Source organism: Patagioenas fasciata, chromosome 9, assembly GCF_037038585.1.
Source record: "Patagioenas fasciata isolate bPatFas1 chromosome 9, bPatFas1.hap1, whole genome shotgun sequence".
Taxonomy (NCBI): domain Eukaryota; kingdom Metazoa; phylum Chordata; class Aves; order Columbiformes; family Columbidae; genus Patagioenas; species Patagioenas fasciata.
In genome coordinates this window covers 12,461,599-12,749,956 of record NC_092528.1, presented here as the reverse complement: position 1 = coordinate 12,749,956, position 288,358 = coordinate 12,461,599, and positions in this window count along the sequence as shown.

Genomic DNA, 288,358 nt, shown 5'->3' with positions numbered 1-288,358 from the left:
GACATGCATTATTCATATGCTATCCTTGATCAATATATATATTTTTTTTCTATTATAGGATGACTTTGCTGAGTAGGAGTGAATTCCATCCTCAGCAGTAATAGTTATGATGTTGTCTGTGTCACTAATGGTGCTCATTCATATGGAAGAGCTAGAAGCAGTACAGATCCACTCCTGACACTATACCAGCACGTATCTTGCAACTTGGCATCAAAATAGTGATTAACTGTGGGGGACAGGCATTTTTTTTCTTGAAGTCAGAGTGTATACTTAGCCTGTTCATAGTTAAATTGAGATGGAAACGTTAAACAGATATTTTTAGTGAGCTATGATTATTCAATTATCTGATTTGAAAAGACTATACAGTTGCAAATTGGGATGCTTTTGCTATATGTTGTCAAAAGTCTTACATAAAGAAGATATCACAGGTGGACTTTTTTTGCATTCTCACTAGTGTTAGTGAATAGGCAAAAGAACCTTGTCAGCTGGGCCAATAACTTCTTTGGGTAGTGGGGAGGGTAGGAAGGAGGAATAGGCGTAAATAAAGAATAGAATAACATTTTATCCTATTTTACTCTGCTAAATTCCAGTATTCTGTGGTTTTGAGAATTCCAGAGCTGCAAGTTATGTTTGCCCTATTTCTATAAAAGGCCTTGGGGAAACTCCATTCCTTAAATTATGCCTTTTTTTTTTTCTTTAACTGGCCTATGACTTTGGCACACAAAACATCCTGTGGCAAGGAACTCAACAATTAAATTATCCATTGTGTGAAAAAGTACTTCCTTTTGTTTGTTTTAAACCTGCTGCCTGATAATTTAATTTGGTGCCTGCTGTTTTTATGCTTAAAGAATTAGTGAATAAGAAGCCTGAAACTTCACAGAAATCCAACATAAAACAAGACATTAAAGATTATTGATATGACCTGTGCATAGCTGGCTTGCAAATTCACTGTCAATGACTTAGTCATGCAATAAAAAGTATATGATATATTATTCTCATTTTTAGAGGAGTCTGTTGTACTTGTTACTGTCCAAGGTAATAATGTAATACCTATCCTCAAGGTCATTAATGTGGAGTCTTTTTATGTCCTTTTTTTTTTTTTTTTTTAATTTAGGGTATTTTGAGTTGCACATTCTCTGCACCTTAAGAGAAAGAACAGGTCTGCATTTTCTTCAGGATGATTATAAAACATCTATGGTATCCTGTTTGTAGTTTTAGCAGAATACAAATGGGAAACTTAAAAGCAATTTATTTGAAGAGTCTAAGGTTGTTGGAGTTTATTTGTATTTCCAGAAGTTACAAATTTCAGGAGCCCAACTTGCATAGTTAGGTTTTGCAGTGGTTTGAAAATTTCCATCCTTCTTGGCTTACATTTCCATAGGCACAGACAAAAGAGTATACTGATACATTTGAATGAGCGAAGCAGGAGATTGTTTTTGAGTCCTGTGCTGATGTCTGCTCTGCAAAACTTATTGACTGATATTTTGACAAGGTAGTGCCTAAGTGCAGCGTGCTCCTGCGACATGGGCAATTTGGTATAGAGGAGTAAAACTCTGCATTTATTGTTTTACTTTAAAAGATGCAGGCCTTGAAATGCATATCTAGCCATTAATTGCAAATTGTTTCCATAATATTATGTTTCTTTGTTTTCTTTACAAATCACTTCTCCATATGTAGATTTATTTCATTCAGAGCTTCCAGCAGTCTTCAAGCTAAGGCCCAAATACAGTAATGTGCTCTGTGCAGTAGCTAGAATGGCAACAAACCTGGTGTTGGAGTATGTTCAAGATGAAGCATGTGGCAGAGAGGGTCCTGAGGGTAAGGTATTTGCAGTTTTGATATTACTAGATGGAGCTGAGCTTGACTTGAACAGATTATGACACTTCAACCAATGTAATACTCACTTTGGTTAATTAGTCAAAGCAGCTTAACGATGGGTAGATTCTGAATATAAACTGGAACTGACTGCATAGCCAGAGGTAGAGAGCTGAAGAAAGTGCTGTGCTTAAAAGGCTCATAGTGAGCTTGCATTTAGTATTGCATGCAGTGCTAATATTTCAGTTCCAAGAATTAAGAGATGCATACAATTTCCATTAACTTTAATTTGTCGTGTGCGACTTTCCTACAATATTTAGACATACAAATATGCACTTGTGGAAATTAACTAACAAATGACAGACTTAGGTTTAACAATACTGCTTCTAATGTTACTTTGTCATAAATATACAGCTGGAAAGCAGGAATTGCTCACCACTTGTGAGTATGATCAATAGAGGTTATTATTACTCAGTTGGTTAAATATTTTGGTAAAACATAGTAACAATTGACAAGGTTTGCCAACACACTTCCTGAGATGCAAAGCCTCTCCCATGATGGTTTCAATGTGCAAAAAGCAGAACTTAAAAGGAGCTTATAAGGTCCGTAGTTTGTCCTTTCATTATATTGCTGCATACTTATCAGAAACAGAGTAGTGGCTTGGCAGGCAGAGCACATAGTAGTAACACATAACTGAGCCTGGAATTTTTGCGTTCATAAAATATGAGGCACACATTCCTTACCATTATAGATCCAGTGCAGGGTTTATGTTTTTTCCCTCTCCTCTTTTGTGAGGAACTGCAAGCACTGGTGTTTGAGTAGAACCCTTCTGAAGTGCTGAGCTGGAAATCATGTCAGTGGCTCAGGGCTAGCACAGCAGGCTTGTCTTCAGGGAAGCATGCAGTAATGTTTCTTTGCATGCAGCCAGATGGTGTTGATATGTACACCTTTGCCAAGGAGCTGGGAAACTTGTAAAAGGAAGTGCAGTAAGGTTCAAGGGGAGAGAAGATCAAAGAAATAAATAATAATGAGTAAAAGGCCTGCTGATTCCCTATGAGCAGGGTAGAAATAAGAGGAACTGTTATTTTAGTGGCATGGATTGCCCAGATAGGAAGGGGTTTGCTGCCACAATGCTTAACTATTTACTGGCTGGTGCTTTCTCAGAAAACTATGTAAGTTAGTGTTTCGTGATTTTGGGAGTAGTTGCAGACCACCTTATAATGTTAGTTGCTAACTATAAGTTTGATTTAGGATTGAATTTTGTAGGAAATTTGTATATTTCTAGGCATTTTCATTTTCTCAGCTCAAGATTAGGGAATAGCACATTTTGTGGCAACTAAGACCGCAAACCATCTATATAACTTTGTTTTCTTGGTACAAATGCTTTTCCAGACTGCAACATGTATCAGACATATCCAGAAAGGTAGTGAAGAAATAAATTTTTGCTCAGCATCAGTAAAACAAATATTTAAAAAAAAAAATTTTAGAATTTCAAGGTTTACTTAAAAATATACAAGTAGTTTTGCATGAGAGTATCTTATTTTATTCAAACTGTTTTACCTTCTGCCATAAAAATGACTGATAAAGTTGATGCAGGAAAAAACTTCTTACTGTGATAAGGAATTTGAATTATGAGGATAACTTGAACACGTTTAAACATGTCACTGGAAGCATGACAGGAAGCCTTTTTCAGCCTCTTATAGTACAGGAATTGTTCCTTCAGACTAATGAAAATACGCTGCATATAAGCATTAAAACTATTCATTTATAACTGAGATAAAAATTTGGCACGTAACTTTTATTTCTTACAGGGTTCAGAAAAATCCTCTTAATTGTGGAAAGTGTAACAACATCTTGGTAAATACAATCAAACCTATAATTTGTGTTTACAAAACCTGTCATGTCGATGCTGGAAGGGGAGAGCAGAACGACAGCAAACACCTTTGTTCTTCCATGAGCCCCAGTATTACCTGGATAATACTGGTGGAGTATTCAAAGGATAAATTCTCTTGTGAGTGGCATATTTGTGACTGAAGTGAATTCTTAGAAAAGTGGTAATCCTGGAGCATAAGCAGCTTTTTGTAATAATTTCTGAGGACTTTCCAGCATTTTATTCTTCATGAAAGAATGCCTGCAGAGTTGAACAGAGTGTCATAACCAGTCTCTGAGATTTCTGAGTCATCTTAGGGAACTGTGGCTCCAATTCCAATAATGGGAACTTTGTTATCAACTTTAATGGGCCTATATGCCTTTTACAGAATAATTCCTTAAATTTTATTAATACTAGAATAAAATGAAATAAATCGTTCTCAATTGAATTCTTCTATTTTGGAGGGTAATTGTTATAGATCCCTATTAAATTCTAGGCAATGTTTCAATGATGGAGGTTTGTCTTGTCTTTCAATAATAATAGACATAAAAGATCTCAGGGGGTGTCTCTGATGAATAATGTTTGCTCTCTCAGTTCCATAAGAAGGAGGAGTATAGCAGAGAAGTGTGTAATTATCTTGGGTGCAGTGCCATGCTACTGCTGCCATACTGCTGCTGGCGTTAGAGTTAATGTATTTTTTGGTGCTGTACTGAACTGTGTAGACAATCCAGCTCACGCAGAACTAGGTGAGGCATTTCTAGGATGACATCAGACTGTGCAACATAGAAATGTCCTGAGATCTTACCAGTAACTCTGTTTATTGAATCCTACTGGAAAGAAAGGAGGATGCTATAGTAAGGATGCCAGTTCTCAAGTACTGTTGTTTTAATGGGATTACTACTGAATCACCAGCCTGTTTAATTAGACCTATAAAAGTTATTTAGCAAGGTGTGGGTTGGGGCTTGGGGGAGGAATATCAGGAGCACAGCATGTCTGGAAAAGTGTCTATAAAAATCTGCCTATAAAAGTCTCTTACTATGTGGTCTAATTAAGCTCTGGATACAGCACATATAATACATTACTTACAAAACAAACAAGTTAGTTTCTGTTTGCCACACTTTATTTTTATAACCTGATTACAAACTGAAAGAGTTTGTTAATTTAGTCTTAGTTTAGGCATACAGCAGAAAGCAGTGCTTGTCACTGGTTTAGATCAAACCTACTCAAGGCATTCTTTGGAAATAAACATAATTGAATGAAGTTGTATCAAATAACTGCTTTTTCAAATAGTTAATTTGCTTTCTTTTGTTGTTAGAAGATTAGATTACAAACACATCAATGATATGATGTTTCTGCCTAAGGGAAGTTAGCATACACCCATGTCTGGAAGAGGGAAAATAGTTTATAAAATGTGGAAAACTGAACTGCAGAAACTTCATGGTGAAACTATCACAAGAATATTTTGTGCTGCATCTGCATTGAAGAGAAATGTGGGATGGTCCAGCTGAGAACGGGAGAATGGTGACACCACATTTTGCTGTAGCGATATGTGTTTCAGTGTGAGCTTGCCATTAGTATTGTGTTTGTGCTCAGTAACAGCAGGGCAAACATAAAGTAACCCTGAAGTCATACTACTGCCACTGCTTACAAGCCAAATCTTTACCATAGATCACTAAATTATTCAAACTTTTCAACATGGTTTGTTGCTCTATTTTAGGTCTTGCTGTCACTAGGGTATTTCTTAAGAATGGTCATAAGAAATGCTTGCTGTTTTTTCACGATGAGGGTGGTCAAACACTGAAACAGGGCCCTGAGCAGCTGCTGAATCACCATCCTTGGAGACATTCAGAACTCACCTGAACAAAGCCCTGAGCAATCTAACTTTTAAGTTAGTTCTTCTTTGAGGAAGATGTTGGATATTATAGGTCTACACATTACCAGTCTACCAGGCATAAGATGGGTCACTTAGTACTGCTGATAAAAAGACATAATACAGAGCAACACTGATTTCTTCTATACACAGGTGGTGACTGCATTCAATTCCAAACAGAAGAGGCACTCTCTGGAGCTATTTTGGCATTGCAGTCCTTGTTCAGTAATCCTAAAGGATTGTAAGATGATAGTGGCTTCCCAAATGCTTCCCACCAGCTGCTTGTATTGAAAGTAAACTGTCTGGTGTATGTCTAGTGTGCAGAGTGTAAATAGCATCTCAAATACCATGAAATGTCAATACTAATGCTTGATGCAGAAATTCATTTTAGGTCAAGCAAGTCTAAATCTAACATAAGTGATTTGTTTATATTCTCCAGCACTGAGGAACTGACTATAACTCAGACCTTCTCTAGACTTGTTTCAGTGAGATCTTCGGTTTATCTCCTGTATGCACCTCCCTTGCTGCACTGCTCTTATCTGCTAGAGGAAAGCCTAAAATAAACATCTCAGTGAGATACCAGCTGTCTCAGTATCTTCTCAGAGAGAATGAGCAATGTGTATGACATAATACATCAGCTTCATGGAATAGAGGGGAAAAAAAGAATTGTAACTAAATCTATCTGTAACAAGGTTCAGAAATAATGGGGATCAGCGGGTGGTAGGTTACTGGGTGAGAACAAATTTATGGCCTAGGAAAAAATAATCCTGGTGGGATATAGTAGGATTATTGAAAATGACAAGATACAAGGTTCTGCTGGATATTTTTTCACTATGGTAAATGCTGGCTCTTGTTAAAAGATTGTCCATCTGGCTCTAGATCAAAAACCTGAGCTTTGCTCGTTGCAAACTTGTAAAATTCAAAGAGGAAGAAGATCAAGAAAAATTATGTCTGTTTATTTTGCTTGCCTGTCTTTCTCTGCTCTTCTAGCTTCCCACAAACGTAATGGTTTACAGAGGTCTGTTATTTAGAGCAGAAGAAAAGTTTTACACCAATCAAGTTTCTAAATGCAAGTAAGTGAAATTTTCATCAGTCTTTTCCAGCAGTTGCCATGTCACTTGTGCTGGAGAAATAACTGGAGGGCGAATGAATGCTATTTGCCGCATGATGTCCTGAGTGCCTACAGAAGATAAACGTAACTTAGATTCTGACTGATGTTGATGTTGGCATTTGAGATTGTTAAAGAGCAGTTTAATGGAACTAGCTGATTTATACATGTGGGGTACAGGGCTTTTCATATGCCTAGTTTCTACCAGTTTATATCTACTTTTTACTGCTGGTGTGTGAATCAAGAGAATTCCTTTCATCTTTTTCTGGCCAAAGTCTGAGACCAGTGTGGCAGGTTGTGGGAGAAGAATGTGCACACTGTCATATGATGCCCAAAGCCCTGAAGACCATGGCAGGGCCACATGCAGCTTCTGGGAAAGGTGCACACAGGGAGTGCCAGGCTCTCTGAGGGCTGTGCCATGGCACTCGCTCAGAGCCTGTCTGTTGGGGTTGCAAATGACAGGGTGGGCTGAGCAGCTGTGTGGTACCAGTACTGTGGGTCGTGGGGAGAGGTTGCAGCCCTCAGCTTGTGGGGGTGGTAATGCTCACCCTGGTCTGCTGATCCTCTTCCCTTTCCCTCTGGTTTAAAGCTGTCTTAACTCCCTGGCTCCCCCAGAGCCTCCTGCTGCTGAGAAAATTGGGACCCTTCTGGCTCCGGCATTTGCAGTCTATTTTCTCTTGTTGTTTTTCCAGTCTTCTGCTTAACCCTCCTTGCCAAAAGCACTCTTTGGTGCCTAGTAAACTTAATTGGCCGGAGGAGGTGTCATCAAAAATTCATCTCAGATAATTAGACATTGAGCTACAATTATCCTTGGGGTTCAGATCATTTTTGTTTTCGTTAGCTGTGTAGTTCCCTGTGGTAGATATTTCTGATAATTTCTTGACACTGAGGGGTTCATGACTCCTGGCAATCTCTCAGATGTGCTTCTCTTGCATGTCCTTGCTTACCTAGCAGGAGTTGAGGGGAAGAGCTGTATTAGTCATGCTGTATATTCACCATTTTATCTTTTATTTAGGACATCTTATGTACTAAACAGAGATTTTGCTAGACTTTTCTAGATAGCTGGCAAATTCAGTGCCATGCAGTTTGTGAAGGAGTATTTCTGGTTTTCTAATGTTTTCTGCTAAATGTAATTTCAAACAGCTGTTGATAGCAGTAAGAAATTCCATTTGATTTTTAGGTACTTACATAGTAATTAATTTTCTATACAATGACATATTAATATTAGAATTAGGTCCTTGAGGTTTTATTGCTTTAGTTGAAGTAGCGCTCTATTTCTTGCGTCCTTACGTGTGAAAAGAATATAACCAGATTTCCGCCAGTAGAGGCTTAGCACTTTCAAATTTTTAATGCAACAGTGAAATTAGGAAAAAAAAAAAAAGGATAATTCCACAGTAAGAAATAATTAGCCTTTGTCTGTGATATGAAAAAAAGCTTTACCTTCTTTTTTTTACTTTTTGAGCTGCCGTTCTGCATGTTACAATAACAAATAATTGATTATTAGAGCCAACAAAATATGGAATTTGTATTTTTTGAAAACTCTGATAGTTGGGAATTTGATTTTATTATTAATAAAAAAACAGACACAAGAAAATATTTCCCCAAAATATGTACCTAAAATTTTTTCTTGGATCAACTAAAATAATAATTGGAAAACCATTCTGACAGGAAAGCTGAAAATACTTTTTATTGTTGGAAGAGTTAATTTAGGATCAATATGCTCTCACAGAAAATACAGATACTGCTGAAAATTAGTATTTTAATGGAAGGAGTTTTCATTGCAAATATTTTATTTATAATTTCATTATACACATTATATCCCAGAAATGTAATGTTGTTGGAGTTCATTCACATATTTAAAATCTAAAAATATTTTGAATGCATTTAAAAATGTATTCATATTTGCTTAAACCCTTGCGCATTCAGCCTTTTATAAGACACAGAAAATTATATCATCTGTCTTTAGAAACTTGGAATAAGCAGTCAGTATTAATTGTTAGCCCTGATGCTATCGATTGAAATGTTTCATGGCTTTTCTCTCCGGCTGTTGATTGCTTCCTGCTAAGAGAGGAACAGTGATGCTGTTAATACCTCAGAGATGTGGAAATTGCTTGCAGAGAACAGTTGATCTGCAGCTCTTGTCTGTCCTGTATAGGTACCTCTTATGAATTCAACGCAAGTAAGTTGTGATGAGGTTTCACACTGTGCTTGTCATGAATAGCTCACTTTCTGCATGTTCTCTTGTAACAAAGCATGAACTGAAGCAAAATTAAGTAAACAAAACCTTGCAATAACTCTGAGGTTCTTGTTTGTTTTTAATCAAACCTGGTTTAGTTTCTTGGGTAGGGATCCACAATTTAGTTTTACACAAACATTTTGATGAACAGAGCTGGCAGGAAAGATAGGTGGGGTTATTAAAAACAAACCCAGCTCAAGTTCATCCCAGCTTTAGCTAATCTCTCTTGAGCTTAGTACTAGGTGTCTGCTGACACACTTGTTGCCTGTGACTTCCGTGGAGCTCTGCTGATGTGCACCAGCTGGGAATGCAGCTGAGGAAGCTGGTAGATTTCTAAAGTTGATTTTATTAAGATTACTTATCTTCCTCTTGTCTCTGGCTATTACTTCTGAGTCACAAACAACAGAACCATACACTGTGTAGGCACCTAGATTTCCCAGTGGTTTTATTTCACTTTTTTCAAGGATATCTACTTTTTTTTTTTTCTTCCCTAAAACCTGTAGGCTCCCTTCCCCATGGTGTGCTGCTTCATCACATCCCCCACTGGGAGCAAGTATGCTTTTCCATACACTAAGACTGTATGAAAAGATAAGTGAGGTCACTGTATTTCTCCCCTTGGTTAAGGAAAAGGAGTTCCCCTTTTATTGAAGACTTGAACCGACTTGAAATTTCATTCTAGTGTATTAGCACGTAGGCTGATAATTGGAAATGTCAAATTCTTCATCAAGATTAGTATATACATTTGCAAGCCAACTAATGATGTGAAAACATTTTAAGGAACAACAAAGGGAACTAGTGTGAAGGCTGTATATTTTCATTGCTATTTTGAAACCAGGATGGAATTAATAAAAATAAATAAAAATCACCAAATAAGTAACATCTCTATTTTTAAAATGTGGTATCTGTTTTGTATCTTGTGAGCAATGTAGTCGTTAGAGGGATACAACGTTGAAGAATTTATGGGCGTGTTGAGTGCTAAATAACACGACAGAAGGACATGGAGACCTTCATCTTTCTTTGATAAAGAAATGAACATCTTATCAGATCAGAAAAGCTGGTAATATTGGCAGATCAGCACAACTCAGTCATGTCAATCTGACATTTGATCATAAGTAATGTACTCTTGGTAAGAAAGTCAAAGTGAAGGACAACACAACTTTTATATGTAATGTTCCAAACTCAGAAAGATGGTATTTTTAAAATAAATTCTCTTCCTATTTCACATACCATTCTTAGTGTTGAATCCTCATAAAAGGAATTTAGTACTTGCCTCAATTTGTTTCCTAGGTCCAGGAATTTGACTGTATCTGTTTGCTCAGGAATGCATAGCACAAGAGAGGTTTGGGTTTTTTCAGGACATTGCTGTATAGTATGTTGTATCTAAGCTGTTGAACTGATGGCAAAACTTGTACTTATTCATTATCTTGGTGAACTGCAACTTAATTCTTTTGAAAGAATACTTGTCTTTAAGTCTCTCATCATTACTAATTAAACTTTCCCATCTAATACCAATACATGTTGATTGATAAATGAGTGACCCGCTTCCCAGATGTTAATTTCACTGTTGTTTTCTCACATTAGAATTCAGTTTCCTAACCTGGTACTCCCTGCAGTTTGCTATATGTTTATCCTTGTAAAGGTATTATCTATATGAAATATACAGCTAGTACTTTTTCTGTCCCCACTATATCCCATGGGACTTGAGTCAGTTCCAGACCAAGCACTTATATAATGGAATATATAATATATAATGGAATATATTAGACATAAGTTAATATATCTGGTAAAGCAGTCAGGCTGTACTAATCGTACCTAATCAGTGGCTAATATATGATTTCTGGCTTTTGGTTGGTTTTGCAGTATAGGTGAGGCAAGCTTACAGTTGCCCACAGCTTACAATGTAGACCTACTTTAATTAACATGCATCACTGAAGGTGAATTTGGTATAATTACTTATTTCATAGAGATTTCTACTGAAAAGGTAGTATTTTGACAGAAAACATGATCCTCTTCCCTTTAACTAGGGGCTAGCTCACATATGCTATATCCATAGGTATTTATAATGAGCTCATTTATCAATATATCTTGAATACAAAGAGTATCTACAAGATTTTATAAATTATAAATAAAATTGTACAGGTTTATTTTCATAAGACCTATTTATTAACTAATAGTCTTGCTTCAATGACAATGACTTGATCAGCTTTTAAAACAGTTTATACACGTAGATCTCAAGATTTTGAGTAGCACTCAGATGCAGTACAGAAGCCCTGAGAAATGAAGTCCCATGTAAGAATTTTGCTTGTATTTGGGAAAAATTACCTTTTTATGATATTTGCTTCAGGCTGAAAGCAGCAAGAACAGAAAGATGAACTTGTATTATTTTCAACTTTAAAAGGTTAATTTTGTTGTGTTTATTTTTTAGGTTTGCTGTATTAAGGTGGATGCATTTGGAAAATGAGAATAACAACCAGTGATGAAGGAGCTAGACTTTGTAAATTCATGTGTTTCTGCAGTTACCAAAACCCCCTCTGAATTTCAGAATCTTCTAGAGCATCTCTGCATCTTTAAGAGATCATCCATTTGTGAGGTGAGTATTTTCTCTGGTCATTTCTCAGGTCCTCTAGGGCAAATACATGGATTGCTCTCCTTGCTTTCTGCTGTGCTTTGGTACCCAGAGAGAAATACAGAAGCCATCATGACTGATTTCTAAGTTACAAGCTTGAACATTTTGCTGAGCTGGCTTAGGATGATCTGAAAGTTGCAGGTTCTTCCCAAGATCACTACGTAGCTTGTTTTAAATGGACTGTTAAAAGCAAAAGTAGAAAGAAATGTGGAAAGAATATAGGGACTTGTCTTTCCACCAGAATACATAGGGGTTGAGATGAAAACAGTAGTAACTGCCTGTGAAACTGCCTGTTTCTAAATACTCTTGTACCATCTCAAGTAGGAAAAGATATGGTGCTTCATTGGATAGAACAAAAGTTATTAGTAATGAGATTAGTCATAGGCACTGTAAAATCAGGATAAAGCATAAGAAATATCTAAACAATCATGTTTCCCTCAGTGTTCCAATGACTTAATGTGTTTGTTTTCATAATGCAGAGAAATGAGTATGTGATCAATTTTCTGTGGCATTCAGTGATGGCAGGTGTGGGGAAGGATGGGCTTCAAATATTCTCAAGATACTTTCTCAGGGCTGTGGGAACCTTGAACCCAAAACCTGGTGCTACGTCTCAATAAGCTGGAAGTACATAAACAAAGTAGCATAAAACCTGAAATTTGGGATGGGTTTTTTTCTCTTTATAAAGACGAATAATCTGACCTTTGCAGTAGAGCTAAAGTGTTTCCCTGGTCATTGCTTGACCATCTGGCATGAGGTAGAAACACACAGATCAGCTTTTCCCTATACTGATGTTGAAACCAAAGGAGTAACTTTTCAAGGATTACGCCATTGTCTTCAAAGTTTACCATGTCAGCAGAAAAACAGGGCAATATTTATGATTAGGAACAATTCTGCTGCTATATACTAATCCAAACAGATAATTTAGGGTGCATTATATCATTCTTGCCAACACTTTTTATTACATGCTAATTATTTCATATTTATACCTACGTTATGAATTGAGTTCTTCTAAATAAAAATCCCTGGGGCCTTTATCTTGGTTGCCATTTTTTACAATACAAGTAAGGCCACATTTTATTTTCTTGGCTGATATATGGGTTTTTCTGCTGTTACCTCCTCCTTTCTCTGTCTTCTAGGCACAGCGTGCTGATTCTCTGCAGTTGGCAATTACTTTCCCTCCTTTCAGCCATATGCTCTGGAGCCACAGGCAGGCAGTGCCTTCCCCAGGACCATGGTGGGAAGGGGGAAGTCAATTAACCAAACTGTGAAGAGGCAGAAAGATTTCTTTTCCCTCTTTTCTGTAGGGGTACTAGGGGAAGAGATTAACTTGGCCACCAACCTCTCTTCCTTTGAGAGATTAAACGGTCTGAATCAACTGGAATGAAAACTCACAGTCAGTTTGGTCCTGCCAGATAAATACCCATATTTCCTCAAGTAACAAAAGAAAATTTCTGCAAAAACTAGGCCAGTGGGCAGACTGGATGGAAACAGGGTTAAGGTGTGAGAGAAAGTGAGGAGTAGACATAATATTTGGAGTCTACTTACATTGAAATCTTAGCTGCGGCATATCAGCATCTTTTGATCTAAAAGTCAGGAGCTAACTTTATGTTCAGTGTAACTGGGAGTTTGTTATAACTACTCGAGAACAAAATAAAAATAACTTTTTTTGGGGTGAATATATTTACTGTATTTGTTAGATAGACAAATATTTAGTTGCAGAATAGGCTTTAAAATGGAAAAAAAGAGAACTATAACCTTTTTCCCTGAGAAAAGTGGTATCTGATAGTTCCAATATATCTTTTTTAATTGAGCACAGTGAGATTGTTACATATGAAACAAATGATCTTGTGGCCATAATTATAATACCATTGACTTCAATTTTTTGGCCCCATATAATTCAGTAAATTTAGTGTCTCACTGTTACTGTTCATCAAGAGATGTTCTTGTCCTGAGCTAGATCACACTAATATGCCAGACCTTGGTCCGTGGCTGCATGTTTGCAGTCACTCATTTGCAGTTCAGCATTCCTAAAGCCTATTGCTGCTGTTTTTCAATGTCCTGGCATTAGAACATGTCCTCAAAGATATAATAAATTCCTAAAATATTGTATTCTACATTTGCATTCTCACTTTATCTTCCTATTATTTTTAAGATAAAATAGGTTTGGTATGGAATTATTTTTCTTGTTTCTATTTCTAATTTTTTTTTTTTTTTTTTTTGAATGGGCTCTCTTAAGGAACAGATGGAATCATTTGATAAATAACATGGAAGACTGAGGAAGGAGATTATTTCTAAAACCAATGGCAATGTTTTTGTATAATGAAGGCTGGCCTGGATATGAGTCAGAGACTTGAAATTAATAGAAAGGAAACTTGAAAACAGAGGTCACATGCAATTAGTGGGATAAACAATTTGAGAGTTATTTTTATTTATAGTTGCATGTCTCAAATGACCACTGGATAATGAATCTTATAAATTCTTATTCAAAAATGAAAGAATGAATCCAAGATAGATGTTAAAATACTTTTTAAATGGCACTTAAGATCTATTGTGGGGAGAGAAGGCGACAGTTTGTGTGGGATTTTGGTGTGTGTGTTGTTTGTTTGTTTGTTTTGTGTGTATTTGTTTGGGTTTGTGTTTTGTTTTGTTTTTCTTCCTCCCTTTTCCCCTCCCCCTCCGCCCCCCAGTCTGATGAGAAATACAAATACTAATATTAAAGAAGGCTGGAGTCATTCCTATTCAGTAGAATAGTAATGTTTTCAATTTTGTATCTTCCCTCAGTCTACAATTTGCTATTTACAAGGCATATTTTAGAGTAGTGTTCTTTCCATTCTCCTCGGGGAACATTAAACTTGCCTATTACAAAGGGCTCTTGCTAGTGTAAACAGAATTCAGAGGCACTAGACCAGCCCAGAAATCCCATCCTACAAAGTGGCTCATATCTGCTGTGCACCCCAGTGCTGGGGAGTGTGGAGCTGGTCCTGCCAGGAGCTCTTGCAGTTCTCAGCAGGACGTGAAGCTGCTCAGTGCCCAGCGCGATGTGGAGATCTTTGTTGTTGCAGTCCCCAGCGCACAGCACACGAAGTTGTAAATAGTGCCAGCACTTTGAAAGTGCCTATTCCATTGTTTGCAGCAGAGCAGACCTGTTTCTTTTGGGTGGGTATGAGAATTTGTCTTGGCCCTGGAAGCCTTAACTCATCACTTCTTTGGATATCAGGTTATTATGAGGAGAAAACATATCCTGCACGGTAAGCAACTGCAAGAGAGGGACAGTTCAGTGTAATCTCTTGACCTGCAAGCATGGCAATACTTTCAACTGAAATGACCAAATATATATTCTGTGTTGAGGGTTTTCTTTTTAACTGATTACAAACTAATAGGGAATGTGAATACAAAATATTACTTGTCACTTGAATCAGTAATTAATTTAATAATCACACACTGAGCTGTCTTCAAACAGCTAGTTCTAAACAAACTGGGTTGATATAATGTCAACTTGGAAAGTCAGCGAGATTTGAAATGGATATCAAGGATGCTTTCAAAAAGTCCATTGCAGTAGTAACTGTGTAAGATAGAGCTAGGTGGATGCATTAATATTTGAGCTGTCAGATTTACTATACAATTTACACGTCAAGTGTCAACTTGATGGGCTATCTTGATAAATGCCTACAAACTATACTGCTACTCAGTGCAAAAACTTTCTTGTTTGACAGTTCAGATTTAGAGACTTCTAGCTAGCTCTTTTTCCTTTGAAACTAAATACAAAGTATCATCTTAGGACATTAAAAATATTGCTTCCACTTACAGATGGACTCTGGCAGTCAACAGCTGAACTGCAGTTTAAGATAAAGTTGCTCCAGTCAGGGGTCTGGGCCAAGGAAGGAAGTGCAATGGCACTGAGTATCCTGTGGTATGAACCCTTTGCTCCTGTTAGGGAGATAATTACATCTTTTGTTGCATGCATTGGCTTTAATGGGAGTTATTTGTGTCACCTTCAATAACTGCACTGGGTCCTAGAAAAGTAGGTGAGTGTGGGTTTTAAGACATTTTACTTAGCAAGGGATTATTATTTAACTTTTTAATCATCAAGTATAAGTATCTAAGGAGTGTTTTATCTTCGCAGAGAAGATATATCCAAATACTTTTGCATAAAAGCAAAATTGCTATTGTCATACTGAGTAAAATCCTAAGAGAAAGTTACATATATCTCTCGATTGTTTGAGGCTGCAGGTGTGTTAGTAATATTTTTCTACTCATTAGTTCACATTATCAGTGATATGAAGGACAGCTCTTTGTCCTACATCAAAAGATTATGGCTATACTTGGCACTTCTTTTATGCCACAGGGTGTGGTTCTGTCAGGCTGTGAAATCTGAAATACTGCATCTTTTATTCTGTTTTTAATCATAAGATGACATCCTTGTTAAATATTCAACTTCAAATATAAACATCTCCTAAATATTTCTGTTGTGATGGTTTAAAGAGTTAAAGAAAAAAAAAAAAGAGCCTATAGTTTAATGTTTAGTATGGGTTCTTAGTCTTTATTTTTGACTGATATTTTAGAATGTCAAATGAATGACTAGGGAAGGTTTATTTTATGCAGGAAGATATATAATAAATTTCTGTTTTACATGTCAATATGTAGATGTGTAGGTGACACAGTTGTTATCATATCTTGTGAATTTATGGTTGCTTTTTCCATGTATCCACTTGAACCACATGTACACTTTTTAAACTAAAGAAATTAATTATTATTACCAAGCATTATTATTAGCAGGGATAAAAGGAAAAGGTGTAGCTCACGTCCATTTGGAAACAGATGTAGGTTTTGTTTGATAAAGGTGGCACCTTTGGTTCCCTTCTCTGTCTGGGAATTCCTAATAGACTGAATCATAAAATGAAGTAAAGGGAAAGGAAAAACAGAAAGAAAGCAAAATGGAAGGAAAAAAATGAGAGAAAATAGGAAAATTTTTCCAGGCACTGAAAGTGGAACCTGACATCTTAATCCTGAGTAAATCCACAAGTTAAACTACTCCTATCCTGCATGCACGTCTCTAGCCATGAAAATGATTCTATTCTGCTTCTCTGATAGCCTGCAGGCTCCTATAATTCCTGCTCTTGTGCATGACCATGACTGCCTTGCTCTTGCCACAGCTTTGCATCTCAGAAATCTCCTGCACCTTGGGCAATCATGAGCTTCATTCTAAAGTGTTTGTCTACTCGTGTCCCCTAAGGAGCTTGTTCTGTTGTGACATGTAACAAATAGTAAAGGACTGGGGACCACAGAAAGGCTTCCATAGGAAGCTATTGCCACAGCATGAGTTAGATGTAACGTTCAAGTATTTCACCTAGTATATATAAAACAGAAAGTGTTTTCAGATTAAGAATCAGAACACAGATTTTTCAACACTAGGTGAATGCCCTTGTGGCTTCAGCTGCAGAAGCAATGCTCCCTGTGCTTTATAATAAAAAAAAAAAGGAGAGTGAAGACAGGGTACAGTGTGGTGCCCTGGCTTACTCCTCCTCAAAGGAAAATGAGATGGGGACGGGAGATCTTTTGGGAGCACAGAACTGAACTGGAGTGTGTAACGCTCAGATGAGTGTTATCACTCCTAAAGCTCTGCTGTGACCTCTTGGTGCTATTCCAATACTGATGATAATGGATTATGTGACAGAGGATTGTATGATAGGGACTCCGCCTGCAGTTATATCTAGAGAAAATTTATACCTGCAAACACAAAGACAAGTGGGACTGTGGAACTGTTTTATCTTTAGTTTCTACTGTACCAGGTTGGGCACAGACTGTGCCTCTGCAGAGGAAAGGATAGTGCATCAGCCACTATATTATGTTGGTGTCTCTGTCTGCCAGCTGGTTTTATGAACTATGAGAGATGATGGCATTCCCTTAACATTCTTTGACAGTACAATATTTTTAGTTAGACTGTCTATTCTAGAATGATGCTTCTCTGATAGAATGGCCAGTCAATCTCACAGCATGATAGAAAACAGATGTAAGATTAGGATGCAAAGTAGTTTTCCAGATACTTGGTCCCAGCATGCTGTACAACCAAGCCCTAGAGTTAACCAGCCAAGTGCTGACACATGTCTTATAGCAAAATATCACTCACAGCCACAGTTCAAAGGCCTTGCTACCCTCCAGGGCAATTAATACAGCATCACGTTCAATGGTGCTTGAACCAAATCCATCAAACTCTCATGGGAGGAATAACGAAGCAATCTCAGAGCTCAGACATGAGCAGCATGCTGCTGCAGCTAAAGTTTCAGTCCCTAAGAACACAATCCTTCCTTAAGAATGTTTGTGTGACAATGCATTATAAAAAGTGGATTCTTCTCCCATTAAAATCTGACAACACTCTCATTAACATCACTAACTGAAAGTTCAGTCTCTAGATATGGATCTCCACTTTTCACTCTATTTGGAGACAGCTCCAAATGTATATGGAAGTTAGATTTTTAACAAGAATTTTAAAGACAGTTTAAAACAAATAAGTGAAATATTAGTACTATACATCTACTTTTTTGTATGAAGCTGTATGCATACATTCAGTGACTGTATTAGTAATATTAATAGCTAACCATAATACATTTTGCTTCAAGTAAGTATCCAAAGTGATTGCATTTCATTTTGGAAATTATGGGCAGATTTGAATACTAATGCTTTTATTATGCAGCATTTATTCAAGTAATGGTGCTATTGAAAGTACTGAGGCTTCTCATAGTATAATTTAGTACTTGGTGTGAACAGGATTCGATAGCCTGCCTTGTACCTGGGACATCCGAAATTAACTGTGTCTATTATGTAATTGTGACATGCTATAGAGTGCAGGGGAAAAAAAAAAAAAAAAACACACAAGTGGCTTTTAACTCCTGATTTCATTTTAGCAGTTCCCACTTCGATTTCTATTTATTAGTGTATGAAAGATGTGCTCCCACTGATCCTTCTATTGTGGTTATGGTAGTTCAGAAAGAAATAAAAGCTATGTGTAGATGTGCTTTACACTTTGCTATGTATAGATGTGCTTTACACTTTGCTGAACATAACTTGAATATTGAATTGAGTATTTTTATTCAGGTAATTCTTTGGAATTCCCAGACTGATCATATATGATGGAAACCAATAAGCAGTCCAAGTTCCATTGTAATTAAAAGTAGCATATGCAGATGAACAAATAAAGAGTAAAATTTTAGTGCTTTTAGTGTTTAAGAAAATTAATATGGCTTCGTGTTCCATATTTTTTTTCTTTAAGGAGAAGCTGTGCAATTCTTAGAGAGGCATGTTTACCTCCTGTCCTACAGGTAAGTGCTTCTGGCTCTCAGTTTCTTGCCAACCTGCATGTCTGCATTTATTTATTTATTACTCTGTTGAGTTTTGTTTGTTTATTTTGGGGTTTTCATTTTGTTTATTTATTCTTTTTAATTGATAAAGTATGTATAGATGAGAAAGATGGATCTCACCAATAATTTTTTTCTTGTTTTACATCTGCATGGTTAGTTCCATATCAGATTCTCCATACTTGTTTTTCTCCTCAATTCCTTCCTCTCAAGTATGAAAGTTTCAAAGTTCTCTTGTAACCATGTTCAATTTCTCACATGCACATGTAGATGTCATAGATGTGGACAAAGATTGCTGTTTCAGACCTCTTCTTACGACATAGGTCCTGGGGTTTCATAAACCAAATTCAATAATACATATGACATTACTTAACGTCAAGAGGATAGGGATGACAGTGATACAAAATCATAGCTAAAGAAGATAGGATTTTTTTCTCGACCAATTTAATTAGCCCCTTGAATACACAGGGCTGTTAGGAAGATCCGGCTTTATATTTGCAGATGATATGTTTCCATAAGGCTAGGAGTATTGCATATAAACGACTGCTTTGGTTGCTCTAAATATTGCAAAGTGTCTTGTCTAGTGAGTGTAGCCAAATCTGTTGGATAAAAATCCTTTTAAATAAACCATATTTTCTTCTATTTTTACTGGAACATACTTACTTTTTAAAATTTTTTAATTTTTTTTAAATTTTTTAAGGACACCAGCTTGTCAAAAAGATAGTAATACTTACCAGAATTCTGTCCTGATAGAAAAATTGTATAAAAATATATGAAGATGTAGTCAAAACAGTGTAAACTTACTTGGGATTTTTTTAAAAAAATTGTTGGTATGGTCTTTTTACTTCAAAATTTGGAATTAATACAAAGTGAAAAAAAAGCAGAACAAGTCAAAATGCAAAGGAAAATTTTGAGATGGCTTCAATATTTTGAAACTTTGTTGTAAATTTCAAATTGGAATTTTCCTATTTTAAAAAGAAAAAGTACTTGAAACAAAACAATCTGATCACACTAAAACGATACTTCGAGGATCTTTAGTCAAGTACTTCTTTATCTTTCACCCTCAGAAGTTAAAAGCAAATCAACAGAAAAAGAATTTTTGTAATGGCAAATTTAGAACAAACAGTTCTAAAGGCTAAAAGCTGCTTGGTTAAAGTCTTTGTGCAGTATTAAAGCATATTGAGATAGAATGTATAGTGATGTCTATAAATGATTGAAAAGATTCTTGGAAACAGCTGTTCTAAAGAAACTAGTCTGGAATTAGTTTTTTTTTTTAAAAAAAGTCATCATTAAAAAATCTAAAATTGTAATTTTTTTTCTTTGTTCATGTATTGTCCTTCATTGTCTATAACTGATTGTGTTTCACGAGCTTCCAATGCCTGTCTTTTATATGATTTTCTTTTCATAGCTCATATTACTTTTCTTGCCTCTCTCTAGATCAAAGGAGGGGAAAAAGAAAAGAAAAATGGTGACTGCAAATGATGTCTGCAGTCTGCCACATTTTATCTTTTTCTTTTTTTTAACTAAATGTTCTTACCTTGATTTAATGCAGCTTTTTCTCATTATAATTCTAGGAATCACTGCAGATAATTCTTCACCATCCTAAGTATCCCAAGCTTTCATACATTTATAGAAGTAAGTACTTTGCCAGCCCTGGTGATAAAAATTCAAGCCCAATGTAATTAAGATTCTAAATACATTTCATTTGCTTTCTTTAAATTTTAGTTGCCATCTGGCTATACAAGCTAGCATAGCTTATATTTTAATTTTCTTTTGAAACTTTGAAAGCTAGAGGCATGACTAAAAGAATGCCAAATTATCACATGGCTACAAGCACCAATGATTTTAAAAAAACACCAAACATTGTGAGGAAATAGTAGCCCACTTCCTATATTCTTATGCCGAATTTCAGGAGACTAGTGCTTGGCGCCTCTTTGGTTGAGATCAAATGTAACTCCTGGGCAGTGTGAGGATTTGTATCTTGTAAGCACTTAAAACTACCCCCTGAATTTCATTAGTTCTTCTTGGGAAAAGTCCATCGCCATTAGGTTTAGAGTTGTAGAAGAAGGTAACATAGATATATTTGCAGGAAGTGATCTCTCAGGTTGCACAATTTTTGCCAGTGTACATGAATTCTGAGGGAAACTTAGAGAGTACCTGCCTTCTCTATGAATTTCCAAAGCCTGTTGGTAGCTGTGACTGCGGCGCTCACAAGGAGTGGCTTTGTTTTGTTGTAGGTATGACCATGAACTTCTCCCCAGTGCTGTGATGTCTTTGTCTCCCTCCTCTTCCCATGCCAGCCTCTCCCTCATCCACAGGTTTGGCCTCTTTCAGCAGTGATATCCTTACTTATGCAATGTAAGTATGACTTTTGATGCTATAATTCTTTTTGGTAATGACTGCATAGCTCAATGTCATCTTCCATTAATCTAACAGTAATTACCCTTGTGTTTAGAAATAATAATGGAAGGATATTTAAAAGTTGGATGAGCTTAGAAGGTATCCTTTTAAAATTAAATTATATATCACCTGAATTCCACTTGAAGGTAGAAACATGATAGACCAAAGGAGGAAAAAAATAAGAGTCAACGAGGGACTTGGTTTAGATTTTATAAAATCTTGAGAAACACGACTGTTGTATTTTCTCTATAATTTTCAGCATACACATTGTCACAGGTACTTGTAACAGCAAAAAATGGATAAATTTATGTAATTTTACTGCACTGCATCTGTTTTCAAAGAAATGTAAAAACCTTTCAGAAGTGCTGTTTCAACAGAGCAGTTAATTTCTGTAATTGGTCAGCCTTATGAGTTATTTTCTAATGAAATAAAGCAACCTGTTTCAGGCCTGACCTCATTTTCATATATACATTGGGAAAGCCAGTGATTGTAAACACAGATGGTCTGACGCATCATGTCATGCTGCTGCCCTTGTGTTGGAACAGGACGAAATCTTGCATTGAGAATGAGGATTTTTATGTCAAACAAAGCACTTAATTAAGAACAGATTTCAATATTTAATGACTACACAGTAGCTTATTAATATGTTTGTACTTGTGTATATGGTGTTTGATGGGTTAAGTACCAATATATTTGTTAACTGTACAAAACTTGCATTGCTATTGCATCAAATCCAGACCTTACTACTGTGATGCCACAGAAGGTCCCTCAGCTAGAAAAACAGATTTAATCTTTGTGTGTCTGGGACAATGTCTGGAGAACTCAGCATGATTTTGGAAGCAGGATACAGTCAGTGGGTACATGAAGAAATGGAATGGACAATTTGGTAATCTTTCTTGTAGGACCTCTACGTCTCTAAATCAGCTATAACTGGGTAAAATCTCTGCTTCCAGCCCAGCAGAACATCATCTTCACTATTTAGCATTTGGAGGGTTAAAGATATCTGTAGATTCCCACAGCCACACTAGGATGTACATATGTTCACAATCTACCTCAATTTCTTCACTGAAATCATAGATTGAAGCAATGGATGGTTTCTTTTCCTGAGTTTAAGGTATGAAGCTTATGAAGTCTGTTACATTTCAAACTGAAAGTGCACAGTTGCAGTTTAAATAGATGGAGTTGCAATTTAAACAGATGGCCTTTTAACTTGGATCCTTGAAGAACTCACCAACTTTCTCCCTCTTTTAAATTGTGGGCAAGAGAACTATTTCCTTCTTCTGCAACACATACCTTGTCTTGGTGTATGGTAAAGGTTCTTTACTGTTTTCATGCCATTGGCTTGTTAAGTGATAAAAATAGAAGACCACAATGTTGCTCTTCTTTCCAGGATGAAAATGTTTCAACATTTCTCTTCTAGCAGCTCATTTAAAAATGATAAACAAACATCTCATCGCTCTTTTCCTTTGGGACCTTTCCTCCAGATGAAAGAAAAAAATTCACTGTTCAGTTCCCTAAACGGTGCTTCTTCTGAGAAAGTCATTGTGGCTTCAAACTCTTACATATGGTATTGTACATACATACTTAATGCTATGGTCCTGTGAGAGATGTTAGTAATTTATACCTCCATCTGCAATAAGTTATAACCACCTGCATCAGCTCAACCATGCTGCTAATGTGCGAGTCCTCCTCCATTCCTGCTGCCTTCCCAGATTATCATTTATGGAGGCAGTGTGGTGCCTTTAGAGATGGAAGTGAGGCTGTTACTCACGACCTTCCTTGAGAAATGTGGTTAGTCAAGGGTACTATCCATCCCAGCAGAATGGGTGGGTTAACCTTCAGGGAAAGAATGTGATCTGTTGGTGATTAATTTGAAAAAAAGAAGCATCAATGTTTGTCATCTGAATGACTTCTTACAGGCTATTCAGAGAGCTCTGTACAATATCACGGTTCCTCTTGTACTGTAGGATTTTGAATACTTTGATGGTAGAGCTGATGGATGGAACCTCTGTCAACAGATTATAACCATCGCCTGTCATGCATATTTCTGATTAAATCTAAATTAAGTTCTCATCCAAAACAATGTAAAACGAGATTGCAGCTTTTTGCCACCAAATGTTAAGATATCATGAAAGACATATTTTAGATCTCTACAGTAAGAACTTAAAAATTTGATGGAATGATAATGTTGGACAGTGGCAAAATGTCATCATTGAATGAATGCTTATTAAATCCAGCAATATTCCTTACAGTATTAAACTCTTTAGTGTAGATTTTCTCAATTTGATTCTTTCCACCATCTCATATTTAAAGGAGTATTCAAAGGTGGTTTTACTGCTCAGTGCAAAATCCTTTTTTTTTTTTTTTTTTTTGCATTTCCATGATATCTTCCATTCAGGAATCTCAAAGCATCATGATCAGTATCTGAACAATAAGAGAAGTCAGGCAAAGAGAATCTGAATAACTAAGTAGACAAACAAGCTTGTGACATAGCTAGGAAGAGAATGCAGAACCATTCTTTCCAGAGATCTGTTAATTTTTTAGTTTTTTTTTCCCCAGCGAATGACTCCCTGGGCAATGCAATTTCAATCATTCTGAAATGATTTGTGAGTTTGACTAGAATTTATGCAACAGTTTTATTGAAATGTTGAAAAAAAAAACAAAAAACAAAAAATCAGAAACAGGGACTTGGCTCCTAACTGCTGAAATGAACATTTTCACGTTTTTATTTAGGTTTGTTTTCTAGTGCGCTCACCCCGGAGAAGGTAAAGTCTCTCTCTTTTTATGTAAGCAGAAGGGAAGGAGGGCTGTGGAACACAGCGTGCAGTTTGCCGCAGGGTGGGTGCAGGGGCTGCAAGAGGGTTCCTGGCCTCTCAGGCAGGCAGCCCAAATGAATCTTGCTATTCCAATCTTGTTCTATTACATAAAAGTACAACAACAGATCTCTTTGGTCTAGTCCTTTGCTGCTTTAATTTTCCAAAAAAGCTTCAGGTCTGAATAGGCTGTCTTAAAAATATCCCTAATCAAGTATAGTTAGACTCAGCATTAGAAAGCTGGACACAGTGTTTAAACTCTATCAAGCGGGGAGAAGAAGAAATATAGCCTTTTGGTAGATGAAAAAAATACATTAATTTTGTTAACTGAATGCAATTTTCATTTTGTTTAAAAAAATTGTTTACGCAGTTTTGCTCCTAGGCTTTAGACATGTATTTTCTACTATGAAAACACTGCTTTTCCTTACAGCTTTGCCTGTTTGTATCTTCTTTAGGAGCATGTGTTGAGATGCAGTGAGTTGTTCTTGTTATTATTTCTAAAAAAAAGAAAAAAAAGTGTGTCACCTCATTGGTGATTATTCTGCAAAGTTACAAGTCACTGTTGTTTACTGGCACATATGGAAGGATGAGCTAGGTCTTACACTTCACCTGCCCCTGGGCTGATACTTGTTCACCTTCTTGGATTCCTGAATGCTTTTTCAAAATCAGAGTTGTGGCTAATTCTTCGTGGATAACCTAAACCAAGACAAATAGAAAACTGATTTCAGTTTAACTCTGTTAAAAGGAATGAGAGAGAGATGTGTTTGTTCTATTTTCCTATAGGTATTTGATATATAAGTTGATGCACGACTGGAAGAAAGTTAATGAAGTTTCACTGTCCATTTATTCCCAACAGTATAGCTAATCATTATAGTCATTAAGTATTTTCCCTATTTATATCAGTACTGTTGTGAGATCTCAGCTTGATTTCTAGACCTTGCAGTTTAGTACAAGGTTACTGAGGCATGTATGAATCACTTTGGAAGCCTAATTATTTTTCCTGCTCAAATAGCAGAACACACTGCAGTCCTGAAATTGAGAAGCAAATCACAGCATGTAACTTATCAGATTTTTTACCCCTTTCTGCAAATGTAATGCAAATATTTTAAGCCTCTTTTTCATATTATGTAGTTATTTCTGTGTGAATAAGTTTCGGCCAGCTGATTTTTAGTAGTCTGCTTCATGTAGATCCCTTTTGTATTGTGGTGTATTTTTTGGGTTGGTTTTTGTTCGGTAGTTCTTTTTGGTTTTGGATGAGGTGTTTTTTTTTTTTTTTTGTTTGTTTTGTTTTTACTAAGACTGTCTGGCAATCTGCTCTTTTCTAATTCTAATGCAGCGTTGTAAGTGCTTTATCTTCTATCGTATTTATGCCACTTTATTGCATGTACATTCATTCACATGATCCTGTTCGGAAGATTTGTCAGATATTTCTCTGGTTTATTTAATTCCTCTGGGTGCCTGAGTTTTGAACACAGGTGTAATTTTGTTAATCTCTGTAGTCCTGGATCAGCAGCACAAGCTATTCCATACAAATGCCTTTTTGAATGCTGCTTTCTTGAGAACAGCTACATATTTTTAAGTGCCTTTTTCCCCATCTCAGACTGCATTCTTAGACCTATGAGCAACCTGAAATCAATTCACTGGCCTTCATATTTGTAGATTGTGTATAAGTGCTTGCATTTGACACAGTAGTTCATTCTTCAGTGTTCATGAGAATATTTGCACTCTCCTTTTTTTTTTTTTTTTTTTGTGGGTACAGTTCTTACTGAAAGTTAAAAATGACCAGCACTAAAGGGAGATAGTGGCAATAAAATAATAATGTTCAGAGTGAGTAACAGTATTGTTTTGGCTAAGGAATTTTGAGAGAATCTAAACTTTACATTGTGCCTGAGGACTAGATCTGCTTTTAGTTGAAATTCGGAGTTGAAAAGAAAGCAAGTAGTTGAACAAGTAAGCTGAGGAGTATGAAAAGAGGAAGGAAGAAACTAAGTTGTGAAGGGTCTGGAAGGAGCTTAGATGTTAGGCTGAGAGGCTTAGGACAACAGTGAAGGAGATTTAGTAGACATTAAAAGGTAGTGGGCTATATGTATTGAATGAGTGTTCAATATGTGCTACGGTATGGTTGTGTTACTAACTGCTCAAGGTGCTACCTGACAAGGAGACACCAGGGAAAACACAAATGTCACTGTTTCCATGCTGTGATTCTGAAGTCTTTTGTGGTTCAGGGGTTCATAGGTTGGGAATTGTTTTTTGACAGATTTATGAAGAATATCTTTTGGTGTGGACAGAATACCTGTGTGAATTACAGAGGTTTTTTTTTATTAGCCCACAGACTGCATCAGTAGTTAGAGAAAAAATGGATGGATACTATGTTTCTAGCTCTTTGATAACAATGATTATTTTTCTTACAATTTAAATACAGTTTCCAGATGTTTCGTTTCAATTTTGTGGAGCAGAAATAGATGTTCAGAATGAGGGGATTTGCATTTAAACTTTATAGAGAAAAATGGTGACACAGCTGGGAACTAAACTCTGAGCTCCTCATTCCTAGAATAGAATCTGAACTGCAAGACTGCTCTTCTTATGTTTACAGATCCTACTCTGAGGCAGATAAATGTTGTGGTATGAAATACAATTCAACTGGTTTACATCAACAGGGAGCTGACCTTACATAAGAAGACGACAAAGCTTCAGAGTTTGATTACCCACTTGAAATCCATTTGATTTCTTAGTGCAAGGACTATAACCCAGAAGAGAGCATGTCTATTGCAGATTAAAATCAACCTTCGTTCTGTATTTGTTCCACCTTGTAATAAGGTTATACAGAGAGAAAGCTACTGGTTTTGTTTTGTAATTGTTTAACAGTCTGTTAGGTATTTGGATTCTATGCCCATGCTGTATAACACTAGCATCTGTTAGCCCTGTTCAGCTTATTTCTTACAGGAAGACACTATATATGATTATGGGCTGGGCGCAGAAAATGAACAAAAACACTGCAAAATTAATTGCAGAACTATGTTTGCTGAATAGAATTGATAATAAAAAATATGACTGGAAAGAAATTTAATAAATAGAAGGATGACATTTAAGAAGAGGTAAGATTTGGACTTGATTTTTGTGGTTAAGAATTGTTGCTGTTACTTTTTACGATTCAATAATACTGAGGTTCAACTATATGGGAGGTTCCTCAGTTCTCCACATCTTTGAAAATGCTGTTTTAGACTCTTTTGTAATGTATATAATTAGTCATTTTAGAGTAGTAGCCAAGTGAGACGGGAGAAGCCTTTTTTTTTTTTTTTTTGGTTCTTAATAATGATTACCAGCCATATGTCATTTCTGGTGAACTTCTGATTCTTTATCTTTTGGGAGCAATATTTTTGGTGGCATTTTGACATGTTTAGCTGATTCTTCACCCGACATTTCATTAACTCATTGGTCTTGATTTTTCCCTTACAGGGATGAAAATTGAGAGCAACATATTGGTGTGAAGCTAGTGTGAGTGAGACCAGGTTTCAATTCAGTGACAGAATCATCCCTCACGCCAACCAACTGCTCAAAACATGCTAATGTGTCTTTTGGGATTCTGAGGCTGCAGCTAGTGGTTGGCTAATACAACCTGTGTAGTCTTCCCCCTCATTTTAGTGACTGCTATTCTAGCACAAGCTGTTGCACAAGAAGATGGTGAACCTTACTGTGGAATTGATTTGGCTTATCAAGAAACTGGCAAACATCCCTACTTTGTATTTCAGCTAAATCATTTTCAGTTCTGGCTTGCTGGATGGCTGTCAAATGCTTACAAATCTCTGGTACAATGGGTAAGATCTGGCAGCAGGGATGTGAGAGCGTCATTATTTTACCCTAGCACTGCTGTGAAAAAGTTCTTGTGATAAAAGAGGAGATGCCTTGAGATGTTTTGCCTATTGCTATTGCTAGGTGCCAGGACAAGCCTGCAATTCCTCTTTAAACTAAGTGGAAAATGCTTCCCTGGTCTGGAAACCTCAGAAATCTTCCTCCTTTATGGTTTTGAAATTATTTTTTTTAAATAGTTGATTTTTTTTTTTTTATAATTTTAGTTCTTTTGTAATTGTTTCCTAAGAGTATTTTTTCTCTGGATTTCTGTGTTTGCCTCCTCTGAGATTTTGCTGGTACCTTTTAGCACATGATACATTCAGGGAACATGAAGAGATTCTTTCTCGTAGAGGAAAATAATGCACCTGACAATAATGCTCTATATTTCAGGGACTACCTAGGTAGGTCAATCCTGACTAGTGTGGGCAGAACAAACATAGTTTCTGGTGAGGGGAATAAAGAATCCTGTGTCCTCCTTAGTGCTGAATAGCGTGGAAAATAGCAAAGACATTTTGCCATCCTTGATAGATATTGGCAGGAAATGTAGTTAAACCTTTCTTTAAAGGTTTTGGAGGCCTACACCTTTATGATCCTCTTTTCCTCTAGTGTTAGGCTAGAGTTGTTGAACTGCTGTTTAGTACCATGATGGTAACATGAAATTGGAATACCTTATAGTCCGTGATTTTTCTTTATTTTTTTATCAGAGATTTTTTTTCACTGTGTGCTGCTGACCAGAACCAGGGTCAATTGCATCTATCTACAGTTGATTTCCAGTTGCGCACTCAATCTTTATTTCAAAGTGCAAAGTTCCCATTTTGACTTATATTAGCAAAAGACTAGGATGTTCACTTTTGATAGTCATAATAATTCCCATAAACATATATACTTTTAAAAACCTTCCACAAAGATTACTGGCTTTGGCCTTGATTCTGGCATTGTCTTAAGAGCGATATTAAATAGTTAGGAAGGAGGCACCAGTATTTGGCAATATCACAAAATTGAAAGTGCTCAAATACAACAGAATGTTACCAAGATTTCTGGTTCCATTCAGAATAAGACAGAATTTTCCTCACTGCAAATTGCTTCACACTTAAACACTTTGCCAGCAGACAAAATTGGATTTTTTTACAGCAGCCAAAGAATAGTATTTACATTATCTTAGTGCATAATTAAGCCATTAAGCTGAAAGCTTCCGGGTTTGAGCATACAAGGAGAACATCTGAAAAGTGTTAGGAAGACTGTATGGTGCTAGGACACTGTAGACTGTCTGGTGAGTGCTATCAGAATGGGCTGAGCTCAGAAGGCTTTTACGGGGAATGTAGGAATACCAGATACGGCTGGTTTTACTGTCTTATTTTGACTTGCAAGACACAGTTTAATATGTCATGAGGAGGGGTGTAGTTTGCTCTGTGAGAAGGACCGGACATGTAAATGTCACTCTTTTAAAACCCCAGGAAAATGGTAAACAAGGTATGATACCAGTTGCTTTATAAAGAGTTCTACTTCTGAATCACAGTTCCCTATCTTATTCTTGTTGCTGCTTTTGGCCTTTACTACCACTAAATTACTCGTCTGACTGCTGGGCTGGCTGATGTCTGCCTTCTCATCTTGTTCTTCACCTGCTCTCTGCAGATGCACTAGACAGGGAGGAAGGAAATGGACTTGAAATGAGCAGGAAGGGTGTTAGAAAAGAGGTTCAGGAAATAACAGCTTTCTCCTACTTATACAGCTCTGTAGTTCTGGTCAATATTTTCATTAATGACTCAAGGGGTGAAATAGAGGGATTGCTAGATTTATGAAGGATTTGAAAGCTAGATTTAAATGACCAGTCAAAATAATCTGTAGAGTTGAAAATGTAACTTGGAAAATTCAGGATATTGTGCAGAAAGGAGAAGCAGAAATTCAATATTTAGGCAGAACTAATCAACTGCTTCAGTATTGGGTGTATGAATATGGACTAATACCAATTCCAAGGAAAAGATCTAGCATAGAGTTATAGCTGATTGTGAGTTGGGTTCAAGCCAAGAACTTTGTGATGCTGTGAATAAAGCAAATATGACTGCGTGTGGAGCATAACCTGCGAGATCTGTGGAGTCAGGTTCCTACTCTGTTCCCTGCAGCAGTCTCGTCTGGAGTAGAGTGTCCAGAGGAGAATGGTCAGTGACTTGAAACACAGGGTAAGTTTGAATAAACTGTCATTGTTCAGACTAGACAAATGATTTAGGTTCATTTAAAAATGCAGAAAAAGATGCTACAAAGAGGGAAGGAATAATGTGCCATCCATGTCCTAACAGCTGGGATGAGAACTTAGGGAATTACACTGCAGCAAAACAGATTTCAGATACTGAGTTAGTATAAACCTTCCTGAGAAGGATAGTGGCATACCAGTATAAATTACTAGCAAAGGCTATTGATTCTCCATTACTCTGCAGAGGATATCTTAAGGAACTATAGATCTGTCAGGAATGGTAGAGATATCATGGTTCTCTGTGTGCGAGGGGTCTGGACTGAAGGATTTCTTAAGTCTACTAGAGAGACAGGGTTTTTTTAACCTGAGTAACTGGGGAGGGGGGTGGTGGTGGTGTTTTTGTTGTCTTTTTATTTGTTTTCTGTATGGTTTGGGGGGCAGAGGGTTGTGTTTGCGTGTTTTGTTGTTTTGTTTGTTCCCCGCGCCCCCCCCCCCCCCCCTTTCTTTTTCCTCAGCTGGGAGACAGAGATCAAGAAGTGCGGGCAGTAAGAAGCACCCGATCACAAGATAATTCATGTGAGAAGAGACCTCAAGAGGTTTCTTGACCAACCCTGTACAAAGCAGGGTCAGCTATGAGATGACACATGGTTACTCAGGACTCCATCCATTTGGGTCTTGAAAATCTCCAAAGATGAAGACACATAAGTAGCTGTTTTTGCCACTGACCTACTAGTGCCTCTCTCTCCCAGCTGATGCCCACTTGGTGAATGTTCCTCCTCTTCCCTGGCCCAGTGCAATTGAATCCCCTGCCTCCTTGATTTCCCTTTCTAACTCCTGAGTGTGAAAGAGGCATCAGTCCTTGCTCAGAATAGCCATATAGGCACCTTGTACCAAGAAACTCAGCAGAGACCATCTGACTGTGCATTCACTGAGTCACAGCTACTGTCCCCACAGAGACACTGTCCTTGACTTAGAAGTGGGATTTTTTCAAGGGAATTTTGGAGAGTTCAGCTCCATAAACCACTGGTATGCTTTAGAAAATCCCATACCCAAATGAATACAAGATTTTTAAGACAGATTATTTTCTTTTAATCTCCTTCTTGTGGATGTTTTAAGAGGCACTGGATTGAAAATAATGCTTGAGTTACATGAAGCAGTTGAGAGAGTAATTCCATGGAGAAACCTGAAGTAGAAAAAAACAAGATAAACAGGTACCTTGGGAACTATCGATCAGTTGAATAAGTAGGAAGAAATGAATGTGAAATAGGACATCATGGCTGACTTTGATATCAAAGGGAGAATGATACATATTTAAAATAATTGTTATTCTTTCTTAACCACAGTGCTTATTCTTCAGTTTGTTCTCCAGTTTCTTATAATTTTTCTAATGCTGCTATAATAGGATTGTTATGAGCAGATACTCTTGCTAATAAATGGCTTAATCTAGCTTCCTCTGAATACAAAGAGAGATTTCTATTGATTTCAGTGGGAAATGAATTAAGTCCATTTTCTTTAAACTTGGCACCACTTGTCATCACTTAGATTTATTGCTCAGGAGATGGCAAGTAATAGAAAAGATGGGAATTAGTGTCTGCCCAAAATGTGCTCTGAGCTGTATCCAAAGTAAATTCATGTTTTTATAAACTCTCAAAAACAAAACAAACAGTTCTTGTCCAGCAGTTTATTTTCTTTGCCTGCTACCATTTTGAGCCATTTTATTTGCTTTACCTTCCTATTTGAGCATTCAAGCTCTGTTGGCCGCCCCTTTGCTGCAACCTTCAAATTGAGGATGGAGTTCCCATTGGGCAATGGGATTAATAAGTACCATATGTCCTCGTGATGTTTCCCTGTCCAGACCAATCCTGTTCTTTTGTTTAGATGATCTAGTTTCCTTCTTTAGCAGACTGCTGAGTTGAAAATATCCATGCAAATGGTCTCATTCCAGTGAGCTCCAGTGATGGAGGCTTATTTCCTCTAACAGCTGGCTGTACGTCATTGTAAAATTGTAAATGCTCAAAACTTTTGCTCCCGTTCCCAGGGGTTCCCCCATTAAAATGATTTTGCATTCACTACCTGCCAACATGGCCTGTAAGTGAGCCAGAAAAGCAGCAGATTAGGCATAACTATGAATTCTAGTAGAACAGAAGGGTTGGAGATTGAATTTTTAGTTTTTTTTTTTTTTTTTTTTAATAAAAAAGGGCCTTTCATGAGAAACAAAAAACTGAGTACCAAGTGCTCTGTGGGGCCTTTATATTGAACTGTAATTCACAATTAACACCTCTGCTGTTTTCTCACCATGGGAATAAAAATCCTCCAAAAAGTTGATTGTGTGAAGATTTACCCTCCACGTTTTGGAGATCTTCTTCCAGCCAGATCCTCTTATTTCTCTAGGCAGAATAAGTCATTGTGACTTTCTCTTCAAAAAGAAGCTGGGTATTAACTGCACCATTTCAGTCTTTTCCCTAGGCCTTGTAATCAAGGGATCTGAAGTTTTAATCCTTTCAGTTTTACAGACCTGCAGAAAGAAGTAATGAGAGAAAAGCCTCTTGCATATTTTCACCTTTAAGTGCCCAACTTTTCAGTGTTGTGAACAGACCAATTGTGTAGTACAACAGATGCTGTGGTCTTTCATCCTTCATAATAAGGAAGAAAAAAAAAGTTAATTACACATTTGCAACCTGGAAATGTTTTCTAAGGACTGAAGCTATCTTTCTGTAATGAATATTTGTAATATGATTGTTTAATTTCTTAATTATCACTAAGAGCATATATCTTCCAGTTTGCTTCTGAAACTTAAGTTTGCGAGCATGAAAATTTGATCTTTCTTGAGGTATCATTTGTTGACACATATGATCTTCTCTTTCTAGTAACAGAACATTTATTTTAAACAATTTATCTGAATTTATCTTTTTTGTTTCTCCTATGAAAATTTGGCCTCCATGCTAATGACTTCCCATTGATTTTTGCAATGTAGTATCACTGTTCATGTTTTATTAAATCGTAATAATTATACTTTTCTGTTTTATATATATACACACACACATATATATAAGGTAAGAGATACAATGTATTTTTGTTTGACAGGTAGAGACAGAGAGAACTTTCTTTTATTTACTATTGAAATTCACTTAGTGTTGTACTGTGTTGTGTTGCCTTTGGAGCTGTACTTAGGTGCTTGATATTGGAGAGCTGTTAAGCAAGTGATAATTGAATTCTACTTCAATGTTGTGTAGCTTTATGAGACTTGACACCAGTATATAAATATAGAAAGAATATTTTGGTGGTTGCCATAATGGAAGAATTAAAATAGTTAAAAACAGGAAGACAAAGGCCACCAGTAGCTTGTCAGTTTAGCCTTAATAAATGCTCCTTAGAGCCTTGTTTTCAGTGGGAGGCCATAGAAAAGAACCCGAAAGGAAAACAACTGAAGTTAAGCAAAGGCAGGAGATCATTTTCCTTCTTATTTGTGCTGGGTTTGTTCTGCTTTCATTTTTGAAGAGACAGAAGCCAGAAAAAAAGCCCAAGTCCTATTCCCTTTTTGATAATCAGTCTATAAAACTAGTAGCTAGTGCCATAAATAACAGCTGTATAACTGTTGAGAGACCTGGAAACTGAAATGTGTGATGATGTATGATAGAACATTAAGTGATGGCTTTAAAATATTATTGGTGATACGTTTTGTCTTTCTCAACAGAACTCAGAAAGAAAACGTGAAGGCCAAAAATAATTAAAACAGAGTTTAGATGTGCTTGGCTTTAAGAAAAAGTGGAATTGAAATAGAAGCTTTATATATGTGTGTATATATATATTTCATGATATTTGACAGCATAAACTTCTTTGCTTTAACATACTGTGTTGTGAGTAGTTTAGTATTATTCTTTAAGTGAAGGAAAACAGGCCAACGTGATCACACTGAAATATTAAAAACATTGCATATTTCAACCAAAAATAGGTAGCAAGATACGTGAAAGTATTTTAGGTTTTTTAGTTGACATATTTAACTTTTTCTTCTTCTTACTTCACAATGCTTGACTTAAGCTGTATTCTAAACTGTGACATAGCCCATTGTTACAGTTTGGAGATCTTGAAAAGCACCTGACCATATTACAGAAACAAAGTAAAATAATTTTCGTAACATTTCTCTGGATTAGTTCTTAGATCAGAGCAACCTTAAAGGATGAGGAGTGCACATCCACACCAAATTACTGTTCCTCCAAGTACATGATCACACACTTGACATATTTTGTGTTCGCTAAGGGAATAAACAAAAATTCTGGCAAATGTGACCTTCCTTAAGTTTTCACTGTACTGTTGATGACAGGCATGTTTCTTTTATTTGCTAGCTTCTGCCTTTATAGAACAACGGTTAAGCTTTTGGTGTTGCAAATCCTTGCCCGACTCAATTAATATTTGACATTATTTTAAGCCTTAGGAAGCTAAATTCTTTCCTCAGACACTAGTCTTCCATAACAAACCCCATTCGATACATTGTTTATCAAACAGTAATAATATATTATAGCAAGCTCTTTTATTTCTCATTTTTGGACTAAGCACATAAAAAATGGATATATTTTTATCCTACATTTTGGTGCAGCTTTTTTCAGACTACATCTTATAGAAGTAATTTTAAAATATAAACCTATTATGAATTTACATGTTTTTTCTATTTGTTTTCCTGTTCTATATAAATCTTAATGTTACACTAATGTTTTTATTTGGGAAAAAATATAGATGCTCTTTATAAGTTACAGTCAGGCTGGCATTAAATATAAATAAACCTGGCAAGTACAGGTACCAAGACCAGTGTGACCCTTCACAGTTTTCTCCCTAAGTCTGATCTACACTGATGTATTGTTATTAATAACAATCATGAGATTGTCTTTGCTTTCAGAAGAGACTTAAAAACAATATGTTTTTATAGCATCTTATTTGGAGGTTTCTGTACTTTCGATAGGATTCTGCTGCTTTATGCTATCAATCTTTGCTTAAAAGTAGAGGTAATAAATTATTCTGAAATCTGACCTTCAGATACAGTCACATGAGCCTTGCAGCCAGGATTTTGAAGAAAACACCCAATACAGTGAATATTTGATAAAACTGTGGGTGCTGACAATGTTAAAGCGTCTGCTCAGCCCATCCATTTTTTAAATAAACTGGCAGTTAATAGTGCATTAGTGTTTAGATGCTTGATGTAAATAGCCATTTTGAAAGAGATGGAGCCTATTGAGTTACTTCATATGAGATTACAAAGCTCAGTCCTAATTTTGGGCCTTAACTGGCTTTTAAACACTGACTTGGAGATGAACTGGATCACATCTTCCCCTTCAAAAATTATGGAATGCCAGATATTTTTTTTTTTTGCAAACTATTTCACTGAGTCAGTCCTATGATTTTCTGCAAAAATTCCCAGATAACAATGTGATTTATTTTTAAAATAAGTTACTTGGCATCTTCCAGGTTTTTATAACTTAAAGTGGTTTGTAACTTGTAGAAAGTATCGGGTAATTCAAGAAAATATTGATATTTTCCTTGTCATGGGTCTTCTCATCATCCCTGCTGTCATACGATACCTGGAAGAAGCCTTCCCATCAGCAGACAGAACTCTCCACATACCCATGTGGAGATCACTCATGTAGCTTATCTGGGAATTAATAATGCAGCTGTGAAATAATAACATTCTAATAGCTGTAAATAAGATGTTTGAGCACAGTAGCATTCCAATGATAGCTAAACTGGTCCTTGAGGGGGGGGAAAAAGTCAGAAAAGCTGGTTAATGTGGTACTGACACAAAAGATGAGTTATGAGCTGTTATTAAAAAAAATTCATTTCTAAGAGCTCTACTTTTCAAGTGGTGGCAAACATTTGTTTTAGTTTTTTATACTAAAAAAAACCCAACAATAAAACCAAACTAATAATAATAATCATCATCATCATCATCATATAAAAACACAAACCAAAACAACATCAAAACCAAAGCAAAATTAAACCTCCAAGCCCCTGGAGGGGACAGTTTTAACTTTCACTATTACTTAACAATTCTGCTCTGGCTGTGCCTTGCACCTCTCTCTCTCAAGTCCTGTATTTCCCAAAAGAAAGAAGGAAGGCTTTGATTCCTTTCTTGACAGATGAGTATAGGCCTGAACAGATTTTTACCCTATGTCATTGCTATCCTTAAAGCCCTTAAGCAAAATTTATATAGTGCACTAGCAGTTTTGCTTACTTTGTTACCCTGAAAGACATTTAGATTATACAATATCGCTGTCATGTGAATAAGATATAAGTCTGAAATGCTGATGGTTTGTTAAGATTGGAAAAAAATGTAGACTATCTATGGAACAGTAAGTGATGCCTTTAGAAGCACTGTTTTTCAAAATCACAGTGCTTTTTGTTCTTTCTCTTATATATTTCCTGTAGATTCTATTCCTTTACTTTAGTAAGACTGTGGCCTTTCCTATTTTTTGCAAAAACAATAATAAAAATACTGCAAAAGGACTTTTCACATAGAAATCACTAAACATTTTACAAACACCTGTTAAATCTCATAGCACTACTGGTCAGATTCAGACAGGTATTTAGGGAGCTTACGTATTTAAAGCACCATCTTTGTACTAGCATGACATTAGTACTTAGATTATTTTATACTTGTCTCTTTCCTTCCAAGCAGGGCAGATAGTTCATTTGTTGTTCAAGATGGAGAAACCTATTGAAGATGACACTTTCTTCATTTTTTTTTTGTGAATAATTTTTAAGCTCAGAAGAATCTTCTCAATTTCAGTCAGCTGCTTCTCCAGCTGCCAGAGGCCCAGGAGGAAATCAGATGAAGGTGGGGACTATTACATTTTGGAAAATATCTTGGAGAAAGTTTTCTCAGGATTTTAATTCTGCAGAAATTTTCAGTTCTAACTCTTTGGATGAGGCATCTAAACAGTTTTCATAGGTGTCCACTTAGGTCTTATTTCTGTCCCAGGTTCTCATTGAGGCTTTCAGTATGATTGTGAGAGTCATCAGAATGTATGTGTCTAAAAGGGTTAAGATTCTTCTACTAGCTTTAATTGTGGCATTGCTTGACATTTTAAAGCATGACCTTACAAAATTCCTCCACTACAGATGCTTTATCTGTAATTACAGAGAGAGGCTGACTGGGTTTGAGGAACTACTACTTGGTTTTTGGAATTGATATTCCAGTTCCACCTCTCCAGAGCTCACTACTTCCCAACTAGAGGGATCATACGAGGGAAGTTATAATATATGGGAGCTCTGCAGGGAACAAAGGTGAGTCAGCCACTAGCATAGTTGTATTTTTGGTGGGAAGAAGAGAGCTTCTGTCTGCTGCTGCTGTTGGGAAGGGTCAGGTGGGGAGACCTGTAACTAGGTGACAAGCAAGCTGGTGTGAGGCAGAATAGAACACCTTTTTCCTGGCCAATTTCATTATTGTGACTCTTCTCTTTTACCGGTAGCATATTTCAAGGAAACATGGGATGTAACTAGGCTGACCAAATCATAGTAATTTGGGGGTATGCAATAGGTGTCAGGTTAACTTCATGGAATCATAGAAACATTGTGATTGGAAGAGACCCTTGAGTCCAGCCACAGCCTAACTCTAGCTCTAAACCATGCCCTGAGAACCTCATCTATTTGCCTTTTGAACACCTCCAGGGATGGTGACTCCACCACTTCCCTGGGCAGCCTGTTCCGATGCCCGACAACCCTTTCCGTGAAGAATTTTTTCCTAATATCTAATCTAAACCTCCCTTGGTGCAACTTGAGGCCATTTCTTCTTGTCTTATCACTTGCTGCTTGGGAGAAGAGACCAACACCCTCCATGCTACAACCTCCTTTTCAGGTAGTTGTAGACATAAATAAGGTCTCCCTCAACCTCCAGGCTAAATAGCCCCAGTTCCTTCAACCACTCATCATAAGACTTGCACTCCAGGCCGCTCACCAGCTTCATTGCCCTCCTCTGCACTCTCTCTGATATTACAATGTCTCTGTTATGATGAGGGGCCCAAAACTGAACTTGGAGGTGAAGATGGGGACTCGCCAGTGCCAAGTAAAGTGGCACAGTCATTTCTCTAGTCCTGCTGGCCACACTATTCCTGATACAAGCCAGGATGCTGTTGGTCTTTTTGGCCACCTGGACACACTGCTGGCTCATATTCAGCTGACTGTCAATCAACACCCCTGACCCTCAGTGCTCTTTTCAGCAGTACTTTGAAATCTGAGGGGGCGATCATGTGAGATCTGCAAGAATCTGTCTATAGCAAGCACCCATGAATTAAATCATCTCTGTCCCAGTAGATACCTGTCAGGTGACATCCAGAACTGAGTAAGAGAGTCATCTGTGCTCTATGTGTGAGCCACTTTGTGGCTACTTGTAGACAGACCTTTTCTATCATAAAAATTATTAAATCCAAGTATTACAAGTTCCTAAATAGCCTCAATCAATAATAGCTATATGTAAAGCAGGACATTAATCAGATGGATTTTCAAGACATACTAACAGTCTTCTTGCTGATACTTTTTCCTCTTCAGCCCTGAGGTCGTATTTTGTCTGTATGTTTTGCTGAGTGCCTTTTAAGAACTCTATAAATAAAAAGTTATAACTGTGTTTGCATTTTCCTTGATTAAAATGCCATGTAAATGTATTTAAAATAATATGCAAATGATATGAAGCCTTCAGGCATATTTTTTCCAGCAAGACCCTCCGCATTGCAAAGGTTGTTAACAGAGCAAGGAATTAAAAATAATAATCAGGTCATTACTGTAAGCAAAAGGACAATGAAGGAGACCTCTTAGAGTTCTAAAATGGGTTTAGAAAGAGGAGGGAGGACATGACGGCAGAGAATTTACTCTTTCCTGATGACTATTATAAGGAATTAACTATATCCTTGGGTCTTTTACTAAATCTTGCTTCGTGAGTGCATGCTATAACCCACATTGTATTTTCTACTAGTTTAGAGTTTATGTATTAGGATGGAATTAGCTGAATTATCTTTCTGAAACATCAGACTTAGTAATATTCATTGAAGTGATTTATGGTTTCAGTGGTTTCTTGTCTGGATCTTGACATATCACAATATGGCGGTACATTAAATTGTGATAGGAACCTTTATGCTACAATTTTACCACTCAGGGTTATGAAGTAAGAACAAAGAATGTGTCTTTAGAATGTTGTACACTATTCATGGATCTGTATCCACAAAGGGATGGGTACAAACACTCTGTTAGCAAGGGAGTTTAACATTTCAAAGCTCTGCACTTTCTACTTCGTTGATGTTATGCTTAGGTTCTTCTTGAATCCATGATTTCTTGTTTGTTCTGTGTATGTGTGCATGTACATATAAGGATGGGTGTATACATACGTATGTCAGTGTGAACAAGTTGAAAGGTTGTGACTGTCCTCTTGTTGGATCTGTAAGTAATGGAAAACCAGACGTTGCTGAATTATGGCATTTAGGTGATTTCTTACTGTTTTTATATCTCCATATAGTAACATAGCAGCATGACATTCTCTGGTGCATTCTGCAGGCTCTACACCAGTTCTTTTAGTTTAACTGGCTTTAGAGCTGCTTTTGGTCACTGACTTGGCATAAGGCAGCAGGATCATACTACTCAGCCAGTTTTGCAATAGTTTGCTGAAGGAAGGAACAGGGGTTTCAACCGAAATTGCCTAGAGGCACTTCCTTGTTAACAGAGAACTCAGAGCTTGCTTAAGCCTCCCTAACTAGCACAGAAAATTCTCATCAACGTAATACCTGCTGAAGGATATAAGTCTAAGTCAATTATGGGTAAGACAGCTGAAGATCAGAGTAAAATACTTCATCAGGTACTTTTATTTAAGCAAGAATGGAACTATGATCCTGATTTTAACTTTTGCATATTCATTCATCTCACCACTGAGCTAAATGTCTGTCGTTGCAGCAGTAAGAAAAGGAACACACTTCTAGGTCTGGAAGATTTAGAAAAGGTGGATGTGGCCTTTATGATGTATTTTTTTTTCCCCAGAAAAAGGCTCAGCAGTTCTGGGACTCAACAGGATAAGTCAGACACAATGTGCTATGGAGCTGATCACATTCTGCGGCAACTGGATGCACGAGTTAAGAGCTGACTTGGCAGGTACTGTTCCCAAGGCAGCTAATTGTTTCTCAGAAGTTTTCCTTTTATTTGCTCTTTTTTAAGAACTATTTTCTTGGGTCACAGAGAAGCTAACACAAATATGCATAATGAGTATTTCTTTAGGTTTCATGAAGGACACAGGGCTTCCCTAACAGTATGTGAAAACTCAAGACACTTTCCATAGCTCAAACTGAACTGGATTCAGAGCTGTGGTAAGATTTGGCTTTACGTAAGAATAAATGAACACCCATGAGAAAAAGCCAGGTTATGTGGCAGGTACTTTCTTAGGTTAGCCACCACTACCATGAGAGAAATTCCTTTTATGATTTAGTTAGGTATTCTTTCCTTTTTTTTTTTTTTTTTTTCCTCTCCTGAATGCTATCTCGATTAAGTTAAATGTGGAAAAACTGCCAAGGTCTTTTAAGACATATTAAATAAGGTACACCAATAAAGTCAAAAGGTATGTTAGTAAAGTTCAACATGTTTGTACTAATAAAATTAAAATCAGTGATTCAAGAAACTCACACTTCTATAGTCTTTGAATGAGAGAACTTGTTCACTAGGTGTGAGTGAGTCACATTGCATGCATGTCCAGACGTTTCAGTGTTTTATGTGCATGAGGCTAATGTTGTTGTAGTGCCACTGAGCTCATAAGAATTTTTTTCTCCTCTCTGTATTCCTTACCAAGCTTCACATATTTCTGGGAGGAAAGGAAATCTGTGGAGGAATTCATCAAATAGGACTAGTATATTTAAATTACTTGCAGTGATAACAGAACGAGACATTAATAAGGGGGTCTTAGTTACACACTTAAAGGCTTATTTAAAGAGCCTAGATTAGATCATAGATCAACAGAGCCTCACTGGAAAGAGCAGTCTTGTCTTACATACAGGGCTCCACACTGCAGCACTTAACTGAAACTTTGGCAAGATAAAGCTGTTTGGCTTTTAAGTCAACCTTGAGATGACTTTCCCCTTAAAGAAAAAAAGTATCACTTTGATTATGTATTTGGTTTGCATGTTAAATAAGCTGCTCTGCTAAAAATATATCCCTGCAAGGAGCTTATGTCATCTCCCCCCAAACATGTGACAGATAGTGAAAGACGGGGAAGGCAGAAGAGACAATATAAGAACCCAAGTTTTAATTAGGGACAGGATTAATTGGAAAGTTTGTTTTAAATTATCTAACACATAGAAGACAAAGGCCTTAGCTTTTATATGCTAGTGAACCTGTGATAGCTAGAGGCCACATCTACAGGTAGCATAATCATCTACAGGTTGGTGGACTTTGTTCATTCTGTGCTATTCTACATCAGCTTCCAGTGCTCCTGTGTAAGCCTTGTGACCTTTCCACTTATTCTAAAATACACAGCAAAGTCAGCTAGAAACCCTGCTGCAGTCGAGGTTGACTCCTTCACCCAACTCCCCCCATGCACCTTGGTGCAGAGTTGGCTGTCCTGGGTGAATAGTTGGATCTCCAGAGATCTGATGTGCAGTGGAGATGCTGACCCTGTGCCCACAGATGGCATGCGTTGTGGAGTAGCAAGTACAACGGATGTACGGTTCTTCCTGCCCCGTTTTAGAAGGATATGCCCTTCCGATAAATTCAGCCACTGTCAGAACTGACACCTTTATCTGGAATTAACAGGAGGTAAAGTTCTGAAATGCCAGATTCCCAGTAAATTCTCTTGGCTTTTCATTATTTCTCTGGTCGTAGATACCCCAGGAGACCTTAAAGGACCTTTCTATTGTTCTAAGGGACTTGTAATTTAAACAGGTAGGAACATTGTGTTCTCTGGGTGGGAGGTGAAGGAGCCCTAGTAGGTTTATTATTTTACTAGAAGGTAAAGGATGAAAAATAGGGAGTGTTTAAATTTAGAATTCTCCACAGCTGATCAGAACTCCAGCTCTCTCCAAGGACTGTGGAGAGGAGAGCAGTTTTCAAAAGCCTATTCTTCCTGGTTTACTGCATTGTTACTTTTTTTTTTTTTGTAATCTCCTCAACAAAACAGGGATCAGAAATGGAAAAGGAAACCTCAACAATACAGCCCGGCCCCTGGGGAAACAAGGCTGATTAATGGACAATTTTATGGCTCATTTGTAAAAAGGGAAACTCTAACAGAGTGCTCTGTTTACTTTGTCCATACGATGCATATCAGCATTTCCGGAAGGGAGGGAAAAAATAAAAAAAGATGTTTAAAAATCTTGAATAGCTTGGAAAAATAAGCAAATAGCTTATGGACATCTGCAATTAAGAATACAAACTGCTGGAGGATTTATTACAAACACGACATGTACTAGAATGGTCAGACTTCAGTAGATTTTTCTTTACACTCATGTTCTTACCAATTTAATCCTAAATGATACTTTGGAGATTAAGGATGAGTTTCCCTCCTCTAATAGGAGCAGTGTTTACAGACCTGAAGCTGGTTTTGGGGGTTTAATGCCTCTTTGGAGTCTATCTGTATCTCTTTGTGTGCTTGACAAACCCCAAACAACAAACAAACAAACAAAAAGACAAGTAAGAAAAAAAAAAAAAAGAAAACAAAAATCACCATGCAACAGCCAAAAAGACACCAGATGGAAAGAGTTAAATTAGCCTTTGCCAAATTGTACACAGCGTGGCTGTCTTTGGCACTGAACTGACAGGTCTGTGATTTTGGATTGTGTTCAGATGTGTTATGGCTATCGTGAGATGTCACCTGACTCTGAATCACAAACTGGGAAAAGTAAAGGTGCAAATCAGAAACAAACAGAAGATATGATATTATATTATACAAGGAGGGGTAAGCTGGGAGAATATCAGTAGAAATGAATACAAGTATCAAATATCACCTGTGTTTTACCAGAAATAGCAAGCAATTTTTCTAAAACACAGAGGAGGATAGACTCTCTAAAGTACACAAAGATCTGTGTGTGAATGTATACAAACACATTGCATAGATCTGGTGAGGCTCAAGATGGTGGGAAATGCATCGGAGTGCAAAGCTAAATTGCAACTTCTCTGCTTAAGATCACCACCTCTGCATCATGGACGTTAAAGGTAGTTTAATGTTACAGTTATCAGTCATAAGATTTGCTTCTCTTTTGATATATGCACTTGAGTTACATTTACTTTGGTGAAAAGCTGAAGAGAGCCTCAAAGTAAATGTACGCAGAAACTTGACACTTTACAGATGTCTTTATTTTTCATACGTGCTAACTGTGGTTGACATGTTTTCACAGAACGGTTGAGGCGGGAAAGGATGACCAGAGATTGTCAAGCCCAACTCCCTTGCTCAAAGCAGGGTCAGCTACAGCAGGTTGCCCATAGCCACTCAGGGTTTTGGTTATACCCAAGGATTGAGGCTTGACAACATCTCTGGACAACCTGTCCCACTGTGTGGCCACCCTCACAGAAAAACTGTTCTCTTGTATTTGAATGGAATCCCCTATATTTTAATTTGTGCCCGTTTCTTGCTGTCCTGACACCTGTCACTGGATATTACCAAAAAGAGCCTGGCTCCATCTTCTTAATCCCTGCCATCAGGTATTTATGCACATTGACAAGATCCGCTCAAGCCTTGTCTTCTCCAAACTGAACAACCCCAACCTTCTCAGCCTCATCTCATTTATCAGATACTTCAAATCCTTTTAATCATCTCTGTGGCCCTTTGCTGGACATGCTCCTGTGTGACCCTGTCTCTCCTGTTCTGGGGACCACAGCATTCGGCATTGTGCTCCAGATTTCTGCTAGCAGCTGCTTATCATAATGTGGCCTATAAGGCAGTTGATTTCTTTGCTGTAAAGATGCACTGCTGGCTTGTGGTCAGCTTGGTGTCCAAGTAGGAGCCCCTGGTCATTTCTGCAAACCTGCGTTCCAGCTTGGTGCAGGGGGTTATTTCTCCCCATGGGCAGGACTTTGAAATTCCCTCTGCTGAACTTAATGAGATTCCTCTTGGCCCATTTCTCCAGCCCGTCCTTGTGCCACTATATGGCAGCACAACCACGTGGTGCATCTGCTGCTCTTTCTAGTTGCGTATCATCTGCAAATATGCAGAGGCTGCCCTCAGTCCCACTGTACGGGTCATTTATGAAGATGTTAAACAATGCGGGCCCCAGCAGTGACCTCATCCATATCATACACCACTAGTGTCCGGCCTCCAGCTGGACTTTGTGTCACTGATCTCAACTCTAAGCTGGGCAGTGCAGCTCATTTTCAGTCCATCTCACTGAACATTTATCTAGCCCATACTTCATATTTTGTCTGTAAGGATATCATGGGAGACAGTGTCAAAAGCTTTGCTGAGGTGAAGATAACCAACATCAACTGTCCTCTCTTCATCCTCCAAGCTAGTCGTATCATCATAAAATGCTGTCAGGTTGGTCAGGCATGATTGCCCTTTCATGAATCTGTCTGATTTCACTAGGGGCTATAGCTACATTTTTAATAATGCTACAAAACAAACCAGAGAAATATAGGAGATGGGGTTAAATCAGGAAGGTTACATCTAGTTTTAAATTCTGGTATATAGATTCTCTACCTGAAGCTCAAAGTAGTGGTGTCACACATAGAACCTCTTACGACAACAACCTAAGAGGATATAAGATATGTGTATCTTTGACTTCATAACTGACACAACTGAGAGCTCATACTGGACTGGTGGATTTCCATGTTGTGTTTTATTTCAGGGTATTAAATTAACACCACTGCTGGAATGTGCTCAATGTCTGTCTCTCTGGACTTTTCATGATCTATGGTCTCCTTTTCACCTTGAGTTTTGGAGCTGCCTTACCAACTGATACCTGTGGTATTAACTTTCTTGTAAGGCCATCCTATCTCTCTAGACTCTACACTTTCTATTTAGCCTAATTTTGTATATGTCTGAGTAGTGAGTTCCTTAGTCTCTTGGCAGACGTTTAAATTGGTTAATTGAGCTTTGTTACTCTTTCATGCAACAATCATAGTTGCCTCTGAGGGGTTGTCGTTGTCTATTGTATAGTCTTGTACATTGTGGAGATTTTGGCATTGATAAAATATTTTTTGGCCAGACTGGATGTGTATTGTTTATTCCTGTTTCTTCAGAGGCAATTATTCAAAGGTTGACTGTAACATCAAACAGAAATAACTAAACCTACAAATGCTTCTGATCAGCTTGTAGCTGACAATGCTGGGCTTAATGGCATGTGCATGTTATTGGGCACAAGCCATTGAGCTCTGGAGAGGATTCAGAGCCAGAAGTCGGCAGCCTAAATGGATTGGCCAGAGAACAGGAACCGAGCATTTTGAATCTCCACTCAACAGTGTGTGCTGTGAGTGCCTGTGAAAATCTGGTCCTCCATATTTTCATGAGCATTTTAATGCTTTGGGGTGCCATTTCTCAGAACAAAATAACAGGAAGCCTGTACTTCTCATCATCTTTTGGTTGCTAGATATCGGAAGTATCTCAAGGACAAGATCTCCTGTTGTTTCTACCTCTTAAGGGACTTCTAGAAGCAAACGCTTTCTTAGAAAAACATGGACCCATACACAAATGCAGCTATTGAAATACTTCACATTAAGAGGGTTTCTTATGGGATGCTGTATGCAAGGCTTGTTGAATAAGACCCCTTCTGGGTGGCCTTTGTCCATCTTCCAATGTTTGCATGACACATCTTTTACCGCAAAGAGGAATTAAAGGCCTTCACCTCAGAGGTTCAGGGAGAATGGAAGGTCTTGTCTGAACGATGATACGTCCGACACTTTTGTTCCTATCGTTTTCCTGATAAGCTCAAGCTGTTAAACTCCAGCTAACCAATCAGTAGAACAATTTACTACCTCTGTGTCATTTTAAGTGGGCTGTCTGGCTGCAGCAGGATGTATTCAAATGAAAGTTAACAAAGTATGTTTTCTTTTGAAGATTTGTCTGCTACAAAGAGCTTGAAGGGAAACTTTGAACAGCCATTCTCAACCCATTACAGCTGAAATATCCATTGTACCTCCCACAGCTTCAATAACTGCAGTTATTTTCATTTCCAGCACATTTGGAAACAAACAATGTTGAATCTATTTTATTTGATGGGAGAGGTTCATAAAGAAATGGCAAAGGGCTTGCATTTTTAAAATATTTGGCCTTCAGATATCCTCTCCTTTCCAGATGCTTTAAGCCATGTTCAGGTGACCCTTACAGGCTGAGCAGCAATACCCTGCTGGGAGAGGGGGGCCCAGAGCCGCCACAGTCTCCCTTGTGGTCCCTGCCTATCAATGTCTGCTTATTCCACAATGAGGCTGGACTGTCTTGGCAGGGAAAGCTTCATGGGATCAGGTATAATCCCCTGAGGAAAACAATTGTATACAATAAGAACTTGAAAGCATGAAAGGAAAAGATTTTCAACTCCTCTAAGCAGAGCTTTATTGATAAAAACTGCATCTGCCAGTTTTCTCTAGTTAGTTTTCTATTATTCTAAGAACTGTAGGAAAGCAAGGCTCAAGCTATTCCATAAATGAGCTTGTCTGGTAATTGAAAAATAAAGCTATTTGGCTACAAATCTTATATAAGTTTCATGACTGAGTACAAGGTATTTGTTTTCTTGTGCAGACTTCTCACATTTTCTCCTCCCCACACCACAACCCCTCTGCAGAAATGTTTTTTTTTCTTGTTATCTCAAAGCCTGCATATTATAGATTCTGAGTGAAAGACTTAATTCAAATCCTTTTCTCCCATTCTCCTGTAGCAATTCAAGACTTGTTGGTTCAGACAACATGGGTTCTTCTTGTCTTTTCTTTTGTTTTCCTTTCAGTATGTTCAAGCTGCTGAATTTTAAAGCTCAGTGCCAGCTAACAGTGAGATGATAGTAAAATATCTATTTACATTTTGTGTGGCTGGAGCAGGTTGTTTTTGTTTTTTTGTTTTTTTGATTTTTTAATACAGAACGTAGAAGCCAAGCAAGGTACAAGTAGGTACAAGTATATTTTTTCTCTTTGCTGATGAGAGACCCCTTGAGAATATTCTTAAATGCCACTTTATAAGATAGCCAAACCTTGCAGGTAAATGTTACCCATAAAAAGGGAACATTGTGCTTGTGCTGTATGTACCTGAAGAGCCTTTCTGTGTGACTGGGATGTCAAAAGGAATTTCCCAGACGCCACACACAACTGCAGCCTAAGAACAAAGGCACTAAACTGATCTTTTGTCTGCTGTGTCTGCCTTGGAACTAACTTTATAGACCTGCATTTTCCACCCCTCACAGCCCTCAGCCCGCTATGCACAAACAGATTGGCAGCTGCCTGGGCTCCTTTCCCTGGTGCAGGGTGATGGACAGAGCCAAACTTGTTCTCCCTAGAAGACAGAAAATGAAGCTGCATTTAATCTCTGTCTACCAAAGCTCAAACCTAAGACTACAAGAATGTAGAATAGGTGTTAAAATCCTACCTTCTTACGTCCAAAGACACTAAATGAGCACAAGTGCAATTAGGCTATTCTATTTTATCTCAGCTGTGAAGAGAGAATTGAGTAAGAATGATGTTTTTGACATCTGTCACTTGCACAATCGCCTTTCAGTGCTATCAGAATTACTCCATTATGCTTCCTGATTAGAGAGTGATTTTAGCTAAGCAGAGTTATAGGGTGATATAAGCTACAGTGACAGATATATGTCCTGGAATGCTTTCCCAATCCTGCTGTGTTTATAAAAGGGATACATGTTACCTTTTTACAGCAACATTTCTGGGAGGAATAAAACCCTATAAACAAACATCATTCTTCCCACAAATAATATTTTGATATGAATGTTTAAATTACATTGAAGTTATACCTACTACCTGCTAGAAGTCACAGATACATACTAGTTTCACAAAAAGAAAATACGATGTGTAAGCACTGAAGTGTAGTGCTGGGAAACGCAACATTTTCAACATCTAATTTGCCATGTTATGTTTTGGTTTTAATTCATTATTTGTGATTATAAGAGTTCACAACTTCTAAAGGAAAAATCAGAGACAAATAAAACCCATATACCCTAAAGTTCTGAAAGCTGGGGAACTGTAACAAACCTGAGCTTTAGCAAGCCATTGTCAAGTAACTCTGGCCTTGTGATGAATCAAATCAACATCCCAAATCCAAACATTCCTGAGCACTGGAACTTTTAAAATAGGAATCTGACTATGAATCTCCAGCTTGGTGCTGCATTTCAAATAAATGCGAATCCCTTTTCCCCAAACCAATATCGCTGGGGAAAAAAGGCAGAAGTTGCAGAAGGGGGCAAAAAAAGGCAGACGCCTTCCAAAGCTGCTTATTGTGATAACCCTTCACCATATTGCTAGATAGGTAATTTGTATGTTAATGTGTTTACCTTATGGTCTAATATACACGTCACGTGCACGAATGTTCAACTAACCTATATATAAGGTCAATGCAGTGATGTCGCCTAACTGGGCTTACATCTTTGTCTTAAAGTCACCTTGCGCCACATGTATTTTGGCACAACATGGAGAAAGGTGTTAGTACTGTTGGTAAAAAAGGCAAAAGGGAAGAGACTTTGGTCACCGTAGTGTGAAAATTCCTTATCGGTATTGGGCTATGGTGACTCAGGAAAAGGGTGTCCCAAGACTGTCTAAAGAAATGGACTTCCAGGTGACTTCTAGTCCATGGGTATCAGCTATCTTTGTTATTAGTGGGCCATCACCGTAAAATGGGCCGACATCTATCAAAAAACATATCAAGCACTCTAAGCTTCCGAAACAATAACTGATAACTCTGTTGTAACATGAAGAAATTCAGCTTGTTCTGCAACTGAGTCTTTACTGAAGCCCTAAGAAGTATGCTAGAACTTCCTAGTGTACTGGGATTCCAGAACCAGCATATGCATCCATAAAGTCAGATGACCTTTCATTAAACTATTCTGAAGATGTTTCATTCACTTTACAACTTTTGAATATTGTAAAAGTGTGTAATTTCTTGCTTCCTTTGATTGGCAGTAGCAGTCTTTTCAGAGGGAAATTTAGTAGAAACTTTAGGAGGAAAGCTTTAAAACTCAATGGAGCAAAGAGGCCAAACTGCTCTTTTAATATAGGAATATGCTGTTCTCTTTTATTTCCTGCCTCTTCCTAGGCTAAACAACTTTTAAAATCAAATTATTCTTTTCTTGAGTGGTCAGCAACAAAGATAATTAAGATTAGGAGTTTAGGAAAAAAGAATTGGCCCCAGGAGGATAGAGTTATACAGCACAGCTTGTTGCTCCCCAAGAGTTCTGCTAAAAGTTGGCAAAAACTGGTTTTTGAGTGATTCCTTGTTGAATAGTAAAAATGTTGTTTTGAAACTCTAACAACTTTTCCTTCCTTACCTCTGCTCTGAAATGAGTTGAAGCCGATAGAAGGATTCCTGTTGCCTAAAATTAGTTTGGGATTGTGCCATATCAGCTGAGTGTGGGAAACAAAGGCAAGCTGTGTCTGCAATGGGGAAGAGACACCTGTAATGTGGGTCTTGCTCAGCTGTAGTTTTCATATCCTTTTCATACATGCTTTCTTTATGTTCATGTAATTCATCACATATCAGTAAAGGCAGCTGCAATCACACAAATAATGGCAGGAAAATGGGAAGAATTAGTCCCTCAAACCAGTAAATATGGATTAGGGACAAGCAGAATCAAAGAAGGTTGGAAACATTGTTTATGCTAAAACGACCATTTGCTGCTGTAATTTGTGTTTCTCATTGTTAGGTGGCATGGAGCCCAGTGGCTCACTGGCTTTGGCTCAAATAAAAACAGTGCTATACAGAAGGCAGATTGTCTCCCTTTTGAATTGAGGGCATGGTATCTGCTGTCTGCAGTCAGCACGGAAACGGCACAAACCTCCAGTGACTGCATTGGATGGGTAACTTCAACACTTATCAGAACCATTTTTCCAACTCATCTGCTGAGTTCTGAGTCTGTCCTTATGATGCTTTTAAATAGACTCCCTGTGTTCAACAAGGTGAATTTCACTATTCCCTTCACCTGCTTTGTAGGTGTGTGCTCTGTGTTAAATCTACTGTGAGGAGATTTCCTGTTCACTTGGTAAAACTTGGGCTGTGAACACTGCCTGGCCAATTAATTTTTGTGGTACCTGGGGAGCAACAAAGCCTGAGAAACCAAGTTAGGTTTTTCTTTCTTCAATTACATGCATTGTGGTAGTGAAAATAATAGAATAATTAGATCCAAAATTGTTTTGGCAGGATTCTTCTGTGATGAACTCCACTGTGTTTAGTACTGATTTGCAATGATGTGGTGCTGCAAAGAGCTACCAATAAATTAGAAGTCTGGGCCAACAGGAGGAGAACAGGTGAGTTAGGCTTCCTTTATGCGTCATAAGGACAAAGAGGGGCAGTTTCACACTGAGCATACTTGGTGGAGAAGCAGCCTCCCAGAACTCTTGTCATTAAAAAGCATTGCTGAGTGAAATATCTAAAACACCTGGACAAGGCAGGAGGCAGGCTATGCAAGACAGTCAGCAGGTGCAGAGGACAGCAGGAGGGCAACAGAATTTGTTATAAAGCCTGCCATTAATGATAACTTTTACTAGTAATTTTATTAGAGGAAAGGGTTTTTATTATTATTGTTTTTTTCATTAGAAATAATAGTGCTTGCATGTGAGGTACATTTATATATTGTACTCTAGGACTAGATTTGTTCAGTCTGAAAGAGCATATTGTGCACCACCTAACATATTTTAGTCTTTAAGTTGCATCTTGCTGTCACTTCAGGTAAGTGTTTCTCAGTTGGAAAAACTGACTCATCTGTGTCATTTACCTACACTGTAAATTCTTTGACTTGTAGAGATCCGGGGCTGAGTTTTAGAAAGGAAAGAATTGTGTTGTGTGGGGGTTTCTCTGGTGTGCTGGGTTGTGTCAGGTTTTTGTTTTTGTGTTTTTTTGTTTGTTTGTTTGTTTTTTGTTACATGCTACTTCAGGTGTCATTTTGGTAAAATGAAAGCTACCAAGTTAAGAAAAAAAAAGTCTATGCTGAAGTCCTGTGGAGATTTCTTTGCAGGATTAAGAGACAGTTCGAAGAGTCTCCTTCCTCCTTTTACATTCATGCAGATGTCCACACACACACATTTCTCTCTGTCAGCAGTTATCAGTTTTTGCAGTAGATCTCCCTTGCTGAAATTCTGCAAATGGCTGCTGCATTCTTTGAAATGGCTGTTCTAAATACAAGTGTCTGCCATGTAGGACTTCACCAGCTGGATGGTTAAATACATTTCCTTTGCTGCAGAAGATAATCTGTTTTACATTGCATGAGAGAAGTCAAGAAGTCAATTAATATGCTGACCAAGACAAATTAGTTCTTTACACCTTTAGTCAATCCCAGTGTGGACTCTTCTTATGAGTAAATTATTTATAATAAGTATGTTGTAGTACCCGTGTCATCTCTCTAGGAGATACTTAATCCTACAAGTTGGATCAAGAATCTCATTTTCTTTTAATCAGACAGGATATAGCTTTGTGTATGATGAAATACTGCTTAATCTTTTTGCATTCTGATGGAGAGGCTGGGAGCCAAATACCCATTGTGATTTTAGGACTCATTCAGTGTTGGCAGAAGTGAATAAACTCTGTATTCCAGGGTTTTAGCATGACTCCTGTGGTTTCCTTTGCCTGTCCTTTTAGAAAGTGTTTCACTTAGACACTCAGAAACAATCTGGGGAGGGCAAGCTGTATGAGTGTCTTAATGGGTCACAAGACAGCTGCTATTCCAATTACCGGGTTGTTTTATGTTACAGACTGACAGCTTAGCAGCACACCGCAGGTGCAATTTTAGGTGTAAAGGCTATTGAACATGCAATATCTGATGCATGACCACCACAGACACACCTGTGGCTGTGTATTCCCAAGGCTTGATCCTCAGCTGCAGTCAGTCGGTGTCTCAGTTGCTACGTAGTGCCACAGCTATGCTGGCGGATGACAGCTAAACTCAGGAGTTACAAGGACATCAGCATGGGTAGGTGAGGTTCGAAGTGAGAGAGGCTTAGTGAGAGGAGAACTTAATGCGAGATCACTGTTGATTAACTGAAGTTCAGGCTTTTCCTGAATGTTTCTCTATGCATCTCAGCAACTGCATCCAGTAAAAGGCAAAATGAAATTACTTTCAATGTGTGTTCTTTCTCCAAAGATTAAGATGGCTACATATAATGTTGCACTAAATATAAAAAAGCTAACTGGGATTGATTCTAAACCCTGGTATCTTGGTGTAAAGTAAGAATAGCCTAACCACTATGACTTTGTTTTTAAATCAGTAGGAGAACAGGATTTGGCCCATCAGACTTAATTTGCAGTGTATGGAGGCTATTAATATTCTACTTAAAAAAAAAAAGGCTAGCAGCAATCTGTCATTTAATCTTGAAAAGTTCCTGCAGCAATGAGATTCAGGTAAGAACCAATTAATGATAATGGTATTAATGAACATTTCCAAATGCGTATTTCATTTAGCTATAACAAGATAATTATCTATGATAACACTGAATATCAAATCAGCTATCAAACTGTGGAAGAGAGACTAATGGATCAGATAAATAGTTGGATATATAATTCTTTAGCCTTAATGTGAGAGTTGTAAAGTAAATACTAACTGGCCATCCTGGGCAGATAAGGTTTAAATAAACCCTATCTGTAGAATTAAGCTACATACCAACCCAGGACTTTTTTATATCACTTCAACTCTAAAATAACTAAAGACTCATATTTGTTGACTCCTGCAGAGGACATGCCCAAGTGTAGACTGAAGGAAAACATTGCCTTTACTTCCTCTGCCACAAGCAAATCCTGAGTATGCTTGCAAGACAGAGATTTTTATCAAGGTAGATGTTCTATATTGTAAATATCGCAGCAATATAACAGAAATTACATTGACTTGCTAAAGAAAAGACCGTATGTTTGATTATTTAACTCATAACCCAGTTTTGTGAAAGTGAATCCTCTGTTTTCTGTCAAACTATTTTTAATGAGCTTAATATAATTCCTTTTCTTCATATGGCCATTTATTCATAACTCTGGCCAGTGGATAAGAAAAAATTATGTATTCCTTGAATTGTACCAGGCACAGTTATGTTCTAGCTTCTCAAGGGTGTACTTTTATTAATCATAATACCAGCTGGTCAAAGAGCCTGACTGACAGAGCAGGCTCTGAGTGTCCTTCGAGTGGTTAGAACCACTCATCTGTGTAAGCTGGGTCTGGACATAGCACATCACTCAGGAAAGACTGGTCACTATGGCGAATGTGCCAGCAAGAAGAGAAGCTCATCTCCACAGATAGCCTTGAAAAACAAACAAACAAACAAAACAAAACCAGGAGGTGAGGTGAACAGAGAAAATAGAGCTCTTTAACTCCAAAAAGGTCCACCATTGCAGGGGAAATAAAAGAAGGGGACATTATGGAGAATATGTAATGTATGTCACCCAGTAGTCATGCCTCTCTGCTGAGGTGTCACATATTCAGCTGAGTTATAGATATGCTGCAGATATCGTTAGATGTGCGAGCAGTGCCCGGGAAACACATTCTCATGCTGCTTCGTCTGAAGGATCAGGCCAGAGAAAAGTGCCTGCTGTGGCAGTGGAAGTCAAAGCGGCAGCACAAGGTAAGGGGCTTACATCTGTCTTTCTCACTTCTCATTCAGCTCTCAGCAACTCAGACCTCAGAAACCTCTAAGCTTTCTCTCCTGCCAAATGAACTTTTCCCTCCACAAATAGCAGCATTTACTGCTTTTTGGTGCCATTAGCCATTTATGTCTTGCTTCTCACTTAGTTTCTCAATCTGACACCTCTAAAGTGCTTAGCCCTGTTCCACACCCTGTCCCAGCTAAGACTTGGGATACCACTAGTCACTCATAATTTAGATTTATAGGAAAAAAAACCAAAACAACAAACAGAAACCTGTAAATACTCTTGTTCCTTAAGATGAGAAAACTGTGACAGAGCAAAGGAAACCTTGATGGTTGATTAGCAGCTATAATGCTGTTAATGGAAATCAGCTGTTAAACAATGAGCGGTGTTGTGAGGGAATTCAGACTCTGCTGGTTCCTGAAGGAAGCGATGCCCAACGGTTAATGCATGAGCTTGAGTTGACACCTAACTGATATACATCCTGACTGCTCTGTCTCGGTTTTCCATATCTGAAATGAGAACAGTAGCTCTTTCCTACACCAGAGAAGAAATGTGACAAAAGCATGTGTAGTGCTTTGGTATTGCAATAAATAGAAGTGCAACAGGCAGTAAACAGATCTACCTAATGTAAGAAGTAATCACAGAAGACTTACCAACAGATTTCATTTTAGAAAAGCAGCAGAACAAATTCAGGTTTAACAGATATGGGATAACAGAAGAACACTTAATTCTCTCTTTCCTACCTTTGGCACAGCAAATTCTATTACAGGCTCAGCAGTTACAATTCAGAAAAATTCTAGTGACTTGTACGAAGAAAAAAAATGTGTTCGCTGAGAATCTGATTGGTCTTTCAACACAGTTTTTATATGCCCTGCATGTAGGAGGCTTCACAAATACAGTATTTATCAATTATCTATTACATTAATTTTGAAATATAAAGTTGGTGTGAAGTTCATTTACGACATTAATTCAGAGCAGAAACAAGGAATATTCCTGTCCTAAAGGCTTATTACCAAAATGCAGTAACAAATCATTATGGTTAAATGTGATATTGTAACAAGCAGCTTAGTAGTCTTTTCAGTGGCCTTTCTGATTAAGCTCTGTAGGAGATGTCTACTGGGAGCAATAGGAAAAATGTTCCTAGATATGCATTGTGCGACTTACAGGGAAAATGTGGTGCTCAGTTCCAACTTACAGTTTGACGTGGCCCCTTATAATGAGACCTGGAAGAGATCCCTATCTGCACTTTGTGAAGATACACAGGAAAAAAAAAGGAGGAGAAAGTGGTATAGGGAGTTCTACTGTGTGCTTTCTAAGGAATGGTAAAACCTTGTAGAAGAAGGCAGTAACAGAGAAGGATCTTGGATATCCTGAAGCAAGATAGTGCTGTGAATGCCTCAAGAAATGTATCTGGGTGTAGGGGTTTTGAATCCAAGGCTGGAGAGGAGTGTGACTGGGTTGTCTCTCATGTAGTGGTAAAAAGAAGGTTAAAGCATGGGAGAGGCAGAACTGTTCTGCTGCAGGAGAAAGGAGGGAAGAAGGAAAGGTCTGAGAGCAAAAAACCAGGACTGCCACTTGGAAGGCTTCATAAAGGACAGGTTTTGGCTGCCTAAAATCAGAGGACTGTGTTTGTGACATGAACGGCTTCGCCACTGACTTAAAAAGGCCTACCTCACATTCCTGTTCAGAATGCCTTGTTTTCTATGAGAAAAAACAAGCAAAGAATACCAGCCAGCACTCTGAGCAAGCAGTTGCAAATCTGACCTGTCAGGAAGGACTTTTGAGAAAATAAATCTTTAAACCAATTATATCTTTTTAATCTCATTCATTCATGATCGTTGCACTCATATTTTCTTCACAAATTCAACGACTGAGTATCAGAGGCTTATAGAATGATCAAGGTTTTGCTTTTCTGTTCTTATTTGCATGATTCATTTTTATTATAAATGACCAAGCCACTTCCATTCTCTTCTAAAAACTAAAATTATCTGTGTCAAATGTTTGTGGAAGACAAACAATGCTACTTTTTATGCCACAGATGAGCTTTCCTGTCTTTATCAATACAGACTCAATAGGGATTTGTGCCTTAAAACAAGGAATCCCCTTGAAAAAGTACCTCCAATAGCAAAATACCATCCCATTGTTTTCAGCTAAAATGCCTTAATTGTTTTGGTTGCAACTTTAAGACAACTTTCCTTAGATGAAGTTAATTAAAATTCACCGGTTGTTGTGGACACTGCTATGCTTTAGTGAGTTTCTGTGGAGCAAAATACCTGGGAACAAGTAAAGAACACCTGAAGGGGAAGAGAGTTAATGATGGGTTTCAGGTACTGAAGAAATGTCTCTTGCACTCAGGAACAAAACCTGAGCAAAATGTCTTGTAATCAGTGTCAGTGGAGGTGGGGACAAAGCAAAGAAAAGGAATGGTTCAGTGGGCTGGCTGCTACCAATTAAATGTTTTTATGCACTATCTACATCAGGTAATGAAAACTGTCTAAACTTTTAGGCCATGGGCATCTGATAAAGAAGAGAAATACAGCCTATATGGGGCAGAAAGCTGGTGGTAAAAAGACAAATTTCATTGGGACATCTTTGAATTAAACTGAATCAAATGGCATGCTGCCATATCAATAATCTTTCATGGAATGCAAATAGGTCTGTCTAATGTAGAGAAAATGCACATCATTTTAGACTTTAATTAGGTTTTAATTTAATCAAATATTGATACCAAAGCAGACCTTGGAGAAAGATTCTGATATTAAAGCCCTCAAAGCTTCTTTGGAGAACTCTAAATGGTTTGTGTGGTAGTAAATCAATGTGCAAAGTGATGACTATACAATGTGCATATCTTAGCTCTGTCATGATCTATTATAAGACTTAAACCAGGGAACGAGAGGAATGCAGTCCTTTTATGAAAGAAAACACTGAGTCATACTGTGAGTCCTTCTGTCTCAGGGAGATGATTTCTTTTGAGTGCTGCCTTTTATGATAGTAGTGAATAGAACTATCAAGGACAGTGTGCAATTGAAGGTACTTTAATCCACATTTAGGGGCTAGAGTATATAGTATAGAATTATTAGTAAATAATGTTTAATTGCAAAGCAAGGTTAGCAAATATGAAATTAATAATGGATGTATCAGCCTTCATTATTATGGTCCTGTCTGTGTGAGCAGATTCGGATAGTCTTGTGTTCCACTTTGGAAGAGTAAGAGATACTTTCAGCTTATAGAGTATGTGGGATAAGCAATGTCCTACCTCATTCCTTAAGTACTCTAGCACTGTCAAGTAGGCTATGTTTGAACACAGTCCAGCTGGAAGTTCACAGTTTCTGTGAAGGACAGTCATCACTTGTGGATCAGTCTTCCATTTTCAGAGTATGAAAATGATAGAGTAAGTGGCGAGGTCCCAGACTTAAAAAGAATGGCCTATACACTTTAATAGGAAACCCCCTCCTATTTCCCTTGATGTTTCTTTAATATTAAATCAAACTACTTATCAGAGCCCAAAGTGCACCAATAGGCCTTAATTACCATAATCAACCTCACCTGGGACCCACACCCACAGAGGTCCATTGCTTCAGCAGCCCCATTTCAGCTCAGGCCTTCAATCTGCTTCCTTGTTGGTCCCGAACTGTTGTTTGGATTTCCTTGTTTGACCTCAGATGTGGCTTGTTACCTTGCCTTTCTCTGACAATTGTTGAACTGTTGATGAGATCTGTTGTCACCACCCTGCTGTGCTGGGGCATTGTGGGCCTGCGTTCTGCTGGTACCATGGTCTTCCTCTGTCCCTGGTTCCTCCTGCCTCCTAGAGCAGCCCTGTTCTTGCTGTTCCCTGACATTAGCAGAACTGCTAATACATGTATTATCAGGTATTATCATAACTAATAATGCATGTATTTGTGCTGGTATAGTACACTTTGAGCTGCTTTAAGCTCTGTAGGAATTTAACATGTCTTCTAGACAAGTCTGTCAAACATCTGAAAATGAGCTAATACACATCACTTTTTTTTTTTTTCCTCAGAAAACTGCAGGGGTGCACTCAGTCTGCTTGTTCTTTATTTACTACCAGAGACGCATAGGAAGAGGCTTGTTTTGACATAGTTTCCCCTCTCACAAGCACTGCTAGGTGTGCTGAAATGGTGGACATGGCTGTGAACATTAGGATTCCAGCAGGCTGCTGCAAAAACTCTTGTGGAAAGCGTGAAAATACTCTAAAACTACCACTGATTGTTCTAAGCATCAGTGAGGGAGTCACAAGGTGCTTCCCCATCAGAGAAGGCTGCTGTACCCTGCAAATCCAGAAAGGACCTGACAGTGGCAGAAGGCGGAACAGCTTCCCTGCTTTTGGATCAGTTCCTAAAGGTAAGCGTGGGAATGGAAATTGGTAGGGAAACAGGGCCAAAAATCTTTCTGATCCTTAAGAAAATCAGAACTACCTTGCAACTCTGATTTTGGCTTTGTGCGTGTTGTCGTGTTTGTATCACCAAATCTCTATGGGTGGAAATAAGCTGATGGCTTTTGGGATATTTACAAACTTATGTCAGACTGTAGTTTTGATCAATAGTAAATCCTGATCACTGAAGTGTTTACAAGAACCTTAAGTGGAAAAAGCCTCTTGCTTCCCAGAGTGCTGTCTGTGAACAGAGAATTTGGATGTGGCATTTGTGAGAAATGTTTGAATGCTTGGGTTTGTTGAGTTAAGATTAAAAAGTCTTGTTTTGGATTGTTTTGTGACTGAACTATAACCCCCTGAAATGATGTATAGTCTCATGGGAGTTATCATTCTATTGCCTTGTGGTTTTAAAGCCTGAGCTTCCTCGCCAGATTGTGTCTCCCATCTCTCTTAGAAGCTGGTGTGTAAAGAAGTTGGTGTTTTCTGACAGCTGCTTGATAGTGAAATCTAGAAATTTGGTCCTGAGCTAACCAAAATAAATGAGAAAACTTGAATTAGTTGCACTGGATCTTCTAGAGGGCTGTGAAAGAGTAATAATATAATGTAAGTTGAAGATAATGTAAGTTTAGAACATGGAGAAAGTCAGTATGTTCACTTCATACTTAATTTTTGTTTTGGCATTCAAACTATAACTGGTGTTTACTCAACTATAGCATTTTATTTTTACAGTTAATATTAAAAGTGTATGTACTCACTTTAAATTTAAATTTTTTTTGTGGTGGGCAGATAAAGCTTTTTAGGTTAAGAAAAGAAAGGCAGACAAGACAGACCCTACACTAGCTGGAAGCTGTGCAGAAAGATAGCATGTTTTGATGTGGAGAACAGTGGATATTATTAACCTTGACTTCAGCAAAGCTTTTGACACTGCCTCCCATGATACCCTCACCGACAACCGATGAAATATGGGCTTGATAAATGTTCAGTGAGATGGACTGAAAATGAGCTGCACTGCCCAGCTCAGAGTTGAGATCAGTGGCACAAAGTCCAGCTGGAGGCCGGACACTAGTGGTGTATGACATGGATGAGGTCACTGCTGGGGCCCACATTGTTTAACATCTTCATAAATGACCCATATAGTGGGACTGAGTGCAGCCTCTGCATATTTGCAGATGATACACAACTGGAAAGAGTGGCTGATCTTTACCCAGTTGGCTTTAGAACGCAAGCCATAGTGAACACAGAAGTTATACTACCATGTCCAAAACATGTTTCTTTCAGAGAGGACTTTTTTTAAATTTTTCTGACAATGTGTCTAACCTGTCAAAAGAAGGCCAAATATTATCGGTAACTTCTCCTAATTGGTGGCTATTCCTGTTTTGTATTCCTTGTTATCCTTACACAATCCTGAACTGTAGCAGGAGGTTTCAATTTAGTAGAACTGGTCTTCATAAATAAATGCATAAACACTGCAGCACATGAGGTTTATTATGAGACTTCATCACTGGGTCTGGACCTCAGTTTAGGAATTGATTCTGTTCTTGCAGTGCCCAGTGATTTCAAAGTGATACTTTAATTTGCTAGGAATGTAGACTGAAATAAATATCAGTTTACAGCAGAGTGGATCTGCAAGACAAAACTTCATCTGTAAAAAAGAAAAAAGAATTCTGCCTTCATTTTGCATCATTGACAAAGGCTTATTGGTTGAACAGTCCATACATAGATGTTTGCAGCTGTTGCTTGTGCTAAATTGTGACTAAGCAGTTTTACTGCAGGAGGTGTCACTTTAGCGTCATCTAGGCTATTGTGCTTACTAAAATACCTCTGTGTAGTTAGGAGATTGCTCATTAGCTTCCCACTGTCCCCAGCAGAAATGTTACAGGCTCAGTTTGCTGGACGTTGTTATGAGTTGATTTCCTGCCCTGCATTGTTTTCTGCAAATTGCTTCTTATGAGGACATGGGCTTTTACTGCAATCACAGCAAAAGTAAACATCTTAAATTAACACAAACAAAGTTTGGTTGTTAGGAAGAGAACCAGTCAGGCAGGAAATGCCAAGCAAAACAACATTCTTTGTGCGCCTGATATAAATATGATTGTCCAAGCATCCTGTTGGGTCTTGCTGGCTGAGGCTTCCCTACACTCACTGCAGATGCAAAGCAGTGCAAAGTTAGTGATCCTGGCTGAGATGCAGAAATTACCCAGTATAGAATAAAAATCTCAAACTTTATGCTTATTTTGCTTGTATACCACCTTTAGCTTGCTCTTATGAGTGAGACAGTCCTGAAGCTTCCGTGCTGCACTTGGAGTCTCTAAAGCTGGTCTGGACCTGTGGTGCTGCACATCTGCAGTGGTGGCACGGTCACCCAACGTGACCTGAGCATCACTTTGTGTGCAACTGTGTGACAGAGGTTGAGGGGTTTCTTCATCAGCTGAACCCAGGATCTGTTACGGAAGTTAGAGGCAATTGTCCCTTGTCACCAGATCAGATCAAGTAAAACACAACATAATGTAAAGATGATAATATTTTAAACTTTAAACTACTTGTGAGTTTCCTGTTTTTCTGGCTTCTTCTGCTAAAGAAAAGATAGACAAAAGCATGATGGTAGGGGCTTTTGTTTTTATTGTTTGTTCTCTGAATGTTAAACTTCTGACTTCAATATAGTCATACTGCACACACATACACTGCAGGAGTATTGTCTGAAGGATAAACCTGAGATATCTATGCAGTACTATCTAAGGAAATGTCTGCATTGTCAGACAGAGCTCAGAGTTTTTGAAACTCATCTTTCTCTATGAAATGGAAGAGGTACAAGTTAAACTGCTTTGAGCAGAGTGTAGATCTCCAATACCACACCATTATCCTCTGGGGAAGCTTTTGAAAGTTTTAGAAATGGGAACTCCCAGCAGTGAGGATCTGAACAGGGAGCCATTTCCATTTGAAAAAAATGTGATGTACCGTTTTGAATGTAGCCTTCCATTTTGTTCTGAAAAGCTTGATCTGCTATTGTCAATACTAAAGCAATTCTGTGTGGAAGACAAAAAGGATTTTGAACTATTTGCTTGCATTCTGATACATCAAAGAATCTTACATGGTTTATCTCAAACACACATTCCCACTGAAATCAGTCAATGGAGAGGAGTGGCAGGGATGCTGCTAATTTTTATGAAATATTGAATTTGCATGTGTAGAATCAGGGCCATTGTTTTCATTAACAGTAGACTTCTGCAAGATTGCTACTCACAGAAAAAAATACCTTACTGTGAAAGAGGCATTAAAAGCAGTTCCAATCTAGATTACTATATATGTAATAGAAAACATTTCAATCCGATGCCATGTTAATGACTTTCTTGCTCATGCGATTAAAATGATTTCCCCTTGCTGGTCATCATATTAGTGATGGTGATCTCTCCTTAAATTAGATGAGAGGTATAATAAACAGAATGTGAATGTGGAGTCCCCATTCAATGGAAGCATGACCTGTACATTAACACTAATGCTTCACTTAAAGATTGTTGCTAAAGCTTCCCTCTGAGCTTTTACTCTCTCGGCATATCCTTGAAGTTACCAAAAGTAAGAGCTGAGTCTTCACTTCAGATCTGGCCTCATGAGGTTATGATAATGTTTGAATGTCCAATTTGGTTATACTTTCTGATGGCCTATATTTACAGATGGGCAGGAACGAGGTGTGGTACCTCGTGCCAAGTGGTTTCAGTTTTACTTTGTTCTTAACTCCATGTGCTCCCCTTCTTTCAATGATTAGCTACCAACTGGCTAAACTGACTTCACAAAATTTTGATCTTGGTTGTGGGGAGGGACTTCTGTTCCAGCCCTTCCATTTCCTCCCCTTGTGTTTCCTTACCACCCTCCCCTGGCCAAACATAGATGCATCTATAGTGGAAGGTCTCAGATTTAACTTTAAATTCCAATGAGTTAACCGGAAATGTTATTTGTTCTGCCTTCTTATATTTTGCATATATTTTAATTCCTCAAGTTTCAGATCAGTGTATCTTTTCCTTTAGTAAACATTTAAGCTTACAGTCTTTAATATTTTTTTTTATTTAAAAACACAAAGAAATGTAAAACCTTTTATGAATTCAAATTAAAAATGAAGTGTGGTTCAAAATGATTTACAGGCACTGTAGCTTAGCAGGGAAAATATACAACTCCTTTGCAGTACATCACATTCTGTTCCTTAAATTTATAAGCAAGCTGTAATGTAATGTATTAATCATACAAAGAAAATGTAGCTTCAGTTTGAAAGATTTGTTGTGGCTGAACTTCAGGCACCTGCAAATTATGTATTCTTAAAGAAAGAAAGGAAAACATGTGCAGTACACACTATTGCATACAACAGGAGAATGGATATATTTAGAAAAATCCTGAAGAAAATTATTTTTATTGTTATTTTTTTTACCTTTCCATTTCAACCATTTTCATCTCTTTTGAGCTCCGCTTCCCGTGCTCTCTCAGTCAGGTGATATGTCTCCTGTGGAAGTTAGAGGTGGCTGGAGAAAAGGGAGAAGGATGTCATTGCTACTTCAAACCTTGTGTCACACTTCCCTTTTAGAAGGGGAAGAAGCAACCTGTTACCCTACAGAGGGAAAAATACAGTCCAAAATACTAAAATATTTTTCACATTGATATACAAATTGGTTCATTGGGAAAATTCAGATTGATACAAATTGGTTTCTTCAACCAGTATAGTAGACAAAAAGATCAGCAGGGTGTAAAGATGTACTAAATAAATGATGCAGCAAATACAATCAAGTTTACTACGAGTACATTGAATATCTGACTGATACCAACAGAAAACAAGGCTTCTTTTTAGTGCAACAACATGTTTGCAAACACCTGCTACTGAGATGACTGTTACTGTACAAAAGTAGCCTTAAGGATTTGAATCTTGCAAACAAGTGTAGGAGAGTTGCACACATGGAATATTTGGAGCCTGATTTGCTTAAACTGCAGACAGATTGCAAGGGAAGGGAAGATCAGGCAGATTACAGCCAGCGTTTCAGAGGCAGCAGGTGGTGTGGATATCTCTGCGATGTCAGGCTGGTCTGTGGGTTTCTTCCTCTCTGCTTTCCAAATGAACCTGCCTGGCCTGAGACAACAGGTTATCTTCACCTTATGGTGGTGTTTCTCTTGTTAAGAGCAAAATTATTTTGAAAAGAGTTGTGGAGGAGGAAGAAATCATGATATAATCGAAATTTTGCCTTTTACCTCCTTTCCCAACCTGAATGGGAGAGGTACTTGGAAGAGGATAAACAGAAAAGGGAGTAACAGGGAGTGAGAGGGCAGCAGCGAAACTCCCAGAGGGAATGGTGAGTCTTGTTCTCACAAGTCAAAAGGCCTGTAATGAGGAACGACTAGGGATAAGTAAAAAGGGAAAACAGAAGGTAGAGGAAGCCAAATGCGGTGCCTCTGGGCATGTGAGTTTGTGTAGAGTGCATGCAAGGGAACTTCTTTTAACTCATTCATTCTGCATTATTGCAAAGACAAAGTTGACTTCATGTAGTCCTTTTTGCATACAGTACTCTCAGTTTGCTTTACTGAAGTCTTAGAAAGTTGGCTGATTTCTTAGCATGCTGATTGGCAGGAGGTGTGGCAGAAACCAACAGTTGCTCTCGCAGATTTCCATCAGGCTCAGGTGTTATCATTTCTGTGGGGACAGCTCAATGCACCACTCCGTCTGCTGTGGCTAATTCTAATTGTCTTAAAGAAAAGGACAGCTGATAACACGTAATAGAATGACTGAAAAATAGATCTGTTTTGCTTGACTGAACTTAATGCAGACCTGCTATTTGTCCCCATCAAATCTGAATGTTCCTTTTTCACACAAGCAATATGCCTGTGAGAGCAGAGGACTTGTGACTCTGGAGCCTTGAGGATTAACACTGCCAGCTGAAGACCCAGGGATACTGAATGGCCTCCTCTGTTCCATGTTGCTGGGTTTATCCCCTTAAACTTCAGTGCTAAGCTAACCTGTTAAATGGGGTAGAGTACTGAGGAACTAAACCAAACAACAGTTGGCTGAGATTCATAAATAAAGCTAAAGTAGCACTAGCTCAGTTTCAGTGGAAAAGCTATTGCCCGATCTAGTGTGTTTTAGAACAATAGGGTGTGTTAACTTTGGCCCAACATGGTGTTAACCCAGTCATGCCAGGATCTGGTCTGGCTTAGTCAGAGGCAGCTCTGTGTCTCCACTGGCCTGTATGAAGGCTGAGAATGGAGAGGCTTCCCACATGCAGCAGCACCTGTGTGGTGTGGTCTCCCAGAGCTTCATGCACTTCAGGTCAGGTTTGTACTTTGCAATTCAACCCCACCCCGCTACAGGACTATGCCTTGAAAGCATGACCTGAGTCTGAAGTAGCAGCTGGCTGGAGCCCAGCAGCTCTTGCCAAGTCTGAGAGGCTTTGCTCTGTGTGAGGATGGGGAAGCAGGAATAGAGAAGAGGAGCATAAAAAGACAGAGTACATTTGCACAAGCCTAATTGAGGGATTCAGAGACCTGAAGTCTGAATGCTTAATCTAAGAGATGGTATATGTTAAAACAAAACCAAAACCCAAACCACTGCCACCACTAGAAAACCACATCCCCTCAATGCTTTGGAGTGAGTAGTGCCGGGATATGCAGAGTTGACAGTGTTTTTCCTCTTCTGCCCTATTGTGCCCTATTGCATAACAATCCCTCACCAAGTCCACCAACACTGACACATATTGATCCAGGGCAATACTTTCAATATGTGGAGAAGATTGCAAATGCAGAGTTGTGTTGGGTTTTTTGGTTTGTTTTTGCAACGAATGCAAAATTGTTAAATCCTCCACAAAAGGAACTTCCATCCTCCACATAAAAGGAGGATAAAAGGCCTAAGATATAGATGATAACTTTGTTGTACTGCAAGACCTAAAACTGTATTATTAAACCAGTTTATTTATTAGTAAGGTCTTGTAATGAACCAAGCATAACAGATGTTGGCAAAACTCTCCTGAAGCAGGTACAAACTGAAATAATAATGAGGGGAGGCAAATAGCTTGACATGCAAATTACTGGCTAGACCTGCTTTTAGTTCTGCTTTGACTTAATTTCTAAATAGAACAAAGTAGGTTTGAACCTTTTCTTCACCTTTTCTCAAGGAAGGCTGGAGATACTGAACTGAAATGGCTGATAAATCTACTGCTGATGTAGTTCAAATTTCTTGGTGCTGAAACCACATTTTTGGGAAAATGGGACCTTTTAAGTAAAAAAAAAACAAACAGAAAAACACCCCCCAACCAAACAAAAAACAAACAAAAACCTAAATCAAAACAAAAACCAACCAAACAAACAAAAAACCAAACCAAAACAAAGAAACAAAAAAAACCACCAAAACCCACAAAAGTGTCATTCACTCGTAGGAAAACTTCATTTTGGACATTCCTTCTCTTTTATTCCCTCCATACCCTCTCCTTTGCAGGTGCATGTATAGGTCATAGATGCCCAGTGAGATCAGTTCTGACACTGCTGGCCTGGAACTGGGTAGTGTGGTGTCTCTGCTGATTACTATTTGCAGCTACAGCTTCTCGGCATCACTCTTGCTAGAGTACAGAAGTTTTTTTTGCCTACTCATTGTGCTGCCATCTCCTTTACAACACTTGTCTTAATAAAGAAAATTGCCTGCTGAGTTTGTCTCATTTGTTGGGGGGTGTTGGTGTATTGTTAATTGGCATACAAAACACCGCAAGTTAGCATATGTTTGTAATCTTTTCTGTTAGTGCTCTTCCCACAATAGTAATTTACATCCCTCCTAAAGACCTCCAGAAATGATGACAGAACGATGACAGAACAGATCCCAATTTTTTTTTTTTTTTTTTTTTTTTTTTTGTGGTGCTAAAAGCTAATCAGGTGTGGTTCTGTCTTGTATTTCATTTGCTGTATGATGTTTTAGACTTTCTTTTATCCTACTAACATTTATCTAAATTTGGAAGCAAGCTTGAACTCCTTTTGTTTTAAATATGAATTATTGTAATTCATGAACACGGAGACTCTGGTGAAACAGGTATTTCTCCCCTCTCCTTCCTTTACCTGAGGAGTTGAACTTCAGATCCTTCTTCACAGCATTTCAGTTTTGAATTAGTGCTATACTGGCTGACTAAGCAAGTTGAAGGTATTTATTGCTGCTTCCTGAAAATACTGTGTGGGATAGGTACCTATTTGAAAAACAAGGAGTAAAAGTACCTTGGAGTAGAAACTATGAATAAGGCCAGATTCTGACTCATTTTTGAATGCTGAAAAGTCTTTACTCTTTGGACTTCAATCGGACTTCTTCCTTAAGTAAGCATTACTCATGGTGATTAGAGGCTCAATTTTCCTGCCCTGTTATGTAATTAAATTATGCAAATAATTCAGCTATCCAAGACAATGCAGATTGTGAATGGAATAGTCAATTGTACATTTCACAACTTGAGTATCTTCAGAACACATCTTATTTGCTGAAGAAATGAATAGAACAATTTGAAATAATGACTACATTTTTAGACTCTAACAATTTATTTGTGAGCAGTAATGGACAATTGGTTCTGAATAAATTATTTGCCTATTTCCAGGATGGCTGTTCATCTCTCCTGCAGTCACAGTTCATCTCTGTAGCTTGTGGGCTTTACATAAAGAGGTTATGAGCAGTCTGCTGCAGAGTCCTTCCCACTCAGTGAATCAAAGTCTTGCTCTTCCTTGGTCCATTTCCATAGACAGATGATTCAAGCCTCCTTCACTTCTCAGCAGGAGAGGTTGCTTAAATACTTGTCTGTAGCACCTTGCAATGTTTGAGAACTGTTTACATAATTCTGAAGGCTCGCTCTTCTCTGCTCAGCGATGGTTAGATGTGCCTGCTGAGAGCTGGGTATCCTGTCCATTAATTGGCTGCTCACAGAATCTCACTAATGGGCCAGGACTTTAAAAGAAATATTAGACTTCACTAAATCAGTGTTTTGTTTCTTGCAATGTTGTCTGCAAACAAATGAATATTTGATATCAGTTCAGTAAACTGAATGCTATAGATTTTTTTTGGTCATCTCATTTTTTTATTGGGGTAGGAGATCAATCATAATATTACAAATACAGTTGGATGTTTGGTTTTGGTTTTTATACTGCTTTGAGAAAAGTTGTGTCGTAAGTGGGATTTTGAAATGACTTGGAAGGTGCATGGAAGTTGATAGAAAGATTCCTATTTGACTTTCTTAGGATTTGGATCAGGCTTGTCAATGTGAATCAAAAATTTATGGCAGCTTAAGCATCAGTATGCAGAAATTTTGTGCAGATCCTCTTCAGATTTCTAAGTTAATTAACTGGGCAGAACATTGTCTTGAATAATGCTGCAGGGGTAGGACAGACATAAGTTTCTATAAATTTTAAAACAGAATAATATTATCTGTTGGATTACCCAAACAATGCATGCAAACTGATCTCATATATAAAACATATCGGTAACAAAATGGAAGTATTACACAGTTGTTAAGGATCCCTGTTGGGAGAGGTCCTGAAGGGTACATCTCCATTCACTACATTTCATAGATGGCATAATAGAATCCTTTTGGTTGGAAGAGACCCTCAAGATCATGGAGTCCAATTGTTAACCTCACACTAGCACTAAACCATGTCCCTAAGAGCCTTGTCTATGCATCTTTTAAACACCTCCAGGGATGGTGACTCCACCACTTCCCTGGACACCTAGTTCCAACGCCTGACAACCTTGAAGTGAACAAATGTTTTCTAATATCCAGTCTAAACTCCTCCTGGTGCAACTTGAGGCCATTGCCTCTGGTCCTATCATGGAGAAACTTCACTCTTCTGACTCCTCTACCCATCATTCTGAGCAGTGAAGGGCATGGGGAATGGTGGCTGCGGTCAGTCTGTAGCGGCTCCTTCCTCCTTGTGTTTTTCCTGCTGCAGCATGGGGCATTCTCCTGGGCTGCAGTCCCTCAGGATAAACTTTATCCCTCATGGGCTCTTCCATGGGCTGCAGTGGAAGCTGCTGGGGTTCCTGGAGCACCTCCTCCCCTCCTCATGCTCTCCCTGGCTGGTTCTCACACTCTTTCCCTCATGCCTTGCGGCGAGGCAGAATTTGCCCCTGTCTTCAATGCATTTCCCAAAGGCACTGCTGGCTCCGGGCTTCTCACAGAGGCTGCTCCTGCAGCCCACACCAACACCTTGGCACCTACACCCAATGCAAATTAAGAATGTGGAAAGAGATAGTAAGTATGAGAGCGATGATTGGTTTTTATAACAGATCTAAAGGGTTTTTTTAAGCATTAGCAAGATCCAGCGTAAAGTACCATTTTGAGGAGCGAGGACCTGTTTCTAGGAACATGTGTGGTTTGGAAATAATTGTGTGAGGAACAGGTCATGGAGGAGGACAGGGTTAAGATGTTTGGTGGTAGGAAGAGCTGAAAGCAGAGGGAAGGTGGAGGGAGGCTGGGAATGCGGGTTGGTCTCTGCAGGGCTGTGCCCAGGACGCTACTCCAGCAGCTGCAGAGCCTGGGTTGGGCTGCACCCCCGGCTGCCTCTGCCATGCTGGCTCCCCCAGGGCTGGGTGCACATGGGGGGCTGCTGCTGTGGGCTGTGGATGGGCTCTTGGACATAGTCACCCTATGCCTTTGCTGAGTACTGCTTGGGTTAGTTTTCTTCATATTCATTAACTTTTGTGATCAAAAACTGGGTTTTTCTTGGAAAGGTATGATTCACAAATATCTCCTGAGGATTCTGGAAAATCTACAACTGACACAAAAAATGTAGGACTTCGACACAAACCAATATTATCTTCCCTTCCCAGGAGAAGGAGTGGCTCATTTTACAATGGCATTAAGAATTCATTCCCTTAAATGAGGTATGTCACCTTGCCATTTTAACTTGATTCATTAAAACAGTGGCTCATTAGTTATTCCCTTGTGCAGAATAGAATTTACATATTAAAGGTGTATGCATTTCATGTGCTTACTACATTCAGGGATAAATTTCTAGCCATCTTGTTTGAAATGAAAAAGTGTCAGTTTTGAAAGAAAAAAATAAGTTAGAAATTCTAGGAATCTGCCCTTCCTTTCCCACGTAAGTTTTTTCTAATCTTTTCAGACCCCTAATATTTCATTTTAGAAACCCAAACACAAGACTCAGGTAGTGCTAAGATCTTTCCAGACACATGCTTGATATGCATTCTCTTTTGTGCCTTGTGTTGTATAACAGAGATTTTTACCTTTCTTCCCTTGGTCTTGCCATGAAAATTATCATGTCTGAGTTGAGCAAATACCTTAAATCCTGGGCAGGGAGGAGTTCTGCTGTTGTCCAAGTGAGAACACACCTCCTAGGGAGTGGGGATTTGTGATTACCTTGTGTCAGGCTGGTTGGATAAAGGTGTCTCCAGCCATGTTCCCGACATAGGCCTCTTCTCCAAATTGACAGATTCCCCCGTTATCAAATGACATGTTTTCAGGCAAAAGCCCTGGCATAATTCAGGGTGACAATAGCTTATTTTACCATTACATGTGCTGTGGGAATGCATGGATCAACTGGAGGAGAGTAGGAATGTGATCGAGAAGTCCAGTGCAGTGAGCCCTCTCTGTTGAACTGGGGCAAGGGCAGTGCTGTACAGCCTCCCTGCTTCCCCTGCCCTCACCTCTCAGCAGGATCTTGGTAAGGTTCACTGATGCACTGGAAGAACCACAGCTCCCAGAGGTCTCATGGTGTTGGGTTAGGTTCTTAAACCTTGCTGGGTGAGCAAAACAAAATTCAACACGGGAAAAATCTCAACTAGGGATGGTTGAGAAGAAAAAAAAAAAAAAAGAAAATACTAAATTTGTTTGAAGAACTAAATGGAACACACCAGGAAAGGTATTTGATTCTTTTATGTAATATTTAGGCTCATTGCAGAACCTGACTGATACACTGCTTCTGTATTCTTAGAATTTGAGGGCAGAGCTGTTGGTCATTTAGCAGTAAATGCTAGGACTGGATAGAAGGAATGGTATCCCTAACTAAAGTCAAAGTCCTTTGATTTCACTAGTGACTCAGGCTACAGCAATGGAATACAGAGAGCCTTCGTCCTCTCCCCTGCCATTTTTTTACTGCATTACAAACACATAGTAAAATAAATGTAAAAAAATGCTGATTCTGCTTAAAGTGCAATTAAATATATCCACGTTCCATCTCCTGTCCTGCCTGTGATTTTCTTGCATGTAAGAAACTCAGGACTTTTCTTCTTACCTTTTCAGTCTCTGTCCATCAGCATCTTTCCTGTTTTCAAGATGCTTGTACTGTAAGCCAGTTTTTCAAATCCCTAACAAGAAACTCATTCCCACACAATAAAGTTCCATAAAAATATAGCTAATGTCAATAAAGATAAAAAGATAAGCCAGCAAAGACCCAAACAGTCAATTTATTACAGTTAAATATCCTGTCCAGACATTTTATTTACAATCGAAGCTTGTTATATAAAGCAATTTCTCTTCTCTTGATATCTTTTTTTTATCTCACAGTTTACAAATTACTGCCCTTCTCATTGCATCCCATATGAAATACTCAATTCATATGTGCATGTTCTTTGAATACAATCTTTCTGTGCTTTTTAAATGTTTTTTTCGATGATCACTCAAAAGTATATAAAAAAATGGGAATTTGTCCCTTTTGAACAAAAGAAGTTGTATCGCAATAAATTTGAACATGAAAGATATTACTGAACACTATCTCTTGTTAACAAAATCCCACAAATTACTTAGAAACATGGTTTACAGAAAGGTATCTATTTTTATTAGTATCTTCTATTTAATTATACCCTTTTTCTCTTGTAAATGTACATAGCAGGAAATGTGCATAGCTTTTTCTATAGGTTTTCAGAATATGACTGTTCAAGGGCAGAGGAAAAGTACAGGCCATTCTGACAGAAAAAGAAAAGCCTAGCTTGACAAATATTGAGATACAAATCCAGCAACTCATTCATGTATTTTTTATAGAAAGGCTACTTTTGACTTGTGATACGGACAAATCAAGCCTCTTCCAGGCTTCTGAAAAAGCTTTTGTGTGACTTCCCAACTGTGTGCTCCACAGCTTCTAAACTGGTCCTCAAATAATGTAATGGGAATGTGAGGAAGGAGACCTCATATTAAATGACACTTCCAATCAATTATCTACATCTGCTTGTGTTTGTCAGGGAAAATCTGGGGTGGGTGTGCAGCATTTCTGTTTGAATTTGCATCTGTGAGCAAGTTCCAAGACACTTTATCTGGCACAGGAGAACAGTAAAGGCTTCTTTTCTTGTACCAGACCTGCTCCAGAGATTCTAAATTCCTCCATGATAATGAGGTGTCCAGAATAGTAACAAGAGGCCAGAAGTGTACTTTTGGTTTACACTGTGCTGGAATATCTGCTGACTGTGGGCAACTGCAAATTCACACCAGTGTACCTGAGCAAACTTGGCCCAGAGTGAACAGTGAAACCTTATCGGGTGCCAGATCTCCTGGGCTATATGTGAGAGGTATAGGATTACTGCATGTCTAGCACAGCTGTGACAGGCAGAGTGAGAGAAGACTGTATGACAAGTAAAGCTATTTCTCTTTACAATATTGTAGTTCTTGCTTATAAGGCTTTTTCCCTGGACTTTAATGCTGGTGGTAAGAAATAATTCTGTCTTCTCTGACATATTTTGCATGCAAAATAGATAGAAAACAGCACTCCTTTGCAGGTGTAGTTAATATGGATATTGAGGAGTACAAATAATTATCTGCCTGGCAAAGTTGATGGAGAAATACTCCCATTCAAGTCTCTGATAGGTGGAGAGTGGAACTGTGAAAATTTCCTGGACTGTGCCATTTTAAGTTTTGCAGATGTTCTCCCTATGGCATTTTTCTCCCATCTCCGGTTTAGCCAAAGCACAAAAATGTTTTGACCAACACTGCAGACTCAGAAAAGGTCATACACATACCTTCTTGTGACATGTTTTTCTAACCTCTCTACCTGCTGTGGGTAGTCCGCAACCTCCTGTGCTGACAAGTCTGTGATGGCTAGGGGTGTGATTAATGGGATTTCATTAATGCTTGTGCAACTATCCCTGAGAACCCTCAGAGGTGCTCCAGCCTCCTCCGCACACTGCGAACCTTGTAATGGCAATAAGTGCAGGCAGGTATGTTGGAGATCCTCTACCCTAAACTTCCCCCCAGGCAACAGAGGTAAGTAATGATTTGTATCGGAAAAAATGATGTATAATAATTATGACTACGTGGTCCTAACAAGAAGAAAGAGTAAAACATCCTGTTATTGCTAGCCTAGTATCCCACCTTTGAGAAGAGGTCACTTCATGCATGTTACAGGTTTAACTGGGACTCCTCCCTTCTCTGAGCATGGATGGGAAAGGAAAGAGGGAGAAATACACAGACTGGCGGCACAACAGGTATTTCTTCCTCAGTGGGAGAAAGTGGAGTACTTTCTCTGCAAAGGAAATGGAAGGATTGAGTGCAGCTTTTAAGACAAATTTATATTGTGGGGTTAGACACATGTATCCTGACTGTGCCTCTGTTCTGACCTGGCAGATGAGAGCGGTGCAAGTGATCTAGTTGTGTTAGCTGTGCTCGAGTGAATAACACTCTCCTCATCTTTCTTCTCTGGTTTGCTCCTGTGCATATTTTACATTTTGTCACGTGGAAAAGGTCTAGTTTTGGGTTTTCCTTGAAATAATTAGGGTCAAACTGCTATCACTATATTTGCGTGGTGTAGCACCTTTCTCAGTGTAGAACAGTGTTGTATTTAAAGTGAATGCTACTGGTGGAGTGTATTCAACATCTGCATTGTGTTGGGGATGTATTGAGGAAGGATTAATTGGTGCCTGTTCTCTCCTTGTTACCTTTTTTTGAGTATCTGCTCCTGACACGGTCTGACACAGCTCAAGTGTCCCTGTGTTCCAGTTTGCTGTTGTCTATACATCATGCTGCCTACTCTTTTTCTTTAAGTTTGTTTGAAATGACTGGTTTCTACTTTAAGTTTGGAATCTTATACTGTGGTAACATGCTACATGAATACAACTGAATTTCTTGTGCCACACTGCCTCAGAGCATGAGCTCTGAGAGGACAAGGTGTGAATGACAGTGGGAGCTATGGAAGGCTGACTAACGTATGTTATTCATCTAAAACTTCTAGAAATGGAAGAAGAGCTCCCATGGACTGTCATGGGTTCCAGAGGGATAAGTGCATTTACATTATGCAACAGTATTAATGCATAGTAAGGACTGAAGATAGCTAGGGTAAATTAAACTGCTGTCACAACTCTTGTTTTGTATGACTTTAGGAGAGATGGGAAAATGATGTCTGCTTATGGTGAGAAAACTGGACAGAAGTGTCAAAAAAGCCTATGGATCTGACAACGGTAATGAGTACAGCAGTCAAATTGCAGAGAGCGAGGATTCAGGCAGCTTCCACAAGTAGAGACTGCAAAATGCAGATTTGTGCCTACTCTGTGGGAGGGAAGAAAGAATAATATCACAGAGACCGTAAATCCTAGATTGATGAGGCTGCTGTGCTTCAAGTACGTACACTGAACAGGAACTGTTTAATGTAAAAGGAAGCTCTGTAGCTCATTTAAAATACAAATCCCAGTTTCATGTGTGTCCTGAGTAGGGATAGGAGCAAAAGTCAAAATACTTGTTAGGTTCAACAGGTTGTTATGAAGATGCAAGAATCTACGCCAGACTAAGTGGAGAGTAGGTAGGTGAGAATCTGTCTTAGAGGCAACTATGGGCATTACTCACAAAACACCTAAGTTGTGTTTTCAAATTCTTAATGTGGTGAAGTAAGGGACCAAGGTCCCCTTTCAAACAACTTGATCTTCAAAAAGTTGTTTTTTTATTACTGTGCAACTTTTCATCCAATTTCAGTAAAATTCTGAATTGACTGATACTGATAATGCTCTGGTGAAAACAAAAAAGTTCTAGGAGTCCACCTAAATTTTATCTATTCCTCTAGATGTCCCATTTGCTTCTGTTAAAAATGTTTTCTTCTCCAGGATTTCTGATGCTTTCAGAAAAAGGGGTAGTTATGTTTCCCCCACTTTCATTGATATTGCCAGAAAGCTTCGGGATTTTGCTGTTGTTGTTCTATGAAATCCCACTTGCAACATATAGCACGTATCTTTAGCACCAGGGTATGTCCAACCCTACTTAAAACATAAATACTCATAATACACTCAGAGTGATAGGTTTTTTTTTGCTAAGTATGTTCTTATTAGTGTTCTTATCTTTCTCTGTTTTTCTAAAGTATTCTAACACTTGGGAAGCCAATATACTTTATATTACCACAGCCTGCTGCGGTCTAATATTCATAAGCCAGAGATAAAGGCTTGAAAATGAAAGCAACAAAAAGGGCAAGACAAATCATTGATTCTTCCAGCTTTTTGTCTGGGGACTTAAAACATTAAATGTAACTTTTAAAGTTCTCTAGAAAAGCTAATGTGGTGATAAAAGTAAATTCTAACTTAATCACCTTTTCTGACACAAACCCATAATGCAATGATATTCTACTAAGGCTAAGGCAATAATTTCAAATCAAGTCTTTCAGCCCCATCAAGTGTTGCCACAGGCAATGAGGATGGCGGAAGTCCTATAGCCTCACTGTGCATATCCAAGTGGAGCAGCAGAGTGATCATTTTCTCCCTACTTGACTCATCCTATAGTTTCTGATTATCTCCTCCACTATTTTTTTTAATGTTAGGAAAGATCTTGTGGAAGACATAAAAGCAAAAAGCTTCCAACTAACAGACTCAAAGACCTGATTTCTTTCTCTGAGCCTCAAACCTTCAGCAATAGGTGTCTTCACTCAAAAACATTGACACCTGAAATTTCGAGTTGCCAGGAAGTAATTTACTGGAAAGTGCCATAGAGGTGTATTTGTGCGCTCTGGTGTTAGTTGCTCTAGACTTAGTTGAACAATTCCCAAGAATGATGAGAACAGTGGAAGAATATGGGGTCTGAGGGTTGGACAGGTGTCTGTTTTGATTAGAAAATGCATATTTCTTGACAAAAGCTATTGTTCAAATGTTTCCTTCAAAATTCTTCTTTTGCTTCTCCCAAATGAAATTTGTGTGCTCATGCACTCAGTCACTGTTCCTCCTTAACCTCTAGAGTAAAACACTTCTCTTAGTTTTCAGGTATCTTTATATTAAAATCTTTCTTTTGCCAGAGTCAAATTAGTGGCTTTACAGCATCTCACAGCTGAATGGCTTATTTTCTTTTCTGGTTTAAATATTTTGTTATTTGATGTAAGGGAGAAAATTTACTGTCATTTTCAGTTTATCCTGATGTAAAAGGCAGGTTGTCACAGCCATTGTATATTTTGTCCCATTGTATATTTTGTCCCATTGTTATGAATATTTCAGTGGAATAATTTTCGTTGTTGTCCCCTGAGGGTAATATCTTTGATATTTTTTAAATCTTCAGAGCAGCTAGTCTTGTTTAGGCTCTACTCATCCATCTTATGATGTTTTTAGATGACCACTTTAAGAAAGTCTGGATCTCATGCAGAATTATTAGGCAACAGCCTTTACATGTCCACTTGTTTTTTCAGATGAGTCACTATTTTGCTTAGCAGAGGTCTGTGTTACTTCTGTACTTCCTGCCCTAGAGCAAATAAAGAGGAATTTTCTCATAGGTAATTGTGTCATAGTGATGGCCGAGACCTGCCATTAAAACCCAGACTCATTTAGAAATGCTTGTAGGCCCTGCCCTGAAGAGCTCTCATTTCACATAGGTAAATACAGATAGAAAGCAAATGCGGTGGTCACACTGGTCAGTGCAGTAGACTTTGACCTGGTGATTAGAAATATGACACAAAACACATGACGCATGCTAAGACATACTGTGTAAAGGTAAACCCACATCATTAGGTGAATCAGACAGGATGAAACTAAGAACCATGCTAGACCTAATCATTTAGGAGTTTTGCTAAAATACAATGGCATTTAGATTCTTCCAAAGAGTTTATGGTGGTTGTAATCTACTCCTTTTTCAACACATTGCCTCAGTTGTGAGCCCAGGATTGCTGTATTATGATTTTATACTAAAATTGCAGATTGGTCTGAGATTCAAAGTACAGAGGTGTGCAAATGAATAATGGTGGGGTTGGAGCTTGCTAGTTGAAACCAAGTACAATGCTCTGTTTGTGCTTCAGTTGCAAAGCTGAAAAGTTTAAACTGAATTTCACTTTTTAATGTGTGTTCATATCTATGAAGCCATGAATGCAAATGTGAACAAACATGAAAAGTTGTTTTGGTTCACATTGACTGACATTTGTTAGCTTAACCTGCATTTTCACTTGACCCTGCAAACACTTCTAAACAGCTGAATGTATGGAAGAAAATCTATAGCCAAGACTAATAAATTGCAATGCCAGGATCTTAAGGTCCTGAGTAACTTTAAATCAGTAGAGCTACAAAAATCAACTGAGCTGTGCTAATTTACACAAGCTAAGTGCCTGACCTTTAGTATTCATTAGCATCATTAACATTTCTTAAATGATGGCAACTAGAATTTGAGAACAGTACCAAAAATAAGATAAAAAAAAATATCCTTTACCTCCCCTAGGTTGAGACACAAAATAATTTGACAGTTAATTAAAATTCTTGTAAAAATTATGACTATATAGCTTGTTCTCTGCAGATAAATAACATGAAAATCTACTGGTATCAAACAACAGCTTCCAACATAAATGACAGTTTCCTTGTTAGGGGAAAAAAACAGGGATTTGGACTGGTTTCCACAATTGTGTCATTAAAAAGTCTTATGGTACAGGTCTTTTTATTTACCTCTCCTTTAGCCTACATTCAAACACAAACAATCTGTGAGCCAGAAGAGCTTAATATCTGAGGAATTCTAATCTGCATATTCTCACTTTAAGCCAGGTACTGCTTTCTACATTTTATAAGAAACTTCAAAGCACTCCTTGCTTTCCCTCCAGCTAAAAGTTTAGGGGGGGCACATACCATTTATTTATCTGCCTTCTTAAGCCAAGACTCCAGGCTTGATATATGAACATACACTTCCAATTAAACCTACACAAACTTGTGTAAATGTACAGTAGGCCAATACTGTTGTGGTTAAATTTGTGTTACTTTATTTTGGGGTTGTTGTGATTCAGGTTTCAGAAAATGCTGAGATAATGAAAACAGCAGTCTGTGCACCAAACTTATAGCAATGGTCTGTATTTGTCAAACTGCAGGACAAACTGTAACATACTCTGAACCAATTTCACCTTCTCTTCAGTCTACCTATGTAGAAGAGGGTTCCTAGGAGTGGGCAAACTGCGACACAGGCTGTCAACAGCCTTCTGAGTCACCGTCGAACAGCTGTTGAAGAGTTTGCCAAGTTTTGTCTGAACCAATTTTTTATTCTTGTTTTTAAGAAAGATGTAAATGTTTTACCAAGCTTTGTATGTTAGCTATCTCTTTTGTACAACTTCTGTCTGGTAGGCAGAACATAAGTCAATCAGATCTATCCTTGTTTGAATCTGTGAGCCTTACTATACTTCTCAATAGTGTTACAGCTTCTTAGACATTTCTTTACTTGTTCAGAACTGGCTTTTGGCAGATTTTAAATAGTATCACAGCAATGTGCAAAGCAAGCTGTCTTGATGACTTTGCTATGACTGGATGTCTTTAGAGCACAATCACGTTTCTAAAGCAAACATTCACTGTCATGAAATAAATATTTTCTTGCTATTTTGGCAAATGATTCCAACTTACCAGACCACTAATGAAAATAACCACAGTTCATTTATTTAAAAACTCACTTGCTAGTTATGGAAATAGGCCCGCAGACCAGGTACAGCTCTGTATATACAGAATTTGCAAAATGTTAATCAGTCCTTCAAGTTGAAAAGCAATTTTTTTTGGACAGAAAATAGTGATGTTCTGCTCAATTAACTTAGCATTTTTTTAACCCATCTTATCTTACTTATTCCTTTGAGTTTGGTGGTTTGGTATTTCTAAGCAGTGGAATATAAAGTATTGTTTCTATTACTGTTATTATTATTTTCCTATTCCCTGGGAAATAATGTCAGATGTATTTCCTATCTAGTCCATACTAATGAATTGAATTTGGAGTGTGTGGGATTCCCATCTTGGCCATGGCAATGCACCATGTGACAAGGAGTCCCCTGGAAATGACAGACTATGGAAAGAATGAACTGCTATCTGGTGTGATTAGTGCAGAAGAATTTGACCCATAAAATATGATTATCACCTGCTTTAAAAGTTATTTTAGTCTGTGTTTTAGACTGTGGCAAAATTTTGGAGCTAAAAGCTGCTTTTTGGTATCATTAAAGCAATACAGGAAGATCTTAAGAGCTAGACTAAAATTGTCACCTTTTTAGTAGCTCTTGGATCAACACTCAGGTGTGAAATCCACATTCTAAACAGATGGTCTGAGATATTATTCTGTATTCCCTGATTCATTTCTCTGAACCTGTTATTGGGAGTGAAAGCAGTGACAAATCGCAGCCACAAATGGAGAGGCAGTCTCGGAGATAGCTCATCCTGGTGTGCAATGAGGCCATTGATGTTATGAGGATTAAGCAGCGGTGCACAACAGCCATTCCAGCTACTTCATGTGCTCTTGAAGCAGACCAAGGCATAGGCTGCTCAGCTCACAGAACAATCATGTTTATGATGCTTTGGGATTTCTTGGTCAAAGCCTGCCTGGTTGGTAGGTGATCTTCTCACCTTTATTCACCAGTGTGGCAGGATGGGTGCAGACGGGGGACATGGCCCGGTAACTGCACATGAATTGCGGTATTCAGAGATGCCAGATGTCTACTGCAATAGGAGATGAGGGCATATGCATAGCACCTGCAGCCTGCTTCCTGTGTGTCTGGTTGGTCCTGTTAAGCAATGAATCCATATGTCTAAGGAGAACTTGCACATACTGAGTCAGTCTCTGTCCTCTGTGTCCTTGGGTCTTTATGTATACTGCTTGCATTGTGCAATGTACTGAGATGGGTCTGGAAAACCTTTTCAACTGAGTCTGAATAGAAAAACAAACAAACAAACCCCACAAAACTAACAAAAAAACAACACACAAGTATTTTAACTGCAGCTCCTGAGAACTGATCTCTTCTAGCCCTTCTCTGTAACAGAGATGTTCTACTTGCCTCCTTGCACTCCTTTATATCTACATAATTCTGATAGGTGTTTTTCTCTGTTATGCTCTTTTCAAATGTGTTTTGCCCATGCTATAAACCCAATCTTTCTACCTCATGCCTTCTTGGTATGGCAAAGCTCAGTGCACAGTGCAAAGGAGCCTTGAGCTTGCTCTGGTCTGACTTACCTGTTTGTTCACCCTTTTGGGGACTCATAGACTGGTATTTGTCTCTGGTACAAAGTGAGGAGTGGACACAATCTCTGGATGTCTAACATGCCTAATGTGGTGGAGAGAATAAGGCTGCATAAACCAGCTTTCCACTGTCACTTCTGTGTTTCATGCCCTGCCCCAGGGATCCCATGTGTCCCAGAGACATCACATCTGGCGTTTTGTTGACATATAGAATGTCAGTAGGGATTAAAACCAGAGGTGACTGGTTGGTGACTGAACTCTCTCTCATCAAAGAGTCACAAGGACAGCTCTTTCCTGGACACTGTGTGCTGACTTCTCTCAATGAATCAGTTGCTTCTTTTGAACTGGCCTTGGAAGAATGATTCCTGGGCTGTAGCAGTTAACAGCTCCAAGATGCCTTTGTTGTATGTTGTTTTAAGTATCAGTACTTCCCTGTGAGTTCTTCAATTTTGATTTCAGGAAAATCACTGCTCTATATCTAGAGACAAGTAAGAGGGGCTGAACTGTAGCAGCTTTGTGAGTTTTTTTGAATGATCAAATGGAGAAACAAGAGCAAATGTAATGTTGATGCCTTTGTGTACAGTACATAAGGTAACTTTCCCAGACTGCCCGGAGTTGAATTTTTGCCTTGTGCTTGTTGCTAGCATGTCTACAGATCAGATTTAAGTGTTCTCCCATGTACTGAAATATCATTTTGTTGCTCCTTTTTTTTTTCCCTCCCTGTTTTGATCCATGATGTAATCCACTACAGGGTGTGCCAAAGAGTTAACCAACAGTGCAAAATAAATGTCATCTATCTGGTCAGATTCTATCAACAGTTGAGTCAGATTTGTACAACTTGCTTATATCAAGGCATATACAACTCTCTTAAATATCACATGGCCCAGCAGAGTGAGAAGTACCAGGAGGTCACAATTTATTCCCAACAAATGAAAACATTCAGGGTTAGTCCCGTGAATAAAAGATAGACTTAATTAACACAGAAGTTTAGCTAGTCAATTCAATGCTACATGACCTGCATAAACAAAAAAATAATTCCTGGGAATGAGTTTACCTTAACTAGCACCTGAATCTCTGATGTTGCACATTAATTATTTCTCTGTTTATCTAGCACTGATAGAATTGTTGATGAAGAACTTGCAAAGTGAGGCACAGATCTTGCAAACCATAATGCACGCATTCAGCTTTTCTTGTATGGGAAATCACATGTATGAAAGTTTGTGGGATCAAGATCAAAAATGGCAATATTAAAATGAAGGAAAGAACGAAACACTAAGTTATTCTTTCTGAACTAAGTCTGTAATATAGCAAATTTTTATTTACTTTGCACAGTAACACTTGTAATTTAACTCCTGCTCGGGGGAGGTGATGTAAAAGTGGCAAAAAAATGTTTCTCTGTTGGATTTCTACTGTGGCTCACACACTTGAGTCAGAGAGTTGGTTAAGTATAATGTATGTCTTTTCATTGTGGAAACTGTTAGCAAAATTTATCTCCTTGAGACAGTCCCTCTCCATCTTGTACCCATCATTCTGTAAGCCATTATTTTAACCTAAGCTTTCCTACTTATTCTGGATAATTCACTCTGTCTCTAAAGACATTCTCCTCTGACTCCTTTTTTTACTGGAAAGAGATTTAGTACTGACAGGCAGAATCCTGGGTACGTGTGGGAAGAAAGACACACCTCATCTAGATAAAAACCATAAGTTTTTATAGATAAGGTCACGATGTAGTAAGAGATCATCTTAGGGGAGGCTCTATTAATTTCGAAAAAAATACAGAGAATCTTGCAATGGTTTATGGTAAGATAATATTTGTATAATTCATCTAGCTAAGTATTTACGCAGCACTTGCATTTAAGAACGGCATGCTTTCTGCTCCAAATATCTATGATGACCATCAGCTTTCATTTCAGGAGAGTCCTTGGAAATGCCTACTTTAAACTGTAACATTCTGAGAAGCTTTTCACTGCAGTTTCACCAAAACAGAAAAGTTCCATGGGAACACACTGATGCTGATGCCTAAATAAATGGTTATAAATGTTTTTACTTTGTTTTGAAAGATAATAAGGTATTTTGACTTTCTGCTATAATAAAACATTTTGTTTGTGCATGTTTTCTTTCATATTTACCTTACTGAAAGCAAATATTAGAGTTTTTCCTATCTGCAAAACTCTTTTCATTCTGAATTGGACTAAAAGTAAATGCCCAAATTTTAGAGTTTCAACAGAAAAGGAACTTCAGCTCTGCTGGAAAGTAGAGAGCGGGCTTGTAAAGATAGATCTTTGGGTGCATTCAACACCTGAAGCTTGTGAACACTTTACTTATCATAAGCCTTTTGTGACTTACTTTGTAAGTTCTATCCACATAAACACAATTACCATGTGCCTATTTTGTACATGTCACTGCCACAGACAGAGACATAAAAGGTGATGCAGTTGCCTAACTTGTGTAAGAAAACAACCTCGTTCCTGGAGTTTCTTTGTATGGCATGTGTGATGGGTATAAGTAACCCTATGGACTTGCCTTGGGATTGTAGGATAACTTTTCAGCTTTATTTGGACAAAAAAAATGTGGGCCACTATCTCCACCATTCCCATTTTTATGAGAATATAAGGCAATGAAATTGATTTTTATCTGGCTGACATGAGGGTAATGAGAACAGTGAGACACTGCCACCTTAAAAGGTTTTTCCTCCTAATTGTTCTCTAACTATCTACAGGGAGCAGATTTAATTTTAAGCTTCTGGTCTTTCAATTTATTCTGTAACCACAAAACAAACAAATACCAACCAAACGAATAAAACTAGACAGCTGCATTACTATTTTGTATGTGCTTTTGCATTGTAAGGTGATTCTGTACTTTGCATGCTGAGGGACACCTAAAAATGGCAAGAAAAGTCAATGCTCCTTTATTGTGCTCTTTACTCCCTAACATTTGAGAGTTAGTTTTCTTCTCTAGACCAGTCACCATGTTCTTCTTCAGTTCATCCATCTGCAGCCTGCTCCTTCTGCTTCACATTGGTGATGAATTATACTCTACTTCCTCCATCTAATCCTTTTCATTTATTTATATTTTATGGAGGAAACATAAAAGGCTCCTCATAAAAATCCAACTGTTTTTGATAAACCTTGTCATGTGCAAATAATGGAGTCTTGTCAAACACAAGCCTTGCTGGAAATTTATACCTTCTAATAATAATAACAGGAGAGAACGAGGAACAAATAAGGAATATATTGAATTGGATTCAAAGCATGTTTATGGTTTTAAATTGGTGGCAATAAAGTATTTTTTAATCCAGAAATGTTTTTACATGTTAGAGTAATTCAAATACCATGTTGTGCTTGAACTCTGCAGTACTTAGCCTAACAGAGCTATGAACAACATTTTGTACTATAGCACAGTGGAGCAGACTGATTCTCTTTCCAAGGTTTGGTGGAGGGGAGAGGAAAAGCTATACCTGATTATAAGGACAGGAGGCAACAAAACAGACTTTGGGGCAAAGAAGCAAACTGGTGGTCAGCTGAGGTCTATCTGCAGGTTAGCAAAAAATGGTAGGGACACAAAAGTTAAATAAAATTATTCAAAGGCAGATTTTTATTAGAATATTGTTTTTTCTTTAGCAGCAAACTTCCTCGGGCAGAGGCAACTTGTCAGAAGCAGAAATGTTTGTTGCTAAGGCAGAGGATATCTGGAAGGGTGTAAGGACAACCAGTCATACGGAGGTAAGGTTAACATCCAAAGGAAAATAAAATTGCCTCTTGCTAAAGTCTTCAGCTATCTCTTTGCTGTATGACATTTTATTTCCTATTACAATTTTTGCTTTGAGAATAAGACTAAACAGAATGTTAATCGTTTGCTGATGATACCAATTAGCATTTTATAGCACTTCACAAATGTCAGTGAACGAAGGGGATCTCTCAGGAACAAAACTTTGTGTTCGACTGACAGGGTCTAATCCAAACAAATGAATCCCTTTAATGAAGAGGTTTCTTAGTAGCACAGCTAGTTCTCTGAATATATTTTCTCTACATCTTCACAGAACTGATATTTATGTTCCCATGAGTGTTACTCTTTACATGAAATACTTGGTTTATATCTTTTCAGGAGTGAGAATCTCTGTAATTCCCTTTCAGGTAACATATCCAAGCTGTCACGTTGAACTACTGGTAGAAATAATATTAGAAAACAAAGAAACAAAGAGAAAAAAATATTTTTTCAATTTAGAAAACTGATTGTCTCATGTAAGGCCTACATTTGAAGTTGTATTTTGCAAATATTGAAGGTTTTATTGAGACAAGCAGGAAGAGAAAACTTACTCTAACTTTCAGAGGATACTAGTGTTCTAGCTTAATTTCATTTTGGTGTGGAAGAAAGGCCCTTTCTGCCTCTTCTCCCACCTTCTTATTCAAAACCTTCTTGGTAGACTGGGCTGGAGCTCAGCCCTTGGGTTTTGACTTTGCAAGATGACACAACCATTGCTCAACTGGGCAGTTACCAATCAGTCAAAGAAATACATTAACAAGAAATCAGGCCGATTTGAGGGAACTGGTTCCTTCACACTCCATCAATTATCATTCTGTATAAAACAGTGGAACTTTAACGATCTCTGACAAAGATATTCTGTCACTGTTTCTGTCTTGCTCCATGTGGCATCAGATGTAATGCATTATCTGGCACCATATGTCAGGGATGAACCAATTGATTTTTCAATGTTGTTGCAAAACGGTGACCTTTACAAGAAGGATGCCAAAAAGGTGACAATTTAAGCCTTGTAGTTGACTTCAGAAAGGAAAGTTCAAGTTTTGCAGGTATCAGCCTTTATAATGAGGTTAGTGACAAACTTCCAACAACATATAACTTATGATAGGTCTGATATTTTCTTTTCTCAAAGGTTTGACATAGATATATTTATTATACTGTTGCCAAGTCTTCATCTATGGCAGGTATAAATATAACTTTTAAATTACCTTCAGAACTGATGACGCCCTTCTCTTCACCATTCTTCCCACCATGAATCCCTGAAATAGCACACCAATTTTTAAATAGAACTTGGTATAGTTGGGTGTTTCACCGTAGTATCACTTTCATACTGCTCGGAACAGATTTGGATTTTTCATCACTTGAATAACATCTATGTAAGTGGAAATGGAATAGAGAGCTGGTGGAGTTTTTCTGAGGAATTTTTCTCCAAGTGCTTGCATTCTGACCCTTAAAGTCAGAAAGTGAATTGCCAATTGGGTGTTTGACAACTGCCGTTTATCACTTGTGCATGATGGTATGTGAGGCATTACTTACTAAAAAGAATTGTTATTCTGAATGACCTGTGGGACTTGGGCAATGTATACAAGCTGCAGATTTCTTGCTGCAGAAGGAAATTCATCAAAAACAATAACTTGGACATGATCTTTTGTACTATGACAAATAGATTCTATATTTACATTCTCAATACACAGAATGGTGGCTTTTCTGGGAGATTAGAAGGCTGAGGCAAACAGGGTTGCTGGTTTTATTTCTGTTTCTATTACTACATCAATGTTTGACTGATTGTTATCTAGGATCTTATTTCCAAGTTTGATGCTTGTCCATGGATTTACTAGTCCTTTCCCAGTGTTTATTGAACAAAATATATTGCATCGCGGGAATTGCATGAGTACTAATGCTAAAAATAAAAATTTCTGATTCAAAAACTGGTTATATAGGCTTTTCTGGGTTTGGTGTTTGTGTTTGGGGGTTGGTTGTTGTTGGTTTGTTGTGGTTTTTTTTTGTTTGTTGGTTTGGTTGGTTTGTTTTCACCCTCAGTGAGGATAAAAATATGAATGTACATATCTATCATCTATATGCATATATGTTCTGTAGTCTGGGACTGGGAAATTCTTTATTGTGTAGTTCTGAAATAGGGGGACACTTGAAAAGACAAGGGGTACCAAGCAGCAAGGAGCAGCAGCTGCCTTAATTTTATTTTTTTAATGATTTATAAAACATTTAACATGGAACACCCCAACAGCTTGATTTCAGTAGTATGATATAGTCTATATGTATTAGTGCTACTTATGAGTCAGAGGAGCCTGTAAAAGTATAATTAAAATACCATGCAAAAAGAAAGTTAAATCTGTGAATTCTGAATCTGCGGGAACTTCATATATTTTACTGAAATAGCAATTTTGGGGCACTTTCCTCTTCCACCCCAGCCCCCTCTGCTTTCCATGGGGCCAGCAGTGTTTGGTTAGAAAAGATTCTCTTCCTCTGTGGCCTTGACTACAGCTCCCAGCCAGCCCAGTTCAGGCAGCGCTACCCCAGGCACTGAGGTTTTAAGCTCCCAGTGTGTTGCAGGTGTTTGTGATCCACAACTGGAAGGCAAATGTGGAGTCTTGAAAGCAAAGAAAAGACCAAATAATCCTTTATTCTCATAGTATGTACAGATTCAGGACATCAAATACATTGATAATATCATTCAAAAAATCCCTTTGTTCACCTGTAAGGTTTTGACCAATATGTCAAATGCTCAGTTTGGAATTAGAACTTCAGGGTTTTTTTACTACATGTATCATACCTTTTTATATGGTTGCAAATAAGATATGTTGCATTACATTCTCCAAAATAAAGTCTGAGTGAGGTCAGGGTCTCTCAAGCCTTAGTCCTACTTTTCTTTTCCTCCTGCAATATGTGGTTCTAATAACTTATGCAGTTTATGCAGCCAGCATTTCAAATAGTGTGTGTGTCCCATCATTCATAACATGAGATGATGAAAAGTACTGTAACTGATTTTATGCAACATAATGAAATTAAAAGCTTTTGGTATTACTGTACTGCAGGTATAAATCTAATTAAACGTGGTGTTGGAGAGAAATAGACTATATAGGTAAGTGTTGGAATAATTTAGGGTTATTCGGCTTTTTTCTATGGATGTCTGTTCTTGTTTCTGCACAAATACCGTAAGTAATTGCGTGGTTAGTATATTCTTCTAGTGTCTGAGCTTGCAGTTTTCTACTGCCTTTATTCATTAGTTAAGGAAAAGTAAAGCTAATGGAAAACAATCTATTGCAGTGAAACTGTAGATTTGCTTACCTATCGTAGCAAAATGTTAACCTGCATAATATTTTACTGCCAAATTAGTTAATGTCAGACACAGTATTTCAGCATATACACTGATAAATTCCAGAGGACTGGACAAAATGTTATATAAATATATTCTTATATTTCAGTTCTATCCATCAAACTCTACATGTTTCTATAATCTGGATACTAACAAGAATCTTGCTTGAGATCTGAAGGTCTGCATTGTGCTTATGCAGAAAAGTTTAAATTACTTAGAAAACATATGTAGCTTTTCCTGCTTCCTTTATGCACTATCATTTATGTATTCCGCTATTTACTTCTCCCAGATACGTACCTTACCCCTTAAAAGCCTTGCTATTTCTAACTTTCATAATGTGAGATATGACATTTTCTCTTTTATTTCTTACTGCAATTCAAATGGCTCTTCACTCATTTTCATAGTACCAGACTTACTCTCCCGAGTCATTTTTTACATGTATCAGTGCTCAGTTTATGCTATACAAGTTTTTTCTGCCACCAAGCAGCATGAAGAAGACATGAAGACTTTTATTCATGAAAAGGCTAAGAGCATGCTTAGTGTTTTGTAACAGGGGGAGAGGTGGATTTTCTTATTGTCTCATTACATTGCCTCTTTCATCTTGGAACTGCAGTTATTTAAAAGTGTGCTCCTAACCTATCCAAGTTGCCCTGAACTTTATTGCTCTAACTTTGTATTTACAACTATTTTCCCTCCCCTTAACCAGCATTTAGTGTTATCATTCAACTGGCATCATGTTTCTTCAAGGTGGTTTAGCATTTAAAGAAAATCTTTTCCTCAGTTAGCTCCGTGATTTTTCCCTTCCCAGCCTCCTGCCCCTCCTCGTTGTCTGCTCTTAATAGCTCTGAGATATGGAGCATCAACTCATCTGCCAGCACCTGCCTTGGCATGCTCTCTGCCTCCATGGGGAACTCAAGGACTGAGGTGCTGCTCACAGTGCTTCTGGGCCAGCATCAAGGGCCATGTGAAGGAGTAATATGGGTGCTCTGCACACAGCAACAGCTCAGCTACCATCTGGAGTATCCCTGAAATCTCAGGCTATGCCGGCAACAAAATCCTCTCTGGCTTTTCTACCCATAGAGTTCTGTTTCTTTTATGTGTCCCAGATGGTCCTTTTCGTTTGGTTTGAATGTTAAAAAGTTTTGAATCAAGGTTGATAGTTCTGTCTAAGCCTGTGCTCCTGCAGACAGGCACAGTGCAGTCTTTCTTCCACACCTTTGCACATGCGTGATTCCAGTATGCTACTGCCATTATGGCTAGTATTGGCTCTGCAGTCTTATGTGCTGCAAGTAGACCTTTTTAGCGCTCATTTATCTTCCAGCACTTTCCTTTTTCCCTCCATTGCTCTATCTCATTCAATTTCACCCAACATTTCCCTCTTTCTTATTGCTGGCAAGTAATTCATGTAGTTATGCATCTTTGCAATGATGGAGCTTTCTGAGCAATCCCTCCTTGCAACAGAAAACTTTAAAAACTTTCCTGATATTAAATGCTCAGTCAAGTGAACAGTTATCTCTTTTGAGCTGTGCAAACAAATAATAGCATTTTGGGGGTAGAGAGTGCTGAGAAGTTTCTTTTTAGTTTACTGGTTATTTCAGGACACAATGGATGCAAAACACAAGAAATCTCATTTTACCAAGAGAATATATTTTAATTGCAATTATTATTTTAAGTCAGCATTCTGAAAAGTGCCATATTTTAAGACACAGAACCGTTGAGTGAGAATACCAGGAAACGCTGAGTAAAGCAGCTTGACAGAAAGTTGTAGGAAACTGTTTATCCTGCTTCTCAGATTTATTTTTGGTTTCTCATTTTATTTTATGCATCTGACATATATTTCTTTTAGGCTTTATTCAGTTAAGAAATAAAACTTGCAAGTGTTGCTAACAGTTGGCTTCCTCCTAACTATTTTGAGAGGGTGTCTTCCAGTCAGCTTTTGGAAAGACTTTCTAGGCAGCATCACATTTCTGAGTCAGCTTTGGCACTCTGACCTGAAAAGTCAAGGCAGTTCTTAGTATCACATCATTATCGGATGAAGGACTTTATAGGGCAATACCAGGATGAGTGAATTGCATTAATTTACTGCATTAATGAGATCTCTTAGATTATGAAGCTTTCTATTATATGCATTATTTTACTTGTTTTCAGAAAAGGAACACCATTGTTTTCACTCTAGTACTGATATCTCAGTTCTAAACTGACTTGTGCAAGGTGACATTTTTAGGGCTCTCAAAAAAGAGATACCAATAGCTTGTTTTGAGGAAAAGGCTACATCTGGCATTTTCTGAAAAGCTGGGTCTAAAATTAACCTAGTGTGTCAGATTAGGTAATTGTGGACTAACTAAACCTTTAATTAAGATAATATAATTTCACTGTTTACTGTTTCATCTGAATGTTTTTTTTTTTTTTAATATCGCAACTCATTTTAAGATTGCCAGTAGTATGTATTATCTAGAATGGATGAACAATAACTATTTTTACAATATTGCTAGGATCAGCCAAAGCTTCCTGGCAATGTATTATTCCCTTTTGCTTTTATGGGGAAGAGACTGGATTCGTGACCAAGGTCTGGAAAAAGACAGTAGGAGTGTGTCCATTCTTATGTGGGACTTACTGGGAGGCAATAAGTGGATCCAGTGCAGTACTCTGCCTGTGAGCTCCGTTATATGCAAGTTGAACTTTCAGTACCTTAAGTGACTAGTGTTGAAAATGGTGATATAATAGACACAGCACTCTCTTTTATCTCCACAGTCACGAGTTTACCTGTAAGTGCTAATGATGTTATTTTGGGGACATGACCTAGCCAAAAGTAAGACTGACTTTATCAGCATATCAACACTGCTGGAACTGCCTGGCTGCCAAAGTTTCTGATGCTGAGTTTGATGCTGAATAACAACATTCTTCAGTAAGAGCTATTTCCTTGAGGCTTAGTTATAAAAGTGTTTGGGACATGGTGATTTCTCTATTAGTATTTTTGTAATGAATACTCTTCATTGTATCTTATGCAATTTATCACTGCAGTTGACTTTTCCTTCTGCAATTCACTGCAGAATGAGCCAGAAGGAGAATTAAGCATGAAAAATTTACAACAAATATATGTAAAAAATAATTATCTGTATAAATACTGCATCCCATTCATCATTGATATGCTTTGAATACAGTAGAACCAAGTAAGACCCCTTTGATCTTTAAATATATTTCAAGAATCGGTTTGAAGACACTTCACAACATTTCCATTTTATCCAGACCCTGCTTTTTTATTTCCTGCATCTAGTCAATGGGCTGCCTGACGTTGGACTGTTTCTCCTCTCTTCAGCTCTACCGAGTAGTAAGATCCTTGTCCAGGGCCTAATCAATAAAAGATTAATAAGTGATCTTAACGAACAATTGTATCAATGCACCCAAGAAAGCAGAAATACCAAAGAGTTTATATACTTTTTTGAGTGTCAACGGCAGACAAGACAATAAAGTTTAGAGCTAAATATTTGCTGGGTATAAAGCCATGGCTTCAAACTTTTGTGGTCAAAAGAGTTAGGATTTAGACTTGTCCTACAGATGAGTTAGCTTAATGTTTGGTACTTACATATCTATTTGCAACATGAGTGTGTGGGTGCTGGTGTCAGGCCTGCTAAAACAACCTGAAGCAGCCTTGCAGGGGAAAGTGGCTGCACTGGGTGGTTTGGGCCACGTGTCCTGTTGGGAGCAGTACCAGCACTGAGCAATAGCTGAGCATCAGCGCAAAGGCTTTTGTGTGCCAGAGGACAAAGCTGCATCAGTGAGCGTGGTAGCAGTAGGGCTGACGTATGATCGAGTGCTTGAGCTTGCTTCTCATTGCTTTTTATTTGCTAGTACATAGATCTTTATTTTGGGTTCAGTCAATGGCTGTAGTATGACTTATCCCAGTAAAACTTAGTGCAACCCCCTGGCTGCTGCAGTTGAATGGCACCTATCTTTGGAAGGAGGAAAGTGTTTCATTTTTATTAATTGTTCCATGAACTGTAACCTCCAGGCCTGCACCTTCATGCTGCTCTTTCTTTTTGGTATGTGCACCCCCAGTTTCCAGAAAGCCATCCAGGAATGCCCTGTGAGGTTGTTCTCTCACCCCAAGGATTTTTTTTCTGTTACTTTTCCTTATCCTAAAATGCTACAGGAGCAAAATTAAGGGACTCACTGGACTTTGTAGAAGTTTGGATCTTCCCAATGATAAACTGGGGTTAAAAGCACAAAAAGCACTGTAAAACACAATTCATTTTTCTTATCTTATCTTAGAAGATTATGGTGCTCTCTCACTGGATGAGTGATGCATGAAACCCTCGTGATTGACTTTCATATTAGCAGGGGAAATGGGCCTTCATTTACTTCAGTGGAAGTCAGCAAACTTTATCAAAGATAATGCTGAGCAAGATGAACCAACTGCTATCAACAAGTGCTTGGAGAATTTGAACAATATTTTACAACTGGAGATAGTTAATTATGACTTCATTAGAAACCACACAGGTAATTTAATGTGCATATATGGCATCAAAGTAGTGTAGATTTTTTTCAGGTAAACTAAAGTCATTCCACAACTGGGACATTCCTCAAAATTCTCCTGTCAGTTACTTCAATTTTGTACCTATACACACTTAGGAACTCTGTTCCTAAGATGTTTCCATATATGAATTGTGCAGGATTTTCAGACAACCATTGCACTAATATCAGTAAAAGATACATTTCAGTTCTCTTATTCCTCACTGTATTTAAAAAAAAAGTTGCTCCTAGTTTTGGCAGAATTTTTGTAACAGTTTTGTAGGTATACAGGTCAAAACACACTGTACACAAGGACTATCTTAGACCTTGAAAAATAGAGTATGTTAATTCTGGAGTGAATTCATCCTAAGTTTGATACATATTTAAATTTTAATTTTCCCCTTTCAAGCCTACTTTAGAGCAACATGTTAACTGCAGCTGCTTCAATGCTTCACTAAGCATCAGATTGAAAAGAGAAGGAAAACAGATCTAAGAACACCAGACTGTTTGACACTTCCAATAGATGTGTGTAAAATCTAAAGAATGTACAGCAAAAGACCACTATCAGGCTAAAGCAGGAACATAAAAATATACAAGTCTCTCTGAGTTGTGTTGATAGCTAAGCTTGAGGAATGTGCATTATGTCATGACCACTGACAGCTTTAACTAGGCAGGAAAATGCAAGCACCTTTTCTGTGATAACAGTTGGTTCATTGATAGTCTTTACTGCCCTTATCTGAAGAATAATAATAAATTCTTCAGTTCCTCAGTTTGTCCTTATTACTTTTTTTGGTTGATTTTTTTTTTATTTCCTTTTCCTTTTTAGTGACAGATTCCCCAGATAATCAAGAAAAAAAAAAAAAAATCCAACCTTTCAGACTGCACTACAGGGTGAGCTGAGACAACTGGCAGTTGTGCTTTTGGTTTAAAGAATGGATTAAGAAAGGCCAGACATTTTATAAGACCTTGTGAAGTGATTACTGCGTTGGCACTGATGCCAAAGGGATGGAGAGCAGTTACTCTTATCATGGTGAAACCCCACTGTGCAAAAGAGGCCAAAGAAGCAGGTATGTGCTAATCCCAGAGGTATAAGGTCTGGACAGGTGCATACCTTTCCTTGGCACCCCACCTCTAGCACACAGCATAGGCGCTTCCCATCCAAAACACACTATTTCGTGCAGTCATGAGCAGCAAAAGAATTATATAGGAAATAAACTTTTTAGAAATGCCAAGGTAACACGGCAAATGGTACAAACTTTATAAATGTGAGCAGTTGTCCTTCAAATAGCACCTTCAAGTTGTTTGGACTGTTCAACTACTGATCAGGAAGAAATTCTCACACAAAATTTGTATTTTTAAAAAATTTATCCCCAGGTTGGGGCGGGGAGGTTGGAGGGGAGGCAGGAATCAACTAACCAACCAGAAAAACCCCAACTTGGACGTAATTTTTAAAATGTTATATATTATTTAACACATTCCTTTGAATCAATTGCATAAAAGGCCACAACATGAAACAAATGCAGATATTAAAACACATCATAGGCTTCGTGTGTTAGCCTAATTTGGTTTCTTTGTTTACAAAATAAACATCAACATAAATATTTAATACAGTAACTGCAGTAAGAAAAAGGACAAACTATTATTACTGTGAGAATGCTGAGCACAGTGGAAACTATATTTTAAATTACAGCTTTCTCTTAGCTTGGGCTAGAGCCTTTTTTCATAAAGGAAAGTCATAGTACATTAATGGCAAATATCCATCAGGAAATAAGTCTAAAAGCAACTCAAAGTAGTATATTGCTTTGAGAAAGATGGCTTTGCATTTGTGCTGTGTTTATAATAAGCTCAATACCAATATCCTGAAAATAACAATAAATATTTAACTGAAGGAATATTTCATATGATTGCAATAAATGTTTAATACAATGTAACTTTACAGTACTTCAAAAACTTATTGCTGCAAATATTTATCTAGAATTTTAATTAAATACATGTATAATCCATGAAATAAACTACCTCACAGTCTTCATTCAGCAAGCTGCTCTGCAGAAATGCACAGGCATATCCTTATGCAGCTGTTCTTTGTGTCAGAGCCTAAGATTGTGTATTTGAACTCCCAACCCTTGCCCTGCTTGCAGATCTATCAGTGTCAGGACTATCCCTCTTCTCTAGCTTATCATATACAAATTCACTTACTAAGAAAATCAGAGTCCAAGGTACACAGTGCTCTACAGACTTAGGACCATAACCTTTGCCTAGCAGTTCTTGCAGTTAGATGATACCTTCTGCTCCCACAGCCAACCAAAATGGAATCATAATTGCATTAGCCTCAGGAGACATCCTCCTTCTGGATTTCTTCCAGTATGCTGAATATATATCCTTCCTTTCCAAGGTTTCACTACATGTGAAACAAAATAAACATCCTTTCTTCTGCTGATACAGGGATAAATTTAATTTCATTCTCTGTACTGGGAAGAATAGAGGGTACATTGAAACCAGAGAAGGGCAGCTACAAATGCTTGTAGGCCAATGTGGCAAGGAGTTTCTAGCTGATAATCACTCTATGGCTTAGCATGTAGCAAGAGCATGTGGCCTCTTGACATCTCCAGTGATGTAAAATTTCCGACCATCTTGTGCACCTCTTCAATACATCCTTGTATCTTAAAGTAACCTAAGCTCACCTATTTTCCCCAGATTGCATAAGTGCTTGGAAGTTGTAAGTCAGCCTATTATTTACTCCTTTTGTCTGAAATGTTATTGTTTTTTAAAACCACTGGTGAGGGATTAATTTTCCGCAGTTGGATTTCTTGTGGTTCTAAAACACTTCTAAAAACTTTTGAAACACTTCCTAGTGCTGCACCATTGTTGCAGGTCTGGAATGAGATGCTGGTAGGGTACCACTCTATGTCACATGGATCAGTGCAGCTTCCTTTAACTGGAATAATTTATATGCCAGTTGAACTACCCTGTACCTGAACATCAGAACAACAAGAAAACAATTCTGTTAATTGTTGCTTTAATGCCGTTGTAGAAATTGAACCTGTATTTCTGGAAATAGCACGTTGGCAAAGCAATGAACACTTCCTCCTTTATGGCAGTAATAGTGCTGTAGTCTGTGATCTCTTTGACCTTTGTTGGAAAGATTTTCAGTGTAAAAGACACAGTTGTTTGGGAGAAGCGGAGTGAGGAAAAATTAAGCAGAGAATAAATTATCTGCAGTGTGAGTCTGTTTTCTGCTTTCTCTCTTGGAATCCATAACTTCATTTCCTGTTTCTGTTTTTATGGAACTGGGTATGAAAACAAGCAGGGAAGCAAAATATTGGTGGTTTATGTTTTCATAAACTATAACTAAACCCATTTTCTTTAAGTTCCTTTTCTCTATTAGATTAGCATTTGCAAAATTTTATTACTCCTTTTGCTCTTTTTAATGCTGAAAAGAGACAATGATTGAAAAGCTAAAAATATAGGACTAATTATCTTCATTTGACACCTCTGTTAGTGCTGTGACTCTGAATTTTTCTTCCAAATTTCTGCTAGTTGGTGTAGAAACAGGCTGTCAGATGAAATAGAATTGGCCTGTTATAGTAGTAAAAGCTTTCTTGATGCCACAAGATTACTGCAGAGGACACTTAGTCAGTTTAATAAAAGTAGGCAAAGGTTATGATTAAAATAGTAATGACTGATAGAGCATCTTATTTTCCTGGATTCCTCATATGGTATAGTTAATGATTGTTATCTAACCAGAGGTAGTCAGGACTGCGTACTGAGTCATGCAATTAATGTATTTGAACGTTTGCATATATTCACAAGTTAAGTAAATCTGCTCATTCAACCCAGAAAGCTGGCCATCCTGCCCTTTGTGTGCACCGCAGAAATATCAGGCCAGGGACCATTAGTAACAGCAATACCCCAGATCCTGTAAACAGTAAACATCTGAGCAATTTTCTAGTGAGCGCATGTAAGTGTGGTGAGGAGAGGAGAAACGATTCTTTTGCAGTTCTATGAAGCTGCAGGTCTGCACTGATTTCAGTGGGTTTTGGATAAATCTTCAGAACTTTACATACGGAAAGTAAATAATGTGGTCTGAAAAAGAACGGAGACATTTCAAGGAAGAGCATCTGCATGTTTTGTGGCTAGTAAGTAGAGGTGACCATTGCTTCCTTTTTCTTCAGCCACAAATGTATCTGAGCATTTTGTCAGACTGGTAATGTGGCACTAGAGCTGAGTGTGAAGTTCTAGCATTTGACCTACAATCCATGTGCTCTGAAAATAAGCCTAAGCACAAAATCAAGAAATAGTTTTCAGTCTTTAAGGCTTTACATTACAAAACTACATTCTGTTCTCATTGAAATAAACTAAATTTTTGGAGCTGATTTTGGCAGGACAAACTCTCATGTTAGAGACCTGCATGGTCACTAGACAGACCGTAACTCCTCCAGCATTTCCCTGCATGAACAGACTCCCTCTGTTTCTCAGGCTCTGGCTTGCTATCCTTTATAATCTGCACTGAAAGATACCTACCCACCAAAGTTCCCTTGGAACTGATGACTATTTTCAAGCACCCCCTTCTGAAAGGACCATCCTCTATAATTGCTTTTCAATCTGCGCCATTTATTAGTTGCCCATTTGAGCAATCATCAGCAAATACGTGCTACAAGTAAAGGCATTTCTGAAGCCATATTTTTGATGCTGAATGGAGGGCCCTTAAAAACAATACCTCTGTGTTGCTATGTAATGTGATTAGTTAAGAATCAAGTATTAAGACAGACAGCAGGACACCGTATGCATAGAAAAGATTTGGATCACAGCTTGATAAACCTGAATGCTTCTCAGATTGAAAAACCTAAAAAAAAAAAAAAAAGAATTTGCTGTAGTTTGGGCCATTAGCTATTGCATGCTGGGCTCTGTACTCTTTGTGCATGGAATACTTTGAAAGAAGCATTCCTTTCTTTTGAACTGTGCACAGTTTGTCATAACAGCATGGGATGTTGTGGAACTTAAAAATGACACAGATTAATCATTTTTAAAGGGCTCTTTTTACTCATGAATAAGAGGATCACCTTTGAAAATGCAAAAATGAAGGCAAGCAAATGGCTTTTTAGAAGACAAAATTGTTTTAGATATTTTTTCAGATACCCCAGTCATCTGTTGCTGTTTATGTCCTGTAGTTAAGTGCTTCTGCCCCACAGCACATTTTGTTGTCCTCCAGCCTGGGTCTGTCATTGTACTGACATATTACAGTAGACTTTTCTGCATATCCACTCCTTTTCAGAGTAGGCCTATGCTTTGTTGCTTATCAGTTGGACTGGCATTTTACAAACCACAGTGCATTTTGACAGAGTATAAAAGCAAGTCACCATTATACCATCAGTATCAATCCAATGCTAATTGTAGTTGGAAGGGAATGACATTAATTGTTGTGAAGATCACGAGAAGCACACTTGCAAGAAAACCATTTACTCTAAACAATTAGGTGAGTGGCCCATGCCCATTCTACCTATGAGGAGTATGGAATTTGGCTTTATTTCCTTGTGCTTCTATTCAGATAGCTGGCGATCTCATCTCTGCCTAATACAGGGAAAATGTTTACAAAACAACAATAGTTTGTTCTATGCGCATACAGTTTCTTCCCAGATTAATTTCTGGAAAGATTGGCTTTATCTGAATGATGTTCAGAAGTCTGGAGAGAGCCTTGCATGCTATGTCCATGGTACAAGCCTGAGGATAATCTGCATGGAGCCTTCCAAAGAGGGAATAAACATGGGCAATTTGTTGCTAACCTCATCTCAAGATTAGCACCCATTTTCAAAATGCCATCAGACCTTCCTATAATGAGCAAATGTGCAACTGGATAGAGAGTCAGTGTTTAACCGCTCCTGTCTCTGCTCATTACAGACCCACATGTACAGACATGCTAAGTCTGTGACTCACATAGGGAAATGCAACCTTGCATTGCTCCCTAACCCCCAACATCCCCCGCTTCCCGCCCCCAGCCCTGAAATCTGTCTCACTCATTTTAGAGCACTGGGAGGTGAGTCCTGAGACCTTCCACCCCCACAGACAGGTTGCTGTGATTCTGCTCTGCAGCTGGGACCCAGCCACATTTGCTAGCAGAACCCCAGCAAGGCCGCACAGTGCCCACCAGCCAGCTAGAACAGTGATTGCTCCCCTATCGTGTGACCTCACATCCCAAAGATTTATCTGGCAATGCGATAGGTCATTGTGCTGACACAGGCACTGGGAAAGGAGATGCTTGAAAGACCTGCAAAAGAGGCAGCAGCTGTGGATAAACAGACAGGCATGCTTAATGTCAACAGGAACTGCTTACGGCCAAGCGCTTTTGAAAATTTGGTATGCTGCAGAAAGATGGCTGTATGGGCGCCAGACTCTCTGGAAAATCAGGACTCCATTGTGAGGGCTGAGCACTTCTGAAAATGCAGCCTGCAGAACGCTGCAGATGGCCTGGCGCCCTCTCAATAGGCACAGATCACAGCATCCAGGGCAGTAACCAGGACCAGGCTCACGGGATTTAGAGGACAAGAGGCAGACAATCAGTGACAAAGGACAGGCTGTCAGGTGCAGCAGCTGTCCCAACAGGCACATTCGGCATGTCAGGATATTGCTCTCTCTCTGATCCAAATACTGAACTTCTCTTTCTTTATTTGTGCTTGCAATTTGTTGATTATCATGATCAACCTTATATTTTTGAGTTGTATATTTCTGCCTGAAATCATGCCAGCTACTGGCTGAGGAGAAGTAAAAACTCAGAATTAACCACCTGAGATCATTCAAAATCCCCACAGAGAGAACCCAGATGTAATCTTGACATACCTATTCCTGAAGGAAAAAAAAATCTACCTCATCCCAAAATTCTCTAGGTTAACAAAGACATATTCTTCCCTTCCTTTTTATTTCTAAGACAGTGTATTGATTACCTCAGCCCTTCCTCCCCCTACCTGAATCCTTAGGGAAATGCTGTAGTATTTCAAATCCTATAAATGCAAACCTGAGTACCCTTTAGGAAAAAGCAATGAATTGTTAAACTCATGAAATGTTCCAAATATATAGTTATTGTGACCCAAGTAACCTTAACTCTGAACTTAACTGGGAAACAGGAACAAAAATTGTGTCTCTTCAGCTTCCTGGTTCCTGAAAAGTAAATCACTCCAGCTGACAGGGAGAACATAACTGGAAGAGAGATCACTATCTTATCCCAAAGGTTTGCAAATATGGACATAGGTAAGCTAGTGGAATGAGGCCATTGCACACTGTGGGTGTCGTTTTGTGGAGAGTTAAAAGGTATGGTCTAGGAATCTAGCGTCAACAGCAAAGGCAACCAATAACATTTGTTATTGCTACAGAAGGACATGCAAGTGCACTGCCTTACCACAGAACTTAATAGAGACCTCATGCAATCACAGGAGAAGTGGTGACTAAAAGCTTGTAAGAATAATGAAGCTGGAGTGGTTTAACAGCATGTTAGCTAAGTTACAGTAGCTGTGGGAGAGCACACTCTACCCTACTTCCAACACTGTAACACAGAGAAAACATATCCTCACACCTGAGCCTTTGTACTACTGACCCAACTAGTTCTGTGCTTTTGGATAAACCACATGTATTCTAAATGGTCTTATAACACAGAAAGAGTATTTTGCAATAATTTAATATAAAAGAATTTAAGTACAGAAAGGACACCAAGAGGATTGAAGTGATGGGATTTGGAAGAGGAGATTGACAAATTATATTGAAGGTCTTAATTAGGACAGTTATACTCTGTTCCTTTGAGTAGTCAACTAGGTAAAAAGACACTTTGAAGATTTGAAGAGTGATAGGTTTCAAGGATTCTCACTTTTTTATTATATGTATGCATTTAAAGATCACGGTGGTTAAGTATGACTTGACCCAAAGTCACCCAACACTTTTATTGCTTGTAGTGGACAAACTCCATGGTGGTGGGTGGTTTCAGAGGTAAAGGCTTTGAGGACAGGGCACCAGTGCCGTGGTAACTTTGAGGAAAGATGAATTTCACATCAGAGCCCATCACACAGGGAGCTACTCCATTGCTGCATTGACATGTTCATTTATGGGATATCATCCTAAGAAGATGGGCCCCTGTAATTTATACAGTGACATCTAATTCAGAGGAGATCCTCATTTCTAGAACTTGCAGAAGATTATGGAAAAAGGATCAGAAATGAAAGAATTAATTTTACCAGGCTGTATGTGATACTTTTGATTGCTGTACTCTACTAACAGTAGAGAATGTGTTCTAGTAAATGGCAATCTGTGTAGCTGAAATAAGGTGCGGTATTTATGGTTATACCAAACCGAAAGCATTGAAAAGCCTAAAATAATCAGTTTGCCAAAATGACCTGCTGGTCTTTCTGGTTGGTTTTCCTATAAAGCAGACATTAAACCCAGACCATATCTGTCATTTTTTCCAAGTACTATTTTGTTTAAGTTGTCTATGTCAGTCTCTTCCCATATAAAAAGATGCCTTTTTAAACCTTGATGTAACTAATATGTTTCTATATTCCTAAGATTAAACTCCAAAACACCAAAGGCCATGGCAGAGTGGGATTTTAAAACCAAATGGTGAATTTGTCTTGTACCAGAACTGAAATGACTACCCCTTTACCTACTTTTTGTACTGAAGACAAGACCCTTACTGTGACAAGTTGAGAAGTTGTGTCATTCAAGCAGTCATGTATTTTGTTGCCTAAGTTTTTTTTAAATGTTTTAACCTTACCTTGTGTTACCCTTCAACCAAAGTTAATCATTATAGCAGGATCATCACTCTGCGTAAACAGAAAAGCAGCATTGTTCTTGATTGCAGCTCTAATGATTCAAAGGGTGCGATCTCATAATTAGGTATGTATTTAAAAGTTGTTTACTTCACTTGACTTCCACAGAATTAAAGGAAGTGCAGTTACCATGGGTGAGTTTTCATGTGTACTGGTAGTATACTTTAAAATTCTACCCAACCTGTTCCCATCTCATGTTCTTGTGACTTCAAACATAACTAAACTTTGGAAGAATTTGGGTTCCCTTCTGAACTGACATCTCTGACGGTTCTCACCCATAACCTTCAGTTTCAGCAAGCGATCGAGACTGAAGAAACACAGAGTGCTTACATATTTTACAAACCCACAGTTTATACAGAGATTATTTTATGTTTAGATATCTCTCTCAAGCAACTGGGACAGAGCCAGCTGCAGATCTGTATAAACAGCAGATTTTACACATTAAGTGGTTCTTATGGATCTGGTATAATGAAAATCTAGCAGTTGAAATCTAGCCCCACTCAGCAGAAGTTTTTGTGTGTGTGGTGGTTGATGTTCTTTTTGTTAGGGTCCTCCCTGCAACGCGCCTCTGCCCACCCCCCAAATAAAAAAATAAAAAAAAATAAAAGCAACAGGGTGGCATTTACACCAAGAAAATACTGAAGGCAAATCAGATATGCGTGCTGCTCTGAATGATGACTTGCTAGTGCTGGAAATGACTGCCAGATGTCAAATAGCAAAATGCCTCTCCTTCCACAAAAATAAAAATAATTGACTAATCGTTCACTTTAAAAGGCTGAGAGTCCAGATCTCTGTCAGAGATGTATTTCAGCTGTAACATTTGATACAGGCTGGGGGAGAAGATGCAAATATGGATGTAATATAGTTTACCCTATAATCAAAGGAGGAAGGAGAAAAATCTTTGCATTTTAGGACACTGGGCCTTCATAAAAGAAGGATTAAGAACAACTGCCAACAGCCACTTTCCTTTCTTCTACCAAAGAAGAAACAGTAGCTTATGACATTTGTTAAAAATTCATGGTCAGTCTGAGAGCATGTATTTCCCTTTAATTCTCATATTGCAAGAGGGAATCGTGGCTGAACAAAATGTGATACACTTCTACATGCACAGGCAGATACCCATGTTTCCATATGTGTGAGAGTAAGTGAACATTACATCTGTTTAGGACTTTTAAACCTCTATATTCTAATTAGCTTTTTATCATATGCAGAAATTAAATCCAGTTTAGTGCATGTCTGCTATACAGTCAAAATCCACCATGTTTATGAATTAATATATATATGAATGTTTTTCAAAAGCATTTTCTTAAATTTGATGTAAAATATGTTCAACACAGTTAAAATGTGAGAATTGATGATCTAAAATTCTTCCTTGTGATGATATTTTATCATCACAGATTAAGCTAAAGAAAATCACGCTGCACTATTTATTAGTATATTTGGAAGAAACCCATGCAGCAGTGGATAAGGAAAGCAATGGAACTACATAACTTGTTTACATTTCAAAAGGCTTTTGAGAAGTTTGATCACAAGAGAATGGAGAAAAAATGAAGTCAGGAAGTCAAAGTATAGTAATTAATCAAAAGACCATATGAGACAAAAAAGTAAGAGTAGGAAGAATAAGAGGTGAACTTGTATCTTGGAAGAATATTAGAAGCAAGAATCACAAAATGTTGTGCTAGAACTAGAGCTGATCCAGAAAAGGGTCAGCAGGACAGTGACGAAATGTGTTGCTTTTATGAAAGAAAGGGAGAACGATTTGGAGCAACCTGGAGAAGACTGGAGTTAGAACAATGTCAGATCATACAGTTTCTTCTACTGACCTTGGTTTACATTCAATGTAATATGCTAAACCCATCAAATTGTTCTATGACAAGTTTAATATTTTTTCCCATTAAGCTGTGGTTACTGTTGAAGGAAAGAATAAGAGGTTTTATTAAATGTCTTAATGCTGCTTATAAATATTAAGGACCATTATCAGCAAGGACCTGAATTAGGCTTTGATTGAAATACGCTGTGTGCATTCTCTAGTACTGTATGCTGGTATTAGGAATTTCAGTTAATCATAAGACTGCACTGAACATAATGGGTAGGTTGTATCTACTAATTGGAAAACATCTTCATGTATTTTACGCCAACTTTTGAACAAGAGAGAAGACTGAGGTAAGTTTCTATCCTTGAAAAAAAATCTTTCTTAACGGTGCTGGTTAAATTATTTGCTGAACCTGAATAGCAAAGACTTGTACCTTTTCCTGCTCATTGTAAAGCCTTGATAGCCCATCAGCCACTTTAAAAAAAAATTGCATGCTGCAATGATTTAGGGATGCTACACCTCGGCCCTTCAGAAATATATTTTGTTTTGTGATGAGTTCTGCTTAAATCGCCTAAAATGATTTCACAAAGCAATCTTTCAGTTAAATCTTAAAATCGGGGGTTATTAAACCCATCCCCTTTGCAAGACCTGCAGCCCTTCTCATTTGTAAGATGAGGCTTTGCTGAGGAACTGAATGCTTAAAAACAACTGATTGTATACAAGCTTTGAAATGTTATTCATATTAATTTATTGTTAGAATACGACACTTAATGCTCTCCACAAGCAGCAATTTGGGGACAACTCACAGGACTGTGATTCTTGTGTGAGGAAGTGGGAGTAGAGAGAAGTTGAACCCCCTTCAGCTTCTGCATAAAAGGCCGGGGAAAATGTGGTCTCCTAAGATTACATTATCTGTACAGTGTCAAGCATGCTACAAACAACTGCTTAAAAAACTGCTGTCTCCTGTTCCAGGAAGTCTGTGAATTAAACTGGACATAATGTAACTGGGAATGGTAGTGATGTTTGTGGGAGGAGTTAATCGCTGTTGTGGTATGCTGTGAGAGAAATTACTTTGGAAAGAGCTACAGCCTGGAGGAATGAGATATGCATAGAAACAAGAATACTGTGATTTTTATAGATGACAATCGTATTACACTGATCTGGTAAGACATGTGAGACTTAAGACTATGGAGGATAATTGTACAGTGTCACAAATTACACTGCTGTTTCTACCTTTATTCCAGCATCTGGTTTCTATTCCTCCTTCTCCTACACTTTTGTTGTGTAGTTTTCGCATTTTTTAATACTCTGAGCACTGTACTAACAAGGCACAGTAACACATTCTACCAATACAGTAATAAAACAAAACAATTTGGTAACACCCAGTTTTTTAATGCTTCCTGTATTTTTTAAAAATTTCCATTTTATGTTACTAAAGTTTTGCTTTGGTTTAAATTCAAGGCTATACAGCTAAGGCCAGGAGAAGCTTCAGGAGCAAAGCAGCTGATTTGTCAGAAGAAAACTTAGAGTCTTTGCTCAGGACTCTGCTCAGGTATGACTTGATTATAGATCCTGCCTGTAGAGGACACATAGGTTAACACCCATGTGGAGCTCATCTGCAGCAATGGACTGTGTATTTTATTCACCCTGCCTGGCTGTGTCTCACTTGGTTTCTGCAGAGTCCTTCACCCAACAGAGCCACACTGGGTGCTCCTCTTGGAGATTTCGGTCAGACTGTACCCTTATCAGTGGAGAGGTTTGGCTGATTCTTTCATACACAAGCTGGGAGCCACCTCACCCAGATCCAAGAACTCTGTTCAGATGCAGCTTCTCTATCACGTGTTAGGCAACATGCAGCACTGTGATGTGGCATCTGCCTCCGACCTTGGCACTTATCCTGGTGTCAGTTTTGTTTTGTTTCAGGGAATGAAAAATAGGCAGAGATAAACTGTAGGATAATGCAGTATAGGTGGACAATGAAGGACTTTTGTATAGTCCAGTGGCCCAAACATCCTCCTGCCTGTTAAGTTGTTGCTCTTTGGAAAAGGATATTGCTCTGGGAAGGCTCTTTGGAGAACCTTGTTTGTTGTTCCAGTGTTGCACCACTAAACTTTTCTAATTGTTTGTTGTGGTTTTTTTGTTGTTGTTGTTGTTGTTTTTGTGGGGTTTTTTTGTTTGTTTTTTGTTTGTTTGTTTTTGTTGCTTTTATTTTTTGTGTGGTTTTTTTTTCCCCTCTCCTCTCTGTGTTTGTTTTGGCTTTGTGTGTGTGTGTGTGAAGTAGCTGCTTCTATTTACTTATCTTCTTATTTTACAACTCCTCACTTTTCCAATGATACTTTTAGCATGGGCTAATCTGTATGATGTCTGTAAAACATGCCATGGTTTGGAATAGCATTTCAACAATGTAGTTCAAGTGTAACATACCCAAAGATTAGCCAGACAGTGCTTTGGCAGCTGCATTTAATTTTGTCAAGTAAGTTAGTCACAAATGTGCCTATTCATGTTTTAAACCATGGTGTGGTACAACTGACAGCTGTGCCGTATATCCACCTTTCAGGATCCTCCTCTTTTATTTATTTTTGCCAGAATCAAAGCTCTTTCGGTTTGCTCAGAGGCAGTCTTGTTTCCTGTGCTATTCAATTTCCCAGTAAATTATTTTTTTCATCAATCTAGAATCTACTTTGTTGTTCTTCTCTCTCACAAAAACAATCAACAATAAAACATCAGCCCTAAGTTACCTTCAGGAAGGTCAGTGGGGGAAAAAAAAAAGATATAAAAGATATATCTGAAACACACTTGCAAATTCTTTTTCTTGGCTTAGTCACCTGCTCCCTTAGGAGTTTTGCTATGCCCAGCAGTTTAGAAGATGGACATGCAAAATAAACTCAATTATTATATTAGCAACTGTTCATGTTTAGTCACAACATCATTTCCTACTAAAACTTTAATACTTTACAGGCATTTGTGGCCATGTGGTTATAGCACAAGACTGCAGTTTAGCAGCTCTGGTTTGATTCTTTGTTCTGTCAAAGGCTTCTTGTGGTGTCGTGGAGAAAAATTTTACTCCCTCAATGACTAATTTCCAGATCATAAAATCATCACAATAAGGCTTTCTTTTTTTCCCCATCCTTTGTCCTTATTGTCCATTTATACTGTAAGCTCCTACAGCAAGACACCATTTCTCCACTTAGTTGTTTGTACTTTTCCAGACTCAAGATGGGGTCTCAATAAAAATACATACAAATAGGGATTTATATACTATAGTATTTATGTATTTATATATTATAATAGAATATAAATACTATTGTTTCTATGTTATACATGAGAAGTAAATGTACATACAGATTTTTGAGTGATGCTTACTTTCACAACAACTTATATGAACAATTTAAAGTTTTCAAGTGTCACAACTGCCACTACCGCTATGCATTATTAAAATATCAATAATACGATGTTATTACACATATCTCAATAAAGTACAGCTATATTGTGCAGAATGACATTTAAATTCACATAAATCAATTTATGCTTCCTGTTCTTTATCCCCAGCACTTTTATAATAACTTCATATATATTTGCCTTCTCTCAGTGTATGGATTCAACTGGAGAACTACTTTCAATAATTACAGTTCATTTTCCAAGAGTGAGATGTTAATGTACACAAAAGATAATTCCTGACTGGTTTTAAGCTGTCTTGATAGTTTTAGTTATTACAAGTTAATTGAACAAGAAAAGTTGAGGATAAGAGTTGTTTGATCAGATTGAATTCTGTTAAAGTGACTGACTGTTGCGTAAGGAAATGGAACAATAGGTGAGACTGTCCTCTCATCACCTACTTATTTTTAAGGACTAGATCAAAGAACAGAAGAGGATGTTTGGTTCCTCATGAATGCCTGTATTCAATGCCTGGATCTGCAATCTTTTTGTAACTAATTGCACATTAGAGTTGCTACCTGAGTAACGTTGGTGCAGCCTCAGGCAGCCTGGTGCTGTAAATTGTATTAGAAGAGCTGTATTCACTTTCCCATAAAAAGTGACCCATGGAGGAAATATGTTTTTAGTATAGTTGTCTTGGGTTAAGCGGATGTTGGTGAGAACATCTGGGGCACACGTGAAGCTGTCAGGTTTCCTCTGCATTGCTAGAGCTTTCAATGGTGTGTCAGCCAGTGAAGCTCGTCTTACCTGCTCTCTATGAAAGTCTCCAGTCCTCTTCACATATAAGACTTTACTGAGGCTAAATGATTCAAAAGACAACGCTAAAAATCAAAATAACTTCTGATTTTTTTGTTTATTTATTTCTTTTCCCATTTCATTTTATTAGCAAGATAGAAAAATGAAGGAACTTAGAAAATCTTGAAGTGTTATTAGGTGAATGGGGAAGATATTTATTTGAAAAAACAAAAAAAGCTTATTGAGGAAAGGATGTTTCTCTCAAAACCAGTTAATTGAAAATACATTTTTATGTGAAAATTTTCATTTTTAGATAGTGAAGGCAATGACTGTTTTCCAATATTAAAATTATGTTGACATAATTATTTGCTTGGCTAACTTTTAAGGCTGATATGATCTTCCATGCTGCCCAAGAGATTTGGCTACTGAGATCTTATCAGGAAAATCTCAGTCTTCATCCCAATATTGACTGAAGAAGCCATTATATTCAGTTCTGTCATAGGTTGTTATCTAATATGTTCAGTGTTGAGTGACAAGAAGAAAATCATAACGTGTTCACGTAGGGACTGCAAGAGAAATGTTTTGTGTGGTTTGTGGTCTTCTGTTAGATAATGTTATGGTCATATTACACTAAATAGGCACATCCTGGTTTTACACTGAAAAAAATATTTGGACTTATTGGTACATGCAGATTCTTAAAAGCCAGCTTTATTTTTGAGATGAGTGCATTTTCTTGACATTTCTAGAAACACTAAGTTTCATAGAGCTCTAATTTGACATTACATCAAGTAAATCAATATTCTCTGTGCGTTACAAAATAGAAATCATAACTACCACTGCGTATCAAAAGTTACCATTAGTCAAATTACAAAAAGGCCTATCCCCTATTTTTCAAATGCTGCCTGTTCTTCATGTGATACCAAGGCTATGTTTGAAAGACACAGAAATGTGGTTTCAAAATAAATCTCTTTAATACAGATGTTTCTAAATCCATTAATTATGTGTCACAACAGGGTAGAGGTTCCATTTAAACCTTGAAATTAAGCCCTAGCTGACAACCAGGCAACTGATACTCGGCTATGGGAGGACAGGGTCTGTCACCTGGAAGCTGGTTCCACAGCCGCTGTCTGCCTGGCCCATGAGCATGGTCCTCTACACTGTAGTGCAAAATGTCCTTGGCCTTGGGCATACGATCAGCACAACCACAACTTTTCTTCTGCTTAGAGAAGTGCTTAACAACTCTTCTTACCTTTAACATTTCAGGCAGGCTAGAGGTGGAAATGCTGTTTGTTTTTTTGTTTTCATAACTGACCTTTTTTGGGTATCTGTAAGAACAGTATGCTTCCTATAAATGTAATATTGCTTTGGGTGTTGCATATTACTTGCTTATCTCAATGAGGTTCAAAGGGTTCCTTCTGAAACTGAGAGCAGAATAGTAAGTTCTTGTAACAGAAAAATGATTGTTCTGAAACAGAATTTATTTGAGGGCATATAGAGACAATCAGTAAGATCTTAAACTATAAAAAAATAATGTACTGTTCTAGTAAAACTTGTGGTGCTGGGCAGAGTTGAAATTATTTTTCTCCTTCTATTTGTCTTGGATGTGAAAAGAGAATAGTAATACAGCATTATAAACTTCACAACTGATCAAGCCTCCTGAACTATCAGATTTCTATAATAAAATGTAACTCAAGAAGAAGATATTTTTCAGTACAACTGTCATTTTCAAATACTAATACATTCTCTGTGATTATGTTTCATAGACCTGGATTGCACCTCTTGTAAATACAGAACATTCCCCTCAACTAACAAATGTTGCTCCTGTGAAAACATTTTAAGAGTGCTTCTGCATCCTCTTCGTAATGATATGATTCAAACTGGAAACAGGGCTTTCAAAGGCTTATTTTTTAATAGGTAGTCTCAAAGGAACAAATAATCATGAACTTACTCACAAGGTACAGTAGCTTCATGGCTGAGAGCAGAAGAGCAGAAAGGTTCACATTCTCTTGTTGCTTTAGTAGCTTTTTCCAAGATGTCTCCCATTTGACGTTTGCTGCAAAGACGACATCTGTCCATAATCTCCAAAAATGTAAAATGTAAAAGTAAAGCCAGGTCAGGCAGAGATGTCTAAATATGTGCTTTGCACAAAGCTCTTTTTGTATCTACCTAAAAGCAGTAGACCATAGCAAATAAGTTGTGGACAGGACCACTCAAGCCCAAATGGCCTAAAGGGACACAATTTAGAATGACCTTTTAACATCTTTTGTCAGTAACCTGCATAGATAAAGTCAACTGCCTAAAAGATCTGCCCTTGTCTAGCTAGTAAAGGACAGTGAATGTTTCAATAATGATTGAATCTCATCCCTCTGCAGAAAAGATGCAGAATAATTGCTCTAAATTTTTAACTCGTATTTTCTGAGATTGTAGAGGCTACTTCAGTGAAACAGGAGACTTGCTAATCTTTAACAATTTTCAGAAATGAAATTCAATTGTAATCTGTTTCATACTGATAATCAATAAGAAAAACTGCACCTGACTACAAAATTGTGCTGATATCTGTAATTGTTTTTCTTCATATATATGATTTTCTTAGAAACCGTGTTTCTCTAAAAACAGGTGTGAGAAAATAAGAAGCTCCACTAAATCCTAGGTTTAGAGCTGTATTACTCTTTGAACCAGACTTGATGAAAGTATAAGATTATTAATTTGAAAGTCATTTATGTTGTCTGAACTGAAAATGAGTTCACAAGAATTTTCTTGTGTTTTAAAAATTTTCTTGCCTTTCACTTTTTAATTATATGCAAAGCTCACCGCATCTAAAACGTTTTTCAAAGACTGTGGGGGGACTATGGTGGGTCTGTGGATTCCCTGACGCTTATTTAGGAGACTATAAAAAGGTAAGATCTCTAATTAGCTGTTTGAGCCAGAATAATGAGAATTATAATTTTTCTGGGAATAGCAGCAAGTTTCAACACTGGGAACTAGATGATTCTAGATATGTTGTATAAAATCTAGGCTTCTTAGAGAAGAACAAATCATGGCTGGGCAAGTCAGCCTTTGCCCACTTGATGGTTTTGAAACAGGGAAATTAGAAGTTGTCTAGGAACCGAATGCAGATGAAACTCCAAAAGAAACACCTGCATTCCTTGGTTATTTTCATGTTAAATCTGTGCATATGCTTTTTATTTCTACAGTAAACGGAATCAGCCTGGGATCACAGCATCTCTGTGTTCTGAGGAAGTCAAATCCCAATCTGATGTGTGCAGCTTTGGACATCTCCCTAATTTGAAACAGAACCATTACTACCCTATGAAGCTTTTGAAAATAATTGAGGCCTGACAAAAACATTTGGTGGTTTATATTAAATTAATTTATTTTCTCTTTCTTTTTCTATTGAGATGTTCTGGCTCCCTGGTTTATGGAAGGGAAAATATGTTGAGAACAAGTGGTTTTCTTGGTACTGCCTAATGGTAGCTGTTTGATATCAAACTTTCCATTAAGACATAGCAAATTCCCAACTCTTAATTCTTGCCAACAGAAAAGTGGAATAGCCCAGAATTAACAGTAATATTTATAGTCTTTCAAGTCCACTTTCTGTAATTCATTTTTATTTTTATAATATTGAACAGAACACTACTGCAAAGAAACTCTGTGTATTTCTTAAAGATGCTAGCTGACCATATTATTACTGGTTTTACATGGAACAAAAATTGCATGCTTATGACATACTACTGCTTTATTTTGAGTATTTTGTACTAAACAATTGGAAAACTTTGCCTCTTTTGTGAGACATCAATGAGGTAAAATCTAAACCTTGATTGCAGTTAGAGTCAATGCCAGCTGAATCTCCCATTAACCTCATAGTTTTTTGGTTTGTGTGTCCTTTATCTACATAAAGATAGACCAGCGTACACTAACAAAAGCCCAAACTTTTGGTAACTAACTCATTTAAAATCTTGAGCGATTAAAAAAATTGCTACATGAAAATACTCACGAAAACCTCACATGAATCTTTAAAGATCAGAGTTCATTTCAGTAATATCAATTAACTGGTATGATTTTTTTTTTTCTCTGTTCAATGTTACTTTAGGCAAAGAAGCTACTGTTATGGAGCACACCATGCGGCTAAAGGATACTTCTTTAATTAGTCTAACTGCAATAATGGTGGAATTGGTGATAGAAGGTATGTCAGAGAAGCATGAAGAATAAGATAGAAAAGAACTGCTGCTGTGGAAATCATCTTGCAATTTTAGTGAGTTTTATCATCAAATCTTCCCCAGAAGTTGAAAAATTTGGTAAACCAAATGTTAAGATTTAGTAAAATTGGGAATTGTTTTAAAGGTCCAAGAAACACTTGAAGAAAACAAGCCAGCACCTGATCAAAAGAAGGTCATCTGGCCCATTACTGATGCCCATTCTTCAAAACAGAAAGCATTCCTGACTTAAGTGGGTCTCTTTTTCTAGCAGGCAAAACAATTATTTTTGATGCTACATTGCTCACACAAGCCACCTCTGGCTGAGCTCCCCCTGAATTTCTGAATCAGGAGACTGAGCATCTCGAATTTAGAAGGGAATGCTCCTATCTGGCCAGCTCAAGGGAATGCTCCTATCTGGCCAGCTCAAGGGAACTGAATGTTGGACTAGCCACTTAAAAGACTTTCTTAGCCAGCTCATCCATGTGAATTTGCTTTCACGTTGCTATGATAGGTGCTATGAGCAGAAAGTGACACGTTTGTGTGTCCCAAATAAAAGCCTTTTGTGGATGCATCATTATGTAAATGATCTTTGTGATCGATTAGGGGCTGGGGGAACAGAGCTCATATTTGAAAGATCAGAAACATTTTCACAGGTCACTGACTCTGTGTGTTTGTGAGTGAGTCTGGTGCATTAAGTGAATCAAAGAGAATGAGGGCAGACAGTGGCAAAGGTGGTCCTGATGGAGTTTGTTTTCATGGTGTTTGAATGTGAGCTTAATATTATGTTTTTAGTTGGTGCATATATACACCTGTAAGAAACGATATGAGCAGCCTTCACTGTTAAAGCAAGCTATGAGTATAGTTCAGCCCTCTTCCTGAAAAAGGATCTGACTCAATATAAACCCTGAATACTGCAACAAAACACCCACTGAAAGAAGACAGAAGAGTATCCCTGCCAAGTAGGTATTTCCAAGTAAGGGAGACTCATTTTGCAAAGCCTAATGAGAGCTGAGAAACCATGTCTCTGGGATCCATCCAGATTCCATGAATGAGCCAGAGAGGGACTGATGAAAGCTAATAATTCTCCATGGCTACAGTCTCAAATTCCTCACTCAAATTCATGTTCATTGTAGACTTACAGGTGTTAGGAGAGAAACCATCTCTGCTCTTCAGCAGTGTCCCAGCCTCAGCCACTGTTGCTGTTGGCCACTGTGTGCCATTAAAAATGGTTTGTTTTTTCAAATGTGCCGTTTTTCAATATTTTTTCTGGCTCTCTGACATTTTTTACAAAAGCATGTTTGAAAAATCACTTCATAGAAAACTTTGCTTCTCCTTAATCTGCAAAGCCTTTCTGATAGACAGTTTGCTAAATTAGCCCCACCCTAGTTTGTGAAAAGCAATTTGGCAGTGTAGGAAATAAGATGATGTTGGAATTGCATGGGAAAACTGAGGGGAGGTGCAAATGTGGCTGAGAGTTTGTTGCTGCAACTAAAATTCACAGCAACTGTAGCTGATACATATTGGAGGGTTTATCAGAAAACTCCTCTCTGAAAGCATAACTCTTATTCATGTCAGGTAAACCTCCACATTTGTCCAGGGAATTAAGTATTGCTGTCAAATGTCCTACCTATTAGTTTCTGACAGATTTTTGGCATATGCTTTAGCCTAACAGGATCGATCCTGCAAAACTTAAATCAAGGGGGACCTTGTGACTTGAAAGGAATGGAGGATCACTTTGAAGAGTCTGTAATGTGCACTACTTGGGTGCTAAGTCCTTGACAACTAGTTGTGGTTGGCTTACATTTTTTTCAAAATTACTTGGATACCTTGAAGAGCCCTTAATATCTCTATCACTCATTTCCTCCCACTTGCGGACAGAATATCAGGAATCACTTCTAAAAATGCAAATACACACAAGTTATATTATTGGAAATAATTTTTCAAAAGACTCAGCTCTTGGAAATAGGCTGAACAAGGCGCGAGGAGGGAAACAAAAAGAAAAGTGACCGGAAGGAAAAGCAGTAAATAAGTAAGGTGTTCTGTCATCTGTGCTGTTGGCTTAGGTAAAGCACTTCATCTATGAATTTACCTACAGAATAGCTCTGTGCTGACTTGATAATGACTCCAGTTCAGGTGGAATCTGTAAATGGTTCATGGCAAGCTAGTAATAATTATTGTTTTTAACTGCAGATTGCTTAAGTCTGCTGTGTGATAAAAGTTGCCAATGGTGAGTGCAGTACATGATTTTTTGGAAACAGATATTTTTTTTAAGAACCCAGAACAAGAAAATAAGGAAACAAGGAAATAATAGCAATTTTTGCAAAACTTTGGATATCAAGGGGATCATCTATCTGACATATGCAGCTTCCTTTTGTGATTGCATTGGATAATAGCTTTCTCAATGTAGCATTACCAAAAAAAAAAAAGAAAATTCAGAAAAGAAATATGTGAGTGCTATCAAAGGGATTACAGCACACTTCTTGTTCCAGGGAGTGTGACACTACACTTCGAAAATCAGCTGGAAATTGCTGGGGAGAGGAGGATCGAGTGCAGGTCTGGTGTCAGTTATTCATACATATACCAGCACTGGCAGGGCATTAGGATGTTAATCAACATTTCTCTGTCTCTTTTTTATTTATTTCTTGGAAAACTAACTGAAGACTACAAGATCCCTCTTGAGTTCATAATTTTAAGTTTTGCATTCATATTAAGCTTTTCTTCCAAACCTAATCATCCAAAAGCCTTTTTTTGACAGGTTGTGGGGGGCAGGGGTGGGGAAGAGAAGGAATTTTTTCAATTATGCATCTTTTGATCAAAATTTCTACATTCTTGTCCTTTATGCTCTTCCACCTTCTTGCTCTTATTTCACTGGAAACTTTTCATTCCTTAAAGTGTTTTTCTATGTGTGTGTATGTGTGTGTGTGTGTGAGAGAGAGAGATGAAAAAAATGATTATTTTTCAACTCTTTCACTGGCTGTTGCTTTGGGGTTTGTTTTCTTTCCTCAGTCTCCTTGTCACAATGTGCACAGGCAGGGACAAGGCCCTTTCTTGCAGCTCTAGCATGCTCTTGGAGATCTCCTGAGGTTCATGTACGAGAGGTACAGGTGATTGGGTTGGGTATTTACTGAGCCTGTGCAGGAGCTGCAGCCATAGTTCACTGCTTTAGGGCATGGGAGGAGAGCAGAGAGAAGCTGGGAAGAGTTAATCCGTGTTTCATATGTAAGTATTGGAGAATGAATGTGGGTGGCCTGTGCTTCAGGTGGAGCTGAGGTCATAATGTTTCCTCACCTTCCATGCTACTCTTGTCTGTTCTGTTCTCAAACCTGTCTGACAATTTTCTTTCCCAGTTGTTTCCTCAAATTGGGAAACATGATTTGCCAACCAATACAATGCTGCATGTCCTCCTGCAATACACTTATCAGTGAAGTGAGCATTTTGTTTTGGTAGATGGCTATTAGTCACAAAGACCTAGTTTTATAAAAGAGGTTGCTTTACCTGGTGTTGCATGGCTGAAATGACGTAAATGGCACAGTTCAATTTTCAGAATGAAAACTTGGGCAAGACTGAATGAAGCAATGTTTGATCCATTTAAATGCTTCGGCTTATCTATAACCCACTCTAACACATGCTAGAGAGGCCTTTACTCACATAAAATGGCACAGCCTCATTCTTCACAGCTTTTTAGTGTGGGTAGCTAAAATTGAAAATACAAAGATTTTTTTGCAATCCCTTTGCACAGATGTAACTGACTTATTGGAAGAAAAGAATGGTGTCAGTCCCAGAAAGTATGGATTCCTCCAAAAGAAAAACAAACAAACAAAAAAAGGAAAAAAAAAAGGTTAGTAGGAAATGTGACAAATAAGGATGTAAAACATGCTTTGGTAGTATTTGTTGGTTCACTGGTACTGTTTCTCCTTCCTTGTGTTTTTCTTATTTATTCAAGAGCCTGATTGCAGCCTTGCTGCCTTCATGATACTCAAGAATCTCAAACAGAACAATGCAACTTAATTTTAGATCATGTGTATATTGGTAATTCATAGCATGACTGTTAGTAAAAATGCTTCAATCTCAGCCTAAAGCAAAGCTATGCCATCTGTATTTCTGCTGTGTTCCAGGGTACGATAGAGAAAGGTGTGACACTGTTATCAGAAGTCTGCCCATAGTATCTTACCATTTCTATCCATGGGCCACCATTAATTCTAGTTTTAGAATAACATATTTTACCCTATTTCAGTTCCACAGAGCAGATCTCTCCAGCAGTTTAACCTGGTTTAATTTTAACTGAAGATTGCTGGAATGGGAGAAGAAGAAGGGGAGGGAAATTATATTTATTTATTTAAGTTAGCATAGAAGTGTTTTTTGAGAAGAAAGACAGAAATGAGCACAAGAAATTTGTTAATGGCTCCCTTCCCCAAACTCTTCATAAGACTGTGAGGGTCACAGCTGACTTGACGCTATAGAAATGGACATGGATAAATGCTAATACTGCCTTACAACAAACAAGGTAGAAGGATTTTGTTTTCTCTTGACCTCTGATGATGTTCACATGCATGTAGAATCACATTTGTTCTTAGCACAGTTACATGTATTTTCTCATTAAAAAGATGAATATTGTGTTGCAGCCTCAGCCTTACATAGCATTTGATTTTTCAATAGGGGACAGTGAATGTAGGAGTGGAACGTGTATGTGTGAACTGCTGTAAACTTTCAGGTCCCTTTGTGATGAGTGGATGGCCTGGTGATTGAACAGTACTGTCTTGGGATGTTCTTTCACGTGCCCTCTCCTTGTGGAAGAAATATTTATTCGGAATCTGCAGTCTGCTGTGTTCAGGTACCCAAAATCAGAATAATTTTCATTAATGAATCTGGAAACATCTCCAGGCCACATAAAGATTTGATTCATACTTGGAGGAGGGAAACTTTGGAGGCTGTAGATATTTTTTCACTATTTTCAATTGAAAGATTTGCTGTCTCTCTTTTAATAGATTCACATTGAATTTACTTCCTGCCCTTTAATGATGGCCTGCTCACTTCCCTGGACTTATTATTTCAGAAGGTTTCGTTTAAGAAAGTTCTTTCTGTAAATTATTATGCTAGAGATTTATTCTTCAACATGTCTGCATTTGATATATACAGTATTTAAGTTTGTATTCACTTAGCAAAGTATATACTCCATTATCATGTAATCGTTTCCAGCCCAAATACAGAATCTATAGATTAATGTACTATAAATTTCTTCTTGCAGCAGTTTTATTGCTATATTAGTTATTAAGTTATGTTTGCATTGAACTTCCAAAATAGGAAAGATAGATAAGAGATTTGTTTATGTATTAAATTAAAGTGAGTCTTTTATAGTTGGTTCAGACTGAAAGGCTAAAGATTATGGCACACCTACTATCTTTAGAGCTGATCAAATATTGCCAATCAAATTTGGAAAAGCCACGAAGAGTTTTCACATGGCTTTGTAATTTTACATGATCACATATTTTTTGCTTTTTCTTTTGTTTGCTGGGATGGTGATAGTTTGGTTTTTGTGGTGTTGTTTGTTTGTTTGTTTGTTTGTTTGTTTTTCCCAAAGTCCACTAAAGACATTAATTGGAAAAAGTGGAAAAAATATTAATATCTCCCACTTGCAATTATTTTTCCATTCAAAGTGTCCTAAATTCGTTTATGTCAAGGAGGCTAAGCACAAAATAAATATTAATATCTAAGGTAAGCCCTGAGGTCCTAGAGTAGCTTACTCCCTCCATTTGGATCTGGTCTTAGTAGCTCAACATGGAACATAAATGCTTAGCAACAGCTTAAGACAGGACATAAGAGTATTTTAGGATTCAGTATGTCATAGCTTCACTGTATCAGATTCATGCACAGGGGCACCACTTTCCCTATGAATCAGAGTGCTCTTAACTGAGAGTCCCACTGGTATCTGCTCCATTTAATATTGAGACATATTTGTTGTACTTGAGTAAGGAAAGTTGCTGAAGTCTTAGTCCAATCTGTTTGGAAGGCTCAGAAATTGTAGAAAAGAAATAGGTTATTTTCAGTATTATCATCTCTTGTTGATATCCCACATTTATTTCAGTCTTCATCAATATGATGCAAGACTGCTAGAAGAAATGTGTCCTATATTAATCTCTAGATTTTATATTTACGTTGGCAAGATTATATGATAGATAACAGAGTATCTAGTTCTCTGACGGATTAAAAGCACATTGTGTATATCAGATTTAGGAATAAATCTGCAGTACAAAAGGTTATATACTTACATCTGTTTACCCATACAGATACTGATGGGCATAGTTGGAAAGGATTTTGCTTAGTCAATTTTTTTGTTTGTTTCTTCTTCTTCATTCTCTAATATTAGACAACCTATTACTATATGTCCCTGTTCCCTATTAAGAACAAGGCAAAATAACGACAACCAAAAAAACCCCATAAGTATACCTTTTCAGACACACTGTATGTTTTTATATGGTAAAATGTAGATAATCTATACTGACATGTTATGCAAAATATATATGTTGCTATATATGTACTGAGATATAATATAAAATATTTTACGAGAGATGCATGTGATTCTTGTCCAAAATAAACTTCTAGTCCCATAAAATACAAATAAACCACAAGCATTTTGGGTTGCTTGAGAAGAGAGAATTTACATTCTCTGTTTAACTTCCTGTCTGTCATTCCCATCCCTTTTCTTCGTCAGTTATTAAAATGCACAAAGCCACTTCTGCCAGCCCACTTATCCCCTGCCACACTGAATCAGCATTTCCACAAAGAGTGTTTCCTCTGAGCTTGGAGCTGTCACAGATGGACTGGAGGAGCTGCTTTCTGGTGATTCAGTGCAGCAGGGGACAGATGCTCAAATGACAGCAACGGTGCACAATTAACATAGGCTAAAAGAGCATAAAGGAAATTGTAAAGCAGAGTGAAAAGCTGCAGAACCCTTAGCTGCAACTCACTCAGGGCTTTTCAATTCTCTTTGCAATAAGGCAAGTTAATAAAGCACTGAATATTTTTGTAAGTCAAACTATTGCCCTATTTTTATACAGCATTATGAAATGTCGATGAACTAAAGGTGACTTCCATATGAGAAATATTCTTAGGGAAAATTTGTAGAACTCAAATGATTAATAATTGTCTTGGGTTTGCCATTCTTTAGTAAAGATTTACAAATGCTCACAACTTCAGTTTCCTTGATCATTTTAATTCTTTAAAAAAGAAAAATGTTCTCAAGTGATCTTTACTGAGAAGTAGGTTTTATTGTGAGTTCCCTTGTACTGCCACACTAATCAATAGTTACGAGTGATTGCTATAACTGCTCCATAAGGTACGGGACGGAAGCATGCAGAGTTTTTCAAAACATTGCTCGGATTCTTCCAGGAGGTGAGCAGGCCTTCCACTCAGACATCATGAGCTCATTCCAACCTTTGCTCAGTGCTGTGTTTTCATAATTCTGTCTATCTAAGCATGAAAACCACCACACTATCTAGTGTGTCCTGCTGCCTCTTCTCCTCCAGCCCTGCAAGCTTCACCATAACATCCACGTGCTTGCCTGTTAAAATAAATAGTGCTAATGATCTCCTCAGCAGCCTCTGCAGACTCTTTGGAACTTCTCCACTTTCAAGGTCACAACTCTGCTTGAGGTTGATAAATTCATGAATTATTAATACTTAGCACTTTTCATCCATGAATGTCAAAGGTGAGAAAGCATTGCTATTCCCATTTTTATCAAAGAGGAAATTGAGCTGTAGAAATGACATGTACAAAATTATTTTGGAAGCCAGTGGTAGATCCAGGAAAAGAACGTAATTTTCTGTACTCAGCTTGCATTGTGACCATTGCATCACACTGCTTCACAGTGCCCTTTGTGCAACAGTGTAGTCTTATTAAAGTTGAGATTTAAGTCTTACAAGAGTCAGGAAATTAAACTCCGCCACACAGTGTGTTCATTGTACATATTTATTGGACACGGCCAATACCTTACCAAGTGGTCATCTTTTTCCAAAGGGTAACTTTCAGGGGACCTCATACTAGTAATTGATGCATATTTCATTGTTTACTATTCATCTTATTTGTTCTATATCACAACTGCAAACAAACCAACATAAGTGTTATTATCCTAATTTTCTGTAAGATTGTTCAGGACCACTTCACTGTTTTGGCTTTAAAAGAATATTTTAGAAAATATCATACAATACAAATAAATGTCTTTAACACTTTTCTGGGGTAGTCTAAAGATGATTTGGACACTCTAGAGCTCTTATGGAACATGAGAAAGGTCACAGTGAAGTACCCACGGTAAAAAACATCCTCTTCTGGAAGTGGTCTTTTGTCATGCTTAATTTTGATATTCCTCACAAAAATCTTTTATTCGGCAAGAATGTTCTGTCTTTTCCAGTACCAGCCTTATTTCCCCAGAGGACCTCTTGAAAGTCTATTATAACTCTTTCACTCTCAAAACACTTTCTTGAAATGAGTACTTGTAATAAGCACCTCTGTTCAGGTAAGCACTCTAGAAAATCATCTAGATGGTTAAGAGATGCTGAAGAAACACTCAGAGCCGTCAGAGCAATGCTGTTTCCTCCCAGAAAACTCTGGGAGAGTTCTTGAGAAACACTGAATGATCTGCCATTCACTTCAGCTACTATTTAGCCATTTAGCAACTGAAATAGATTCAGGTACAACCCTGTGTAGAATATACAGATAAAGTCTATTAAGCTGGGGCTGAGACAGACAGGCTGGTTATCTGACAGGCTCTGGGCAGGTCCTCCTTATCGGTTTTGTTGTTAAAATCCTGAAATTGCTTCTAGGAAACAAACTGTAAGGTTGTCTTTCTTTCAAAAACTGTTTAAGCTTAAATTAAATATTAATTTTTTACACAGTTTCTTTTGGGAAAAGGCAGCCACGATGTAATACACCTTAAAATAGCTCGTTGTGTTTGTTTTTTGTTTTTCCTAATCTCGACAATATTTTCACTGAACCATTTCTGTGTTATTGTCTTTGCTGCTTTGAACTGTATCACTTGTGTACTTGTTTTGGAAGAGAACTTTACAGACAAAGGAAATAAGTCTGAGAAATATACCATAATGTCAATATAGTGGCTGATTAAGTGTGTCGGATTTGTGGCCTTGAGGAATGAAAGAGGTTGTTTATCCCTGTGGCTGGTACAACACACTCACTGGCAACTTCACAGCAATCCACCAGTCTACTCAAATCCTGAGTTTTAGGCACTGTGACACTGGATGTAGAACTGAGTCAGCTTGAATTTTGCAGAAGCTTTCTCAGTCCATAGCAGTTATCAGTTCCTGCAGGACAGATCTTGTAATTTTATTATAATGGCACTTGCTGCCTTTTCTCTTTAGAGCAGTTGGTATTTAGCATTTCTACCACATTGTACATTTAAATCACAATTACTTCTGTATAGAAAGACAACTTTTATTAACAATTTCTCTTTTTCCTCTCCCAAATTCTAAGGACAGATGCATCTATTTTCCTGCTAAAAATCCTAAATAAAATACTCTATTAATGTGGCAATTTCCTATGTTAACAAATAGTATAACAGGAGTTACCACTAGAGGGCTTTAATAAGGACCTAAATCTTGCCTCTGTTACACGTTTTCCGACCTGGAGTAATTTACTAGAAAATCTAGTTGTCCATTTTTCTTTAAATTTGAAAGACAGACTGTCAGCTTGTTTTTTCTTTTGTTTTTTCTTTTTTTTTTTTTTTTAATGAAATCAAAGTTCAGCTTAATAAGTCATGTAGATGATTTGCTTCTCTAAACTTTGGTTAAAAAGAAGGCAGAGAAATTTTCAGAAAATGCAAAGCTTTTTCTTAATTGTAAAAAACCAACTAGTATTCTTTAAAACCAGTTTGCAGACTGGTCCTTTAAATGCATTTAAGGTGACTCTGTTTAAGGACAGACACAGTGCTGAGCAGAGGGGGACCCAGGGTGCTCAAATGGACCAGCAGCCAGGCTTTACACCGCTCAAGCACTAATACAAAGTAACACATTTCTCTAGGGGCTAATGACTAAAATTCATCTAATAATACTTAGCACTTACCACTTTGGGTACATCTTCAAAGAGCTGAACTAATAGCAGCTAATTTAATCTTCAAACAAGCTGAGTGAGGAGCATTATCATCACTGATTCAGTGAGGGCCAGAGCAAAGGAATGGCACTACAGAGAAACAGAAACGTACGTCTCTTCCCAGCTACTTTGTGCCTGACTAATAGGAAATGTTTTTAGTGGATTTAATCCTGATAGGTACTTAGAGGGGGCTGCTGACTCTTCCCAAATGCTAAATACCTGCTATTTTAAAACCTAAAGGTGAAGTCAAGGTCATAACTAGGAATCTTGCACATTCACTACCATTTCCTTCAGAAAAAGTTGGTGAATAATTGGTGTTTGGTTTTCTGGCATTGCAAATCCAAAACAAAGCAAGGAAGCCCACCACACACACACATATATATGTTTATATGCATAAAATTAACACCTAGTTTAAAGCAAACAACCTATTATAAAACTAATAAAAACAAGTTTTAAACACACACCTCTACATATTAATATGTGTAAGTGCTAATTTTTGCAGGAACTGCAAAAATTCTTAGGTCAAGCAAGGTGGTTTGTTGAAGGATTTTAGCAACTTTAAGTATTTTTTAGTAAAACTGAAGAGCATTTGAAAGAAAAAAAATATTTTGAATGAAAGAATTTAAACTCCTTACTCTAAGAATGTAAAGAAGATTGTTTTAGTTTTAAATGTTAATAATTTTATTATTAATTTAATATTAGTTTTAAACATATTTTTAAATAAATTGCTTATTGCCTAGCTTTTTATATTGAAGATAACAAGTATACTGCATTGCAATGCTGGGCAATGTGCCATGTTGTTCATACTCCAAAACCTTGGCTTCAGCCCCAGTTCTCCTGGACGATGACCGGTCCAATGAAGCGATGCTTCCCCTTGTCAGCCGAGTCAGTATTGCTGCAACATGTGTTGGTGGTCACCATTTTTTCCATCCTGCCACCCTTCCCTTGCATTTGCACTTCAAATCATCAGGAGACTGAGATTCCAGACTGGTTTCCGCACTTCACAGGTTAGGAGACATGGTAATGAGAAGTACAAATCTTCTTGCTCTCTTTTTCTTGTATGAATATTTTGTGGTGATACCATTTCAGAAACACTCCCTGCGTAACACAAAATGGTGCACACCAGAGTAACAACTTTTTTTTTTTTTCCTTTTTTTTAGGTTAGCTCATTTTCGTGGCCTTTCTCTTGTTATGGATTCAATTCAGGTGATAAAGGGAAAACAATATACTACAGTACAAGCCATTGCTTTGCATGGTATATGGGCAGGTCAGAAATTTGGGGTGTCTTAGGCAGGTAAGCAATAACAGGTCACTTACCTTATATGCATTAACTCAAGGAGCAATGATAGCCCCTTTTCTGTCTACAAAAAAAAATCTTTGAAGAAGAAGAGGTGTAATGTGATCACAGAGCACTCGGAAACATGTTCTTTGCTCTGCTTTGTCTTTGTAAATCCTTTCAATGTTCAGCAGGACAGCCGTGCTGTGGCTGCTAGCTATTAGGGCTGCACACTGCTTTTCAGATTTACAGCTGTGTGCTTGTCATTTCCAGATGCAGTTTTACTAAGACAGTCGCTCAGGAAACGTTGTGAGAAGCAGCAGGTTTCCAGTAAAACATGCCCATAAACACCACGGTTGCTGGCAAAATAAGGCTTACACCCAGATGCTTTAGGAGAAAAACAGTCTATTCTTTGTTCACTTTTACCCTGAGGGTTCAACTCACAACCATAAATATGTACAATGGAGCAGCCCATCCAGCCTGGCCAGCTGACGGGCCGTGTAATTCCCCATCTCAGACACTTTGCTGTTTGTTGCACAGGTCTGTACATGGATTCTAACTGATGAAAGTAATTCAGAAAGCTGTTTCAATCAAAACTCAGTCATGGGCTATGTGGTTATTTTTCTTTTCAGTTCAGCTATGGTTAGTTAAGAACTGGACTGTAGCAAAGAAATGCAAGAATCCAGAGAGTAAAATGCACAAAACTCCTGCTGTTTCCTAACTATCCCAACAACACCCATTTCCAGTTCCTCCAGATTCTGGCAACAGCAGAGTGCAGCACAAAAATTGTAGAGGTTTACCTGGCACCTGACAAAGGGTAAGCAAGGTGGGGACTGTGGGCAACTCAGACACTGGGGTCCTTCCTGCTGTCGGATGGAAGCACTACTGGAACTGAGGATTTCTGGGAGCAGCAGTTCTTCCTCATGGCAACGGCTCCACACACGTGGAGCCTTTGCAGGGACTGGGCCAAACTTCGGTTTGCCAAAGTGGGGCAGTGAAATCAGTAGCCCATACCATGTATGGAGAAGTTGGGAAGCATCATATACAACTTCTATTTCTCAGCACACACGTTGACCATACCAGTAAAGCTCTGAATACCAGACTCAGCCATATTTTGGGAATGTTAATTTTCTTTTCTCTCTACCTCTTTTTTCGAACTGGGTCTTATCTGTTTACTTCTTTATGTATTAGGAAAAAAACAAACAAAAAACCACAAAACACGCACACAAAAACTATTCCTAGCTGAAATGTCCTATGATTACCCTTCATTTTTGTATGCTATATTTTGCAAATAAAGATTCTATGACTGGTAACAACATATCATATGACAGGTTATTTTTCTCATTTGTTTCTCCTAGCTTTCCTTCTTAAGTGAAAGAACTCCTGGAAGTTTCCGCTTGAGTGGTGAGCAGCATTGCATGGAAGACTAGAAACTGTATGTACCTGTGTTGATGATGTTTTCCCCCCTAGTAGGAAGGGGAAGGGTATGTAGTCTACTTAAACTCAGATGGCATAGCATAAACAGAGCACTTTATCTTTCTCCTTAATTTTGCTGATGGAGCAGGGCATTTATTTTTCTGGCAAGTGTTATGTTTTCTTTTTAGCTTGTGTACCCCCTCTGTAGCATAGAAATAATTTCCTTATAGCTGTTTTTACAGAGCAGGGTAAAAGTTGATGTATTCATTACCATGGCTCCCCAGGCATTTTTTGTGCAATTTATAGAGATGTACTGAATGAAAGATATCTACTGCCAGCTTGTCAGCCCGAGCATGGGACTGTGCAGTCCTTCTCAGCAAGTGCCCTGTCTCGTGACTCCTGCCTGCTCTCCAGTGGCTTTGAAAAAAAGCAAAGGGGAATTGAGAGCTGAAACAATCGTGACAAATTGAAATGTAGAACTAATACTTCAGAACATCTCCTGCCCCCACGCACATGGTGTAGAATGATCTTTACCCCTTGAGATACTAGCTCATTTGGTAAAATATTTTTGTTAGACAAGAAGCAGTATACCACATAATTCAATAAGTTAAGGTAGTCTCTTCCCTAACAGTTTTATTTCTAAAAATGAAAGAGGAAAAAAAGTAGCTTTCTCTTTCCTGTTAACTAAAATACAAGAGATAGTACTAGCAATGTACAAATTTTGTGCCTACTGCATGTTGACCAGAGCTGACACTTCTTGTAGGAGGTAAAAAAACCCATATCCCTGAGGATATAAAGAAAAGAAATGTTGACATATACTGCTTAGAATTGTGAGCTGAGAGTGCTATTCCCAGACAGTGCCAGATTTTCTTCCTAAAGGATGATGAGCTTCATTGCAAATGAAAATCTTTATTGCCTTGGTAACTTCATTTGTGATGTGGCTTCTTTCATTCTTTCTGCACAGAAATGCTGGCCCATTAATGTTTTCCATCCTTTCACACTATTTTTTCAGGTGCTGCATAAGATTGGCAAGACAGTGCATAAAATACCAAACTCTTTGGAAATTTCAAAATAAGATTTTTTTGCAGTCTATCATAGTATTTTTTTTAATAAAAAGTTTGATGGGTTTTAGGTTTTCCTTCCTCACTTCTTTCTCTCTGCCTTTCCATTTTTTTTGCTACTCAGCACTACAGTCTGACAATACCCAGGCTTCATTGCATTTCCATCTCAATTTTAGATTTCAATTTTACTTTTTCATTTTATCTTATTTTTCTTTCCTTTTATGAGTAAAGGTAAGTCTGATCATATGATTTGCTTAGAATATTTATTTATCTGTTTTTATAAGTTTTAATTCCGTTATGTAACTTTAATATAAATGAAGACATTTCAATCAGGTCTCACACTGAGTTTTGTCATGTCTCTTTTCCCATATTACTATTCAGTGTTCCTTCCAAAGAGGTGGAGAGCCATTTTAATCAGACATTTGTGGAGCAATATTCTTTTCATATATGTTATTATTATTGTGGTGGTTTTCCTAGGAATCTGCATGTAGCAGGGGGATGTTTTATGTGGTATGTTCTGGCTTTGTGCACAGAGGCAAGTTGGCAAGTTTTTTTGTTGTTGTTGTTTGGTTGGGTTTTTTTTGTTTGTTTGTTTGTTTTTTTTTTTTTTTAGAAGCAAGGAATATGTATTGAACATATACCTGCTGTTTAGATATACTATCTTAGTTTTTATCACTTAAAAGTAATAGAAATATTGAGCTTTTTATAAGACGCAATTTCCCACAAGTTTATACAACATGATTTCTGAGGGATCTGTTTGGTTATGCTTTGTAGCTTTGAAGGTCTAGCACTCTGGAGTAAAAAGCTCTATGAAAATTTCTTTGTTTTAATAGATGAACCTTTTCCATAGGAAAACGTCTGCCTAAAACAAAAAAAAAAGTCTCAAGATAGCGACAGCCTACTGACTATGTATCCACTGTATTTTGAAAGTCAATTACAAAATTTTTGAATTTTTTGAATGGTTTTGAAAATCTTTTCATGTTCTTGAGTTTCCTGTCTGACATAACCTAGACTAGAGCAGCAAAGGAACCTAAAGAGCCTGTGTGAGACCAAATGCTAGATCATTACAACTGCAGATACCTGACCACCTTCTGGAAGGATCAGCTTCCAGAACAGGCTCCCTGAGGGAATGCAGGTGGATATTTGAAAGCAGAGGAATCAAAACAACAAGCATGCAGCTGCCTCTGCTCTTGACATGATATACTAAGACAAGTTTGTATCTTAAACCTTGTCCCTCTTAAGTTTGGATGATAAGATGATGTTTGGATGCAACACTTGGAATTCTCATTCCAGCTTCTGGAGCTGCATTTCTAAACCTTTTATCTCAAATTGCTATGGAGGAGCTAATGCCCTTATTTAATATAACAATTCTGTGATTAATATATCCTGTCAGTGTGTGGAAAACCTGAATTCAATTTCCTCCTCTGCCTGAGGGATTTGAACTCCAGACCACACAAAGTGACCTGATCAGCAAGCTACAGTATTTTGTGGGTGAAGAAGACTCCCATTCATTCTATGTCCAAGCAGCATACAAGACCAATTATTAACGAGGTTAATAGTGTTCAGAAAACACAGGACACTGAACCAAACTTTTCCTGCTCTGAGTAGTAACTATATTAGGGTGCTGGCTACTGAAGGTGTCTGTTGTAGCCATGTGCATATAGACTGAGAGACAGTGGGTATTTTCTGAGAATATGTCTAACTGAGCTCTGCAAATGCAACATACGAATGTGTACCCAGTCACCAAATTCCATAGGACTGTACAAGCTTGTCAAGCGTCCCCACACTGTCAGAAAATGGCCAGAAGCACAGCTTTAGGGAGCAGGACATCTTGAACACCCAAAAGGGCGATGCCACCATGGGTGGCAGTCAAGCACGTCTTTAGAGGATTGTAATTCTGTGGGCACAGGACTCCACCCATAGCTTTTTGTATGTTCAAGGCAAGAAACACACTCCCTTCAAAAGCTGAGGGATTAAACTTTTTGATCACTTTAGTGTGTTTGCAGGGCAATACCACGCTTGGCTGATTGCATTGGGTATGGTTGCCTACTATTCCAACTTGTTGTTATATTGTTACATTTTATTGGTTGCTCAGTTATTTTCATTCCCAGTGCCACTACAGCTCTGAAACCAATTGTGGACGTGTGTAGGTCAAGGGGAAGGAAAATTAAGGGTCATCTTAAGTTTATACAGTGGTGTTTTTCATTTTCTATAAAGCTAACTACATTTGGGCTCCCTGTTGGGTAAGCTTTTTTTTCCTTGTCTATTATTTTCAAAGAAGAGAGTGTATATGACAGTCTGAGAACAGCACCAGCCTGAACACAGATGGTAGAGATTACACCACACTGAGCCTTGACCTTCAAAAGCCTGCCATTTCTTTTCAAGGTTTCTCTTCTTTGACAGGTGGACTGGCTTTTGTCAATTATTTTCATTAATGCATTTTTTTCATTATGATCAATTACCTGTGCTTTAGACCATGTCTCAGACTTGCAGCAAAGCAGGTTCCAAACTGAAAAACTGAAACTGTTTCCTGTATTTTCCCCCTTTCTGAAACACTGAAAGATTTAACTCGTAATGGAGAAATATCGTCCAGTTTCTACTTGTTTCTATCAACTACTTGGTCTGTGAGATTCTGATCAGCACATAAGGTCTAATTACAGGTTAAGTTTACAGGGACCTGTATCTAAAATACATTATTTTCTGAGATGTTAAAATGATTAAAAAGTAAATATGAGAACAGCAGTAAAACAGTGATTTTATAATGTGGAAAGAAAATTTGCATAGGCCAGATACAGACATTCCTCTAATGTAATGGTACTATCATGTAAACATCAAACGGAAATCAGATATTTCAGGCCAAGATCATTGAACTCAAAGGAATGCAGTGGTGCACATGAACACAGCATTTAGCCTTTTCTTCATTAGAGATATTGACAAGCAGGTCAGAAATTCAAATGTTTATTGAAAACCTCATAACTCGAACAGTCAGAGCCATAGTGTTCTACAGAACTGGGCCGTTGATGTAGGAACAGATTCTCTTGGGAGTTTGTTTTTTCACTGCTGTTTTAGCGCTAGCTGGAAATACCATAAGTTATTTTCAACGTCATAGAGTGGTTTCTCTGACTCTAAGAAATGTGGGATCAGTGACCAGTCAACAGGATAATGCATGTTTCTCCCACAGTTCAGCAACTCGCCAAAAAGTCTGGTTTGTATGTATTTCCAACAGAAATTCACATTTCTCTGGTAATAATCTATTTCTCTCTCTCTCCCTCTCTCTTTCTCTCTCTCTATATATATTCTTTGCAGAATATATAATGAGGAATCAAGACCATAATCTACCAGTTTATGACAACAAAGCAAAATGGGATTCTTCATCCTGAGTCCTTTATATGGCTGCCTTGCTCTTTGCACCTGGAATGAGGGGCAGAAAGGTGGGGTCTGATTTGTCCTGCCTGTGCCTTTTGCTCTTACTCACACAGGAGAGCAGAGTGTCTGCAAAAAGACTGCACATGGTTTGGCCTGACTGCCAGGGGGTGGTTTCTCAAGAGCAATAGAGATGAAGGGAAAAATTTGTAAAGGATTAAAATGTTTTTCTGGCTTGGTGCCTCCTTTTTATACGGTGCTGAAACTGAGAGGAACAATCTGCTCCCAAATCAAACCTTAAAAGGTGCTAACATACAGGACAGCCAGAAGGATAGAAACTCCTCATGGTACACAAGGGAGATAAGCAATTAATGCTCATTAATGTTAATAAGAGTTACTGCATAAATCCTGTTTCCTGGCCCAAGCAGAAAAAAATCTAAACCCATAATAAATCTGTCTCAAATTTAGTAATATTTATTCCAACTAGAGTATAATCACTAGAATAAAACTGTGGTGCTGTAAAACGTGTTGAAATATAGTGTTACATCATCTCTGCTATTTGTTATGATAATTTCAGTACAATAAATTATGGTGCAACCCATGGCTTGGGATTAAAACTACAGTTTTTATATGGCATTTTTAGTTTGCATAATACTAATGAGCCAGGACAGTAAGAGGTTGGATCTAAAATGAACATGTGGAAAAAAAAAAGCTACATGAACTTTGCTTATTATTTAACTTCATTAAAAAGGGATTTATCATTAGCACCAAATATGATGGGCAAAACTAAAAATCTGAAATGCTCCATAAATAGACTCCAGTTTTACCATGACTTATAATTTAAAAGTAGATTAAAAAACCAAATGGTACTAATTTCCTGTGAAAGTCTTAATTGCATACAAAAACGAGCTATTCACTTTTGAAAGCCACAAGCTACCTATATATATTTTTTTTTAATGCAGTGTTGTGCATTTTTTTTTGTTTGGTTGGTTCTTTTGTTTTGTTTTCAGTAGTTAATGAAAATTATTTTCAGACTCCTGAATGAGAATTTTGCCTCAGATTCTAATAAAAGTAGATTAGGTCCCTCATGAGTGCTGCTACAGTGAAAAACTTGGAGGAGGAGTTAGGCCAAATTTGTGCAGAATTCTTTTTTGCAGGTCTAGCAGATGCCTTAGCAGTCACAATTATTTATTTTAAACATAAAGGTTTTGGGTAAAGAGGGATTACATTAATTTCTTCTATACATACCACTTCTTCAAAAAGGTGCTGAAATATTTTAGATTAAGAGCATGGGAATAATTTCCTCATCAAAGTGATGCATCTTGATCTGCACCAAAGCTAATTCGCATCCTTCCTTTATAAGATGATGACTACAGAAAGAATAGGCCTTTATTTGTATGAGATACTTGCAAACACTTAGGAAACCTTACTGGCTGTTCAGGTTAAATTGTGCAATAAATGCTCTTGTCCACAGGGCCACTGCGGAATAGGTCTGGGAAAGGCTATAAATCCATCCTGGCTTCCCCCAGTGACTGTGATCGCAACCACCCTGCAGAGTCCCCGCTCCATGTGCCACACGCAGGACTGAACCACACCAAGGTAACCCCAGGAGCTCCCCAGCCTCTCCCACTCCACAGTGCCGGTAAAAAAAAATCTATTATAACATATTGTAGTTTTGTGTTTATGAAATTATCTGATTATTGATAATATTCTGCAGAATAAAAGCCCATGGAAAAAAACACATAAGAAGAATAATTTAAAAAAAGCTTTATCTTTGTCTAAGCAATATATAAGCGCTTATCAGAAATATTATTATTCACTGCTGAAAGTATACCTGATTTGAAAATGTGTTTCACATACTGCTCCCCAGTGCCCCCTCTCCCAAAAAAAAAATCAAAACCCACCTACAAACAGTTTTCAGCAAAATATTTTTTTAATTTGTGATATATAGTTTCATTTTATTAAAAACCAGAAACTAATTTCTTTAGTTGTTTCAAAGAGAAACATTTTGTATCACTAGTTAATATTTTATGATTATACTCTGAAATTACCTTTTTTCCTTACTAATTTGTGCTTAAATTTAGAAAGCCCCTTGGCCATTTTCTTATTGTCAAGCATGTATTGAGACCTTATGAAAAAACAGAGGAAAAAAAAAGGAAGACTGAACAAATAGAGTTCAGTGGGATACCTCAAATGTTTGCTTACTGCTAAGTCTGTGCTTAAATTATGCTGAAATGGGCCTGAGAGTAATGCTAGCAGAAAAGTAACCAATAATCAATTACAGAAGTGAAATGAATTATTTTGTTCATCAGACAAACATAGGTATCTCTGAAAGACACATTCCCCAAAAATTTAGTTGAGTAGAAATTGCATAAGAGTTTAGAACTACTGGAGAGAACTTGAGATCTGAAATTGAAATATATTGAAAACTTCAATTCATATTTATAAGCACTTAACAATCATCTCTGGATTTTAAGCTCTGCTTTAACATGTTAATAGTGTGAGAAATAATCCCAAAACTTTGTGCACACTTTGTTTTTTAATTCAGTGCTTTGTTCTTAATTTGGCAAGCTCTTAAACATATAATATGTAAAATTAGAGTAATATAATCTGTTATTTTTCTTATTAACGACATAATTATATTGTACCACTATAAAATTGCTTTCAGTCTAATTATGTCTAGGCAGAGATTACTGTTAATAATTATAACAAACAATTTTGACTACAACTAGCAATAATTACTTTCTTGAAGAATTTTCTAAAACCCTTAAGTAACTTTTAATTCTACATACAGTATGGCAATAATTCTTAAGCAGTTAGTAATTAATTACTTACAGAAGTAAGTTATTAATTGCTACATTGAATTACATGTTGGAAACAGAACAAGAACAGAGTGTACATTTGCTTTCAGAGCTGGTGGTGAACGACTTCTCTGGCCAGTGGGTCCAGACCCCAGCGGCTCCCAGCCTGCCACTGAGCACGAGCTGACGGCTGCTCTTCAGCAACCAGGAATGCCACCCAAACTGCTGCTCTGCCCCATCCCTGGAGCCACAGGAACCATTAAGTGATTATGGAAACGAGCACCTAAGTCCCTAAATACGTTCCCATAGAAAGCAGCTGTAGCGTGGGGATGACGGATGACGCCTACCAGGGAAACTGTCTGAAACTGCCTGCAGGTAAAAGCTTTGGGAACCTGAGGTGCATGTCTCAAGCAGAGTGGGTGGGTGGGGGCTGGGGGTGTGTCCATGCATTGCCTGATTGCTAAAGGGGTGGTGGGCAGCTGTGAATAGAAAAGTAATTCAAAAGAAAAGTTGTCTAAGAACATGGTGTTTCATTTAAAGATGATTTATACTGTGAGATAATTTGGGAAGCTCTGATATACTGTATTATCCCAAAACATTGCACATTAAAATATGAGTCTGTGAAAGTCTGTCATTTAAAAGACCATCTAGTACCATATTTTATATGTTGATAACCATCTTATCAGTAAATCTCTTTAAAAGATAAGATACGTGATCTAAAATTTCAAAGTAAAATTTAATTTCCTCTCCTTACCAAATACTATGCCTCGTACTTCAAGATCCATTTCACTAAGGAATCATTTTTATCTTCTGTATTGTGTTGCTTCTTTATGTCAGGTATTTATATATGTTTTATGTTTTCACCTGACCGTATCTTCCCACTAATACTGACATACCAATTGCTGCTGCTGCTACCACTCATGTCTGTCCATTCCCTAGAGTCTTTGTGATCAAGGTGGGAGAAATTTCACAACTCTGGGAAAGAAAGGCCCCTTAAAGTAAGATTTAAACTTAAGCTATAATAAGGAAAAATGCTTCAAATAAATGTTATGTGGGATGTGGAAGTCCTGAGCACCAAATTACAGGTATTGAATGCTCCTCTGCCAAACAAAAGTAAAAAGAAGAGGTAGCTCAGTGCCCATGTTCAGAAAGTTTCCAGACGAACTTGTTTTCATCACAGAACAAGTCATTTGTCCAGGATTTACAGCAGGATAGTAAGGTGTGACCTCTGAGTAAAGTTTGTTTTGACCAGATATTCTAATGACATCAAAAGTTTGCATTTGAAAAGGGAAATTAATTTTTCTGTTTCAAGATGATTGTGTGTTTCAATTTTTTAAAATTTCCTACAGCCCTGTGTGCAGTGGGAGCAACCTAAGCTGAAATTAAACAGTTTAATTTGATCAAAAGGCATTTTTTTCCCTTAAACTTTCATTTTGCAAGGCTTCTCCCTTGTTTTCTGGTTTTACTTTGTTTAAGACAAAAGGGGATCATTCAAAAATCATGAATCTCTCCAAAATAAAATTTCTGGTACTCTGTAATAGATGTACAAGACAATAGCATGAGTTGCAAGCTAACACAATATACCTACCAAAGCACCACAAGCCTCTTTCTTCAGCACATCAGCTGGGCATCATTCAGAGATATTGTAAAAGTAAACTAAAACCAGATTTTTCTTGCTTTTTCTCTAAAGCTTCAGTTTTATGTTTTTGTAACACCACTGAGGTTATTGGATGTGGACATGTCATGAAAGGCAAGATTTATTTCAGGACATTATATGATTTTGGGCTCCTAAACTCAAGCCATTTTAAAATTGTTATTATTAATATTATTAAGCCAAATAAAATCCAAAATGAACCTACTTTCTCCACAAAAAGTAGAATTAGAAAATCAAAATGTTCTTTTTCAAACATCCTATACATTTTGAGCAAAACACCCAGGATTTGTCAGAATAAAACTCATAATCCTCTTTTACTGTGTGGTTCTACTAATGCACTAAGCTAAAAATATCCTATACATACTAAAAAGAGTAAGTATATTCTGAATCCTGGCCTAAAGGTTTAATGAGGAGATACTATTTCAGATCTTTTTCCTGTGAAAATTGGCTCCAAGTCCTAATAGGTTAGATTCCAGGAAGCGTTCCTCAAGCTGTTATTTGCAGGCTAAATTGGGTTTAAGAAAACTTTATTTGGGTATTTATTATTGCATTGCTTACAAAACACCATCCCATAGTTTTATTTTACTGGTTTGTGACATATTCACAGAAATCAGAAAAGGATTAGCTGGCAGTAATACCAAACATATTAGAACAATCCCTTTGCATCTGACAGCAAATTGCAAACAGTAGCTTCGATCCTATAAGCTGTAGAGTTTATATTTCAGAAGAGCTGAAATATTCAACAGCTTATTAATAGTCATACTTATTGTTTTGTCTGATAGAACATGCAGTATTCCCTCAAATATTTGAAGTTACAGCAAGAGCTCTGTGTAGCTGAGAACAGAAACCTTGGGAATTTTGAAGTGACTTTGTTATGAAATTAATAAGCACCAGTAATGAACCAATGGAACCTCACAGACATGCATTCACTCACCACCTTCATATAATCTGTGTTTTGGTAATCAGTGCTGTACAGGAATATTTGTCATTTCGTATGCATTACAACGTTTGGAAGAGGCTTTTAAAAACATTACAGCATCTTTGCCTTGTGACTTTTGCAAAAGGCTTCTTTACAGGGTGTAAAATACCATGCAATTTAAGTAATACAATCAATTAAATCAGTTGCAACAATTTACAGGATAATTTAATAATCTAGAAGTCATATATCTCATAGGTAAAGTTAAAAAATGCTAAAATTGTGACGAGGCATAGCTTCAAATCTAGCATCAGCTCATAGACAGAGCTGAATACCCCAAAAAGGAAAAGTATTTTAGAAAGAAAGAAATATTATTCTGTTATTTGGATTTGGTCTTCTTTCTTAATTTTTTAAGTAAATAAGTCTCACTGTGCTGGACAGAGAATGGGAAAGAAGGTGGGTTTTTTTGAAAACCTGAACATGGTATGTATGTAAAAATTAATTTAACATATATGTAAAGATTTAGCAGGAAGTTATGCAAATATGTGGAGGATTCTGCTATTTTTTTTTAAGCAGGTCATATGGCTGCCAGTGCACCAGGCTTTACAGAGATCCCTTGCCAAAAACGTGGAAAGGCAGAAACATTTTATTTCTGTTCACACTATCAAAATTTAGTAGAGTTGAACCCTCCAGGCAAGAATCCTGACAGCTTCCAAGATCACACTCCAAGTTCTGCAATACTGCTGAACATGCAGCTGATAAGCAACATCACAAACCTCCCTGGTAATATTGCTTTTCTATGGAGATCCTGCTTTATGTACATTTGCAGTCTTACAACATCTGCATCTTGCTGCTACTATCCTCCTGAGTACCAGTTGTTCTGTGCTCATGCCATTTGTGCTCACATAAAAAGAGAGGGAATTTGCTTTTCAGGGAGAAAAAAATGTACACTGTGTTTTCAGTCAGAGCCTGGGCTATAAATCTCATCTCTGATACAGGTGGGTTTGCCTCAATGTGAATATTAGAAGGCTATAAACTGCTCATGTAATGAATCGCATGAACAATGTAATATGGGAGCTTTTCTTAACACAGACATTCGTTTATTCACAAATGTCATTGAAACAGGACAGCAGAAACATTTGAATGGCTTTTTTTTTTTTGATGCAGCAATGTATTATAGCACCTTTTCTTCTTTTGCTTCATGTAGTTTAGCTTGCAAAATGTTTAAAGACTACTTTAGAACGAGAAATGCAATGTTAGAAAATGAAATGAAGCCGAAGTGTATCTTTGGTTATAGACCTAACTGACATTATGAAGTATACCAGGCACCTGTTGCCATGAACTGTTTAATATTAATTGTGTTTGGTTTTTAATACCAGAGGCAGAAGTGCAGCTTGTTTGTAATAGATTAGAAATTTTCGTCTCATGGTTTAAATGTGAGTATTGCAAAGTATGACCTGCAGTTGTCTTCCCACCTCCTAGATCCTTTCATGAGTTACATTCATGGATGGGTGAATATTTCTTCCTCCTGTATCTGAAGAGCAGAATTTCATAGGAAATCTATCCTCCATGTTAAGAAGTTGGTTCAGGTTCCTACCTTTCTGTAGAAGAAGGAGATCTCTCTCTCCCTGAAAATAACACTTGAGGGAATATTGTGTTCCCTGTACCCTCCTAGATCCATTATCATTAGTTAGAGCAGGTAAGCAGATGTGCAGGTTGCATAAATGCAGGACATTATTTGTAAAGGAAAATATAGAACAGAATATGCCATTCTTATTAATTTGCACACATGGTAGACTTGTCTGAACACATTAGGTGCAATAGTCGGCCTTCTCAGATATCTCTGAAGCATACTGCAGTAGACCATAAGGTCAGGAGAAGGGGTAATTGCCAAAGCAGCTGTCATCAAACAAATGAACTACCTGAAAACTTCTACTAAGGCTTCCTGCTTTTTCTAATAGTTTTCTACAAACTGTAGCACTTCTTAGTTCCATGGTTAAGCTTCTGGTACTGGGTGAGCTACAAGAATTGTTCAGGTGTGATTTATTTTTTACATTGAACAGTGGCTAACATAAAGGCCAGCTCCTTGGTTGTTGTATTTCTTTTCAACAAAATAACGATTATTTTGAAGAGTTGGTGAGCTAATACTTGGCATCCAATAGCACAACAAACTAAAAGACGTTTAAAAAAAAACCTCAGTGATATTGTTTAAGTTCAGAAAAGCTATAATGCAATTCTTAGGCTCAGTCTGACACTGCAGTTCTGTCAAAAAAAATTAGAATTAGGCCAACTATTGCATTTAAAAAAGGATCAAAGCTGGGCAACCACAATCAGTTTAAACCGCACGGCAGGTTGCAATCAAGCCTCCGGAGAAAGGGTTATTATATACCTATAGGTACTGATTTGAAAATGGAAGTGTCGATTTCAACTTCCAGAATACAATGTCAAAAATACCTTAGAAACAGACAGTTAGGGAATTATATTTAGTCAGACAAGATGGGGTTGACATTAGAAATTTAACCAGTGTTTGTTTAAAATTTGAGTTTGTCCACATTCAGGACAACCTGTTCCTAGTGACATAAAACCAAAGGACTCTGTAAACATTCACTTCGGGTATCTCTGGCACTGTTGTTGCGTTTGTTTATAGTGTTTGTCACTGAGCCCTACCTGAAATTGCTGCCCAATAGAATAAATTCATACTGATACATATTGTGTGTTAGGGTTTAAAAGGTTTGTAATCTGAAGCAGGATGCATTCTGAAGTTCTGGCTTTGAAGCAAATGAGGAGGTGATGCTTCTTCACTGGAATTACTTGTCATTGAGTGAATACAGAGAGGACTTCTCAAGGCCTTTGGTATATAATTACTTTTTGTCAGAACCTTTATGTTACGCTTTAGTTTTCTAGTTGAGAAAACTAGAGGGTATGGAAAACGTAGTTAATTGTGTTTGAATCTTAAGCAAAGGCTTTCAAATGTGCACTGTTTGGGGGAAATATGTCATGCAGAATTATTTGGCTGCGTTTTAACACTTCAGTCCCATTGGTATAGGAGACGTGTCTTTTGCTTCCTTCAGCTGGCAGCCAAATCTTCCATAACCTGTTGTATCAGTCATATCAGTCTCTGGGAGCAGAAAAGAATCTTCATCAAATTTAATGACAATGGCTCCTCATGTGTTTGAGCCAAGATCAGATCAAGAAAAACTACTACTAGCTGGATAAACCTTAGACCTGTAGAGAGTTAGAGGTGTTTACAGACTTCACAAATTAGAGAGATTCGGTAATTTAATACTTTGTATAGTCACAGAATAATGTTTCAGTCTTTCTTCTATTAAGAAATTCTTCTTATTTACTTCTTTGTAACACCACCGAGCTCAGCAGCGTAAAAAATTATTTAGGATGGTATAAATAATGAAGACAGAAGTCCTGAATTGATGTAATTCAGTAGACATGATTATTTGTTTCAGTGAGATGCACTCAGCACGGAAGGTTCACGTTCTTCCAGAACCACAGTTTGATTTGTAGGGTTTTGTTTGGTTTTGGGGCTTTTTTTTTCCTTCTTAAGCTCCCTCCTCATCCCCAGTCCTTGCTTTGCTTGCTGCTGTTTCCTTTTCTTCTGGAGGTGTAGAGATGGAATAACTTCTGTCTGTTTTCACATTGAAGACTAGCAAGATGCAGATGATTCCTCACCATGAATCTATTTTTTAGTGTGTGTGGTTTTTTGTTTGTTTGTCTTTGTTTGTTTCTCACCAAAAACACCACAATTACCTATCTGGAGCACAGACTAGTTATTAGTTGTTGGAAGAGCTCTGTATCAGGAGTATCCCAGAATTTTTAGGCCTAGAACCTGTTTGATTTCATAAATAAACAACTGAGGCTTATTTTTAGTCTGGCAAACTTCTGATGTCCTAAAATCAGTAGGGACTTCTGTTTTAAAACACATAATATACTACTATTTTATAGTTATTTACTGTCATGCTTTTATCAAAAGTGTCACAATATTTAGTATTTTTCCTCAAGCCCCATTTCCTGAGGTAATGTGATTATGTGAGACTCTTGGGCACCATATTAAAAAATTAATTTATTTTAGCTGAACAGAAAAGTGTGAAAACATGACCCAAGTGCATGCTAAAAATCTTGAAAGCCAAAGGCAAAAAAAAAAAAAGAACTAAAAGTTTATTATTTAAAAAATAAAGCTCTTTAAATGTGACATTCATGATTTTTGGAAGAACAAGAACAATTTGTTTTTCAACACCTGGGACAATGATTTCTGCATAGCTATAATTGAAGTCTTCCAATGTATAGACATAGAAATTGATTTTAAATTAATAGAGATTGTCCTTTCATGTTTGTCTATTTTGTTAGCTTCCTGTATAAGAAACCAGTTATTTCCATTCAGGGAAATGATCCAATTGCTTTGCTCTAGTAAAATTTAAACCACTAAGTAATGCTGAGCTTTTTCCACTATTAGCAAACTCTTTTTAAATGATGAGATAATAAGCTGGCAGGTAATAAGTCAAAATTAGCAATTAAATTACCATAAGTTTTTTAAAGTTTCTTTACATTCATAGCAAAAATAATGGAGTATCCAATACTATCCTCTCCTTATATTCTTACTTTATCTGTCATTTCAAGGGTATCTTTTCAAGGCAGATACGGCCTGCCCACAGACTTTTTCCCACGTATGCATACCAAAGTCAATTCCTGAAAGTAGCATGCAAACAGCATTCACCTGAGTCCTGTGGACTATTTTAGTAACAGATAGTTTGAATTGAATCTGCAGGCAGTGTGTTCAAATAAATGCAGAGATCAGCTTGAGATAGCTAGAGCTACAGTAAGTTCAGGATGCAGTACCTTTTTTTTATTTTTTAAAGAAGCTTATCTTAATTCCCTTACAAAGTGCCAAAACATCAATTCATATTATTTGTAGTTAAAGTTATCTTTATTTCAGTAATATACAAAAGTAGCCAAATATTCAGTTTCATAAGTATGTCAAAGTACTGACTTCACTCCTAACTTAAACCATCGTGGCCATCTGCAATAAAAATCATTCTTGCTTTGGTTTCCAGAATCACTGTTAAGCTCATAGACTAAACATTTAACCATTGGAAGCAGTCAGCAGCTTTATTATTTCTCCTGCCCTTGCAGAGGGATCCTGGATTCAATTTGTCCAAGTACATCAAAGTATTTCAATTTTGAAGAACCCCAAGCATTTTGGAAAGTTTGAAGACTATTTGTCTTCTGAAATGTTCAAATGTAAGCTAAAATGAAAACAGTCTTGATGATTCTTTTCTGTTTTAAATGACAGTCACATTGCTGTTCTGAAAAAGCCCCTGAAGCTCAAATGTGTGGCTTCCTTCACATAATTGTAGGTAGGCTGGTTTCAAGTTACGCGGTCAGCATGGCTTCCTTCATCCTGAGAGTCCTCTCTTCCTGTAGAGTTCAATTAATTAAACACTTACTAACACCATCAATCGATCCATCAGGCTAAGGTAACACACAGCTACTTCCAGACTAAAAATGATGTGAATGTCTGAACTGGTTAAACAGTATTCAGCAAGTGCAAAACTAGATGAAATATGGGTATCCAGCCTGCCAAAACAGCCACATGATTATTTTGTTTGGAATTATATTAATTGCTTTAAAATATTGAAAAACCATGCAAGTAAATATTTGATAATAAGGCAGTAATTTGGTAACACGTTTAGTAGTTTTTTTAGGTTTTGAAACCTATATGAAATACATATACATGCATAACCAAGTTTATTTTGGTCCTTTTTCTGTAGTATTAAGTCAATGCCTGGACAGCCTTCCTGATAGCACCTTAGCCCATTCAAAACTCCACTGAAGTCATAAAACTCTCATGATACAGACATGTACATTTTCCTTAAATGTCAGTCCTCTTATTTTTAGTTCATTAACAATATAGATAAGTTATAAACCTAATTTATCCCGTTTCTTTCTGTGTACTTGAAGACTGTTCTCACATTTCCTGTTGTGCCTTTCTTCTTTATTGCCAATGCCATACTTGTCCAGTCATTGTTTGCAGATGATGTTTTACAGTACTTTGTTGGAACTCGCTGTGCTCCTCTGGACCTCTTTTTTTAGACTCTCTCTACCTGTTCTGTCTCTCTCGAATATGGTACCCAGAGCTGAGGCTCAAGGAGAAGGGCACAAGGATACGCAGATTGCACAAACTGACTTCTTAGCTTATATGTTTGGCTTCTAAGGGATACCTCAGCAGTAGAGGTAGCAGATCGTAGCCTACAATCATTTAAACAAATTGAAATATCTAAATGTATCAGTCCTAATTAGAGACAAAGAACCTGATTCATTAGAAAATCCACCCTGTTTCAGCAATCAGAACAGTCACAGAAGCCTTATAAACTTCTGGTCTGTGTGCCTTAGAATGAAAAGTTCTATAATCACAAAACCTATTTGTGTAATTTTTTTAAAAAGAACAGGACAGGCTATTTAAATTGTTGTGCTGTATCCTGATCCAGGCTGGAAATGTGTATATCTGTATGCTATATTTAAGCCCTACAACATCAGTTACCATGAAATTACGGAATTGAGAGAAGAAAAATGTGGCAGAATAAGTTAAAGGATGTTTAAATATAGTCCTTATTTCACAATCTGGGCACTATATTCGCATTTTAAAACTACCAATGAACCACTGGGAATTTTCTTTTTCTTGCTGATCCTCTTTAAGACCTTTATGAATAGCAGAGAAAACAACTCCACTGTAATAAAAACAGGGTTTTGTTTTCCTTTTTTAAAACTGAGGCATTGGGTAAAATAAAGGTCATTGCAACAACCTCTGAAAGAGCAGAGAGAGTAATTTTCCCCCTTTTAGTCTTTTACTGATTTCCAATGCAATGTGAAAAATCATTTTTAAGTTTGCCCATCTGTTTTACATAAAACCTTAGCTGACCTTACACAAAATGAAACAAATGCACAAAAAGCTTTGCTGTTGGGTTCTTGCCAGTAAGACAGAGCAAAAAGAAAAGAATATGTAAAGTTAGATCCTGCTCTGGTGTAAATTAGCCTAGCTCCAGTGGGGACTTATGTTGATTTATACCAGCAGAGGCTGAGGCTTGTATTTCTTATAAAAGCCAGGCTTTTTAGACCCAGTCCTGCTACCATTGAAATCACCTGAATTTTTGCTTTTGATTTTTGTGGAAAAAGGACACTCACCGAAGGAGCCATTTGCTACAGGTAAGCACTACACATCCATATGTGCAGCATGTGTTATTCAGCAAATTGAGGAGAAAGGTTGTAGCATAAGTAACTAAGATTACTGGGCTTGCAGGTGTGAATTACAGCTTGAGTTGTACCCTGATTTGTACTACTTCTGTATCAGGGTGAGTGGGAGCACTGTCTAATTAAGCCAAGGAGAGGGTTTGATGTTGGACTTGGTGCAAAAAGATTATCGGCACACAAAGGTGAGGCGCATGTCCTGCTGTGTTTTCCTGTTAGCCTAAGTTCTCTCATGCAGTGTTATCATATGGGCTCAAAGTGAGTCCTGAGGAATGGAGGTTGAGCCATGTATGAAATTAGGTGAGGCATGTGGAAGCAGAGCACATTGGGAAAAAAAAAAAAGAGCATCTTTAAATCCTCACATATCTTACCCTGCCCTTCAATAAGCGTCTGTTACTGTGTCTTAAGGGTGAACTATGTCCATTGTATCAACAGTCCAATCTAATATGATTAATGAGTATAAAGTAGGTTCAAGCTTTTAATTAAAAAGGCAATCATAAGTTACTGAACAGTGAAGGTCTAGCTAAGTTTCTCAGAAGTAGGTTATTTAATAGAATGAGATGCTCCAAAGAGGCAGTGGGCCAACGATCTCTCCTGACTTACATTTGGTAGACAGGTATTGACTTTGATTTATAATAGAGAGCAGAATTTGATGTATACAGAAATGAGCACCTGTATATGTGTGTTACAGTGCGCACGTATGGTAATGCCTACATCTAGAGATTGCCTAAATTTTCCATTAATAGCCAAAGTCTTTCCAGTTTCTTGTTGATTTGCCATGTTTCTCAGAATGAAAATTCTTCCTTATAGGATATCCAGCACACTTTAAAAATCTTTCTTGTCTGCAAAAAAACTCCACAAACTAACAAACAACCCCAACCAAAGTAATGTTATTGTGACATGGTCAAGAGAAGACTTTAGGAAAGAAGTCTCCAGACTGTAGACTTCTAAGTGAGTTTCAACATTTGCACTGAAAGTAGTTGCTGTGTACTTATCAGAGATCTGCTTCTTTTATCTTTCTGGCTGAAAATAGCCCAAATCTGACCATGTCATGGATTTTTGTTCACCTATGTCCAATAAATACTTGACAGAGGTTGACATATTCTGTAATTTTATCACTGTATGTTTAAATTAACTTAAAATGAAACTTACAGTGTAGCTTATTCCATAAGTTTTTCTCTGGCCTCTAAACAAAGGAAAATGTCTATTTTTACAATGATGGAATAAGATGGAATATTTGCAATGAATGGCCAATTATTTTTTGGAAAATAATAAATAAAAATCTGACTTTAATCATCTACATTCTTAAACACAATTAATATACCATAAGGCACATGAATACAATATAGATAAGAATCGTTGTTGAATCAATAGTCTATCAAATACATTGTCTGACTAAGGATGGCTAAAAGAAAGTAAAAGAAAGTTGAGGATAACACCCAAACAATAATTGTAAAGTAATCAGAGCCCTGGAGAAGCACAATTTTGGGTGCAATCAGTAGTTCCCTTCTCTGTGAATCGGGAGGTTCTATATTCTTATCCATTTCTATTCAATCTAAGATTAATCTTCATTAAACAGGGAAAACAACTGACATCTAAAGCCTTTCACTTATTTTATTTAGAAAGATAAGATCTGTCTATAAATGAGTCTAAGAACTGTGTGGAATGGTTGTCTTTCTTTTTCTTTTGTGCTGTTATAGCGGTATTTAAAGTGGAGCAAAGTCACTGATTTCCATATTCAAAACACTGAAGCCAACAGAAAACAGTGGGCTGGAGGAGGGGAGAACTCATGGCAATACAAAGAGTCAAAATCATTTCCATTTAGGATAGTTTTTCATATACAAACACTTTTCCTGAGGTTGCTGTCAAGCAGAATAATTATTCGTCCAGAAAAAAGTCACATACAGCAGAAGCAACGAATGTAAGAAGGGAGAAAATTCAAAGGGTTTCTTTCAACTGCCAGACTGTGGAAGATTTATCTGACCATTTCATATTTGCTTACCTAATTCAGTGAAAGGTTTTTGGTTCTCTTAGCAAAGGAATAAAAATTTGAGGTAAGAAACAATTTGTAGAACCACAGAATAGTCAACCTATCTTCTTTCTAATCTACGTAAGGCTGCTGATGGTAATCCAGGGAGCTGGGTCTTCTTCAGACACATTTAATGCCACATGTCAGCAGGCTAACGAAAGTATTACACCTTCTCTCTGAAATAAGAGTTTGTAAGAGGTACCTGTAACAGCAGTGAGAGGGGTGGCAACAGTACACTGACTAGCCAGGAGGTGCTGTTTCTTAAAAAGACAAGCTGTTTTGGAACAGCTAATGTTAGCTAGTGCCTCAATGAGGGGCAATAAGGGGATTCTTGCCTTTTGCTAGATTTCTAGCCCAGTGTGAGCTGAGACATTTTTCTGTGAACTGAGCTCTGAGCAGATGTTACCTTGGGAAACCATTCCTGCTGGGCCTTTCCAGCAGACTGCCAAGCCCTGCTCCTCTGGCTGCCTGTCCTAAAGCTTTCCGAGTGGCTCTTGCAACTCTACCTCAGCAGCTTGTCCTAAATTTCGCTGTTGTGCTCCAGAGCAGTTTAGTGGTTTGGTGTGAGAGGAAACAAAACACATAAAGAGCTAATAGTTCTGGCATTGCTCTCTAACCATCTTTAAGTATTTGGTAGAATTTATCTTGATCTGTTCCTTTCTATCTGTTTACTTTTGTTTGGCTGTTGTTTCTCCCCCTGGAAATTAGTAAATAACTAGAGAAATACATTTTATTCCTAAATTATTACACAGGGATTTGAGGTATATTGAAAGCTTGGTTACAGCACTTCAGGAAATACCTTTTGGCTCAATTCACCTTTTTGCAAGAGGCATTTAACTGACCATCTTGAAAACATTTTGGTACTCTATTCTGAGGGTTTGGGTTTTTTGATGGAAAAAGGGAAAGACAAGCAGATAAATTATCTTATTTTAGTTAACTTAAATGATGTACAAGCCATTCCATCCCTGCAATGATAAAGCGAAAACCCAGAGAAAATTTGCTGAACTCCTACTCTCTCTCTCATCACCTCCACTCCCTGTTTCTGCTTTGCTCCCAACTTACTAGTGGGCTACAAGAACAAAAATTCATTGCAATTTCATAAGCAACCTCAGCTTCTTCAGCTGTGGTAGGTAAAGTTCGTCCTTTTACCTGCTCCTTACTCATCAGCCAACTTGGGAAAACTGTTTAATACACCTTTAGCAGACTGCCTCTAGGCTGTGTCAGCAGGAATCATGTTCAAGTAACCCTGAGTGATTCCTCTTTCAATGGCTTTGAGCTATGTTGTATCATCTGTTTCATTATTGCTGTCCTAGTTCTTCTGGTCAATCTACTTTGCTAAATGAATGTTCTATAAATATGTTAGTGATCAAATTCTTACAGAAGGATTGTTCCAAGTGGGAAGATCTTGTAGCAGATATAAAAATAAAGACACGTTTCACACCAAATGCACTAAATCAAACTGTCACCCTGTTTCCCCGAAAATAAGACAAGGTTTTGTACAATTTTTGCTCCAAAAGACACTTACTTTTTTACATGTATAGCCACCTGGACATTATTTAAATTGACTTTTTTATGAACTGTTCCTAGGGCTTATTTTTCAAACATCTTCAAAAATCCTGAAAAAACCTGCTAGGACTTATTTTCAGGGTAGGTCTTATTTTGGGGGAAACAGGGTATGTGCACATTCTGTCACAGAATGGAAACATTATGTAGTGACAGGTATTCCTTATCAGTTCTCAGGTAAAACTAATTCACAAATAATAGACTCGTTGGGTGATTGTGAGAGAAGTATTTAAGAGTCATTTACATATAGAAAAATGCACTTAATACCAATAGACATTTCATGTTATTTTTGTTCTTATTTATGATGGAGAGCTGAAAGTCTCACGGAGTAACTTTGTTCACAATTGCAGGAATTATTGCTGTCATGTACTAGAAAAGAACACCAATTTAGGACCAACACACAGCTGATGGAAAGACTGGACTTGACCATAGACAAATTCTGCTTCTTCCAGTACATTTGTGGCCACTTAGGGCTGGGAACCTGAGTCCTTTAGAACACCTCACCTCTACTCAGTGCCCTTCTTGCTTTTACTGGAATGAAAGTGTTAATGGTCCCCCCCCTCTCACCTTTAATCTTTCTTTTTGCACTGTGAGGTCTTCAGGGAAGAGCCTATCTTATATTTGGTGTTTGAAGAGCTCACAGCTCCAGACAGCTCTGATCTGAGCTGTAAAATTTAGGTCTGTTGGAATACAGACAATAAAGAGCTGACTGTTGAAGTATGCAGATCAGTTAAATCCCTGTGGTCTTCACAGGTGTCCCTATGAGACAGATGCATCTGCCTAAAGATAAAATAACAGCAAAATCGGAAAGCTAGTGTAAATGAAAGAGATTTCTGTTTGTTTTGCCAAGATTTGCTTAAATTGTAAGTTGTAGTGCTTTGAAAGCACACTGAGATGGCACAAGGTGCTATTTTTACGTGCTGCAGGGCATTCTTCCAGTCATTTGAGGAGAAAGCACTACATATTCTAAAAAAAAATATAATTGTATCCATTCTTGTAACGCAGGTTCATTAGGCACCAGATTGATTTATCGTATTGTTTCCTTTATAAATTATTTTCATTATGTTTTATCACAGTACATGACTACTGCCCTAAGGGAAAATGCAGGAATGAACTGAATGGCAAGCATAATAGACTGCTTTAATTAAAATAGTGTAATGCATATTTCAGTGCTATTAACAAAAACAAAATTGATTTTGTTTTCTGGGTAATTGAATATATTAAAGTCCAGGTGCTATTCTTTTATTGTTTAACCCTCTGAGTTCAGCTTCAGTTGATGCTTTGAGCAGGAAATGCATTTGTTACCAATAATTTCAAAAGGGGAATTTTCTTCTCTGACAGTGACACTTCTTTTTTTCTGTACCACATCTAGTCCATTAGTATATGTGTGTACTATTACTGAGGAAGAGGGATGTGTAAACATGAATTTCAATAGTAGAAACCCCTTGATCATTTCTAGTGTCTTTGAGTGAGCTCCAGACAGTGAGAACACTGATCCATGATGAAGAAAAGCCCATCATTCCACTGCACTTTTTAACCTGATGGTCTGTGGAGGCAGCAGTAGTCTGCCACCATAATTCCATTAGTTAATGAACACTTCAGGAATTTGTCCATCATAAGAAAGACCCTTTAAAATTACAGTCAATCAATGACACCTGCTCTTCTAAGTGGCTTCCTTTTCTCCTTTTTCTCTTGATTTATATTGGCTATGAGTCTTTTTTATTTCCTTTACCCTCCAGATACTGAAAGTTTACCTTTTATCAAGAAGATGCATTATGCTAGTGGTATGACAGACACAGGCAAAATCAGGTTAATGATTTCTGAGTAGCACAGTCGAATGAAACCAACCACCCAAGAAAACGAACAGTACCAGAACTGGGCTACACGACCCATCTGGCCGTGAAAAGAACCATTTTGCTTAATGGTTGTTGTCTACCATACCCTAAGTATCAGAGTCGTCTTCACTTTCATCACTGGAGTTTTCACAGAAAACTACTACGGTCTAATAAATACTGTAAAGAGCAGGTGTTTCTGGTTCAGCTATCATCATGATTCCCTGAGTTTTTATCACTTGTTAGGATGACATGTTGTGTTTTGAATAAATGTGTTCCCAAGTGTCCACTTTCACCCTTGTTCTGTATTTCAAGAAAAAGCACACTTACCTTTAGAGGTCTTGGTGGTGCCATCACTACGCAGAGTTGCAGCTGGGAAAAGGAAAAGAGGAACATTATTGTAGATGCATCTTTTCTAGTCTCTGCAAAGCAAACTGCAAAAAGGTCATGGGAAGTGGACAATGTTGTCAGGATCGACAGATCATTACACTCCTCTGGGACAGTCCCTGAGGAATAGTTGCTGCTTGCTGCAGCCAAAAGTATTGGGATTCAAAACTGACAAGAAAATTCTCCTCTGCAGCGCTCATCAGATCTGAGGTGTGTATTACTTAGAGCAGATATGCAGTGGATATAGAAGATCTTATTTCCCATTTTATGGGGTGAAAGGTTGTGGTTTTCCAAGCAAACAGTAAAATTCCCATAGGCAGCAACAGGAGGTAGTTCACCATTTTATAAACCCTGCCGTGTTTCCCATGACTTGCTAAAAGAGAATGGTATTGTGAAATTAAGAAATAGTAATGGTAATTTAAGTTATTTCTTTTCAAAGAAAACAAACCCCAAACCAAACAAAATCCAAATAAACAAACAAAACCCGCATTCCATCCATACTGAAGCAGCATAAACTATGGTAATGTATGTCTGGGATAGATATAATTTAGGAATAAATCAAATGACTGAACTGAAAAAAAAGTCAGAAACTGAAAATCAGGAAAATCCAGACTGCACAAAACCAGTTACTGCTGATCCATCCAGTTACTCTGGGGATACTCAGGCAATACTAATCATCATGTCAGTCTGAAGACATTCTCTATAAAACCTATGCTACATAAAATAAAATAAATAAAATAAAATAAAATAAAATAAAATAAAATAAAATAAAATAAAATAAAATAAAATAAAATAAAATAAAATATGGTTATCTGCTTTCCCCTATCAAAGATTTTCTGGTCAAACTGATTTACTCAACATGAGCCTTTTAAAAATGATTGTCCTGCTTTTATAACAGAAGACTAGGCCATAATTAAACTGGTGAGTCATCAGTCCACTGTGTTTCACAGGAAATCCCTTATTACTTTAAAGCACCTGCCGTAGCTCTTCGACTCATTTCCCATAGAAGAGTTGCAGACCCAGACTGATTCCAAATAGTTCCCATAAAAAAATAGACCAGTGAACTGATTTTACATAAATTTCAGTATTTATAGTTTCTATTCCTATGCAATTAATGAGATCTGGCTGAATCCCCAGTTACTTCTGGTTTGTGATTTATAAAGCACAAGTCTACATTCGGACTTTTCGAAAATTATTTCCCAGACTTTAATGTTATTAGCTCACTTCTTACAGTGCATCTCTCCATGTTTCTTCTTCTTGGAACTGGTCACCTTTAATCAGTTACAAGATGTGTTTAATCATTAACAGGAATATGCTGAATTGTACTGAAAAGTATTGAAATACTGCAACATGACAAGATGACATGTATCTTGGCTATTGTTGTATTTGGATGAATGTTATTAACTATTTAACTTTTCAATATTGAAGTTAATCAATGCATTAAAATAATCTAAAACATGCCATTCTAATATCAACGTATGATAGGCTGTAGATATCAGTAGTAGATAGACAAAAATTATTGCTTGATCATTTGCTGTATAAAATTTTCAGAGAAAAGATTTGTAGGAACCAAGAGAAATCACAGCAATTAATTTAAATTTAGCAAACAGTTTACATAAAAAAAGTAGAGAAAGTAGTGTGAAATATGCCCAAATATTACAAATATGACGCAGTTTTTAGAACTATTTTTAAGTGCTGCTCTAAATAAGCGATAGTGATCAAATAACCCTAAACAAGATGTGATCATTAGAAATGTTTCAGAATAATGAAAACTATATTTTCATAGATGAGAATATTATAGAGCCAGGATGGAGAGAGTTTAGCTTTGTCAGGAGACAGAGGTCTTCATTATTCATGACTAAATACAGTTTATAATGTCATTAGATTGTGGTATTTGTATTCAACACAAATACTCTATAGTATTATAAAAGTATAAGGCCCAAATTTTAAAGCCATTGCTCAGAAAATATGTGTTCTTACTGTGCAAAAAAAGATCTACATAAAAACGGAATCAAGAATGGCATGAAATGGGCTAAGTCTAGAATTAATAAAAATCTAAACAGTTAGTGACTGCCAGGGATAATGCACCACATTTACAATATGCAGGGATAAAGACAGTTTTTATTTAGAGTTTAACACTTCACTGCAGTTTGGAAGTAAAATAGAAGGGCTTTTTTTGAGGAATAACATAAAATCATTTCACTCAAAGATGTGGTTTTGGAGCTAAACTTCTGCACTTTTTTTAAGCAACCCATGTTTGAGAAGCACAAAAGGTAATTTAGTTTGTTCAGAAACACACTCAAACCTTTCTGGGTCAAATCTGCACCTTCATGTGGGAACACTGTCATTGCAGTCAACTTCTAATGCTTTCTCTTCTCAGCTATCGAAGTCCGAAGTCCTCAGATGTCTGTCTGCAGTGTGTTCTATACACAGTTGCTACAAGGAATACAAACAGAGGCAAATACAAATGCCTAAGCATCCCAGGTTGCTTATGCTCACAGGTTCTATCATCACTGAAAAGCAATTTGCACAGAAGCAGCAGCCAGCCTTTAATGTTATGCTTCACCAGAAATACTGCATATTTACCTTAGTTTTTTGATTGGTAATGTTACACTCTTGCCATTTATCTTTTGTTTGCATTTTCAGGTGTCAGTCTTGAAAAACGTTGTCCTTTTGCAAAGTTCATGTAGGAGCAATCCTGTTAGTCCTGCAGTCACAAAAGAAGAACATGGACGGTGGCCAACAGACAATACATGCTATTAGGTACGTGTTCAAATCTTTGCAGTCTCCTTAGACAGTAAAGTTTTCAAGATTCAGATACTTTTTTAAAAAACCCTTGTATTTGCACAGGTTGTTCGGTGCCCAGCACAATGGATACCACTACTTTTGAAATCATTAACTGTTATCCCAATACATTACGTTTTCATTACAAAGATGTGTAATCAAGGATTAATAACGTGACCATTACATTTTTCTTAGTAGATGAGACATATTTATTTTCTACTATTCTGTGCCATCACCAAACCTTGGTCTGCCTTTCTTTCTGTCCTTAAAAGTCATCCAGCCTTGCTTCTCTCAAGTCAAAATGAACTGGCAAACAGAAAGTGTCTGCTGCTCTCAAACAAGCTACTAATGTAACTTAATTTTCCATAAATAGCATCTGCATTATCTAAGTTCAGCTATTTCTGTCTGCTAATAAGTTGCACATACTGACTTGTTCGTACATAGCTTCTCTGAAGAAAAATCCACCCCAGCTAAATATGATTTTAAAAGCTGAGCTTTATGCAGTAGTTTTGGCTCTGAACCAGAGCTGAAACTGGACAGCTGGAACAAGAACTGACCTTGCAACATATTCAGATACAATTCTGTGAAAACCTGTGAGATACTTCTGTATCAAATGCACACCTGACCGAAAAATAATAACAACAAACCCTCTTTCAGAGAGCAGAACGAAAAATACTGACTTTTTTATTAGCCTTCTCAGTCAGTCAAGGATGGAAAATTCTTCCCTTCCCTATTTATTTTTTTAAAGAGAGTGAATTCCAGTCTTGTCTATACCATTATGGATCAGTCCTTCATTAAATTAAAACATTAAAATAAATTTACGCAATATTTGTTAATCCAGCGAACCTCTGGTCTTTAGTGTAGTGGTACTTACAAAGGAAATTAGGCCACAGCTAGATCCTAAGTCCTTGTATTCCATTTTACCTGTACAATTGATTTCAGATCTTAGGCTGTGAGCCTAGAAAACACGTGGAGGATTCATTCAGTTCACCTCTAGGCTAAAGTCAGGATCTACCCTATGAATGTCATTTCTGACACATTTGCCTAGATTGTTCTTAAGTGATGGTGGTCTCCAAAGCTTTTTTAGAGTAGTTGGATATCCATTAGCCTTTACAGAATCACAGAATGTTAGGGATTGGAAGAGACCTCAAAAGATCATCCAGTCCAATCCCCCTGTCAGAGCAGGAACTCAGAGCAGGCGAGGTTACACAGAAATGGGTCCAGGCGGGTTTGAATGTCTCCAGAGAAGGAGACTCCACAACCCGCCTGGGCAGCCTGTTCCAGTGTCTGTTACCCTTACTGAGAAGAAGTTTCTTCTCAAATTTAAGTGGAATCTCTTGTGTTCCAGTTTGAACCCATTACCCCTTGTCTTGCCATTGGTTGTCACCAAGAAGAGCCTGGCTCCATCCCCATGACACTCACCTCTCTGAGTCATGAAACTCCCAAGCTATAAAGAAAAGTTACAAATGAGACACAAAGAAGAGAAAAAAACCCAAACAATTCTTTAGAGACACAAATTCAAATTTAACTTCTTGACAAAATATGATTCCTTGCAGGCAAATTACTACCCATAATAATAAATCATGATTTTCTATATTGTGGCCAATCATAGGGAGCAGCACAAAGAGACAGTTGTCCTTCAGAATACACCCACTCCTTCTGTATTTAAGGTACAAATATATGAAAACAATTGCACACTTATATAAAATATTAAATTGAACCCAATAATACATAATCCAATATATCAGACATGTGAAAGAATTTGATGAACTGGTAAGTACCTATATCTACAGCTAATGCCCATTTACCTGTGAACCTAACACAACGTGGCACAACTCCTAAGAGCAGTTGCTTCGTTATATCAGTCTTCTCAGCTTGACCTTGAGCAGAATAAAATGACATCAGTCTAAAAAAGCTGAAGGAGTGTAAAGATGGTTTGTATATTTGCCTTAGAGAAAAATGATATATGGTACACAGATTAAAAGCAATAGATAGTCCTCAAGTGTATATTACATATTTTAGCTCTTCTTGCAGGGCTGGAACATTCACAGATTGTAATCCTTTTGTTTTAGATCTTATAATTACAAAGAATACATATTTAATCTGAGATTTACCAGGTTTTTGCCAATTGACCTTTAGTAATGGACAAGTTAGACGGAAGTCATTAGAAGACAAAAGTCCCAGTCTTAGACCATCTCACCAGCATTCAAAACCACACCCCTCTTAGAAGGGAGAAAATCACAGTAGAAATTACTTTCTTAAACTGTGATGTTCCTTCTGGTTTCAGCTGCAAGTTATTTTGTACTCGAACAAGTAAACACCACTTTTCTGTACTGCTCTGTATCCCACTGAGTGATACAAACCGTTTGTTGAAACTGGGTGATAGGAAGGCACGGTCTTGAAGCTTAAGGCCACTATTTAGTTTTTTATTCATTTGAGACTGAAACATCATTAATAGTTTAAAATAGAGGGTGGTGGAATTCCTAGAATTTCCTTCTATGAAACTGTGAAAATCCTCTTCCAAAAAGTGCTTCTTAATAAGCACTTGCATCCCTTAAGCCTGTTCACACTGTTTTCTTGTAATGCTTTCTATCACATATTTATGATTTTTTTGAATAAAAACAAAGACATTTAAAAACAAACACAAACAAAACAAACAAAATACCAAACAAACAAAACAGAATCTGTTTTTCAGCAATAGCTTTGTCAAGCACAGCTTATTTCCCTCATCTTTACAACGTAACATCTTTCTAAATGAGTCAGAGCACCCCCAGGTCTCCCAGGTTACTGTGCATTGCTTAGACACTGCCTATGGGTTTACGAATCTAACATAAATTGCATAAATGCCTCCCTATTCATTTTGTCACAAGACACTTATGCTTAAAATTTCTGAAAGGAGAAAGACTCTAAACATTTCAAAGATATATCTTTTAATTGCAAAGTTTTGAGCATGTGAAAGTGTGTTTGTGGGTTCACTTGTCAGCAAAACCTGTCACAGGGAGTTGCTCACAGGAGAGAGCCTGTCTAGTTTCTTTGTGATTTCAGGGGTTGCACTTGAGAATGCCTGTGAATACGGCTATCACCTCAGAGATGTGTTCTGTGCAGCATCACATACTGATTAACCTTCCTGCTTTTCAACCCAGGTAAGAAGATCTAGATGAAGCCATTCATGGTAAGTCTTTGTTGGCAGATGTGATCATGGTTGTTATGTTTGAGCGTCAGTTATTTTGTTGCATATTTGACTGGATTTTTTTTTAAATGAAATACAATATTTTGGGGTTGGACAGAGAGGGTTAACCTACAAACAGCACACAAGGTTGCATTCATCTAAGGTGTTGTTTGAACGATAAAACCAATGAGAAATATTGAAACTCTCACTGACAGCCAGCAAGTGTGTATAATAAACAAACACTTCTAGTGATGCCAGGGTGGTAAAAGAGCCAAAACTTCTGAAAAGATAAATGTGATTATTTCTAACTAAATTCTGAACACTCACACATTTGCTGATTTCCAAACAGACTGACTGTCACTTTAGCCTTGAAAGGGATCTTTGAGAGACACATGCTCTTTGGGAAGCCTACGTCACCTGTCTATGAGACGAGACAGAGAATTTCAAAATGCAGATGAGACACTAGGGAGGGATCAAGTGTTGGGCTGATGTGTGGCATGATGGAAAATATGAACAAAGGCAACATTTAAAGGAGGAAAACCAGATAACAAATACTTTCTGAAGTGATGAGGAACAGTCCTGGACTTGCACCATAAAATTTGGAGAAAGGTGTAGGTGAAAGTTTCTTGTGAGGTATCTTAAAGCTCTCATTCAAGGTCAACACTGAAATGCTGGTTTCAGAATCAAGGATAACTGAGGACAAGGACCACCCAGGACTCTGCAAACCAGCATACAAAACAAAATAGTGTATGCTTTTAAATTGGATCCTATAAGGAAAACAGACCTCAGAAGAGAAACTTCCCATATGACATATATGCGTTTTGTCACAAGGAGATAACCTGAGATATTTTGAAAAATTGGTGCAGAGGATCTACATCCCAAACCAGCCATCATTGCTATATAGAAGTGATCACGTATGTTCTGACCTTGAAAAGTTCCTAAATATACACAACTGTTTTCACTACAGTACAGCTAGGATTGAACAAGGGTTTAAAAATAGACCTTGCCTATGCAAATGGAAGCATTTGTACCTGCACTTGAAAATTCTTCTGTTGACTTTGGGAAGGCATGTGAGGTCTCCACATGCAAGTTCTTGAGTATCTCACTGGATGAAACTTGCAATCAGTGTGTTATTTTAGCCTTTTAATTTCTCTCAGGGCTTTTACTTAATAAATGAGAATGTCATTCTCATTTAAGGGTATTTCAGTGTGATCTTTATGTTTGATTTGCTGTTTGAAATCCTGGGTGCTCTAGGCAAAATACAGCACTTGGTTACTGAGAATAATTTTTTTCCAAAGTTTACTGTGGATTTGCCTTCTGATGAAGACATAATGAACGCTGCTGATCTTTTTCATGTATGCTTAGCATTTTTACCATTTAAATAGATACTTTAATTAAAATAATACAATTAATAAATAAATACAATATTATTGAATAAAACCTAAACAAAATAGCAATTAAAGACACTGTTCTTTTCACCTAAAGCTGCACAGGATACTCCTTCTGAAAAATACATAAAAAATATGCAAAAAAATTGCTGCCTAAATTCTGAGTCTTCTTCAGGAGCAGTTTGCCAAGGTGCTCTCTAAAGCCAGTGGAGAAAGGGCAGTACCCCCAGAAAGCTGGTCATCTTGCTGACCGTGAATATCTCATTTTACTGCTTATAGAGACACCCTGACACATGTACATGCCTGATAAATGTTTTTCAATTAAAGGTTTAAGTTGCCCAACACAGACATCTGAACCATTTGAAATGCTGCAGGGCACCCCATCTGCCCCACTGCTGCTGACCCAGATGCCCAGATTTCCTGTATGCCATGTTCTATCTGCCAGCCCCTTGCAGATGTCCTTGATATCCTTACATATCTCAAATGGCATTTGATACTTATGTTTAGGGAAATGATTCAAAGGCTAGTTATCTAAAGTCAGCTGAGGTGAATTTTTGTTTTGGAGATCGTGTTTAGAAAATTTCCCTCTTAATGTGTGGGACTGACATAAACAATTTGGTTTGATTTTCACACATCCTGAACCTGTAACTCTGTTTAGGCTAAATTGCTAACTCTGCCATCATTACACACGTGGCCAGATTGTATCTGTCTGTGTCTTGGCCTCACCCATGTGCGGTGGAGATGGCATAACTACCTTCCCCCTTCTCTCATTTTATGCTTCTTGTTCTGATACTGAGATCTTTGGAACAAGGATTGTCTTTTTCTGTAAGTTTCCACATGGTACTTACTAGATGAAGGTCCTACTCCTGCTTAAAATAATGGATGTAAATTTGTTAAACCTACCAAAATAAAACGGGAAAAAAATATTTAGGTAACTTGAACAGAAAACAGGTTTGGTTTTGTTTGTTTGTTTCTAGGCCAGACTTTTTCCCACGTGTTCAGTATGTTTCCACCAGGTTGATAAATGTAAATATTTTATTTATTTCCGAAAGTATTAGCCTTCTGCCCCACATAGTTTTATAGAACTAGTCAGTTGGTGGTTTTGGCAGGCCCAGTTCTCACTATCTTGGCTTAATCACAGGAAAATATTTACAGGAAAATTGTGTTTAAATACTGTTTATCCTACTATTGTCTGGATGGGAAGAAAATACTGTTCTTTCTGTTGCAAAGTATATAACACATCTCTAATAGCAGTCTGCTCCACAATTTTTCTTAAGAATATGAACACTGATAAAAAGACTGATGGGTAACTAACTACTTATCTTTAAAGTTGAGCAAAACTGAGGTCTTTGTGCAACAGGAAAAAGTAAACTTTTCAGCATTTATATTTTAAGGTAGGACACAGAGCTGAACCATTTTTTGCGCATTAGAAAACAAAACAAAAACCAAAACCCAACTACAGCACTGCAAAAAATACCTCTAAGAGGTGATTTTTTTTTAAACTCCCTCCCCTTTCATTTTCATCATGAGAATAACCTTGACAGAATAAAGAAGCTAAGCTAATCACTATAAAAAGGAAAATCCATAATCTACACCTGCCCCACCTTGTCCAACCTCAGCTGTCAGAAACAACACGCTAGAAACTGCATGGATAGTTGTTAAAAACTACCCTCTTTAAATTTCTTTCCCAGAACATGTTCTCTTCAGCGTTCCCCCAAACACTTCTTTGCCTTGTGCTTCTGTCTCACAATTACTCAGAACACAGTGGGCCAAGAAATAGAATGGAGTCCCATTCCGTCAGACAAGGCAAATCTCACCAACTTGTGTTCACAATTAAAGCAGTACCTGTCTAGTACAGCAAAACCTTCATACTCCACGGATGCTGCACATGGGCATCCCAAAACAAAGTGAAGGTTACCCAATCCACTAGAGGCACTGAGGACAGCAATGATAACAAAATTATACAGTTGCTATGCGTGGAAATGAGCTCAGACAAACAAATCAACAAAACATGAAAATACCCAGTTGCGAATGAGAGATTATTTTTCATAAAAGTTGGTTAATCTCCGAGTTCTCAGTCCTGGTCCTTATCATACATTTAGAAAATATCTTCAGAACAAAACCTAGGAAACACATTACATCTTTTTACTGGATAAAAAGGAAATAGTTCCATGGATTAAGGAGGGATACTGAGTTTATGGGATATTTTAATAGTTTCCACTTTCATTTTAACTTGCTGCACACAGTTCTTGGATGAGGTATGTTTTTTTTCTCCACCCTTCTGCAAAGGCTAAGGTTTTAAATATTAAATATTTTTATATCTTTAAATATAAAAAATAATACTCTGAGAGAAGGAGGAAAGATGATTAAATTTCGTAACTGTTTAGCTCTCTTGGACCAATTGTTTCTAATCCTAACTTAGCTGGAGGTTTGCTGCTCATTTTCAGATTTGAATAGAATCATAGAATGTCCTGAGTTGGAAGGGACCAACATGGATCACCAAGTCCAGCTCCTGTCCCTGCATAGGACAACACCAAAATTCACACCATGTGTCTGAGGGCATTGTTCAACCACTTCTTAAATACTGTCAGGCTTGAAGCCATGACTGCCTCCCTGGGAAATAGGTATTTGCCAAGTATTTTTCCTCATCTAACTACTTGTCTAATGAAAGATACTCTCTGCCTTGCTTCTCTTATATCCTTGGGTCATGGTTGCAACAACCCTACTGTAATAGATAGAGGAAATTCTATGGTAAGGTCCCTATCTAATCACCTGAGGAAAACCAATAACTCCATAAAGTGTTGCATTCTTCACTTACTGTTCTTAAAATCATGAAGACATATTGATAATGCTCCTGTGCACAGCTTATGTCCTAAAAGGCCTAATGCCCTTGGGCTATTTTTGCAGGGAGAAGCAATAGACTTTACTTCTGATCTTCTTTAGTGCAGAACAGGTTAGAGAAGGTCTCTAATGAGTTCTCAGACAGTCTTCTGACAAGGCACAGGGTGTAGTGTAGTGTAGTGCTTGTGTTCTGTTGTCTGTCTGCAAACTGAGATGATGCATGACTGTTTTTCACAAATTATATTAAAAATCACTGACAAAGAGAAAAGCTATCCATTGATTTCTGCAGCCTCTGAACCACGTTCTCAAAGGGAGAAAAAGAGAAAAAATTAAATTAAATAACCTATGTCTTAAAGTTATTTAAGAACATAACCACAGGTGCATGCAGAGGTGTATTTTAGGGTGGTGGGACATTTATTTGAATTTTTATGTATCTTTTGCTTTGTTTAAAAAAATCTGGGCTTTCCTAGCCTGTATGATCGGGTTTCCTTAAGACTGAAATGTCCAGGGAGCTTTGAAATGGGATCTAATCTCCTAAATCAACCAGGCAGTTCTGCAAATGTTCCCTTGCTCCTTTCACCAGACTGAGGGTCAAGCCTGGTTAGACAACTCAAATGGTTCCAGGTCCCATAGCATCTGTCAGCACATGGCTCTTCCTGCCCATCTAGGGTGGCGGTTCAAAGCTGCACAGGTCCTCAGGAATAATTTTACCTGCTGAGCTCAATATAATTTCCTGATTTTTCAATATAGGCCCTTGCATTCTGATCATGCTTGGTTTTTGAAATTTAATTGGCTATACAGCACAAGCCACATCGACTATTGAAACACAAACCTAGTATTTAAGCAAATGAATTAATAATTATTTCTAACGTGCAGCAAGGTTTTTACAGGAAATGTGGATTGTTTTATTTAATGTTGTTGAAATGTTATTTAAGAAATCTAGTAGGTACTAATTTTACTTAAGACTATATTATCCAGGACTAATAAAATGCATGAATGATAATATTTTTCTGTCATTAATAAAACATATATACTTTTGCAGTTGATCTTTGAACAGCCTTTTTCCTTTCAGATGTGCTCTAAAGCTACAATTTGGTGCCACCTATTAATTCGATTAATAACTCTGCATGTTCCTTTTATTTAATTTCTCTATTTTTTGCACAGAATAGTCAGCTCTCCTAGTCAGAAAAATGAGCTAATTTGAAAAAAAATAAAAACTAATTTTAGACAAATGCTTTCACGAGATAATTTCATTGACGTGTGCATGCCCTATTTCCAATGACTTAACAATCACATTAACTTTTTGCTGGCTCCATTGCATTGCTGGACAGGCTGATAGGGTGATATAGAGATGTTGTTCATCTAAACCACAGTCCAGCAAAGCAGTTTAACATATTAATAGCTTAAACATATCTATACTTCACTAAAATCAATTCAAGTGCTCACAGGTTCACTTTTATGTGTGTTTTGTTGGACCAAAGCCACAATTACCGATCTACTAGAGTGGAGCTCAGTAAAATATATTAAGAGGAGCCATCTTTGTGAATAAAAGTAACAGTTTGGGAATTTGTTAACTATAAAATAACTGGAGTTTCATTTTCTCTATAATTATAGGGAAGGGTATTAAAAAGTCTTTCCACAATAGGCTGAGTAGTAATTCTTGGCTGACTCAGAGAAGACTTAACACATAACTCACCTCCATGGCCTTTCCAGTGATGCCTGTTCTCAGTCTTTTGGTCTTTCTTCATTTTAACATCATTCTCTCTGTCTTTCTTGACATCACTCTGTACAATGTAGTGCGGCCTCTTTCTGAGACCTCTTAAAAGATCTGTTGCTATTCACTGTCTGAAAAATTAGTTACCAATCTTGATGCTTTCATTCATGAGAGTCATTCAAGAGAGAACACAGTTTTTAACTTTCTTTACTTGAGAAGGGACATGGCAAACCACGATTTGTTAGTGTTATATGGACCTTTTACTGTATCATCTCTTATTTTCCCTAGTTTTACAGACCTTCCTTTACTCCTGTTGATATCTCACATATTAACCAGGATTCACTGAATTCTCCTGAGCTTCCAAGTTACCACACATGGAACCTGGTGCACTGAAATGAACAGGAGGTTTAGCAGCAGCTGTCTAATATGCTACTACTTCATCATGAGCTACAGTGAAGGTAGGAGCTCTGTGAAGAAGACTGATATTTAAATTAGGTGTAAATTACTTATCAAGAATTGTTATAATTTGGGTTAAATTCCAATAGTCTGGCAGAGATTCTTTTTATATGTTTTTAAGTGACCTGCCCATTTCTAGTACTCAATATGAAGTGAACATGTACTATGTTTTTCTTTTCCTATGCTTCTGTTCCTCTCTGAACTCACTTGTAACTTAAACAGGCCTCTTGGATTTCACACATGTATGTTGTAATAAAAAATATATAAGAAGTCAAGCAGCTTTAAAATAAATGGGAAAATAGGAATTACTTGCACCACATGGGAGCTAAAGGCTGTGGAGACTTCACCTGGACTCCTTCAGTGGATGTAAAGGACAGCACTGAAATCTATACTGAATGACATATTAAATATTCGGTTTAAGTTGGAGGGAATGGGAAAGAGCTTACAGAGAAACAGTCATGATATTACTGCTGTTCTCCAGCACACAAACTGTAATGAAAGTCTTTTCTTTTACTTCAATATATCTTAGGTTTGTATACATCTTTTTAACTAGACAATTACATCCTTCAGCCAACTGTACCTGTACTTGAGAAAGTATCATAATGACTCTAAGACTGTATCACTTTTTTATTACATTTCTGAACTAATCTACAGCTTAATTTTCATTTGGTTTAGATGATTGGGTAAGCATTACAAATGATGTGAGCTGGCAAGCCTCAGAAATAAGTGTGTACTTTCTTTTGTAAGAAACAGGTAGCAGGGCCATCCTGTCTCTGGAAGTTGTCCCTTTTCTTTCATCTGTTGAGGTTCGTTTCACATTGGGCACGCTCGCTTGAGGTAGAATAATATAATCAGTACAGGTCACCTTTTGTGTCCAAGCAAGTGGAGGAAGTGATGCTCTTGCTTCATGCTACAGTAGTTAGAGAGATGTTGACAAAGTTCAGAGTCTGGGTGACACTGAAGCATGTGGCTCCTGTCTTCCGCATGGTCAGGCTGAAGCCTCTGGAGGTCTGAATGCAGGGGCAAAGCAGGGGTTTGCTCCATAGAGCCCCAAATGATGTGACACTGTCAAGATGATGTTATTTACAGACAGGGTAAAACTGAAGAAGTAAAGGCGCCTCTTATGAACTGAAATCAACTTCTCTCCCTTTCACTACGTCTATTGTCTCTTATAATAAAGGTGATAGTTTTGCAGATAAACATTTTCTTCTAGCCTGGAAAATTCTGTTAGAAGAAGAGTGACCTCCCTTAGAGTTTATGTGATTGAAAAGTTTTATATAAACTATACTTTGCTCACCATAGCTCATTATATTTCCATTTTATTTAATTTAAAGCAGTGTTGTTTGTAATCAATGAAGTTCCTTTGCTGGAGAGAAGGAGGTTTTAGCTTCAGAACAAATACACAGCATTTTTTCATTTCCTTAATCTTGTGCTGTAGGTGGTCAGTTCCAACTGCTGCATTTGGCACTGGAGGTTTGTTTAGTTTAAAGCCAAGTAAAACAGACAGGGAATAGCTAAATTGAAAAATTGAATTTAATATGGTAAGTATTATGCTGCAGTTTATATAATATCAGTGTTCCCTAGAGTTATATATTATTGTTGTAATGTTCTTTGACACAGATTGGTATGAAACAGAAGTGATTAAAAGGGCAGGTAGGAACATTAGGTTTGCTCTTAGGTGAAAAAAACCTGAAATATGGTATAAAATTAACCTGGCCGTGGAAGATGCTACTGTGATCCAGTGACAGTGGCCACATGTGGTTTGTTTGCATCATGGCTGATAGAGTCATAATTCACTGTTTGAGACAATAATGTTGGTACTACAAGAGGCTCCTCGCTTATTGTTTACTGCTGACACAGATACTACTTAACTTCCTTTACAGGAAAATGAGAGAAGTATTTAGATGCAGAAAATAGTTTTTAATACCTTTACATTATCCCAGGAATTTGGGAGTGCACAGCGACAGGGCCATATTCAGTGGTATCTAGTTCAACACACTTCTCAGAGATGATGTCCCAGACAACTGAGTAGTAAGGGTAGACAGAGCAGCACAACAATGAGCTGCTGTTACAACACAGAATCCCCCTAGGAAAGAAGCTATCACCTTTTTTTTGCAGTCGTACACTGGCTGCTCTTTATAAGGTGAACAATAATTTGCTTAGTGTTGTGTGGCAGTCTGTGATCTTTCTTGCACTTAGTAAGTTCTGCAGAACATTGTGCAGTTTGTCCTGTGCTGGGAGAACTGTAAACAGGCTTTGGTAGACCAAGCCCTGTGACACATTTTTATGCCTTGGGATGGTCAAGCCCTTGCATCTATAAAACTACATTGACCTAGTGACTCCAATGTAACTGTGGTGCTTCCAGGGGCTGAGAACCCAGTCCAGAGCTTCCATCTTTTATGATGTTCCTTTAACTGTCATACTAATACTCAGAATTTGAACAGATAAGCAGTTCATTTAATATACTCTCTCAGGTGAGCTCTCACTGACCAATTCTCAAAAAAATGTGAATTTTGGAACTGGATATTTTGCTGCTACTTACTTATGTGAGGCTGTGACCCTAAATCTGAAGCATTTGTGTACAGCTAGGGAACTACCCTGCTTTCAAGGAAAAAACTAAAACTGTCCTAGCCCACTGCAAAGGTCAGAGCCTCGCAGGAATTTTCTCCTCTTGAGTCTAGGCAACTGTAAGCCTTACATGGGCTTAATGGGAATGTGGAAATTTGAGTGTGGCCCTTTTTCTAAGGAGAGTCTTGTGTGGTTCATTCCTAGAGTTGGGATGTCTGTCTCACAGATATGTAACTGTTCAGAAAGCTCAAGATGAAAATAAGTGAATTTGTCTGAATTTTCTATTATTAACAAGTGATACTTTTACCTCCAGATTTATTCCATCAAGCTGCAATTTATTTTTATTACCACCTTCTCAAATATTAGCTTTCTTTAAAGCCAAGGGTCTATGTCCACTTCCTTTGAAGTTAAAGGCAAAAATTCTCATCATGTTCAATGAGAAGAAAATTAGGCCTAGGTTTGCTATTTTCCCTGAATTATTAAAATGTTAAATGCCATAAAGCTTTTATTTTTTTGACATCTAAGCAGAATAAGTAGATGAGCAAATGATTTTTCCAGTCAGCCTACAAAAATGCTTGTCTTTTTAATATCTGAAAATGACAGCTTTGCAGTTCTATTCTCATTTTATCCATTTTTAACTGCAGAGTAGAGTGCTACTTTCTCAACTGCTTGTAACTTCTGTGGTCATTTGTTTCACTGCAACAAAAGGGTGGAAAAGACACTCCTCAATGCTGTTTAATTCTTAAACTTCCTATATTGAATTTTTGCCTTTTGAAATATGATATTTATTTTATTCTGTGACAGATAGCTTTCCTAATGGTTATAGTGGCAACAAGAACAGAGGAAAATTATATTGCTATTTATGACATTAAAAAGTGTGAAAATTCATCATGCTTTTATTTTTCGGTGCTTGCTGCACTGAAGAAATAGAGTGTTACCCTCTTTTGGTAAAATTCTAACAAGAAGCTTGCACTGGGCTTCTTCCCAGACGGGAGTCTGGCAAAATTATTGTCCTGAAGAATAACTTATATCTCCAGAATTCAGCAGACTTTTGAAATATAGACAGAAACATCAGCTAGCACATGTGATGTAGTATTTAAAAGTTTCCTCTGTCCCCTGCCCAGAATGAAATGAATTTGGAATTAAAAGCTTGACAAATAAGAAGTTGCAAAGTTAAAACAAAACAAAACAACAACAAAAACAACCAACCAACCTCAAAAAAAAACAACCAAACAAAAACCAAAACATGACAGCATAGTTCAAGGAAAGAAATACTGAAAAATACAGAAATACGTTCACCATTCAGAATAGCTTTACTGAATCAAATTCACATTGACCTATGACCTGGTCACGAATTGAAGTTTATTACAGATGTTCTATTGATGTGCAGGCAAAGCTGGAGAGAAAGAATGATCAAGTGTATGGGTGTGACACTACAGGTTTGTTCCTGCTATTTTAGCTGTGTGCCTCTCCAAAAGGGGGGACCCTCTTATTGACAGCAGGAATTACTGAATGCAGTAAGAGTTGTCCCCAGCAGCCTGGGGTTTGCTGCCGCTGTGCCACACCAAACAGGCTGGAATGGTGGTTGAATAGGGCTATTACAGAGGGTGCACTGACTCACTTCTATGTCTCCTGCCATTGTAAGTCCTGGAGAAACTATGACAACAGAAGGAGCAGGTAAGAGCAACTTGGAACTTGTTCCAGGAAGAACAGAGGATGTTCAGTATATTCTTGTACCAGAATGGGCATGGAATAAGCTAGAAAATACACTTTCATTGAAATTAATAAAAAACTCTACTCCCTTTACATTCGCATTTGTAGTGGACATTTGTAGTGCTCTTACAGTAACTTGATTCCCTGTCCTTTGTGGTTTTGATGGCAAAAAAATATTGATTATTTGGAATGTAATTGCATTGACTGTTCCTATTATCATGTTTGACTATATTGATTTGAAATTACTCAGCCACTAGGTTATCACAAATGGCTGGTGTCATTCTTTGTTTAATGCAAATGTTTTGAATTAGGAGTCTCTGCATCAGATTTAGGTGTACCTTTTCTTGCTTCTACTTCTTGACCATGTTAGTGGTTTAACAGGAATGTCTGCACTTGTCAGTAGGAATCTTCCAGTCTGGAGGCTGATAGAAAAAAAACATGAGCACCATGAGGCTGACTTTGTCACGCTAAATGATTGATTAAGAGTCTTGACAATATTTTCCATATTTGAAAATCTCAAATAATGACCAAGGCCAAGGGAAGTGTGGTTGTTCTAGGTGTCTTTTTATGTATTAGCTGATGTGTTATTTTCTTAACTTCATACAAAACCAAGAAGTTAAAGCAGGGCTCACAGGCAGCCAGCCAATATCTCAGTGGAAAATGGCATCAACATAAGCCCAAAGGTTGGAGAACTGAATGTGATACTAAATATTATACACACAAAATTTTAATTGGCTCAGTATGTTGTCTAATCTTTATGATCTTAATGAATCACCTAATGATTTCAGTAGATAGAAAATGTGAATTTACTTTGATCAGCCCTGAATTACCAGTGGGTTTTTTCCAGGAGCCTCAATTTACTTTTTCAGTGTTTACTATTACAAAAAGTAGCTTCTAAAAACCTGCTGCAGATTGAGCTCAAAGAAAAGGAATCTCTCAACTTCAGTAATACTTGGATTAAACCATAACTGGTCATCATGATAATCAAAGTAACCAAAGGCACCAAAACAACCATGGATAGAGTTATTGTGTCACTAAAGTTGACTTCTACAGTATTTAATCTTAGAAAACCAAATGACCTCAGTTTTGTATATTAGCTTTTTTCATGCTGTACCAAGCATGGAAAACATTGACAATTCTAATGGAGGAACAGGACTCTTCACAGTCTTACTAATGTGCAAATTTTGGAGATGTTTTTGTTCATCTCCCTGTTTTCCCTAAACCTCGTTCTGTTCTCATTCTGTTTCTGTCATGGCTGCTCTGTGGAAGCCACCAGGCAGCCTGCTGGTATTAGCCTGTGGAAATCTTGTATACAGAAATTGGTATAAAAATGTGAATTTTCAGTAATTTTTTTTTTCTTTTTTCTTAACAAAGAGTACTAAATACGATTTGTAAATAACTCTAACAAGAATCTTAGGCTCATTTTAGACTTTGAGCTCTGTAGTAGATGAAAAAGTGTGTAAGAGGTAGTGATATTTTTTTTTACCAACTAGAAAAATGTGACTGAAAATTTACATACATTTATCAAGACCAGACACTGTTACTATTATAATGATATTTTTTGCTTGCTTTCCTGCTGCTTTTGCTGCTGGTTTGGTGTGTGGTGTTCAGTATTTAAATGCAGCAGTTTGGGTGCTTTACATCAATCTCAGTATACAGAGTACTCTTAATTCTCAAAATCAAGAAAAAGTTGTCTTATTTCCAAGTTACAGTTTATTTTAAAATTCTTTAATTATACCTACTGCTTGTTTACTCTGTGATATTAAGACATTGCTCTCTGCTACCTTGGACTTGCATAATCACAGAATATTCTGAGTTGGAAGGGACCCACGACTGTCATCGAATCCAACTTCTGACTCCACACAGGGCAACCTAAAAGTTAAACCATGTATTTAAGAGACCAACACCTCCCTCTCTGCTCTTCCTTGTGAAGAAGTTGTAGACAGCAAAACTGGTCATCCCTCAGTCTCCTCTAAGCTGAACAAACATCCTCAGCCACTCCTCGTAAGTCACATCCACTTGTCATTTCGCCACTTCTGTTGCCCTCCTTTGGAAGCATTCTCATATTTTTATATCCTTCCTATACTGTGGAGCCCAAAGCTGCACACAGTACTTGAGGTGAGTCTGCACCTGTGCTGAATATAGTGGGATAATAATTTATTTTGGCCAGTTAGCTACGCAATGCTTAATGCACCCAGGGTACGGTTGGCCCTTTTAGCCACCAGGGCACGTTGATGACTCATTTTCAGTTTACCATCAACCAAAACCCACACATCCCTTTCTGCAGGGCTGCACTGCAGCCTCTTGTCCTCAGTCTGTAGGTACATCCAGAATTACACCATCCCAGGTGCAGATTCTGGCATAATTACTCTCACTAGCAATTGTTTTCAGTAGAAATAAGCAAAGAGTTTTACAAAACCAATTATCTTCATTATTTTACACCAACCAAATTATGGTGAAAATGTCTTCCCAAGCAGTAGGACAATAGAGGATGACACTTATTGTGACCTTTTATATTGTAACTCCCAGCAAGCTGAGCATACCTGTTAACTGCTGCCTCCAGATATTTACTGATGAACTGGTGTTGTTTCATTGTTATCCTTCCATTTGAAATTCCTTTCTTGAGGGTGAACAACATCTTTCTTTGTTAAGGATTTCTAAAAAAAAAATAAATAAATAAAGCAAAGATATTTTTCTATTTTAGTCAATGGATATGTTATGATAATGTGTTTAAAATCCACTGTATGTCATTTTGTTGATGTCAGTATTATGAGATAACCTATACATGAAATTGTATTTTATTGTAAACCTGTCCAGTAGATCAATAGATATTATGAAGGACCAAACTAATTTATTTCACCTTTCTCTGAAATGAAAACCTAAGTGGTCTGAGACTGGATTCTTTATTTGAAATAATCTTTAAAGAGAAAATTTATTATTTGGATAAGATTGAAAAAAAAAAAGAGGTCAAGAAAGCTATAGTGGAAAGTTTAATAATAATTCTTTCTAAAACCTTATAGGTAACGATTTTACGGTAGTGGAAGTATATGAGCAAAGAAGGGAGACTGATACTATATGCCATTGTCTACATTCTTGATATCAGGTACTAGATCTCCATGTTGTGTTAGTGCTGAGACATTGCTAACTTCTGCTGGAAACAGGCTGTGCCAGGAACTGAAACTGTAATGAAAAGATTGCATTACTGGTTTTTTTCCTGGCTGTAAAATCTGTGCACATATACACATACGGTCATTGTGTCTGAATCACAGTGCAGACTGATCTAACCTAGCTGTTAGCCATTATTTCTGTTAACAGCCTATGAGGTATTCCAGCTGATTGTTCAGCTATTTAAAAAAGTGTCTGAGCTAACATTTGGTAAACTAGACATCAAATACATGAGCAATATGAAAAGATGTTACTTCTTCTTGCACCTTCTTAGGTCTGAGAGAATTTACTGAGAAGACCAAGAAACTTTTAACATGTTGTGCCAGGATTTGATGTTCAATTAACTTCAAGGTGGTGCTTTTGGTAGAATGCACGTTGTTGCTGGTTAAACGTAGAGTTCTTTTTTTCATGTCAGCAGGAATGGTAATAATTACATAGCCAAACAGCTTACCTGTAACCTTTTGAATATCATAGGTATATCTTTCTATACTGTTAGCACAGTTAGCCAGATTAACTAGAGTAAATAATTGTAAACATATGAGCTATAGTTATGGTACTAGGCTAAAGGCTGCCTAAAGGCTAAAGGCTGGATTATATCTCAGACTGGCATGCTACTGGTACAGCTTGCTGAAATGCAAATTATTTTTGGAAGATTAATTCTTTTTAAACAGCTCTGTTTTCAGATCCCTGAAATTGGATGTTTGTCCCATAAGTAATTTGAAATTTGCAATTTCGCTGGACTTTGGCAGCACTGTAATAAATATATGATTCTTGGTAAGTCATGGGATACTCTGTTTATTCTGAGATATCTTGCGCTCTCTGTTTCAGAAAATCAGAACATTGTTGGCATTTGAACTGAACACAGAGTACTAATTTGTACCAGAAGCGTATGAATTTAGGTACTGAGTGAGAAGGCACCTAGCTAGCTCTTACCTATTTGCATACATGTACGAAGCAAAGGGCATTTGAATAAAAAATTCCACATTTTATCTTTTTGCTGGAGTTGCAAGTGAATGGGAAAATTATTACAGTCTTCACAGTCCTTCCTAAAGTGCGAAGCAACAGCAAATTGACTGCAGAAAGTCAAGTATTCAGGTTATTGTATCCTGTTCTTCCAGCTTATTTTTATTTCCACAGTTATGAGTGAGGAATTAGCTTTGCCTGTTGCTTCTCTTACACATTCATGTTGTTTCTTCAGGCTATGCTTAATCTGATCTTTTTTCTGTTGAGACATCTATGCTTCTGTCTGTCATGTGCTGTCATTTCTCCATTCTCTGTTTCTTCTATTGCTATAAGATCCCCATCTCTGGTTTCCATAAATTTCAAAGTTCTTTCTCCAAATCATTTAAAAATAAACCTCTGCTTAAAATGTGTCCCTCAGCAACTTTGACTTGATCAGCCTGACCTCTCCGAACCATCAATTACCCTTGTTTTATCAAATCACATTCAGGCTTCCTGCCTTTATCTTAAGACATCTTAATTGGTGCTTTTTTTATTTTTTCATGCAGTATGCCTGTTTCTGTCTCTGAGATTAAGATTTATTAAAAGTATTTAGGCATTTTAAGATGAAATAATGTGTTCAACTGAATATTCAAAAGCACTGACCTTGTAATTCCCACTGAGGGTAACAGCCATTCATTCTCCTCATCAGGAGGATCCACAGTCCAGCCTTGCAGACTCTGTCCTGGCACCCATTCTGGATTCTCTCTTCCTCTGGCAGGAGTATAGTTCCTTCCCCTTCGTCCCAAGGGCAACATCAGTGCCATCCAATCTGTGGAGAAAGTTTGCAGCAATTTGGAACATGGCTCCACCAAACAGTCTTTTCCTTCCATTTCCAACACATTTTTTTTTAGGGTTTTGTAATTAACCATAGCACAGTTGAAGAGCTATAAATTATAAGCAGACCAACAATGGCATTTTCGACAAAGAGATAGAGCTAAGTGGGAGAATCTCTCATTTTATTCATTTTTCTGTGGCTTTGGAAATCTTTTTGTGTCACTCTTGAATGAAAGCCAAGTGTGCAAAAGCTTTTGGCAAAAATGGGACTTCAGCAAAATATTGGCTCAAGAAACTCAGGTTTTCCATCTTTTACTCTCATCTTCCTGGAATTCTATTCTACAATATAGAAATAATCCCATAAAAACTTCATCAAAGTCAGTATTTGTTTCCAAAATATTCCCGTTTTGGCATAAAGTCAGTTGGAACAGAAAATATTTAATTGAAAAAATTCTGACTAGTTCCATAAATGTCATTCCATTCATTAAGTACATATGTAACAGTAGCTGAATTAGCTATCTGTTTATACACATCAAGTCATCTGAAATATGAAGTAAGTCAAACAGGGCTTAAGGGTTGGTTGAGTAACAGTGTCATAAAATTTAGTAACCTTTGGTCTTAACTTGATGCTCATTATAACACACGTCTATGAAGAAAACTAATTGAAACATCAGGAAATGGTCAGAAAGTAAATGAAAAGCATTAGCAAAAAAATTGAAAACATTTTAATTAACTTAGAATAATGCATTAGTGTGACTGGCAAATTAATTGCTATCCAAGTCCTGACACTTTTTTTTAGTTTGAAACCATAACATGATTATTTACCAAGTGAATTCATTTTCTGTTGATAATAATATTAGCTTTTAAGTAACACATGAGGACCTAAAAATAGTTTAATGCGAGGCTTCATGTGCCATCATTTCTAACCCTTTAATGTTATTGTGATCAGGAACAGGTTCAACTAATATAATCATACTGTATTCATGGTAAAATCAAATTACATTAAAAATGTACCTTTTTGAGGTTTTTGTACTTTATCGGATTTTTCTGCTCTGTCGTTGTATGGGGATATAGCAGAAGATTTGACAAGGAGGTTAGTTAAATGTAAATACGCTCAAGTGACTGGCACCTGTCTGTAGAAAAAGCACACACATCACACTAATTGTCTTATTGACCTTGTGTGCTTGATGAGTAGAACCTCTGTGTCAGATAACACATGCCTGGGAGATACTCTGGGCACCTTATCACTGCGTCTGAGATTCCTGCTTTGTTGTGAGAAAGAGCGGGAGGCTGCGCCTGCCTGAAGCCTTGAAATACAGGCGAGCTCAGCAGGCCCAGCGATCTTCCAGCAGGGCTGAACTGACCAGCACCTGCGTCCCCGTTTGTGTCACCTCTGCCTGGGAGCTCAGGTGTGGCTTCGGAGATCCCCCAGTAGAGAGGTAACTAAAATAAAACTTGCTCTTTGCAAATGCATCCATGGCCTCTGGCTCTTCTTGCGATGTGCCTGCGTATGAGCACACAGTCGTGTAAAAGTAGTCAAGTCTTCTGAATCTTAGTCAGGGCATGTGAAGAAATAATGCATGTTTCCCAGACAGTTACCATCGTATTCATAGGTAATTTCTTCTATAGTTTCTCTCTGTTTTGTGGGGGTGTGTGTGTCTGCACATTTATTCCATCTGTCCTGTATCTCCATCTATCTGAAGACTTAAAGACTTTGATTGATATTTCTCTCCTGCATGACGAGGATGTCATATGGTGATACCGTGGAAAACGCATAGAAATAAGATGGCATGGAAAAATCGGAAGGAGCTGGCAGAAGTTTTTTACTCCAAACTCACTGGATGTCTTTGCTTTCCATGCTTTTGAAACAACTGCAATTGTTATTTTGAAAGCAAAACTTTTTATCTGTGCAGCTGTCTGTTAGATAGGAACCGCTGATCAAGTCTGGGAGTAAGTCTGGATCCAGCTGCACCTATACTCTTCTCTGAGAAGGAATTTAGAAAGCAAGGGGGTCCATTCTGAACCTGGTGACCCAACGGGAGGGCCTCCCTCTGCCCTTTTGCATCTCATCCCCACAGAGATCATTCTAAAACAACTATCATGCAATTACGCTTGGCATATTTCCTCCATGCAGTAAGTAACAGAGCAAACCTTGCCATCAAACTCTGTTAAGTTGCATTTTTAAGTGATCTAAACACTGCTGTGTGGCAAGCAGGACCCTAAATCACTCATCTGCAACAACAGCATATGCTGTCAGAGGATCACTTCCTGTGCATAGAGCTGTTCTTTCCAACTTGCCAAGCACATTTCCAGTTTCTTTAGGTATCTTTTAAAATGTCGGTTTCTAAAACTAGTCACTACACTGAAAAATCTTGCATATAAGGGTAGTAGATGTCATTTTCTAATGGATGGCAAATCTCTTGCTCTCTCCAGGGCCATGCTGTTAGAATATTGTTGAAGCCAAAAGAGACCACCTTTATTTGAGTAGCAGAGAAGACCACTGATGGCTGCTCTTCTTTGTCTGGAAGCACTTTGAAAAGGTGAGCAGTCTTTCTAAACAGCCACCAGAAATAGAAGGCAAATAAAGAGGCTATTGAAAATATATTCACACAGGGATGCTGGAAGAGTTGCTGCTCAATAACTGAAAAAATAGTTTTAAATTGTTTACCTTAAACTGCATACAACTCTGTGTCTTATCTAGAATTAAAGTTGCTTTAATTTAATTCAGCTTACTTTGCTCCCAAAGCAACAATAAACTACTTATGTTCACTTAAAATGTGAATAAAATGCTTTCTCTACAGAGAAGTCTAATTCATTTTAACTAATTAACTGCAAAATTTATTTTAGACTTAGATAGTCTATTATTTGCTTTCTACATGAAAGAAATTCTGATCTCAAAAAGATTCATATCAGGATCATTCATTTTGTTGCTACTAGAAAGAACCTCAGGATGAGAAAGAGGTATACAAATGAAAGCAGTTAGTATGGGGGATAGAACAGTCCAGGAAACTCTGCAAAAGAAGGTCTCTATAAGCACATATAAGCAGGCCTGTATTTTACCTCCCTCTGGGAAATAGAATGAGTTAGTGTCCACTAGCAATGAAGATCTAGAACATGTCAGTTTGGAAAAGACTGGGGAGAGGGGTGACATAGGAAGAGAACTGAAAAGGTTTCTGATTATTACACGTCTGGTACAGAATATCTGAAGAGAAGAGCCAGAACTCCCCATACTGGGGAGCCAGAACTGAACACAGTACTTGAGGTATGACTTCGCCAGTGCTGAGTAGAGGGGAAGGATCACCACCCTCAACCTGCTGGCAATGCTCCTCCTAGTGCAGTCCAGGATACCATTATCCTTCTTTATTGCAAGGTCAGATTGCTGTCTCATGGTCAACTTGCTGTTCACCAGGATCCCTGGGCCCTTTTCTGCAATGCTGCTTTCCAGTGAGATGACCCCCCATCACGTACTGGTGCCTGGGGATGTTCCTCCCAAGGTGCAGCACTTGGCACTTCCCCTTGTTGAATGTCATGAGATTCCAGAAGTCAGCCCATTTTCGTAGCTTGCTGAGGTCTGTCTGGATGGCAGCATGACCATCTGACATATTAGCCACATCTCCCAGTTTCGTGTTCTCAGCACACTTGCTAAGGGGACATTCTGCCCAAAACCTGGATCATTTTTGATTTCTCCCTTTGTACAAACTTAAACATTTATGCTATTTTTAGATTTTTTTCAAACCATAACCTAAAGCTAGAGGTCCAAAGTTTAGTTTGGGAAGTTATTTTAGGCTATGGAAACCTGTATCTAATATGCGGGTAAAGATATAAAACAGGTGCTACAGAGCTTGCACTTGCCATAATTATCAACAGTACATGTACACCTTTATAAACACTGCAAAAAAAAAAAAATCAAGTCACTTTTATATCACTGCTCAATACTGATGCAACTGCTTCATTATAAGCACTCAAGGTTGACAGTTTCAGCTTGGATGTTTATCTGAAGTAGACGAATTACTCTCTTGGTTATGCAAAATAGACTCAGGTTATACAAAATAGGTGCAAAGATCTCAGAAGGACATTTTCTTTAGTTAGCATTTTGGCGTTAGTACTTCAGGCTCGGGAGAGGAAAAAAAGAAGAAGCCAGGTGAAACAACTTAAAATAAATGTAAAAGATTTATTTGCATTGCAAAATCACCATTTGGCTTCCAGTTCTGGTGAAACACTGGACTGACTAATTTTCATTACTTAGGCATACACACACTGTATACACAAATACATCAAACCTCAGATGTAAACACAATGTGTCTGCCAGTGTATAGATCTTAAAAGATCTGTCAAGTCTGAAGCACTGTGCATAAAACCTGAGGCACCTTGCCTGACTTTCCCCTGCTGCCAATGCCTTCAGCTCCCAGCTGGGCAGACACTGCCTTCCTCCTGCTCCAGGGCCATGCATGCTGAGCACAGCTCCTCACAGCAGCTATGGAGGGCTGGCCTTTCGGCTGCAGTCATCTGCAGAACTCCTGTGACACTGGGAATCTCATGTGCCGAGTTAAAAACATCCACAGAGATGGTTACAGATCTGTGTCACTGACACCACATGTCCTGTCCCCAAGACAATACACCAACAGACCCCAAGAACTCTACACAATCTAACTTAATTAAAATATAATGATTAGCCAGTACAGCTGAAAAAAACCTTCTGAAGTGTATCATAATGCCTAATATATCCCTCTGTTGCTTCATCAGTCTAACCTAATCATGTGCTATTGTGATTTAAGTCTAACTGGAACTAGCATTCACACCACTTTGCAGAACAGTTCAAGATTGATTTAAATGATGTCATGAGGAAAATAGAAAGGGGAGCAACCAAAATTTTCAGAAACCCAGCACAGATAAAAGAGAATGTTTGCTGGTTTGATCATTGTTCATGTGGTTTCTATGCCAACAGCTTCTTTATATATGAGGGATATGATATTTTGTGTTGTGTTGCTAGTCATTAAACATGTTTGTTGGGGGACAGTTATGTCGAGGCCTTAGTATCAGTGGAGCTCTAGTAGGTGTAAGGCTTGGCTCAGTCCAGTTTTAGGTCTTTACTTTGGGTCTGTTGGGGTGTAAAGTGTAACTAAAGACAAACACTAATTTTCCCTATCCATTTAATTTTACAGAAATTTAAGTGAAACTAAGTGACTCAGGCCCTTCGTGTAATGTATAATTTACGTGATCTTCAGTGAAGGATATTTTCATGTAGGAACGTAGATCAGCTAAAAACTTATTAACATTATTCCTCCTGAGACATGGGAGAAACCCAATTGCCTACCCGGAAAAAAAAAAAAAAGTATCATTTTATGATTTCTACAGTGTTTCTGTAGTGCAAGTGGTTTTTCTATTAGTGAAAGCACAGATACATCTGAGTATATAATAAACAGAAAACAAGCTATCCCACCCTTTTCAAAAGAACTAATCAAGTACTACAAGGAAAATAAATGTAAATAAAATATTGATTAAGAACTAAAAGGATTTTAATTATATTACTTTCAGAAATAATTTAATTTAACCTAAACAGACAACTGGGAGCAGATACTTTGCCTTAGCATTTTTCAAATTGCTAATTAAAATTTCCAGGAGGAAATTCAAGTTTAGTGTCTGGATTTTAAAGATAAATTATGTTTGCTTCTTTTCATTATGAGTTTTTGAAGGTTTATGTAGTGCCAAGATGTAATATTGCATGTGCATTCTTTTAAAAATAATCAGATAACATGGGTGCTCTATGTAATACACTGTGGGTATAAAGCAGTTTTTAATTAAGAAACCTTGAATATTGAAGTGTAATTCTGGTTACAGCTGTCATGCATTTTCATACAGATTTATATCTACATTGTTTATGGAATTATTTGGAGATAACTAGGATTTTTTTTTTTTGTAAAAAAAAAGCAATTATAATGATATAGCACTCCTTGTGTGCATATTGCCACTGAATGACAATTTTACTATTTATTGGAAGAGAGATGAATCCAGTTCTTTATTCTCTGCCATAAAGACTTGATCCAGAACCCAGGGAAGTAAGGGGATATTACTCATCACTCTATAATTTTGTATAGTGTTTGTATAGGCTTTCAATGCTGTTTCCTACTTTACACCATTTTATTTGACTTCTGATTACTTACATATACACTACCAAATGGAATTGGATAACAATAATACAGATGCACAACATTTCAATGATTTCTCTGAAGAAACTTTCACAATCATTACTTCGTTATAAATGCAATTGAATTAAACTGCTTTCACCCTTTGTGGATGCAGAAGGGAAGAAAAGTGTCAAATTAAAGTGGAAAGGGTAGTATCGAGCTACCTGTCCAAACACTTGAGACAAAATAAGAGATGAAGTAATAGACCTTCACCGATCTAGGAGCAGTGGCAGAGAGTCCTCTTTACGCCAGAACAGAGGCTAGAACATACAATGGGGAGATGAGAAGATGCAGAACCATCCTGAAGAAAACTCTGACACAGAGAGCTCATGTGCCCCCTTAGCCAGTTCTTCCTTTCTTGGGCCGTTATGAGTAGGGAGGTACAAACAATTTATATATATCTTGAAACTGTTTCCCTAAAACTGTACAATCCAGGTTTCTGCTCCAAGTTTCAGTTTGCCTGTCCAGTCCTCACTGCAAATTTTGAAGCAGTTTCAAGCAACATTTCAACAAACTTGACAAGTAGGTTGGGAGAGACTTAAAACATGAAATTCAGAAAAACAGACAGAAACCGTGTTAAAGCCCCTAATAACCTGCAGCACAGTTTTGTGAATTGCAAGATAGTTAATAAAAAGTGCAGCAATGCTGTGACTCCTGCAGCCTATGGAAAGCTTTGTCTGGGTTCACTTTCCTAGACATCAGAAACACACACCTGAGGAAATGAGACTCACGCAACCCTTACAATCCTCCACCCATGGTACTTCTGCAAGAGTAAGCTTTAAACACGAAACCCTTTTTCTCTGTGTAGGCAACAAAGATGCAAATTTGGTGGGTCAGAACCTGAAGGCTATCTCCTCACCTGCCCTTTCTACAACTTAATGCTTCCTTTGTGCTTTGAAGTGGCTGTGTTTTTGCTCCTCTGTGTACATACAGCATGCTCGCTCAGGATAAAAGGCAATATGAAATTAAATACTGCAATGGCAATTGTAATGCTTGAAAGAACAAAGGAAGTAGGAGAGATGCACTGATATTCACCATTAATCATTCCAGCTGGTTACACCTACGTGAAAAATGTCTGCTTTTGTATTTACACAAATGCACAAGTGTGCAAAGACTGAGGAGACAGGGAGAGCACACTGCTTGTTGTGTGCATTGAGTGCATGTAAGGCTAGAATGCAAGTAAATGAGAATGACGTTGAAACATGATGTGCAAGCTAAAGGGAGTGTTTGAACTGTTGGATGTTCAGTGATATATGGAGAGTCAGAGCTGACATTTACAAATACAAGTTATATATTCTGTTTTTATTTCTTGATCCTGTCTGTAAAGAAATCCTTTCATCATTCAGGAAAGGGAAGAAGAGACAGAATGCTGATAGTAAACTGCACTTGCTTTTCTTTGGTGGGCCCCAGTCTACACAGTTAATCTTTGCCTGACTCCTTTCACCTAAGCTTTACACATACAAAAGCTGGACACAATATATAAGATATTGCTCATACTTCATAGTAGAGTTTTATTAAGAAAAGTTTTATTTCTCTAAGTCATACCCGTTAATGCAAAGTGAATGTTACTGTGAACTGATCTTAGCCTAACTAGCCTAATTCAGTATACTGCTTTTAAAATCAGATGCAGTTGGGCACTTAATATTTCTCTTGATCTGGATAATGGTACAACAGTTTGCACTCTAATATTAAAAGTTATTTGGTCTTTTTTTTTTTTTTTTCTCATATACTTCAGTTTCTCAACCATAAGAACAGGAAAATAATGTTCTATTAGGTGTTGTGAGGGTGAATAAATCTGAAATTGTGGGATGTTCAGATCCTACAGTTAATCAGGCTACATGAGTAGGTCAGACACATGGTGATTACCACAACTGAGGACCATAGTACTGCAAGGAGTGCTCAGCAGTAAATTATACAGCATGGTTCGCATTTTGTTCTTTGAACCTGATCAACTATAGGATGGAGAAAGTTTGGAGGGGCCTGAAACTCATATTCCTTACTCAAACAAATGAACTTCAAACATGAATATCATACCCCAGGGACAATCTACAGCTTACACAGTCATACCGCTGATTTTTTATTTGTCTGAAAGGAAAACGAAAGTGATCTAAATATTGGTACATTTTACTCTAAAGCAAGTGTGCTTGGCATCAAAAATGTGCCTCTAAGGGATAACAGTGTTATCAGTCAGTGTGGAAAGTTCACAGAACATAATAATTTATAAAAAACACTGTATTTATTAGCCTAAACTATTTGTTTTGTAGCTTTGAATAATTTAGTTCCTGACTCTGTCCCTCAATTAACAGAGGTGGATGAGTATGTATGTTTGCAATTTCCTTTGAAATCTGCACAGAAAGCAGGAGTGAACCCTAAATTCAAATAAATCACTGCAAAGACTCACTGTCTGACAAGTATGTCTTGCCTGAATGTGCCTGGTTGCTTGCACATGTGTCTACTCATTCATGTGGCTGACAAGGTATCATCTTAACAGCACAAAAAAAGACAGCCTTTAAACTGTGACCCAGATGTGGACCTTCCACAGAGGCATTTAATTTCATGAACTTCTCTTTAGGGTGAAGAGAGCACGACTGCCAAAAGAAAAAGGAAGAAAAAAATGTGGATAACCTCAGTGGGGGAATATATATCCCATATTCTCTGAGGTTTGTCATAAAATTTTAGTTCTCTGCTGTCAGTTGGATGAATCCAACAAAGAAAATTTTCGTCAGGATAGATGCTTTTGTTAAAACCATTTTCTTCCATCATTTCTACTATTTGGCTGTTTTCTTTGTAAAAGTATCTTAATGATTGACTCAGTCGTGTAAAAGCAGCAAAGGCAAAGCAAACTCATGAGGGAAAGTGTAATGAGCACTTAGCTGAGGCAGATTTTTATCCAAATGTTACCTTATTTTCCTTTTTCTGTGCAACGTGCTTTTTTTCTTTTCTCTCCCAACAGCGTTCTCTCTTTCTCTGCTTGGCCATACTGCTGAGGTGACTTCAACATAGGAAGAGACACAACTATCACATCCAGCAGCCACTTTGCCACAAGTTATCCCACCATTCATTTTCTTTTACTATTCTGAGCCAAGGAGGTGATTTACATGTCTCTTAAAGCATGCAGCCTTCAAAATTCTTTTAACTGTGACTAGAAGTACAACTGCCCAGTGTATGCCTGGAAATACCAATAGCAGCATTTCCCAGTCTTTCTGTAACTGAGCAATTTTTGAGAAAGTTCTCATGTTTCCTGCCTCACAGGTAACATGATAGGTAATCATCTATGAGCAAGATATTTGCCTACTTGTTACACTGAATAGAGGTCATTTTCCCTCAGAAATAAGAACCCCAGTCTATACATTCATTAGCTATGTCATCTAGTGAGTGAGCTGACTAGATTAAATATAGAGAAAATATTAATCATGCTTTCCTTATTAGTGTGAGGTAATGCTTGCTTTTCTTCACACAGCCCTTCAGAGTGAGAGGGTGGGAGGAGATGACTGTATGGTGGTGTAGAATCGTCTGTGAGCTGGAATGATAATGGTTTAAGGGAGTGGTTGTAGGATAGTCACTGGGAATGTGTGATAGTAAATTTTCTAAGTTAGCACATTATTGCAGTGTTTGCAAAATCCTGAGGATGGGATCTGTGTGGAGATGACCTTGAATTAACTGAAATTACATCTGTTGAAAGAGGTGCGGTGGCAGGGAGGATACGGATGTCATCAGCCACTCCTGCCTGAAGCAGTGATTGCTGAAGGCTCTTGAGACCAGAATGATGTGGAAGATAGTGGGGCTGAAGAGTGCGGTGGATTCCAGGGTGATACTGGGGTTTGACACTGTGATGTGGTAATAAGGGAAAGTACTGGCATGATATGATATGATATGAAGCCACTATTTATCTGATATGTGTTACCACATTTATGTTAGTGCCCCAGTATTCACAGGAATATGCCCTGGAAAGCATACAGCCTAAGGTGTCTATCCTGCAGTTCCCTTGCTATGTGATTAATATCTACGCATAGGTTTCAGTAGGTTAGTAGGTAGATCAGTAGGCTATTTAATAGCTTAATTGGTAGACATAACCTATTAGTAGATAATTACACTAGTTAATAATACTACAGAGTTGTTATTTATTAAAAACATACAGGTATTTTCTAATCGTTTAATGTAACAGAAACTGTTATGCGTATTTCTTAAAAAGATGCCAAACTTGAATACCGGAAGTCACAAAGAAATGCTCATGAACTAGAAGAGGATAAAAAAAAATGTTTGCAAAAAATTATAAAGCCTACTTTCAAACAGTATATGGATCATAGTAAGCTGGAGTTTATTCAGACGCTACTTCTGAACACAAAAAACACTGACTAAATTATTAATGAAAAAATATTCATCTAGTCCTAGTGGAATGGATCTGGCAGTTGTTTTGTCATTTCAACTCTTTGTGCTCTCCCTTCAGCCGGTGAATTTCCATGTGCGCTGTGGCATGTTTTGAGATCTTAATCACCTTCATGCAGCAGCGAGTGATCTGATTTTCTGGTGATGGGAGGTATACAGGTGAGGGGGAAAGGAATTTCTCAAGCAAGAAGGGTGTCTGGACTAGCAAAGTCAAACTCATGACTGTCAGTGCCCTTTCATTCTGTACAACTGTGCTGTACTCCTGCAGCAACTACGAACCCTTCCAGATGTTTCTGTGGTTATTAATTTTTCCTATGTCATCCTCAAGTTGGTAAATTTATAGCCAAGCAGAAAATCTCCCTGTATGTGAGCTAAAGAGGGTGAAATATGATCTTCAAATGTATGAAGGCTGAACTAGGGGCTTCATTACTGAGACCTATTCATGAGGAATATCAATTCCATTTTGTAGCTGTATGGTTTGCGTATGATCTTAATATCTAACATTTTGTTTCACGTTGCTTTTTTTTTTTTTTTTTGGTGTAAAACACCTCTTCCACTGTCTTAATTTTAAATGAAGAAGAAAGGCTTCCTAGGATTTTTCTTTTTCTTCTATATGGCTTTTAAAGAAATGTCCTTTCTTTTTTCTGGCTTTTAATTGGAATGTTTACCACCCTGCAATGTGCGCATTTGTCATTACATTTTCTCTATGCTCTTATCAATGTATTCCATAGACAACAATTGTCCATAAAATGAATACGATAAGAAGAAATTAATTTGAAAAATAGCAGAGAAGATAGATGATACAGTATTTATGAAAAGAAATGAGTACATCAGGTAGATCTAGTAACACAAAAACTTGCATAAGAATAACTGTCCAAACATTCAGACCCACGTCCTCTGTTAGATGGGGGTCATTGAAGCAATTTTGGCTGTCACACTTCACACTAGAGTATTATGATGGAACTGAATTGTCTTTTGATGCTTGAATTCTGAAACAATCTAATTATATTCTACAAGCATTTACTGTATCTAACATTTGTGTTACTAGTATTTTTCATTTGTGAATAACTTTTGATGTATTTTAAAATACATTTAACTGCCGTCGATTCTTGTTCTCATTACATTTCTGAAATTATCATAAACATTAGAAAAAGCAAAATCCTTTTCTGGTTGGAGTCTATCATAAAATGATAGAACTCAGTGATGCGCTTTGCTCTAGCACAGATAAAAATCAGCATGAGAATTCAGTATTAAGCTGAATTCTCTTGGTTTGAGGAATGTTCATAAGAAACAACAGTAATCCAGAAAAAAAAAAAAAAAAAAGAAGTCATGGGCAGGATCATAATGAGGAAAGAGAACACAAAATTACTGAGCACCCTAATGACACTATTGAAGAAAATATTTTACTGTAGGTTTTTTTCAGTTATTTGGCAAAGCTCATCTCAGCAATTCAGAGGTAGGTGTGTTCAGTCAGTGAGTAGAGAAGCGGATCATCATATAATTTTTTTGTTGTTGTTGTTCCTTTTTAAACTTTTCTGAGCCAACTTGCGAGGCCAGTCTCCTACTCCCACACCCTGGGTTATATTCCTGGGACTTAGACTTTAGATATAACCAGAGATAACATTTATCCTTGCAGGATAATAATGTGTAGGAACCAGCGATTCAGTATGTTTTCCTCTGGTATTACTCTTTCAATGAAAACATATTAGTTAATAATTGTTGAAACCACAATGTGAAGTTGTTGTTTGACTTGGGGCTCAGGCTTACACTAGAAGAGTTGTTTGGCTGGGCTGAAAGACAGATAGTAAACCAGCAAATGAATTCTGGAAAGATCTAAGAAAGAATAGTGAAATGCAGAAAAAAAGACATTATCTAACTTCCTTAAATAACTGAGCTGGAACTAAGACCATTAGGACAGTCTAGCTACAAAGCAGTGAAGACTAAACATTCTAAGAAGTCCAGGTTTGTGACTGTGGTGCAGGACTCTTTTTTTTGTTGTCTTTTAGAGTAACATGTTTTCAGATCTTCTTCCACAGTTAGCTGATTTTTCAAAAACTTTGTTGTTCTTATTTTCCATTTGGGCTTCACAACTACTTTTTAATCAATCAGATTAATTACAAAAATTAATGAACCCAAATTGTAATAACATTTAACCAAGCTCTGTGAGTATAGTACTCCCTAGACCTAAAAGAGTGTTTCATACAAATATCACAGTCTGCTGCATATCATTTAATTATGGACTACAAACAGTGAAAGCTTGTTAGCTTTTCTAACCAAGTACATATCAAAATCTCTTTGTAATAGAGAAAAACACAACCGGACTGTAGACAGTCTAGAACTATTGGAGTGGGTGAAACAGTAGACTCTACATTATACTTAGAGATGGGTGCAATTTAAGTGTTCCATGCTATCACACGAAAGACATCCGATTACTGCTTATTTCAAAATCTTAAATGACTATCTGTTCAAGTTTTTGAAACATTGGGGAACATCTGATTTATAGAACTTTGAATTGAAAGTCAAATATATCCATGTGGTACACAGACAATAGTTGAAATGCTTATGTGCATAGGTATACTTATAGATGTGGGGATCAAGAAAAAGAAAAACTGATACATTCTGAAAACACAGAACCAGATTACTCTCTGACAGATTAACTATGCCCCAGTTAGAAAAAAAGAAAAAGTATCTGCAATCTCCTAAATGGCTTCAGAATAAACATTCAGGTAAAATCTTTTGAGTTCTACCTGGGATAATTAGAATAATTTTTTAATTATTTACAAATCTCAGAAAATAATTCATTGCAGACATAATCAAATCACAGGACAGCTCACTCCTGAGCTGAGATTCCTGCGCTCCTGGGCTACAGTTTCCATAACAATGGTACTCAGAGAAGCATAATTTACACATCGCCACTGTGACACATCATGTTATTCCTCGGAACACCAGGGTGCATTGCTCGTGTCACATTACATTTGTGATACAATTAAAGTAACTGCCTGAGTCTGACACAGTTTTATGTGATTGTCACACAGTAGATTGTGTACTGAATGATCTCAAAAAGTGATTAAAAAAAAAAAAAATCTCAAAGCTGCTCTGGGAGTGGAATAGGTGTTAAAGATTAACTTTGTAACTATTACATATGCATGCATACTTGTATATATGTCTAGATATATGAAATAAACATGCACATGTATGCATATAGTTTGTTACAAAGAGTTTAAATCTTCCCAATTTACCACTCCTGCTTACCCTTACAGTACACTTGCCTTAGAGCTCCTTAAAGACATAAACTAACAAACATCCACAGCCAAGTGTAACCTGACAGAATAAAGAAAGCACATTACCATTCAATATAAAGCAAAACTGTCAATCCCATGGTAAAGTGACCTGTGAAATATTTATACATCCCCAACAAAACCAGAGGAGTCTGCTGTTCAGAGCATTTAAAGCTATGTTGGCCACAATAGGATGTTTTCACACTGTTGAACTTTAAGCCTTTAATTTACACGGTTTAATTAGGAGGAAAGCTCCCTATGCAGTTCACATCCTCTGAGGAATGAATCAAAACACCTATGCAGAAGCCTATTTCTAAACAATAATTACACAGGGAATCAAAGTTCTATATTTAGGCACTTTGTTTAAATGCCTTAAAGAAAACAGTATGAACATCCCCAACATCAGAAAATGAACAATTAAGAAAAAATATTCTCATTTAGAATGACATTTTTAAGTCATCTTCTGAGGTGCAAAAAAATTTTAGCAGAATTTAACACGTAAACCAGAGATGGTAAAAAATTTCTCTGAGTCAGTTTGATGCTAAGTTCAAACAAAATATGGATTTAAGGACTAATACCTAATTAATAATAACTAATACCTAATTAATAATTATGGCAATGGCAAGGATAGCTTTGATCCAGCCAGATTGCTACTACCTCTGACAAAAACCAGAAACTACCTCAGTGCTTTCTAGAACACATGATTTAGATGGAGAAATTATCTGGCATATATTAATAACAAACTTCTGAAACTTAATCCTAGCTCAACTGAAATTGCTCAGAATTTGCTACTGATGTCAACTGGAGTGAAATTTTATTTCTAATGCGTATGTGATAAAGAAATCACTTTTTTCTTTTTCTCTGTATGCAAAGGAAATTAAAGCAGAGATGTCGCCAGTTTTTACTTTGCAGACATATTTTATGCCATTTATATCATACTGTAGTCAGATGGAAGAATATGCACACATTTTCACAGGGGATAAACAAAAAAGGACACAAGTTACTAAGATTTTTATTTTGGCATTACTAGGACTATTTAGAACTTTGCTGCTTCTGTAATAAAGGGAAGATATTCTGCTACTATTGGTTCTTAAAACAGCATCAATAGTTATTTTTCGATAGTGAGAAAGTTAAGGTTTAAGAATATGTCAACTGATGAATATGCTTAATTAATACTGATCACTTGATTAAAACCTTTTGAAGCCCAACATGAAACAGTTAATGTATGCACCTCAAACCCTATGAAGAGTAAAACTCTTCAAGGTAAATTCAATCAAGGAACATCGATATAAATCTAAGGATTTGGAGAGGAGATTTTTAATGCTGATGCTGAACCAAGCTTGGAAGCATACTGAAATGCACTTTTCTGCACTAAAACAATACTTTATATCCATATGTTTCTGCTGAAATCGATACCCCACTCATGCCCCCCATGTGTTTTGTGAGAAATTTTTATGTGTTTTACACTGTTTGTATTGTTAGGACTGACCAAATAACAACCCATCCTAGAAGCTGGTTTGACATGAAGTCAACCAAAAGAAGTTGGTTGAACTAAGAACAGTGCTGTGTGTGTATCCACATGTTGCTTGTGTTCTATATAGCCTTAAATGCTCCCAGTCACACCCACTGCCTGCTTGTCAAGAGTCACCTTGGCTTCCCCTAACCATCAGTATGACAGAGAGATCCTTGAGTTTGTGCTAAACCAAGCCAGTTTCAAGCAGCACGGTTTCATACAGATGGGCCAGTTGGAAGCAACAGATCCTCGGTACCCAAAGTATTGGAAGAAATTCAAACATTGGAAGGAAGAGATCTTCTTGCATTAAAGCTGTACTTGAGCTAATAACTATAGACAGAGGTCAGTAGATTGGAGAAAGTGATTGAAGAAAGGCAATCTGTCTCAGCAAAGATATGTATGAATGAAGCCTGTGTGTAGGAACGTGTGAGTGGCTCTGTGCTGTATTCCTCAGCACTGCCCATTCCAGGTGGGACTGCAGAAAGCCCACTTGGATCTGCACACTTAATATTCAGTCATTAAAATCAATGCTCATTGAGTTCAGCGAAGCTTAGCAACTGTAGCAGGTTTTCTGATGCTTTCAGTTTTAGATACAATACTTGCCAAAAAATCCCAAGCTATTAAACTTGAGCTGTATATCAGATATTAAGGAAGACAGAAAATAAGGTAAACAGCCCACAGCTTGGAAGTATTGCAGTTATTGTAGGTATCAGGTTGTAGAACCAGCTATTTGGCCTCTCCCCTTTTTTTACAAGTAGCAAAATGTGCTGTTATATTAGAAATGATGAATCAGCTGATCATAGCTAATCGAATACTAAAGCAAAACTAATCATACATTCTCTTACAGTAGTGTATTTCAAACACAGATCTATGTTTTTAAAAGGATCCCAATCAATGTTATTCTTTCTGAAATGAGTTTCAAACAGAGAGTGCTCTTACTATTATTTTTTAATGAAAAAATATATTTTGTTTGCAGGAACCAGAATTAAATGCCTAGTTTCTAGAATGTAATACAGCTTTTGCAGGGAAAGATTTTTAATAACTTGTGTTATTTTAATATGTATGCAAATCCATAAATCTACTGTGCTTGCTACGCGTATAAAAGAAGATAGACTTTACAGATATTTCAGCCAATTAGTACAGATACAGGTCCAACATGCGAACCTGCAAGACGGATGTAGGAAAAAATCAGGCTTACACATACTGTAAGTCTTATCCAAGTTAATGGCTTTGTCAGAGGGAGACTGAGTTGAAGACTGGGTTAGACATAAAACAGATCAACTCTATTAATCTAATTTAAAGGTTTTCAGAGGAAATAGAAAAACACTGATGGATTTGTTAGTAGGATACCAAATCTAAATCCCTTCCAATCCACCCCTGTTATCTTATGCTCAGTCTTTAAAAATCATTCAGCTGACTTTGGGTGGTTTTGATCGCTTTGTCTTATCTTCAAAGTAGCTACATTTTTACAAAATTCCTGAAGTCTGCTTCCATAAATAGATAAACTGGTAATATTCCCTAAAGGAATATCCACTGACCTATTGTTAAAACTCTCCATGTTTTAATAAAACTACATAAATTTGCATTTCTCCAACAGCTGACAATTCATAGGCTTGATAGGGAAAGGAGGCAAACAACTTTGCAAAGCTGTGTAGTTTAAGAAGAAAAGCATTTTCCTTTTCTTATTCCACTAAGAATTTCAGTTTCCATACCTTCTAGGCAAGAATAGCAACAGCACAGATACATTCTAAAAGTAAGATTCTTGGCAGCACGGGTTTACTGAGGGACAAACTACTGTTATGGTTACAGTGGCTGGTTTCTTTCCAAATATTTGTTTTTATGTGGAAGTGGTGAAGGCAATGAGCCTGTGCTGTTTGCAGTTTTCAGTGATGATTTCCTGGGCTTCCCTTCGATCACTGCTCTTTTCTTCTTTGCTTCAGTGATACATGGGTCACTATTTTGGGGCCAGTCTAAAGGAAGAGACTGACCTCACTTCCATGAAGACTGAAGCACTGATGGGTGTGAGATTTCAAGACACATCAGTGCAGAAGGGCGGGAGATCCCATCTAGTGCTTAAAACCATATTCAGAAGCCTAAAGTCAATAACAGCCTTGCTCTGCCCCTGCCATACCAAAGTCAATATTCAGGTCTGCCCTGAAACATCTTCTCCAGCCAGATTACTTAGGCCACAGACAGTTGGGCTTTCTTCTTACTAGCTTGTTCAAATATTAAGAACTCATTAAACTGTAAATCATATAAGCAATGTTTTCTGTTTCCCTACTCTAAGGAATAGTTTTGTAACACAAAATTAATATCACTATCTGCAAGGGATGAGGTCAACTGATATGGTACAAAGGACTGTACTTTCAAGAGCACTTTAGTTCCATTAAGTGAGATACAGTAGTAGACTAGGAAAAGCTTATGAATGATTTTCCAGTTGCATTCTTCTCACTGTCACATCTTCCCTGTGAAACCTGTGATTCTCAGAAGAGGTCTTTACTGACAAGTCCCACTGCAAATGACAACTGCATTTTCTCGATTTCATTACTGTCTCCAGCCAGCCAGCGAAACTGGCCACTTTGTAGTTTGTCATCGTCTCGGAAACTAATTTAATACTGCCCTATGAAATGACCCCTCACTAGAATGTGCTGTATAACTGGCATGGCACGTGGATTTTCCATCCCATTTATGGCAGAGAACATATAATCATCAGGGAAGCAGAGTGAGCACTGTCACGTCAGCCACAGAGGAGGTTATTTTAACTCATGCCAAAAAATTATTTGAGTTTCCAATCAAGAAGAGCATTTTCTTTCTCCTCGGACATACAAGAGTCATTGGTTTAAAAAGAAATCAGCTATACACACCCACTGATCATCAGTTGTCACCTCATCACATGGCAAAAATTAGTTTTAGTAGTTCACCCAGACTGGGGGTGTAGACTGCAAGGATTTGAGAAAGCTGATGGAAAGTAAAGCAGCTATGGCATTAGGAGAAATATATAGGGCTACAATTACACCCCGCTCTTTGGTTTGTGTAATGTGGGAAAGATTGTGCTGCTGTTTGAGGGAAGAATGTTTGTAATGGTTATAAATGGCAAACTGGGAAGGGAAACAGATGCTTGATTCACCCTTATATTTCCAGACAAATCTGCATTTCCTGATACTAGTTTGAAATTTTCTTAAAATTTCATTTGCCTGAGTACCGTGTTGAAATGCTACATTAATCTAAAAAGTTACATAATTATATCTGATACCAGTGAGATACAGAGACTGAAAAAAGAAAAATTCACCAGTGCTCTGAATATTTAAAAAATTATTTGAGATTTGGCATGTATGTGAAAATGAAGGGGTTTTTAGATGTGTTAGAGACAGATTGAGTATTTCATGATACTGATAGTGTCATCGATATATATATATATGTATTATTCAATATTATTATATAAAAGGAAATAATATAAATCACACTCCTATTATGTAACTTTCTGGACAAGTGCTCAATAGAATCTTGAAAACCTCTGAAGTGGGCATCTGTCTTTGTCTTGCTCTCTTTCATTTTTATTTATTGTGAAGAAGCCAAAGTGGCAATATGCCATGCCTACTGTCCCTTCTCCTGGGGGAAAGGAAAAGGCTCATATCAGGGTCACTATGCTATGCAAAATAGGTGAGTGTGCATATCTAAGATCCTGTAATAATAATCCTGTATCATTCCCAAATAAATCCTAAACAAAAATACCAATATATATTTTCAGATTTTGTCGATTCACTGTGGTATGTCAATGTCATTTACATGAGATGATGTCATCAAATATAAAGTGATGACCTTTATGACTGTAGCGCTTCTTCGACATTCAATTACAAAAGAAAGAATAATGGATGCAAATTAAGGTTGCTGGTTTAGACGAAAACCAGCCAGTACTGCTTCTGTACTTTATAAAGGACAACAGATCATGTTATTCCAATCTAAGAGAGATCTACTGCACCTTTTCCATTCAGTTCTACCTTATGTATAGTCCAACAGGTGTAAACAAACAAACAAACAAACAAACTGTATTTCATTTAATAAGCATTCCATGGAGAACGTGTTGTACTTTCTGAAAGGTCAAAATGGTGACGATACAGTTCTCAGTAAAATACCAGTCTAATATTTATATGGAAGCTTTGTGTGCATGAGTGTATATTTACCATTAAAGGAGAGAAAGGTGGTAAACAGATAAAATTTCAAAATATTCTAATTTTTAAGAAGCAGAAATGTAAATCCTGGACTAACCATGTAATTTGCACTGGAGAACATAGTAAGGTAAATAATAACCAACAATCTTCTCTCCACCTGCAAAATGAGAAGATCTTAATGATGGTGAAATAAATGCTAACTGAAGAAGACAAGATTTTAAGTATTTTGACAGATTAGTAATAGAAAGTCAAAACCACTTTAGAATGTTTACCATTAACTCAGATATCAGCACAGTAATAGTAGGAACTACTTAGCGATTCTTTCCTATACTCATTTAAAAGAGTATTGATCAGCTGTCCAGGTATTATCTACGATTTCACATTATCTTGTCTGATACTATGTTTCATTACAGCAAATTTTAACCCCAGGGCACTGGGATATTGGGAACTACTGATTCTTAACAGGGAAGCAGAGGAGGAGGAAATAAAGCCCATAATGTTTTGTATGAGCTTTGGGAGACAGAAATTTTCAACTGCTTGTGATTCCTAATTCCCCAATGCTCTGTATGTGGCTCCCCAAGAACAGGTTGCATCAAGCCACCAGGACTAAGAAAAATTTAAACTTCCTTCAGAAAACATTAAAATGTTTTGCTGGCAAGAGCTGAAGTGAGATATCCCACCCACACCTACATTTCATTATGTGCCATGAGGTACAGAATCAGGAGGCAGCAACTGAGGGAATCACCAACAAGTACTGATACAAACATAACTGGCATTTAAGGTTTTTTGTGTTGCTTACCACACTTATTTGGAATTTGGTAAAGCAGAGACATTTATTGATTGAACAAGATAATGCAAATGATTCACACGTGCAGTATGCAGGTATTTGAACTGCATGGAACCTGGCAACTATCTAAATATTTACCTTGATAGTCCCACAAAAAAAGGAAAGACTTTTACATGAGGATAAAGGAGGCTATGTTGGAGACAACTGTTGAGAACGTTTGACAAATATCAGAAAAATCTACCTGGTGAGCTTCTGGAGAAAGTTGCTTTATCAATGAATTAGGTTTCCTGATGACTCTCGTGCATTTCTAACCACAAGCAGATGCAGGGGAAGACAGAACAGAAAAGGCACAGGTAAAGAGAGCTGAAGTGAGCCTTGTGAGAGTTTCATAAATGTTGAGATCATTTATATAAAAGCAACAGTTTATGACATACCCCTAAAGTTCTCAGAATCTTTATATTTGCCAAGGTCTGTTCATCTCGACTGTTATTCCAACAAAAGAGATGTGGTGATGCAGGAACTCATAAGAAAATGATTTACCTGAGCAAGGGGATCACTGACAGCAAGAGGTTTGGGGGTTATTTTCTTTAGTTTTGATAAAAGCACAAATAGTCTATGTAAAATATTTCAGCAGATAAGAACATATCACAGATGCTTACAGAGAATCTTAAAAACAGTATGCGGAAATGAGCATTTTCTTCTTTTTTTGCTATTTTTTCCCCTATGAGCTATCAACTCAGATATTGATTAAGGTCTAGATATCCCTGCCTTCTGGCTGGGAAAGCCCTTTTAGCAGCTTATAGCTATTGCCTTCCAAGTCTGCAAGACTTAAGCATTACTAAGTGTCAAAAAACTTCATCAAACTAAGCGTGCATATTTGATCCTTTAAAAAAGGTTATACTAAAGGTATAAATATAATAATGATTGTTAGATCGCACTAAAAGTTTTCATGGCATTTGCTGTACCTTGCATAGTTTAGTTAACCTTTCCTTTTTTTTCAGGAAAAAAGTTTCATTTGGATTTAGCACATTTAACTGTGTTAAAACCTTTTTTTTTTTCCTATTTTAATTCACAGAGAATGCAAAGGTAAATGTTATCAGAGTGCATTTGGACAGAGCTCATAAGGATGTGTGTACGAATGGTGTGTGGTACTACATAGCCTTGGATATATGCTGGCTACTCCTTCAAGACTCTTGTTTCTTTTAATACTGGCTCAGGAAGCAGAATTATAAGCCTCACCTAGCATATAAATTCAAACTAATTTTACTGGGGACTGGACCTTCTTATAGACACCCAGAAAGGCAGGGTGATGTTCACTCTTCAGTTGCTATTTGCTCCTTAAGACCCCTGGTTAATTTGATAGGGTTTGGTTGGCTGGTTGGGTTTTTGTTTGTGTGTTTGTTTGTTTTGTAAAGACCTTAATAAAATATTGAGTTAGTTTTGGCAACAGTAAGAACTTGGTGTACACCAGATGTTTTTTGTGACATCTTGATCACAATCTCCTTGCTAAGTTACATGGTTAGGTGGTATGCAAGCGTGCTAAGAATCTTAGCGTTGTTCTGGAACTGTACAGAGTTTCTCTGTGAAGCAGAACTGATGCTTTAAGTTCGTCAGCACCTTTCAGAGGATTTAGGAGGAAAGAGAGTATATCAGCTTTTGTTACCACACTTTTACATGATCAGCTGGCTCTCAAATAATGAATTACTGTCACTGAAACTTCTTGTGGGTTGGGTCATATTTATAGAAAAGAAACTAGAAGGGAAGAAACATGCTTTTTGAGGTTTCATCATAAATACTGGACAAAAAAACCCAATAATTCTCATCACCTTCATGCCTCTGCAATATCCTACAGTTCACACGGTGATGTAGTATGATTTGTGAAACGAGACAGAAACAAAATCGTTCCTGTTTTAATCAAGCCGTTAAAACACAAATATTCTCTACTGCAAGAGAACAACAGGCAGCTCAGGCAGGAGCTGCCTACATTACTGAAAGGTTAAAGGGAGCAAAAAGCTTGAAAACCACTTGCTTTTGCAATAAATAAGTGATTTAAGAGGTGAAATGAACACTTTTTCTCACATGACAGTCTTGAAACTGTTAAAAGAATGGCACTGAGGCCTTGAATTCTTCCTGTGCTTGGCTTCTCATGGCAAAAGGCAGAAGATTATTGGGGCATCTTGCTAAGGGGCGAGTCTAGGTCAGAAGTGCCATAATTCTGAGGTCTGGATATGGATCAGTTGGCTAATTGCACTCATCTCAACTGACACTACCCTTGCTGTCCTGTATGGTATCTGTTCTCTAAACATAAGATTAGGACCAAGTTTGATTTAGAGCACATTATTTTAAGAAGAGAGTCTTCTCACTCTTGCCTACACACTGTTGTCACCTAGGGTTCAGGAACATCTGCTTATCTCCTTAAGGGCCTGACTCAGCAGGCCTAGTGTGTCTTAACACATTGAATTCAGCAGAAAACACAGAAGTCAGCAGAGTTCCATTCTAAAATGCTAACAGAGGAATTACTAGTATCTTTCTACCATATAATTGACCGACAAAGTGGTGGATATATATATTAGCTTCTTGAAAGCCTCAGAGACCTTAATACACAGTTTCCATTTCTCAAGAGAGTATCTCCTGACCACTAGGACAACTCAGGGATCTAGTGATTAGTGGCTTACTTTTGGTAGGAGAGAATGTGTTTGTTTCTGATAACAAACTTGAAGAACAATCTTGGCAAGGACCAGGCACTTTGTAGGCTTCACATGGATTTTGGACTGTGATAACATCCAGATTTGACCTTAACCTGCTAACATATGTGAAAATCACAGACACAGGTTTATCTTGAGTGACCCAATTCAGGTTGCTCTCTCAGGCACAGTTTTGTGGTATTGTAACTATAACATTATCAAGGCCACTGGTAGCATATCTGCAACGTTTTGACGCACCCGTTGAGGCCAGTGTGGGTTCAGAGACTGCCACATTGTGCTCTAATTAGCTTCAATGAGAACCTAATTTGGTAGTAATTATCAAAAGGTTGTCTACTCTAAAAGCAGGTCATGTTCATGGGTAGCTTCCATATGAACATCCAAATCTGATCATCTCCTACCCACACAGGGACCTTACATTGACAGCATATCAGAAAATGCAGTAAACTAGCTAGAATTTGGTAAATTATACATTCAGCTGTTTAGTATGCTCAGGCATGTCTTCAGGACAGCCCATAGGATTGCACTTGCAAAGTCATGACTCTGCTCCCTGTGACTGACGCAAGGTCAAGGTGTCATTCAAATTTTACTGTAAATATGCCCTTGTCCCTGAGGCCTAATATGGATATCAAAATCTGTGTGTGCAAAACCAGAATTAAAAAACAAACCAAACTCCAACAAGATGATTCGCAGATTACAAATTCAATTTGCAGAACTGCAGATCGGATACAGTCCCAAGTAACTAGTAGGTCTCATAGGTAATCCTGCTTTGAGCCAGAGGTTGACAGAGATCTCCTGAGGTGTCCTTTCCCACCTGAATTAATCCTGTGAATCTAAGTCAGCTTACCATGGGATCCCTGAAAAATTGTAAATATTCACTTGCAAGTAACACTTTCAGCTTTACTTTTTTGGAGCAGAGTTGTACTTCAAGGAGGTGCTATCCTATGCATAAGTATAGTTTCCCTGTGTCCCCATTCCTAACGAGAAGCAGATCATTAGGCAATTTAAATAATTATCTTCTATTTTCAAAAAAAATTTCTAATTTCTTCAGTATTCTTCTCTGGAAAACAACTCAGTCACAAACTGAAATGAAAACATGGGGGAACACCATTTACTGGTGACATAGAAGAGCAACATACTGAGCCTACTAACCCTCATCCCCCACCCTTCTCCAGAGAGCTGTTAAAAGATCAAGGCATAGAACCATTACAAAATAAACAAGCACTACAGATTTTGCAGTAGGTGGGACCATCTGGACCCAGATAATGTCACCCTAAACAATCTGCCATCCAGTTGCAGGGGAGGCAGAAAGTCTTTTGTGACTCAGAACTAAAAGGCTGAGATGGCAATGTGGCTTATTTGCTTTCTGATCCCATTACAGAAAATAATTATTACTTATTATTCCAGATAATGCCAGTGCATGTAGCCAAGTACCAGGATGGTTCACACTATCTGAATTGTGCCATGTAGCTGAAAAACACCAACTGATCTAATAGATCTGTGCAGGTATTCAAATGGGTTTCTTTGCTACATTTCTGCAGATCGAAGCGACCACAACACAGCTTTTTCCTTGGCATTCATATAGACTACTACAATGATCAGCATAGATCATAGTGGTTTGTGCCCCAGGATTTGCTGTAGCCTTGGACGGACCTGCTTGTGCCCTGGGAAAGGCCTTCTCTGTTTATGGCAGAATTAAACACATAACACTGAATAAGCATGAGACTGAGTTGCAGGCTATGCACAGTGAAGCAAAGCACAACAGTTCTCAGCAACCAACCTCAAGCACGATCCAGTCCTATACAACTGGTAACATGCTCTTATTTTCCATTCTTAAATTACCCTTCTAAAAAGTGCTGAAGTCAGAGGGGTTGCTTTTGAAGAGCACACAGAGTCACAGATGAAAAATTTAAGCAGGAAGCTGTAACAGTATTACCAAGAGGGAGGCTTGCTCACACCCTGGAATTTTAAGAGCAATTTTGAAAATGTTCCGAACAACATAAGGAACCAACACTTAATGTCCTGTGCAAGAACTGTCTTGTTGGAGTCATTAAGTTTCACCACACGTAAATTATTACCAATTAGGGCCTAAAGCTACTTCAAACTCCAGAATCCTGACTGACTTGTGAAAAAGCAGGCAATTCATTTGCAGCACCAACAGAAATACCATAGGATTTATGTGAAACCTTGCTGTTCTATTATTCCAGTTGTGTGATTCATAGGCACAATTAGAGATCACTAAGGAATACAGAAAGACAGAGAACAGAGCCAGATACTCATCTGGTGTCAAGGCATTGCACTAACTGCTACAGGGTAGTGCTACATGAAGATGGGAAAGTTTGCAGCACACCCACAAAATCATTGTAGTATGTGAACCTGGACTATTTCAGGTTACAGGTCACTTGTTTCCTCTGATTACATGTGGGTATTTTGGAGTGCAAATTATATTCCAAGGATTTCTAGTATAAAGTATTCTGAAAGGAACAGGGAAGCATGAATGCTTTTACAAGACCTTTCTGGTTATTGCTTAGATTATTCTGTTTTGATAAAAAATACTTAGGCCATAAATAGGAAAGCAATTCCAAAGGTATTATTGTAAAAAGATAATACTTTTACCCTGAGAGAAATGTTGATGTTAGATGAAGGCATGAGGTAAAAACAGCAGGTGTTAAATCTATTACAAGCTAAAAAGACAAAACAGTAAATGAAAGAATTGAAATAAGGGCTTCATTATATTCAAACTACATGGGTGAAAATTTCCTTTTCTTGTATATTCTTAAGAAAAAGTCCAGTCTAATAACATTCCCAGCTAATAACCAAAGCAAATTTCACTCCCTGTTTCTACCTTCTCTTTTCACTTTTACAGTTTTCCAGTCCAATGATTGTTAAAAATGTATGCAATTATCTACTTGGTTATCTGCTCTAATACATTGGATACAGTCAATCAATTTTGACTGTACTTATGGTTAAGAAAGCTACAAATGCCTTCATGCCTTAGCTGCTAGCATTCCATTTGTATGCTGGCATAGAGGAAGTGCAAATCAGTAAAAGCCAAGTGCTGCTTTGAAGGAGAACAGAGATCACAGCATGGTCATGTGTATATCCTGTCTGCATTATACTGCCAACTTCCTCTTTGCAATTTGGGACTTTTATTTGCCTTGATTCTTATTTTAATCTGATGAACACATAATTGGGCAAGCTTTTGTTTTGACTTCATTATTTAAAGATATGCTAATTTATTTTTAATGAAAGGTAGGGAGGAAAATTTTGTTTCATCTTAGACTAGTTGTAACTTGCATCACATATCTGTGTGACGAGGTTCCCTTTGTTTCATTGTATACATCATAAGCGACAGAAGCAGCAGTACCTTGGTTTTCAGTTCCCCATTTGTCACTGGGAATGAAACTGTGTCCAGATTCCTGTGGCAGATGCACTAACTAAAGAGTTACAGAATCATACCCGAGGTCTCTTTCCCCTGTGAATGCTAACAGCTTCAGAAGAAGACAAAGACACAGATCATCCAAGATCCTACAGGAGCTCAGTGTGAGTGCTATCTGGGGAAGCTGGAGATCAGATTCATATCCTTATATCAAAGAGATATGATCTTTTATAACTCTTTAATAAGTTGGTTATCAGGTTAGGACAGTGCCTGTAACCCTAGCATCTTCTTGTGTTTATGAATTTCTGAAGTGGGTAGCGTGTAACGAAGGATGCTTAGGATTTAATGACTGGATGTTTGAGCCCAGAGGCAAAAATATTATATAGGTACTTGGCAAGTTTTCCTGGTGGTGACTTGGATGGGAACCAATCTCAGTTGGCAGCTGAGCATCAATTGGACAACTGAAACCCTAAGGCCTGAAAGTTTCAGGAACTCTTAGATGACTAAATATCTTGAAAGATCTATGTTTTAAGAAAAGCTTGTCATTATCTTAGTTGCTTCCTTAAGCACCTAAATATATTTCAAAATATGGCTCAGCTTATTCTGAAGCTTCTTTCAAGTGTTCCCTGGAGGTGTTGCTGGTAAGGGCTAGTCCAGACCATAATGGTTATTCCTCCTTCCCATCACAAATACTCCCAGTCATTAATTAACTTCATATTAAAGGATAACTGCCTGCAATTCACACCAATGAAAACAATAAATGTTGTTTATTTAATCCTAGTATATCTGTTGGATTTTGGCCACGTGGATTTGTAGTTATTTGATTTCTGCTCCTGTCACTTGAACACTTATTTTTTTGCATTCTGATGCATTTCTCAGAAACATCAAAACATTGTTATTTGAAACTCTGAAGGCAGAGTTTTTTAACTCTGAATTTTGAGATCACATTGTGTATCTTAAATCTTTCTTGGTGGGAAAAATAACAAGAAAAAACCTGCACCAGAAAGCTTAAATAACCCCCTCTCAAAAACAAACACCAACTTGCAGAAAATATTGTGTTTTCAGTGGAACACTACCTGTTTGTTTTTTTTTTTTGCGTGTGTGTGTGGTTTTATTTGTTTGTGAGTTTGTTTTGATTTGTTTTCTTTCTACTTTTTCAGCTCAGCCACAAACACAACGTATCCATCATTCTCCCAGTTGCATTCTCAAACTATCCACTGATGTGCCACTGCATCCAGTGCCAGCTGCTGAACGGGAGCACCTATGCCCATTGCATCAAGGAGCATCAGGGAAGCCTCACATCCAGGTCCTGAGCTTAGCTTGTGCAAACTGACAAGATCACAGCAGATAGTATTAAATAAGGCCTCAGACAGCCACCATATGCTTTCCTCTGGAACTTGTTCTTAGAGGATTTAGATTAAGTCAACACAAGCTACATTATTTTACCACACCAGCTCTGAGACACCAAAAGTCAAAGCTTTGCTCTTTGTACAGGCGTCAAGATACAAGACACATAACATGGCCTGGGTAATACCCAAAAACATGTGAACCAGCCACTTGGATTTGCACATTCAGGTTTGAGTGTTTGATGTTTTTCTGTTGTTTGTCCTCAGACACAACTCACCTCTAAGCAAAAAATCTAGAACATTTCATTATATTTTATATAAGTAACTGAAGTAAACAATTATTTCATTTTCCAAAAATAAGATCTAAGTAAGAAAGAACTGCGTATATAGGCTGTTGTGCTGGTTTTTGGTGGAGTGTTTTTTCTTTTCTTTTTAAAGTCAGGCACACAAAAGCTAATACAACTGTTTCCAGCCCTTCAGGGGTTGTATTTAGTTCAAATATATGAGAGATGCAGAGCATTATCTTAACCAAAACACTTCCTAAATTTGTCTTTTTGCTAAAATAAGGCCACCTAGAAGATTAAAAGCTTTCTTCTTTTTTCTGCCTTAAAAAACATAATTACACTCTAATTTAAAACTCTAATTGAGTGCACTTGTATTGGTAAGATGTTCTTTTTCCCTTTAGGGACAGTATTCCTATTAGTCACACAAGCTGTCTAATCATTTCATGGTCCTTCTTTCTTCCCACCCTACACCTCCACTATAAATAAGAAAATTAAAGCTTTTTTTTTTTTTTTTAAGAGTATCTCAATGATACCCTCATAAATTCAGCAACCAAACATTTTAGTTGAAGGAGTAAGCCACATGTTTAGCCAGTATAAATTATAATTACTCTGCTGATTTCAATGAACAAAAGAAAACTTGCATCCGCTGAGAATATGACCAATGAAGACAAAGTCAATTAAAAATTATAAAAGCACATTATTTTTTCAAGCATGAGAATTTGTGTCCTGGCTATAAAAACACAACAGCTGTGCTATTATCTTTGATTTTATTAATGCTATAAGTTTTTTTACATTAAACAACAACTGATCAAGTTGTACAAAATAATAGCACTCAAAACAGGATGACTGCATCTGTCTGATTAAATGTGACATATAGAGTGATACAGACAACATTACCTTTCCTTAGGATGTGTGACTTTATTTGAACCTTTATTTTGCAATCCGATCAAGGGGAACACTTGATGTTATCTCTTTGCCCATAAGCCCATCTTCGCTATCTTTAAGCTTAGCTTTCTACATCTACCATCTAATCAATTGCTGATGTTTGTGAGACTCTATTAAAGAAGCTCTTTACAAAAAGATCTTACATTTTACTGAGTCCTTTAAGGTGCCAGTATTCACCTGCATCACAGGAACATTTTAATGCTAGGTTATTAGGAGACTACATTGTTTTTCTTCCACCAAATCACCTGGAATGATGGTAAAACTTGGGTAAAATAAGCATGCAACCTTTTAACTGGTTTTTCAAAGCTAAAGAATTAGTTCTGGCTTCTACAGCCATTCCATAGTCTTTATAAAACAAAAGACATTTTACCATTTATTTTTTATTTTCCATGCTGTGCCTTCAGGCTTCAATTCTTAAGCATTATCTTTGTTATAGGTTTAAAGCTTTTAAGGACAAACAAAATTAATTACATATAGCGTATGGAAAATTTGGGTTTTAACCACTAATCTGTGGCTTGTAATGAATTTGGATGGAAGGAATTCAAGGCTCTGAAGTATCAAGTTTCTCCACTGACTGTGAGTTCTAGGATTTCTCAATGGAAATCATAATTTGCTTAAATAAAAGACAAATGAGTTGACATGAATCTTTAAAGTTTCTGAAATCTTTCATTTTTCTATGTTTTTCTTTTGCAAATATTTATCTATAAATACTTGAAAGAGAATATTAAGAAGGTAAACAGTTCTTGAAATAATGAAAGCTACCAATGACTGATGTATTGAAATTCATCGCTGATAAGTATTCATCTGCACTGGATGCAGAAAAAAAAAATGCAGATCACTGTTATTTCTATTCTTCCTGCTTTAATTGTTTTTTAGGCATAGAAACAAAAGATAAACAGAAATATCCTTTAGAGCAGAGGACCAGATACACTAGTGAACATGTACATAACTCAGCTAACATCAGACTGCCTTGAGTTCCCACTAGCTGAGGATCTAGCTCAGGAAATGTTACTTTTCTGGTGCCAGTAATTATTATCCCTCTTTCTGCTCTGTCAGTTTTGGATGTATTTGGTCTTATCTTAAACAAACACATCTGGTGGTGAATCTGAAAAGATGGATTGTTTCAGACCCTGAACCTCCTTCCTCAGATACGTGGACCCTGAGGATATTCAATACGATTAAGGAAAAATTCCAAGTTTGTAAGAAAGGCTCAGCATGAATATTATCTCAGATTGTGAGCCTGAGGCTGCAGTATTTAATTGAATTCACTGAATTTCAGCTAAGTAGGCAACTATCTTTCTGACCTGAGGGAGGCCTCTATGTATTAATAACATCAATGTTATTAACAAAGCAGCTAACATAGCATTGGAGATATGATAGGAAGTTTTATATTTGTAGACGAAAAAAATACCTTTGATTGATAGGATTCCTGATCAGTCATTTACAGCTTGCTGTTGTGACCTCACAGACCCTCACAGTTCTGCTGCATTAGATTTAATTGCCACACTGTGTAATTGCTATGTGCCAGTCATTATCACACCCGCTGTACACAGGCTATTTGTCATCTGACTGTGCTTGATTAACAATACAAAATCCTAACTCTATATGCACTTTTGACTGCCTGAGTTCATGATGAAGTATTTGCTATTTAATTATTATAATACTGTGCAAATAACTAGCGGTCAGCGTAGAAGGGACTGGCTAAAGTACATTGGATGTCTGTGGTATGGCCCATGAACAAACTTAGCAGAATGGTTAGGAATTAAAAATGTTGTAATGTCATCAATCAGATATCATTTGGGCATCTAATGGCTCCATAAAAGCCATTTAGTGAAACAGTTTAATTTTCATATGTTAACATGCTCATTTTAGGTTCCCCTTGAAACTCACAGGAAGTATATGGCCTAGATTGAGTTTGACGGAGGATTAAATACCAGCTGAGCTTGTGTCAGAAGTAGCATTGGGTAGGAAATTTGTAGGAAAAAAGTAACATGTCCTTATACTCCAGAATATTGTGTTCTTTTCCAGCAGTTGTCCACAGAAAAATAAAGTTCAGGTAACTGCTATAACCAATAAAATCATGAAAGATGGAGTCTGGGTCTCCATTTCAAAATGTCTTGAAAACTTGCATCTGCACTTCCCGGTCACTCCCTGCCTCTCTTCCTAACAAACCACAGTGTAATTTGTGTGGCACTGAGAAACGACTGTAGAATAAAAAAAAAAATAATAAAAAATTCTGAACCAAGAAATAGTAAATGAAAGTAAGAGACATTATGGAGAAAATAGGCACTTGTCTGCTTATGTCTCAAGCACACATTTACTCATGAAACCAGCTCAATCAATGGTGAATTCTCTGTCCCATATCAGCAACATCTGTCTTTGCAGGTTTTCTTGAGAGCTCCAAATGAGTAGTACTCACAGTTGAAAATTAAACCCGTTTTACTGGTACCCACCATGCAGATATCACTGACAGCAATGCATGTCAACAGTTCTCAACTGCATTGTGTTTCTAAAACTGAAACTTATGATTCTTAATAATGTCTATATATCTCCTTCCCAGGCACATTTATTATAAAGAAAGAGGTGACACTTCCCAATAGTCTGCTTGGATACAACAATGAAAAACTTGGCTTCTCTTCCTTGTCTGGGAATGTGCAAGTGAGAATAGTTAGGGAACATGAGAAGCATCTGCAATAGGGGCTTTAGCACTGCCCGTTCCTATGCTTTTGTGACAGTAGCAATCCTTTAGAAACACCACAAACACACTTTCAGGCTTGAGCTCCCTGCCAAAGAGGTGGCATCATCAGTCTAAGTCAAAGAGGTGGCAGTTCTGTTATTTTTTTCAGAATGAAGTGGTATGTTTAAGGCAAACAAAGTTCCTATAAGCCTAGCAATGGCAGTGGTAGCTTGTAGGTGGGCACCATTTCTTGCTGTATCAACAGACACATCATAAATCATGTGGCGTTGTGGGTTTATTTTTTGGAGTTATGTCTCTTCTCACCTAGGCAACTTTCAGAGGGATTCAACACACCTGGTTTAGCTTCTATTTATCACTGCTGTGACAGCACAGAAACATACTCTATCCAGCTTGGCATTGGCATCCTTCTTCGGCACAGTGAATGTTTTTTTAAGCCTTAAAATCTATCAAGGTTCTTAAGCTGTTATAGATTTGCTGCAGAACACAGTTAAATTTATTCTGTGGATTTCTTATGCAAAGCAATGATGTCATAGATCATAATACAATATTTCATTTGTTTTAATTATAACAAGATTTCAGAGACAGAGATCATACTGCTGAAATCCTTTATGCTCTGTGTCATGCTGCATTCCCACATACCAGAAACATGACAGAACCTTTCGATTACATGGTGTAAAGTATCAGCATAGAGCAACAGTAATGGAAAAAGTGAAAACTGTGGCACTGCCTTCTTCATGTAACTTCTGTGTATTTAAACTGCACCAAACAATAAGGGATTATTGTGTCAAACTACTTTTCCAATGTGCTTGAAACCTTCAGACAAAAGGGGTTTTTCTACTGATTATTTACTGTCCGCTGTTTATGAATGACCATCTCTAATCTATAACTTAGAGCAGTGGTTCCCATCTTTCATGGAAAAAGTATGTCACTTTTTGCAATGACAGCCTAAGGACTAAAGCAAATACAAATTCCTGCCCCACTGGTATGATGCTCATTGGCAGTATCAGAGTAACTGTGCCTGCTTCAATTAACTGTACTGTGACTGCATTCAGCTGATGTCAGAATGAATGTGTCACTTTGGAACAATCAGGAAAGAGGGTGACCAGAGACAGGCTGCGTCCTGCCACAATCCACTCCTACCTGCTCTCTGCTATTCTCCAAAATGCAGCTACTCTTTTGAACAGTATTGCTAATGCAAAGTAGGAAAGATATATTGTAATTCTGGTTTTGTAATTTTTGATGAACCAGTCAAACTTCTTATGTGAGATAATAATTATATGTGAGAGTGTTCTCTAATGTTTTACAGTGACAATGTACAGACTCTAATTTTATTACTCTGAATGTTTGTTCTTCATGATGATCAGCTAAAACATATGTCATGGCCTTACTTTCTTTCTCCCTGTGTTGGACTGGAGCAGGAAATGAATATGAGCACAGCAGCGAATGACGAACACTGTACTTTCAAGATGGATTTGAGCCAGAATGATTCAGAGCTACATTTATGAAGCTTTGGGGATTCAAAACACTTTTGTAAACATGCAAGAGCCACACATCTACCAGCTAACAACAAATAAGAAAACATGTAACTGCAAAGATGGTGTTTCGATATCACTCCTGAAAATATTTATGAATTGTTCTTTGCGTTATTCAGCCAGTCCTATCTACTTAAGGTTTTCTTAAAAATATTACTTCTCTAAAAATTAAAGACCCATCTTACTATTCAGACACAACTATTTCATGATTTTTGCAGCTTTAGAGCTTTGCCTGATGCTTATATATTTGTGTATTTGTGTATAGTGTTCTTCTCCTTACCTGCATATAAATATCTCCCCTGATTTATCAGTCTAAAGCAATCTGGCTCAATAGATAATTGAAATGTTTCACTCTCAGTATTTCTAATTCAGTTAACAAGCTATTTTTTGTTCTTATTGACACTTTCATTCTTTTTGAAATAAAACCAGGCTAATGAAGTTATTAACTTTCTTGAGATAATTAGTAGCTTGTTGTCATATTTTCTTTAATTTGTTTGCAGGACCGATATTTCTCATTAAAATTGAATTCAGCAGTTCTCTGATTTCTTCCCTTGATCTTAAGCTAATCTATAACACTGCCAAAACAGCATGACTGGGATTACTAATTCAAAATTTTCCGTTTCCAGTATCAATCCAACCAGACAATCTCCTTTCTGTAGCACAGCCATATTTCTGAGCTGCCTGATACACTAATGTATTTTCATTTAGTACATATTCATGCAAGACACTGAGCCACACACCAGACCACACAGTCAAAAACTCTATGAATTTAAATAAGGCTAGAAAATGTTTCTGAGAAGGAAGGCTTAATAACTGTTCTTTCTATGAGCAAGTATTTCTTCAGCAAAGACCCATTCTGTTGTAAAAACACTTGTGCATCTTTTAGGAACCTTGAGCTAAATTCTGAAGTTCAGACTAATTGCTAATTCCTCTTCATTTTAGAGAGGTTTTTCCACAGGTGACAGCGCTCAGACCTTGGTCCTGAATTTTTTCAGCATGAAAAATAACTTTCTTGATACTAGCAATTATTTAATTTATCTCTTTTACCTCTTCTTTTTTTATGATGACAAGTAATTATAGTCTTCTCTATTTTACTTAATTCAGTGGAAAGATTTGCAGTAGCACGAACTCATCACCAGCTTTCAATCTCTTCACAGGAAATAACAATCCCTTTATCGTTAATAATTCAAATAACATTTTCCATTTTGCAGGTTGAGAAATAACAAAATAACTATAAAGCTATAAAACCCAGGTATAATACTGCTCTAGTTAGAATGACTGAATAATCTTCTAACCTTCATGTATGGTATCAACAACTCAGCTATAAAGTACACACTTTTACTGATCTTTTTCTCCTACACACAGTAGACGTTGTGTTATATTGAAGGATTTCCAAGAAAAACTGAAGGTGGGTAGTAAACCGACCGTTAAACATCAACAGTCCTGAGGCACCTGAATGTCTTTACAGATCATCAATACATAGCATGACTAAAGGTCAAAGTAGCACAGGATGGGAAAATTGCACAAAGTGGATGAGAAGAGATTGTTTAGACATCAACCAAACAGATCGGATTTATCACATACTAACTCTCTACTGAGAAATATGCCAGTTTCTGGTGTAAACACAACTAGGGTATAAAAATACCTTAATAGGTGTCACTCTTGTGTTTTTATTCAACCAGCTTTGGCTTCTATCAGATAGTTCAACATATAGAACAAGAAAATTTGTATTCAACAACAATATAATTACCTATTCTTGATTTACTGGACAAGCCCTTCTTTTTTGTTTACATGTTGGCCATATCTCTTAGCTTTTTTTGAGACCTTGGCTAGTAACAGTCAAAAGTAATAAGGCCATAGCTTAACCTGTGTATTATCTTGCTAGGTTTGCATCTAATAAATTTATAAAATAATGTCTTGTTTACAATTTACACATGCATTCTTAGACAATTATTAATATACGGTTCATAATGGAACTCTGCCCATGTTTTCTTTTGTTTCCATTCTTTAGAGTTCAGAAATTTGGGGCTAGACTTCTAGAGGTAATTGGATACCTAAAGGGCACATAAAACTAACTAGATCATACCGAATTAAAACATTGCATGTTGTTGTTTTTTATTTCTTGTGCTTACTTGCTGTCCAGAAAGATGCTGCTATGTTAATACATTTCTAATGACTGCACTTCTTAACTCTAGGCAGACTGCTTGTTTTCAAAACACAAACTACCAACAGGAAGTAGTTTTCTTTGTTTTGTGAAAGTTCTGGAATCATTCACTTGTATTTTTGTTTTATATGAGATTTCAGAGAGTGCAGAGAGTTAGCTATGCTTACGTATTCCTGCAGTTCCCTCTGTTAACTTGAGTTAACAGTACAAGTGTGAAAAAGAAGAAAAAAACAAACAAAAACCAGCAAATAAACAAAACCACCACACACACCCCACAAAACCAAACCTGACAGCCCCACCGAAAACCTCCTGAAGTAAACGTGGGCCGTTCTGTTACCTGTGTTCAACTTTCAGTGAGTCCTAAGGCAAATGGGCTTTGAATAAGAACCAAGGTTACATTTTGGATCACAACATGGTTATTTTCAACTGACAGTCCCTCCCAGTCAGTGTAGCAGCCAAGTTGCTGAAATCTCTGCTTCAGCTTTTAACCTGATGTAAATTGACATCACTCTATTAAAGCTAATACAAATTTAAATTGGGGCATGAGGCATGCAAATCCTTTTAATTTATGTATATGTATATATATGTATGTATATGTACATTTCTTTTTGAGAGTACTGTTTCTGGTTCTGACTACTGAAACCACAGGCTGTCATGTTAGGACCAATAGACTGCTCCCACACAAGTCCTGCTTGCATAGGACTTCACCTTTTGTATGAAAAAATAAACCCTGGAAGCAGTAAAATCTCAATCCTTTTACTAGCATATTTACTCATAGAAGAGTTCAAAGAGTGACTCTGTCCTTGTGAGGCTCTTGAGGTTTCATCTGGCTATTTTCTTTAAGGAATATGAGCAAATATTTATGGAACAGTTACATTAGTATTCTATACAACTGATTCTTTAAGTTGGATTTGTTTTTCTGTAGAGATATCACTCATAAACAAACTGGTGTCAAAATATTTTTCTCCAGATATAGCAATGATGAGGAAGGTGAGTGGTTTGAGAAGGCAGAGGGCAGCTGCTGAATTGCTTTGCTACAGCTGCATTTGTAAACTCCTGCATGCTGTGAAGTTCTTTAGGCAGTTGAAGGGATCAGCAAACTGAGAGCGAGCTGGGCAGGGGTAAAACAAAAAACAAAGAGAAGCAAGTATTTCTTATCTAGATGGAGATGCTTTGGCAGTAGCATAATGAATGTAGTCATTTAATGAAGATTTTATAGCAAGAGAAAAGCTGTTTGCATGTATGAGAAGCTAATTCTGCCAGAAAAGGAGGAAAATTATTCATTATGACATGCACACATCCTTTTGGTTTCAGTTAATCTAATGGATCCTAAACCAGATATTAGTCTCCTATCAGTGTGTGTGCATACAGATATATGTGTTGCTGCATACACGTACTTCTGAAAATAGATATACTAGTTTATATAATTACAATTTTTTTTTCTTTTATTGGTTCATGCTGGCAGATACTTACACTTAAAGGTCAAGCTGCTAGAGCTAGAAGATATAATGCTAACAACAGTAGCAAAAACTGCTGAAATAGCAGTACTAAAATATTTCTCTAAATACTTGTATTTGCTACTCTGCCTAATACATAAAAGGCTCAGGAAAATCTCAGAGGAGATGAGTTCCTCAGATTGTTGGATGAAAGCAGCTGGTGTGCTCAGATTGGAGCAGGGCAGTTTGCAGCCCTCTGGATATGAGGGTGCAGGGGCTGCAGAGAGAGGCAACAGAACCAAGCTCACCAGTCTGACGGGACTGATCCAGCTTTACTGCACTTGTTCCCGCTACAAAGTTTTTTTCCAGGACCTCTTCCCAGCTTCAGGATGCATTTTCTTCTCCCCAGCACAATGCTTATTTCTATCTGGTCCATACCTGATGCTGTAAAGCCAGTGTAGGAGTGCTTTACTTCGTATTTATTTATTCTCTTAAAGAATCCAGTTGAATTATAGAAGCATAGATGATATATAAACTGTCAAGATTTTGATGTCATGTGCTAGGATCCTCAAAATCTGCTTACTCTTCCATATGTTTTGGTGAGCTCTATATTGATATTTTGATCTGTTTCACCACACAACAATAATCACAACCTCGGATCTGAATGCAGAATAAAATGTTAAAAATGTAAGGAAATACAATGTTTAATGAAGTCAGTTGTGCCAGGCTGGGCACTCTAAAAGGAAACTGGATTTAGTATTTAAAGATGTTGCCAGAAGCTGACATATTACTCCAGTTTTCCTATTTTAAACAGTTTTCTGAATACATTATTAAAAAAAAAAAAAAAACCAAAACCAAACCAAAACCTGACAGTCTATTTCTTTTTCTATTGCCAATTGTCCTGACTTTTTGTTAAGACTTTTTCTTCCATGCTTCCTTCCTAATATAACATTATTGAGACCACTAACCTGAAAAAATTGCATTATTCAGAGCACAAGGCACATAGGCCAAGCTTTTGTCGAACTAGCGTTAAAGCTTTATTTCATAGCCATTGTTCATAAAAGTATTTTTTCAGAACTTTCTAGAATTGATGCAGGAATATACACATGCTCACATAAACACAATGTTTTTGTTTTAATATATGTATTGTTACTGTAAGACAAACAAATCTAACAAAATAGTCCTGATTATTATAGACATACTACATGGAAGACTAACAAAATACCCAGGTCAGGATGACAAGAGATGGTCACCTCTTTCAAATTTCACATTTTTAAAATTATTCAGTATTTCTAGGTTTAGACTTAGGAAGGTGAATGTCTTATTATGAACAGAAGTCTGACCATTTGTCTCTTTCTTCTTCAGTATGACAAATATTCATAGCACGGGACATTTTCACTATCAGTAACTGCTCTGAAACCCGTGGTCTTCATAATCCTATTTCTGACCTTTACATGAATGAAGGATTCATGATACTTCCTAGAAAATCTGGTCTGGGTATCAGATAAGTTTGTAAAGATTATGATGCAGTAACTGGTCAGATAGAGAATTGCAGAAGAAAGCGTTAGACTTTCTGGAGCTCAACAGAAGCATTTCCATCTGCAGAAACCACTTGAGTTTTCTTTTTAACTTGTCGAGTTTCCACGCTCTACTTTTGCTCCTACCCCCCTTTGGAAAACCTTTGCATTTTCTAAAAAATCCTGTGAAAAACTGTTCTATTGGAGATCTTTTAAAGCAAACATAGAAGACATCTTAAGAGGAAAAAGATTTAATTTAGCCAAAAGTCATTTTAACGTGTAGCTGAAGAGATCAAATATGATACCTGATATGAACCTTAATGATGTAAGCATTTTTTTTCCTGGAAAAGGAAAAATGCCTGTGTTTACTCTGAATCTGAAATTGCAAATTGTGCATCCCATACAATTCCTACATATCTACCAGATAGATATAATATTAAATGGACACATCCAAGTTAAAGAATGTAAAGCCTATTTTGAGTAGTTCACTCCAGTCTCTTGAAGAAGAGGAACACATTTACTACTAGTGAAATATGCGGAAGCTGTTGATATGACTGTTACTAAATCACCCAGCAAAACCGAGTGGCATTTTAAAGCTCTCCCACATTTGAGGAGAAACTACTCTTGGGCCAGAAAAAGTAGTTTAACTACACTCTTTCAGTATCTAACCCCGTGTCTTCTATTGACAAAAGTCTGGTGACTTCCCATGCAGTCACTGCTCATTGGAAACCCTTTGAAAGTCACCAGTTCATTGTGCAGAGGTGGCTGCATTCACTGCCAGGTGCCATCTTCTAGGCATTGCCACAGTGGGTGTCCTAAAAAGCTGATGGAAAACTGAGCACATTTTTTCAGTTCTAAACCAGAATGGGGTGTGATTCAATCTCTAAGCCATGGAATTTTCCTAGTACCTTTTGGTGTACTTTTCTAAGGATGGGCATATCTGCAGAACTGGCCAAAGGCTTGCAAGATACAACTGGAACTGAGAGAGTCACAAAATTACTGCTTTACTGTAAGGTCTCTGCCAAAATTGCAGACTGCAAATGAAATGGTTTTCTGATGTTGAAATACAATCTATGATTCTGTATATATGAATATTTATAAACTGATCTTAATAATATTGCGGGACTAGGTAGCTGATTTATTTGAAGCAGGAAAAAAAATTTTAATTGAAATGAATGTTTAAATGGAAAAAGCTTATTATTTAATTCATAGCTCATATAGCACGACTACAAGTTTTTAAGTTAATATTGTCTGTTTCTCCTGGAGAATATTACGGAATTTACTTTATCAAAATCCATTTAGCTGATCAATATGTAAATCAAGTAAACTTTTTACCCTCTGAAGTCTGAAAAGAAAGATACTGCCCCATGTTATAAGAGTGCTGTAAACCTGAAATACACAGAAATTGCTTGCTGCATGATTTCAGTTCTTTCACAGACAAAAAATGGTCTATTAAATAATGAAAAGTATTGGTACAAACAAAGTGGAAATTAATGTTTTAAAATGGTATATGTTTACTGAGATGAAACAGATTGTATTTAATGTATATTAAAAATTTATTCCATAAACAAAACATAATAAGTTTGCATGTTTAATTATTGTGAGAAGCATGAATATAATCTTAAATCCAAGTGCTGGAATTTGTCTTGAATAATTTACACTGTCCTTGAAACATCAGTATAATGGGTTTAAAAGAGGAAAACAAAAAATGACTGTCCTTTCAAGATAGTTTACAGTTTTGGAAAAATACTAGTAAAATCCAATTAGCTATTCCCCAGTCATCTGTCATAAAAATATGCATCCATGCAATGACTCACATTCTCTACATATGTTCTCAAAAAAATACAACCATCATTCTATGAAGACTGTTATAACACAAAAGGTCTACACTTTCAGCTGTAGTGTGAAACAATAGGTTCATTAGGACCGGTATTAAGCAGCTCAGAAAGACAAGACGTCAGGTATCTTTCTCCGAATACCTTTTCTAAAAAGTATTTGCAAAATCAGACACAACCACCATCTTTTACTACTAATAATGTTTTAGGAGACATCCTGTTCATATGCCCTCTTACACTGCTGGAGTGCACGTGCTGCAAAACAAGGAGATTTGTATTATTATTATGGTTTTATTTTTTGGCACTTGTTCCAAGCTTTGCCACAGTTACATGCACAGTAGATTCCTCATTTTTTATTTTTGCCAAGAAAGCAGGGCTGTTTCCCACTTTCCAGCTCTGCAGACACTTCTGCTGAGCTCAGCCTGGGGTAGGACCTGAGCACATGCTGCTCTTGTCCCCCACAGGGCGACTTCACAGGCTCCCAGCCCTGTCCTGGGCTGCCAGGGGCTCCTCCGGCTGATAGATCAGCACATTCTTTTCTTTCTCAATATCTAAGTGCAGATACAGCCTGAAGCCCCCAAATCTCCAGTCTTGCAAGCTTTTCCTGATTAATTTCCTAGTCAGTAAGAAGTTGTGGGGGTCATAAATCAAAGTATTTTACACTTTGATACATTTTCCTCTAAAGATCATACTCTCCACAGAGATAATTTCAGTATGAAATATCTGGGATGCCTGGCATTTTAACATGATTGCAAACAGTAATGTCAGCAACCCTGTAAAATCTTGGACAATTTAACATGTTATAAAATCCTTGTTAAGGATACAAAATGTGTCAGTAAAAGTCAGGAAAATGAATTCTGCCTTCCTGTACATACACAATATGAAATGTCCATGGATTCATTATCATCGCCTGTCTTTTCTCGCCCTAAAGCTAACTCACAGGATGGATTTAATATTCAACAGATAATGTGAGCACTAATTTATTTTCTTCTCCCTTTCATGCTCACTATTTAATTGGCTGATATTTCATTTATAAGAGACATCCACTATAGGTCATCTTATGGTTTTCTTGCATCAATATTTAGTATTGTAGAATCTACTGAATGATGCAATAAAGTATATATCTACATAACTGTAAGCATTAGAATGCGGTATTACATGCATTGTAAGTTGAATGAAGCTCTTTGACAAGCAAAGAAAGATTGCACTCACTTTTCACTACCCACTAAATTGTTTCCCATTAAAAACAAAACAGTTTTTAATGAAGGGATATTTTAAATTATTGAGACAGTCTGTGGAAGAGCTCCTTTGACAGTGTAAATGTGACAATTGACACAGTTTAGAGGAGTTTTACTGGTGACTCTTTGGAGTGAAATATTCTGAGTCTTCACTGCTTCCTAAAGAATTGACTGTTTCCTATTTGGCACTGACACAGTAGGAGGTAGATGGAAGAGAACTGCAGGCATTCTAAAACTTGTTGAAAAATATGATTGGCTTTGCAATCACAAAATTTAACAAAAAGGAAAAATAAATACAACACATTCAGTAGCACAAATCACTTTTAGTGAGCAAAAATGACTCATCATTCGTGATGTTCCTCCCCTCTCTCTTTTTTTTTTTTTTTTTTACATTTTAGTAATTTCTTTAGAGAAATGAGAAAGGCACTGAACATGGCCAAGCCATACATTGGCAATGCCTAGGTTTTATCTTCTATATAGTCCCCTGCTGGTATACTAGCCCTCCTGAAAGAGTCACATTTCTTTCTTCATGTGAATAATCTTAATCTACACATAAGAATGAAAGTGTGAGAGGGTTCTGTCAGGAAATCACTATTATTTCTCTTTCTAGATTATGTCTCCTGCCCACTTCTTTCAATGGAGGAGGGAACAGGAAAAATATACCAAGAAAAAATTTTAAAAGGAGTGTAACTTTCCATAAACATGTATTTGTTTTTTCCAGTCTACTATTTCTACCTCCTGGAGAGATTCCTGGCCTAGACAAATATGAAAGTACCAAAATGTCATTAGTCATAGCTAAAGAGTTGTAAACATACATCGTACATTAAGAGAATTAGAGAAACTAATCGTGAAGACTAACTACTAGCAAGACTAACAATAGTAAACTGCAAGCACTTTCAAAATACTGTGTAATCTTTAACACTCTTCAAGTCTGATCCAAATCTTTCCAAAGTTAATGGGAGTCTCTTCACTAAATAATATGACGCTTTGCATTAAGCCATTCATACAGCTGTATCTGACCCTGAAGTTTTAATATTCTTACACTTCTCCTTTTAAATAACTTGATGAAATAGAAGTAGATATAAATTGGTGAAACTTATGCTCTAAACCTGTAATTAGGATGCTCAATTAATTTCTGTATTTTTATTTACACAGGGGTCTGTCATCTAGGAGCATTTGACTGTATTCACAAATGTAAATTTAAAAAATACATTCTCTTCATATTTCTAAAATTTTATTCCTGTTGAATCAATGGAGGTTGATTAAGAGAAAGAATCCATTTAATTGTTCTTTAGTAGAATTGATTCAAAAGCCTATGTTAACTGGACCAGGTTTTAGGATATTTTATGTTACTGTCATTTTTTTTACTTTAGCAGAGATGCTAAGATCTCTCACATCAGTCTGGCCATTGAATTCCATGAGTCTGTCAATAAAGAAATACAAGAACGGCATTCCAAAATGCATGTATGTTTCAAATTTTTTTAACTTCTCAGAGAATGCTCCGGTAACTGTCCCATGTCTTCTGTCACAGGGAAGGATGAAGATAGAACAATGCCAATACTCCTTGGAATTTACCTGACATAGAAAAAATACCTCTAAAAATATCATTTTACATGCAGTTAACAGATTTCTGACCTGTGCTTAGAACTGGAAGTGGCAGACTCTTTGTGCCGCCTTTAGCACTCTGCTCACTGATACGCAGCTAGTAAGAATCTCACTTTCAGCAGATCACCCATCTATCATTCATAGTCTTTCATAGCTTACCAAAAAAAAATCTCCATTTTGATTTTTCATACCTATATTCTAAATTCAGGAATTGGAGAGCTTAATAAATACGAATAGAAACTAAATTTTAATTCTAGGAGTATCAACATTTTTGGAAACACCATTCTTATAATGAAAACAAAAATGGATAAAATCAACTGAATTCCTGCTTAGGGAATGATTTGGTGATAACAGTCTTGTCTTTTGAGCAAATTTAAAGGAACTGGATGTATTTATAATCTGATGAGAAAAATCTGATTATTTTTCACTTAATTCATTTCAATCAGGAGTGTTAGGACAGACCATAGGCTTGTGCTGTCACCAACATGACTGAGGTTAAGAGCAGAGCAACCATAAAAGTGAAAACAGAAGAGCTAGATATCAGGGAAGAATACAATTAAGTTGTGTGGGAAACTAAGACATCTTTGAGAAAGGAAGAATGAACTATGAAATGAAATTAAACAGCCTCTAGACTGGGATCAAAAGACCCACCAGATAAGTGCTGTCCTGAAAGGCCAAAAAAAAAAAAAAAAAAAGGTATCTGATGCATATAGTTGATGGATGAAGCCCTGCAATGGAGTGGCAAGTGTAAGATGAAGTATGGCAAAAAGGAGATGTACCTCAGAAAGCCAACTACAATAAAAGAGATAAAGAGATAAAGATCAAAGAAAGGGACCAGGAGAAAGCATATCTTGAGGGACTAGGATCAAAGAATGAGGCACTAAAAGGATGATATTAAAAGGCAATGGGTTAGCCACAGCTCAACTGGAAAATCTAGCGACATCTAGAGGTAAAGATATTTCAAGTGGTAAGGACAATAGGTTTATCTGAGTAACTTCCATGCTTATATTAAAATACAGAATGGAACAGCAGGCTGAGGAAAGTCAGTGAGTTAAAGACACTTCACCTGGGTTGCCTGAGTGGGAAACTTAATTTCAATACTGAAAAAATAAACTTTAAAACTTATAGGGAAACTGTTGTCATAAAAGGTATACTGTTGAAAAACACTCAAGAAAGATGGTTTTATTGCATAAAGAATGGGTCTGTGAAGCATGTCATACTAAAGGAAAAAAAAAAGTTTCAACACCAGGAAAGACTGAATATAGTTGAGCAGATGCAGAAGAAATTATACGGTATAAAAACACATACAGACTAAAACATATATGAAACTTGTGCATAACTGAAAGCAGTGAAAAGGATACAACCTGGGTCTGTAATCACTGTTGGACTGATGGATAAAAATAAGAAAATTATCCCTTGTAGGAATAGGTTACATAAGAGACAAGAAAGTTCCTGTCTTGTCCAGACTTTCATTAATATTAATTTCATTAATACTCTAGTAAGCATGTTCAGGAGGATCCTCTACTAATAGCACACATTCTTTACATTTTTATGGTTTCAGGAAAGCATTAAAAACAAAGAAAAAAATAGTTCAAAAACTCTGGAAAGTTCACATCTAACCTGTGTGTATCATTCAGTGATCTCCCTAGTGGTCTTTAAGTTCACTCTGGGTGGCACATTTTAAGTTTAGGGCAAGTCTTCTGCTGGAGGTCAGGTTTTTAATTTCATATCGTGGTTCAACTTAATGTTCAGTTTGGCTGTCTTGCTGCGTAAACTTCTGCTAAGAGCACTGTATGTTGTTACTGATAAAAAAAATATGTTGCTCATGGATATATAAGGCATAGAATTCCTCTATAAACGTTTCTTTTGCTAGAGGTGTTGAAAATGTGGCCCAGTTTGTCAAAAACACAGCTGCTTTCCTTGGGGTTTCAGAATGCTCACAACAAATAGATTTTTTTATGAATTTGTGAGAACACCCTGAGGAAAACAGCTGCATTATTACAGAATCCATGAAATCTCAGACGAGTCTGAACTATTGTATCTTAAAGGACTGCTACTCTGAAGACTTTTTAGTTTCAAGTAATATCTTTATTTCTAGTTGACTGGGACAAAACTGCTAACGCTGAAAGATTTTGATTGTTACCCTCACCTGTTCAAATGATGACAAATCAATACGCTACATACCAAAAATAGTGGTGGTTTGTACTTTTAGGTAATATTTTCTGCCAAATGCTCAGCAATTTGACTGGGAATGACCCAATCCAAGAGGCAGTGCAGGTAGGTAGGTAGAATAACCTCTCAACTGTTTCACTAATCTCTATGTACACAACTAAGTCAAGAGATTCAAGTCTCCCTTCATGGCTGAAGTCCCTTATAACATACTCCTTACCTAAAGTTCTCTTTGAGGAATACTTGTGTTACCTTCATCTGTAGTCCCTATATTTCGCTTTCAGCTGTGCTCTACTTTTTATGTGACCTTTTCAGATTTTCTAGTGCTTCCTTAATGCCCAGCATTTTGTGCCTAGAGGCACAAGAGAATGTTTCTAACAGTCGTTACAAGAGACATGACATTGAGCACACCTACTCCTCAAAGGTGCCGCACTCTCTGCTACAAGAGCCTTGACAGGAATTGGCATTGGATCCTACCTAAGTGCATTCACATGCATGCCTGCTTGTATTTACAGAGCTACGTAACAAAACTACTCACTGAAGGAGAAACCATGGGATGATATCACAGTTCAGTACTTTGGATTCTCAAAGCCACCATTTATAAAACACTTGCAGATTCTGCAGATAAAAAAATGCTCTGGAAATGCAAAGTAGTCTTTGCAGCAAGGAATTATTTCTACTAAGTTTCGAAAGGAATAGCATTTGGCTTAAGCAAGTAGACTATTACTTGATTAAATTTATGCCTCTGTCTATAAATCCAGAAACTCTCTTTGGGCACGAGACAAAGAATGATGAAAGATGGTGAAATTACTTCTCCCTAAATATATCCTAACATATATCTGACAGGACTACGATACGGTAATTATACGCTACGAACAAGATAAAAAATAGCCAGGAAATAAATGTTATTTATTTATATACAGCCTATTTAACTAATTTACAGCCAGCAGGAGAATTAAATGGCTATAGGTCTCTCTGCCATAGCAGACATGAAACTTATTCAAGAACAGTGATCCTGAGTCTGATCATTAAAATCGAGTCAACTATAAATCATCTTGCAGTGTTTCGAAGTCTGGCATCATATGGTCCTGTTGTGCTCAGGTGTTAATTTAATCAGTCTGATATCGAAACTTGGCTCCAAGCAGTACACATTTGGCAGGTACATTTTATAATTAGTGCAGGTGAAAGTTCCATGACCTAAATTACTTCTGTAAGCTACTGTAATTCACAGACTATTATTATTATTATTATTATTACACTAACAAATCCCAGAATGGTTCTAGATTGTAAAATACCTAGAAATATTCTAAATTAAAAAAAAAAAAAAAAGACAAAAAAAAAAAACACACAAAAAAACCAAACCCCCCCCCCCAAAAAAACAACAAAAAACCCCCCACCAAACTTCTGGAAGGGAATATGATGGGTAAATACCAAGAAACCATCAGAATTTTCCTAGAAAGGCCCTAAATCAAGGGATTCTTGGAGAACATTTAAAAAAAATCTTAGAAAGTACTACGGAACTCATAATAGTTCTGAACAGAAAAAGTCCTAGAAACGAGTTTTAAAATCCTCAAATGCAATGGGAAATTCCTTAAAGTGCACTGAAATTCCCAGAATGTTCACTGAACATCCTGTAAAATTTCTAGATCGGTGAAATTTCAGAAAGTACTGTGAACTTCCCCAAAACTTTTCAGAGCCCAGAAATATCACTTTTCCATCACAACCCATTTAACTGTGTCATTCTAGCATGGTTAAATTGTTTCCTTTTAACTTCATCAAGTTGGACTTTAAGGTTTTAATTACACGATACAATTTAGTTTTCAATTTTATAACTATAATATGCTTCTCTTTTCAGTCTTTCCATATTTTTATTTTATTGTATTCATTATTTGCCGAATGTTTTTGAAATTTGTATTCTGATCAGTACATTGTATTCTTATTGCTCATTGTCAGCGTAACAACTGGCGTTCAATTTGGTTTTGTATGTATCATGACACAGTCAATTAGATGACATACTCACCAACTGGAATTTCTAGTTTTGGCATTTTATTTATCAAATAGAGATGCTTTACGTATATAAATATAAAATTTACATACATAAAATTCTGTATTTAGCATAATGTCTAGATATCCACACACAATATATATATATTTCTATACACACACATTGTACGTAACAAAGCTTCCTGTTTTCATTACATATGGTTCTATAGGGATTTCATAATATAAAACTTTATATATTTATGTATAGTGTTTTCTAATAATATACTTGTTTAGTGCCTTCCAAGTAACTAGTAAGCATATCAGTTTTCAGGCTGGAATAAAACACAGGTAAAAGCCTGGAAGTTGAGGCATTCAAGATGGCAAGCCAGGAGAGTCTTCCAGCCCAGGATCAAAGTGTGCAGTGCTGGCTTGGCTGGCCTGGGCAGTTCGCCCACTGTAAAAGTCTGGTTTACATCATAAATGTTAATTGATTCAACACATTTCAGTAGAAAATTTGCCCTTTGACTTTTCTATATGTGGGAATCACATGGAAGGATTTGGTAGACGCTCCATTACTCGGTGCCTGCACAGTTTCAACCACAGCACTGAATATCCTCAGCCTTGTTTCTTTTTGTGTGTGTGGTGTTAGAACCTGTCCCTGTACCCAGTTCAGTTACTGAGTGTGGTAAAGTTGGTGTAGCAATGAAAACAGGTTATTCGAAAAAAAATTAATAGAAGGGTAAGAGAAACTCTTCCTCCCTTGCTGTTTTTTTCCCCAGTTCTTCTCTGACAATTTCCTCCAAGAGCACTCTTGAGACAAAAAAAAAAAAAAAAACCTAAATCAAAACTTAAACATCCCTTTAGAGAAATTCACAAATAATAGATAAGAGCAATAACAAATTAATTGTCTTTTATGTGTTATTATTCAAACTGCCATAAAGCTTCTAAATTAAGAGCTGTTTAATATGAACGAGGGCTACACTGTTGCTATGGGAATAGAAACAGCATAAATCTATATAAAAAACTGTACTGACACCTCCCAATACCATTCTACGAGTCCGTCTCACCCAGCTACAGACAAAACAAGACTGCAGAATTAATTCACACCATGAAATTTATCTTTGGAATGAAGGTCACATTTAATTTGTAGTGAAGTTAGAGGACTGTTTATAGACTTCAGTGGGATTCCCAAACACATGTAACTGATTTAGGAGCACAAGTCCGTTTGGTTCTCAAATGCAAGTCATGCTCTAAGTCACCCAGACATTTTTTTTTATACCGACCTTCAATCACATTTTGATCAGGCCGCAGAAAAGATGAAAAGCAAAAAAAACCCACCCAACAAAATTGCACAATTAACCAAAATCAGTTGGAACCTACTACCTGTTTTCCTGTTTAGCTACAGATTATAATTTACACTTTCAAACATGAAGAGTAAATTGACAGACCTGAAGGATGAGAATTGTTGACACATTCTAACCAATACCTGTAGATCCACTGTTTTCCAGCAGATTTCATACTCCCTAAAGGGTCTTACACATAAACCTTGGATGGGATGAAAAAAAGAACCTTGCAATATGTCTTATGCTTAGGTTGCACACATTCTATGGCTTTGAACTACGTTTATTCATTATTAATATAATGTCATATTCTGTTAATATATACTGTTTAAAATATAGCAGCAATTCAACAGTGAATCAAGAGCACACAAAATTGATAAAAACTTTGCTTTCAGGGTGGAAATTTTTTTCTTTAAAGAAGAAAAATGAAAAGACTGAAAAGAACACCCTTCTTGAATTTTTTATGTCAAAATTATACATAAGGTTCAGAATGAATTTGTATTCAAATGTTTATGATGCATGATGAAATAGTGTTAAAAATGTTAAAAATAGAAGACAATTGAAACACTTCAAAACTACACTCCTCAGAAACAGAATGGATTGCTTTAATCTGTTCTCATTCTTTTGTCCAATTCTGGTTCGTAAAAACATCAGGATTTTTTTTCCACCAACTTTAAAAAGAGGCAGGAGGAGGCTGTGCCAGACCTTGCCTTCTGAAAGGTTTCAGTAGCTAATAAGGAGGAACAATATTTCCCCCTTTTTGCTCATGTAGGACTGTTAGCCTGCTTTTGATTGAAAGGCAGGAATTTGCCTGAAATAAAGTTTGCAAAATTTCATCTTAATTTAAAAAGGGTGACTAGTGGTAAGGAAAACAGGAACTGACAGTAAATTATTTCAGCCCAAGAAGTTCATACCAACACTCAGTCCGTGCAATGATCAGGAGTGTAAATTAATGTGAAACCAACAGATTCTTTTATTCTTTATATTCCCTCACTGTTTTCTCTTTAGTCTCTAAGAAGAAGTTTCTGCATTTAGGTTTTGTGTCTATTGTTACTTTCATCTTGGTCAGTATTGATATAATGATCCGGTAGTTTGCAGTCACTATTAGGAGCGTGACATATAGCTTAGCTTTGCTTAAACACAGCATTACAAACAAAGCTTTAGTGGTAGCAGAGTCAGGGAGAACCTTCTATTGCTCCCCCCCAAAGGTGTCAACCCATCTTTTGGAAAAAAACTCTGCAAAATGCTACAGCTAAAGAAACCTCAAGTCCACCAACCAGCCAAATGAAGTCATGACAAGTATCTAGTCAACACATGCTTTACAAAAGACAAGGACTAAGTAATAAGCTAATCAGTAAATTGCAATTTGTCTGATATCACAACAGAGAGGAACCCTCAAGAAACTCTTAAGAAGAATGAGGAGACAAATAGAAACCCAAGATACAAATGCTTCAAGTTTTGTATTTGAAGAATGAGAGGATACAAATGCAACACACTCTGCTTCCAAAGGTCTCTGTTAAGCCAGGAGGGGAAGCCTGTCACTCCCTGAAACAATATTTCATTGTAATTCTTTCCAGTCTGTCATAATTTATGTGAAAGACTGTAAGGCAAGTTCAGGGTCAGTGATCAGAAACATACATGAGTTATGGTCCCTGCTTGTGCCCTTGCTGGCCTTAATTTTGCATGGCCTCACAGTCACGTTCTCCCAAGCACTTAACTTTTAACCATCCACCTTAAAAGACAGAGCAATTAGCGATTAAAAAAAGAAAGAGAGAGAGAAAGAGAATGACCACATTCCTGAAACATCTGGAGAAGAGGAGAGGCCTCTACTCAAGGATATTTGCAGACAGTGGGATGCCTCAAATGAGACAGAAAGGAAAAATATGGCTTTGATTTATATGATAATAAACTTTTTAACAAAACAAATTTTATGACTCGAACAAAGTCCTTCATATCAAGAATCATAACACAATGTGTGTTTACAAAGTTCTACATTTGAACAGAAGTTATTACTTTGATATGTTTTTTCAGTAACTTGTGAAACCAAATTACTGAATAGAGTCATATCTAAGAACAGGAAAAACCTTGTTTAGTTCATTAAATTTCATTCTCTCCACATGCAAATATTCTTTTTCACTGAAATACACTTATCTAAGGTAAATTTAGAATTTAGGTCTTCCATTACTTTTTTTTTGGGAAATATTATTCCATACTCTAAAGCTATGTTTTATATTTTTTTTTATAGTACACTTACAATTTTCCGTTATTAGTTTCCACCAGGTTTTCTTCCCATATGTCACTCTTTTTTCCTCTTTCTTGGTGCTTCTTTGAATTCTGTCCAAATTTTTATTACCTGTTTGGCAAGAAAGTGCCAAAACACTGTGAATCAATCTGGGTATGGTGGCATACAAAGGAAGCTCCATAGTGCTGTCCCATGCTGTGACTGTTGCACGGACCCCTGAGAAATTTCTTGGCCATCTGAATCTTTCTGTCCCATTTGAGGCGTACCTCTCTGTGGCTTCATAATTTTGCTATGAACTTACAATGATCAATAAGAGTATTGCTTAGTATTGTATTTCCAGTTGCTCCACCAAGTGACATCAATTAGTATCAGCCATTGGAATAACCTCCCCAGGGAAGTGGTGAAATTCCCAACATTGGACATTTTTAAGATTCATCTGGACAGGGTGCTGGGCCATCTTGTCCAAACCGTGCTTTTGCCAAGAATGGTTGGACTAGATGATCCATGAGGTCCCTTTCAACCTGGTATTCTATGATTCTATGAATATTAAAAACAAACACTGAAAAATTCTACATTATTTCTTTTCTGGACAATAAAATGATTTATATAACTATATTCTGATATGATTTCCCAGAAATTTCTGTACAGTGCAAAAATGTCCACAGATTAATGTCACCTATGTTTGCTAATAAAGAAAATTATGTTTGTACTGCTATGAAAATTCAGAAAGAAAGGTTTAAATTAATTGGGTTTGTTTTTTGAGTCAGTTGCCATCTAGGAAGAGAGAAATTCTAAAGATGTTGTTTCTGGATTCTTTTTTTTAGTGTTTTTCAAATAAAGATATTAAATATCAGTACTAATATGTTTTTCAACTGACATAAATATCTGTACTGGACAAGACTAAACTGATTTAATGTAGAACCTTCATTTTCAGTGAATGCAAGCAACTGCATTTTTATAACAATTTTTTGTTTGAATAATTGGAATATTTTCTACCCTTTGTTCACAGAAACTTGGCTTTAGAGATGGGAAAAAATATACGTACCTTCTATTTTTGTGTATGCTGAATCTCAATAACAATTTTTCAGAACACTAGAAATGTAGGGTTTTATTGTAGCTGTCTTTTGGGGTTGCAAATTGTTAACATCTGCCTTTTAGTATCATTTTTTACAATACTCTGTTCTCTAGATATCCTGTTAATGACTGTAATTTTCTAGTCAGCTGCTCTCTGTCAAGGTATTTTAAAGGTCACTTCTTGCTATGTATTAAGAGAACCTCATGCAGAAAGTGGGCACGGGTTCTTTACAGCAAAGAGAGCTTATGCTTGGATTTACTTTGTGTTTGAAAACAGGGAGTTCAGCAGCCCCTGGTCACATTGATCTTTCAATTTCACTCTCCTTTGTTGCTTGATCTTTGGTCATACACTTTTCTGTATTTTTTTCTAGTGACAGCTTGCTACTTCTTTTGTTATCCTTGCTGTATTCATAAGACATTCCTTACTTATCTGTAACTGGTAGCGTCGTTAAACCAGAGATGTAAATTTCTCACCCACCTCTCCCTCACTGATTTCATTTTCCTGAGTTTTTAATTCAATTATAAATATAATTGGACACATGCAATCTTTTCTGTGATATTTACAAACATTTACAAGTGAAGGAGTTTGTGTATTTATACCCTTGTTTATACATACTGAATGAAACTTTTCAGGGGCTAAAAGAACAATTGCACATTTGCCTTGGAAACACCTGCCATTCCCCCTGTCCCATGTATTTACTAGTATGACTTTAAAATAAAGGAGTGCTTTTCTCTCATGGCTAAAATTACACAAGGATAACAACATGTTTAACCTCTTTTAGTACAAAGGCTGCCTTACATGAGGGATCTGTTTCACATTTGGGGCATGCTTAGCTGAAGGAATCATGATGCTCTTCCCTCTTTTGGAAGCTGAAAACATCCCACCAAATCACAGAGGTCACCTGATCCAAACCCCCTGCTCAAGCAAGGTCACCTAGACCAGGTTGCTCAGCACCTTGTCTACTTGGGTTTTGATTATCTCCAAAGACGGAAACTCCCCAACCTCTCTAGCATTCAATCTCGTTTCCAGTAAAAAAGTTTGTCGTATGGTTAAACAGAATTTCCTGTGTATCAATGTTGTGTAGAGAGTCTCAACCATCTACAGTTATGCATTAATCTAAACTGTAGTCATTAATGAACTAAATTGTAAAACATAGAAACTGAGAGCTGAATGAAGCTTATTCAGAACAATTTAGTTCCTTAAGACTTATCAGCATGGGACTAATCTGGCTGTCTTTGCTCTTCACTGGAACAAAACCAACTCACCTGATCCCTTTGTGCAGGGACTCAGCTTGAGAGGATTGTATCCTATAGATGATGGACATGAAAAACAAGGAAAAGCAGTGTTTGGGTTTGTGTTTTGCTTCTTAAAAAAACAAAAGCAAACAAACAAAAAACCTTAAAACTGCACTGGACTTTTAAAACTTTGAATACATATTTCACAAATGAAAAATGAATGGCCTTCATTTCTCTAGACTAAGCTCTGTAAGTATATGTTTGATTGCAGGGCTGACATAGCAGGTTGAATCCCATACACTGCAGCAGAAGAGGAAATAGAAAGCAGTCTTGATCATATTCACAGCCTCACCAGGCATTCTCAGAAACCTAGATTGAAATCGGACCTGGTCTGAAACAAGAAGGTTAAAATCCTTGAAGTGGGATTATATCTCAAGAAGATAGTGGAAAAGATTTTATCCAAGCCTCTTTCATTCTACTGTATCTAGCTGTTGCATTGACTTGTATTTATGTAAGGTCTTAATCACCACAGCCACCTCCCTATGGTATTTTATAGCTCTAAATTCTGTCTGGAAGACTGAGGTCAAGTAACTTGCATTGTCCTCAGCACGTCTTGTCATCTTCATCAGTCCCTCTAACTTAGGTGATGAAGCTGTCCAGTTATCTGCCTAGGAGCCCTTTGAACAGGCAAAGCAGGGACCTACTCCAATACACCTATTTGTATAAACTGTTCTGATCTGCCCTCTGAAGGAGGAACTGAAAGAGATTGGTAAAGTAAATGAATCAGATAAACTGTGTAAGTAGTTTCTTCCTGTGTCTTGTTCTTAACTCATGCCTACATATCCCACTAAGACTAGTACATATAAGTAAAATGAGATATTGAGATTTCAATTTCATTTTTGGTGTTAGCTCTGAGCCTCAGAACATTAGTTTCCCTCCAGTATGCAAACTTCACAGTAAGTGTGGTAGCAACTGTGAAAAATGGGAGACTGTCAGACCAGTATACAGAGTTCCACAAGTCACCAGTTTAACAAATACCAGAATCTACAAAGTAATAAGCTCCTTGTGAATTGAAGGATTGGGTAGTAGAAGAGAGATCTTAAACTCAAGAGAATACCAAAGGACTTCTGTTTGAAAACTCACAGAGGTGGACCTAAAAATATTTTACAACTCATTGAGAAGAAGGGTACTTCTGTTATAGAAAGACTTCTATTGGAATTAAAGTTGTTAGCATAGACAATTTCTGAAGAAAAATAAGACATTCAGCATGGTAATCTAGAGCAAGTTACAACTTGAAAACAGAATCACCACAGAAGAAACCTGGGCAATTATCTTTTAGGAAAGTTATTCAAATTAAGCCACTGACCAAATCTTTCAGCATGATCAACAGGAGCAGTATGTAGAATTCTTCTCCCAGCAGTTGACTGGAAATGATGAACAATAATATGTTTTGCATATTGAAACTAATATATGCAGGAGCTGGTCCTCTGGGACTAAAATGAATTTCATAAAATGGCTCACTTGTTAGCTGAATGCCATTAATGACTGACCTTCTTAATCTATATTCAGAAACTCACAGATCAGAAAGGTCATCTCTAACTGCCAGCATCTATTCATATGTATATTATACAACACACTTACAAATAGGGTTGTTGTCTTTAGATTAATAGAAAACCAACATCAATGACATCATTAATTCTGTGAATACACTGTCTTGAGAATGATACAAATCTTTGCATAATAGTAAGCATTTGAATATTCCTTGCAATAGCAGCTACAAATCTGCAAAACCCACTCAGCGGAAAGTAGCACACAGAGTTTTGTATCATATAATGTTCTCAGTGAAAATATCAGCTTTCAAATGCAGCTATGTAGGGGAAGAGATACCCATTAAGGTGTATCATTTGGATATAGAATACCAAGCAGCTCTTAATAAAACTGAGCTTTTGGCTTTATTATAGCCTTTGGTTTAGTGAGTCATAGACTTTTAAGAATAACAAAGAAACATACCCTGAACTTCATTATATTACTTGATATCATTGATTGCTTTACAGGTAAGCTAAAACAAGTTGCAAAAATGAGGCAGCGAAAAGAAATATTTAAGTTATTTCATTAAGTATTCTACCTTGCTGCTCAAAATGACCATATTTCTTAGTGTCAAAAAGACACACAGCACAACATTAACAATTTTTATAAAAAGCGAAAAGCTCTAGGAGATACAGTAAGTAAAAAAAATGATGGTATCTTTAAAAAAAATCATAGTGCAAAGAGAGATAGAAAGCAGATGTTTACAGGTGAAATAACCTTTCATAAGAAGTAGCTATTAGGTTGCCAAATAAAATTGAACTTACTATGGCTGTGAACTTGGCAGAAGTTTTTTAGCATAGGAATGGACTGCTGTTTATTGATATCTAGCCTAAGAATGATATACACTTTGTAAAGCATTAGCCCAAATTACATAGTCTATGTATGAGAACAGTGACTACTGGAACTGACTAGAAACAAATATGGTTCAGACTGAAGAAAATGTATTATTCTATTGAAAGAAGCAGTGTCCTCGAGCCTCCTGCATTTAGTTATACGGAACAGTCTCCTAAATTAATCTTTTGAGCACCAGCCTTGCTCACCAATCACACAATAGTATTTGTTATAAGATGTGTCAGAAAAACTGAAATAGACAGGTTGGTGGACAGGATTTGCTCTCCAAATATTGAACTTTAATTGTTATTGAAGCTTTAACTGTTACGTTGGGTTTTTTCTAGTGAATTCAACAATTCTGTATTAAAACTTAGACATTCAACCTACATTAAAACAAGAATACATTTAAACCCAAGTTTGAGAATGGTGTCTCTTCATTATTAGGAGTTCAGCATAGCATAGCTGGTTAATAGCTGTAGTAAGACAATCTGTTGGAAAGCATACTACTAATAGAGAATACCTTACACTCTGCCACTAAACGTTTGAATCATATTCAGCACATCACAGCACTTTCTTCGATGAAGCAGTGTTAGTGGTATTTAAGTATATACACAGTGTTCTACTGATGAAGAATTATCTAAATCCACATGTAATTCTTACTTTACTCAGCTGCGTCTTCAATTTAATTGTTGGATTATGTAGTTATATTATGATAAAGGTACTTATTGTGGACTAGGCCATCTCGTTGACATGTGCAACATAAGTACAGAATGAAAAGTCAGTCCCCACTGAGTGGGTTCTAGAGTTGTTCTTACCATTTCCCTTCTTCTGGTGTCTATTCCCAGGTGTCTTCCAACGGTATTTCTCTCACTATTGTTTTTGTTCTCCTGGTCTCTCCCTCAGTAACCACATTGTGCGCCCTGGAAGTACAAAAATGCCGTTTGCCTTAGAAAGTGGACTATACAGCAGCTGAAAGCTTTTTTTGCTTACTGAAAATGTTGTACAAGTCACGTGCAGAAAAGGACTTCAGGCAGTCTCTGTAACATCTAGTCATTTTGGAATCACTCCGTGATGTTCGATACAGCTTAGACATCAGTCATGTACACTCTGTAGATTTACATCAGCCTTAAATTCAGTGTAGAGAGAAGTAGGCAACCAATAAAGATCATGAAGACTGAAGTTAAAAGAAATTGTAGTACTACTTTTTTTTTTTTCCTAAATTTTCCTTCTAACTAATTATGTCTACTCTGGACAGTAATCAGGTGAACACATTGAATTAAAAGTATCCAACTTCTCTGATGTTTCTCTTTGTTTAAGCAGTCCCGCATGATCTACCATACCCTTTAAAGCCATTTCATGCACAATACAAATGGCCACCTTGGGGTCTTTTAACAAAATATTAACTAGTACTGAGAGACCTTCCTTTACATTGTTACTCTTAAACTGGTAATAGAGGATGGCTATTTTCCTGTGCCCACAATCCTTAGACCAAGGCTTAACTCTATTCTACCTATAGCAGATCATAGAATCATAGAATGTCCTGAGTTTGAAGGGACCCACAAGGATCAGAGTCCAACTCTTGTTTGAAGCACAGGGATTGGAAGAGGTAGATCAACCAGAATGCTAATATTGTATGTCAGAAAACTAACCAGTACCATCTCAACATTATGATAAAGTTCATTCAGTGTTGATGAACACCTGATCACCAGATAGGGTGACCAGATCAACAAGCATATAGGCTAGATAAAATTGGATAAAGCCAAAAGGTAGAAGGTTCTACATTCCTCAGGTGAACAACTCTGCCACCTATTTAGCTACACCTATAAATAACAGAACCAACATGATTTGGACTTAGAATCATTAGTAACTTTGGAGGATTTTTTCCACATTTTAGAGCAAGTATTTAATCTTGTCCTCAAGACAGGGATTGCTTTTTGTTTCCTGACACCCTCGCCAGCCCGCAAGGGGCAGGGGAGGGGTGAGTAAGCAGCACGTGGTTTTAGTTTCCAACAGGGGGAGAAGTTGAGACTAAACTACAACAATAGTCTAATATTTTCCAGTGAAAAATGTATTCAGATATTACAGTCATTACCCAATCACTTGTTGAATAAATTATTCATGAAGAGAATAAGTATCTTTGACCTTTGGAAGATGGAAGATATGTAACAACCCCAAATAATTAGGAACTACAATTAGGAATATGGAGGACATAGGGAACAGTGTGACTGTACTTTGATTAAAAAGTCTTGCAAGTGACAGGCTATTCAGAAAAAAAGTTTGTATTTGATTTCCTTTCTGCAACAGAACCATTAATATTTACAAGACAGTAATATTTTACTCATTGCAGACAATTTCTAATTCCAGTACACCTTTAATTCAGAGAATCAAATCAATAATCAGCTATATTTTTTAACTTTACCAGTCAGAGTTCAAACAAAACAGTTAGCCAGCTCTGCAGGAGGCAGCTCTCGGGAAAGCTATTCTGAGTGTATGAGTGGACATTCACATGGTTCATGCCATAAATATGTGATCAATGTCTCTTAGTGAAAAATAACTATGTATCTCACTAGATAACCAGCACATGTGAACTCGCCACTGATAAAATTTCTTTTTGGTGGATACATTTACCAAAAGCAACTTCTCAATTTTCTCATTTTTCTCTTTTATGCTTAATGAACATTCCTTATTTCACAATTAGTTGTATGACTTTTTACTACTGCAGAAATAATTGAATGTACAAAGATGTGCATTTACTAAGGCTGAACCTGAAACCCTCCTTTCTGGAGTCAAGGAATCGCTGACCTGACATTACATTTTTACATTCCGCTTTCAGATTCCATGAAACTGGTTCACCTGTGCTCTGCTTAATAGATGGAAGCTCAGCTTTCACACCTGAAAGCTTCCAAAGCTATTCACTTATCTCCTGTAGCAATAAACTTAAGAGTCATATTCTTGTACCTAATTGTAGGAGAATTTTATTGCTGGATGTGGTAAGATATTTTCCTTACTGGAGAGGTACTGAGAATTTTATCCAGGATATGGTATAAAGATATAGAATCGTTGTTCAAATTGCACATAAGCACTTATGAAAGGTCCTGCAAAACATAGTATAAAATGACAAGCAGTTTCATCCAAATTCTAAACCTTCCTGTAGAATATTAAATGGGACTATAACTCTTTATCATTGTTTTTTTTTTAAATAGCTTTAGAAATGCTACACAAAAAAAAATGTTACTCTCTTGCATACAATGCTTTTTGGGTTTTGGTTTTCTATTTTTAAGTAATCACTCTTGGACTTCGCTACTTTTGTTCTCTTAAATTTTACGGAAATTATGAGGACACATATGGGAAATTATTAACATACAAGCTAAACTAAAATTTTACCACACAGATAATTTCTTCTGATGTTACATCAACAGCAGGAATTCTGTATATTCTCTGCCAAAAGACCACTCAAAATCTGTAATGGAACAAGAATTACATGGCTCCTAACAAATGGCTCTGCTTCACTTTCGAAGGTGATTCTGGGGAGAGAGAAGGTGAAGAAGTGCAGACTGCCAAAAGTCAAAGAGGTATTTGGGCTTAATAACTTCGTATACAGTTCTCTTATTCTTTCTATGTCTACATCTGAAAGAACAAAGACCCCAAAATGGCGACTTTCCCATTCAACAGAAATTACATGGAAAATTTTACAAAATGTGTATGATGAAAAAGGCAATAGGTTTTCTCAGTGGTCACCTCTAACAAGCACATTTACCAAGGAAAAAAACATATTGCTGGTTTGTTCTCTCTTTTGCTAGCCGCTCCAAATTGTAACCATACTCAGCTACTTTCACAAAGCTCTCTGAAGCATTGCAACCCTAAAATCATAAACCCATTGTGGCTTGTGGAACTGGATGGCAAATGCAAGTTAAAAGTCTGCCAGTCCAAAGGTGCTAACCGTGAATGCCAATGAAAGCCTCTTTCTTTCTGAATGTCATCAGCATTAGAAGTTAATTTATGGACTCCTTCTCTTGAAGTGCAGACACTTAATCTGAATTCACTGACAGGCCAGCAGTTTTAACACTGAGTTGGGTATCAAAGTTCTTCTAGACTGAAAGGCAGGAGAGCAGCTTCCTTGATTGCCTGATCAATATTCCACTTGAGCTGAGATACGTGCTACTGGTTAGTGTACCTCCTGACTACATTTTGCTGTTTCCTGTTTAATATTTAAACTGTATACCTATCTCATGCAAAACTAGATGCAGAAAGATATGTACACTCTTTTTCTAAAGCATTTTTGACTGCTCTATCTCTATAAAGGTTTGCCTTATAAAAAAATAAAAAGGACTAAATTAATTAATCTACTGAGTCTCTAATATAGAAAGAAAAGAACGAGGAAATTCAGGTCAGGGGTTTGTTTTTCTAGTTTTGTTTGTTTGTTATGGTTTTGTGTGGATTTGTTTGTTATTGTTATTGTGTTCTTGTTTGGGTTTGGTTTTTTCCTTTTTTTTTTTCTTTTAACATTTTGGAAGGTAGAAAGATGAACTCAAAGCACACAGCTGGGTTTCAAGGGGTCGGGAGCTAAAATGGCCCTCATTTGGAGTAAATCTGTTAATGCTCCATTGAGGGACTAAATAGACAACAACTTAACTGCTGGGTTCCAGTTTTGACTGGGCATTAATTTTCCAGTGTCAAATTTGGCACTTCAAAAAAAATATATTATGCCTCCAACTACCATTCTCTGAATTGGAGATATGGATCTCTCTAAAATGGAGATATTTATCACGATCAGCTCAAGGCATGGTGTGTTGTTTACTTCACTGAGAACTCCCTATTCTGAGAGTGGAAAACTATCTGTGGTTAAGACATGGTCCCTCTTCAGGATCAGCAAACAGCAGAACTGTTGGCAAATCATGTTTTAATTTGCTGTCTTAAAAAATCACCTTTGCAAAATCAGAATTTAATGAACAAAATCATACCAACACCAGAGAGACCAGCAAGTTTCTACTTTTCACTGTATGAGCTGAAAGAGATATTACTGTGATTGCTTGAGGATGAGGGCTCAACCAGAAAATTAGACTGGGAGATATTTGAGTAAATAAACCTTGTTTTCTAGTAAATTATGTGCGATATTAGCTTAACAGAAGAGTTTTGTACTGTTTTTAAAGCAAGTAGGAAACCTACGGTTATGTCATCAGCTGCTGCTGACACCAATGACTCTCACTGTGTGAGGAGCCTGCAGGACAGCAGGAGACAATCAAAAATTTAAGGAGTAGAGTAATGAGTGGAAAAGAGACACATTACAAGCAACTGGCTGGTGGGGTTAGGGTGACATTCACAGCGTTAAGAAAAGCAGATAAAGACAGCTTTGTCAGAAGGGCTAACCAATTCCAAAATACTTTTTTAGCACAAAGCCAGCTAACAGATTGCAAAATGTTTTCTGCTATGAGTCTGCCACATTTCCAAATGAATCAATACATACTGGGACTCCATTGGTCTAAATTATTTGTCTGCTGTAATAAGCATGCTTGATTGCCAGGACCTGCCATTCCAGAAGCCAAATCAAAGATATATTAACTTCTTTCAATGATGCAGCAACCAAGGCAATAGAAGAATGCAAATAAATCAATTCTGCATGCTTAAGCCCATCTCCCTTTCACGCCTGGTGATGGAAAATCACTTTCCCCCCCCCCCCCCAACCTTGCCTTATCATTCTGAGGTATGAAAAAGATATTTTGTCACAGTAATGAAGCACAGGAAAAGAGAGCTTGTTATAAACTGATTACAGATTAGATTGAAGGGCAGGTTTTCATTAGATTTGTTAGACTGGGCAACATCTTTAAACTGAAGTAATTGCCACAAAAAACTTCTGAAAGAGAAGGTGGGTCCAATGTACAATGCATTAAAGTAAAGAGCAAAGACCTAATGAGTAAAGATGAAAAGTAGAAGTTCTCTTATGCAAAGCTGAAACTACACTAATAAAAAAATATTAAACTTCTCTATTAAGACACTCAACAAAGAAAGTAGATGTCCTATTTGAGAAACAAAGAATTTTTCTTTGTTATTTCTTGCTGCAGTTAAGCTATTCAATCTTTATTTCTGCAAAGTGTCCAGAGATACACGTCTATCTTTCCATCCAATTAGTCATGCATTAGTAGCGGGGGGACAAGCAGGACTGGTGACCATGTGGTTTGCTCAAAGTCAGAAGCACAGTGCATATAGCTAAACCTGGCCTTGGTGCAACTTCTTGTATTTACTTGCTTCCACTGAGATTAACCCATTGTAATCTGCATAAAACTAAAACAAAAAAAAACCCCAAACAAACTGTTACAGACTTTATTCCTTTCCTCGGGAAGAGACCAAACAAAAGACCTTTATTTCAAACACTCAGAAGAAAACTTCAACAAATTCGCTAACTCAGAAAAATTATAGAATTCTCCAAAGGACAAATTGTTCATAAAAGGAGAAGCAGTTCTCTATAAAATAGATTAAAGGCTGTAATGATGGTATCATTAATTCCCTTACAATTCAATCTCATCTTTATAGAAGGCACCGACCCTCTCTACTCTATTATGTTTCAGGGCCTGATTTATGAAATAATCCCAGGATACTAATGATGCCACAGGTAACAGTTGTAATATTTCAGGTGGTTTACAGCACTGTTCTAACAATGGAGTACATTTTGTTTGAACTCCATTGCACTTTATTCTTCATTGTGTAATACTTGCTGTGGAGAGCACTGAGCAATACATACATGGTTTCAATCACAATACTTCATAAATTCCTTTCCTCCACACTTCTTCCTCTTGCCCTGCTCTACAATGCTCTTCCTTCAGTCTTCCCTTGGTCTTTTTCTCGACACACACCTTTTGTCTTGCTGCATATCTGGAACAGCCTTCATATTCACGTATACTAGATGCCTTTCTCCACGTTCTTTAGCAAACCTCCCCATCTTCTCTCATCATTAATAATCCTCCTCTGCTCCTTTTCAAGTGTGGCCCTATGTATGCAGATATACACATACACACAGATAATATTTTTTCCTCTCATATTTAGATTTCAATGTCTAGCAGGCATCATCCACTGAGAGAAGAAATAGTTTAATGGACACAACATTTGAAATGGGCCAAATCACATGAGTTCTGAGCCTCACTCAGCCTTGTTATCCCCTCTTTCCTCTTCTGTGATGCTTAGCTTATGTCTCAGCTTCAACAGTCTTAATGGCTCTTCAAAACACAGCTTTCTTCTACATGCCAATAGCAGTGCTGATACTACAGCACCTTGTCCGAAAGAGCTCTGATCTGTTTGGACCTTTACAGACTATGATGACATGAACAGTGTTGAATTCAACTTCAGACTTTCAAATGGAAGATCACATGAGGAATGGCAAGAAATTTTCTATTCCACATAAATAATTGAATTTCCGAATAACATTTTGTCCTGACTCATCATGAAAAGCCTAAATCTTTAAGTGCGGTACGGATAAGCTCAGAATAGCTATAGGGATGCTCTCAATTATGCATTGGGCTACAAATGCCCTTAGTATGCCCTAAATATTCTTTTGCATGTTTTTCTCGCCTCTCTTTCTGTGTCTTTTAACCTGTATCTTTCTTACCACAAACTACACAGTGTCACAATGAACTGAGCTGCACCAAAGTCCTCCAAAACAGAGCTATATCTACATTTGGTTTTATCATAAAATAGCTGTTGTCATTAAACCGCAGTGGCTGGTCCTTTCCCACTTTCCTCCCAAAAGTCTGTCCTAGTGGAAAGAAAAGAGGTTACAATCTAAACCTACTCCAAGAAAGAGATATTAATTGAGGCACAAATCTGTTTGTTCACTAAAGAGACTGCTGAACAAAATCATATTCATTTTCTCACTCCAGAATTAAGTAGATTTGTAGCACATGCACGTAGGTGAAGGAGCTCTATGCTGGATATTTCATTTTGGTTAGATTGCAGTCTGAATCCCTATAACAGAAGTCTATACAGTTATGAAGAAATCAGTTAAAACTGTAACTTGACATTTTCTCTTCCTTTTTTTTTTTTTTTTTTGTCTTAAGTATACATGCCAAAGCAATTTTTTCTACTTCTGCCCCAAGGCCTCCTCCAACTATACATATTCTTGTGCAACTCGTAAATACTCAAACGGGTCACAATGTTCAAAAATCTGCTCACTTTTTTCCAGGAAGAACATGAATTCTCACTAACGACAACGGTTTTGTTCAATACAGTACCTTTTGCCTGATGAGTGGAGAGATTTATAAGGCTTAATTAAGTCTCAAATCACTCCTTTAGATTAGAGAAAAAATATATTCATGATTTGTACTTTGGATCAGTTAAACTGAAGTTAGTGAGACAAAGGATCTTGATCCTGAATTTCTCAAGCAAGAATTTGGGTCATGTGCACAGCACAGAGTAATTTCTATTAGCTTTTGCATTCACTGAGGTCTAAATAGGACAGAATGGGGCCCAATGCAAAGTGCAGTCATGCATTTGTTTATTCCCATCTCTTTCCACTTAACATCACAGTATTTGTAAGGCAAAAAATTGAACTACTGTTGGAAAGGAGATATATCAATAAGAGATTAAGATCTTGTTTCTCATTAATATTAAACTTTGCATCAGTCTTTTCAAAAGAGATTCTAAAACAGTACAAATGATCACACACACGTGGTGTCTCCCTCTCTCCATTTTCCTTGAACAAAATGGAGAGTAAAAGTGTTACCTATTTTTTTTATTGCAAGTTGCTAAGATACAATCACTGTACTGATTGTCATTGATATCCTGCTTCTTCCTACTACTACAGAATCAAGTTTTCAAAGGTTGCTGGAAGAATTTAACCCCAATAGATCCTGCCATCAGACTTCACTTTTTCATGGTTTGTTATTTCTACTGTGCTTGACACTGTGAAAGCAGAGGTCAGGGCCCTATTAAGACAGGTTACCAGAAGCTGGAGGAAAGTGAATTCATACCACCATCACCATTAGATGCTGTGACCACACTCTCCTCTCACTGCTTATTATTTAAGTCAAACCTTGACCCAGCAACACAAAACAAAAAGCCAAAACCAAACAAAAAAAGTCCACAATCAAAAAGCCACCACACACAAACCACTTTACTGCCTTCTTTATTCCCTCCTGATGAAAAAGCAAGCCCTGCCCTCTACAGTGCCATAAATCTACCATCCATTAGTATCCATTACAAAGACTATTTTGCAAAACATAGTCCCTAAAAATTTAGGTGAGGATTTATCACATTGGGCAGACACACAGCTATGAACATCATGTGTGAGAAACAGCTTCCGTGCCCGCTTCTGTATAATAAATACTCTATTATCCAGTCATACAACTATCTACTGCTCCTTATTCATAGTACTGACATCTGCAGCAGAGAAGGCAAATTACCTGGCTCTTCACCTTAAGAAAAACAGAGGTCAGAAGACAACAGGGATAGGCAAACAGAGACACCTTAGATAACAGGCAGGCTGAGGAGCTCCACTGCTGGGCCAGCATTAGGGCAGGAGAGGAACACCCATCCTCACCTGGGTAAGGGGCGGGGTGGGGGAGTGTAACCAACAGGATAACACCGATACAACTGGATTTTTTGTAACCTTCATAATTCCAGTTTCAGATAATTAAAAATATAGACAGAATTCACTCTGGACTCCAAGGAAAGAAAACGAAACAGATTACACAGTGGAGGTAGGCTGCAAGAAGCTTAATTGGGGGGTGAGAGGAATTATTAGTCAGCTGGAGAGACAGATGGGAGGCACAAAATTTTCCTTCTGCTACCTTTGCCTAAGATCTCCTCACTGAGATCCTCGTACAATGCTTCATCTTGTAAAGCTTGAGAAACAGAGGCTGTGCTTTGAGGCTAAGGAACAGGTATGTATTAGAGGAAGAGAAATGGAATGAAAAACAGGAGTGGTCAAGACAAAATTGAGGGAGGAAAGAGTCAAAGGAGATAATATGTTCTGCTTGTTCTCCTATTTCACTTCAAATAAATCAGCCTTTTGCTTTTTTGAGCTATGTAATCTATGACACAGAGATGCAAAGTTTGGATGCAAATTTGGCAAAACTGAAGACAGATGTCTTCTATTTATAGAACTACCATTCAAATTAAGCAACAGTTATCACTATTTGCTGGAAATCAGTTCCCTAAGATTAAACAGATTCCTGATCAAGCATGTCTTGATCAAGTGGTGTGCACTGTACAATAATATTACGCACCAGTAGGTATTTTGAATTGATCAATTCAACAATTCTTAAATCTAAAAATTAAAAAAAAAGGAAGAAAAGTCCTCCATTAGGAACAATGGAAAGTTTATTACAACTTGATGCCACTTCCTTTGAGAAAAAGGGCATTGAAAATCTTAGCTGATCAAGATGTACATTTATGTAAGATTCACAACATACAAAAAAATGTCCTGATAGTGGCTGTATTGGCAGATATTACTAAAAAAATCACTGCTTAACATGCTGATCTATTACACATATTACTTACAACTCTCACCATTTTCAAGCATGAGAGATTTGAAAAGGCTCTGGACAATAAAATTCCATAATTTTATAAAGATATTATGATTTTATTATTATATCAATGCATGATACCTTCTCTCTCACTTTCATACGCTTCATCATAATATTTTCCTCTTGTTTTCTGTGCTGACATGGATTATTTTAATCTATTGTCACAGCCCTAGCACTTGGAAGAGCAATATTTTTTGTTCCTTATTATAGTACAGAGATAAACATATCTGAACCCATCCCCTCTGACAATCACTGGATGAGGAAAATAGATTTTTCACCTGATGCACTGATTATAGCTTGAGTTTCACAAACCAGCAAGAAATGTAATGACCTTTCAGCTATCTTTCATTGCAGGAGAAACCAATAAATTCTTAAGTCTCCAGCAGAGCATTCATAAACCGTAATGCTAATTTAAGATAATTTGACTTACAATAAGAGGTAATACACAGAAGGATCCTTATTAGACTGAATAAATGGAAGGGTATAAACTCATGCTGTGTATATTTTCATTTCTAGATAATCATTTAAGACAATTTATATAAGAATTTGGACTACATTTCAATTATCTACTGCAATATAAAATACATTGCTATAGCATTACAAATATTGATATTTTAAAACTGGCATTCATATCAAATTGGGCTAACCATCCTCTAGTCAGCCCCAACCTGATTAGAGATTCCTCAGTACTCTAGCCGTCCCCACCAGTTAAGATGTTTCAGTTTGGCATGGATCGTGTGCTATTGCTGTATCATCATTATGCTGTATTTCACCACCGCACTAGGCAAACAATTTGACCTCCCCTCAGCAATTCCACTAAAAGAGATTTGCTCGTGTCTTTGACCTCTCCATGAGATAGCGGTGACATTAGGAATGGCTATTTACATTCTTAAACTAAAAGAACTACCTAAATGACCTGTTGAACAGGAATCTACAGAAGTAAAATTCCCCATGCCATGCCCTGGATCCTGTATCTCATGGGCCACATTTTCTTTCACATACACCAGCCTTTCCCCGGAATACTACAGCTGCAGACTTCAATGGAGTTATACTGGTGTAAATCACAAGTAAGTAGGGAAAGACTCAAAGATATTTAGAATAGAAATTTAAGATCATTTGCCTTTGCCATAAGAACTAAATAAATACTTGAACTGTAGCTCTGAATCCCAGTTCTTGAAACAAGAGAATGTTTTCAATTCCTCTGATAGCAAAAGAAGAGAATGCTGACTAAACCTATTATCTTTTCTGTGTGATTATTTTCACTTTGATGTACAATAAATAAAAAATGGACCGAAAATTCTAAAATATGAAGACACCATATCATTGTCACTGTGTTCTTACAAATCTGATCCACTCGCTTTTTAAGCTGCTGAATCCTTTGAAGTTGGAAAATAGTACCATAAACTTCCAGCATTGGTAATTAAGACATAGTGTGGCAAATCAGAGGAGACGTGCTACCTAGTATCTACAGTTCCTTCTTAAAAAATGCAAGCTGGGAGTCATGATAATAAATCAATTGGTTCTGCCTTTCAGTAGGAAAAAACCTGTAACTTGTTATATTATAACTCAATCCCATCTTGGATACAAGATCAATTCCTCTTTCTCTTCATGCTTTATGATCTTTGAATTTCTTTTTCTTAAGAGTAATTTTTCTTATAGAAATGGAGGGGAATACTATGGCTATTGGAATTTTTTTTTTTTTAAGTATCTCATCATTTGTCTTCCCAGTGAGGAGAACAAGAACATTTCATTTCCCCTCTCCCCTCATTATTAATACCACCTATTTTTTTCAAGCTGTTGGTTTTTTTCCCACAAATGTGGGCAGGTTGAGCTTCTGCGGCTGTGCTAAGCGCTGAGCTGGCAAAACATTGTGTATTAGCACAACTGGGTTAAGTAACGTGTGTGAGCCTCAGGGAGCCTTATGTTCTGGGTAGTAGACTTTCTTTACATTTCATAATGTATTAAAAATATAAACTATACCACATTTCCATAAAAATAAATTCATATGTGCCCTAATTGGAAAGCTCACTACCATATTAATTTGCTTACAACAATAAACCATCTTATGATGTACAGATTTTGGCTGAAGTTAAGTCATTGGTTGCATTAAAACTTTTCTTTTTCCTACCTCTATTGCAGTTTATGGTTTAGTTTTTGCTTCAAAATGGATAATAGCATGAGTTATTTTTATATATATATATATATATATATATATATATATATAGGCCACTGAGCAGTTTTTTGATTCTAAGAAGCAAAAAAAAGAAAACCTTCTGCATAGTGGTAACATTATTCAGCATTTCCAAACCTGTGGGCTTTTAGTTGGCCTTTCCTGTCTAAGTCTCCATCACTGAACTAAAGCTTTGGATTTCATCCCAGAGCTGTGAGCTTCTTCACCTGCTCTTGATCTGTGCTGGACTTGTGACTGTCCAGCCCAGCCCACCAATCCAGACAAATTTTACAAACCTAATTGTTTATGTGCAGATTAGCATGTGCTGGTTATTTCCCTCCTCTCCATCAATTTGCCTTACAGTGGCAAAGCTTTGACCGTCTACATACAGCTATGCGTGCAGAAGGCAGATCTCATATACTTACATTCTACTAATTTTCTTAGATTTCTTCATAACTTCATTAGTGAATTATTATATAGTTTGTTAGATTTCCTCTGCACAACCACTCAAGAACAAGCTTCAAACTCCTGCCCACGGGCACTATCTGAAGAGTACTGAATGATACTTTGTTATCATGGCTTTGACACTTCCTGCATGATCCTGCATAATAGTGCACTAAAAAAACCCAAATCTCCTTTATTTAAATCATAAGACACTCAGAGCAGAGCATATGTCTCATTATACATTTGTACAGTGTCTTTTGTAATAGGACTTGACATACAACGCATTATCAAAATATTAAATGTCTGTCCCAAACTGCTGTGTGTTTTGTCAGTCTTTCACCACAAAATTTGTGTAGCCTTCAAGTACCATCAACTTCCTTATTTTTTTTTCCACAATACCTGAATTTAAATGTTTCCAAGACGGCAAAACATCACAATCACAATTCCATCTGGAATATTGTGTTCAGTTCTGGGCCCCTCAGTTCAAGAAGGACAGGGAACTGCTGGAGAGGGTCCAGCGTAGGGCAACAAAGATGATTAAGGGAGTGGAGCATCTCCCTTATGAAGAAAGGCTGAGGGAGCTGGGGCTCTTCAGTTTGGAGAAGAGGAGACTGAGGGGTGACCTTATTAATGTTTATAAATATATAAAGGGTGAGTGCCATGAGGATGGAGTCAGGCTCTTCTCAGTGGCAAACAATGATAGGACAAGGGGCAATGGGATCAAGCTGGAACACAAGAGGTTCCACTTAAATTTGAGAAAGAACTTCTTCTCAGTGAGGGTAACAGAGCACTGGAACAGGCTACCCAGGGAGGTTGTGGAGTCTCCTTCCCTGGAGACATTCAAAGCCCGCCTGGACACATTCCTGTGCGACCTCACCTAGGCGTTCCTGCTCCAGCAGGGGGATTGGACTAGATGATCTTTTGAGGTCCCTTCCAATCCCAAACATACTGTGATACTGTGATACTGTGATACAATTTTCCCTTGACATCTGAACTGTGCTAATAAATACACAAGATTTCAGTGTCCAAATATTTCCTTATATTTTGTGTGGGAAACGCATAGATGAACTACTACAGAATTCTGCCACTAGAAATCCTAAGGGGCAATAACTGTCATCTTCATTTTAAAACAGAAATGTATGTTGAACACTAACGACATTTAAAAAAAAAGGGGGGAAGGAAAAAAAACCCTACCTTATGATAAATGACACTACTGGCATATAGATATACAATGTGTAGATATATGTATAGGCTATACAAACTAAAGAAATGAAACAAACAAAAAACCTATTCCATTTCTGGAGAGACTTTCCTAAGAAGACAGTAAGAGAGTGCAATGAAACGAAACACACAATCAAATACCATCCAGTGCACAAAAAGTCACAGCATTCATCCAAGCGAGTATGCCTGTAATAACACAGACTCGCTTTGCTGCTCTGGACACCTCTTTCTGCCAAACACTCTCCCCGCTGCGAGCAGAGGCGGGCAGCGCATGGGAACGCACTTCTGAGATGTTCCTGAATGAGATACATGATCATCCTGCACAGCTTCTCTTGTGTATGGTGTTTCGGACAAATTCTGAAATACGTTTCTGAACGTAAACAAGACCACTTTCCTTATGATTCACCCAGATTGGGAAAGGAAAAGGCAACTCAGAGAAACTTGAAATGGCATTTTGAATTGTCATTTTGAACTGACAAATTCATCCCTTACACTTTTCATACGGCTTCACAGCCCAGAATTAAAAACACTTATGTAGCAGCGACTCTTATTCAAACCAAAACTAAGCTATGATTCATAGCTAATCAGGGGAAATCACAAACCAAATGGGAGAACTGAATTAAAATGCAGTGGAGACTGTATTGTATGTAAACATCCCAAATTTCTGATAAAGTAGTGGCATTAGAGGGGTGGTCAGCTAAATTACACCCTGTTTTCCTTTAAATCCTTTAAAATAAACTTGCAAGGAAAATGACAGAAACACTTTTCTGTAAATACAAATTATTTTCAGTTGAAAATCAGAAATAAATCCAATCACCCTAACCTAATAAATAAATAAATACATAAATAAATCCAATAACACTCACTGGATTAAAAAAGTGTTTAACAAATAATTAAATAAGTATTACTAGGCATATATCTTTTAGTTTGAGACTGCCTTATTTCAGGTAAATTTAATCCTGTAAAAAACCCAAACCAAAGGGCTTATGTTGTTTCTGCAGGTGAATCTATGCACAGACGCATATACATGTAATTGAGTGCATATCATTGCCACTCATTTACCCAGTCTTGTGATTTTATGAGTCAGAGATTAAAATCTACAGTTAGTAGTAATTCAATATCTTATTTTTTCCACTGTAATGCCATAAACTAAGGCATGTATATGTGGGATACACTTGAATTCAGCTAGGGTAACAGAATTTAAAAAAAAAGAATATTCAGATTGAAGACTGAAATGGGTCATGGCTTCCCAAAAGCAAAAGGTTAGAAAACCATTTTCATCTCAGTGTAGCCAGTTGGTATAATCTTATACCTCATTTAGGTAATGACAAGATAATTTTAGTCATATCTAATTGCCACTAATAATTTTCTCTTTGTAATTATGATATTAAAAAATTGCTCTGCATGGTGGTCCTCCAGCATGGGCCTGCCCTCACGCTGATGTTCCCATTGCAGTGCTCCAAAACCACCTTGCAAACTTAGTCTTTGAAATTAGGCATTCAAATAAGATTTGCTTTCCTAAATGATAACCTTCTTATTAGTGTTCACTACAGTACCCTTCTGCTTTGGATTTAAATATCTCTTCTTTCTTTTATCAGCTATTTTTATCTAGTACCCTGTTTTTTACAAGTAATCTATTTACCTCCCACTTCTAGAAAAGTATTATTCTTTCCTTCCAAAGATATTGCTACAGAACACATATATAAACAGTATGTTTATAATATGTTACGGATAATAGACCCCCAGCACACTAAAACAGTATTCAGCAAAGAAAGAGGAAAATCCATTGAGAAAAAACTCACTATAAATAAGAAAAAGCCCAGTAAAAGCCACACAAGTCTCTGAAAGATAATATTCACTCACAGGATGACTTGAGAGTTGACAGCACTTATTATAAAAAAAAATCAAGGCTACAAACAAAAGGAAAGAGGAACAAGAAATGTTAACTCACTTTAAAATGCGTTTTAGAAGTCCCCTAAAAGAGGGAAGGGGCCTTATCGAATGACATTTAATACATCATATGGAAAAGATATGTAATTATTTACAGAAATGTTTTCTGCAACCTCAAACAAAAAAGGGATTTTTGTCTTTTGGGGGGGGTGGAAAAAACAACCAATAAAAAAAAATAAAAATCACACCAAACACAACAACAAACCAAACAGAAATTTGAGCTGCTTAATTGCTACCATCAATTTATATCAGGACTTGTGGAAAAAATCCATTCATAGATTGCACAAAAGGTCTCGCAGGAACATGTGCATGTGCTTTAAATTTATGCTTCCTTCCTCTCTGGTTGTGAATAGAGTTATGTATATGCTGAAGCATTTGGAAAACCAGATTCTAAAATTAGAAACCTTAGCTGCACCTAACTGAATTCCTGTTCTGTGCCTAGTCAGCGAAATATCCTCCCAGTCACCATTTCACCTTTACATGTGTTATGGTCCTTACTCTTCACATAAAGAGACACTCTGTCTAAAAAGAAAGAGAAAAGACCATCCTCAAGATTTTCTTATCCCCTGAAGGAATTATATCTCTTCTCTGCCCTTTTTAAAAGCAAGGAAATTTCTTTAACAAATATCTGCATATTACGACTAACCTATCAAGATTGTCTCAAAATCAGAAGTTAGGATGTGCGTCTCTTTCAAGGAAGCGACATGACAGATGTTAAATCTGACAACACTCCTTTTCCCACAAGAAAATATTCATAAATGTTTTCCTGCCCCAGTGATTCATTTCAATTTTAGCTTCAAATACATTTTGAAATACACCTAAGGCTGTCAGATACATACTATGTTCTTAGTTTTAAATTTAAAATGCATCAAGGGAATGAAGGAGATAACACCACTTTTACTACAGGTTGGGAAAAACAGACAAACATACAAAAAATCCCTTTCAATATTGAAATAGGCCACTGACTACTTACATAAGCTTCACTTTGAGTGTAAAAGGCTGACAAAGACTGACACAGAAACTGCACATAGTAAAGGTATGCCACTACTCCCAAAATATCAAGTAAATGGATATGTAAGAAATCCAAGCCTTGACACACACAACACTGAAAGAAAAGAACCAGTGCATGTAAAATGCCTCCTCTTTCTCTCTTTCCCACAGCTGCACCCTGGCTCTCTCGTGCCCCTGCCACTGGGAGCACTGGCAGCTGTGCAAACTCTGCAGAGCTGGCTCCAGAGCTACAGCAAGTCCCAGGTTCTCTCTGTGTCCAGGAGTTCAACACTTGCAAGCTCAGTATCAAAAAAATATATTTCTAATCTATTCCATTTTGTTCTTAAATCATATAATCTTTCTAAAATGCCAGTAGTTTTATGGAGACTGGCTTTGTCTAAATTTGGAAGGATGCATATCGAAAAGGGCTTAAGATTGCTGAGCTGCCTTCTTAAGTAAGGTTAAATAAGAAATCTGGAGTCTAATCAGAAATACGATGTAGGAGGAAATCCTGCTCGACAGAAACAAACCAACAGAACAGATTTTTTAAAATCTTTTTCCTGCACTGGAGATTGATATGGCTGTGTTCAGGATGTACAAACGTGAGCACGATCATTTAAATGGCTTCCTAGACACACAAGAGAAACTAGTAGCCAATGAAATAAAGGAAAGATAGGTAAAATCAGAAAAAAAAATAATATAAGAAACAGTGAGGATTTCCTCAATATGAAGAAGATATAGAAGAATTGGGGGGAGAAAACATGATAAAATAGTCTGTGGGGTTAGGAGATTTCCAGGTAAGGACAAATCAAAGAGCTTGTGGGGTTTTTTTGTTTGTTTGTTTTGTTTTGTTTTTCATGTGGAAAAGGGAGCTTGTTTGTAAGATGAGGCTGTGAAGATCCCACAGTTCTAGTAATTAGTGTTCTGCTAATTAAATTGCCACATTAGTGAGGAAGACATTGTATGTGTTAGCGGGATTAAAAGACACCTATACCAGCGGTCTCTTTTTTACAGTTTGCCACGGTTGGAGCATCTATTGATGAAATGCTGCAAACATCCCTGGTAAATACTTCACTCTGGTGAACTATCTTTCTCTCAGTGTCACAAAGGCAGTAAGCAGAAGCTCATGTTTGAAAAACTATATGTGACTTGGTAAGAATCTAATACTGTAAGGTTATATTATATTACTGAAAAATGACTGTGTTCACCCCAAATTATGCTCTGCCAGTGCCTTAAGGATGTGTTATGTCCTTCTTGGAAGAAACAACAGCAACAACAACAACAAAAAGGATTATGTTCACAGGAAAATGCCCATATTCCTGATTCGTTTGTCACTATTAATGACTTCCCTGTCTGCGGCAGGAGGAGCTGCACTGAGTGCTGCAGCGGCTGGAAAGCTCTGCACACCCAGACCCTTGCCTTCCCACACCAGATTTGATCTCCCGTACCAGAGCTCCCAGGTGAGATGTGTGACCATGTGTCAGAACTTTCAGTTATCTGTTCAGATAATTAGCTCAAAATTAACTACACTTTGAAACAGTCATCCACAACTGTCTATAAAATTATTCCCCCCTTCATGTCTTTATATAGAAGCAATATCCAAGCTTTATTTGCTAAAACAAGGTTTGACACTTCTAGAAGAATACACAACAGGATTTTGTTAAGTCTTTACCCATGGGAAAGCAGCTACTCTGATGCACTCCAACCTCCGGCAGGGACCTTAGGTTACACAACATGGAAGGAGTGACCCTCAGGGGCTCCCATTTTACATAATGAGACTAACACACTGCAACACATTTCAGCAATTCTTCGGGATCAGATACTTTGCATTTAATATGGTATTTTGGTGTACTTCTAGCAAGGCAATTTAATTAGAATTATCCATGGGCAGTTTAAAAACTGAATCTGCAGATCATTTATTACTGGTCTGTATTTACTGATGCAGCAACAAACCCAGCTGGTTAAGGTTTATTCCTTAATTAGTTCATTTAACATTTTTGTCTAAAGTGAAATCGACTACAACTATATGTACTGCATAAGGGTATAAATCAGTCACTCTGTGTTATATAATCAAGTAACTTAATGGGGAGTATTTCTTGTTGAAGCCAATTTTTATATATTTCAGTCATTGTGTCAGAGTTGTCAGTGTGAAATTGTGACAACAGCTGGCTAAAGGTGAGAGATTATGACCTCCTCACAGTGATTACACGCTAAAAATTAATTGTGTTCCCCCCACCCTGCACTGTAACATTGTGATTACTTGAAGCAGAGAGCGTGGGTGGGTGTGGGCACGGTGCATGTAAGAACAAATAGATTACAAGGCACACAAATCAATGCTTGTTATTTTTAAGTCATAAAAAATGGTTTCTAGCTAACAAATACTGAAAGAAACAAACAAGCTTAATTTAATTACCAGTATATCTGTTTTGTACTCTGGAGTAACTGAACTAAGATAAATTGTGAGACTTATGTTCATCTGTATGTTATATTAAGATTCTGGTACAGCCATATCTTTCAAAGCCCTGAGTTTACTCCACCAATCATTTAAAAAAATACCTCAGTCCTTTTCTATGCCATAAGTAATACAGTAAATCTTGTTTCTCTCAGTGTAACAGAATCTTTCTTCTTGATGCTACTTTTTGCCAGCATTTGCTGTAGGAAATATTGATCTCAGCTTCTTCAAAATGAGTTTTTCTTGTATCTTTTGTTACTCAGTGGACCCTACAATTTGTATGTTTGATCTTGCACATTCTCTCTCTGGGGAAAGCTCTGTTCTGCCACTTTACAGTTACTTCCAGCAGAATTCTTTTCACACTTTAAATAGTGGAAAAAAAAAAAAACAAACCAAAACAACTGACTTTTTAAAATTGTATAATTTAGTTACACTCAAAACCATTAACTGGAAGCCTGAAGGCCAGATGAAGCATTAAACTATCTACGACTTAGTCATATCCTTTCCCAGTGGTTTACAGCACAGTAGGCTAACAGAGGAGCTTCAAAGAAGCTTCACATATTTGTTCAATGATCAAAAGCCTATGAAACATCTTAATTTGCAAACTCAATCCTCAAAAGGTAGTATAGTTAATATGGAAAAAAACCTAACTCTTGAGCCACAATTCACCACAGTATACAAGCACATTCCTAATAAAAGCATATAGATACTGCTCTGTATGCTCTACACACGTTTGTCTTGCTTTAGGCACATGTTTCAATAACCTTTCATTTTTGGGTTTAGATCTCTAAGAGACATGAGCGGTTTCCATTTACTTATTGACAGACAGTAAAGTTCAGCAATACTGTTACTTTCCATAGGTTGAAACTGTCTTCCTGCTCAGTACATGAACAGCAAATAAAAAGTACTGTAAATGAAACACAAACCACTTTTTCTTCTCTGACCCCTGATGCTGGTGGTTGGAAATAAGGCTGTGAACACTGGTAGAGGTCTGTCTGAGGAGAGAGACATTTTTTCATGTTGCCATACCCTTTTAAAGAATTGTCTTTATTTTCCACTGCCTACATATTTATTTTCCTTTGCTCTTAGCACTACATGAACTGCTTTCCAATGTGTGACTTATTTTTCAAAAATGCTTAGTCAACACATTTTCCATGACATCACTGAGAACTGCTGGTCTCTGAACACTTCCGTATTTATTTACTCTTCTTTAATCAAGTTAATTTAAAAAAGGCTTTAGAGACTACCCTTAGGTCCTCATTTTAAGAATGTTACTAATAGCAATCTGTGGGATCTTTTTCCAGCAGAACAAAACAATAACAACTTTCAGTGCTCTGTTTGAAGAAGTATAATCACTCAAGTGATTCATCCAGCTGTACTTCCACTAGCAGTGGGCACATGTCAGTATGTTTCAGTAGACCAGAGACAGATTCTTTCTTTCTTACCAACACTGAGAACTCTTTATTTTGCATTTTCATGATAGTTTAAGTTAAAATTTCAGTTAGATAAAAAGCTTTTATAAAAGCAATTACTCTTCTCCCCCCCCACCCCGCCCAGTCCCTTGGGGCAGGGCAGCTGAGTTTATTCCCTATGGAAAAAAGCAGAACACAACAGAAAGAAGTTTCTTCTCTATGAAATCTCAAAACTCACTCGCACTGGACTTTTCTTGAATCTTCTATTTGGAAAAAATAGAAATTTTAATATCAAATTTTTATCAATATCAAATTTTAACATAATGCAATACAAATGGCTGTGCAATCACATAAAATCACCCACAAAGGTAAATTTTCCTGCTTTAAGAAAAGATTATGTAGCTGACACAACCCTTCACATCACTCCCAATTTCAAACTAGATTTTTAGCAAAAAGTAATTTCTCTAGCTGTCTCACAGGCTAACTCTATATATGAGACAATAACACCCTATAATGGCTATTTGAGGTGCCATATTTTTACTTTTGTACTTATCCTTATCTCATTTATTTATTGCATTGGTTACATGCTCTTTCTTTTAAAAAATATATGGTTGAATGGACACTATTTGAAATCTTGCTTGTTGTTGGGTTTTATTTTCATTCTTAATAAAATTAAATACCTGCATATACTACACCTATACCTGTATCTAATGTCTGCTTTTGTAGTTCTACAGTAATTTTATTTTTGTCACTAGTCATTACATTTTGAGATTATTCTACATTTAATCCTTGCTAGATTTTTCTGAGGTAAGTAGATAAAGGTATATCCTTTATTCCATTGTACATTAGAAAGCAAAATAATTCAGGGCTACACAGAGAAGAAATGAAAATATAAGATCCACAACACGGATATCAGGAAGTCATGTGCTCTAAATAACATACTTCCTGGTCTGTTATTGGGAAGTTAGTGCTTATCTAAAAATTGACTTTTTTTCCACTCCAAGAAAGCAATGAGCTTAAATATTAATTCTTCTGGGAGGGAAAATAAATAAACTATTTCCTGGAAAAAAAAAAAGGAAAGACTGTTTTTCATTTATACAGAATTGCAAACAATGTCTTGCAATTACAAAGTTGTCATAACACATATGCACATAATTGCATGTATTTATGATATACGTACAAGAAAATAGGTACGTAAATATTTGTTTTTCTAAAAGCATGTGGATACCTGTAAGCATGAATCACCTTCCCTACAGAGTCAGTAACCAGACTGAGACTCCTCTGGGGTGGGATTTGCATGTGACAAGGCAGCAAGGTTATCACTTCTCCTGGTAGGACTGGTCCCGGTGCCCTGGCCCTGCCAGCTCCTGCAGGCAGATCCTGGCTGCCACGCCATGTCATGGTGAAGCTGCCAATCATTCCCTGCCCGGAGTGCAGGCTTGTGCCTACTTTATCTACAATCTCTTTGAGTATAAATGGATGTTTGCTGGGCTCTAAGACCACACAAATCACCTCAGGTAGAATAATAATTGTACTTGTAACAGCAGCCAAGCTATTTCATGGACATGTTGGGTTGGCAGAAAAGTGAATCAATTTATAAAAGAGTGTGCAGCATTAGATAAAGCCCAAGCCCTGACGGCTTTATCTGATAGTTTCAGTTTATTTCTTAGAAGTGAGTTGCCCTGAAGGCATTTTGCTCCATTTTATCAAATAGTCACTTTATTTGAAGCAACAGAGGTTTAATAGGAAGGGGGAACTTGCTGAAAGGTCACCTGGAGCCACCTGAGCAAATGCAAAGTTTGCATCATGTAAATCTCTCTATAAACTGTCAATAAGCGTTCATCTCCTAGGAGCTGTTTCATCCCTATGCTCACACTGAAAACACTGTTGAATTGTCTTAGTTATTTAAATATGATTTTTGCAGAACCAACATGGACAGAGTAAGAAACTATATTGTAATAAAAGAGAGAGAATAAATAAGTGGAATTTAGTTCATTCCATAAAGTTCTTTTGTAATGTAATATGTTCTTAGATAATCTCCAGAATAGCAAATTAAACAAGCACAGACATAAATTTCTATACATCTTGGAAGTATTATGATCACACAAATTAATTACTACTAGATGCTAATTTCAGTTACTGCCAGCAAAACCATGATTAAACATTGAAGATGACAGGAAAAAAAAAGAAAGCAAAAAAGAAAGGAAGTCTCAGAAGTTTTAGAGACTATTTTATTCAGGTTTTATTTTTCATGCAAAAGGTAAAAAGTTTAGAGTTAATAAAAACTTATTTTGCAATTAATTAATCTAACCACAGCAGTAGTGATGCTCATTCCATTGAGCAAATCCACAAATTACATGATGTAAGCTTGCAAGACAAACCACTGCAAGAGCATTCAAAGGCTCTTTCATTTATCTATTTCCTTGTAACAGCTAAAGTATGTAAGGAAAAATACTATAGAGAGATGGTATTACGGGAAAGATACTTTTCAGGAACAAGACCATGATTTGTCCTGAATGCCTTAAAAGCACTGTTTGCTCTATTACTTGTACAAATAAGTCAATCAATCATTATAAGATCCTAAAAGACAACATATTTACAATCTTTAAGTTAGCAAACCCATCTCTTAAGCTAGAAAAAAAGTCCTAGCACACAACAAAAACATCTTGTAAGTTACAGGTGAAGACCGATGTTTTCAAACTGGGGTTTGCATCTCAAATCCATATTCATGAATCAACATGAAAAAGAACTTACATTAAGAGGCCACAAAAATTCTAAGTAACTAACTGTGAATTCCTCCATTTTAAGATTCAAGAAAAATAATGATCAGTATTTAGGAAACTAGATTTTTAGGGGTGGGTACCAAGAATTGTTACATTTGTCACACTGTTGTTTAGTTCTGTTTAGATCCCTAGGATCCCCAGACATCAGTGGCGAATCCCTCTGATATGTCTCATCATTTATCTTTTTTTAAATTTGTGGATTTGCTGGAAGAGTCCAGATTTTTATTTGTCCAGGTAGCAGCCAGATCTGGTCCATATGATTGCCATATCCCCACTTCAGTGAGTTAATCGAACTATTAATAGTAAGTATTAGTTCAGACCCTACTGAAACAGAGGGACCCTGCCATCTAGGTAGTCAATAAACACTTCAGCTTTCTATACAACTTTCATCCAAAGATCTAATAACATTTCAAGAATGAAAGACAGTTGTGCTTCCTACTCCTCCCAAACAGTATTACTGCATTTTACAGATACAGAAACTAAGAAACAGAGCAGATGGAGAGCATGTCAGCAATGCTGGCAGAGCAGACAAAGTTCTGGTCTCCTCATTCTAAAGATGCAATCTTCATACCCCCAAATATCAGTAAACTTGAAATCTGAGCTTTGCAGTCATCCAGGTATTCCTCCCTATACTGAAGAATTTTGAGCTGTGCTGTCAGCAGAGACACAGGATCTGTACCACAGCCATGTGCAAGCAGCATTCTCAGTTACTTTTGTCATTCATAACACAATAAGCTTGGATTTTTTGTTTGTTTACTTGGTATCATTGTGCACTGGATTGCATTGTTTGCAAAGTGACAGATACATTTCATTTTATTCATAGCCAACTATATTTTTTTTTTCAGGCATCGCAATAGAAATCAAGAACCTAAAGAGGATATGGGAGGGTTAGGGTTTTTTGTTGTTGTTTTTTTTTTTTTTTGTACACCATTGATTCAGAAGCATTTATTTACGTGTCCATTGAAACTCTTCATCTTTAAAAGAACAAATCTGTATTTACAGAGGTGGGGTAGAACTAGAGCAGAGTGGTAGGAAACATGACAAACCCCAAAAAGTCAAAAGCCAGTTTGGCAATATTTTTTATTTTTCCTCAATTAACATGTCAAGTACCATGAATTATTTAGGACATGCCTTTTGGCCCCCACCTCACAGTCTCTCAGTTGCATTTGTTGGTATCTCACTAGCTGTGAAACACTGCAGCACCTCTGCCTCTCCAAGGCCTGCCAGCTACCTCCATCTGGCACCAAGTCCCCAAGAGGAAGGGAATCTGTAGCTGTGCTGTCCTGTCTGAGCCCTGCTTTCAAATACTCCCCAGCATAAGCTCTTTCTCACTGCAATCTTAAAATACTTCTATTTGCCATGATGTGATTCTGTACCTTCACATGACTGATGCAGAAATGTGGTGTTACTGTATGTCCTAAACATGTAACTGAAAAATGCAAGAAGTGCTGGTACTCAAAAGATCCATGAATGTGTCTGTGCTTGTGATCCCAGAGAGCATCACATGTGTGCACTTTCACTGTCTCTAGCAGCTGAAAAGGAAGAAGGGGTCTTGACTATCTGTGTTTATGTTTTGTGTGAGTGCTACATGCAGGTGTCGTTGAATACAGTACCTTGCCCATGGCACTCTATGTGCCTGGCCCTGTCAGCATCCTTTGTGTGTTTTTGGGATACATGCTCAGCTTTGCTACTGGTTGAACTGGAAAACGGGCAAGTGGCAGCTGCATCCCCCAGCCCAAGTAGAGAGCCCAGGTCCCTGAGCTGAGCTCCATGCAGGAGCAGGCAGGCAGGATGGAGCCCTGGGCTGGAGCAGACAACCATGCTCTTAACATCACTTAACATGAACCACAATCATGAGCCACTTTGAGAAATTCACTGTTCATTTACAGCCTCAGTGGATTCAGTAGAAATGTTGGTGCTGTAAAGCAAATATCCAGTATGAATGAGGTCATCAAATTGTCCCAAAACATGTTCCATTAATTGTCCAGATCTAACTCAGTAAGCTGAATGCATTACATATGTATTTAGATGACTAAGTGTCCCTGTTCATTTGCAGCAGAGCACTGGATTTTGTGATACACCAGTGCACTAGAGTGGAAAACCTATGGCATCTTTGATTACTGTATAATTAATTATTTTACTGAATTAAATATTAAAATGAGAAAGGTCATACAGAATTTCTCATGCTATTTAATAAAAGTCTCTTCAAAAGCACATTATTAATTTCATATCAACATCTATTTTATTTACTCTCTATTTTTACCATGCAGGACTCTGCAGTATTTTGTACTAGCAGCCACATAAAAACATCAGATACTGTCAAGCGGGAAGTGAAGATTTTGACAGAGGACTACAGGGTGTTGCCAGCTTGGAGGCAGCTTGGGATTGTGGATTAGGCTTTTTAGCTCAATGTCTAAAAATGAAAGCAGTAAAACAGTTAATAAGGACATTCAAGTAGTAAAAGCTGGTTTCCTAGGGAAAAAATTGTTTAAGCATATACATCTGGCCATACTTCTCAGCCTTTACAATAGCTTCCTACTGTATGTATAGGAGGAAGAGGAAATAACACTGCAATAACCCTTATCACAACCACGCAAGCTAGAAAAATGTAGAATTAAAAAAAAAAAAAAAAGTGTCTATAGGTCTGAGGCTCGTATGCATGTCCTCATTAGCCACATTCTGCAAAAATTACTTTCCCAGAATGAGTAAGTCTGCCCTGCCCCTTCTCCCTAAGCTTTGCTATGGGAGGAGCTCCTCCACCCGTGTAAGCGACAGCCTCAGCAGCAGTGGGGAGCTGCTTCTTTGATCTCCGCAACATACCGCCAACAGAACTGCCAGGACTCCCTGCCCCCATTTACACCTTTTGCCGATATTTGGAATTTTACAGGATAAATTCAGCACCACATCTCCCCACAGCTGTACCAACCAGGACCACAGGGGAGTCTGCTGGAGATGCTTTAGTTAACAGTATTGTTTGCCAGAAAATCTGAGATAAAAATTCATCTCTCATCACTGGGAATATTAAGGTGGCTAATAACAGAACATAACAAAAATGCTGATATTTGATAGTATGATATGAAAAGCTATAGCGATGCAATTGCTCAATTTAGGATTTGTACAATAGCATGGTTTCATTTGTAAGAAACACTCATGCAATGTTTGCATTGGAACAAAGACATAAAACATCTGGATAGAATCTGTTACAGGCAGGAGGTGAAAAATACCTGCATAGAACTTAAATACTAGTCTCTTTATTAAAAGTTGAACACTGTATGTTGAAGTTATGTACTTCTAACATACATTTCTGAACTTGCTGGGTCTACTCATGGAAGTATTAGAGTAAAATAAACCAGACGCAGGTAGCCACGTTGCAGGGAGACAAAGAGTTTACCCACTGTTAAGGCCCACAAAATAATATCACATACCAGAGAGCTATACTTATCCCTGCTAGCAATTCTCTGCAAGCACCTACTAGTTTCTTCCGATTTGTCTACCTATACTTCAACTGTGAGGTTCAAGCATTTTTGCCATGATGGACAACTACATAAATATGTAATATAGTTGCTTATAGAAATAATAAACACCAGAACAGTATACATTTAATCGAGTAAATATAGTTTTCCCTTATGATTGAAATCACTTTGTCCTTAATAACAAACAAAATATCTGAAAAACAAAACAGATGATATTCAAGCGATCTTTAAATGGTGAACATTATGTTCAACAACAACAAAAAAAGGCAAACAAACAAACAAACAAAAAAACAACAACAAAAAATCCAACCAACCCTGCTACAATTTTTACAATTAAACTGAAAACAACAAAAATGTTAGCAATAAAATGCAGTCAATTCAGGCATCCTCTGCCAAACTCATATAAAAAAAAAATCGCATTTCAAAATGAAACATGAAATCCCTGTCTACCTGTTTGAAATGAAAAGAAATCCCAGTGGAGCTTGCAGAATATACGCCCATTGTTTAATGACCTTCTAGTGAAAGAACATCCAAGAACATTGTAGATAATTCTGGTCTAATCAGGTTAATTACAGAAGCCAAGGCCAGGACTACAGCAAGCTGTTCATTAACATTTGATATTTCTGGCAAATAAACTCACTGCTGTTCATCCATTAAGTTCACATCCAACAAATAGTAACAACATTCAGTACAGAATATTCTGCTCCCATCTAGAATCCCGCTGCTGTAAAGAAGTCACCATTGGCTTGAAAGAGGAAGCCAAGCTTCTTTCAATGGCTTCTGTTAAACCAGTAAATCACTAAAGCTCCAGCTGAACAGGGGAAATACTGATCATAATTTTTTACTTTTTCTCAGTGTGTAAGGAAGAAACTAGGGATATTTTATTCTTCACTGAGATGCAGGACAGGGAAAAATAAAGAGCCACAGATTATTAGGTTCCCAGCCTTTGTACCGAGATCATGGTTCAGTGGTCATGTTGTGAACATCATATTATTTTTCATAAGTACTGTTTAATCCACCATGTGCAAGATTCCACATTTCTGCTGGCTTTTAAGTCCCCATTTTATTTCTCTCTTGCTATCAGTATGCACTGGTGAGCTAAATGTACATAATCAAGCTTGCTAGAGCTGATCACTGACCAGCTTTAAAAGGCCCAGAAGAGCTGTTTTCTCCAGCTGGATTGTCGATTAAAGCTATCTCAGCAAACATGGTATATATGAGGACTCAATTTCCAGCCATTTGCCTAGAGAGTATAGGGAAATGAAAGATTTGCTGAGGTCAGACTGAGATGTGTATAAAACTGATAGCTTGTTTGGCCAGAAGGCATTATTTTCCCACTCGCTGAAATTCTTGCTCTGCAGACCAACAACCCTCATTACAGTTTGGAGCTGCAAAATGCCTCAGATTCCTTCAGAGATCTAGTATGCTCTGCAGCCAGTAGAGTCCTGAATGACATCTGTCACTGGCAGCCCTGAGGAGTTGCTCAGGTAACTTCTGGTTCCTTTGGCAGTGATGGACTCTTCCCTTTGCATGGGGAGGTCAATGCAGAGACAGAACTACTCTTAACTCCACCTGAGGACAACACTACACCAGTGACAGGAGAAGCTATCTGAAGGACTGCCTTTTCCCCATTGCAGCTACTCCCCATTGTTGTAGTCATTCTACTGATCCGTCTTTACATATTTTTCTGCAATCCTGAAAAATACACTGGAGGTAAGCACATATACATATTCAGAAATTCACATAAAGGAAAAATTTTGGGGACAATCTTAAATGTCACTCAAGAGTCTGCTTATTTTTTCAGAAGAACCTGGATTCCTATGTCCAACCTAGATGCAGGCTGGACGTGGATTTCAGCTGAGCATGTGAAGCAATATCTGAAATTCAGCGGAAGTCAACAAGACTCAGGCAAACGATCAAGACCTTCAGTTAATCTAGGTTATTAATAAAAACTATAAAAAATACAAAAATACAACAGCCAGTCAACAGTAGACTTAAAGAGCAGCAGTTCCTGTAGTAGAAAAGGAATCCATTTCCTTACAGTTAGATTCTCAGCATTTCCCTTTGGTCCTCCACAAAGATACAGAATCTCTATCTAGAAGCCTCAATGCTCCTAGGGATGATCAATTACTAGAGGATGGGGTAAAATCTTCTCATTCTGCTAATCTATCTATTTACAAATCAATGAAATGTTTCATCTGTCTCTTGAAGTTGCCTTGCAAAGTGGTTGACAACTTTTTAATTCAAGCTAGTCTACTGAAGCAGGTGTTCAACTTTTTGCTCTTCAAGTGATCCATACAAAGTCCACATATGTCATGGACTCTGTCTACTCTGTGCAGGAAAGCACTTCACAGAGATTCATTAGGTTCCCCTAGAAGGCTACACTGAAGCTGTTTTGGAATCCAAGCTACCAACCTCTCTGGCACTTACCTCAGATCACTGCTATGTTCATTTCTTCTATTGTCTCTCTGTTAAGGAAAACAAAGTGTAGTCCTTTACAAAGCACGAGTAGAGCAAATCTAATGGCTCAAAACTCAAAAGAAAAATGAAAACAGAGGTATACTGATAATAATTCTGGAATTTTATTTTTCATAATTTGGGGATTTTCAGTACTACACTACATGTTTCTTCCAGTGTTGCCACAGGATTCAATGGACACACAGAACTGAAGTCTGTCTGACAGGAAGTAAACCAAAGCATTTGCCAGCTGAATTAGAAAAAGTGAAAGGCTAGGGATAAATACTCTGATAACGTTTTATAGTCTGTTTCTGGAAGTGTTCAAGGCCAGGTTGGACAGGGCTTTGAGCAACCTGATCTAGTGGAAAGTGTCCCTACCCATGTAACTAGATGATCTTAATAGTCCCTTCTAGCACAAACCATTCTGTGATTCAGTAATTGATAAAGGGGAGACACGACAAAAACGTACTAAGCCGTCCAGAAGAGCCCATCAAGGGGTCTTTTATGTGCAAACATTTCCTGATTTTAAGATAACTTAAAGGATAAATAATTTGTCTTGGTATGTTTTTAATTACTCAGTCTGGACAAGCTTAACTGCAATTTATTTCAGCTGAGGTGAGCAAGAGTATCCACAGTATAAATCTCTCCTACTGAGACAAGTCTATATTCCCCTTGTCTGCTCTCCAAATACAATGGAGATAAATTTTCTTCTGCTCAAAGTACTTCTTGCTTACAACTACAGAGCTTATCATCCTCCAGTGGCTTCTTCTGAGTTCCAGGCTTCTAAAACCCCTGAGGTCCAAGTGTCCCTCTGGGGCTCTGTTTCTAACACTTTCAGGTTTGTCACCATGTCTGCACTTAGATGAAGGATTCGCTTCAGAATTTGAAGATGAGAAGAGTCTGTAGCTCTGAAAGCCTGCTATGCTTACCCATGCCAAACTACTAACAGTGCAGGTGGAAAGGGAGCAGCACGGAAAGCAAAGTGTAGCAAGGCAGAAAGCAGAAACTGGTGGAGCTGGTGGTTAAATCAGGTGGGAGTAGCAAGGCACAAGATCATGAGCCGTTGCCATTTTAAAATGAGAGGAAGGAATCGTGACTGGATTGTAGATTAACTGGCAGCAGTAAATAAAATAAGGTAGAAAAAGCAGATTGAAGTAGCAACTTACTTTGGTACATTGTAAGACATTCATTACAAGACCGCCTGCAGCAGAGGCTGAAACCTCATTACTCATATGTGCTTCTCTGCACCAAATGTGTGATATTTACAGTTATGATTAGTTTATAGACTAACTGAAGCTTGGACCAATGCCTGTTTTTGCTCTTTCAGAAGCACTTGAGCCATCTTCAGGGTAAACACAGATATGACTAAATTAAAATGTATAATGTAACGTGGCTAAAAAGTAGACTCAAAGAGCACAGCCAGCAAGAATGGGATCTAAAAAACAAAAATATTAAGAAAATAAGAGATGAAAGCAGACTCATGGTACACACTGCAGGTGTATGGTACACACTCATTTCCAGTGGGGTAGTTAATGAAATAATCTATACAAATGTAACTGCCTTTTAAAAACAAAATTAACGCCCAGTATCAGTTGATTCATTCCTCCTCCAGTTTGCCGGAGGTTTAAGCAGTACTGCAGCCTACACAGATAATAGCTTTCTCTTACTGCGGATATTATGCATTGGCCATGAAGAAAATGGGAAACAGCAGGCCACATTGAGCCCTAATCAGAATTCCAGTATTAGGGAAAAAACCATAATTTTTCAAATAATGTTTTCTTCATGTAGCTCAAAGCACTTGTTCTGTGAAGACTGGTTCTGAATCAGGACAGAATCTTAGTTGCTAGTAGCATTTTAGGATGCTTCTCACACCAAACAACATATACATTAGCTAGCGGAGAATTTCTCAGTTGCAAAGGAAAAAACAAGGTTGTAACTGTGGCAGGGAGTGTATGCAAAGGAAGGGGAGACAGAAAGGTAGCCAAGTAGAATAGAAGGACCAAAAAGAGATTGGCTGTCCTCTCATGGAAGGAGTAAGACAAACCTAAAAAGAGCAAAGAGTGATGAGTTTTGAGCAGTGTGAATACTGGTTTCTCCCTCTCTCCCCCTTCCCTGCCTATCCAAGCCTGTCTCCTACTTTGGGATCTCTTGATTACCTACGGGACAGACCTGCATTTCAAAACTGCTAAATCAGGCCTCCTTCCTTCAGCCTTCTCTACTCATCTGTGTCCTGCTGTGCAAGAAGAAACCAAGGGGACAGCCAGTCCCTGTCTTAGCAATGCAAAAGGAGATACACCAAAAATAGAGGCAGGGATTAGGAGCAGCAGATCTCAGAGAAGGACTTGCAATTCTTCTTTCACAGGCAGCAGGAAAAGACTGTTGCTGCTGGAAGAACCTGACTCTTGTAGTACAATTAATCATTTTTTTTACTAATGATTTAGTGGGTTGAAGCAACTCACTGTAGAGCCACTTGAGTACCAGAACTGGCACTGTTAGATCAGCTCATACTGGGATCAAATGCTATCTAGCTGCACCTTAAACTTCCCTGTCATTGCACACTTCTTCCTTTCCAAAGCCGGTAAAAATGCAGATCTGATCACAGAAGGCTAATACTACTTGGGTGAGAGCTGTCTCTGCTGAAAATGAGCTCTCTTTTGGCTTCCTGATTCAATGCCTACAGCTCTTTGATTGACTACTTCTAGGAGCACTTGTCCCAAAGGAAGTTCTAGTTAATGATCATTAAGTCTCAGTGAAGAGTTAATTAGTTTCTGTCTTAAAAAAAAAAAAAAAAAAAAAAAAAAAAGAGTGTCATTCCATGTTAGAATCTTACCAACTCAACGCAGAGCCCCATGCATCATGTGAGAACAGGTATTGATTCAGCTGGGTTTGAAAAAGACACTCTGAACGACCACAGGTTACCTGAGTTCATATTTTATTTTTCAAGGTTTATGGCTATTATTCCTATGCTTTGTTTTACATCAGCATGTACCAAAAATTGTTAGGTTTTTACTTTCTCTTCTGATATTTTCCTTGGAATGCTTCATACAGCAAATCCAGTATGGTGTTTAGAAAGTCAACTGATGTATGAAGACCTTAACAATCAGAGGAATATCAAATTGCTTGGAGACTTGAGAGGAAAACAAGGAGGGAAATTGCTTAGGAAGAGATGAGCACAGAGGAAAATATATAATTCACAGAGCTGTACATCAAATGACTTTAGCACATGTGTGCACATTTATGTTACTTCCCACAGAAAATGCCAAAGGACTTTTCCACAGCTCTGCTAAATGAAGACAGACTTTTCTATAGGTGAATACTTGTTAGGAGTTAGGGAGTTTTAAACAACTGTCTACGCTATTGAAACAGACAACACGTGCTTCATGCAGCCCTGGCAGCCTTTAACAAGAGCATTAGAGTTTGTTATCTTTTTAGGTTGGACTTCGCTTGTTTATATCAGATATATTCTGGATTTAGACTCTTTAACCGTGAAGACAAAGGGGGTCTGCATGATACGGTAAAACAACAAAAACTCCAAAATGATTGAGCAAAAGTAAATCAGTGTTTTCTGTGTTTATAACAAAAGGACACTGTGTACACATAGGCAAGCACGTCGCAAGAAGAGCCAGAGGCCATGAATGCATTGCAAAGAGCAAGCTTTATTTTAGTTACCTCTTTACTGGGGGATCTCCGAAGTCACGCCTAAGCTCCCAGGCAGAGGTGACACCAGCGGGACGCAGGTGCTGGTCAGTTCAGCCCTGCTGGAACATCACTGGGCCTGCTGACCTCGCCTGTATTTCAAGGCTTCAGGCAGGCGCAGCCTCCCACGCTCTCTCACAACAAAGCAGGAATCTCAGACATAGTGATAAGGTGCCTAGAGTTTCTCACAGGTCTGTGTTATCTAACACAGAGGTTCTATTCATCAAGCACACAAGATCAGTGAAACAATTAGTGTGATGTATGCACTTTTTCTACAGACAGGTGCAAGTCACTTGAGCATATTTACATTTAACTAACCTCCTCACCAATCTTGCCCTATATTCCCATACAGACACCTGAAAGAATTGACAAAATGGGACACTGAAAACAACATCAAACTGCAAAGTCTACTACAGGAAGCTACTGCAGACAAAACTTCTGATTCAAAACTGTTACGAACTTATACGTCAATAGCAGACTTACCTAGAGTTGCTATCATTAATGACAATCTATATACTTTTGAAGGAAGATTGAAACTTGATTAAATCCTGAAGCACAATCTCTAGCAAGATCAGGATTAGACATGTGTGAAGATGTGCCATAGTACATCTGCCTGCTATAAGCCCTTCTGAAGAATTTGGGTTTGGCCACTTCTAGAGAGAGGAGATTTAACTGCCTGATTTTATCCTGGATGAAATTTCTGTGTTCCTGTTAATTTCTTAACTAAATCAGAGTCTGTTTCCAACTTATGAAATTATTTACTTACTTTCCCTCTCCTTGAGGTTTAACAATTCTTAAACAACAATTGGTACATGCTTATTTTTACCAGGAAGCCACTTATAAACTCAGATAAATGTGATTCATGGCAAATATTTCTTATTTTATTCATTGAACTCAATGGGTTTGAACTTCACAAGTGTCTCAAATAAGGATTTCAACCTGCAGCTCTTCAGGAGTTTCTGATGGTCACCATGCAATTAAAAAATGGTTATACCTTCCTTATAATACATGGTAGCTGTACTCAACCTCTAAGTTTTTGGAAATAAAGGAAAAAACAAACCAAAACATACTGGAATAAGTAAGGGTATGACATCTCTGTAGAAAGCATTGTTACCATATTGAAGAATGTTCCCAGTATGGAGCTTTGGCCTATGCACAGAACATGTATTGTCTCAGCCATATCTAGAGCTACTCATTTTGGTTCAGCCCATTCAGTTTAAACCCCAGGATAATAAACGGAGCCAGTTAGACCATCCAATCCATTATCTCTAAAGACAAAGAGACAGTGCTTTAGAAGGAGAATTTGTTTAAGCCTGTAAATAGAGTCACAGAGTGTCATTGACTCAGCCCTGAAGAATGAAACAAACACCAAGGTTTGACACTTTGCCTCATCTGCTTTAAACTTTAAACTTCAAAATTCTAATTTTCCCTTTGAAAGTATTGGTGTACCTGAATTGCCCCAGTATTTGTCAAAGTATTGATGAAAAAATCACAGTGCTTTCATGGCTCAGAATAATGATGCATCTCAAATGCAGCAAATATTTTGCATGGCATCCAGAATTTCTGCCTCTTCAGACTCTGTTTCTGGAATTCTCCTCTTCTAGTTTTCTTTGTACATCCAGTTTCAGCAACTGGAAAATCCTGCAGACCAAATCGTTTGTCTCAGAATTTTATTTAGTCTTATATTTTTTCTCCTCAGCAAACTTGAGCAACACAGACTGTAGTACTGTGAAAGCGAATCTGATCTTTACACTTTTATTTGGTTATTTCTCGCAACTTCAGTCTCGGTCATTCCTAGCAAATGTTTAGCAGAAAAATAATGATGACTTAATATCTTTGGCAATCAACCTATGTTAACCTATGCTACCTGTGCCCTAATGCACATGCTCTCTTCCAGTGTAATTATTCCAGTCCCGTTCACTAGTGAGCAATGCCTGTCACTGTGGAGCACAGATTTTAAAATCAGTTGGAAGTTCTTACACAGAGGTTTTCTTTTCATATTTGTTATTTAAAATTAAAATCATTACACTGCCACAATTATACGGAAGAACAGTTTGACTGCTACTACAATCATGGTTGTCTTTTTTGAGCCAGACTAAGATAACTGTAATTATCATAATGTAAGAATGTTACAGAATTACGAAGTGTATTTTGTGTTATTCTAGTGCCCATACACATTTCTAAGTGATCTACAAGCTCAGAACAAAAATGAATCCTCACTTCCAAAAATTTTAAAATTCAGTTTAATGTTAACGGATTTGTGAATACAGAATCATCCACTATCTAGCGCTAGGCTCTAGGACTAGAAAGGGAACCGTTCAGATTAGCAATGGTCTCAGTTTACTGGCAGTTTAACATTTGCCAAGTATTTCTGAGGGCAGACAGAAGTTAAAAGAATAATTTGAAGAACTTTTTTGAGGGCACATGCCAGGTATGGAGTCCCAGTGAGACAAAGCCCAAAAGCACTTAAGTTTTCAGTCAAATTGGCAAAGAAGAGATTATCAGATTCAAGAATAAAATTCTCCGGTGTAAACAAATGAGGATCAGTTGGGCAGAGTCACAGCCTTGAAAGTGAGGACAAGTGCTCTGTGTCTTTGATGCAACAGAAAAATCAGTGGAAAGGTGGAAAAACTGAATGATGATCTAGAAAAATGATACTGTCTGCAGTCTTCTGTAGGGATATGTAGGAAGTAAGATCACATTCCTACAGGCAAGAGAAAAGGAATATGTAGTAACCAAGATATGACCTGATGGAACTAGTCAGCAATTGTAGGTGTGTGAACTGACTGAAAAGGTACTTAGAGCTGCAGGGTAGAATGAGACAGCAGAATCAGACTTAAAGATTATGTCAGGATCTGCAGAGCTATATACAGACAATGACAGTTGGGTTTTTTTTAAGTTAGAAAAACCAAGAATTGTGCTGTAAACTGAATGAGTCTTAAAAAGAACAAAACATACTAAGGAGGAAACTGAAACATGACACTGTATCATAAAGCATACTAGATAACAAATGGGATTGTTTTGTTCTGTCTTGGCATCGACCATTGAATTAACTTTCACTTATTTATTCATCGGTATTTGAAGTCATTTATGAGTACAAATAGAAACATCTCTCTTCTTGAAAAAGATCAAAGAAGATTTAATACGAGCATAAATTATTGTTTAAAACAATAAATGATATTTAGAATATGCTGATGACTTGCTGGGTTTTTTATACATATGTTTTTGCTATGACAAGACTGTGTTTCCTAATTAATTTGACAGTGTGATTCAATGTAATCCAATCCAGGTATATAAAGAGAATTGCGTATAACGCAGAAAAGTGCTAAAACAGAACTCTTCTGAGAAGGCATTTGGTGTGATGGTGAAACTTCAGGAAACTGAAACAGAAATCTGAAGCAGGAAACAGAAATCTAAAACAGTGCTACAAATCTCAGGGGGACAGCCATTTGTAGATGTGAAGTATTCCCACCACAAATCTTGGTATTCATACATTACATAAAACTAAGTGTTCTTCTGGGAACAAATAGAGGAGAAAAAAAACCCTTAGATTGTCCTGAAACATTAGAGCATTATTATTCATTCTCATGTAGTTTAAATTCTCAGAGCATTCCTATTTCAAACCTCTGTTTTAAGGGATACTACCATCAGGTTTTACTATGCACGTTTAGTTGCAATTTGGCATGCAAGGTATAAGCCCAGAAGTGAAATTATTTTGGTTAATTGAAGGGGAGAATGTAATCAGTCAGATTCTTTTCCTAATTAAAAACTGAGAAAAATATAATTAATTCCAAATGCTTTCTTGTACAAAATAGTTCCAAATCAGATAGGGATTTAGGATGCATAATTCAAGCTTGGATACAAGGTTGAAATTATCTTCAGAAAATTCCAGGGTATTTGCAACCAGATTTTGGGCTGGAAACAGTTTCTGTTCAGTCATTTTAAAAGATGCAAAATAAGACAGTTGTACATGCTATAAATATGTTTTGAGCCCTTTAAGGAATTTAAAATTACAGAGAGTGTGAAAGACCGAGGGTCTTAGTTTGGATTTGAAAGGACCACAAAACTATGAACATGTCAATGAGTAACTCTACCCACATAACAGAAACGCAGACTATAGGCACAAGTAGTGCTTTGAGAGGTAAAATAATTTAGACCAATGCATCATGTTGTTTTTCACTAGGAAGTTTTCCTTTGTTTAATTTAGATCTTCCTTACTGTATTTTAAGTTTGTATGTGCTTATTTTACTCATCCTAGACAGGGCAACTAACTTCCCTACCTCTTTACATAATCAGAAACACTTTCATAACACCCCCTTAATCCTAAACATTCACATTTCCTTTCCTCCTTTCGTTCCTGAAGGTTATGCTGGTTTCCTTTTCAGTTTGTCCAACCAGTTTATATTTCCCTCCAGTGCAGTGTCCAGACCTGGACACAATAGGCAGTCTTTCTCAATGCCAAGTACAGCACAGAATGATTTCATGAATTTTGCAGGCTGTAAAATATATCATGGGTCTGGACACTGCATATATAACATTGTTGTGATATATTGCCTGGGTACTTATTCTCTTGTGGCAATTTGTCAGTCATGATTTATATGTGATTTCCTATAATCACCAGGTCTTTCTCTGAAGGATTTCCAATTTTACCTCATCTTGCGAATGAGCAACTTATTCTTATCAAAATGTGGTAGATTGTTTTTCAGCAAGGACAAATGCAATATACTTTTAAGCAAGATCTTGAATTTATCATTTTGAATTCTACAGGTTTTTTGGCATATTCTCAGCTACTTCCCTCATTGCTGTCATCTGCAAATTTAATACGCATTAATAAAAATACTGAATATAATCAAAGTTCACAATAGAGCGTTTTAGAGCCCTGTCAAACAGAAGAATGAACTGAGCAATAAATAACTAAAAAAATCTAAAAAACAGTCTCACCCACTTGAGAGCCAGACCCTGTACGCCAAGATTATAAGGATGTTGCAATAGTGCCAGGATGGAAGTCAATCTAGAATCCTTAGATGGGATGAATTCATAGGTGTAATCCAGAATTCTCAAATTAAAGAGACTCTCACCAGTAGGCCTTTAGTCAAATTCTGCAGATGCATAACAGGCAAGTTAGTTTGAGTAAAAGTGTCAAGCTTATGTAGCACATAGCTTGCTGTCTTCAGAAAACACAGGCTATCCTCTGATGTGTTCTGAGGACTTGGAAGAGACTCTTCACTTCTGCACTGAGTCACCATTCCAAAAAGCCTTGTTGGGAGGTGCAATACAGCCACAAATCTTTTTGGAGTGGGACCTCAGCAGCTCCTGCGAACATGATGGGAGCAGCTCTGGCCCTCCCTTTGTTTGACCTTCCCTCAACTATGTTCTTACATTCTTTGAAAGGAGAAGGTTATTAGAAGAACAGATCCTTTCACCACATGGGATAAGGCAAAGCGTGGGGTTTTTTCTTTTTCATCACCCACCCCCTTTTTTCCCCCCTCTCCAAAGAGAAACATCATTTAGCTCTGTAACTAAAAATCAGTTTGGTAGTATTAAACATACTGCCTAGTTATACTGTATTTGATTTGTGATTAACTCTGTTCTATTATCTTTTTTCCTCTCTCATCCATGAAGTGTGTTTATGAATTACATGTGTAAATGTAATTAAGAGTAACAATTGGTGAATTCTACTCTAGTGACCTTGCTCTATCTTTCAATATCTGTGATTGTACCAAGATTATGAAAGCCGCAAAAGTTAGCTTATAAAACCATAACTACTCTGTCTAAAGTTTCTTAGTATGCCAACTGCATAGTATGTGGGAGACTAGTTTTGCTATCTGATTTCTGCTTATTTCAAAGTGATTAACAGTCTAGCTTCTGAACTGGAGAAATATTGACCAGGTATATAATTGAGTTAAATTCTAGTGTGGGTGGTGGAGGTTGATGTTAGAAAAAAAGTGCTGCTTAGGTTTTAAATATTTGATCAAAATATCACAAATTGTTAGCCTGAATTATGATTTCTTCTAATATAAATTGTATTATTCACAGTCTTTCTATTTGATATGGTTAGAACATGGTTACATTTTGAGCATTCTGACTACATTGTATTTGTCTTTTGTCCTCTTTTGAAAGGAATTTTTTTTTTACCTACACAGAGTCCAATAAAATAATTTTACCCACAGCTGATCTGAGATCAGGCTTCTGAAGTTTATGAGAAATTATTCTGAAAATGTCAGATTTGAATTAGTTTTCCAAGCGCTCCTACAGTTCAGTTGTAATCAGATCTATGGTTTTGCTAAAGTCCTCCTATTATCAGAAGGTTGAGATCTTTCAAAGGAATCACTCCAAACAAAGACGCAAAACACATGAGCACTTTCTGTCAGCAAGCATGCATCATCCACTAATAAAAGAGCTACCACCTATAAAAGATAGCCCACTAAGATAAACAGCTCATTTTTCCATTGTCTGTATGAATGAGTTCTAATATCTTGCCCTTATTTCCTCATATTTTTCAGATAAACTGGTGTTTTATGCTATCTAAAAGTGTTATTTTAGGCACTTTATAAATTTATTTGCTTGTAATGAATATGATGGACAAAACCTGAAAACATGTTTTAATCTAGTGCATAAACAGGTTGCTAACACAGTGTATAAAATGCAGACTGAAAAAATCTGTATATGTGCCCTACTTAGGTCTATGGCACTAACAGCTCAGGGCAGAACTGGAACCTTAATCTGGACATAGCAGGAAACACTGACCCAAACAAGCTTGAGTTGAGAAGTCTGTGCTGAAATACAGTCTTAGAAATAATCCAAGACATCAAAACACACTGTCTTTGATGATATGATACAAGGGGATCTGCACTAATCACAAGTCACCTTGCAAATTTTCAGATTTAATACCTAAGTGATGTTTTGTTTCATCATTGCATTAATCCCGCACTTCACTACCTGTGGGGTTTTTTTGCCTTATTCATTCAAGCTTGACTTCTATGATTCTGGCTTTCACTCATTAACCTTAAACAGAAATAAAGGATCTCTACCATGCCCCACAAAATACATACATTCTTTAGAGTATATTGCTATTGCTCTGATCAATAGTAGCTCATTAGTGAAAGTGAGGATAAAATGATACTAATTAAGAGTCTAGATCATATTTCCTTCCCTAGTTCCCTTATAGTCTTCATAATTTCAGGATGTGTCACCGATTTGTTTTCCTTAGCCAGTTCTACTTGCTATTAAGATTCTGCTTCAAAAGATGGTTTAAGAATTCATAGAGGCATAGGAGAACTATGGGTTTAAATGTACAGCTACAATATATTACATAGTTCTCTGCTGTGTTGTAAGCAATCTATTCAAATTGACCAAAAATTTATTAAAAATTCTCCTAATTTATTAACCTTTTGAAAGAGTTTCTAAAGAAAAGCTTAGCATAAGGTTTGGAAGGAGATCACTTCAGAAGAGTCCTAGATGGAAAGAGTCTCTGATGAAATAACCGTCAATGCAGTTTATTCTGTTGTGCTTACTATACTAGATAACTAGATATATGCCTTTTTTTGTTTGTTTGTTTCCTTTATTTCCTGCTTTTAACATTCCTTTTGTGCCACTAGAAGAACTCAATAGTGAGAATAAGACTTTGAACCCAAATCGTGTTAAATCCTTTCACCACTGCTCAAATTGTACAGGTTAATTGATTTTTCCTCTCACACAGTGCTGATGCCTGATTTACATTTCCTCACTTTCAATCTCCTGCTACACCTAACATCATTCTTCTATTATTTGGCTTTTCTTGTGAGATTTCCTATCTAGAAATGTTTAAGGAAGGAAGAAAGCCTGTCTTGTTTAAGGAAGGAAGAAAGCCTGTCTTTCTGTCTCTCCCTCCAATTTCAACACTGCTTGTTTTATAGTATATCAATGCCTTTTATATAAAAGGTACTGACCAGGAAATGAAATTACATTGTGTGACTTGAGGGTTCCTGGAAAATGCTTACTTGTAAATGAGTTTCATATGAACATATATACACATATGCACATACACACATATATATACATATACATATATATATATATATATGAAAGGATTTACAATTTATAACCTCCCTGCATTAAGGAGAATGCTATACTACAATGCTTCAGAGGCATTAACTGCTGTCTTAAAGACCAGGAAGGAAGGTAGAAGAGACATAATTGCATATCTGGGCTTGAGTTTTCTGGTTTGCTTTGTACAGGAAATGATAGAGCATCAAGAATTCTAGGCATTAAGAGTTCTTGACTGGGAATTAAAATGGCTTGCAATCTCCCCTTTCATGGTTTGAAAAATGTCATTTTTAAGAAACTTTAGATTGGATGGCTCCACTGACTTGCCATCTGTTTGCCCCATGCTTGGCCCTCCTTCTTCCTTCTCTACTAAAAATAGGATTATTTAAAAATTATTTTTTTAAGTGAAATGTAGAGAACTTTTATCTGATTGATAGCTTCCTGTTGTCATTAAGGAGTGGCAGTATACTATCAGAAAGAATTTTCTGAAAATGTGGTACTATTCTGTCATAAACTGCGAGCAGGAAGCTATCACTCACAGAACTGTATGGTTTGTTTTAAAAAATTAAGATCTGTTAATTGACATACACAGTTACTGTGAGAAAGAGGAAATCAGGCACTAAAAGTTTTCATATCACTGAATGATTGCATTGATTTGGGAATCATGAAGATTTGGGAAAGGGAAGGCAGGATGACCTTTCTCCTTCAAAACCAGAGGATTTTGCATACAGATATATAAATGCATATGCAACACTGCGTATGTTATCTACATATACCCAATAAATATTTTATATCTATAGGTAATATTACACTTATATAAAGTTAGTTTCAAAACATAAAGAAGTTGAAAAGCCTTATAGAGCATAAATCTTACTGTATACTTACTGGTGAAATACACACGTGGCAGGATTTGATATGGAAAACTTATTTCAATGAACACTGACTGCAGATTATTACATACTGTCCAATAAAGACAGCACTAATATTAAGATGGGAGGCATGAGCCTCTTGACTTTTCCGATTTACATTAGCAGAGAATGCAGTTCATATAGAACTTTTTTCAGTGTGCCACCTCGCTAAACAAAATCTATTTTAAAAAAATCAGGCATGCTGGATATTCCCACTTTGGAAGGATCTCACTGACACTCTGAAAGTGCACACTTCCAAATGTAAAATTTGTATGTGGTTGGAGTGAAGAGTTTGCTGGTAGAAGTTAGACTCCCAAACCTTTCTATACTTTAATATAATTCTTCACAAACATCAACCCACAAATCATATGCTAAACTTAGAGTTCATCTTTTAAGTTTACAGGAATACTGTACTGGACGCATATAAAGCTTATTCAATTTAAGTGCCTCAGTAGAAGAGGAAAGCCTAAGAAGCAAGCATCCTCAAGACTCTTTTCAACAGTCAAAGGAAAAAAAGCAGTGCATGCAAGTGCCCGGCAGTGTTTCCCCGTGATGAAGTCAACAGTGCCCTGAGTTAGCATAAGCATGAGAAAACCCCCTAGAAGAGTTACTAGTAAGCCCAACCTCAAAAAAGAGCAGCAGAGGAAAGCTCCTTTCTTGGACAGCTCCTGAATATCACCTGGCAAAGACAGTCCCCCCCGTTTTAAAGGTTATACTATTGATGTCAATGTTCTGTTTCAAGTGTATCTCTGCGCAGAGGTTTTTTTTGCTGTTTTTAAGAGGAATATGAGATTATCACTGGTATGGCATACGATGTGCTCCATCAAATGCCTTATGTGTTCCTCTAATCTATCCAGTTCCATTCTTGAATAGCATACCAAATCTGTAAGCTAGATGTCATTGAATGTTATCATATATTTGATCGGTTTCTACTAAATGTGTTCATTTCTACCAAATGGGGTGTGAATTGATGACAGTAACAGTAATTATTTAGCAGAGTGACAGCATAACCCACCAGTTCAGGAATTATGTTAACAAATCCTTTCAACAGAAACAGCAGACCTCTAGTGGTTAGCACTACAGGGAATTAACAAAAGCTTTGAAAGTATTCTGGACACATTCAGTATAGTATATGCTTATCTTCTATTTTAGATTTTTTAATTTATATCTCAGTTTAAAAGAAGTATATCAAATGCATAAAACAGGTGTTTTTTTTTTTTCAAAGATGGACATAAAAGCCTTGAAAACACTGTAGTTCAAATCAGTATATCCTATGGAGATCTTCTACAACCTAGACGAACCTTCTGACATCCATCTAATACAGAGAAACCCACTACTCCCTTCATGTAAAAAATGGAAGCATTATGAAGCATAATTACTAGGTAAGAAAGGTGACGTCAAGGAAAGAAAGGTCCCTAATAATTATTTTATCCCCATATGTATGGTTTGAGTAGTCTGCTTTGAGTCCATAAGGAATCATGACTGATGACTGTGAAAACAATACAAACATTTTACATTCTGGGTCTTCAATTTACAAAATAATCCATCAGAAAAAAAAAATCCATTAAAAGTCTTCAAGAACTCCTTAAAACACCACTTTGACAACTCCAAAATGAATGAAATGGCTTGGGCACAAGACATATTCCCAATAAGGCTGGGCTAGAATCACAATTTAAAACACCAATAATCTTTTACCTACAACTTTGAGACAGAACTTAAAATATGCTGCTCTATATAAGTTTAGCAAATTCTATAGAGAATTCTATAGTATTTATTGCAGTTTAGTAACTGTAGTAGTGGTAATGTTTTAAATGCTCATCTTTTGTACAACCTACAAATGAAAAAATACAGAGTAAAGCTAGATAGGCATTATTTTTAAAAAGTTATTTTTCCTTTTCCTCCCCAGCTTTCTCTAAACAGAAAACTTCAGAGGATTCTTGATTTTCTCCCCTTCGCTACACATGAAATTATGCATCCTAAGTACTTGTCTTGCTCCAAGGAAAACAATATCTTTTCAACCTGCTGCCTCACCAGCAGGATAAGAAAACTATCAAATGTCTTCCAAAATTAAGGAAAGTCAGCAAACCGTGATTATTTCAGGTGAGAAGGGAATATCTTCTCAGCACCCTTCAACATGACTGAATGCTCTACCAACTAAGTGTGAGTAGAAAAAGAGAGGGAATAGAAGTTTTTCTGACAGAAAGGAAACAAGAGTCAATTGGAACTCTATAACTCATGTTGGCTCTATAGCTCCACATTCAGATAAACTGGATTCCTTATTATGTTTTCTAGGTCCCACAAAATGACATGTAATAATTTTATGCCCCAATCGATGTGAAACCTGAACATCCAACAGCTTTCAGTGTGTTCATCCCTCTAAAACCTTACTTTTACGCCCAATTTATTGACAAGGACTGAAGCACAGATGTAGCAAATTACATGTTCGGCTCTGTGGCCAAGCAAAGATTTGAGCACAGGTTTCTCAAGCCTTAAACTTCATCTAGTCCTAACTAGATCTAAGAAAAGGCAAACTTCTCCTGCCTTAAGATGTCACAGACGCCATTATTCCTGATACAGATAAAGCAATTTTTTAAAAAATTAATAATAATTAAAAAGAGATATAAATGAGGAAAATACACTATATACGCTACTAGTGTGTTAGCAGCTTTGCCTGCATAGTTGGAGGACACCCAGATCAAACAACATTTTTAAGACTACCGTCAACAGAAGACACCCTTTTGATTCATTCTAGGGAGACACACGGGACACAAACCCGTTCACTATCCTCTATTGCACAGAAGTATCCAGCTCCTGGTGTCAACGCTGATGGAGCCAACATGAAGGCAGTGAAAGCACGTTTCAAGAGCATGAACGTGTACATAAAGTGCACCCAAAAAGGGCAAGCACAAAGCCAGCATATAAAATTTAAAAACAAACCAAAAAACTGCCACAATCTTCCCCAACCCAAGCCCTCTGTAAATATTTGTTCCAATGTAACAGTTTAAGTGTTGTGTTTTGTTGTTGTTTGTTAGTTTTTTCCAACACCTTTTCCTAAAGAAAAAAAAAAAAAAATCAGAACTTTTGGTTATGATTTCCTTAGTACTATCTACAAAATGGTTGCCCAGTAACTTAAACAGATGAGATTCTGGATCAGTTCTGCAGATCAGGTGACAGAAGCTTTTTACTCCAATGCATAAGGATCTGACGTTTTTGTGCCTTGAACTTTAAAATGTCAAGTCCCATAAAATCACAAATGTGAGTTTTTAATTCCCTTATCTCAAGTCAAAACTCTCTAGTTGTCTCGTGTTCTCTGAGCTCAGACCAGGTACAAGGCTGAGCATGTTAAAAAACAAATCAGCATTATGCCAACCCTGACAAATCCTGTAGTTACAGCACAGCTCTCAGACAAATTAATATTCTAGAAGTAAATACATTACATAATAAAAATGCACATACCAGATAGTGAAAGATTAATCTAGACCCCTTAATAAATCCATTCTGCCCCAATTTATGTCAATAATTTGCATATAATAAAATTGTCCTTGAGCAAATAACTGATAAATTAATAAACCTGTCAACTGCACAAATGCACTGCTTGCTAAGGTTATCTGGCAGTTTGCTCCTACAGAGGCAGATGCTCTGGTATAATACACAATAGCTGCAGGAAACATTTGTCTCTTATGTCATAAGAGGGGAAAACAGGGTAAAGATCAGGTTTGATTTTACAGCAGGCTAAGTATTCATTGCAGAAGAAAGGAAAACGCTCTTAAAATAAGTGATGTATTTGGCACTAAAACAAAATCTGTGTATGTTAAGTTACTTGAATTAGACTACTTTTTCAACTGGTCTAAAAAGGTTAAAGGTTGTTTTCTGAATATGGAAGGAGATTAATAAACTGAATATATGCACCAAGTACTTATTTTGTACTGAACATTTCATGTTGGTCATATTACTTAATGAAGAACTAGCAAGTAGCAAAGAACAGAATAAGAATCTACACAAACAATAAGTTAGGCTATAAAAATGTGCACCTAAAATGTTAGTCATCATAGGTCATAAAACACTTGTGTTCGCAGTACACCCATTTTATAGCTGATTAAACTGACACATTTACTCCAAATCTCATATTAAAATCCTGTTGGTGTATTTTCAGCAGTCCTTGGCATATGTACATGAAGGATTTCTTGCTCTGAATCAAGACTTGAAAATGGCACAGCCCTGTTTAGTATTACATGAGACCTACTTTATAAGGAAGAAATGGAAAAATCCTGAGGAAACACAAGTGTCAATTGCAAACTATTGTTCCTGCCCCTTTCTTTCCCATCCCCTGTGTCTACACAGGAGCTTGGAAAACTGTTCAAAGAAGAATAAGTTGTGAGCATTTAAATGGTTACATTATTCAGACAAAAATGATATCTGTTTTGATATTTAGTTTCCAGTGATTCTTGAAATGCACTCTCTATTAAATCATGTGGACTTAAATTAATTTGAGGGATGACAGTAAAAATTCAGTGTTTCCGAGATTTGATCAAATAATAAGACCTGTAAAATTGTGCATGTCCCTGTCTTCTTTTCTGCTCCCCTCTTCAAAAAATAAATAAATCAATAAAACCCAAAAAGCTAAGAACAAATCAAACACACACAAGAAAAGAACACCTAAAATTTTTATTTAAGCCACTATTGAAATAGAGACAAAATTCCTGAAAGCACATGGATTTCTTGCAATTAATACAGAACGCATTAGGAGAATGGCAGACCTTGACTTTCTAACTCCTGGGAAGTGAGTTTTTTCAAGGAGTTTGAAGTGATAAATAGTTGGCATCACCCATGGCAATTATATGGGTTTGTCCAGTTGGAAAAGTCAATTTTCAGCATGCCTGTTCCTGATGTACTATGGGAAAATAGGCCTGACAAGCAGCAAAATCAAAGCTGCTCCTGGTGAAAGTAAGGAGTGGGTGCTTATATAAAAAGGACCTGTCAGAGTCAACTGAAAAAAGTCACCTTATCAGCAACAAAATGACAGAGTCAAAACTGATCCTGTCCCTGGTATACTACAAGCCTCAAATTCTTCCACTGAAAGCTTAAGGTGGCATTTATATGTACAAACAAGCACATTTATTTTTAAAACAAAATCTAAACGAACAAACTGCACTTTGCGAGAAATACTTCCTGCAGACAAAAACTCCTAGTTATATATACTGACCTCATGGTTATAGCAGGATGTATAATCTTTCATATTACCTGTACTACATAATATTTATGTTATTTAAAGGTAAAGCCAAAGCAATCAAGTTCGTATGTGTTGCTGTAATTTATCACTTCTGGTTATAATGAAAAAATTGCTCTTGGCTCTCCAGAGCTTCTCAACTTGTGCTGTTGTATGTTACTGGAGAGTTTAAACAGCCTTGTTTCAACCTAGCTCTAAGGAAAACAAGACTCTTGATATTGTCTCTTCTAGTCATTTTGCTCTGAGTAGGCACTATGCTTTCAAAGCAGCCATGCTAAAGCTCTTCCCCAAGTGACAGAAACCAGGTAACTCAGGGGAAGAAACAGGTACCACACTCCAGCACATTGTGGCATGTATTAGTATTCTCCTCTCATAAGAGCACCAGATCAGACATTGCCAGTGAACAGGAAACACAAGGCTCAAGCAGGGCACTGCAGAAGAAATTGTCACATGTTTCGGCTTTATTCAGAAAACATCTTTGTTTGCATCAGGCTGTATGATCACCCTCCACCAATACTGGAATAATAAATTTCTATTTGATAATGTATATGCTGCCTTTAAACAAAAGAAAAACTTTGAAGTACACAGTACAGATCTCAACATAAAGGTATCTGAGCATCCATTTCACATAGCACTTATACATCTTCGAGGATCTGGCCTTCAGATTATGCTTATGCTAGTTATTGAGACTGGATACCCCGTAGGAGACTGGTTATGCACCTTAATTCCTTACCAGACCCATGAAACAAATTGCAAGTCTGCTTGAAACTGCAACAGCTGCCTGCACTGCCTCTGGAGTCATGCAGAAAATAGACACTGCAGCATCTATTTCATTTTCCCTCCTTCACCCTTCTGTTTCCCACTATCCCCTCAAGGGATCCTTGTGTCTCAAAAGTCAGCATAGTTACTGGGCTTTCTGTTTGGTTGCCCCATGCCCCTGCAGAATCTATATATGCTCAGCACATTTTTTCACTTGTCATTCTCAGCATCCTCAGGTAGAGCTTCAGATTGTGATTTTACTCTCCTGTACTGTTGGGGGAAGTGAGGTGAAACAGAGACCCCACCTGAAATTTGTTTGAGCAAATCTGGACTGTAATGAGCTTGACTTACATAGGATTTAATCAAACAAAAGGGGACTGGGTAATTTTAAAAATCTTGCCAATAAAGTTGTGCCTCAACACAATTTATGTAATAAAACCAATATATGATATAGCTAGAGAACAGCATGACAGAAAGTAGTTTCTCATCCCCCACTAGTACAAGAAAATAAAAATTTTATTCAATTTAGTGGAATGGCATAGGTATGTGAAAAATTAGATCACAGCCTATTTCCTGAGGTGCTTAAAACCCAACACTGAAAATCATCCTTATGTGATTAAGTAGTTCCTATGTGAGCAAGTCTGTATTTGTGAGTGATTCCCTGGGTGTTGCAGTAGCTGCAAGTGAGCAGCCCATACCAAGATTGGCTATTACAGTACAGATGTGATGAGAAACTCAGAAGTAGATATGAGGAAAATCAGACAGACAGGTGGGAATGGGGCATGCCTCCAAGTCATCATGTTGTGCTTAGCCTATATTCATCTGTATAATAAATTACTTAGAAGAAAAAAAATTAATGACTTAGATTGAGTTCCTGTTGAACAAAAACATCATGCTTTCACAGACCTGTCATGATGCTTGAGCTGACAAAATTCCTTCTACCCTTCTACTCTGGTGCTGAGGGGTATCTCTACCTCAAAACTTAGGAATTCCACATATGTTTGTAGTACTGCAACAGCCAGCCATGAGTGCTAACCAATCCTATTCATCTGTCTCAAAAAAAATAACAAAGCAAACACCTGACCATTATAAGTCTCCTTTAACCAATCACTTTATTTAAGTGGTATGACTTCATCTCTGACAGTTAAGTCAAAATTTGACATCAAATTATGAAGTAGCAGGTTCTTCTTTAAATGTGAAGGGTTCTGAATTAACTTTCTCTCAGAATTTTCACATTTTCTTACTTATTGGTCTGTTATCAGACACACAATGGTCAGCCACACTCATCAACACAGAAATCATTGTATGTCCTGTCTCCTGGGGCTGCTAGAACACATGGGACCAGGACGAAGGGTGGTGCAAGCAGTCTCCAGGTGTCTTCCACCTCTATGATGTTTGCTAGGGGAGTTTCTTCCTGACAGGTTTTATCATTCTCAAGGTCTATCATGGCAGGTATAAGTTCATAAATAATGAATTAAAATGCCTGAAACTAAAGCTCCTTTTCCTTCAGAAAATATTTTAGGCTAAGCAACCATTTACTTAATCTTCAATGAACATAGAGGAAAGAGCTGTTCTTCACAGGTTATTCTATGGTTTTGGAGCTCAGGACAGTCAAGTCCTGATCTTTAAATCCCTAGTCTAGCAGGGCACGATATGCCTCCTGACTCCATTGAAACTACTTATATGAATTAGGTTACATGAAATGTTCGTGGCAGATGCCAATCCTAACAATACATTGAAAAGATGAGACAGTCAAAAGGATTAACGCTATTATGGAAATGTTTTATATACACGATAACATTATGTGACCATTTACTAGAAATCATTCAAACTCCTGGTAGTGAAAGCATAATAAAGTGGGGATGTTCACAGGGCCTGAAGAATCAGAAGTATAAAGCATGAGTCACTCAGACTATTAGCAATTACAGTCTCTTTTGCTACAGCTATGAATTATGATTCCAGCTTCATAGCGCTTAGTGGACATTTTGCACTGATTCCAGAGTTCCAGTTTATACATTCCTAAAAGGAAATGAAAGGCAGAATATATTCCTTCCTCCTATCCACAGCCCCTGAACTACAGCCATTACGTTTAAGCAAAGGAAAGGGGGAAAAGGTATATTGCATGCAAACTGCATATATTCCAGTTCCTTAAAAAGCAAACTTTACTGGATTGTGAGCCAGTTAAAAGGTTTCGGTATCACAAACTCTGTAACCCTGAAGTGAGAACAAGGATTCTCATTGCTAATCTCCTACTATCTCTTTCATGTGCTTATGAACATTGTACTTTAACCTCTGGCATTTCAGCAAATCATCTCCACAGGATCTTCCAAGAGACAAGCAGAAGCCACACAGACTGCCACTGGGATAATAGCACTTGATTTACTTCCATGTTTCAATTGTTTCATAAATCAAGGGCATCACTTGTGTCAAGCAGGTCTCATAAGCCAGTACAGCTTAATCAGACAGTCTAGATTCTACTTCAGTTGTTATGTTAAGCTGTCCTACATATCAGCTGGCTCTTGGCCTGTGTAGGAAGTTTCAGCTAGCTGAGTATGGTAGCAGCTGGTGGTCATTTAATGCTTTCAGAAAGTTGTACTGTACAAGAGGGGGAGGGGATAAAGGGGAGGAAAAACAAACAAACAAACAAACAAACATATACACACACACAAAACAAACGAACAACAAAAAAACCCCACAACACCCAGACAAATACCCACACTCAGAACAACAAAACCAACCCATAATCAGAAGAAGCCTCAGGCACCCTCCTCTGGGCACTGTGCATGGCAGGGAAGAGGTTGGGATGTTTGGTCTGACCTGATATGGCTCTTGCTGTGCTGTGATGGAAACTAACTGGGAGTTACTCAAAATTTGTTGGCTGAACACTAACAAATAATGCACATAGAAGAGATCCTCACCTGGGGGAAAAGCAAAGCTACAGTGATTTACACCACTCGAGTCTCACTCTCACATGTTAATGACTTTTAATCAGTTTACCAAAATAGATGTCTTAATGTAAAACTAGGATTCCTCAATAGAAAAGAGTAGCTTTGGAAACAATTAGCATCTTCTTTGTTCTTTATAACCCCTCAAGGATCCTGAGATACAATTTTTTAAAAAGCTGGAATCAAGTAAGGACAGAACTATGTCTACAGACCCTAGTCCAGCATCCCTTAGATCTGCAGGAGGTATTTCTCATTCTAGACAGAATCTAATTTTGAATAATTTTAGTAATCAGTATTTTAAGATTTCTTCTGATATCTATGCATATGCATAATGATGTCAGTGGTAAATAACTGTAAAAACAGTATTGTGTCAATACATCTCCTCATCCACTATTTTTAAAGATGACTGAAGTAATGGGAGGGTGGGGGGGAAGGTGTTTGTAAGGGAAATAGGATATATGAGGAAGGTATTTTCCCATAAATTCTCCCATAACCTTTTAGACTCTAAATTCAATACACAGATGTAAGCACACCTGGTTTCTGCTGGCAATAAAACCATGACCATCTCACAAAGAGGCGTGGGGCCAGGTCCAATAAAGGACTTCACTGCCTACAGTTTAGGCACTGCACAGTCTGTACTTCAGGAAGTTGGCCCCAAAATGAAATTCAAAACCGTAAGAGGCTTCTAGGCTTTCTACACATTGGGAAAGGATCTAAATCTTCCCACACTGCTGCTGGTTAGAACTATCCAGCATGAAATACGAAGCATAGAGCCATCTCTGGATTCAAGAGCATGATTTTGGGATTATTTCCCATTTTTTGCCACAAACTGCCTAGTGTAAAATGTAGAAATCAGTCCTACTGGCAGGCAAGGAATTGCTGCTTTCACTTGGTTACTTTAAACTTGATGATGTCCCTGCTGATGTCCTCCTTTTAAATATTGCATTGCTTGCTGCACAGTGACCTAGATTCAACAAGACAGAAGCAGAATTGTTTTGGATGCCAGAAGCACCTTAAAAGAATGCCCTACTTGGACCAAATAGCTGTTAACTCTAAGTCAGGGCTCTCCCCTGAGAGCTAACAGCGTGAATTTAAATGTCTCAGGCCTAAGGGCAACAGTGAACTGTACTGTTCAGCTTCTTGGGTAACCAAGCTTAGCTACAAGATGATGCCTAAAAGAAGGCTACTGCTTTCTCCTCAATTTAAATAAAGCGGTTATAACTGCTTTGGGGTGAGGCGTATGTTTCTGTTAGTGGTTCTGCACTCAGAACCTCCTGTTACATGAGACCTTTCACTAGAAAACTAGTAGGGTTTAAGTAGAAGCCAGATATTTGGTCCAAGGCAGTTTTGGTTATATGAAAAACATATGAACATGGGCTAATTTTCATATCGAGGCGCAGAGGGAGCTGTCTTCTAGATAGTGATGCTTTCAATTCCAATTTTGGTCATAGACACCTAAAGCCTGAATAAAAGCCAAGGTTTAAACAGGGTGTGTGTGAGGGGGTGGAAATCTAGAGGATGATTTTGATTTGCTTTCTTCTACTTTTTTTAATATTCAGTCTTTGTCATATCAATAATAAATAATACTGAAACAAGATTTCCTCCTCTGCAGCTGTTTGTAGGCAGAGCCCATTGTCAGTATCTTAGTCAGGAGCTCATCTCTTAGAATTCTGCTCTTCATCTCTCTGAATGCTTTGATCCGATATTTTATTGTTTAAGAAAAAAATTAGCTGCCAGTCCTCCAAATCAGGTGATCTATTTTACATTCATCATCCATTATTATTTAACAGCATATGTGATCTTAATGTGTACAGATGTGAGACTCTTCACATTAAGTCCAGACCTGTGCAAACAATGAAAAGAAACATTATATGCTTACCTACTTCTCAGTCAATCAATAGCTGTAATAGAATACTGCCTAGCTAAGAACACCGAACAGATGCAGGACTAATATTATTGATCTGATGTATATTTTATTATAGCATTGTGACTCAAAATTTGCTCATTTTTCCAATAACCTGATAGGACTGGTTTATTTGTCTATTTAATTGTTTGACTGAAATACCTAGTTTTCCAAACCAAATTGGAATGAGAAATCACATTAGATCACTTTAGAAACTTCCAATTTATGGCACCAGAAAGAAATGAAACTATATGAAACGATGTACCACAATACATTAACATAAAATATGTTTTCAAATATTAGTTACATTTTTGGTCTCTTGATTACAAGAACATAAATACTAAGCACCCTGATAACCAGGAGCTTTCTCTGGGTAGCCTAAATTACTATATTTCACTTCAAGAATGTATGTTTTGGTTCATTTTTCCATTACAATGACTGTGATTCTGCTCTTTCAGCAGATGCTGGAGGATAATAATAGTAGAATTCTGTAGGGATATGAATCTATTCAGATCTTATTAATGGATTGGAATCTTTTGTAAAAAATTATCCTCACACGGCTATGAAGTGTATTGGTCTTAATGATTTATCAAAAGTAGCACATGACTTCCAGTATCTTTCAAATAAATACAACCAACAATGTAAATACAAGCTTTTGTAAAATACACAGAAACACAGTGTTATGAGTTTATGGCTCATAATAAAAAAATATGCCTTGATGAGATAGATCAGACAGAGGTAGTATCTGCCTGTTTAAAACCAGGTGCTTGTGATTATACTATATATAGACAACTTTAGTCAATTACACACCTCAAATTCAGTATTGTAATAGTTTTAACTTCAGTTGTCTCAATGATATCTTGTGATGGCCTTTTACTACAGCTACGTTTGATTAGGAACCTGAGACAGAGCTGAAAATGCTAGTTCTAATGGTTAGCTTTGCCACCCTTTAAATTACTGTGTTCAGGGAAATAGTCTTGAGACATTGGATCCTCATGGATAGCAAAAAGGGTGAAAGCTTTCTCACAATCTCTCCAGCCCTGCACCATTCTGTATTTCTTCATCTTTGTTAATGGTAACTAGGTGTGACAAAGCATGTAGTTTGACAGGCAGGGCTCAGACAGAATAGCTGGCTGTAAAGAGTTTTATTCACCAGCTCAGCAATTTCAGTATGGACATCAGTAAGGCACAGCGCCTAAGGAATCCCTGCAGTGCAAATTTTTTCCAAGTCATTTTTAGGGGTATTCATGAGGGCATTTTTTGCATAGATATATCTAGTTTATTAACTCCATGGTGTCTGATAGAAGGGCAGAGCAAAGGAGTCCATGCTATGTTTTAAAACTCAGCTGTCTGTGGTTGCCATAGTTACTAAACATACTATAAACATTGTTGGCTATTTGCAATATGTTGCCCTTTAAGAGAAACAGAGCAATGTATGTAGCACAGCTACATAGGAAACCCACACAGTGTTTGCAGTTGGAATTGATAATTAGTGCTGGCAAGTTCCACTCCCAACTTGCTTTCCCAGCTGAGGGGATGGTGCTCCTCACTGTCGAAGCAGCTCAAACCCTTCAGGAGGAAGAGGCAAGCAGAACCTCACAGATCAAATGGTTCAGTTTGAACAAGGAGTGTTCAGCAAAAACTGCCAGGGTAGGACATGAAGTTAATAAAGCAGCATTACATAAGTAAGCTAATCAATTTGGTATAAAGGATTCGGATGTTCTCCATACTTCTTCACTGAAAGACTGAATATCTCTTTATACGTAAGCATTAGTCGATGCTCAACCAAAGTGACTTGGCAGCTTGATTGAACAGATGAGTAATTCTATTCTCCACTCTTACAAATTCGAACTGAAGGCAGCTCTATCAGTTTGGCAAATGTGGAAGACTCATGTTCACAACAGAGGACTGCACACAGATTGCAGCCAGCATTTTAGGCTTGCAACCATCTTCATGTGAAAGTTTCATTATATGGTAGCTAGAAACAGCTTCATCAGGGTTTTTATGGTTCTTTCAAAATCCTAATTTGCATGTCTCTCAACCAGTCAGAGTCTACAGATGAAATTATTCCTCCCATAATTCTTGACTAGTCTACCGTGTTACTTTTTGCCATGCTGATGGTCATGCAAGCTGATGTGGTCAGCCTTTGAAATCTTTTTGGCTGATGATACAAATCACAATTGGACTCACCCAGTTCAGCTGTTGGAAACCTGGGGAGTTTACTGAGCTCGCAGACAGGAGAAAGACAAAGTGTCTGTTCATTTGCAAGTTAGCAATCAGTGCCTCAACAGATTAATAAAAGTACTGAACCCAATTTTAGTCAAGCCTCCTGTGCAATACTACTGTCTGCTCCTATTCGGTTCTTCACAGATACACGGTTATAGCACAAGTTAACCCTTACCAGATACAGGATGATCCACACAGAACCATTACGACTATCACAGCTATGGGAAAATATTCAGAGCCTGACTCATAGCAGAAATCAAATAACAACTAAAAGGGCAAAAAGTATGTATGACAAATGAAATACAGAAGACTCTTGATCTAAGAGAGGACCAAGAGATGTTTTAACACATTTCACTAGAAAAACATTTCCTCTAGATAGCAGTAAGCTCTTCTATTTTTGCCCATTGTTATTTTGATATCATTCGTGTAACTAGGCTAATTAAACTGAGACAATAAAACATTCAACATATTCTATTGCTATTAAAAATTAGTATTCGACCAGCCCTACTCATAAATACTCGTCTTCAGAAGGTTTAAGAAAAAAAAAATGAAAGAGCACACGTCATGTGAAAGTCTTCCGATTACAAGAGAAATTGTATCTGTCCCTTTACACTACATAATCTCAACAAGCACAGACCAGATTTAACAAACAATTATTTTGTGTTAAAGACTAGAGTTTCAAAGGCAACATCCAAAGTCATCACCGCATATTGCAGTCCTCTAGCATTTGAAACTTAATTATTGGCATTGAATATTCCAAGTTCCATGTTTCAAAGAAACACCGATGTAACATCTCACAAGAAGCTCAGACTACTGCGGAGTAGAATAAAGATAGTAAGTCTGGTGTCTAGGTCAAACTGTGATACAGATGCTATCTCCTCCCTGTAAAAATCTCTCTGAAATTTCCGGTGGGAAAAATTATTTACTGAGTTTAATTGTTAGGGTTAGATCATCCCTGAAAAAGTTTTCCAATATGTAAATGAAAGGGCTGCCTACTGGGGGATTCAGGCAGATTTTGATCATCAAATAAAACCCATTGTATTTCATATTATCTATCATAAACTTCAGAAGTTGAAAAGAACTTTTTGAGTAGATATGAGAAATTAAACAGCAGCCAGAGCCACCTCTGAAGCATAACAACATATTTCCTTTGTTTTTTTTTTTTGTATCCAAGTAAAATAGAAGTGAAACAACCATGAATCAAACAAGTAAGCAAACTAGGAATAGAAACAGTGTCCTGAGGCAAAACTGCTTTTACTACCTGAGATTTCTGAGTGTAATCTATATTGGATTTATTTGACCATAATCTAACCAGGAGCTGGGGGAATAAAGGATGAGTAGTATCTTAAGGTTTCAAACAGTAAAATTAAAAATTGAAGTCAAAATCATTTTTCTGCACTGGATTTAAAGTACAAATAATCAAAATCAGTGGCAACTACCAGAACAGCTTATGAAAAGTTCTAATCAAGAATTTGGTAAAGTCCAACACTTTCAGGTTAAGCACTAGCATTTTTGAAATTATCAGCTCTTCATACTATTTGCTTTTTTAACTGACAAGTCAGACTCAAATATGTCAAAATCCATCTCCACTTCTGACAGTGGGGGGCTAATTTAACCCCAAGTAGACTTTCACCAATTTAAGCCAGTGGCTGACAAGTTTCTATGTGTGCAACATAAAAGGAAGGTGGTTGAAGTGGGAATAGAGTCAATTTCTGTCACTGGTTCCTGAAGAGAGGGAATAATAGAAGCTGAAAGATCAATTAAATTATGTCTTGAATGAGTGTTTAAAAATATTTCACCTCTAGAGAGAAGCAGCTTCAAAAATTGGTGTGGGATATGGAGCTTTTTGTTGCCTGGTTATTGGCTAGAATCCCAAACAGGTCAATAGTAAACGCAAGTCACTTCCACTTAGCACTGTAATATATGTGAAATGAGTAGGTAATCTGGCCATCTTCTTGAAGATGAGCACCCATTTCACAAAACACATGAGGTTTAATGAATGTATTGGCATCCTTCTGGTACCAGAACTGAGTAATTGCAGAAACTGAACAGATACCACATAAGTGGCCCAGCTCCATCAGAGCACATTAAATCACAATGTGGGAATAATGACATTTTGGACTTGGATGTTTTATTCTCTAATTCTGCCAGTATGGCACCTTCTCGAAAACCCTTTATGGTTTAAATCTCCAAAGAAATTATAAAGACATCAAAATCTCTAGAAGATTCAGTTCTTCATGCTTTTATTTTGTGTGTTTGATGAAACATAACCAACTTCTTGCTTCCCTAATACATTTTTAATTACTCGTCTCATAAAACAAAATGCTTTGAAGGCAGGAACTTCTGCACAGAGAGTCTCTTTATCACAAGTTTCATGTGTCTGCATTACAACGAAGAAAAAAAGATTCTTTTCTCATGCAAAAGTATACTGTCAGTCATCTGAAATAGGGTTACATCCCTTGGCATTTACTAATTACACCAAAAATTCCCTGGACTATTTGAACACACCACAATCACTGTTTCTTATGACATTCAGATAATTGAGGCTGCAGTGTATTTTATATTGGATAAATGTGGGGGGGGGGGGTTGTTTGGGTGTGTTGTTTTTTTTTTTTTTCCTTCTTTCCTAGAACTACCTAAAAAGTCTTGAGGCCTTCCAGACTTAGGTAGGCAAAGCTGTAACTGACTTTAGCATGCTGGAGACTATCTTTCTTTGAATGGGAGCATGGACTAGATGACCTCTTCAAAGGTTTTTTATGGATTATACTCCTGCGTTTTTTCCTTCAATGAGCTATTGCTGTGATTGTTTTGATTTAGAGCATAGACTCTCCAGTTCAAGGCATCACCCAAGAACAGACAAGGGGACATGAGCATTAACACAATGGATTGAAACACTTGCTTACATAATCTCCTGAAATAGGGCCCCAGTACCCAGACTATAATGGCTTTGGTATCACCTGAGGGGGGGGAAAAAAAAAAAAAGAAGAGTGAAAGTGGGAGACCAAATATTGAAATAGAAGGTCAAAACCTAAAGTAAAATGAAAAGAACATTAAAGATTTAAATGAATTGAAATAAGTGCCAGTTAAGGGACACGCAGGGGGATGGAGACAAATGGGTGATGAACACAGGAGATGGGACGCAAGCTCAAGCTGTATAGCATGAATAAACTACAAATATGAAGAGAGGGAGACAGAAATGTGTAGGAGAAGATATAGAAGTAATCTTCATCAACAACTGATACCCTCACTAGAGGGAGGAAAAAACCCTCAGAGATTTGGAAACAGTGAGTGAACTGAAGCTGCCGTTTACTTCTTGACTGCACAGTAAATAAAGCACAAAAGAACAAAAGGAAACACAAAAAGGAGAAAACCATTTCACTTATGACTAGTAGTCCAGTTTTCCATTTCTAACAGAAATGCTTTAAGGGGAAAATTCTGGTCTTCCACTTTTGTACCTATGGGCAGATGCATCCCTTTTGGGAGACAACAACCTTGGGTGCAAATATTTTGACTCTTTTCACATTCTCTTATCCTCAGCTGTGGAGGTAATATCGAATTTTTGCCTACCGGGAGCTTGGTATGAGATTGCTCAGAAGATTTCTGCTTGCTTTTCCTGAGTAAGGCCTATTTTTGGCAATACTCCACATCTAGATTTCAGCCTCCATATGCTGTTACCTTTTCATGACAGGGAAAGAAACTGAACTCTGATTTCTGTGAACCAAGTCCAAATTTACAGCTACGTGCAGCTAGGAAGCAAAGACTTGATTCTCTTTCAAAATTTCTGTGCAGTCCACACTGGAATCTGTACAGTGCATTGTTTCCAAGTTCTCCTCTTTACGTGCCCATCACCAAGCAATCTTATTCAATCTTTTGAGGATGGTATACAGATCTAGATATAAAGAACAGAGAATTCTCTTAGGATAAGGAGCCATAAACTGACTGCTGTTCTCAGCCTTACAAAGCAGACTTCAGCCAGGTGGCTTCAAATTTTTATGTTTTAGTCAGTAGGAAACTCTGTTTAGTATGTACTGTTAAGTATTAAAGAGTTACCAGGTGTGGGCTTACTGAGCTTAGTCAATGATGCTCTTTCATTTGGGCCTTTTTCTCAATAATTGTCCCATGCTGCCTGGATGCATGCCCACTGTTTTTTGTTGCTCTGTACTACAGGCATAAGACCGCATATTTAAAAAGCAGAAAAGCTGCTAAAATAATTACTTTTGCACTGAAATTACCAAAGGATCATTTTTTTGGATGGAGAAATATAGACATTCTAAATCCCAAGACTGCTTTGACCCTTGCTTGATCGAAAGTAACATCTGTTTTCCAGGTTTCCAGCTGTGCTTGGCTAGTCAGAGGTAGCCAATTGCAGACATGTGTGACATTTCCTTAGCACATTATGTTGACATCACTGACATGCACCTTATTAGAACAATGGGCAGCAAAACTTCTCAACACCTTTTAAGTCTGAAGTAGCTCCATACTAAGAAAGTCCAATACTTGTCAGTGGCTTTTTTTTGGTCCTCCTCCCTTTGGGGATGTTCTGAGCTCCTAAAGAGAAATCCTACACTATTCACTATTTCAGAGCTGTATATCCAGAAACCTGAATTCAATAAATATGGCATAAATTAACCCACACACACCATAAAAATGAGGAAAACCCATAGGAATGGGTTTAGTGAAGAACAATGCATTATCAATCCACTGCAATCAGATTTTTTTTCCTCCTCTGTACACCAAGATGATATCCAGTATAACAGGAAGCCAGGAGTACACAAGATAGGATGTTCATTCTGTGGCTGCAGATAAACTACACAAAAAAAGCAGGTTAGGATTTCAAATCTGCAATTTTGTGGAATTTTAAGGTAGATCAGGAAATAAAAGGTTAAAATATCAATACAATATGGTCAGTTCTGTGGCTCCTAATAATAAGTGATTTTAAGATCAATACATTACTTTGTTTATCAGGCTGCTGAAACAGAGGCATCCTAATAGAATAAATGTGTAAACAGCATCCTTTTCAGGATCAGCCATTTGATAGCCCCATCTGGAACATAAGATACTATCAGCCAAGACATCAAATGTGTAGTGACAATAGCTTAATTCAGTAGTGAAAGAAAAATAAATGTACGACCAGTTTAATGACAGATGAGACACAGTTCTCCTTCCTGTGTCTCTCCGTAGCTGCAGGTATTGAGCAGGTGGGAGGAGGCAGCAGCCTTCTAGGGCTGTGACAGCTGCATACTCAGATCCATTGCTGAGAACGCAATTCTGATTTAGCTTCCCCTGGAGTCAGTAGTGTCACTTCAGTTTATGCTGCCTGAAATTCACCATTAGACACAAAGCCCAATTACCTTAGTTCTGCAGCAGGATATGCTCTGCTCTTTATCCTGGAATAGCAATCTCTGCCACTATTTATCCTCTGTCTTTGGTGGTAAATCTGATAGACCTTTTCCCTGTTTTAGCCCTGTCTACCTCAATAATCTCATTCTCCTAGCTATTGTTATCCTCAACAACCCACTCTTTCCAGTATATGTAAACTGAAACACAAAACAGTTCATGACCAACTTCCTCATCTGACCAGATCAAGAAAGGATCTGTGTGCTTTGTGCCTAGAACTGCATAGGCCAACAGAGCAAACACATTGGCAGAATTTGAAGACTTTCTTTTTTCTTCACAGTGTAACTAAAGAGGAATGAAAAACAGGTAAAACCATCAGCTGCATGAATTCAATGAAAAATCGCCAATACACACACCTGACCTCCACTTATTTAGATAATATGTATTCTACTTTTTCTCATCGTAGTCACTGACTGATGTGGATACTTCTTTCAGACATTCAGTGGCACCCAAGCATAAGATCATGTATTAAACAGAACTAGCTAGAAAGCATTCTTGTAACTATACTGTATGCAGATCTAGTTGAGTCACTTCAAGACAACCCTGAAGTTAACAAGCAAAGAAAGGCATAGCCAGACTTCATAAAGTTTAGGCCTGAAACTAAATCAGTATTCTAAGCATTATTGACATGTTTGACAATGCTAGGCATTGTAATTACTGTGGTAATTAAGGCAAAAAAGATTGAATTTTCTTGTAATTCTCAAGACTAAATGCATTAACATATGTAGCATTTCCAAGTTTTGGTTATCTATTGACTTCACATTACAGGAAATACACCAGGTTTCAAAATCATACCAAGAAAGAAGGGAAGAATAAATTAAAAAAAAACCAAACAAACAAATCCACAGACCTGTCCTTGATTGTAATACATACATCACCTTTCATTACTGAATTTGAAAGAATAGTGTAAGTTGACCTTTCATTTGACCAACAATTCTGCTTGCTTACTTTTCCCATTTACTTCAGACGCGAAAATAAACTAGCCATTTATACATTTGTTTAGACTTCCAAATAAGTTTCATTTTCTGGTTTTAATACAGTGTTTGAGTTATATGCACCACAAGGGAATGCTTGTTTAAAAATTCATTTCAACTGGAAATTTTATATTCTGGAAGTTGTACAGGAAAATATGTGTTGGTCTTCAATTAAACAAAACTGCAAGTCTAGCCTGATACTGTCCACTTAAATTCTACTATCTAAACTTTGTCGTATTGTTTATTATGCATTCTGCAGCTAATGAACAGAAGAACCTGCTTGATTTGTCTTCATTACTGAGGACATCAGCAGTGTACTCAATGGACATCATGCAATGGATTGGGGGTGGGAAAAAATCATGTTACATTTCTGGGCTCATCAGCATTCAGAAAACCCTACACTACTCATAAATGGAGCCGGCTTATGCTGTAAAATTTTCCCTCTTTTCAGTAGTGTTCAAACATAAACAAACAAACCTAGGGAGAAAAGGCACAGGATATGAATAAGGGTATTTGTGACCCAGTCAGGGACTTCTTAATTGACCCTTAGGCCAAATCATTGATGTCCTTTAGTTATTTACTTGCATATGCAAGTAGCAATGCTGCATATGTGTTCAAATATATTATTCAGGTATGCTCTACCTAGAGATGAGATCTACATTTCATTCTGGAAGAGAAGATTGTTTAATAATATTTACTTTCTGATTAATGCCATAATGTACAGGGGCTTTAGTCTCAAAACAGTGCTACCTAGGGATCGGCATCATGTTGCTTCAAAATAATAATAAGGAAAAAAGCTTATATCCTGTGCTAAGGAGCAGTAAATGAGCACTGTTAACAGAGAGAGCAATGAACAATCCAAGGGAATGGTAGCAATTTTATCAGGCAGTGATCATGGCAATGGTTACAGGACTAACATGCTAAGTTATTTATGAGTGTGAGTTTATTTACTGGCAGCTGTGAGAGAGGCAGTCTAGGATAAAGATGCAAGTTTTGAAAACACTACATAGGTGATAAAGTCTAGCAGGATGCAGGCAGAATAAGGTTAAGTCATCAGAACCTGAAATATGACCTTACTCATGTTTAGAATAAAATACTGAGGCTATGGATTGGACAGGATATTCAACTGCACCAAGATTTAAAGCTGGGCAAATACTGTGGGGTCTTTTTCATGAGTATTCCCACAAGGTTTCCCTACTAATATGTTCTCTTCAGGCCCATTACTTCTATCGCAATTGTTTTAAAAACAAAACAAACAACTGAAGCAAATTTCACAAATGTAGGTGTAAACAGAAAGTACATTTCAAAGTTGTGATCTGTGGTCTCTACAAATTACTTGCACATAGATAAATCTTGATTTATAGCAGAATAGCCAGGATATGGCTGACACACAACAAACTGAATCTCCAGGACTAAAAGCATGAGTTATTTGCTGCTCCTGATTGTAACAGGCCCTTGTATTCTTGTGAACATGCACAGAAAAGACCTTCCAAGACACATTGATCAGATGTTGTCAGCATTCAAGTAGGAATGAGAAAGAGCCCCACACAATTCCTCTGAACAACAATTATTTCCTAAACTGCTCAAATTATGACTATAAAGGACTCAAATAAGACTGCTTTCAGTCAAAGGAATTTACGAGGTTCTTTAAATACCTACAATCTGAACATATTTCAGCTTAAAGGTAGAGGGATAAAAATCATTGAGCTATCTGCTGAGTAATAACACATTGAAGGCTTGCATCTATTTCCTGAAGTGAGAAACAAACACCATTTACCAGTCAAAGCTTGGCAGTGTTTGTTGGATTAACCAATCTTTCCTGCCTCCCATCAAACATTTTGTTGTTGTTCTGACACCTTTGCACACTGGGTCATGGAACAGGTATTTTTCCAGACTGCACATCAATTTCAATTCTTAATGCATTAACGGAACAAATTACTGAGCTGAAAGTGCTCAAAATAAGTGTCAAAATCAGAGTGGAAATGCTATAACACATTTGAACAAATCAAAGGATTGTGTGAACTAATTACGCTAATCCAAACACTGAAACATTATTAAAACAACTTAACAAGTGGCTAAAATTTTTAGACAGCTAAACAAGGGTTCTGTCTAAAAATAAATCCACAGGGTAGAATTTAGTAGAGAAATGCTTAGCAGAGGCAGATTTTTCCACAAAGTCATTTTAAAATCTCAGACTAAATACAGAATTTCCATCACTTTAGTGAGTTGCAGCTTGTTTGCCCAAGTGTAATGTCAATGAAGTTATCCTATATTAAAACTGCAAGGACAGAAATGACCCTCACAATAGCCCATTAATATTGACATTTTACCTGAAAACTTAGAACAGGAGGCATTTCCCCAAAACATCAAGTTGATACTGCACAGTTAAGATTTTGACATCTGCCCAAGAGACTAACCATTCAGTTCCAGACTTCTCTACTTCAAATACACTTTAAAAGATTTCTGTCTTCCACTGATTTATTCAGTACAAATTCTGTAGTAATCTGAGGAGTCTACAGCCTTCTGGAGAATGAGCCACACTGACTTGCATCACTCTTAGGAATGACACCTTCAATCCATAATCACTTATTTCCTGGCCATGCCTGTGTGAATCCCAATATTCTGAAATGTCAAAGTGGGACAAAAGGAATAGCATCTATAGAAATCCACATCACAGAATCACAGAATGGTTGGAGTTGAAAGGGATGTCCCGAGATCATCTAGTCCAACCTACCTGCTAAAGCAGGTTCACCAGAGCAGAACACAAAGGAATGAGTCCAGGAGGGTTTTGGATGTCTCCAGAGAAGGAGACTCCACCACATCTCTGGGCAGTCTGTTCCAGTGCTCTGTCACCCTCAAAAGAAAGAAGTTTTTCCTCATATTCAGACGGAACTTCCTTTGCTTCAGTCTGTGCCTGTTGTCCCTCATCCTATCATTGGGCACCACTGAAAGCAGTCTGGTCCCATCCACTTGATATCAACCCTTGAGATACATGTAAACATTGATGAGATCACCTCTCAGCCTTCTCTTCTCTGAACTGAACAGACTCAGCTCTCTCAGTCTCTTCTCATAAGAAAGGTGCTCTAGGCCCCTAATCATCTTCGCAGACCACCGTTGGACTCCCTCCAGTAATTCCTGATCCTTAAACTGGGGAGCCCAGGATGGCACGCGGTACTCCAGATGCAGCCTCACCAGGGCAGAGTAAAGGAGTAGGAGAACCTCCCTCGACCTGCTGGTCACACTCTTCTTAATGCACCCCAGAATACCATTAGCCTTCTTGGCCACAAGGGCACATTGTTGACTCATAGTCGACCTGTTGTCAACCAGAACTCCCAAGGATGTTCCCAAGAATGTCCTTTATTACTCTCCAAAATAAGGCAAAAAGTCATCACCAAGACCAAATAAATGCATATGCTACTTAATAAAAACTATTTATCAATCCACAAACCATTAGCACCTTTTTGTCACAGGAAACGATTGTTCAAGAAATGCTCTTATGATTTATTTGTGCATGATAAGCAAGGAATAAGAAATTGCTGTGACAAAGCAAAGCCATAGCCAATATTCACAGAACTTTTAGCCAGGACTAGTGCTCTAAAGAAATAG